This window comes from Vigna umbellata, chromosome 1 (genome assembly GCF_029865625.1).
Source record: "Vigna umbellata cultivar VRB3 chromosome 1, Vumbellata_1.0, whole genome shotgun sequence".
NCBI classification, from domain to species: Eukaryota; Viridiplantae; Streptophyta; class Magnoliopsida; order Fabales; family Fabaceae; genus Vigna; species Vigna umbellata.
In genome coordinates, this window is record NC_142165.1 from 7,698,940 (window position 1) to 7,958,226 (window position 259,287).

Here is a 259,287-nt window from a genome sequence, read left to right on the forward strand (position 1 = left end):
TTATTGGTGCATTGAAAACATGAATTCAAGACTCACATGTAAATGATTAATGATTCAAAGTTGTATTGTCACCTCTAAAATTAGAAATCTCTCACGTATACTTCAAGTTTGTCTCTGCTACATGAGAAAAATAACATTGCATGTCAAAAATAGTTGTATGTGAAAAGAAAGCAAACAAACTTAAATCTCTTCTTTGTAACAAGATGTCAAATTCAAGTTAATCTCGCAAATCCTCTCTTTGCATCACTCTCTTATTTCTAGAAAAAAAACACAAAAATCTTTCGGATGATCGTTTTATTCTCGGTCATTCATTAAAAAAACAATGTTAAAAGTTGAAGACAAAATCAATTTAAATAAATTTTTTTCTTTAATCCTTCAAATAGACTTTTGGTTGAAATAATATTAAAATTCTTATAAATATAGGATTTCTAACTTAATGTGAAAATTATGATTGTTGAAACTCTAATTTTAAAGTTTGTCTATGAATGAAAATTTAAATATAAAAACTATATTTATATTTTTTATCAGCCAAATTTTGTAATTGTTATAAATAAAAGAGTGTTTTGATTTGTGTTTTTATTTTATGTTTTGGAGATGTTTTAGGTTAATTCGAAAATCCTAATCCAAAATAAGTATAAAAGGATGTGTAGGTTGTACATGGTTTGACTTTCCTGCCAACATTCCTCACATGTGTGAAGTGCTTAAAAGGACGAAATAGGAGGACTCACGTCACCTACTTCCAATCCAACCACATCTCAGTTAAACCACGTCTGCATCAAAAAATTTAGGATCGCGATATTCCAACAACGCATTTTTAACACTATTTTGACAACGCCACGTGTCGTCACCTGATTGGTTCGTTTAAAAAAAAAAATTTAAAACCTATGACCGTAACCCTTATTTTGAGTGAAAATCCTAAAATACCCCTTTCCCTTTCTCTGTTGCATTGCAAACGAAGGTCCGTTCTCTTGAGAGGTCGAAGGTCGCGTTTCGTGTCGCTTCGTTCCATTTGCATGGTGTTGTCTCCGGCCAGTTTCGTCTCCTGTTATCGTGCGGAATGGCAAGTTCCGGTGACGATTGTCCGCCGACGAAGGTAAGTGGTTTTCCATTCCATGTCGTAGCTTGGTTATTCGGTTTGGGCATCTCGTAGCATGCTTATTTGATTTGGGTTAATGTTTGGGGTTCGTATCGTTGTGTTGTGGTGCTTGGGTTATTGGGTTTCGTTGTTTTGATGATTTGATTTTGGTTTATGCAGTTGAGTGTTCGTCACTCTTTTTCGACAAAGTATATATGTACTTTGAACGAACGCTTGACAGAGGAGCATCGGTCATTGATTGCGATGACTCCATTTGCGTGGTTTTTAGATGTCAATGTCAATGTTAAACTAGGTAGAAATATACTGAGTGAGTTATAGGGTAAGTGGGACGACTGTAGTAGTGGTTTTTTAGTTGGGAATAAAGTTTTGAATATAAATGAAAATGATATTTATTTAGGGTTGGGATTGAGTACAGATGGTGCAAATATTAACTTAAAGGAAGAGCTGGACAATACTGAATGTGTGAAATACATAGGCAAAGGAACAAAGGAATTGAATTCAATATACAAAATTCTAATGCGAAAACACAAGAAAAAGATCCCTTGTTCTCATTTTTGTAGCCTTTACCTCGTGGTAGGGATAAGTGAGATTTTATTTCCAAAACGTAGCGGGAAAGTGTTTCCCGTAATGTTTAATCTTGTTGACAACTTAAGTGCTTTGGGTAGTTATTGTTGGGGTAGTGTAGTTTATCGTTTTCTGTTACATAGTTTGTGCAAAGCTTCAGAAGGCTTGAAGAAAGGCAAAGGTATTTCAAACGTTTACGTCGATGGTTGTGTGTACATGCTGCAGGTAATTAATAGTATTTGATGTAATTACTTAAATTGTTTTTTGAATTAAGTTTCTTGCAAGTTAAGATGATTTATTTGTCTTAGGTATGGTTTTTTGAGCTCTTTGTTCCACCAAAAGGTCCTATTGATAAATTTCCACGAATATTGCATTGGATGAATATAAGTGTTGGAGACAAGTTCGTTAAACGGTGTATGGAGACAGGTTTGGTAAGTTGTTTGTTATCGAAAGTTTTGTTATGTTTTCATATATTGACAAAAGTTGTGTAATCTGTAATGTGTTGTTAAATTTCAGGTTGTTGACGATGTTTATGGTGGTCCTTCAACGAAGGATAAGGAGGAATACAGACCAACACCTAAAAGAAAGGATGCTAAACCAAGAGGAAAGAAGAAACAAAAAAGAATTCGCAGAGAAACTTTTATGCGTGCCTTAGAGGAACAAGAATTTCTAATTGAAGAACTTAAAAGGAGAGTTGCAACTTTGGAGGCACAATTGGCTGAAGAGAAGGCAAGAAGGCAAAATAAAGATGACGTTGGACAAAGTGTGCCTCGTACAGAACCATCTGTGAACATTGGTTTTGTATCCCCTACTGACATTGACGGAAATGAACAACCTTTGAAGACTCTGACTAATTGTGGGTGGTAATGTCTTCTTAAACACACAAATTCAGTCAGCCCAGCTTCGTGTAATATGTCATAGAATTGAAAATTTTTTCCTTGAAAGTATTCGTCCTCTAGATACTTACTCTCCAAAATTTCCCGATTTACGAAATGTTGGGCATATTTCTCCTGTTGCTCATCCGACGAGAAGAGATCATTGGTAGGCGTTGGAGGGGATGACGATGGTGATGGGGTTGGACTCCGCCGACGGCGACGTCCACCAACGGAAGAAGATGCCTTTTGTTTCTTCGTTCCACGATCAGCCATTGTATTTCGTTTAGGGTTTTGCACTGAGAGAAGAGAGGTTTTCGAAACGAATTTGAGGAAGGATGTGTTTTGGGCGGTTATGAACACGATTGCAAGTTATACCCGTTATGCAGTGGTATAATTTGGTTTAATTAACTGAGCACAGTAATCGATTACCAGAGCCTCGTAATCGATTACAATAGCCTCGTAATCGATTACAATAACAAATACTGGTGTGGTCATATGCATTAGATACATTCATTAAAGGAATTTCATGTATGACCATTTTAACTGACAAAAACAGAAAAAAGTAACAAAATAAGCACCAAACAAGTTGTATATATCAGTTGATGTTGTTATCGAAATTGTTATGTACAGCTGACAACAACGACATAAATCCAAAATGACCCATTTCGGTATCTTGTGATAGTTGGATAGTGTCCGCTTCAAATTGTTCACGGTCATCACATTCAACAACATTACTTGGTCTTTCGCCCTGAAACAACACAACTACTAAGTTAAACATAATTGATAGACTAAAAAGTATTTAATAAATATTTTGACCGTAAATAATGACTCACGCATTGTTCGGTGGGTGGTGTTGAAGTGTTTGTGAATGAAGTTGACTTTCTTCTTTTGGTTTTTTTTTCAACAGTGGACTTCAACCTATTTGTGCGTGGTCGTCCTTTTCGCTTAACAGTTGCAGGACGGTGTACAAGGACATCAGATGTTCCAACTGGAGTAAGTGGTATTGACGTGCATGCACCAGTATCGTATCTTAGTTGGCCTGCATCACTGATGATGTTATTTGTCATGGAAGAACTGAACCCAAATTTTGTACCCAAACAATTAAGTTCTTTTTCCAATTCAGTACTAGCTTCCTCAGACTCACATGCAACTTTAGCAATTTCATAAAAACGTTTGCACAACAGTTTGTATCTTTGCATCCGTGGTTCATTTGTCGAATTACTATACGATGCTGTTATTAGTGTGTGTCTTCTTCGAATGTTTTTGCTCCAGCGCCTCAAAATGTATTGTGAGGGAACACTGTAAACATCTTCTTGGCCAAATACCAACAGGGAATGGCGACATATAATTCCTCTAAACTCAAAGAGGTGGCAAGAGCAAGTGGTTGTCTGTGTGATGGGATCAAATTGAACTTTGTAAAATTTATCCGGTACACGATTACCCTCCCACATTCGTTCCTCTTTTACAGTGTAAGTGTTCCACAAGTCCTCCTTTAAGGTGTGTTTGATGAAACAATTCATCCTTGAACGGAATTCAGTTTGGACCTCCTCAAACTTTGCATGTGTGTATTCCATTTGAAATTGTCTCTCAATTGGTGACTGAGAACCACATGCAATAGTGGTGTTCATGGAGGAGAAGTCGGCTTCTATTTCCTTCTGCGCCTTTACCCTAAGTGCATTGTCGTATTGGACCACAAATTGTTGAAGTGTTGTTGTACAATTGATAAATCCATCAAAAAAGGCATTCATTCCCTCACTTCTCTGAGTCGTAGACATGCCTGCCCAAAAATCTTTTTTCAAGTAACACGTGACCCATTTATGTCTCTCTTCGTACAAATTACATAGCCATTCATTTTCCTCCAATCCATGTTTGGTAAGTAGTTCCTTCCAACCATTTTCAAATTCTGTTGGACAAACACAATCATATATAAGTGCATGTAGCTCGGTTTTGATAACGGGATTATTTCTATACCCGTGCAATTTTTCAGGCAACTTCTTAAGGATGTGCCATAAACACCACCTGTGCCTCGTATGAGGAAACACTTGCTCAATAGCGTTGGCCATTGCTCTGCATTGGTCAGTAATAATACCTTGAGGAGTCTTATTACGCATGCATCTTAGCCAACATTGGAACAACCAGACAAATGAGACAGTGTCTTCCGAAGACAACAATCCACAACCAAGTAAAATCGAGTGTCCATGATGGTTAACTCCAACAAAAGGCGCAAATGGCATGTCGTACTTATTTGTTAAGTAAGTGGTGTCAAAGGAAACAACATCACCGAATTCTTCACATGCAGCACGACTTCTTGCATCAACCCAAAACACACTACAGATTTTATTCCCTTCATCCAGAGCAATGTCATAGAAGAACTCGTTATTTCTATCTTTCATTGACGAAAAGTGTCGTAGGAGTGCCTGACCATCACCATCCTTACATAAAGATCTTCTGTGTTGGCCAATGTAGTTTCGAGTGTCCCGCTCCACAAAGTCCATGTTTTCATATCCCCCGCATCGTTCACAATGCTAAGGAAACTCTTATTTAACCTAACTCCAGCATCGTGGTTGACCTGCAACGTGTGTTTTGCATGCATGCTTAACTTTCTATTGCCTACAAATAGTTTGGAGTTATTTGGACAAAGATCATGGTTGTGGTCTAGAACAACGGTCCTTATAAACCACTTGTCCTCCTTCTTTGCAATGGTTATCCCAGCAGGACATTGGTTAATTTGACTTGGAAGTGTTTTTACCACTGGTTTGACCGAAGACACATATTTTCCCTCCCTTGAACAAACTATTCTGAGGTAGTACACGTTGTTGTCTTTATCTTTTTTAGAAGTTCTAGTCCGCACGGCAAACCCACGTCTAATGGCGTAGTTTGTGTAAAAAGTTTTTGCTTCAACCATTGAGTCAAAACACATATGCACTGTTGGGTCAATCTCCATTAAACTTTCATTGGGCTCATCAACATTGTCATTATAGTCATTCCCTTGATCCCCATCCATTGTGTGCGTTGACATTAAACCCACCTTTAGAGATAAAGCAAATTATATTCACTCATCACACTTACCACTATGACCATTGGCAACTACAAAAATAATGAAAATAAAATCTTTTCGAAGAACTTATTAAAACGTACCCTGGTGAAAAATCTTGTGCCCTTTAATGAAGGTCAGTGGTCCTAACCAACCTCATCTTCTACATTTAAGTCCACCATAAATGATCCTTATGTGCTTCTCACCAAACCTCCGAACTTCGTTGTGGCACTTCTCTTTAATGAACACCCGGGTAAGTTGTCTGCAAGTGCTTGGTCAATGGAAATAAGTGTGAACGTCGGATTCTAACGTTGGTTGTTGACGCAACTGTGTATTCCCGCCAAAGGTCATATTTTTGCCTTGTCAAACACGTATTTGCTTATCCTGTGAAAGCATGCATTGATGGTTGTCAGCATAAAGTTTCTCTCTCCTAACCCCCAATCAATGCTTTTCACTTTTAAAGGCTACCCATCAAATCAGACTATCTCCTCACAATTAATGTAACTTGATTTTAATAAGTTAAGTTAATGGAAATAGATATAATATTAATATTTTTTTGGTTACATTGATTTCATATAATTTCATCGTTCACGTACTTGTATTTCAATTTCGGGGAGAAACCAATTGTGTAGGCTTCAATCAGGTGACAATATCTATAACCCGTTTACCATTGTTTAGTTGTGAGTGACTTCTTTAATGATCCTACTGATGTATCGTCCTTAACCTACAATATCTATGTGGACAGGAAATTTCTGCATAATCATGGATGCATGGGAAGACCTTGTTTATGATGATGATGTCCTTGAATCGTTTTTGAAAAAATGCGATGCTTCCGCAACGCTTATTCCTGGTCCTGCAGGTAACATCCAAGCAGCTTTCATGAATAGAACCGGAACAGAACAACCGAAATCGACACAAGAATTTGCTCGTGATGTTGCTGACGCAACCTATGAACGAGATTTCAACTCCAATGCTTGGAAATGGGCACAGATGTTTATTGAACACCACGGTACACTGAATCTCATACACGCTTCCAAGAAAATTATTACCTTTACTACTTGTAATTTGTTTTCATATTTTTTTATCATAGGTCTCGTAAAGGATGGAAAATTCGAGAACGTTAACTCCCTCCAAGAGGCAAAATCAGCTGAGGTCCTTCCATTGGTGGTTTGCATATTGAAAGAGTGCAAGCCCAATGGGTTGGGAGATATGCAGTTGACTCTTAAGGACCCAACTGCCACGATGAAGGTTTCCTTGCACAAGAAAGCTCTTGAAGATCCTGAAATTGCAGAAAATATCGCAGTTGGTTCCGTTATCATACTCAATCTTGTAAGCCATCAAATTTGTACTTAAATACCATAATTATTTTATTGGTATTTAAGTGTTCTTCTTCTTACAAATTCCGTTTGTACATTTAGGTCCACCCCTTCACTGCATTTAGGCAAAACCACTACCTCAATATTACGCATCGCTCTATAGTGAAGGTATTTCCAGCTGAAGTTTCTCCTCCTACAATTGACCTTGTTAAGGCGACACCAAAACCTGTCATTCGACTTCCTATGTGGGCAGAGAAGGAACTCAATGTGGATGACATCCTCCGCAAATTTGTCCGTCCATCTGACCAACCATCAACGTCCAATCAAGCAGACAACCAATAGTGGGTTTAGGATAACTGTAATTTTATATGAACACCATTATAAGTATTTCATGGATAACTGTAATATTTGAAACGTACAATGTATCATTTTGTTGTGTATGTTGTGTACCTGAATCTCTATTAATGGTGTGTTATAATGAATTTATTTATGTCATACAAAATGGTGCCTAAAAGTCACCTTTTTTTCCAATGGTGACCCATGTTCACCTGACTGAGTACCTGTGTTGGACTTTCTGTACAAATTGCCATTTTCTCTCGGGTAATCGTTTACCTGGATGTTGTAAACGATTACCAGACCCTTTTTTGAACACTCTTAGTCATTCCTTGCACAGGTTGGTCCTCCAACTCATGAGGGGTCTCCCCACCCTCCTTGGACTCACATCACATCACCAGCCACCCTCTCCCACCACTAGAACACCTGCACCAGCCTCAGACAGGTGCAGAAGTGCCTAAAAGTCACTTTTTTTTCCAATGGTGACCCCTGTTCACCTGACTGAGTACCTGTGTTGGACTTTCTGTACAAATTGGCATTTTCTCTCGGGTAATCGTTTACAGGGGTTCTGTAAACGATTACCAGACCCTTTTTTCAGCACTCTGAGTCATTCCTTGCACAGCTTGCTCCTCCAACTCATGAGGGGTCTCCCCACCCTCCTTGGACTCACATCACATCACCAGCCACCCTCTCCCACCACTGGAACACCTGCACCAGCCTCAGACAGGTGCAGAAGTGCCTAAAAGTCACTTTTTTTTCCAATGGTGAACCCTGTTCACCTGACTGAGTACCTGTGTTGGACTTTCTGTACAAATTGGTATTTTCTCTCGGGTAATCGTTTACAGGGGTTCTGTAAACGATTACCAGACCCTTTTTTCAGCACTCTGAGTCATTCCTTGCACAGCTTGCTCCTCCAACTCATGAGGGGTCTCCCCACCCTCCTTGGACTCACATCACATCACCAGCCACCCTCTCCCACCACTAGAACACCTGCACCAGCCTCAGACAGGTGCAGAAGTGCCTAAAAGTCACTTTTTTTTCCAATGGTGACCCCTGTTCACCTGACTGAGTACCTGTGTTGGACTTTCTGTACAAATTGGCATTTTCTCTCGGGTAATCGTTTACAGGGGTTCTGTAAACGATTACCAGACCCTTTTTTCAGCACTCTGAGTCATTCCTTGCACAGCTTGCTCCTCCAACTCATGAGGGGTCTCCCCACCCTCCTTGGACTCACATCACATCACCAGCCACCCTCTCCCACCACTGGAACACCTGCACCAGCCTCAGACAGGTGCAGAAGTGCCTAAAAGTCACTTTTTTTTCCAATGGTGACCCCTGTTCACCTGACTGAGTACCTGTGTTGGACTTTCTGTACAAATTGGCATTTTCTCTCGGGTAGTCGTTTACAGGGGTTCTGTAAACGATTACCAGACCCTTTTTTCAGCACTCTGAGTCATTCCCTTGCACTACTTCGTCCCCCTACTCATCACGGGTAACTCCACACTTCTTGCGTTGACATCAATCACCAACACCCATCTCCCCACTCAGAACTTGATCAAATCCTTCCCATTAATTACCATTAATTTTAGTGAAAATGGTCTCGTACTTTTCAAATTTTTATTATAATGCTGCGTTCATTTTTCAATCACTAATTTTGTCATTATAACAAACACAAACACAAAGTAAAAACAATTCATTTCGAAATCCAACCACTAATCTTATTACAAACACATACTGTACATTGTCAAATAACATTAGTACATATTTGAACATCTTATACATGTCAAAATTGTCAAATAACATTAGGTACATATTTGAACATCTTATACATGTCAAAATTTGATAATTTCTTAGCAATCCTAGACAATGTCGTATAGCTGTAGGGCTTCCATTCGTCTAATGTTGTCGTTGTCCAGGATCCAGTCACACACATATTTCTTTCTAATCCCAAGCAGCTCCTCCTGAAACCAACATTTTCCACATTAGAAACCAGGACATACAAGAATATTTTCAAACACACAGTTCCAACTTACATTTGTATATTCAGGCATGCTTTTCCCGTTGTATTTTTCATCTCCATCCCAGATTTCCATTGCTTTCAACATTATTACTCCACAATCATGTCTGAAATAATATACCCACAACATCATATTACTTTTGCCCATATACATCACAATATAATCCGGCAGTACAGTTGAAGAAACTTACAAGTTTGGTTGGGATGGGATATTTGCTTGTTTAATTGTCAAAGGACCAATACTACCTTCCGGTGTATTCATCAGGATGCAAAAAAATCGTGCCATATTTTCAGCCTACCAGTTAACAAATACAATAAATACTTAAACAATACAGGGTTATGTCATAATCACACGGTAATCAACAATGAAAGATGTCGAATCTTACAACGGCTGTGTCTATCCTTTTGCGGTCTCTAATCCCCTTCCCCAATGAATCAATCACAAAAATCTCCATTGACCTCAATTTCACTGAATAACACCACCAATGATCATCGTGGACAAATGGCAGAAACAACTACAAAAAATATAAACAATTTCAGTAACACATTTACAACCAAAAGTCGACAAAATTTGCAAATTCAAGGTTACTCACAAAGTCCGCTGTGGCTAATTCTTCAAGTCCAAAATGATCGGAACGCAAATAACTGTTATAGTTATGAAGCGTGAATACATGGCGATTCTGTGGACGTTTCCTATAATCTGTAAGAATATGGTGCTGTGGACAATTTCAAAATCATCAATAAAAAATCGATCAAAAATACTTTCTTCAATCATAAATATGATACAATATCAAATTTTATTTACCGAGTATAACGGACTAAAATGAATCCTCTTAACAACACCGCACAACCTTTTCTCAAAGTACATAAAGATCGTAGAAGCAAATAACACCACCTACACAATAAAAAAATTTCACATTACTAACATAAACTAAAACATGAAACACAACCAAATGTGACAATACTAACCATGTTATCAACGTATTTCATTGGGGCCAAAGTGTAAATTGAAGTCGTGGTCAAGCTTTGGCCAATTATTTCGCTTACAACCCTAAACATACAAATATTAGTCAATCACAAACAATACATATTCCTCAACCACAACTACAATTCATACCATATACTTGTGTACGTAAATCTCTCTGATGCTGACTGCTGTATACAATTGGTTTACATCAACACTAGTGCTTGGATCACCAACAAAACTCCGCAATGGGGGTATAGCCAATGGCACGACCTCCCGTTCTTCTTCATCAGCATCATCATCTATTTCAATAAAATTAATGTTACCAACAGTTTTATCATCCCCTCTTACTTCAGTATGTGCACCTAGGGGGTCATCAACTTCATTTCCATCACCTTCTTCTTCTCCCCCAACTTCAGCATTCTCCTCACCTCCAACTCCATGTCCTTCATCAACTCCACCCCCAACCTCTTCATCAGTGCCACATGCATCTGCTTCATGAAAGATTGGAGTTTGATAAATTTCAAATAACTCCCTAGTCAGAACTCCAATCTTGGCATTCAATGCTCTGATATCTTCGTTGTTTTTCCTCAATCTCTCCTCCGCACCTGCTTCCCATGCCCCGTCATCAAAGCTTTCGTCATCATCATCATCTTTGTCAACCTTGGATCCTTCACCCAAGGATCCTTCACTCATTCCTCTGTCATCCATGTTGAAAGCTGCACGGATTTTCGGCCTTTGACGATCTTCATTTCGTACATACCACTCCATATTTAACTGCACCAATAGCACACAACAAATTCAGACAAAATAGACAATCCATTTTAACATACAAAATAACGAAAAACAAAACACTTACATCTCCGGTCATAAAAATATGTTCAATTTTTTCGGTCCTTGATTTAAACGGGAACCACCTCATTATGCGCGGGAAAAACCGGTGCGAAGGATGACCATGCAAAGAAAGTCTCTCAACAGCCCAAGCCTAAAATATCATAAAATTATTTCATCAAACATAATTCACAATGTTCTGCACTACATCAAAATAGTGAACTACATATCATATTACCTGCAACACTGCCACATTGCCACTGAGAGTGACTGACTGGGGGATACCTGCTCCCATAATTTTCTTCTTACATTTATTTAAATTCTCTACAATATGTTTATGCACACCGGTGCACCAATCATATAGACACAAACGGTCTAAGTCATCTAACACTCCAAAAGGCATGTTACAAACATGCCTTGATTTCCTAGGGAAATAGAAAACAACCAAACAAACTAATATATATAACCTACACACTACATCAACATCAATGTTTTTATCATCAACAATGACATTAAACATGTCTGTCGAGTCCTTCAAACTGATGGTTTTTGATTTGAACATTTCACCAACCAATCCACCAACTACTTCATCAAAGGGAATCTCTAAACCACCTATTTCTAAACCTAAGCTCATCAACACATCAACAACTCTAAAGGGCACCAACTTTTGACTAACTCTAAAACTGTTATCATTTCCAACCCACCTGCAAACCATAACCTTCAATAATTTTAAATTCACCTCCACAGGCCTTTGAATATTCAAACACCACATAAATGGTGTCATCCTAATCCGATCCACATGACACTGTCGGAGTAAACGATTCATTTCAATAATGATCGATGAATCCATCGAGATAAGAAGTCGCCACTACAAAAAAAATCATAAAAATTTATTACTAACTACAATCCGTAAGATAATTAAATAATATATAAACACAAAATTTAATTTTTTTTCTTACACTTGCTTTTTTCCCTTCCATTGCAACGGCCCTAACAAGATAACATTCCACACTCAGTTATATCATTCAACTTAATGAAAACCAAAAACACAGTGTAAAACACAATGTCAGGGTCGCCCATTTTTACTTACACCAATAAAAACGGATACCACTGCTCGACGACCTCCTCCACCAGACGCGAAATGCACAACAAAACAACCACACCCGCTTTCCGAATGCCAAAATGTAAGGGTTTCTCTGTGGACGACAGACCCACACAAAGGATGGAAGGGTTGAACGCTGTGGGTAGGGTAAAGATGGAACACACAGCCACAGAGATCCTCCAAGGTTTCAACGCACGTTTTCAAGAAGGAGGAGAGAACGAAACCGAGGATGGAAGCTTCGAAGACGGAAAGAGAAGGAAGGCTTGAACGAACGAGAAGACGGACGAGGACACAGCGAGAGAGAAGACGGACGACACTGAAGAAGGAAGGCTTGAACGAACGTCTTTCGCACCCTAAACCGCCAAACCCAAATCTTAAAATTTTAATCTGGAAATCCCAAAATACCCCTCGCCCCGTAACCCTTTCTCTGGTTTATTTTCAAATTAGTGAGCCAATGCACAGCTGCCACGTGCCGTTGTCAAAACTGTGTCAAACTTTTGTTGTCCAAATAACATTTTCCAAAAATTTACTAACTTTCACACCAAACTACTTTTCTATGTAGTTATCCTATTTTATGCCATTTGAAACACCCTACACAAACACCAAGACCGTTTGAGAAAATGTGTCTACAAATGTCAAATTTTGGATTCAGCACATAACACATAACCAATATGTTCTTTCATTTATTATTTTTTTGATAAACTCATAAGATATAAGCCAAACACAATATTCTTTTCTTTTCAAAATTATTAAAATAAGTCAGATTTTAAAAAGAAAATTACAAAAATAATAAGTCGTATATGATTTTACTATAAAAGAAATATCGCTAGGATAGGCTTTGACCATGGCTTTGATACCATATTAGGAAGAAGATTTAAGCCTAACTCAATCCCACAAACCCGGTTTGCATAGTGAGATTTGCAACTCACTTGTATATTATAATTTTACCTTATCTCTAGTCGATGTGGAACATTCAACACACAACTTACATGTTTTTGCAATTATTATTAAATTTGTCCATTTTGATAATTGTAAAGAAAATGACACCACTTTTAATACTTTTACTGAAATATCACAAGATAATGTCTATGGTTATAATAAATTTTGTCCCGTATAAATTTGAAGGTTATTAGTTAAGTTAATTATTGAGAATTTACGGTAATTTGTATGAAATAATAATGAGTTTTGATTCCATGATTGAGTTTGGTTGTAGGTTGCAGAAACATTCAGAATGGCAAATGGTTGATGTTTGAAGGATTTATGGTTGTTGTGGACAGAGATTTTAGTGCCATAATTGAGGAAATGGTGGTTGGAAGGGATATAGAACTTGTTTCTACTTTATACAATACAATGTAAAAACGTGAAGAAACGATAGTGTTACAAGATCACGATAGTAATAAAGAAAATTACTATAAATATTCAAACAAACTTAAGACTAGTACTTTTCACTTTTCCGAAATCGAATTTTCGGCTAAGAACACTCTCATTGTGCAAACAATGGGTATGTCCAAAAATTCAAGGTTTATCATTGATCTTTTTTATATTTTCCTTCTTTATTATATACCATGTAACAATTCTGTAAATTGTTTTTTACATCCCAATTTAAGTTTATTTCTTACAAAAGCATTGTTTCTTACTTTTATAATGAAATAATTATCTTGGTGTGACTCCTTGCAAATTAAAGTTTTATTAAATTAAGTTTCAAATCCATAATTAATTTAAATATTTTCATTTTATTTTTTATTAAAAAAATTATATATTAATTACCTAAATATTTACATTTTTCAATTAAATTTAATTTTCTTATTAAGTGATATGATTGTTTCTATTATTATCAAAAGAATAATCATAAAAGCCACTGGTGAGTTTTATATTCATCACAGTATCATTTATTTTATATTAGCCAATATATAATTATCACGGTAAAAAGAGAGAAGTAAACAAGATGAGAAAATATAAAAATTAAATAATAAAAATTTAATTAAAAAATATAAAAATCTTGAGTATTCAGTAAAGTAAAAAATAATAAAAATTTAATTAAAAACAGTCAAATTTATCACTTCAAATATAAAGTAGTAATATTTGCCGGCCCAAAACGCAATAAAAAGAGAGATTTGGATTTTTATACACGTAATCCAATTTATCTCTTACATTATGAACGTCATATTTTTTTTCAGAAGCAGATGTTCTATTGTTTATTGTTTTAATCGCTTTAGCCATTTGGTTCATAGTTAAGCACATGCGAATTCTATGTTATAGTGACAAGTTTTATAAATAAAGATACGAGTCTTGAATTTATGGATGTTGAATAAAGATCATGCCTATTAATGTAAGTGTCACAAAAAAAATACACAATTATATTCAAACAAACACATCTACACATGTACAAAAATATATTTTAGATCAGATCAAACATTAAGTAAGCTCGAATCGAAAATGAATAAGAGGATCGCATAAAGAAACACGCCAACAATTTTAGATTACCAGTATTATAGAGGAACAGAGAAGATTTTATAACTACGATGCAAAATGTGACAGACACAATAGTTAGACAAAGATAAAGAACTAAACTTAGAGAAATCAAAACACAAAGAATAGAAACAAAAGATTGGTGATAATGAGCAAGAAGAAATGATGCAAAACTAATCTTTAAGCACTAACTCAACAATTCAATAATAGTTAATATATAACATTATGCATCAAAGTGTGCAAACAAGTATCCGTTAATCTTATACTGGAGCGGCATAGTAATATCCACAGTAAACTTCTAGTAAAATAATGAGAAAATTCGACAAAATGTTTCAACAAATTTATAACGGAAAACAGTCTACTACAAACATAAGAAATAAATACTCCATTCCTATCCAATTCAACAATTTAATAGAACCTAAAATTTTAGGCCACTTCTGATGAGGAAGGATCAAAAATCTGTCATGATAATATTCTCAGAAAACTTAACACTGTGAATGCAAATATATAACATTAGATACTGAACAAAAAAAAAGTTTTCCCAGAATCCTTCATGGAGCTTAGATGGATTTAATGATCCTAAAGACCCCTCACCCACCCAAAATATGATCCTCAGACAACCAGAGGACTGTCAAAAATTACCATTTTAGTGCAATTCAAAAACAGATATCCATACTTTTGCCATCACAAACACATTCATCAGCTGAAACAGTTAAGTAAATCATTGAAATTTAAAACGATTACTTTTCTATTCAAATTACATGTAGTAAAGATTTACTCTTCACATCTTCTTTGCAAGCAAAAGATCCAATCCAACAGTGTTCTTAAATCTTAGAAAGAAGCACGTCAAACATGATCAATTGGTTCCCCTACTTAATATGATACAATTGTAAAGGACATGTAATGTAATTGAATTGCTTTCAATTATATAAATTTAAAAAATGGCATGAACTATATAAATTCAGAAGGCGAATTGGCATCAGGTTTTACATTACCTAATCCAGCTCCATGATGCAAAACCTGAGGAGGTAATGCCCCTAATCCATTACTCAATCCATCAGTTCCAGACCCAAAAAACTGGCAAAGGAGCCTTGCCATGATACCAAGAACCTGCATTTGATTCTGGCACGCCTCAACATGCATCTGCATCATCTGCTTCTCATGCTCAACCTGCATTGCCACCATCCTCTGCCTCCACTCCATCTCCTCCTCCTCCATCTTCTCCTCCACGCGCTTCCGCCACCGCCGCTCCGCATCCAGCTCCCGCTCCAACCTCATCCTCTTCTCCAGCTCCCTCCTCGCCCACCTCAACTGCCGCTCCTCCAACTCCATCTCCCGTTCCTCCAAACACTCCCGCCGCCGCTCCCGCCGAAATTCCACCTCGCGCCGCTTCCTCTCCCGTTCCGCTTCCACCTTCTCCCGCCGGAACTCCCGCTCCCGCCGCCTCTCCTCGCGCTTCACCACCGCCTCCCTCAGTTCCACAACGGAACCCAACTTTCTCACCTTCAACATATCCTCGTCTTCATCACCACAGTCCTCCTCCTCCTCTTCGTCCTCCTCATCATCGGAATCAACCTCAAACCCTAATTTACCGGTGGTGAGGGGTTTAGGCGATTCCAACAACTGCACGTCGCCGAAGACTTCTTTATACTTGAGAAAATTCTCCCAGTGATTGTTCCCGTCCTTCCAATTGAAGTGGTGAGGCGCGAGGCGGATCTTCTGCTTGACGCCGAGATACTGGTGGCGCATGTTCTGAACCTTGATGGAGACGTCGCGCCAGGACCACTTGAAGGGGAAGGAGGAGGGGTCGCGGTGGTGGTGGACGGCGTTGACGTGCTCCGCCACGGGCTTGAACTTCTTCTCGCGCGTTTTGAGCTTGGCGAGGGTCCCCGAACGGAGGAGGTCTGAGTATTTGGACAGTAGGGTTTGCTCCTCCACTTCCGACCACTTCTTGCGCTTCATTGACGGTGGATTCCACTCAGATTGCGTGATCGATTGATTGCTCGATGCAGAATGAGTTTCGTTTGAAATCAACGCTGAAGCGACCGTGCTTTCCTTCGACCCTCTTCACACTCTTTTCTTTACCACAAATTACAGACAATCAGAGTGAAGTGAGTGGGTCAACCAACCAAACCAATGCCTTTTCCTTTTCCCTTTTATACTTTACTTCTTCTAATTACCATTAAATGGATAATCTATAAATTTTCCAAATTCTCTTTTACTTTTTCCAAACTCATTCAAATTTTTAAAGTTAATTTTTTTTATCATGTTGAACTTTAGTTTGGCGAATTTAAATGTATAAAAAGAAAAGGCTAATTTTATGGGTTTAAATGAAAATGATAGGATCACTTGAATAATGGTCTCGTTAGGTCAAGTTTACAAACACTTAAAGATTCCCTATAGCTTTAATGTCAATATGTTGCTAACCAAATGTTCACGTCATTTTCAGCACCACACACAGAAGACTAAACTTTTAATGCCACTCAACCTTTTCATATGGCTACATCTTGCTTGTCTCAAATATTGAAAGGCGTGTTCATGAGTTAGAGCACTTGCATTGAAATTTTTGTAGGAAAACTGTTCACATTTTTTGTTCTATACTTCTGTGGTTTTGATTAATCCAAGAATTCAAATAATCATTGGCTCTTTAGTATGTGTTTAATTTCACGATAGAGTTTAATTATATTCGCATCAGACGATATTTTCGTAAATACGATTGTCAGATGAATTGGGTTTTGCTACCAAAACGTCTATTTGACTAAAAGTAATAAGAAAAAAATAACGTTCGAATTTGGATGAAAACATGTTTTTGTATGTATGTTAAACCTAAACATCATGTCTAAAGTGGTAAAAGATGCAAAAACTACAAACACGAATTAAATTTAACGTAATAAATTCCAAACTCTAAAAAAATCATTTTTATAAAATTAATTTCATTCAAAATAATTTTTTTGAAAGGGACACCGAAACTCTCATTTGATGGTCGGTTAGCTGGTCATTGTTAATTTGTTTCGCCTGTGTGTGTGTCTAACATGTAAGTATTGCGTATTTGCTTTGTCAGCTCACTGCCAAAATCCACAAGAAACTGCATCCTCGAGAATTGCCTTAAACCTTAAATCAACAACTTCCGTAGTGACGGTTGATGTCTATACTTAAATACCAAATTCACTTCAAACAACAACGGAGATGAAATGCATAATATGCAAAACCTATTATGAAGCCTTTTTATTTCATTATGTTTTTACAATTATTGGACAGTTGACGAAAGGGTATTTCTTCTGACATCTCCTAATTTGTTGGCTAATTTGCTATTCATTTTGGAAGGAACTTTTTGGAATCTAAAATTACATTCAGAAAAGCCTACTTAGAAAATCAATGAGGTGATGAAATTTAAAGCCTTCAAGAAGACCAGCCTTGTAGGATAACTGACAAACAATTAAGGAAATTTATATATCTATCAAATATTAATAATAATCAAAGGTAATATAGGTAACCACAGCTAGGACGAAAATAATACATTATAAATCTTGGGCTCAATACGTGCTTCGACCACAACTCAATCATCTCAATTGTCGCGCACTGTATTTACAGAAGAAAATGATAGGCAAACCAGGAAACCAATAAGTCCTCTAACTGAATTTGATGCGCGTGTCATGAAACAAGACCTTCCCGAGCGATGCTGGTCACACGAAGTACAGCTTGCGCACTTAGAGGAGAAAGTTTTGATTGACAGAAGCTTTCCCAAGAACTCATCTCTGGATGCTCATTCACAGTATGATCATTGGCAGTGTGCTCATTGACAGTGTCATCATTGATAGTGTGTTCATCGATAGTGTGCTCGTTGACAGTGTGCTCATTGACAGTGTGCTCGTTGACAGTGTGCTCGACGACAGCAGATGCCATGAGATCATGAAATTTCTCATACACGTTTTGAAGCTCAAGAAGTAGAGCTCGAGCTGCTTCCCTGGACTCAGGTAGCTGGTCACTCAACTGAGATGCGGCTACTTGGATCAATTTGTCAATCCCATATGTCTTTATGCCTTCTGCGCCCTTTTTAAATAGAAGTTCAAGGATACAAAACTGAAACTGTTAATTAATGCTCCGCATCCAAATTGCAAAAATAGGCTGGCCATATTCATTATCCTTTCTAGTTCAACAAAATCCTTCCAAATTCCAATTAGATAATGCAGGGTAATATACTTAAATATGTAAAAGAAACATTTTATAGAAAAACCCCTCCACCCTTTGCCAAGGTATCTATTGATGACGTAAACTCTAAAAAAATAGCAATAAAATAGAACTGATCTCTTTACATATATAACTACCTAAGCAAAGAGCCTGAAAATAATTTTGAAAAGAACAATACAAAGAAAGAGAAATAGATGAATGAACATATATTTTCTTTACAAACAGTTTCAGAGCATTGCACGATAGACTTAAAATAGAGACGAAGCCATTGTTACTGGCAGGTCAGACAGATTAGAACCAAGCAAGAAACAGTATATTTACTTAATAATCAAAGAAAAACTTTATATATGACGTACAATATCAATCAAGACAAGTGCTCCTCATCGGCTAAAGAAACATCCTACTATTTGGTGAGGCCATGTTTCGTCATGTATAATAAAAAAATATTATATATTGGCAAGTTCATGACAAACCATTCTAAAATCATAAAGGAAGGTTTGTTGGATAAATTTTGGACAAGCTGATCAAGTTTAAAATTCTACAAATATATCCATAATCAAGGCAGACATTTTTGGACATCAAAGTCATCCGTTAGGACAGTTCATTTCCTGCATCATTAATATGCTACTTAACGTTTTAATTTTCCTTTCTTTTCATTTTTTTGAAGATAAAATCACTTTGTGACAAAAAGTAATCTATAAGAGCATGTCTTAAATATCACCAATATGGGCAAAAATCATAAATGTTTCTCATACCAGTCGTGGAACACTTCGAGAAAAGCACATAGATGCCTTTGCGCGAATACGAGGATTCTTGTTCTTAAGATATGGTTGCAATTTTGGTAATAGAGAAATGGGGGAAATCCATGTAGTCATTGATATCAAGGCTTTCTCAGCTGCCTCACATACAAAGCGTTTGTCCTGTGAAGCCTTGAGAAGAAGTTGTACTAGCTGCATTCACCATATATGTTTCAATAGAACATGTTAATTTGCAAATAACACTATTGTATATAGAAATTCCATTTTGCTTAAATGAGGAAGTTTATTAGGCCACATAACGATAGTTGACTTACCAGAGGATCTAGTGAATCTATTATAAGATCATTATATGTGCTGAAAATGTCAGCAGATGTCATAATCGCAGTTTTACAAACAGCGCTTCTAGGACTTTTCAGGGACTTTGCAATAGATGTGATCACATCTCCCCTGTTTACCAGATAGAATATGAATAATTAAACAAAACCAATTAAAAGGAAAACAACATTATTCAGATATTTTAATTTAAAAAACATATTCTAATCTAAAGAAAAAAAAGTGTTTGTTACTTACAGCATATCAAGCATTGCTTCCTTATGAAATATAGATAACCGCCGTACGTTATTTAGTGTATCACAAACCAGGACCCAGTCCTTTGAGTCAAGTCCAGCTAAGAGGGTCTGTAACAAAACCAAATAACTACTTTCACATAATACAAGTGTTGCATTTCACACATAAGTCTAATAACCAGAGGTAAATTGCTAAAGAAAAAAATGAAACATCCTCATTATGTAAGCATTTGAGCAAGGCCAGTTTCAATGGTTATCAATATTAAAAAACATGCCAGTTCCTTGACTCAATAAGTGGATAAAAAATACCTTGAGACAAGTATCAATATCTTCTAGATCATTCAAGTTCTCAGATTCAATGTATTCTACTTCTGCATTCACAACCTCCGCACCAGAATTAACAGTAACAGTCAGATTTCCATTAACAGCAGGAGAAACCAAGGAGGAAGAAGTCTTTTTCTTTTGCCGTTCTTCAATATTTTCATCAGCATTGTCTACAGAAGGCTTGGTTAAGCATGCCTTACTGGAGTCCTCATTCTTCCTTTCAGTTCCAAGAATTGTATTGAGATCTCTAAGAGCTTTCTCTGACATCCCTGACAGCTTCAGTCTAGATCAAAAGAAAGAAATCAAATCAAACTCAATAATAAGTGGTACACAAAAACACCATTCATTTTCTGAAAACCAAATCAATGTAAAGAATGAATTTAACAACTAAAACCAAACACTCAAGTCAAGATCTGAACTTAACGATAAAGGCACAGTCATGAAAATATGATGCACTTCCATAACGCTCCCTCCCCCGACCCAAAAAGAAAATACTAACTCTACAAGTCCATTGAATTTAAATGACTCTTTCTCATTCTCGATTTCTGATTCACGCCTAGTTTTCCATCCTCCCCAAACTTTGGTATTTCAACACTGTTTCTCTTCCTGTTCTCAATCTCATCTATCCGATAAAAACACAAATAATCGAATTTCCAAAGAAAGTCAATCAATCAAAAAGCCAATTCCAATTTTAGAATTGAACTTCACTTCAAGGACAACAGACAGATACAAAGCAAATCACCACACGCAACACTCTCAACACACACACACACAAAAAAAAAAAGCACAATTCGAAGTACTGAATGTGATTCACGAGTGTCAAGACAGATAAACACTACATAAACGCAGATCAAAACATTACCAAAATCAGAATACAACGCAGATAAAAGCCATAAACCAACAGATTCAATGCAAAATTGACGGCGCGCAGCCAAATCCGCCAAAAATCTCCAAGAGAAAAAGAAAATACAAAACAAAACAGCAAGATCTCGGTACGTTCCACACTACACTGCCCGAATCTCCAATCACAAACACTCGCATTTCAATCCTAAACCCTAACACCACAGCATTCAATTCGAATACAGAGAAACAAACGAAACAGTAATCGCAATTGCGCGCAGGGATCACTTCAATTTCAGTGAACAGTAGAGAGAGAGAGAGAGAGAGAGAGAGAGAGATTACAAATAAAGATATGAGGAAAGAGAAAGTGATCGGAGCAAAAATGCAAAGAATGCGATGAGTAGCTGAGAGAGTAGTGAGCGAGTTACGAAGACTCAGTCAACTCAGTGTGAAGAAGACGGAGAGAGAGAATTAGTGTTTTTAGTAACCGACGAAGGAAGAGTGATGACAGTAGTCGCACACCCAAAACGACGGCGTATAAGGTACCGGGGCCGGCAAAATAGCGGGGCCAATAATAAATATAAATTGCATTTGCATTTGCATGTGAATGTGAATGTGATGGGAAGCAGAATCAGGTGAACCAAATTAATTCCACCTTTTTTTTCTTTTTTTTTTTAGATTTCTTTTTCATATTTAATTATTTACCTCAATCGTTTTATTCGAATCACCAATCAACCCTTTGGTTATTATTTTTTAATAATTTCGAATTTTGATTTTGATTGCAGTAATTAAAACGATGGTTGTTTCGAATTTTGGTATATTATCGTTGTTTCTAACGTTAGGTGGCATGTTTCTCCAGCAATCAATGACGCTCCAACACGATAAAGGTGTAAGTTTTGCGTTTTGAAATGATGCTTTATCATTTTGGACAAGGATTAAATATTTAATTAATTAATTCTGTTAAATAAGAGTGGAATAGGAAAAAATAAAACAATTATGGAGAGAAGGTTAAGTTGACAAATGTCAACTTAAGGTATTTTTCAAGAGTCACTAAATTACTCTTTGACCAATTAAAGGCTGCTTCTTTTAAAAGAAATATTTTATACATGTAGATTTGAGAATCAAATACTTAATTATTTTCTTATAACATATAATTATCTACCTATTATTACAATAAAGGTTATAGATTAGTACTTGACTGAGATCCTTAAATCTTAATATTTTAAAATTAAAAGTAGATAATTTATTAGGTTTATTTAATAAAATGCCAAGTATACTAAAAGCATTTTTTAAAAGATTAAGTACAGCATTTCAATAAAACACCGTTTTTTTAGTTTTCATTGAACATGGCGACGAAAAGATATTTTTTCATTCAAATAATATATTTAGTTTTAAAATTTATTTCTGACTGAATTATATAAGTATTATGTGTATTGTAGATTGGATAGTAAGACGTTAGAAGAAACCATCATCAAAATTAAATTGAACTAATCGATTAACTATCAAGACAATTAATTACAATATTAAACAAATAAAATGTGTTTACTAACAAATAGTTAGTAATCAAAAAATTTTCAAAATTTTAAAAACTTATTTCAAAATCTTTATAAATATAAATATAAATATAAATATGAGATAAAAAGGTAGATAATTATAAAGTAGATAATTATATTTATTACATCATTAATATTTAAACCGTTAAATTTTAAGCGGATTTTAATGTCAGAATACTTAGAAAGAATATGTTGATTTCGATCATACCCTCCAAAACAATATGATTTTTTATTTGAGTTTTAAAGAGTTAAATTTTGAATTGAATTTTCAAATTTATTTTCTTTCTCCTTTAAAAGAAAAGGAAAAAATATTTAAAAACACAATAAAAATTGTCTAATTAATTTGTAAATCTATTATTTTGTGAAAAATATATAAAGAGACTTTTATTTATGTTTTTTCATTTTTTTCAATTTATTTTTCAGTTACAATATTTTCACATTGTTTTTTTTTCAAATATTTATATAAACACTACCCAAGACGACTGAAAAATAGGACACTGAAAAAAATGAAGATGATGATGGTAGTGAGACTAAAACCAGACAACAGAAAGAGGGAACAAAGACAGTGCTTCTCATTTTAGCTCTAGAGGAAAAAGTATAAAGCAGTGGTCACCATTTAACCAAATTGTAAGGTATCCATTCAAAAGGTAACAATCATAGGTACTTCTGGCAACTAAAAAATATATATTAGCATTTTTTTTATTTAAAATTTAGTCTCTTGTTAAGGATACTGAGATATAGTAAGTCTTATTAAAATTTAATTTCAATATAATATTAAATTTATGTTAACCTTTCAACTTTAAACATATCATTTCAAATAATGAGATATAAAAACCGTCATTATACATATAATGCATTGCTTGATTAGGTTGTATTTATAGTTTTGGATTATAGTATTAATTGTAATTGCATAAAGTTAAACCAAAGGTTCCTTGATTATTGGAGAAAACACCTTGAGTTGAGAGCTTGCAATATAAAAAGGTTGCAGGTGATTTTTTTGCATTGATGCAATAACGTGTGCTGTCAATCTTGTCCTTTTTCTCGGCCATCTCACTGTTGGAAGTGTTCATTAAGATAAGGGAACATCTTCCATTCATTCTTAAATCTAAACCTTTTTTTTTAACATTCTTTTAAAGAATCAACCCATGTTCCCAATAATAATGCAAATAACAATATGTTCACACATTTAATTAGTGAAATACAGCACAATTAATCACTATAGATATATATAATAGGGTTAAATATGTTTTTAGTCCTTAAACTATTTGCTGTTTCTGGTTTTTGTCCCTCTTTCAAAATAAGGTACAATTTGGTCCTCATTCTTTTCAAAATTTTGGTTTTATTCTTCGAAAACTAACACCGTTAAAAATGTGGTAGTTTTCGAGGTTATTTTTCGAGGACTAAAATCAAAATTTCGAGAACTAAAACTAGAGTTTTGAAAAGAATAAGGACCAAATTATATCTTATTTTGAAAGAGTGACGAAAACTAAAAACGGTTTTAGGGATTAAAAACATATTTAACCCTAGATAATATACAGATTATTAATTTAAAATAATTATTTAGTAGTTTGGTATGTTCTATCGAAATAAGTTTGTGATATGATTTTAAAGTGAACTATTATTGGGTGTAGCAAATGATGAGTTGGTGTCGGCGAGTTATTGTTGATAAAATATAGAAAATGGAGTTATGTTATGATGTTGAAATATAGTTCTTATTGAAAGATAACTTTTTATCACCATTGAAGTGTTCCGCCAGAAATTGAGTGAATCATTTTATGTTTGATTTTCGTTTATCATGTTACAAAGTTTTTTTCCAGTTTAATGCAACATATATAAATGTTCGTAATGTCTTGTGACTGGAAACATTTTAAGTGAATTTTTTTGCTGGGACTACGAAAATATTGAAAGAAAAAAAAAGGTATTTTAATTATTTTTTACATTGATTCGTATTAGACTATTCAATGTACAGGAATAACATTTTATTTGTTTTTTATTTTTCAAGTTGAAGGCTAAAAGAATGAATAAAAGAGATAAATACTTTTTTTTATTAAGTTTAAGGCCAAAACAATGACAGTTCTTCTTTCCAATCTTCTTTTTATTCCAACAATGGATTCATTGTTTCAACTTTGAAATCACATCTTAAAGTTAATTTCTATGATATTATCCGTTTTAAAATCTGAAATTCTTATTAAAAATTTATGCTTAAAAGGTACCTCAAAATATTGAGGGAAGAATATATAAAATGAGATACCAAATCGAAATTCACCGAATCTCACTAAATTAAAATATTTATCTGGTTCTTGTATTTATTAAAAATTAGGTTATTATTAGTCTTAAAGATTTTTATAAAGATCTTTATTTTTAAGATGGGTAAAAATTAGGTCTTTTTTATTAGTATTGTATTTATAATATTATATTAAATATGTGTCAGATGTTAGTTTTATTTTATTTTATTTTACCTTTTAAAAAAGTTAAGTTTTTTTTATTAATTTATTTTAATTAAAAATATATATAATTTTCTACATATTAAGTAAATATCAGGTCAAGTGTTAAGTCTGAATCTCAATTTGATTTTTATATTTATTATTTTGATTTAATTTTGTTTTAAATTTTTTAAATTAAAAAATTTTGTTTATTTTTAAATTGAGATTAAATTTAACTTTTATATAAATTTTATAAAAATATTTTTATTAAAATTAGTATTTTAATTAAATATATTTAACAAAATTAATTTTATTTAAATTTATATTTATATTAAAATTTATTTATATATTGTTTTAAAACTTTAAATGTATTTCTGTAGATATTATATTACATCAAACATTAAATACATTTTTATTTGAATTTATATTTCAAATAATTAAATATAATTTATAAAAATATAAGTTTATATTTCAAATACTTGTATAATATTATATATTAATACTTTATATACAAATGTTAAAGTTGGTTTAAAAACAATAATTTTATAAATTCAAAGATAAATTTTATTTTAAAATTTATATAAAAATTTTAAATTTAAATAAATTTAATATTGTTAAAAATATTTCTCTCTTTTTAATAAACTCACACCCACCCATCAGAAGCCTTTCGCTCAACGAGTCGCCCTAGCGAGGTGCTCTCTGTCAGGGCATTCGCATAGCAACTCGATGCGCGATGGGAATTATAACAGAGAGTTGCTCTTTGTTTGGTGAGTTGCGTAGCGAATGAAGTCGCTTTGCGACTGTTGCTAGCTTGGGAAATTAGCCAAATAAATAGAATAGCGAAGAATGGCGCATAGCGAGAATTTTAGGGGGTTGGTCTCTGTCTAGGCTCTCGCATAGCGACCTGCGCTATGCGAGAGGTTGAAAGTCTGATGCGTGTTGTGTGTTAATTCGCATGGCGAATTAGGGGGGGTCCGCTGTGCGAGACCATCCTGTCTCGCCTTGCAAATAGGGTGCGCTATGCGAACCCTTTGGGTTCAGTTTTCTCTTTTGCTCTTGTTTCAGATGAATTAAGCGTGTGGAATGATTGAGATGCATAGTATGATGGTAGTAATGTTATTGAACTGATAGTATGTGATGGTATGACACATGTTTGGTGGTGGAGTGTAACAAGTATGGTTGATGGACGTAATTCCATGATCTTCAAGGAGAAGATCCATGGTGATGTCCTTAGTTGTTTAGAATGAAAGTAGGAGCTCAGTCTTGGGGGTCATCCTGAAACTTCAATGGTCTTTCTTCTCACGTAGAGAGGATTGAACCATGTGGTGAGGAGTAGCAGGAGGTCCTAGTCTTGGGTGCTTCCAATATGGTCCAAGGTGAGTGATAATAGACTAACCTCGTGAGTGTGGTAGGATGGGGAAACCCAAGTTTCATAAGCCACTACGAGTGCAAGACTTGCCATAGCTCGACTATCATTCTAAAGTCTGGACGAGTCAAGTCTAGTATTCAACATGTTAGGATGCATGTTTACCTTGCCTGATTGAAGTTAAATCTTGCCTGCATATTGTCATATTGTATGCTTTTATATAATTAGCTTACCCTTGCTTGTTTGTGTTGTTTGTGTATGATTCCTTTTGCGATGATCATCCACTTGGATGAGAGCAGATGGTGAGGAGGTTTCTTTGCAGACGACTTTAGAAAAAGACGACGATGCTGCAGTTTAGGCTTCCTAGGGGTTTCTTAGTTATTTGATGATAATTTGAAATACTTTATCTCTTTAAGTTTACAATTTAGACCTCCTTTATTAAATTTGAAATTCTAAAATTATTTTAAGGATGACTGTAATCCTAATTACTCTTTATTGCTTTCCTATATTATGCATAATGACGTATTTATTATATATGTTTTTCTATATAATTGGGATGTCACAAAGTCAACATTATTTCAAGACAAAAATAAAATATGAAAAAAATAGTTATAAAAAGGAAAATTTAAATTTAAATTGTTAATTTTTTTATATGATATCCAAAATTATTTAAAAATTTCCAATTTTTTTAAATATCCAAAGCAAATAACATGTTTTATTATAAAATATTTCAACTTTTCTATAGACTAAATTATTCTTTACAACATTCTCATGCAAATAACATGTTTTATTATAGATTGTTCGCTTGAGAGGAATTATCTGTTCAGATAGATCAGTGCAAATGAAAAAGAAGCGCATATGAAAAAGAAAGATTATTTGTGTTCGCTTACAAGGATCGGAAAGAAAGGAAAAAGAGAGAAATTAGGGGTTGTTTTTAAGAACCAATTTTCATATATTTGTCTTGTATTTTATATTTTTTTCCTCTTATAATAATAATAATAATTAATAATAATAATTATTATTATTATTTCAATTTATTAAATTACTATTTTTATATTTTAATAATTAATTTAATTTTTTTATCTTTATAAACATTTTTATAATTAAACATATCATTTTATATTATTTTTATAATTAAAGACATTTAGACCAAATTAAACAATTTTTTTATACGTGACATTCCTTAAATTTTATTCTAATTTTTATAAATTTTAATTCAAATGAATTCTAACTCATTTCCAAATTCACTCAACTAAATAAAAATAATAATTTACCTTTCAAATCCTTTCTCTTTTCCTCTTCCTGGAATCATCTCTTCATAAATAAACACCTCCTGAGAGATATTGTTATAAGTTGCTTTGAAGGTTGTTGGATAAAGGATGTAATTATAACATGCGAAGAATTAAATCCAATCAAATTTATTATAAAGGTAATTTAACTTATTTTATATTTTAATTTTGTATCAATTGGCTCTAGAACATTGTTCTCATTTCTCGATAATCCCAGTAGCACAGCAACATTCTCAGATTCTACTGCCACTACAACAGAACCCCAACATCTCCAAATTGATAGTGTATCTTGTTCATTTCCTCTAATCTATGGATTCTGAAAAAGCATTAGAGCTTGTCAAGCACGGTGTCACTCTTCTCTTCCTCGATGTTCCTCAGTACACCATGGTCGCCATCGATACTCAGGTACTTCATTCTTCTATTATTTTCTGATTGCCAAGTGATTGTCTTTTTATTTTCTTTTTTATTTCAATGCTGTCATCATGGTATCTGAAAATAAAATTTGAAATTCGTGGGGGTGGAAAGCTAAATAAAAATCCAACCTTGATTTCAGCCTTTTTTCACACTGGCAATCTGACATTGTTTTTCTTCTGTTCTTCGTAGATGTTCTATGTGGGGCCTGCTTTTAAGGGTATTAAGATGATTCCTCCTGGCACTCATTTTGTGTACTATAGTTCATCAAGCAGGTTTGATCATCTTGCCCAATTATCCAGACCTATTTTTTAACTCGCATTAGTCTCTCTTTTGTTTAGTTCTTTTTATTCCTGCAAACTCATGTTTCCCTTGTGGATATATTGGGGAGCCTATTAGTAGATTAAAGGCAATGATAAGAGAGTGGTGGGTGTTCTTGTGTGTGATAAGACATTGCTTTTCCTATACTATTGTCTTTTCTGCGAGTATTAGTGTCCTTTCAATTTTGTGTGCTATGGCAAAGTGTATTTTTTGGGAAATAACCTTGGATCATAGTATTTGAAATGATTTATCTCTTTCACATGGTCTCTCTGTTATCATGTTTGCTGACCATATAGTGTTAAGCATAAGACGCCACTGGTTCTGTCGGTTGCTAGAATTAAATTTCATGATTTTTCAAATTATTTCGTGCATTGAATCTTCTGTTATTCTTTTGGGGGATTCATGCAGAGATGGGAAAGAGTTCTCACCAATTGTTGGATTCTTCATTAATGCTGGCACTTCAGAGGTATAAAAATTAAAATTTCAGTGTCTATAATAGTTCAATGAAATTTACATTAATTTTGGTTTGACAGAGCTTTAACAGAATATGTTCTATAGTTTAGAAATTACTATTGTTACCGTATCTTGGTGTTGTAATTGCTGTTCTTATTATTTGTCAATGCAATCACAGTTCAGATGAGTTGTAATCTATATGCTTAGTTTTTGAATGATTTTGTTACTATTTTGATGAAATGGATTTTTGCTATGGTTTTTTGATAGATTCTCAGGAGTTCATTGTCTTTTTACTGGCCTATTGGAAAATGTCCATGTTACGTCAAAGCTTAAAAATTTGAGAAATGAATTAGTTTTGAGTAACACTAGTACTAATTTTATGTAGATGTTAACTCATAAGAGGGTAAAGTGACTGTTAATTGTGCTAGAATCTTACCTGTGACTCTATTTCCTTGCGGAATGATGGTGAAGTTAAATTTATTACATTTAGTCATATCCTTCTTCATGTGCAATTTTTTTCTTACCTGTACATAATCATGTCTTTCAATAATTTGTGTAAGTGCACTTTAACCATATTCATTATAAGTAAAAAGATATCTAAATATGAAGACAATGTTATAAATGTGGGAGGTAGGAGTTATCTAAAAAAATCAAGACCATGAAGAAAGGTGAATAAAAATGTTAAGAACAAGAAACATCCAACACAACTTGCTAATTTCTCTGTAAATCTAACAAAGACACTCCTTTAAAAAAGCCACCAGCATAGTGTCACCGATAATCAAGGGGAAATACTTAATCTATTAATCAATGCTCATATGTTTTGACCCTGTTTGTGGTTAATTTGTATTTCCAAAAATGTATTACAAAATTGTGACTGATTATCTGGTTTTTGGTCTCATGACCATGCAGGTAATTGTTCGTAAATGGGACCAACAAGAAGAAAGGTTAGTTAAAGTTTCTGAGGAAGAGGTATGTGTTCGTTTAAAATTTTAACATAGATATTATTAACGTAACATGTCTGTAATGCAGCCAAATGTCATGATTGATATAGTTTACGTCCTGTTAGTCAAATTAGGTTATAGTGAGAACACTATTTGGGAAACTATAATTTTAGTGAATTTCCTTCACATAGCTTGAGCATTTTTGTAGAAAATGTGGGGTATTCCCTAAAATTCCATCCAATCAGTGCTAATCTGTGTCTGCGTTTATATATTAGCCACAACTTACAAAGGAAATAATTTTTATGCTTTCATTTCTTTTTATTCCATGCTCTTCAATTTATGACATATATTTATTCTGTTTTGTTTGTCTGTCCTTTAGGAAGAAAGATACAGTCAAGCTGTTAATAATTTGGAATTTGACAGACAACTTGGGCCTTACAATCTTAGCCATTATGAAGATTGGAAACGGTTATCTAATTTTATCACAAAGAATGTCATTGAACGGCTTGGTATGCCATTTACTTGACTGAGGTTTCTGTGTATTAAATACTTCATTGATAAATTAGTATTGTATTATATTGTTAATGTTAACTCATGAACAGAGCCAATTGGAGGTGAAATCACTGTTGAATGTGAAAATGAGATTGTTAGAAACTCTACTAAAATCCCAATGGAAGAAGCACCAGAGAAGCAGTTGAAGGTTGGCAATTCTGCATCATCTGTTGGCAAGTCTCAGAGGAAAGGATGTTATTATACTTCAATTCCACGTGTTGTTAAATGCAAGGGTATTAGTGGGCAGGAACTTACTTCTTTAAATCTTGACAAGGTTGGTATACACACATTGCTGAATGTTTGGTCCCTTAAAAGTAATTGTGATAAAAAGCTTACTATAATCAATTCTCTTACCCTGAAATTTTACATATTATTGGTTGCTGATTTGTACACTTTTTTTTTTTTTTTTTGTGTTCCTTCTCAGACACAATTGTTAGAAACTTTACTGGCAAAAGATTATGGCGGTTCTGAAGACATGCTTCTTGGAGAACTGCAGTTTACATTTGTTGTCTTTTTGGTACTGTGGACAAACATATTTTCTTTATATATTTTGTTGAATTCAATGTGACATTTTGCAATGGTGCAGATGGGTCAATCGCTAGAAGCATTTCTCCAATGGAAGTCATTAGTTAGCCTTTTGTTTGGCTGCACTGAAGCAGTAAGCATTACTTTTTAACCAGATTGGATAATGCATACATAGACTCTGTGCCTAGACTTTAGACTTGCTGGTTTATCTCATATACTTGTGTGTGTGGATTACTCATAAACCAACTATCTCAAAACTTCAAGCAGTTAGGTGAAGCCATGCAAGTTGTTTTATATTGCATCTCTAACATGCACCCGTACGCAAGAACCCTTTGGGCTTGAAGGGTGGATAACATCCCTACCCATTGAGCTCAATGTTAGAAGAATCAGGGTGGCAAATATTGAGCTTAAGACCATCTGATCATAGGGACTTTGATACCATGTTGTGAACCATCCCAAAATGTTTTGGCTGTTGGGTGAAGGCAGGGGAATGTTGTGAACAAATGTTGAGCTCAATATTAGAAGAGTCAGGGTGAAAAATATTGAGCTGAAGACCATCTGATCTTAGAGACTTTGATACCATGTTGTGAACCATCCTAAAATGTTTTAGCTATTGGGTGGGCAGGGGAATGGTTTCATATTACATCTGTAACAATCTGCTTTTCTTCCACCTCAAACAATAAATATATTGAATTGATGATGTTGAATATATTAAAGCTGTTTATCAAACTTTCCAAGCTATATGAGATGTCTATATTTAATTACTCATAATAATTGAGTTATTAACCATTATGATTTTCGTTAATCTGTTGTTCATTACAAGCAATATATGTGCGTGTGTGAACAACTAACATTCATCCTTTGAATTTATAAACTCGTTATTGTTCTTGATTATTTTATTAACAGCTTGAGCTTTAATTGAATTGGCTCCATGACATCTGCTTAATGTCTGTTGTTGCTCTATACTCAATGAGTACTTCTGTTTTCTTGGATGCTTATTTGGTCTTTCAACTTGGTGGGTCAGTTTTTTAAGTTCTTTATTCTAACTTGGATTCTGTGGGCTTTACCATTTTTACTTTGCATCATTTGCCAGAGGGTTCCTCATCGTTTGAGATTTGTGCTTCTAGCCAGAAAGTAGATATAAGCATAATAAGAGACATCATTGTCTATTCTCTTTTATGGAGATTTCTGTAATATTTTTTCCCATGAACACAGATTGCTTCTTTCTTAGGACATTTTATGGTGGTAGAACCTCAGTTTTTTGTTAGTAGTCCCATGTTAAATAGGATAAATTAATTGGATATAGATACAAGACCCTTGTTAATTTTGGTAAGATATCTATTGTGGGCTGTGTGGGTGCAAATCAATTTGAATTTGTATGATTTCATAAGTATATGTTTTGTGATTATGTTTGCATGACTTTGTATGTTCTTTTGCAGCCTTTCCGCACACGAACTCAACTATTTACAAAGGTGAACTTTTAATATAATTTTCTTATCTTTGTTACCTTTAAGTACAAAACAGTGGCATTAATCCTTGGAATGGTGTTAAATTCATCCCTGGACTTCTGAATGTAGTCTTGGAACTCCAAGCTACTGATTATTCATTAAAAGAAGAGTCATGATCTTGAATCTTGTGTTATTTGTCAAACTCATTTCAATTTTGGAAAATCAGAATTTTCACCTTCACACCTTTTGTGGTTTGGGATGTGAAAGACGGGGAAAATAAAATAAGTTCCATTTAGATGACTATATGCAGTCCTAGAATTAAGGGAGAAGAAGTGTTTGGCAGACCATTCTAGTCTTGATATTTTAATGTGTGGACAGTATTTATCAGAACAAAAAGATCTGCAGAATAATTCAAGAGAGGCAGCAAATAATATGAATTATAATATTGTTCATAAGTTTAATGTGCTAGTTATTTGGGATAATTTATATTTTCTAATTTTTCTTCTTTGACTATTTGTAATATGTAACTTTTTATTAAGATCCTGTCTGGATCATTATGTACGTCAATTTGATTGGATTTGTTTTTTATCAGAACCTGTCGCTTTTTAAATTTCATGGTATATTTGAGATGTTTTCGTTAATACTTTAAAGTTAGTCTAAAATTCTAGTACCTTACCTGCTCTCTCGTTTGCTGATCTTACCTTGCCAAACTCATTTCTAATGCATTACGGATTCTTGCAGTTCATCAAAGTCATCCATAATCAACTAAAATACGGACTACTGAAAGATCACATGGGTGAAACAGGATCAGCAGTGTTGGATGATTCTTTGATTTCCGCTGATAGCTTTTTGCACCATGTTTGCAAGGTATTTTCACTGATGATAACTGAATAGTCACATGCAGATTTAACTCTCTGACTTACCTTTATTAATTATAAGTAGCTGGATGGGCACCTGTTCTGGTCAGTTATGGATTTTGAGATCCTGAAATTCTAGAACTCGTCATTTTATCATAAAAAACATAGTCAGTCTCCAACATGGAGGTTAGCAGTTCATATATATGTGGCCGGTCTTCTTGATTTATCATGGTTAACATCTTAGATTGTGTATTGTTTTTCCTCGAGTTGATATTGCCTCCACTTTCTGATCATCCTTATCTTTGTAGTAGTTAGTGCCCATATGCCCAAAACTGTTAAAATGAGCAACTCATTCCAAGGTGAAAATAAAAAAAAAAGTTCATAATTTTCATAAGAATAATGTAGGTTTTTCAGAATGCACTTCCTTTCCTTAATGAAAATCAATTTCCCAGATTTTAAGCATACCCATCCTTCCTACTGGAATCAGCATCCCTATTCCAGAGTAACAAAATTAATGTGTGCTTATAACAAACAGACGTGGATGTAAGAATGATAGAATATAAAGATGATTTTGTAAGAACTAACTTCTACAAACTTTTCAAGGAAGCCTTGGTCAGGGTAAATGAGGCTAGAGGAAATTTCCCCATTCTTGTTCTATGATTCAGTTATCCTCCTTACTAGGCAGGTTTTATTTTGGGGAGGCATTTGATTCTTGTGGACCAGTTGCCCAAAAGTATTGTTTGTTTCTTCCTGTTAAATATATTGCGTTTTGTGTTAACCAGGGAACGTAGACTTTTGTTATTGTTTGATATTGGTAGATGTTGTTGAGATTGTTTTTTTTAACAATATATTCTATTTACCATATTTATGTTTGGTTGCAATATACACTTGTATCATTCTTCATTATAAATATATTACCCTATGTGTGTTTTAGACACAAGGGAAATTAATTCTATACCTAGTTTTACTATATTTAACACTTCTAATACTAATTGATTATTACTTTACTGTCACATAAATTTGATTTTATATGCTTTTCTGAGCTAAACTGCAACTTATTCCTTTTGATTGTTTTGGAATTGCAGGACTTCTTTTCATCATTGCTAGATGGGTCGGTTGTTGATGGAGATCTTTTAAAATGGGTATGAGCATGTAACTCATGTTTTCATATAATGTGATATTTATTATTGATATTGTACCCTCCCCAACTGCCATATAATAAAGCATTGATGTTTTTAAAAAAAGAAAAAAGAAAGTGAAGAGTAAAAAAAGTATTAGAATAAAGGGACTTCAAGATGCGCTTCATGTGCTTGAAATGCATTATGCAGGAATATAATATTTGATGGATAGATTTTTAAATTTTTCATAGAAATTTTTTTCTTTTTCAGGATATGTTGGTTATCCACGTTATTTATATGAATTTTTAGGCTGAAAACACGTTGATATGGTATATACAATTGCCTCTATGAACAATCTCTGTCATTATTTAAGGAGTAGCAATTCTAGCACCTTAAACACATGCATGCACTAATTTGAGATTATTATGTGATAGGGTTTAAACTATGAAGTACAAATGCCAAGTCTATAGTGACTATCTATGCTTTTGCTTTATTTTGCCTGCTATAAAATTGGTTGCAGACTTGCAGCATTTGCTGCTTGCTAGGTACAATGTACATGTATTTGATTATTTATGAAGTGGAAATTGTAATCTCCCTGTTCTTGCAGACAAGGAAATTTAAGGAGCTGTTGGAGAGCAGTCTAGGGTGGGAGTTTCAGCTTGGCAGTGCTGTTGATGGGATATATTTTGAGGAAAATGATGAGGTCAGTATATGAATCTATCTCAGTTGCTTTGCTTTGTGTATGTTACTTTTTGCTCTGTGTAATGTTTGTTTGTTCATGGGCCTTACTGGTTGACTTTGCAGTATGCTCCTGTAGTTGAGATGCTGGATGATGAAGCTCTAGTAAGTTAAAAATGTTGATAATGTCTTCACTTGGCTATAACAGATACTAAATCATGAATGTCATGCCACTTTGCGTTGCCCTTTGGCCTACTCACTCTCACAGCCATACCCTTCTCATAGATTGTACAGTAGGGCATACCAAAGCTCCACCATTGCAAACTAACTATAAGATCATGTTACTGTATTTCAAATTTCAATTGAGTTAAAAGTCATGTTGGATCTGAAGTAGAAATTCAGTAACTTTTCTTTTTGGTGTGATAGACTTTCAGTAACTTTGATGGAGGTTGATGTTCATTTTTCAGAGCTGCTCATACTTGGTATTTTTCTAGCTTTCATAGATTAGGGCATACATAGGAAACTTGTGGATTTATTTTGTCTTGTTTGAGGAGTTGCTGAGTGGAGTATTGGCCTTTGAAATTGAGACAATGAGATAATCAGAAGCAGATAAATTGTTCTCCATATATGACTTGAAAATAAGAAAGAACCACTATTTTATGATGAATTCTTTGTTTTTTTTTTTTCTATTTTTTCTTCTATGGCTCTTCTCTCTTGTTCATACACTCCAAACATTTGGTATATTTTTATTTCATTATTTTGCTGAACTGTATTAAAAGGTTGTATAGTGGACATTGGCATCACTTATATATGTTTGACATCATGCAAACTTTAAATTATTAAAAATTAACTTGATGACAAAATTGCTCTTAGGTGAATAAAAAAGGGCTTTTTGTTCTCATTTTTAACATTTACATGACAACTAAGGCTGCCAACTTGTTAGGTTTTAATGTTTTTAATTATATAAAGTAGAAAGTTATTATTTTTACATGTCAAATTACTCAATTCCAATTGACCATTGAAACTTAGTTAGAATATTTTATCATATTAGTGTTTTGTTTGATTGTTTTAGAACGTGAGCTTAATTTTGACGTTGAAATATAATGTTAAATTTCCTTGCACCATTGTTTATTCCTGTGTTCACACTTCATTCAATAAATTTAGTCATATTAATGATCAATGAAGTTAATGTCAGGTTATTAAATACAAAGAAAGGGAAATATATTATTTAATGCATGTCGGTTTTCTTACGCTTACAAGTTATTTAAATAAAATTCATAAAATGTCTCATTTTCTTATAAAAGTTGGTAAGACATGATAAATCTTTGCAATATAATGATAAAACATGCACGAGGAAAACTCACTGATAAAATGCGTCCAAAAAATTGAATGATTAAGTATGTGAAAATTACAAATTGATGAAATAAGAAAATAAAACATGTGAAACTATTGTGGTGTAATTAAATTATTTTTTTTTATTAAAATTAATAATAAAACTATGACTTAAATATGCTTTCCATCTTCAAATAATTATAAAAAATTATGTCTTGTTCCTAAACTAAATCATATAGAACACTTTCTCAATAAACAACATGTTCATATCACAAATTTGGCTATAGTTTAGTTTAATAATGAAACAATTTTTTATAATAATTTGAAGCAAAAAATATATTTAATCCTTAAAAGATTCTTTCATAACTTCCAATATGATATATTACATAAATTTTAGATTTTTCTTAATTTCTTAAAGACTTTGATTTGTTCCTCTTTATAACAAAAAAAAAATAAACTTTAGGTAACAAGTCCTTACACAAAAATGAATTAAAGAATGAGTCTTTTATAGATTTAGGTCTTAAATAATGAATTGGGTTGATTCAGAGTAGATTGATGCCAAAGTCAATGGTATAGTGTGGCATTGAAGTATGGGCAGTGATCTGAATCACTTTGTGCCTATTGCCACTTGGTACTACAATGGTAAACTAGGGTTTGTCATGCATGACCACATTAATTGAAAAACCCAGGTTTTGGTCCTCTCTCCTTACTGTCCAAAGCAAGTGGAAAATATAGTAAGAATTTTCCCACTTTTTAATGCCATGGCCATTGCCAAATATGGTTTCTTAATAATTCATGCTCAATGTCAACCCTAAATCCTCTACACCAACATCTGTCAATATGATAATACTAAACTAGCTGCATTCATTTCCCTCTCCACCCCCAACTCTTTCACTTGTTTGGTCAAAATAAGAGAGAAAATTCATACCATACATATTAATGGCTTCTTGTTGATTGATAAGAAGAAAAAGTTTCAATATTTAAAAAATTCAGAAAAGACAAACTCTATGGGAAGTTTGCAATAATTTCAGTCAACAAAAGCTTTTTTTTTTCCTCTGTCCAAACCGAACATAGATCTAACTCTAACCTTTTCGCCTGAAAAGTTGCTTTTTTTAAGCCTCCATTTGGAATAAAAAATTATGATGCACTTGAACCATATCCTTCAATTGTTTCCAACTTATTTTTCAGTGATACTAGTCAACAATAGCACCCAACCAGGCATTGAATTGTCTTTTGGGTTAAAAAAGCTTTGAACTTTCACAACCATTTCTTTTTCTCTCTCTCTCTCTCTCTCTCTCCCTCTAAGGTAATAAACTTGCGGTTTAGACCGTGCGAAGTTGTTGTCCAAGAAAGACAGCGAGCAAGGCAACAACGAGGAAAAAAGATAAGGTTGGAGCTATGGATCCCACCAAGGCTAAAAATAAAAATTCAAAGCATGGAATCGATAAATTCATGTATGACAAGGGACAACCACAACGGCACACCCTTTATCACTTTTGAACATGTTTGTTATCAATTAAAAATTTACTAAAAGTACACAATTTATTAAGTAAGAAATATGATTTATAAAAATGATACTGATATGATGTTCAAGGTTCAATTAACTGATACAAGCTTCTCTGACGATCTTGAATTCTGTAACGGATGGTCATGACTTTTGTGATTTAGTATTATGGTTTGCTTTTTATCTGATCTGAGTTATCTCTTATTTAAAGAAAAAACATGTATTGATAATATTTGTGACAATATCATGTTCCACCTGTATAATCCAATTAATGTAAGGAAACTGCGGCATGAGGTCAACCCAGTTGTGGTTTTTGTTTTGTCCCTCTGATTGGTCAAAAGTCAAAAGCATGAAATTTCCAAGTTCATCACTCCTGAGGCATTCACATTCACACACCCACAATAGGCACTGGAAGCCATTGCATTGAATAGGGCGGTTAAATCCGCGGTTGACAGCTAACCTTCATGCGGAAATAGCGTTCCTTTCACACTTGCATTCTTGTTTTTCTCCTTTTCACGGGCTCTCTCATCTTTTCCTTTTGCTTCACCATCATCATCTTTCATCTGCCCCACTTTCCACAACTTCAACTTGTTTCTTATTTACTAACCCCCCTCTCTCTCTCTCTAGCTTCTGTGTTCTTCAGTTCTCTCTTCATGGGGTGCTGCTTCAGTGCCCAGATCAAAGCTGAGAGCCCTCCACGCAACGGTAATAAACATTCTTGCATGTGTTGTTTTCACTCTTCTCTGCCCCCTTTTGCTTTAACTTTTTAGATTGATCAGCTTGTTTTAATTCCTAGAGTTTGAATGACTTAACTAACTGCTGCGTTTGTGTTTTTGCTGTTCTTTCTGATAAAATACGGTTTCTGGGTACTTGAAACATGGATGTTATGTTAGTTTTGGCAGATTCATGCGTGGAAGCGGAAAGCTATTTTTGGACTTTTTTGTGCTTTCGAAGTATGATTCACTGATCGCAACACGAGGGTGACTTGCTTTAATTGGTTTTTTGTGCTTGCTTGGTAGTTTTTTGCTGTCGTGTAGGATTTGGTGAAGGTGCAAGAGTTTATGATGAAGATAAATAATAAGTGGAACCCTATTGTTGGCTTCTTGCAAAAGATTTTGGAAACAGTAAAAAATTGAATTTTTGATTTATTTAGTTTGGAACATTGAATGAGTCAATCCTCGTGTCAGGATTTTCCCACTGTCTTCGATTTAACTTGCCTTTTTCAGTTGTTAAGACGAAACCCAGGGCGAGAATTAGAATTGAAAATCTTCAACCCTTGGCGTGCTTTGTGAAATAAGTTCATGTAATTTTTGAAGTGTTGGATGTTTTAATGCTCTAACCAAACATTGCAATGTATAATTGGTAGGAAAGTTGTTGTCTTCTCTATGTAACCCTGATCGTGATCTTTCTATTCAAGCCTAAGCTTGATTTGTTACTATAGTTTAAAATGCTTATTTTATGGTCTGAAAAGTGAACTTTGTTTTTCTTTTGAAATGGGCAGGTTTGAGCTCAAAGGATGGTAACACAGAAGAGGATGGCTTAAGCGGCAAGATCTCCACTCCCTCCGTGCCTCCAACACCAAGGACAGAGGGTGAGATCTTGAAGTCCTCAAATATGAAAAGCTTCACCTTTGTTCAGCTAAAAACTGCTACAAGGAACTTTCGTCCAGATAGTGTGGTGGGTGAAGGTGGGTTTGGTCGTGTTTTTAAGGGGTGGATTGATGAGCAATCACTTGCACCAGTTAGACCAGGGACTGGATTGGTCATTGCTGTGAAGATGCTTAACCAAGAAGGTCTGCAGGGACACAGTGAATGGTTGGTGAGTGTCACTTAGTAGGGCTTGTTTACAATTTGAAACTTTGCTTGAAGCCTCAGAATTTAAGATGCAGTTTTAATGCTCTGGGAAATGCCAAAATTAGTTTCGATGGGTTTTTCTTTTTCTTTGAGGAATTCCTTTATTGGATACATGTAGCAAACATTAGTATTTTGGATGATTTTCTTTGTTTGTAATTAATTAGCCTTGTGCTATAGACAGAAATCAACTACCTGGGGCAGCTGCATCATCCTAATCTTGTGAAACTGATTGGTTACTGCTTAGAGGATCACCAAAGGCTTTTGGTGTATGAGTTTTTGACAAAGGGAAGTTTGGATAATCATTTATTTAGGAGTAAGTTATCCATTGTTTATCCACTGTGTGACATTGTTTATTTCCTTAAACATCTCAGTCTCTCAATAATGTGCTCTTTTTGGAACAGGAGGTTCTTACTTTCAACCACTTTCTTGGAACATCCGAATGAAGGTTGCTCTTGATGCTGCTAAGGGTCTTGCATATCTTCATAGCGATGAAGCAAAAGTGATATATCGAGACTTCAAAGCTTCTAATATCTTACTTGATTCGGTAAGCCAATCTCATTGAACTTATATTTTACTAATCATAACACACTCTTTTCTAACATTCCTTTTTGTTGATGACAGAATTACAATGCAAAACTTTCTGATTTTGGCTTGGCAAAGGATGGACCAGCAGGTGATGAAAGCCATGTCTCTACAAGAGTAATGGGCACTTATGGCTATGCTGCTCCTGAATATATTGCCACAGGTACCTCATTTGTTGAGTACTCAGTTTATGAGCACTTTAATTGGTCATACAAACTTCTTTAGATATAATATAATCATGTCTTCTAAATTATTCTGCACCAATCATGTAATAATTACCAGAAAGAAGAAACCCCCTTATTTGTTCTGTTTCAAACTATGGTGGAGCTTTTAAGCTTCTTTTTCACCCTTCATTAGTAAGCAACAATCTCACACAGCAGCACATTTCATTTCCCAATCACATCTTTCATTTTACTACTGAATTAGAATTTGGGCCTAGAGGTTCTATGCTTCAAGGCTCTTAGAATTTTTGGTAACATTTGTCATCAGTTGACTCGTTAGAAAATGATATACCATCAAAAGTTTAGTGCAAGTCATGTCCTAAAAGCAGTTAACTTGTTTACAAACATAGCAGGGTGAAATTGACTAGGGCATTTTGCTATGCTAACTGAAATTCAGACATCTCCCAAAGATACACTGTACAATCCATTCACTTTCACAAACACAAAGACTTCCGTGACTAAAAGGCATGAATAAGGTATAGCTCATGGTTATGTGGATATGATGTGATATGGCCACATAGCAAATTTTAAAAGCATAGTACACAATGCGACCAGTATGCAATACTAATAGTATTAATTGATAAAGCTCAAATCTTAAATGATAGAACTGATTTAAAGATGAGTATGTGTCATTCTAAGCTCAGTAGAATTGCATAATACATCTACAGATAATCTCATCTGTGTTACTATAGAAGTTTAAAACAAGTGAATAAAATTATACAATGCAGTCAAAATGTCCATAAATTCTCACAAACAACTATGACATTAACATGATTATTATTTTGAAGTATTCAAAGTTCTTTTAAGGATTAGTGTTGACTCCAGTTCTTGTCATTTTGAAGTATTCAAACTGCAGGTAGAAGTTTTCTGACTTCTAAGTGTCCATAAATTGTCTGACGAATACCATCTCACATAAGTATGCCAGGAACTCAATTATTATTTCAAAGTATTCAAAGTGTTTTGAAGTATCAAAGTTGAATCCTGTTACTATTATTATTTTGAGGTCTCAATGCTATGTCTGGAGTTCAAGTGTAAGTTTGAGTTTTTACATCGAGCATAAATGAGAGAGATACATAACATATAAATAAAAAGATCCAGAAACCTATTGTTGTAAGGTTTTGGATCGGAGGTAGTGTCATAATTACACTATAACGTCATGCATGATGAAACACTACATTTGAAGTCTCTTGAAGTGTTTAAATAGAATCAAAGTTGAGACCTTGCTCTTGTGTTTTTGTGAAGGTCACTTGACAAAGAAGAGTGATGTCTACAGTTTTGGGGTTGTTCTGCTTGAAATCATGTCTGGCAAACGTGCCCTTGACAGCAACAGGCCAAGTGGGGAGCACAATTTAATTGAATGGGCCAAACCATACCTCAGCAACAAACGCAGGATCTTCCAAGTCATGGATGCTCGCATCGAAGGCCAATACTCGACGCGCGAAGCCATGAAAGTAGCCAACCTTGCCATTCAATGCCTCTCTGTGGAGCCAAGATTTAGACCAAAAATGGATGAAGTGGTGAGAGCATTGGAGGAACTTCAGGATTCTGGTGAAAAAACTGTTGCAGGGGTGGGAAGCCATCGTCACCATCAAACTGGGAGGAGTGATCATAGCTCAAGAAGCAGTGGCTACAGACAACATAGAGGTAAACAACATGAAACAACAAAGTGAAAGTGCATGTTGGTTTCAAGTTATCTGATTTTGCTGGAGTTCGTAATTGTACGTGTATGTATATCATGATGAACTTCCACTTAAACTTGTCTTAAGATTTCTGATTGTTGTACAGTTGTTGATTCAGTAATAATATTCAAATTTTCATATTAGCGTTTTTTAAGCATGGTATTGATAAGAAATGATATTTTGACACATTAAAAGTACAAAAATTTACTTTTTATGACCATTTTACTCTTATAATATGTGTCAAATAAATATAAATGTGTATTATTTTACTATTTTATGACCATTAGTATTGGAATAATGGTAGGGTAACATATATTTATATTCATTTGATACAAATTATAAACCTAAAACGGTTATAAAAGAATAAAAGAGTAAAATTTTGTATTTTTAGTAAAGAAAAAAATGTAAAAAGTAAAAAAGGATAATATTAAATAAATGTAAAATTTTTGTGTCTAAGTATCATTTCTCTTGCTACTTATATGAATTATTCATTGCTTCAAAGAGGATATGAACGACACAGTATCTCATCTAAAAATGGTTTATTAAACATGTATTATAAAATTATGATATTATAACATTAAAATATGCATTATTCTTTATTTGTTATTATTATTATTCAATCAAAATTAATTCGTTAAAATATCGGTCTCTCATAGAGATGTTGAACATAAATCTTATAAGGAAACATGGGATAAACTTACCTTTCAAAATGACAGTTTAATACCTAACTGTAACATGCACAGATAATAAATTTAGAAATTACTTGGAGAAGCAGAAGATATTTGATCTATTCTATTTTCAGTTTTTATGGTTTCAGTGGTGGAAGAGAGAAATTATTCTTATTCTACTGTGTTTTTTCTTTTTACTGCATAATTTCAATTGTGTGATTATTATATTAATGTTTATTGAGATTAAATTATTAGTATACAACACTATTAATAATATTTTGATGTGATGAATAGAGAACAGAAACAAATTGTATTCCATATTTAACCTTATTTGACTGTGTAATCTCAATTGGAGCAAGCGTTGTAGCATGTATGTTCAACCATTTATTAAGAACAAAATTAAATAATTCAATTATTGTGAAACTAGAAGTAAAACAGTATAAATATCACCATTTTTGTAAATATAGTGACTTTAACTTAGAATTTACTGTAACAAAGTAAAATGGTTATTCTGTTTCAGAAATTATGAAATATGGTCAATATTATTGAACACTTTGATTTTCTAAAAGTTATTTATAGAATGAGTAAATTCTTTTTAAATTAGGCTTTAAAGTTAATTTGAATTGGAAAAAAAAATAGCAAACAGTTTTTTTTTTTAATTTGTTGCAACAACTTATAATGGAAGGGAGAAAGGGAAATAATTCAAACATGAAAATATAATCAATGTATAATTTTTTATTTGTTGAATAAATGTTCTACGATAAGGTACAGAAGAAACAGTGTTAATGACATTCACGTTTGACAGTAATAATAATAATAACTTTCTTGTTTTTTTCTAAAAAAAATTTAAATTACTATAAATAATAAGACTAAAACGAAAAGTAATTGCCTTGGCCAATTTTAATACTTGTGTCCAATATATCCATTATCACTGTTTTGTTAAAAAAAAATTTAAATGCTTACTTCAGATTCGATTTTAAAATTGAATCTATTAAGTCTTAAAGTTTTAAAAATTGTATAAATAAAGTCTCTTTCGTTAAATTAACCTAAATGAAGTTACGTCTATACTAACCTGAGTACACTTATTTATCTTTTCTTTGTTGTTATTGTCATCTTTTTCTCTCTCTTTTTTTCTCTTCCAATCAAGGTTTTTTTTATCCTCCTTCATATATTTATCACCCAAAGACCCTTCTTGAAACATTAAACTCCAAGGTTTTTTTATCTTCCTTCGTATATTTATCACCCAAAGAGCCTTCCTGAAAAATTCAACTCCAGTCATTAATTCAACCAATTCATCACAATTTTTCAATTCCAACACCCATGCCCATATTGCAATCCCTGCTAAATGAAAATTTCAGACCCTCCATAAACTACACATTACTTTGGACTCAACCACTTCCATCATCAGCACCCAAAGTCCCTCAATCCCTGGATCAAAGTTAAAAGAAAGAAAGGGTTTCACCTAGGCTGTCATGAGGGCGTGACTTGCTTGCCCTGCTGTGGAGATGATGATTCGCGTTTTTGATGGTTGTGTGATTTTGGATCTGGATTGTTTGGTTTCTCTTCTTGCAGGTGCGAGGCGCGTGACTTTGATGGTGCATTTGATTCGCGCAGAAGATTGGGGATGGTGCGTGCTAACTTGACTGCACTTTTTTCTCTTTCCTTTGTTGTTATTGTCATCTTTTTCTTTGTCTCTTTTTCTCTCCCCAATCAAGGTCTTTTTTATTCTCCTTCATATATTTATCACCCAAAGAGCCTTCCTGAAACATTCAACCCCAAGGTTTTTTTGATCCTCCTTCGTATATTAATCACCCAAAGAGCCTTCCTGAAAAATTCAACCCCAGCCACTAATTCAACCAATTCGTCACAATTTTTCAATTCCAATACCCATGCCCATATTGCAATCCCTACTAAATCAAAATTCCAGACTCTCCATAAACTACACATTACTTTTGACTCAACCACTTCCATCATCAGCACCCAAAGTCCCTCAATCCCTGGATCAAAGTTAAAAGAAAGAAAGGGTTTCACCTAGGCTGTCATGAGGGCGTGACTTGCTTGCCCTGTTGTGGAGATGATGATTCGCGTTTTTGATGGTTGTGTGATTTTGGATCTGGATTGTTTGGTTTCTCTTCTTGCAGGTGCGAGGCGCGTGACTTTGATGGTGCATTTGATTCGCGCAGAAGATTGGGGATGGTGCGTGCTAACTTGACTGCATTTTTTTCTCTTTCCTTTGTTGTTATTGTCATCGTTTTCTCTCCCGAATCAAGGTTTTTTTGATTCTCCTTCATATATTTATCATCCGAAGAGCCTTCTTGAAACATTCAACCCCAAGGTTCTTTTGATCCTCCTTTGTATATTAATCACCCAAAGAGCCTTCCTGAAAAATTCAACCCCAGCCATTAATTCAACCAATTCGTCACAATTTTTCAATTCCAATACCCATGGCCATATTGCAATCCCTACTAAATCAAAATTCTAGACTTTCCATAAACTACACATTACTTTTGACTCAACCACTTCCATCATCAGCACCCAAAGTCCCTCAATCCCTGGATCAAAGTTAAAAGAAAGAAAGGGTTTCACCTAGGCTGTCATGAGGGCGTGACTTGCTTGCCCTGTTGTGGAGATGATGATTCGCGTTTTTGATGGTTGTGTGATTTTGGATCTGGATTGTTTGGTTTCTCTTCTTGCAGGTGCGAGGCGCGTGACTTTGATGGTGCATTTGATTCGCGCAGAAGATTGGGGATGGTGCGTGCTAACTTGACTGCATTTTTTTCTCTTTCCTTTGTTGTTATTGTCATCGTTTTCTCTCCCGAATCAAGGTTTTTTTGATTCTCCTTCATATATTTATCATCCGAAGAGCCTTCTTGAAACATTCAACCCCAAGGTTCTTTTGATCCTCCTTTGTATATTAATCACCCAAAGAGCCTTCCTGAAAAATTCAACCCCAGCCATTAATTCAACCAATTCGTCACAATTTTTCAATTCCAATACCCATGGCCATATTGCAATCCCTACTAAATCAAAATTCTAGACTTTCCATAAACTACACATTACTTTTGACTCAACCACTTCCATCATCAGCACCCAAAGTCCCTCAATCCCTGGATCAAAGTTAAAAGAAAGAAAGGGTTTCACCTAGGCTGTCATGAGGGCGCAACTTGCTTGCCCTATTGTGGAGATGATGATTCGGGTTTTTGATGGTTTTGTGATTTTGGATCTGGATTGTTTGGTTTCTCTTCTTGCAAGTGCGAGGCGCGTGACTTTGATGGTGCATCTGGTTCGCACAGAAGATTGGGGATGGTGCGTGCTAATCTGATTGCATTTTTTTCTCTTTCCTTTGTTGTTATTGTCATCTTTTTCTCTCCCCAATCAAGGTTTTTTTTATTCTCCTTCGTATATTTATCACCCAAAGAGCCTTCCTTAAACATTCAACCCCAAGGTTCTTTTGATCCTCCTTCGTATATTAATCACCCAAAGAGCCTTCCTGAAAAATTCAACCCCAACCATTAATTCAACCAATTCATCACAATTTTTCAATTCCAATACCCAATGCCCATATTGCAATCCCTACTAAATCAAAATTCCAGACCCTCCATAAACTACACATTACTTTTGACTCAACCACTTCCATCATCAGCACCCAAAGTCCCTCAATCCCTGGATCAAAGTTAAAAGAAAGAAAGGGTTTCTCCTAGGCTGTCATGAGGGCGTGACTTGCTTGTCCGTGCTGTGGAGATGATGATTCACGTTTTTTATGGTTGTGTGATTTTGGATCTGGATTGTTTGGTTTCTCTTCTTGCAGGTGCGAGGTGCGTGTCTTTGATGGTGCATCTGGTTCGCACAGAAGATTGAGGGTGGTGTGTCTGCCTTGAAAAGCGACACGATTTAGGTTGGTGAAGGTTTCACAATGGAGGTTGTTGCGCGAGAATGATAGAGAAAGGGGTGGGTCGGTGGTGTCCTGGTTACACGAAGCTATGGGGGTTTTTGGTGAAGAAGATGAGTGTGGCGGCTTCGCGATTGAGGTTTTTCTGATTGCAGGTCTGTGTTGATGGTGGTAAGGCGAAATAGGGTTTGATGGCGGTAAGATGATCAGTGGTGGTGCTAGGTTGCGATGGTGGCTTGTGGTGGTCCACTTTCCACAACACACCTCTCTCCATTCCTATCCTCTCCCTGTTCCTCCTCCTCCACTTCTACATCCCCATCACCACTGCTCAAGACCAGTTCTCCCTCATCACCACCAAATTGCAAAAAGAGAAAAAGAAAAAAAAGTGTCCGTTTATGAAAATTATGAAAATCATTAATATAAAATATAAAAATGTTAAACATTGCAGAAAAAACATATGAGAGAAAAGAAAATAAGTCAGATTTTATAACACAGACTTAACTTCGTTTATGCTAATTTAATGGAAGGAACTTTATTTATACAATTTTTACAACTTTGAGACTCAATAGATTTAATTTTAAAAAGGGATACTAAACAGAAATTCACCTTCTTAATATGAAGACGAAGTAAGTATTTAAGTCTTAAAAAAATAAGCTAAAAATATTAAATTAATTTATCATGCATTTAATATCATTATTTTCCTTTTTATATAAAACTCACTCTAAACAAAAGACAATTTATAATTCATTACATATATATATATATATATATATATATATATATATATTGTAAAAATAATTCCTTTTACCTTTTTATTTAACCAAATATATTTATTCTATTAAATTTCTCACATGTTTTTGCCTTTTTTTCTTTACTTACCTCACTCTCTTTTTTTACTCCCATACCAAACAAAGCCTTAAAATTTTAACAAAATTCAAATTTTTATTCTTCTTATTCTCACACATTACCCTATTGCAATTTCAATAAATATTATATATCAATCAATCACATAAATCGAACTAAAATTAAAAAAAATTATATATAACTCCAAAATTCAAAGTAACTCTACAAGATCTCTTTTTTGAAGAATTTTTTTTTTCCAAGCAACCAAAGACTGAAAAAATAAGCATTCCGAAAAAATACTCCAAAAGAATGGTTGGAAAAGGTTTTTGTTTTGTGTTTGATTTATCGTTGTAATTTTAATTATTATTTTTAAAAAAAGTACAAAGTAAGGATTTAAGGTTTAAGGATTTAAGCAGCAGTTTTTTTCTTCTTCATTTTGTGAGTTTTCATTATCTTCTTGTCATCTCATGCCAAAAAGAGTGAAGAGGCAAAGGTAAGATTGAACTACCCTCCAATCCAATGCTGGCGCTGATTCAGAACTGCTCCATGCCACTCGCACGTACGGTGCGACCTCCGTCTCGCACGCAGGTGCAACCTTATTTCTCGTCCGCTGTGCGTGCATCCATGTCCCCACGTGTCAAATCCCCCTCTCAGGTTCTCCTTGGTTTGTCAGAGAAGGAGCTGGAACAGCTTGCCCTTAACTGCGGTCAGGTAAATTTATCATCTTTTTCCAATTTAATTGGAGCAAAACATAAATGAAAAAAAAAATTAATTTCTCGTTTTTTGGCTCGATTTTTTCAGGAAACCTACAGGGGCAAGCAACTTTATCATTTCTTATACCAGAGGAAGTTTAGAGAAATTAAGGATTTCTATCAGTGTGGGTTTATTATTATTTTTCTACTCTTTTTTATTCATTCCCTTTTGTCTGTTTTTATGTTTTATTTAATTATGGTTGTGTTATGGTTTTCTTACATAGCAGTGCCTCAGGGTTTTAGGAATAATCTTGAAGAAGCTGGATGGAAGGTGGGGCGGTCTCCTATTTTCGAAACTGTAACTGCAGCTGATGGAACTGTTAAGGTGAGGAGTGAAATCATAATTCAACACAAAGTTTTAAATTGCGGTTGTGGTTTCGTTTTTATATATTTTGATGGTTTCTTGTTTAATTGGCCGTTTTATGTTTCAAGATGTTCTATTGATGATGCAATGTTGATTTTTTGTGGACGAGTTCTGAATTATTTTGGCAATGATTTTTTTTTTTCTTTTGATGATATACTTGGTACTTGCAAAAAGTAGGATGTTGACTTGCTCTTTGAGGAATTTGATTTTGGGGGTATCCTTGGCTTCTTACACTTTTAGGGTTGGCTTGGCATTTGATTTTGCAGTTGTTGTTAAAGTTGGAGGACAATAGATTGATTGAAACTGTTGGCATTCCAGTTACGGATGATATAGGTTTGAGTCGCCTCACGGCATGTGTCTCATCACAGGTGCTTCACTGGTTTCTAAATATTTAAATAACTAGCTGATGTTTTACCTCTTTCCTGGAGTATTTGATCTGGAAACTAATTTTTATTCATGTGATAATTAAGTGCTGATGTTTCCATTTTGTTGTTAATGCCATCTGTTGTTTGGATATTAGGTTGGTTGCCCTTTACGCTGCTCCTTTTGTGCCACTGGAAAAGGGGGGTTTTCAAGGAATCTTCAGAGACATGAAATCGTTGAACAGGTTTGTGTCATATCCATCCATGTTTGTCCATCAAAGCAGTTTGATGTTAGTTTATAGCAGGGTTGATGAGATAGTGCCTCTGTGATTAATTTAAAGAAATTATAAAAGAGAAAGTAAAAAGAATGTATAAAGTAAAGATAAGAGGCTTTGATTTAGGATTGTTAATGTTCTGAAACAAGCTTGACCTGGTTTTCTGCAAGACAGGGATAAAATTCATCTTATGTGAACAGGTCTTGGCCATTGAGGAGGTCTTCAAGCATAGGGTGTCAAATGTAGTGTTTATGGGAATGGGTGAACCAATGTTAAATCTGACGGCAGTACTTGAAGCACACCGTTGCTTGAATAAGGTGAATAAATATGTGACATTATTTCCTTCTGAAGGCTTACTTGAAATTTGAAGTTGTAAAAATCGTCTATGAGATTGAGAGATCAACCTTTCATGTATTTGTATAATATATTTTTTATGAAGACTTTCCAGACTTACTTTATGCCACATGTGAATGCATATGTAATTCATCTTCAATACAAGTGCAAAGTTATATGCATACATTTCTCTCTCCTTCAAAACTTCAAGTAATCACATTGTCTGCATAAAATTTGTCCTTTGTTTCTGTTTCTATTTTTCATTGTATTGTGATAAATTATTATAGTAAGTTTTTATTGTATATATGTTTTACTGTGTTTCTTTTAGGATGTGAAAATTGGGCAAAGAATGATAACCATCTCCACTGTGGGCGTTCCAAATACAATAAAGAAACTTGCTTCTCACAAACTTCAATCTACCTTAGCTGTGAGGTAATTACCTTTGATATGAATACAATTTTGACTTGCCATTAATTTTACCTTCATGCTAAGCTAGACGTCAGGTAGCAAACTGACATTTGTACCTGTATTCGGACCTTTAGGTTGCCAGCCCTGTATCTTGAATTTTCATATTATTAGTTTTTAGTCAATGCAACTTCGTAATATTTCCAAATTTGGGGATAAAATTTGAACTTTCATGAGTCTATCTATCTTTCATTTTATTATTTCGTAATTTTCTCCAAAACCTAAATTTTGGCGGCTGCTCAACCACAGGCATTATTAGAATGTTGCAAGTGCACTTTCTATTTAGTTGAAGATATAAACTTTAAAATGACATTTCTCTTCTATCACTTTCTTTTTTGTAGAATGCTGTGAATTGCTAAACTGATCTCTTCCCCGCCTGCTTTAAAATCATAAAATAAAAAGAAAAATAATTCGTTGTCAACTATTTTGGATTTGTGGCCAGAGTATAGCATTATTCTGAGCTTGTGTATAATTTCAGATAGCTTTTTAATGGATTCTTTTTTATCCATATATATATATATATATATATATATATATATATATATGTATATTTCTATTATGTGAATTTTCTTTTGTGTTTTGTATCAGCCTGCATGCTCCTAATCAGAAACTTAGGGAGACAATTGTTCCAAGTGCGAAATCCTACCCTCTGGATGCACTTATGTCAGACTGCAGTGATTACTTTCGGCAAACCAACAGGCGGGTTTCCTTTGAATATGCACTTTTAGGTATTGAAAGTTCTAATACATACTATTTACTTCTCTTACTAAAAGGTTGTGTAATCCTTATAATTCTAATTGCACATTCATGGCACAATGTTTTGAGTAGCTGGAGTCAATGACTCGGTAGACCATGCAGCAGAACTTGCTGAGTTACTCCATGGAGCGGGCAGTGGATATCATGTCAACTTGATACCTTTCAATCCAATAGAGGACTCTGAGTATAAGCGTCCTTCCAAGAGAGCAGTATGATAATTTTCTTGTCATTTTTAACACACAATTTAGTTCGTGCCTTGAGTCATCTTTGTAAATTTGGTTGTTTAATCTAAAAATTCTAATTGGCTAGGTGCTAGCATTTTCTGGCGCTTTGGAGTCTGCTAAAATAACTGTCAGTGTTCGTCATACAAGAGGGTTGGATGCAAATGCAGCTTGTGGCCAGCTACGGAACAAGTTCCAGAAAACTCCTCTGGTCACCGACCCTATTGGTCTTGGAGTAAGCTGTTGATTGCACAATGTCTCTTTCTTGGCTGTTGATTTTACCTACATGCCTGTATGTCATACATACAGTAACAAGTTTGCAGTAAGCAGTTGGTGAGAGGCTTGATGAGCCAAAAGATGAGCATAATATCTACTATTGTTATGTATGATGAAGGTGTTTACTGTTGCTGCATCAGTTGGCAATTTTGCTGGATCATATAGGGCTTCGAAATTTTTGCTGGATCATGATGGCTACACTGAGAGCAACACGTTATGAAACAGCAGAGTTAGACCTAAAAGGCAAAGAGGGAGAGATTTTCCTATGTGTCTGACCTCTTGTTGCTGTAAAAACATGCTTATTTTTCTTGTTGTAAGATGCACACTTTCCCAGTAGAAAATAACAGAGTAACAATTTAAAAGTACTATCTTGTTTTGAGATGTACCAAAATATATTTGTTAATGAGGTTGTTTAAATGAAGCAAATTAGCTATTGTTTAATATTCATTTTGAGAATTTTTGTCGTTCATATACTTATTCGATTTGAACATGGAAAAGGGGAGCAACAAATTGTAAAAGGATATCTTTGGTTTGGGAACATCAATCCTTGGAAATCAATGAAATAAATAATTTGTAATAACGTAATAAAAGAAAACTATTAAAAATTTAAAGTTCTAATATTTTATCAAATAGAAACATTTAAAACAAAGGTGAACCTCTTGTTGAACCAAAATAAATACATCTATAAATAGTTTTTGGAAGTAAATAAAATATTTTAAAAGTAATAGCACACTTTCAATTAAATTATTTATCTTTTTTTACTATTTTTTGTATAAAACTTTGATTTGCATGTACCTGGGCTAAAACTAGTTATAAATTCTCCTTAAGTACCAGAAAAAATACGTTATATACCACAGCAAATAATTGTTTCCAGCTTATTAAATATTTTCTCAGGTTTTAAAAATTAAAGTAAATCTAACTATTTGTCATCCCTTCAAAAAAGAGACCAGTTTTAACTTTACTTCCATTTACTACAATCTGAAACTAACCATTGATTTTTTCTTTAAATCTAACAATTTGTTAACTAAATATAATTTTTTTTATATCAATTGTTAATTAAAAGTACCATTTTTAGTTTAAAAATGCTACTAATTTGTTATTTAAAACTACTAATGTTAAAATTTAAAAAATATGCCGATTTTTAATGAAGTTTCCAAGGATTTATTACTATCCTTTTGTTTTAAACCTTTTGCGTACAACGTGATGTTTGTAATATTGGTTCCTACTTTTATGGGTTTGGTTCAAAGTAATTCTATCTTTTAAAAAAGTTTAGTAAGATCTTATAATTCGTTATAAAATGTTCAATCCGGTCATTTTCGCTCACGCCGTTAAAAACATAACGGTGCAAATGTCATCGTGGCCAAACGTGAGTGAGTTGTGCAGTTTGATGAATACGTGACACTTTTGAAGAGGTTGCATTGTGTAAATATTTTAAAAGAATTAAAATGATGTAAGTTAGCTGCAAATCCCAACAGCCACCACTGTCGGATCGACACCGGTAGGGAACCGCACCGACGTATCCCGGTGGGTGCTGGAGGGAATCCGGCGAGACTCGAGGGCACGGGGAGCCACTAGCTGGATATCCTCAACGACGGCAGCAGCGAGGAGGGAAGAACGTGTGGCCTCCGACGGCTTGTGTGCGAAATAAGAAGCAACCCTAAGCTACATTCCAGAACAATTTGAGAGAGTGCGCAAGAGAGAAACAACCACTTTTTGTCCTCCACCATGAGTGTAGTGAGTAATAGAGAGAAGACGTTGAGTACCAAGGAGTTGTGTAGGGGCCCTTGTTGTGGTCACGGGATTTTCTAGGAACCAAGGGGCCTTTAAAGAATTCACTGGAAAACCCAGATAAGGGGAGTTAACTTTTTGATGTATTGATTGAGCATGATGTGTTTCCTTTGAAACTTGTTAATCTTGAGAAACAATATGGATAGATAGTATACCAAATTGGAAGGTTGTGGGTTGCTAAGGAAAAAAAATGGTATGAGATGTTATTCCGAGAATATGCACAGGTTGAAGGATTATAGTGCATGTGGTTTTGTAGTAAGGGATAAGTGCATATCGTGAATCTTTGGAGGGTAGCCGTGGGTTGGCTAGGTTAAGAATGTAAATAAGAGTAAGAAGTGTTAACGTGTTGTATGAGTGAAATATGACAATAGAGTGCATTGGTGATGAGTTGTGTTCTCAATAGAGATACCAACATGGGTTTATGGGTATAATAAATTATTATTTTGTAATTGCATGAAATGTTTGATGGGTATTAAATGCATGGAAGTGATATAAATGTGGAGTATTGTAATGTCATCACATAACGGTATGAGTGCATGTTTTTTTTTTTGCAAGTGAAGAGTTTCAATGCATGTGGGGGCCAAGGTAAGATGAAGAGAAATATTATATTTTCTTCTTGTATAGTGTAGACGTTGGAATCCAAAGAGTTAGAAGGGGTTCTTGATATTGACATTTAATGGTTTTCGTGGTACCTACCTTGAGAGGGAAATCATAATATGGTTAATACCAAGTGCATGAAATTGTTGTTGTGCATGTGCTGCTATGTCCCTTGTTAGATAGGTAAAATATGCAAATGATATTCGGGGGTTGCATGAGTGGATTATAAGAATGGTGAAAGGTTACAGGCTAAGGTTTTCGTTGTACAAATTTTAAATTTTGGGTCTATAAATGGGTCTAAGGAAGCTAAAAGAGTTTTCTTTGAAGATATAAAGATTGATGTGAGAGGTGCAGAGGTTATCTAATGACGGTTTTATTGTTAATAAGCAATGATTTTTTGTTTTAGTTATATTGATGTCGTCCTAGTGAAATATCTAGTGTTATGAGTTTTGAAAATTATATAATTATTGAGTTATTATTGAGTAAAATCTGGATGTGAGTGTATAAAATTGGTGCATTGTTGGGTAGCATCCAGAGAAATATTTTCTCTCTAATCAATACATCAATATCTCTCTCTTTAATAATTTACATTTCTCTCACTGCATTTAATTCTTCAAACAGTTATTTTCGTTTCTCTCTTTACATTTAATTCTTTGAGCTACATATTCATCAAACTACACAACTCACTCTCAAGTTTAACTAATGTGACATTTATACCGTTATATTTTTAACCCCTGAACATTTTAACGAAATACGAGTTTTATTAAACTTTTTTAAAAGATATAATCCCTTTTAACCAAACTCCTAGGAACCAAACTCCCTGGAACCAAACGATGTTAAACCTAATATTTATTATTTCACGCTCTGCCGTGTGACTTGCACAAACCCCATCAACCACCGGGTGAGACCGGCCATAGCACAAATCCCTCCGATTCCGGTGACAGATCTGCACGCTGCAGTAACTTAGTGCTATTCTGCAGCAACTCAGCCGCGACTGTGCACGTCTTCGCGGCCGTTCTGCCGCAACTTCGTCGCTGATCTGGTGCAACTCTGCGACGACTCTACCGCTGTCTTCTGTAACTGCGCAGTGAGTCCGCGGATGATTCTCCACTGATATGCTGAGTTGTAAGTGACACTATTTCTCTCCCTTCCTTCCTATTGGCCGTGCATTTTGTGTGTCTCTATTGTTGAGATTAATCTGAATATTATAACTGTAATAACTGTCTATTGACAGTTAAGTCTTCTTTACTGTGTTTTGTTTAAATACTGTTGTTTTGTATTCATTTGTTAATGAGAAAAGCTCTCACTTTCTCTAGCTCTCTTTTCCCTCTGTATTCTTTCATTATCTGCATATTTCCCACTTCTGCATAATTGTTCTCAGGTCATAACAGTGGTATCCAGAGCTTCAGGTTGCTGAACCTGGTGGAGTGGCTTACAAACAAAAGAATCGTTTAAGTGAAGAAGGCTTCACGTTGAAAGGTGATGGCAGGAATGATTCAGAGTAATTTGCCGGTGTTCGACGGAAAAAATTATGATGACTGGTGCGTGAAAATGAATGCTATCTTAGGCTTTCAAGAAGTTGATGAAATTGTCAAGAAAGGGTTTAAAGAACCTGCGAAGGGAGACACAGAAGAAATAAAGAAGGTTTACAAAGAGAACAAGAAGCTGGACTGCAAAGCACGTATGCTACTGCACCAGTGTATCTCTGCAACGATATTTCAGAAGGTGTCTAAGGCAGAAACAGCCAAAGAAGCCTGGGACATATTACAAGACGGATATGGAAACTCAGGGAGAATAAAGAAGGTAAAACTTCAATCACTACAGAGACAATATGAACTCTTGAGCATGGGAAAGCAAGAAACAATTGAAGATTACATCGGCAGAATTCAGGTGGTTATCAATGCAATGCGAGCATGTGATAAAGTAGTCAAAGATAAGAAGATAGTTGAAAAGATCTTGAGAACATTAACGCCTCATTATGATCATATTGTGGTGGCCATTGAAGAAAGTAAAGATCTGGAGAAAATGAAGGTAGAAGAATTGCAAAACTCTCTCGAAGCCCATGAGCAAAGGTTAATAGAAAGAAGGAACTTAGAACAAAATGAGGCACAAGGAACGAACCAGGCGCTGCAAGCAAGAAGCAATCAAAGCTTCAAGAATCGTGGGAGAGGAAGAGGAAGATCACGCGGAGGACGCAGTGGTGGCAGAAATTCGAAATTTTCAGATCAAAACAGTGATAGCAATGGCGGTGAGCAGAAGAATGGAAGTTGGCGAGGGGGCAGACATTCCAGTGGTAGAGGCCGAAAAGGGTATGATAAAAGAAACATCCAATGTTTCACATGCAGCAAATACGACCATTATTCCTCGGAGTGTTGGCATAATGAAGATACGAAGAAAACCAAGAATGGAGAGTCAGCCAATCTTGCGCAAGAAACTGAAGAATCGGAGTCTGACCACGTTGTGTTGATGAGCACAGTGGAACGATTCGGAAAAAGACAATGTGAGAAATTGACGTTGAACAGGTGTAAGCAAGAAATGGTTTCGGTGGACAGGTGCAATGAAGCACATGTGTCAATCATAGAAGAAGGTGGAAAACAGGTGTCGTCTTCAGACGAAACGAGACATGCAGACAATGAAGCACCTGCACATGCGTTGCTCTCCAACGATGTAAACCAAGCGGCGAATGATGATTCATGCAGCTGGTACTTGGACACGGGTTGTTCGAATCACATGACAGGTAAACGAGAATGGCTGGTGAATCTTGATTCAAGTATAAAGAGCTGTGTGAGGTTCGCAGATAACAGCACTATTAGGGCGGAAGGAATTGGCAGAGTCTTGATCAGCTGTAAGGATGGCAAGATTGCGTATATGGATGATGTGTTATACGTTCCGACAATGAAGAGCAACCTAATGAGTTTGGGGCAACTCCTGGAGAAAGGGTATACTATGTCTATGCATCAGAAACACATAGAAGTGTTTGACAGCAAACAACGTCCTGTGATTAAAGCACCACTTGCTCGAAACAGAACTTTCAAAGTGAATTTGAATGCTACAGCAATACAATGCTTATCCTCCTTAAACCACGAAGAAGAGAGATGGTTATGGCATTTCAGATACGGGCACTTGAACTTCAAAAGTTTGAGCCAACTAAAAGGAAAAGAATTAGTGAAAGGTGTGCCTCTCATAATTGTTCCAGATAGAATCTGTGAAAGTTGTGTCGTTGGAAAACAACCTAGAAGAAAATTTAAAAAAATCGCACCCAGGAGATCGAAGCAGTCTCTGGACGTTATTCATTCAGATGTTTGCGGCCCCTTTGACGTTTTTTCAATTGGAGGTAACAAATATTTTTTAATATTTGTAGATGAATGGACTAGGAAAATGTGGATATATTTGTTGAAAGAGAAAAAAGAGGTGTACTCACACTTTGTGAAATTCTGTTCTTTGGTTGAGAGACAATCTGGTTCACAAATCAGAGTATTTCGAACTGATGGAGGGGGAGAGTTTAACTCTGTCGAGATGGACAAGTTCTGTACTGATAAAGGCATTGTGCACGAGGTCACGGCTCCATATATCCCCCAGCATAATGGCTTAGCCGAAAGAAGGAATAGGATGATACTTGACATGACGAGGTGTATGCTCAAAGCTAAGAAACTGCCGCATTGTTTGTGGGGAGAGGTTGTGTCTACTGCGGTCTACTTGCTAAATAGAAGTCCAACAAAGGCCCTGTCAGAGTGTACTCCTGAAGAGGCTTGGTCTGGAATTAAACCGACTGTCTACCACTTGAGAATTTTCGGATCTGTGTGCTACAAACATGTCCCAGATGAAAGAAGAAGAAAACTGGACGATAAGAGTGAGACTCTCATTCTTGTTGGCTACCATCCAACAGGTGCCTACAGGTTATACAATCCAGAAAAGAAGCAGATTGTCATTAGCCGTGATGTGATAGTAGATGAGGCTGCAATGTTTGATTGGGAGAAGGCCGAAGCAAAGTCTGAAGTAGGCTATGTTCCAAGTTGGCTTGAAGATAAGAGTTCATCCAATGCTGAGCAGACAGCTGCAAACCGTGAAGTCAACAATAGAAGACCACAAAGGACAAGGTTTCCATCCACCAGACTTGCAGATCATGAAGTCTTTCTAGATAGTAACGTTACCAGCTCAGGTGATCTTGTGCATTTTGCGTTTTTGGCCGACACAGAAGCACTGACCTGGGAGCAAGCTATCGACGTAAAGGAGTGGAGAGAAGCCATGTTGGAGGAACTAAAGGCCATAGAGAAAAACAGAACTTGGGATATGGTGGAGTTACCTCAGCATAAACATCCCATTGACGTTAAATGGGTGTTTAAGATCAAACACAAACCAGACGGTGAAGTAGCAAAGTTCAAAGCCAGACTGGTTGCGAGAGGCTTCTTGCAAGAGCCTGGAGTTGATTTTACAGATGTTTTTGCTCCTGTGGCAAGGCTGGAAACCGTGAGGTTAGTAATTGCTGTGGCCAACTTTAAAAACTGGAAAGTATGTCAAATGGATGTTAAATCCGCATTCTTGAATGGGCCATTAGAAGAAGAGGTCTATGTAAGACAACCTCCAGGTTTTGAAAAAGAAGGAGAAGAGCAGAAAGTGTATAGATTAAATAAAGCCTTATATGGTCTTAGGCAGGCACCTCGAGCCTGGAACAACCATATCAACGCCTTGCTCATCAAACTTGAGTTTCAAAAATGTACTGTGGAATCTGGTATCTACGTGAAGACTAGTAAAAGGCAAGGTATGTTGCTGATTTGCTTGTATGTAGATGATTTGCTTATAACAGGAGATTCAGTGGATGAAATTGAAGAGTTTAAGAAGAGAATGAAAGAAGAATTCGAGATGACTGATCTTGGCAGTCTAAGCTACTTTTGGGACTAGAATGCATACAGACAGATGATGGAGTGTTTCTTAATCAGAGGAGGTATATAAGTGAAGTGTTGAGAAGATTTAATATGGAAAATTGCAATAGTGCTTCAGTACCAATCATGGCAAATCTGAAACTGACTGATAAACTAGACGAGAAGAGAGTGGATGCCACACTGTATAAGCAAATTGTGGGGTCTTTGCGATATATTTGTAACTCCAGACCTGATATTAGTTTTGGAGTTGGGCTGGTGAGCAGATTTATGAATGATCCTAGGCAATCTCATCTTGCTACTGCCAAACATATATTGCGTTACTTAAAGGGAACAACAGACTTTGGTCTATTCTACCCCAAGAATCTTGACAATACGAGAGGGGCATTGGAGGCTTGGTGTGATGCTGATTGGTGTGGTGACAAAGTTGACAGGAAAAGCACGTTTGGGTATCTGTTTAAATATATGGGAGCTACAATTTCATGGTGCTCCAAGAAACAGAATGTGGTTGCTCTATCATCCTGTGAGGCAGAGTACATCGCAGCTGCTGAAACTGCTTGTCAATGTGTGTGGCTGGAAACAATGTTTGATGAGCTGAAAATTGAATATAAAAAACCGGTACAGCTTCTAGTTGATAATAAATCAGCTATAAGTCTATCTAAAAACCCAGTATTTCATGGTAGAAGTAAACACATTGAAACCAAGTTTCATTTTTTGAGAGATCAAGTTAATAAAGGTAGATTGGAATTGGTCCATTGCGGCACTGAAGATCAAACTGCAGATGTTTTCACTAAAGCCTTGAAGCAGATCAGATTTGAGAAACTTAGAGATTTGCTTGGTGTTAAATTGATGTGAATTCAGATTAAGGAGGGTGTGTTGAGATTAATCTGAATATTATAACTGTAATAACTGTCTATTGACAGTTAAGTCTTTTTTACTGTGTTTTGTTTAAATACTGTTGTTTTGTATTCATTTGTTAATGAGAAAAGCTCTCACTTTCTCTAGCTCTCTCTTCCCTCTGTATTCTTTCATTATCTGCATATTTCTCACTTCTGCATAATTGTTCTCAGGTCATAACATCTATCTCTTACTTTATAGTGTGGTTGAGGACTGTGACTACTCTGTAAATTTTGCACTGTATGAATTAATCTAAATTGGCTAGGCTATTTCTGAACATTTCCTTCTCTGTTTATGAATTTATGAGTGTTGTATTCTTGAATTTTAAAGTAAAATGTGGATTTGTATTATTATATTTTGAAATATGTATTTCTCTAGTCATCTCAGGTGAAACTGCATGAAACTGTTTGTATGATGGATGATGAAATGAATACTAATAAGCTCCATAAACATCGACTTCAGCCAACAAATTAAAAAACGGAGTGGCTAATATTGATATATATTCAGTGTCAAATTAGGCAATTTTTTTTTTATATTAAAAAGAAGTTGATAAATATTGGAGTGAGATAATTAGACAAATAATTTTATATATATTTTCATTATCCAGAAACAAAACATTGGTGCATAAAATACCCAAGAGTAAATATTGGATATTTTCGGAGAAAATTGGGGGTGGAAGAACCATCACCCCCTCTTCACACCTGTTGATATTATTCTTTTATTAAAGTTTCCTAAGATTTTTTCAATTGACATTAACAAGTTTTTCTTCATTGATGTTGGTCGAGGTTGTGTTCACTTGATATCAACCGCAATTATTTAGACCGACATTGTCAAAGTTATTTTTATGATATTTTTGGTTGAGATTTTTACCATGATGACTTTTGGATGGATGTTGACTCAAAATTCCTCACTGATGGCATTGTGTCGTTGATGAAAAAAAATATATATCACTGCAGACACTAACAAAAAAGAAATAACCACGACAGTCATTAATTTAAACATTTAATTCTTCCGTCAAAAAATAGTCTCCTCAACACTGGAAGAGACAACCCTAAGTAACATCAATAATAAAATAGCTTTGGCAATGTTAGATAAAAAAAATATACGATCGACTGACTTTAGTATGAAAGAAATAGTTGTAGACATTTATAAAAGAAATGTTGAGGTCTTGACATGCAAGTCTCGACCAAACCACCAATTCTTAATCTTATTGAAAAAAAAGTAATTAATCAAAAAGGGCTACATTTAGTAGAAAAAAGGTGCAAATAAAGGTTGAGCCCAATCAAACATAAAATTAGTTTATGGGAGACCCATTATCACAAACTCACAGAGCCCAAACAAGGTCACTGGAGTAAGTATTGTGATCTCTCATCACAACGCTATCTTGTGTTATTTTGTCAGAAAGATCATCTGATTCAACAATCCATTCAATTTTGTGCTTTCACACCGCAAGACTGCAAAAGTTGATCACTCAGTAATACCATTCGTCTTTCTCATTTAATTTATTTTCTATGGAGCTCAGTAGATTATATTATTTTGCAAAGTGTTAAGATTTAGGGTTATTGTTGGAATTGAAAGCTCCCTCTGGTATTTTGCAAGCTCAAATTCTATCTTTTTATACTCTGCCTTTTTCTTGGAACCTTCCATATACGTGGCTCGCTTCTAACAACTAAACGCATCAGACTAGTCCCCTGTCTTAAGTTAAATGGATATAACTATGAAAGCAAAACAAGAGCATCTAATTTATGTATGCACAAAAACTCCTTTCCTTGCATTTTACTGTTTTTAAGAAATTAGTGATTTAACTGAGATGTAGAGTTGGTAATTGATACACTCATACACAATTATGCATATAAGTTTTAAACGCTGGAAAATCTGTTCTAGCCTCATTGAGTTCACCCCAAAACACAATACAGTGCTAGTAATCCACTACACTGCATAATTCACGCCTTGACCCAGTTGAATACTAAGTTGAGTTTTATGACATTGGGGATATCCGGTTCTTCTTATCTAAATTTCCCTATAAATGAAATTTTCTTTACTGATGTTCTCCTCACTTTTATACTTTTAATGGTGACACTAGAAGGTAGAAACCAGCATACATGTTCACCAATGACCGGAGGCAACAAGAACGGACAGGGAGATATGGAACTTCCAGAGTGGAATTCCTTCAGGTTTTTCTTCCTCCTCTCATTTTCAACTATAAACACTTAACTTGCAATCAATAATAATGTACCAATAAATTGTATGTCTTGTGATGTTTTTTTTGGTCCTAGATGGATATAATGTTTGTTTCAGGAATTGGTGACTCAGTTTCAGAACACATCTGCAGATGAACCAAGAGAGAAGATTTTGGCAAATTTGGCCAACTTTGCCTATGATCCTTACAACTACAACTTCTTGCGTCAGGTAGGACCTATCAGTTTACTTTCCAGAAAAAACTGTACAACGTTAACTAAATGCACTTGCATAACATTGCAGCTTAACGTTTTGGAACTATTCATTGACTGCTTAACGGAACCGAATGAAAAGCTTGTAGAATTTGGTATAGGAGGGATCTGTAATTCGTGTGTTGGTAATTCTAGTGACTATATCTTTAGTGATATCGTTATTTCTGCTTGTCTAATTGTTTATCTTATTGACAAAAATTACAATTTTTGTGTAGATCCTGCCAATTCCGCAATTGTTACTGAGTTTGGTGGGATACCCCCAATAATTCAATGTTTATCAAGCCCAGTTAGGAACACTGTAAGAATAAGTGCTTGCTTTTTTGGCTCCTAAGATGCAGACCAATGTAGCTTGTAGGTCAAGGGATCTGCTAAAACATTAACATCCAGATTTTAAATATTTCTGTTAGCATTTCCTCCCATAAGTTCAAGTTTACAGGCATGATTTTGTTTTTTAGTCCATCACTAAATATATTTTTTACGTGTGAAAAAAATTGTGATTTATCATATGAAATTTAATTATTTGAGACCTGCACTTTTTCACTTATCAGAGCAATATGTTCTAGTAGGTACTCTTTTAATTACCCAACTCACAATACTAACAACTCATTATGATTTTTTTTTTTTTGCATTTGCAGAGCAATGTTCCTTACATTTGCCTCTACATTCTAAAGTTATTTTTCTTTCATAAAAGAATCAATTACAATTTGGTACATTAACAGGGCATCTATCTGTTGTTTTAGGTAAATTATGCACTTGGGGCACTTTATTATATCTGTAACGATTTTAACAAGGAGGAGATTTTAAAGCCCGAAGTTATTGACATCATTAAAAGGTATGCAGCCGCCGAAGATGTTAGTGTGAGTTTCAGTAATCTGGCTAAAGCTTTTCTGAATAAACATCTATCAGGGAACGACTGAGAGACAGAATTTAAACTTTTTTGCTCACAATTTACACTACCTTCTACAATTAAATATGTACTGTTATTCAAACTGTGAGTCTTGTCTTACACAGATGAAAACAATTGCTTTTAGGGCGTCCTCCGAGTATGTGTGCAAACAAACACATTTATTCCCGTGGTCTGGGTTGAATTTGAGTATTGGTATCATTGTATATTCGAATGGTGGTGTAGAATTTAAGAGATGGACATGATTTCAGAATAGGAATTTTTTCTGAAAACCCTATAGACACAATTATTCCCTTGGTCTGGGTTGATTTTGAGTACTAAAATGACTGCATGTTCTGATGATGTTAAAAATCGTGCTACACAAATCATGATGAACACACAAATCATGATTTTGTCTAACCTAATTCTATCAAAATAAACCTACTTTACTTTCAACAATTCACTTCTGTTAGTCTTGTGTTTTTTCATGTAATAAAACAATTTTCAAACTACAATGCATTTGTATTATATATGTCTTACATGCTCAAAAGTATAATTAATTTAATTATTTGTTTGTGTAAAATTAATTATTCTAAGTTTTGGAATGGATAATTGAATTAAAATAAGATGTTCAGAATGAACATATTCAAAACTTTCCCTCCACAACAATATTGAAAACGAAGATCAGACCGATTATATAATACTATACCTGAAAAAAAAAAGTTAAAGTTAAATTTGCAAAAAATGTCGTGATATGTAAGAACTGTGTTATGAAGTATTTTCAAATTTATACCATAAAAAAAATTACATAAAATTTTAATCATTTTTTGGATAAATTTTGTTTTTTACTCCTATAAACTATTCTTAGTTCCATCATCATTATTAACTAAAAGAAACAATTGAAATTTTATTTATAAAAGCAATTTCTGTATAATAAAAACTTCTTTCCAAATAAAATTTATCAACTTTTATATTCTTTGAAATTTGACCTATTTCATTGATTTCAAAATAAATTGCAGAGATTTACTAAAGTAAATATAACTATCCAACATAACTAGTCAATCACATTTTTAGTAGTTAAAAAAATATAGTTTGAGTTTAAAATAGACTATTAACATAATATTCTTGGAAAAAGAAAAGTACAAAATTATTGAAAATGGTTTTTTGGATGATGAAGAATAGTAATAGTATAATTGGAAATGACTTTCTCAATTCTCCAATCAAGAATGAGTATATTATATATTTCTTTTTGAATTCTTTATGTAAGATGGAGATTAAACAAATCATCTCATAGAATTTTAGTAAGATCAATCCATTTCACATTAAACCTTATGATACTATAAAGATTAGTCATAAGGCTTTTAGTTATATAAGCAAAATATTTATAATTAGATTCACAAGATATATAAATATCAAATATTAAATTGTCTTAACTATTTGTATCACTTCACCCAATATCACAGATGATATAAAGAGATGTACCAAGTTCTAATATAAGAACTAACCTTCTCTTTAAAAGGATATTTTTATCATAAAAATCATATGTTAAAATTAAATTTATTATCTTGTTTTAAAAGATATTCCATACACCTCTTAAATATCTTTAACACTTTAACTCTTAGTATGTTAGTATAGGTTTCATTATTTTTTTTCTTCTCAATTTTTTTAGATTTGTTTCCATCATACTTAATAGTTCCAAATATTAGGAATTGAAATTAAGTGCAATTTAATTTTTTTAAATATTTTAAAAAAATAAAACTATGACGAAATTATTTAAAACAAATAATACATTTATTTATATGATGATTAATCTTAAGAATAAAATGATCTATAATTACTAAAAATGATAAATGATATATTGTGTGTAGAGTTGATATCATTTCAAGTTCACTGTATTATTATTTATTTCTATCACCATTATGTTAATTTTTATTTTTTTTAAATCGTCAACTCTAAAAGAAACTTAAATATCACAACCCAAATAATGAATTGTAAATTTAAAATGCAGTTAATACACATTTAAGTAAAATACATATATTTATCATAAAATCTAATGACGTAAAATACACATTTAGGTTCAAGCTTACACTTTCTTAAGGTTTTTTTTTCAGGGGGTTTTTGCCCTTTTCTTTGAAAAGAGACCCAACAGTTTTGGGCGCGACGTGGTTCACTTGCTTTCTCTCCCTCTCACTCATCTCCTAAGAAGAATGCGACGCGCTTCCCAACGGAAGAGGCAAACCTCAACTTCAGGTATTCAACAATCTTCCTTTCTCTTATATCAAATTCTTCTACTTTTTTCATTCCAACTTGTAATCGGCGTATCAATTGGAAGGTTTGTTTGCTTTGTTTCGTTTTTTAGTTTTTCACTTTTATTTATTTTATTTTTTTTTTGTAATTTTTCTTGGTTTTCCCCTAATTTTTCAAGTTTAGAGTTACATGGTTTGTGGTTAACGGAAAGTTTTAAACCTCCATTTTAGTACCTGAAAGTGTATAACTTTGTCACACTAGTCCTCCAAACTGAGTAAGTTTCAAATAAGTTTCTGAAAAGGCAATCTGTCAATCACATACATTGGTCCAAAATTTAAAAAAAGAAAAATCTGTGACTTGGTGATAATACTAATACATGTTTAAGGATCAAAATGATACTAAGGATTTAAAAGTTTAGATGAAACAACTAGAAATTTAAGGAACTTGTTTGGATTTTTCATAGTTTCTAGGACTGATGTAACAACGCATTACACTTTTCGGGGCTGATGTGATAGAGTGTCACACTTTCATATGCTTGAGTCGAGCTCTAGACTCATTTTCTTAGGGGAATTGAAACAACAAATTAATAGGAGAGGCATAGTTTTCTTAGCTTTCTCCTAATCATGAAAATCAATGCTCTACTCTTAATGTGCTCTCATTTTAGTTTTACACCATTTGATGGTAACATGAATATATTTTTGAGTATTTCCCGTCAATTTTGCAGAAGATCAAACTGGAGCCCGACAAAACTCAGAAGATGGAAACAAATTTCAATCACCTAGTGACAATGGTTTGATAAAATTATGTCCAACAGCTATTACTGAGTAAAATTATTTTACTCACGAGTGCTCAACGTTTATACTAAATTTCAGGAGCACTGACCGAAATATCTCGAGAGGCTGTTGGAAAGCTTCTACGCCGTGCTAATAAAGTTGGCACTTCCCGGAAAAAAAAGACAGTTGGTCCCTCTAATTTGTTATTTTTACTTACCGTAATTTGTGCTGTGCAATGCTTTTAGTGATTTAATTTTGTGATTTGACTTTATTCTTAGGCGTTTTTACGTTTAAATCATATTATGAGTGTCTAAATTCTTAAAGCAGCATGTTATTCTTCTGATATTCTTATAGGCTGAGTTTGAGCCTGAACAAAATGGAACCCAAGTCTTGGATCCAGTGCTTCAACCAAAAACTTCAGAGGTTGGACATTGTAGTAGAAATCCCTTGGGAAATGCTTCTGCTGGAGAGAAATGTAGTAGTTCAGGTCAGGACCACTTGGATAACAAGGAAGAGCTGGATGACTCCGATTGGGAAGATGGTGTAATTGCCAGTGATGATCATCCTGTAACAATTGAATTGAATATGACCCCACATTCAACTGTACAGAAACAAGTCCGACGAGCTTCTGCCGAGGATAAGGTCAATTGCTATAACACTGAACTTGGCTTGGCTTTAATATGAAAATAACATTTAGCTATTTGGTAAAAGTAATATGTAAAATTCTTCAGGAGTTGGCTGAACTTGTACACAAGGTTCATTTGCTTTGTTTACTCGCACGAGGAAGATTAATAGACAATGCTTGTGATGATCCTCTTATTCAGGTTGACCATTGTTAATTTTTAATATTTTGAATGGATAAAAACTTTATATTACCATTTCCTTTATATGCTACATCTGTGTTATCAAGCTTTTGCCTCCTTAGCACCACTTGTTTGTGGTAATCCATAACTCAACTACTGTATCAGATATTACTCTTTTTGTTATATTTTTTAAAACAGTTGTTAATATAGGATTTCGTTACAACGTGTTCATTATATGTATATGTTAAGCCACTTCGTCAATTTTGATTGAGTTTACTTGTTCCTAATTCTATTTTATAATGTTTGATGGATATTTAGTTTGGAGAACATTTTTCTAAGCTGTCATCTGAAGCTGCAAAAGAAATATGATGCTTGGCTGGCCACAATAAGGGCTAATCTAAAAGTGAAACAATTTAAAACTTGTTCTCTCTCCAAAATTGCTTGTCAAGTTGTGCATTTCTTGATAATGGCAGGCTTCTCTGCTTTCTCTACTTCCAGCACACTTGCTCCAGCTATCAAATGTTGAAAAACTCACTTCAAAAGCTCTATATCCTTTAATATCATGGGTATGGTTTAATTTAATTAGGATATATACTATTTGGTTACATTTAATGTGCTGTTTTATGTAAATCCATGCTATATCACTTGTTATATCTTGTTTGATTCCTTGTGTGAAACACATGCAGTTCCACAATAATTTCCATGTTAAAAACTGTACGAGTCGAGAAACTTCACCATGCTTTGGTTTGGCATCAGCTTTAGAATTACATGAGGGCAGTCCTGAAGAGGTACATCTATTTTTATTATGGCCTGTTTTAAGATGTCTCACACTGCATAGGAATATGGCTAGATACTGCTTATAGGACTTGTGCAGTCCTGCTCTCCCAATGTAGTATTTTGGGAGCGAGTTATGCTTAGTTGTGTTGTTCTCTAATATGGTATGTAAGCCTCTTTGATATCAATGTTGGGCTATCTGTAGATGTTCAGCTCCGCAAAATTTAGGCTCTAGATGTCCAATCTTGAGGGGTTGTGTGCTTAAGATAACCCATATTGATTACGAATATGGTCTATACATTTTATAAGGCTTCGATAATGCTTGTTCCTTGAGCCGGCTTTTGGATGCAAGTTTGGCCCGGTTCATTTTTAATAGCATTTTTGTTAATATGCTTCACTAGATGTTGAGTTTGTCTTTTAATAAAGCTTCCATTCTCTGTCGTATGATTACCCAGGCATATAACGAATGCTCTAGTTCTAAGGTCGGAACTTGAAAGTGCAGGATATGTTACTACTAATTCTTTCATTACTTGAAAAAAGATCTGATGATGGTCTTCATCTGATTATTATTCACTAACCTAAATCAGTAGTAAAATAAAGTTTCTTGAGAGTGACTGGGTTGATTCTGTTATCTTGTATACTTTATATAATTGCTTAGTGCCTTGCAGAACATTTACAAGGGCAAGTATTTTTTTTTTTAAATTGCAGATTGCAGCATTATCAGTGGCTCTATTAAGAGCTTTAAATCTTACAGCCAGGTATTAAAGCACATAACAGAATATCTTTCTATCTTTCCTGAATTACTTTTTATATTCCTGATTGGAAAATTGTGTACATTAAATACTTTAAGTGCAACTTTAAGCTAGTATTTTCTATTTGATAGAGAAACACCCTGATATTACATATTTATATTCTTGGTTTCCAACTGCTGAAGCATTCCCTAATTTATGAATCATCCACTCCAAAATGCTTTCATATCTTTAACCACTTGCAGGATCGTACTTTCTATTATTTGAGCTGGGAATGGTAATATACAAACAGTGACAGTGCATGTAATGAATCTAGAAAAGGAATGATAACAATGATAACGTAGCAATTACTCTATTTTGACCTTCATGGTATAGAATGAAGTTCTGATTCCAGATGTCATGGCAAGTCAGAAGTGTGACTTTAAATAATTGGTAATAAAATATGTAAAACAAAAGATGTTAGTGGATCAATACTATTGCCATGAACAAGTTTCAGTAACGAAATTTATTCAATTTTTGTGATTCATGGACTTCTGAGGATATCTGCTGTTAAATTTATGAAATGCATATTTCAGGTTTGTGTCCATTTTGGATGTTTCTCCTCTTAAACCGTTTCAAGTTGCAAGTGGATCTAGTTGTGGGATATTTAAAACTTCTACACCAATGATATCTAAGCGAAAATTGGATTTTAAATCACCTCAAGAATCATTATCTTGTCGTGAGGGAGAGAATGTCTGTGAAAGTTCTCTTGCCCCTTCGCAGAAAAGTAAGAAATGTCGTGTGACAAAGCACATGGATCAGTCTAGAGATCTTCCTATTCTTGAAGTAAGAAATGATAGTGTTGCAAACTTGAAAGCTTCTGAGACACAAGATAGTAACCTGGAATCGTGTCTCACTGACAAATCTCGTGAATCAAAGAGGAAAGGAGATCTTGAATTTGATATGCAGTTGGAAATGGCTCTTTCTGCTACAGCCGTTGAATCTAAGGAGAGTAAAAACAAGTCAGCTGCAAATCCTGAGTCTTTGTGTTTTTCTTGTCCATCCAAAAGAGTGAAAAGGGTTACCGGTGAAGAATCTTCAACCTCCTCTCAAGTAATTTCTACAGCAATTGGATCAATGAAAGTAGGATCTCCTCTGTATTGGGCAGAAGTATATTGCAGTGAAGAAAATTTGACAGGAAAGTGGGTGCATGTTGATGCTGTGAATTTGATTATTGATGGAGAGGACAAGGTTGAAGCCATGGTGGCTGCATGCAAAACATCTTTGAGATATGTTGTTGCCTTTGCTGGGCAAGGGGCCAAAGATGTGACCCGCAGGTTTGATATTTTCTCTATATGTGTTAAGTATGATAAAGTGAAGTTTTTTTAACTTTTATATTATTGCCTAACTTGCTTTATTATTTGTTTTTGGGAATTTCAAATATTCTTAGAAATTAAGAATGAATTATTTGTGTTTCTTGGAGATCAAACAGAAATTCTCTCTCAATACTTCTTGGAAACTAACTGAAGGACAATAGATGACAAGTTTTGCAGTGAATAAGCACTGTAGGATCAGTTATAGTAACTTAGATTGTAATATACTATATTTTTTATTAACTCTCACTCAAGTGAGAGGAATACATGGGGAAATCCTGTTCACTAAAATATCCATGTTCTCACTGAATACTTCTTGGATACTAACAGAAGGACAATAGATGACAAGTTTTGCAGGAATAAGCACCGTAGGATCAGTTATAGTAACTGAGATTATAACACACTATAATTTTTTTAACTTTCATTCAAGTGAGAGGAATACGTGGGAAATCCTGTTCACTAAAATATCCATGTTTACTTTGGTCACATACACAATGATATACGAAAAAACAAAATACTTCCTTAGACATTGGAGGGATTAGTTTAAGGCTAATAACTTGAGCTGCTGAATGGGTTTCTAAATTAGGAAAGGAAACATGGTGTGAAGACACAAGTGAATGCCTTTTTATAATTTTACCTTGTTAGAGTAAAAATTTTGAGGGAACAGGTGGGAAATCTGGGGGCCAAAATCCCACCTTTCCCATTTTCAACCCAACCCTTCCCCCCCTCCTCCATCCCGCCCTTCTCCAATATTAGGACCAGTTTGGGGAAGAAAAGTGTTTTATAATTTCTGAATTGTGCTGATTAAATTGTCTTTAGATATTTTTCCCTATAATATTTAAGGTTGTAATAGTACATAAATTTTTCCCTCCCCTCCACCCTCTTCTTTGAACATGTTCATGATTACTTTTTAGTAGCTTTTCTTAAGGCTTGAGACACCTCTATATAAAGTTACATCTCATGGTGGCCTGAAAATGCTACCACATGTTGACATGTCAGGTATTGTATGAAGTGGTACAAGATAGCATCACATCGAGTCAATTCAACATGGTGGGATCCGGTGTTGGCACCATTGAGAGACTTGGAGTCGGGAGCAACTGGAGGTGTGAATGATTTAAGAAACAGCCAAATCATTTCTAAGCAATCCAAAGTGAGGGATTCATTTTTCCCTACTAGGAGCTCTATTGAGGATATTGAGTTGGAAACTAGAGCATTAACTGAACCTCTTCCTACCAATCAGCAGGTTGGTCAAAAGTAATAGGAAACATGATGCTTAATACTCTACATGGTGATATATATCTTGACTTTTTATGCCTTTGCAGGCCTACAAAAGTCACCCACTTTATGCCATAGAAAAATGGCTGACAAAGTATCAAGTACTTCATCCAAAGGGTCCAATACTGGGCTTTTGTTCAGGTCACCCAGTTTATCCTAGGACTTGTGTGCAAACAGTTAAGACAAAAGATAGGTGGCTGCGAGAAGGACTTCAAGTTAAACCCAATGAATATCCTGTGAAGGTATCAATTGGCTGACTATGTTAGCGTTGCTTTCCTGATTCTGTTGTTTTCTTTCACTTTAATTAATGTAATTTATTATTTACCAATAAAATCCATCAGGAACTTCAACGTTCCATAAAGCCTCAAAAAGTAGAAGATTCTGAAGCTGATGACTATGGCTGCAATGATTCTATGGACAAAATCAAACTTTATGGGAAGTGGCAACTGGAACCGTTAAATTTGCCTCATGCAGTGAATGGGATAGTTCCCAAGGTAATGTCCCTTACTTTCTGGGTGTTGTTTAAATATTGGAAATAGCATGGATATGTATGGTAATGGGTGTATGAAAAATTCTATGCAAAGTATTCAACTATTTACCACATGACTTGCACACCGGATCATTGCAAAACAATTGTTGGTTTGACATTTTAAGATCATGTCAAGTAGATTTGTGACCCCAACTGTACACTCCTAGTGGTCTAGTGTATGGGTGTTCTAATGAAGTATTTCTGTTCTTAGTTACCGCATTATCTAGACTAGAGTATGAGATGACAATGTAAAAACCTCAATCATATTATAATCACCACACGTTCTGGGACCGGGAGGCGCCTTTCAAATAGTCATTTTATTGTACTTTAAATGTACGGAAGCAGTAGGGAGAAAGAACTTTTATGTTGTGTTTGGATGAGGTAATTTAGAAGGATAATTAATTTATTTCAAGAATTTAAAATTCTTTAAACTAAAATGACTTGTTTGGAGAAAGTCAACTCGGGTTAAAGGTTGGGCCTAATCAGTCCAAGTCGAATCTATTGGAGTTGACTCAGGAGAGTTACTCCCTCCACCACACACTGCTCCATACACCTCCCCAATCTTTTTTAATTCCAAAAATACCAGTTTTACTTTTCCCCTTTATCTTTTTTAACTTTTTCTTAAAACCCTAATTTTTTTTACTCTCTTATTCACTCAGCCACACAGTCCACTCCCACCCCCACATCCTTTACCTTTTTTAACTTTTTCTTAAAACTCTAATTTTTTACTCTCTTATTTACTGAGCCACACACCACACCCCCACTCCCACACCCTTTACCTTTTTTAACTTCTTAAAACCCTAATTTTTTATACTCTTATTCACTCAGCCACACACCACACTCCCAACCCCCCCCCCCCCCCCCCCACCCTTTATCTTTTTTAACTTTTTCTTAAAATCCTAATTTTTACTCAGTCACACAATCCAAATAAGAAAATTGAAATCTATGATATTTCAATTACTCCATCCAAACAAACTATTTAAGAAATGAAGATAATTCAATTGTAAGTAATTCAAATACTATACATTTTAATTTCTTTGAATTGTTGAAATCCCTTATCCAAACGCAAGGTTAGGTTTAAATTGAAGAGAATGAAACTAATGGAGCTTGAATACAATTACATGCTTTAGTAGCTGCACCGTGTTAATAGACATTCACATGAACTAAATGGAAAGCTAGTGTACATTTGCTTGTTTTTGTGGAGATTATAGATGTTTTCGTATTAATGACTGTTATATTTCTTATTTTACATCCAGAACGAACGAGGTCGAGTAGATGTTTGGTCTGAAAAATGTCTTCCACCAGGGACTGTACACTTAAGGTTTCCAAAGGCCTTTTCTGTTGCCAAGAGACTTGAAATTGATTATGCGCCTGCTATGATTGGTTTTGAATTTAAAAATGGTCGTTCATATCCTGTCTTTGATGGTATTGTGGTGTGTTCCGAGTTCAAGGATGTACTGCTGGAGGTATTTTTATCTTTCTTGCTGAATAAATATTGTTGCAAATAAATTGAACTTTGACTTATGAAGCTAGTATATCATCTACTTTATTGCTCTCAATATAACTGTTGAATTTAATTTGATAAACTTTGCTTTGCCACGTATGATAGCTTTGGTAGGGTAAGTTTGATGTGGCTAGCAGTTTATTTTTAAGGATATTCTTGATTCTAGAAGTTGTTTAGCCTCTTTTTATTTAAGTTTATTTCTAAGAAACACTGAACTTGCTTCTTTTTCGCTTATGTAAATTTTGGTGAATTTTTGCAGCCTTTTCATAACGTTTATGATTTATGTTATTAATTTTATTTTACTCCTTTCCCTAGGCTTATGCAGAGGAAGAAGAAAGGCGACAAGCTGAAGAAAAGAAAAGGGATGAAACACAGGCTCTTAGTCGGTGGTACCAACTTCTTTCTTCTATTGTAACTCGTCAAAGGTTAAATAATCGTTATATTAGTAACAGTTTGCCTTCAGAGATGCCAACTGGTGGCCAGTGTATAAATAATGAGTCAAGTGTCACAGTTAGTGAGAATTATGACAAGAATCATAACGTAAGACACCAACAACAGGTGGACCAATGTGATACTACTAGTCTTGATGCATCATTAAGCCCTCCAGTAAAAGATCACGAACATGTGTTTTTAAAAGAGTTGGAGAGCTTTGACAGGGAAACCTCTTTATTGACAAAGCGATGTCAGTGTGGATTTTCAGTACAAGTTGAAGAATTGTAGTATTCGTTAGAAGATAATTTCATGTTTAGATATTAATTCTCTGTCCATGGTGCTACAATCAACGCAAGACATTTTTTCCCCTTCAGTTTTGTAGTTTTTGGAGCTCAAGTTGTTGTTAATTAGTGACTTGGTAGTGAATAGCTCTGATTAAACAACTTGGCTGTAAGATATAGACTTAACTAATTCCTAAAAAAATCATGATTATAGTATAAAATGCGCCATTTTTTTTTGGTTAGCAAAATCCTCAAACCATGTTTATCAAATGATCTCTGGTTAGTTTTTCATTATGAGAATTTATTTTTTTATTTAGGCTCTTTAAATATCATGGGTTTCTTAAGTAGTGTTTGGAAAGGGGAGTGGATGTGAGAGAGAGAGTGAGTGGATGAATTGAGAGGAGATTGTGGTGTTGTTTGAATTAAGAGATTTGAAAGGATGAATCATAAAGGGATTAAGGAAAAGTTTGTGAAAGTTTATGGATGATTTAATGGGTGTAATGGATTTAAAAAAATATTTTAATTGATAAAAATAGATAATTACCTAAATTATAATTAATATCTATTCTTAAATTTAAACGAAATTAAATAAAATTCTATCAATATCTATCAAAAACCATATTAAAACTCCATAATAAAATACATATATCACCTTACATAATAAAAATATTAAAACTCACCACAATAAAATATATATACATGACTTTTATTTCTATCTATCACATTTTTGTCCTAAATATTTCCAAAAATTAAAGTAAAAATAATAATCAAATAAACAAGTTCTTAAGATACCAACTAAACAATATATTAACCTACCAAATTAGTTTTCTAAAATTTGTATAATTACACTCCATACATGCAATTTCCATTAAAATGATCTAAATTAACTAACCTTTTTAAAATATAGACCACATAAACTCAACAATAAGCAAATAACCTCTTCCTTTTCTTGAAGAAGAACCACAAATGCAAACATTTTCCTTCCCGAGAAAAACTCATGAACAAGATCACCTCTAGCTAACCCAAGAACCACCACCGTAGATGTGGGCTTGTTGTAAATGAGAAGCACCAACCACTCACTAACACTAATCACGTCTAAGAATCAGGACACCAAAGCAACACAAAAAACATACATAAAAACACCACAAAACAAATAAATCACACATTAAAAACATCGTCCAAACATTCTTATGAACCCTTGAAGGAAATAACCAATTTGAGGATACATTCCATTATCAACAAATATGAAGAGAATCGATTGTATCCTTTTGCCATCACAAAAATGATATAATTACAATTAAAGTTGCACCAAATCAATGAGGCCCTTAATTGATTCTAACACCAATGGAATTTATTCCACAAGTCTTATAATCAATTCCAACACTAATGGAATCGATTCCACCATTCTCATAATAAATTTTAACAAATACTTCCGTTTAACCGCGTGACACATGAAAACAAAGTTGCCTCTAAATATTATAAAATACTTTTTTTTTCTCATGTTGAGCTCTTCAAATTTTCATAGATTCTACCAGAATTTTACTGTTTATGATTTACATGTCGCAAAATACTTCGCCAACATGAAAACTTTGAGATGAGTTGTACAATCTCAAACCTAAATCGAGGTATCTAGTATCTAACTGACACTAGTCCCATTGAATTTATCTGTCGAATCCAAGTGCCATTCTTAGTCATTGCATACTCCTTAACTTGGAACCTTAATACCAAGCAATCCAACTTAGATGGAGCCTGTGGTATGATGAAATTGAGAATTTCTTATCATTATTATATATGGTATCAATTTCTATCTTGTAACAAGTTTTGATTCTGGGCCTCTTCATCTGACCCCAACTTATAATTTAGTTACCATCACTTCAAGTACCCAACTCACCCCTAATTTCTCATAATAAATTTGATTTTCCTTTTCAAATCTAGGGCATATATACTCATCAAACTATCACCTGGATAATCATTATTACTTTTGAATATAAAATAAACTATATTGAGAAGGGAGTAATAGGACTATTGTGTTAGTTTTCGGTTTAGATGATGAATAATCCTTATCATAGGTATTAAATAAATAAAACTATGCCACAATCATAGTAAGAGGATTCTAAGACGTGATCAATTCTTTCCTACATCATTTTCCTATTACTTTTACCACCAACTCATTCTTTTATACCTAATATTTGTGTGTGTTTAGATAAAGCTAAAAGAGTTTAAAGGAATACTTTTAAATAATAATTTTTTATATATGTATTAAAAATCATTGCTATTAAATTTCATTAAAAAAAGTACATTTCAAATTTTGAACCCAACATAATCTAAAATCTAGAATCTATAACAGTTTATTACAAGGTACTTTATTTGGTATACACAAACACCTAAAATTGTTTGTGTGCAGTAAAAACAAAACCTTTCACTTTTATACTTAAAACAAAATAAAAGTATCTACACAAATACTCACAATGAAGGATTATGGTAATTCCAAACACAAAAAGAAAAAGATGATATTGAACAAAGTAACATTAAAATAGTGAACGAAAAGAGAACTATCACATTTACTATAAAGTATTGTAACTGTATAGTTTACCTTATTTATCTTCAACTTAAGAATAATTCTCTCTAAACCCTTTTCACTGTAATAATAAACATACCCTCTCAATTCACGTATATCTAATTTCACACAAGTTACATTGAATATTTATATTTTTAATAAACTGCCACAAAAAATTATTTTGAAATCAATAAAATAGGTAAAATTTTGAAGAACATAAAAATGGATAAATTGTATTTGAAAAGATAGTCGTTTTTGTAAATACAATTTCAATTTTTTTATTTTAAAATTAACATTGATGATGAAACTACGAATAATTTATAGAGCCAACCATAAAAATAAAATTTATCCGATAAATATGTATTAAAAATTTTATGAAAATCTCTTATGGTGTAAATTTTAGAATTTTTTATGAAAATCCTTCATGGTGTAAATTTTAGAATATTCCAGAACCCGGATCTTATATATAACGAAACTTATTTATAGTTAAATATATACTTTTTTTTCATTGTGTATACACAATCAGAATTTCCTTTTCATTACGTGGAATATTTTACATGACTTTCATAAAATACAAAAATTAGATACTTTATAATTTAATTTACAAATAATGAAACACAATTAAAAAAAAATTGAGAATGAAAATATATTTAACTCTTTCATTTTAAAAAAGACTGTTTTGCTATTAAAAAAAATGTTATAATTTTCAACAGAGTAGATAAGAATGTAATAACTTCCAAAATTAGTTTTTAGAAGACCTTGATAATCAAGACGGACTTATACAGTAAAAATGTAGAATTTTATAATACAGATCTAAATTGATTGGCTAGATTGTAGATCGAAGAAGTCCAACTTATATACTTCATTTACATTCCTAATTCTATCACATCTGGATATTAGAGTTCGAGATTTTATTTCAAGCACGAACTTTCTACTCCTCGTAGCAATGTTCAAGAAGTACAATTTTTATCCTTCTAATAATACCAATGTTAAGAGTTATTTTTTAATTAAATTATTTTTTTAACACCGGCAGAGTATGCAGTCATCTAATAACTGCGTCTATAGGGTTTTCGGCGAAGAATCCTATTTTGATATCATGTTCACATCTATTTTCTTTTTTGTCTCCAAGACATATGCTTTTTTAGATACTCCATTTGTCATCTCATATGTATTTACAATATATTTTTTTTATTGCAAGCGTAACTTAGATTATAATATTTTATTAGTATCTAATCAACATAATTAATAAAAATATAATACTGTATTTCACTAAGAAAATAATACAATCACCGTTTATATTATAAGTCTAAATTAGATAACATATAAGTTGTTTCAAATTTCAATGTTTATGTAAATTAAAGTCGATCTAAAGAATTTTGTATTATCTCAAATCTTGATATTAATATAGGAAGACTTTTATTGATAATGAGAACTTTTATCAACATCTTTTATTTGCCATTCATCCACTAAGGAACTCAAAACATAACTTTGATATACATACATTATATTCAAATAACTTGAAATAAGAGTTGTATACCTTAGATTTTTAGATTTATTGTAAAAATGTTGTATGTATTTCATTTTAAGTTTCGAAGATTTTTTATATATAATATTTTTAGTTATTGTATTAACATTTTCATCTTTGTTTAGAATTAAAATTTTCAATTTTTTCTTTGTTTTTATTTTAGAAAAACAATATGTATTTTATTCAAGCTTCTCTGTTTATTTATAAATCTTTTATATAAAATAAATTTAAATCTATTATATTTGATAAAAAAATAATATAATAACTAATTAATAGAATAGCTATTTCTCATTAGTGAGTGTCTTATCATCCAGAACAGTAATTTATGGAATTTTTAATATATAGATTATTGGCGGAGTCATTTTAATCTTTGTCATTTTCCTTTTTCATATAAAGAATTCAAATAACATAAAAATATATAAACCTATATGTATGTGTGATTTTATTTACAAGATAATAATTAATAATATATTCTTTCTTGTAAATAATTATGATAATGGGTGAGGGAGGAAATTAAGGTAATAGATAGTATCAATTTTTTTTAGAGTTGACCTGAGAAAAGCAATCGACCTTATGTTTCTGGTCACCGTACACAAACGCAGAACTTATTTATCAATTTTTAATAGTTGTAATTTAATTTAATATTTAAAGAAAATGTTCTAGTGTTTTTTTTTTCAAATTTTTTAAATTGAAAAAGTTAAACCAAATTTTCTTTAATTATTTTATTTTATTTTCTCATCTTTAACCGGAGAGTGTCCTTAGAAACTAAACTGTAAAGGAAGAAATTTATTAAAAATAAAGGAAAATACTTTAGAGTAAAGTCAACGGGTGGCTTGGTGGCTAAGGATGATAACTAGTCAAAGTTACATTACTATATTTCCCATAATCAATCTTTCAGAGAAGCATCTTGTGAAGGAAAGGCCATCATCATTAGTTCAAGGTAAAGGCTCTGAATCAACAACACCTTCGTATATCTTTCTTCTGTATAAAGTACATGTTCTGTAAATTGTTAGATGAGATACACTTGTGACAGGATACTTGGTCATTTACTCTGTCGATTATTATGTTTAATGTTTGGTTTATTAAGGCCAAAAAGCGTTCTTCCTTTATGTCACGTTACTTTCTCGCGTTGACTTCACTTGTTTTGACTTTGAACACATTTTAGTATCACTTTGAAAGAAAATGGCAAAACCAAATAAGGAATGGGTTGTGGGAATCGACCTTGGCACAACATATTCATGTGTTGCTGTGTGGCTTGAAGAACACTCTCGAGTGGAGATAATCCACAATGACCAAGGCAATAGAATTACGCCTTCTTGTGTGGCTTTCACTGAGAATCAAAGATTGATTGGTGATGCTGCTAAGAATCAGGCTGCCATAAACCCAACCAACACTCTCTTTGGTAACAAATTGTTTTTTTTATTGCGTGTGAATTCGTTTAAATGTTTACGCTAGCTGTTTGGGTTGGTTTTTATGTGCGCAAACGATAGCTTAACATTCATCATTTACTTATACTTTTCTAATTTGTTCTATAACTTTCAATTAGTAAGTATCATTCCACAAGCCTACTTTGACTAACATTATTTTGGAATAGCCTTAAATTCTTGCTCTATTAGGAACAAGCTTTAAGAAATGCATAAAATGTCTAATTTTGCAGATGTGAAAAGGTTAATCGGGAGAAGATATAGTGATCCCATTATTCAGGACGATCTAGAGTTGTGGCCATTTAAGGTCACTGCGGATTCTGATGACAAACCCATGATGGTTGTTTCATACAAGGGTCGAGAGAAAAAAATTTCAGCTGAAGAAATCTCATCTATGGTCCTTACAAAGATGCGGGAGATTGCAGAAGCGTACTTGGAATCAGAGGTTAAGAATGTTGTGGTTACCGTGCCTGCTTATTTTAATGATTCTCAGCGACAAGCAACAAAAGATGCTGGTACCATTGCTGGCCTCAATGTTATGCGGATAATCAATGAGCCCACAGCTGCTGCTCTGGCATATGGCCTTGACAAGAGAGCTAATTGCGTCGGAGAGCGGAATATTTTAATTTTTGATCTTGGTGGTGGAACATTTGATGTGTCTCTGCTAACAATCAAAGGTGATGTCTTTGAAGTGAAGGCCACTGCTGGTGACACACACCTTGGAGGAGAGGACATAGATAACAGAATGGTGAAGTACTTTGTTGAGGAGTTCAAGAGGAAGCAGAAAGTGGACCTGAGTGGGAACCCGAAAGCCTTGAGGAGGCTGAGAACTGCTTGTGAGAGAGCAAAAAGAACACTCTCGTATGCTGTTGATACCACCATTGAGATAGATGCTTTATCTGGGAGCATTGATTTCTGCTCATCGATCACTCGTGCAAGATTTGAGGAACTTAACTTGGACCTCCTTCAAAGGTGTATGGAGACAGTAGATAGGTGTCTTGTTGATTCTAAGATGGACAAGAGTGATGTATAGACGATGTTGTACTTGTTGGTGGTTCTTCTAGGATTCCCAAAGTACAGCAGCTATTGCAAGACTACTTCAAGGGGAAAGAACTGTGCATGAGCATCAACCCTGACGAGGCTGTTGCCTATGGAGCAGCTCTACAGGCTGCTTTGCTGACTAAAGGAAACATGTTTGTCCCCAACTTAGTGCTGTTAGATGTTACGCCGTTGTCACTTGGTATATCTGCAAACGGAGATCTCATGAATGTCGTGATTCCTAGGAACACCACCATTCCTGTTGTAAAAAAGCAAGGATATAAAAGAGCCGAAGATTTCCCATCTGCTGTGTCTATTCAGGTATACGAGGGTGAAAGGACAAGAGCAAGTGATAACAATTTGCTTGGTTTGTTTAATCTTTATGGCAATTCTTATGCTCGTCGAGGCCATCGTTTAACCGTATGTTTCAGTATAGATGCAGATGGTATCCTAACTGTAATAGCTGAGGAAGAAAGCAGTGGAAGTAAGAATGGGATTACCGTAACCAACGACAAGGGAAAACTATCAACTCAAGAAATTATGAGAATGATTCAAGAAGCCGAGAAGTACAAGGCTGAAGACCAGAAATACGAAAAGAAAGTTATGGCAATTAATGCTTTGGATGACTTTGTTTACAAGATAAGGAATGCTATAGATGATGTAGATAATCCACAGGAGATAACGAAGATCAACATGGCTATTGCAGAGACCGAGAAATTGCTTGATGCTAGGGAGCAGACAGAAACAGAGGTTTTTGTGGATTAGAGGGGCTGAACATGATACAATGAGGACCCTTCAATTAAAAAAGTGAGAAAAAGAAAGTGGAAGTGGTGAATTTATAGTGAAAATGTGCGGTGGATTGGGACGGTGAAGAATATGTGTTGAGTTTTAAGTGTATGATCACGAATTGCCCATTGATAAAATTTCTCAAAGAGTATCACTAGAGCAACATGTTCATTCCTCTACGTTTTACACTAATTCAATCGAAACATGTATTAAGTTATAACCAATCTACTTGCTTACCAAAACTCAAGCCACAAGATAAAAAGATTAAACCAAAATGCAGTTTACGAACCACAATTTTGGGCAAGACTTTTGAAGTCATCACCACCATTGGCGCATTTGTCCACGATCAAATCTATCTGCAATTTCCCGCTCCAGAGCTACAAATACAACAGCATTTTAAAACATTGGCACAGTCCCCGCTAACGCTGAATATTGAGCATGTCCTTGGCCTCGGTCTGCTCCTCCATAAGCCCCTCACTCACATACTTATTCAACAGCTCCATCTTCTTCTTCTCCAGCACCCTCCTCTCAATCTCCTTCTCATCCGGCAGTGGCACGTGCACAATAAACTCCCTCTTCTCCTTCTCCTCCTCTTTCTCTCTTTGCCTCTCCTCCTCCACCACCTCCTCCTCCTCCTCCCTCAGCATCTCCCTAGCCACCGCCGACACCTCTGCCACCTCCCCACTTTTCACCCCCTTCCTCGCCTCCCTCCTCACTTCATCCAACCTCCTCCACTCCTCTGCCGCCTCCCGCCGCATCGCATCCTCCGCCGGGCCCTCCAGCCGCTCCAGCACGCCATCCTCGTCATCACGGTAACCGTAATAACTCGCATCAATCCGCTTATAAATGTCATACCGCGTGCGCCGCTTGCGGAGCTCCGGGGGCTTCTCGAAGAGCTCCTTGACGCCGGGAAGCTTCTTCGCCGCGCCGAAGTATCGGTAACCGGGGCCACGCCCGCCCGGGTTGGGAACGTCGACAATGTTGCCGTCGAGGTCCGTCATTTTGGCCGAGTGCTTGGCGTAATTGGGCCCGCCGAGCTCCACGATTCGTCGCTCCCAATGAGACTTCTCCCGAATGAGCTTGTTGATCTCGTCGTTGAGGTCGCGCAGGCGGTGTTCGCCCAGACCCTCGTTCTGAATCTCCGCCACCTTCCGCCCGATCTCGCGCATGATCTGCTGGCGCCACTTGTCGGCCTCCGACAGGTCGCGGCACTCCGAAGCAAGGAACGGACGGCGTTCCTTCGGCTTCTTCTTCTCCTCCGCCTTCATCGTGATGAAGCGGTTCAGCATCGACTGCGCCTTCTCCTCGTTTCGAGCCATTTCCGATAACGAAAAGAAAAACCCTAATTGAATGTGAATGCAGAATTTCACTGTTCCTTCTCTTCCTAGCGATTTGCGATTTGCGGTTTGCAAGAACGTAACCCTAACCAAAACCCCTGTTTCGCTGTTTATGTTGCTGTAGACAATCTCTACTCTAATAATCTACCAAACCTCTCTCCATCCACCATTAATTTCAACCTTGGATGTATCAAAGGGATCACATTTAAACGCCAATATACTATCCTATTTTTTTAAAAAAATCATTCATCAAGTACTCATAAAAAAATTAAATATGTTGTAAAGCTATTTTTCATTTAAAAATAAAGTAAAAATTTAAATACACAAAAAATATTTATCATAAATATATTTAATAACTTTACATATTTAAATATTTATATTATAAATTTTAGGTTTAAATTCTCGATCCTCGTATTTGTTGTTGATCAATCTTAGATGGATCATATTTGTTTTCGGTCTCAATCATAAATTTCTAAAATTGAATCAATTAAGCTCTTCTTTTGATATTTATATTTATTAACAGTACTTCAGACACAACTGTAAGGTCTATAATGATTAATATATACTTTAAATATGAGATTTTAACTTTTAATCTAATCTGTTAGGTCCAAATTTAGCTTGAGTATACCGTTATAGTGGTAAATTGGTAATTTGATAAACCCTAGTCAATTGGGGATATATATATTAAGATCCAGCCCCTTCTCCCTCATCAGTAGTCATTCTCTCTTTTTTCAGATCTGATAACTTTTCCTAACCCTAGTTATCTCTTCAACGATCTTTCTCTTGAGTAAGCATTTCTTTTTGTGATTGTAACTGCATCTTATACTGTTTTCTATTTGTATTACATTGGAATAGAAGGTACGAAAAGATGCGAAATTGAGCGGTTTCTCAATGGACTGGTTTAATGGATATTATCTATTTCTCGTAGGATTCACAATGTCTAATCTTTTGTATAGTTTGTGCTTTTCCTCTTTCTGGTTCTTTTTTCATTGCTTTAAAATAAAGAAATAATTCTGCTGTAAGCATTTCTTTTTTATGATATCTTTCGTCTGTTAGGATTTTGTTTTTCTATTATTACTCTTTAAATTTAAGGAATTTATGGCGAAATCTGTATCTGTAATTTTTGTTTGATTTTAAATGGAATTGTTACGAGTTATTGATTGGTTCATTGTTGTTTTTTTCCTGTCATTGTATTTATATGCAATTGCTCGATGAAGATTTCTTTGCTTTAACCACACTGAAGAGAGACTGGATGGGTCTTTTAGGGTTCCTTTTCTTTAAGATTTGATGTGATCCTTTTTTGCTTGCTTCAGCCCTGTGACTTTAACTTCTAACTGAAGAGGTATTCAATTGCCTATTCTTTTAGAGATTGGGAGAGGGCTTTCGCAAGCATTTGAGGGAACTCGGCTTAAATTTGAAGGGACTTTTCCCATCTTAAGTTTTCTTATGTGGAAAAAACTGGCCTTTCAACTGAGAGCAGTCCACCTCTTCAACTATTCTTTATCTTGTTTTGATCAATCTCTTAGTTGTTAGTTTTTGTGGATCTTTCAAACAACTGAATTTGGTGGGTCTTTTATAACCTGGATTAGGATCAATGTTATTTTCATTATCATAATCAACCTTCTCTTCCTTCTAGGATTGATTTTTCTTATTTTCGATGTCATCACCATTCTCCCTTACAAATTGTCTGGACTTTATGAATGATTATGGAAAGAGGAAAAAAATTTAGAAGAGAATGGAGATGAAATCGGAATTAGAAAAATTAATTCCAAAAGAAAGACAAGGTTGGAGAAGTGTGAGCCTGATGTTGTTGACAATGAGGAGCAGATTGATCCTAAGCCATGTTGTGATGGCTATGACATTGAATCTGTTGAAGATAATCAGCCGGCAAATGGAAAGGTGGGTCTTTTATAACATGGATTATGATCCATATTCTTTTCATTGTCACTTTAGGCTCATGCATAATCAACCTTCTCTTCCTTTTATGATTGATTTTTCTTATTTTCAGTATCATCGCCATTCTCTCTTCCAAATTGTCTGGATTTTATGAATGATTATGAGAAGAAGGAAAACAATTTAAAAGAGAATGGAGATGAAATTGGAATTAGAAAAATTATTTCCAAAAGAAAGAGAAGGTTGGAGAATGTGTGAGCCTGATGTCCTTAACAATGAGGAGAAGATTGATCCTAAGCCATGTTGTGATGGCTATGATATTGAATCTGAAGAAAATCAGCCGGCAAATGGAAAGATTGAGATCGAATCCGTAGAAAAGAAAGCAGTTGAGGATGAGATGCAAGAGATTGATGATGGCACCAAAAGCAGACAATTCAAACTTCAGAAAATAATACTCCATTATCTATTCTTAGAATTGATTCGATTATATGATTGAATATTATACATGATATAATTTTAAAAATAATAATGGTAATATTGATAAAAATATTAAAAATACAAAATAATATTATTACTCTTAATATAATTATAACATTATTTTTTCAATTAAAATATTTATTTTATTTAAACTAATAATCTATATCCTATTTTAATTTTTAAAATTTGTTATTTTAAATAATAACTTATATTATATTATAAATTAATTTTTATTTTATATTTTCTTGTCTTTCCTAATTCAAATAATTTCATGTTCATATCTTTTTAACGTTAATATATATATCACTAGAAACCAATTAAAGCAAATTAATTTATTTTTCATAAATTTATGAAAGGACCTTTTTGGTATTACTTTTAACACATATATTTGACTGTTATTTCAAATCAATAGAAACCTTACAAAGAAGATTATAAAACAACATTCTCTTGATAAAGCATTATGATTAGTACGAGACTCTATAAATCAATTATTTTGGCTAAAGCATATTTTAACTTTAGGTTAATTACATGATACTTTATAACATGGGAAATAAGAGGTGTGACAATTAATATTAATACAGGGTGGACGCTAGTTGATAACAAGTGACCAAACAATTTTTGGTCAAATAGTTAATTCACTCATAAGTAAATCAAGAGGCTTATTCTTCTTAATTTTATCTTTAAGTTTATTAAAGAACATTGTTGATGTTTTGGAAAATAAATTCTTTTTGCTAAAGTTATTTTTATTTAAATAATATTCTTTTAAAGGATTTTGAAATAGATTATTAAATTTCTCGTCAAGACAAAAATAATAGATTTTTCTTTAATATACAAGCAAATAATCAACAAAATCAAATCATAAAGGAGACACTTTTGATATAACGAAAATTACGAATATGATAACAGATGACATCATTTATTTCAATTTCATATCATAAACAATTTTTTTCCTATTATCAGTATTTTTTTTTCTCAAAAATATATTAAGACTTCTTCCACTAACTCATTGTTTGTTCAGTTGCTTTACATAACTTAACTATATAGTTATAGTATAACAAAAAAAAAATATAGCAAAGGTTATCACACAAAAACTTCAAATAGTTTCATGATATAAAATATATTTTTATAAAATCAATGCTGGAATATTTTCCACATCACTTATCATAATTGAGGAATAACTAATTCTAGTTTTAGTTTTAGACATTACAAAATTAATTAAGTTAGCCGATAAATCATTCTTTATTAATTAGTAATGAAAATGTTTTCACCTGTACAATTTTTCAAAACTTATTTGAAATATATTTAATTATATTCATGACACAATTGTTTATAAAATAAAACACTACATTTGACTTTGATAACGATATTTTCACTCTATGATTGTTACAAAACAAATGTAATTAGAGAAAGCGAAAGTAGCAATGCATAAAATAAAGGAATACTTATAACTACAATAACACATGACTAAACATATTAAAGACCAACAAATTAGAAAACTTTGGGTTGAAATAATTAAAAAATTTATAATCTACAATCCATCTCAATTTTTCTAAAAGTTTTTTCATGTAATTTCACTTAAAATTAAAAGTTCTGTATTCTCATAATTAATAAACCTTTTAAGAATTGAATCAAAATTATTTAAGGATTGTTCACATTTTTTTTTCCTTTCTCATGCAATTCAACTTGGTATTGATTAAATACGTGAATGAATGAATAAAATGTTTATATTGAAACCTCATATAAGATATTTATTAGTAATTATTATTGAGAATTGATTTTAAAGTCTCGTAATATTGAGTATAAATGAGAAAGAAAAATTTTGTCATAATTTTTTATACATAAAAAACAAAACTCACAAACACTAAATAGAAAGACTTTTTCATGATTTTTTAACATCAACTCGTATCAATTTACACTTGTGAAAGAGATTCGTAGGTTGTGTTCATTTGAGAATAATGCACTCTTAAGAAGTATTTGTGCATACGGATTTGTGTTTTAAATTGTGTTTGTTTTGAGGATTTTGAATGTAAGGAGAAATGATGATTTGTGAGATTCGTTGATTTTTCATTCCTTGTTTATGGGCTCAAATTTGAGGGTATGTAAGGGGAAACCCTCTTTTTTTCCTAGAAGAAAGATACTGAATGAAAACCTAAGGTCATTACAATTTTGTAGTGGTTGAGAGAACCTTCTCAAGATTATTTGAGGTGAGATTTGACATTCATGGATGGCATTGTTCATGGTTCACATAGTTGTGATGCAGGTTGCAGCTAGTTGCATCCATGGTCTTCCTAATGGGGAGGAGCCTGAGGTTGAAGACGAACCAGTAACCCATCCAAATAAAGACAACTCAAGGTTGAAGATGAACCAAGAGCCATTCTACACTCTAATCGATTTCATGGTGCAAGTTGAAGGAGTTGAATCGATTTCACGAAGGATTTGAAAGAGGGTCTAAACGATTACGTTACAGAGTGTAACCAATTCCATGACCTTGAGATCAAATAAGTGGTTTCAATATTTCTTTAATGGATTTCATAATCATTTGTGACTAAATTATATTCTATAGAAATATTATTTAAACAAAAAAAAATTCAATTTACTAAATAAATATTGTATTAATTATTTAATTATCTTTTTTATTCTACTATTTAAATTTTTTTTACCAAAAATATATTATTCATAAATTTCATTTTATATTATTATTACTAATAAGAACAATTTGGTAATATTTATTTTTTATCTATTAAAATATTCTTTTAATTTATCACACCAATCAAATCTTACACAAATTTTCAACTTGCAAATTTACTTTCAATCACCTTTAAATCTTTCAAAAAATAAAACACAATTTACTATTAAATCTATCAACTTCCTATCTCGTAAATCCTTTCTTTCAAGTAAACATACTCTTAAAAATTATGGTGTAAATTAAAAGTTCTACATTAAATATCATTGTACTATGTAAATTAAAAGTATGATATTGTACCAATTTCTATTAATTATGTTGGATGATATAAAAAATGTACTTGGAAAAAGATAGAAATTTATAAAAAATGTACATAGTGAAAGATAGAAATTGTAAATATTTTATTTAAAAAATATGGAAATGATGATTCAAGTAGGTGAGGAGATGAAATTGAAAACTTGATATAGTTGAAAAATTTACTAATCTTTTCAAATTTCATTTATATTTAACTATAATTTTATTTTGATATAATCAATAATATCATCTAACTTAAAAATTAAGATTAACACCAATTTAAATATTTTTTTTAACTTTAAGTCCATACTTTAGGTCATGTTTGATCTTCTCTAATTTTATTTATATTTAAATGTAGTTCTTACAAACAATAAATTGATTTTTTTTTTCAATTTTGACCGATGATATTTGCAAGTTTTTTTTTTCTTTAATTTTGATCGATGATATTTAATTACAAAAATAATTTTAAAAACATTTGTATATTATATAGATTATTGTTTAAATAATTACTATAAAACTACATCTAACAATTTTTTTTGCATTGCATATAAGCGAGTTGTTTTTAACAAAATTATTTTTTGGTTTGATACTAAGAACTCATTCCTAAAAATATTAAGATCTATTTAATAAGTTAATATCTCTTTATAAATATTTATCACCTGTATTTAATAAGTTAATATCTCTTTATAAATATTTTTCATACGCATATGTCAGCACTACAAAAGCTAGTTTAATAGCTAGTAATAGAAAAAATTCACAAAACAGATATGTTTTATTTTATTTTATTTTATTTTTGGTTAAAAAAAACTTAAATATTAAAATTTGTAATACGAATCTTACGTTTTTTTATGTGTAATGGTAATATTTTTTTATGTAGTTTTTAGCATATGTTTTTTCATCCATCCGATTTTTAACTGAACAGAATAATTTTTGTTTTCCACAAGGATTTAATTCAACCTTATTTTTTTAATTGGGATTAAAAAGTAAATAAATACTTAAAAATATCCATAAATTTGAATTAATCCGATGAATTTAAAATCTTAATAAAACCAAATGGATTAAATTAAACAAAAAACAAGACATTAAAAGTGGTGTTGGTGCTAGGGTTTAAACATTCGAAGTCGTCGTGGTCTTCATCTTCCTCGTACACACCTGCGAGATTTCTCTGTCCTCACTCAAGGTATCATCAATTTTGGTTTCTCACGCCATCTTCTTCTTACTGTCATGGCTGAAAAAGGAATTAAACACGTTCGAATTTGCCTATGACGTTTTTTAATTGTTGCATTGTTTGTTAGGGTTAGCGATGCGGCGGAACAGTCCTGCATACTACAGTCCTCCGCGGCGAGGATACGGTGGCCGTGGAGGAGGGTCCAATAGAAGGGGATTCGGTGGAGGCAGGCGCAGGGATAACAACAATGGAAGCCTCTTGGTTCGGAACATTCCTCTCGATTGCAGACCTGAGGAGCTTCGTGTTCCTTTCGAGCGATTCGGACCTGTTCGCGATGTTTACATACCCAAGGATTATTACTCTGGGTGAGCAACTTATTTAATTGGTTATTTCAGAACGGTTAGGGTTTACTTTGAGTAAAGAGCCTTTTAGGGCTAGGTTTTGTTTCTGATTCAAATTGAAGGGAGTACATGAGCAGTTAATTGTTTCGGGGTGTCAAAGTGCTACTGGGTGCAGATGTTAACCTGGATTTTGATTTAAGTCGTGTTTGGATAAATTTCTCAACATGCACTTATAGGAGAATGGAATAAGAAGATTAATTGAAATAATTTTTTCATAAATAAAATTAGCTTATGCATGAGAGAAAGTCAACAACATGTAGAGAAGCTAAATGAGAGAGCTTTTCTACCAATTTGCTTATGCATATGTTAGTTTTAATTTGTGAAAGAAGCTTATTTCATTTTACCTTTTATTTTGTTCTTTTATGTGTTTATTGAAAAGTTTATCCAAATAGACGTAAGTGTTATTTTTTTATTTATTGGATTGTTGAATTGATCTTGGACTGGTTTGTCAGGGGGTATGTTGGTTTGAAATTGTTCAAGTTAAAACAAGAACAAGCCCCGAGTTTGAAGAGGAGATCTACTAACTCTTTTAACATATTGGTCCTCAAGTGTGTTAATGTTCATACATCATACCAAGAGAAATTATATAAATACCCATCACAATGAATGCAAGATTGGTTGGTTGGTTCTTGTCCCAATTGAAGGCTTCGTGCAGTTTTTTTTAGTTTGTTGTGGGAGCTTTGAGTTCAAGTGCTTCTTGTAAGTATAATGAGAGTGTTGAAGAATTTTTGAAGTCTCTTCCGTTTACTACTTGAGTGTAAGTAAAGGAAAGGCCCAGTCACAACTAAGCTTTTGGATTTTTAGAAGATTTAGTAAATTCAGCATCCACTGCTGTGTGTAAAGAAAGCTATACTAAGTAATGTGATTTGAGGTGGTTTACTGGGGTATGCAAATTCTGCCTAGTCAGCGTATTCTACAATCTGTCTGCCAATGTTTTTCTAGCAGTGTTAGAATGAAGCTCCACTTTTTTCCCATACAGAGAACCTCGAGGCTTTGCATTTGTGCAGTTTGTGGATCCTTATGACGCCTCAGAGGCACAGTACCATATGAACAGACAGATCTTTGCTGGAAGGGAAATATCTGTGGTTGTTGCTGAAGAGACAAGAAAAAGACCAGAGGAGATGCGACACAGAACCAGAACCAGGTATTTTTTCTTACCTCCTCATCATTGTCTGGATTTTATTTTTCCTTAACTATTTTCCTTTAAATATATTTATATGATTTTTGTATTTTACAGAGGACCGGCAGGCTATGGAGGCCGAAGGTCTTCTCATTATGGTAATAATATCAGTTGTCAAATATATATAACTTGGGCTTTCGTCTGTGTTAGATATGAAATTCTGTTTCACCTGCAACTGTTACGCATTTATTTTTCTTCTTCCATGTTAGGACATTTGTCCTTGTAGGGTGAACATGAGAATGAAATGATATTTTAGATGAATATCTGATTGAATTGATAATTTGATCATCCTTGTTTTGTTGCTTAGAATACCAGTGTTTACTTCTTATCTAAAGATAACTGTTTGTCATGATTGTGACTGCTGCTATAATTAATCTTAAGTCTTAGACTATTGCTTATTTAATCTAAATTAGCATTAGTGGATTCAAGACATTTTTTAATCTAATCTAATGTATAGGAGAATGGTATTATTTTTCTTTCTTATAGTTGTGTTATCAAGACTTTGTTATACCCTTAAGTTCTATTATCATATTGGTTGCTCCAGTTATTAATTGTGAGGACTTCTGAGCCTCTATGGAACCTTCCTGTTTCTCTAAAAGCTAATTTAATTAACATACTAGTTAGCTTACTGAAAACCATTTTAAGGATTTCCTTACTTTGGTGCTGGATTACATCAACCATTATTGTGTTGGGGAACTGAAAGCTGCTAACTTGCTAAGTTCATAATTAATAACTATTTTGTTTCACCGGAGGCATCCATTTTTTTGAAGAATTGCGCAATATTGGAGTCTGTTCTTCTGTTTTCTTGACAAGACCTAGCCTTTTTGTTTATCAGGGCGTTCTCGATCTCGCTCAATCACTAGATCACGCTCACCACCTTATCATTCTGGTTCTAGAAGTCGGTATCGTTCAAGGCAAGTTTGTTCATAGTTTGAAGTGCCTTCATTTATGGCTCACTGAAGCATGTTATCATGGTTTTAATTTTATATTTATCAGGTCTTATTCTCCTGCTCCAAGACGGCAAAGTGATTACTCTGTTTCCCCTAGGAGGCAAGCAGAGCATCGTAGATCACCAAGAGGTCCTCCCAGGGAGCGAGATGGTGAACTAAAGCGTAGATCTTATTCTCCTGCATATGGCAATGGTATTGAACAGAATCAAAGCAATGGATATGCTGAGTGAGTCCATCCATTTTCTGTTTAGCTGCTTTACTTTACCGTGTACCTGTATTTTCCCCTTATTTGTGTTTACTTATGTATTACCATTCTATGAAAAAAGGAAATCTATGTACAAGTCTGAAGCTGATCGAGGCCAGTGGAAGTCATCGAGATCACCCCTTGGGTCTAGATCAAGATCTGCTGACCTGTCACCTAGGCGTGGAAGATGAGGTAAAATTTTAAGAGAGGGATTATTATAATAGGAGATTGGATTTTCCTTGGGTTTGATTTTTGTTTTTATGGTTTTCTTCATGCAGGTTGCAGGTCACTGACAATGTGTTGCTGGGCTTCTGTACATTTCCTGCAATTTATCAAGACATTTGCAAAAACCTTGTATTTGCTTGATGTTTTTACCAATATGATGGATGAATGTATAACAATTGATTTTATGTGCGGGTTTGTTTTCGACCATCTGAACTTAGCCTACAACCTTGAATTATTTATTGAGTTTATGAGCCTAAGATCCTTTAATTAAAGCTGCTGTTTTTTGAGCCTATGATCTTTTAATTCAACTGCTGCTGTTTTTTGTGCCTGTCATCAACTAAAAATTGCGAACTAAGAGCATGTCTAGATAGCCGTTTGGGTTCATACAACAAAATTAGTTGTCATCTTGCTTTTAAACCAAAGAATCCAAACATTAGATTATAGTATAAGCTTTTGATTAAAAATATGTTTACAAATTCTAATGCAAACATGCACTAAATGGTTAACTGGATTCTAAAGTAAAAGCAATAATCATATAGTAAAAGGAGTTTCCGAGCTTAAGCTATGATTTTTATAAGATAAATGGTTTTTTTCTACCAATATTTTGGTGGGACAATTAGGTTAGATTTGACCAATTTAAAATAGTATAATGATTCACTAATTAAATAACCCACATTGCTTAGTTTAGTTCAAACTAATTAATTAAAAAGCTAACAATTTTATCACTAATTATCCATAATAGAAAAGAAGGAGTAATTTGCGTGTGATTTAAATGTTTTAGACTTAATAAATAAGAGGTGAAACTACTAATCAAATTAATATTCTCAATTAAATAATAATTTTTAAGATATTAAATATAAGGACAAAACCTTATTATTTGTTGCGTGGGTAACTTGAGAGATATTATTTTGATTTAGTTGAAAAATAGCTAGCAGTAAAAGTATTTGAGGAATTGTTCGGAAGTTTTTCCGTAGAAAAACTCTGGATATTATTTAATTTTTAATGATTATTCTTCACAAATACTATCTTCATCGTGTTTCATGGTGAACCCAAACGTTAAGCAAAGTACTTTCCAAGTAAGAATTTAACGAGTGGTTTTGTCAGAAATATTTTGATTTTAAAAAAAGTTGACACATTATCCATTCAATAATAAAAAAAATAAGCAATCCTTCCTCCTCCTGTGGCCTCATCTCGCAACCTTAAATTTGGAAACACTACACTTCTTTTTCCTCCCTTCTCTTCTCTTTGCCATATTTCATATCTCACAACCTACATCCCTTTCTTTTTCTCCTCTCTTTATAGTGTTTGTTTTTTTTGCTGTTTTATAATACTATAAAATATTCACCACTTTCCTTTTTATTTTAATAGTGGAATCTAATTTTAGTTTTAATTTCTTTTTATTCAAACTCATTTAGCATTTTCAATTTGTTTTAATTTTAAGAATTCAATTGAGTTACTTACTTGTGCTTTGGACAAAACTTTCAGGAAATGACATATTTTCTAGACGTTACTAATTTCAATTTCTAAATTGTGTTGATTTTTAAGGATTAATATATTCATTCTGTACTTAATAAACTTAAGAAACATGTTTTTATCTCGTTGATGTTTCAAATCCCACGTTTAATCATAAGGTCAAATAATATCCTGTACAAAAAAGTTAAATTATAATATAATACTTAAATAAGTGCAAAATTTATATTATAATTTAATTGTATAAGGTTGAAACTTAAAATGATATTTAATTCTAGTAGGATTATTTTTTCTTAGCCTTATATTATCACACATTTGCTATTAATATATCAATCTCAAGTTCAATACATATTTGTCTCAATGTAAGGACTTGCTACTTAAAAATAAGGACGTGTGTACCCTCACTTACAAATTGAGTTAATATTGAAGTTGACTCAAATACCGTAAAAGAATATTCGTATTACTTGTTAGATCTTTACTTATAAGAGGTCTAACACCATTCCCCCCAAAAGAGTGACCTTGTCCTCAAGGTGAAAAGAAGGAAACTGCTACATTATTGTCTCCACGGATTCAAATTCTGGCAAATCAGTCCATTGAAAGAGCATTTCTACGATCAGCTTTGACCGCAGCTGGTGTCACCTGCAATTCCAAATCGTCAGACAACATAGACGGTAGGGGTTGAGGTTTGGTAGAGGACGACAGAGCCTTCTTCGATAAAGAGACATTGATTCTCTTTCATAAACTGACTTGGATTGAGCCCGTGCTGACAGTGTTTGGCTAAGAAAAGTCACTGGGCATCCTTCCTGCATTAAAAGGTTGGAAGCATTTCTCTCTATAACATTGAAAACTGTCTTTTTTTAACAGTTGGGTTAAAGGCCTGTACTTGTTTAACTGCTCACTTTTTTTCGCCACTGTTTCCCTCATTACGAATAAAACTTCCATGCCTCTTTCCAACGGTTCCACCCGTGCTTTCATACCGCGTGTTTTCACCATGAATGGTCTCCAGGAACGTTGAGCCCTGATACTAGTTGATAGAAATCAATTGGTATAGAATTAAAATATTGAATTCAATTCATTGGAATAGGTATTGAAATACCAGAATTACAGAACCACCACTGAACAACACATACCAAGTTGCTGAGAACTTGGTTCTCTCCTTCATGATTCCTTTCTAATTCCAGATGTCTTTTTCCTCCCCTCTTTCCCTGTTTCTCTCTGCCCCATAACTGTCTAAGAAACAATTATGTTTACACCCTAATCAACGTTAAAACTGTCAATAGTTATTATAGTAACTGTTTTACTGTAAAACATTAAAACTTGTTGTTTCTCCTCTTATAATGCTTACGTATAAGAGGTCAAACACAACATTGCGTACTTTCAAGGTGGACGACTTTTTTCATATTTTCAGTTAAAATAATTTCACTCGTTTTCACTTTGGTGAAGATAGGTTTTACTTTCCCTGTCAATTTCTTAAATTAATTAGAAATAAGTAAACAAATTTTAAAGCTTTAATAGCCTATTTCAAATGAAAATTATTAATGTTGTTAATATATAACCAGGTTATTGTCATGATTTGTGGAATTTTCACTGATATACAGAACGTCTGCGAGTTTTGTTCGTCCTCTGAAAATGCGTCTTGCTGAATTAGGGATGACGTGAAGATTTGTCTTTTTTTGTTGGAGTGTTTTGTAATAGTAAATTTTAAACAGACTTGATAAATATTTTACGTGGGGGTTTGGAATAAATTTATTCAGAGGTTTAGTTCATTGACTATTTAAGGTTTCTTTCTTCATTGTAAACCAGGGAAGGTTCTATTTCATTTCCTTCCACTTGGAGAGAGAGAGAGAGAGAGAGAGAGAGAGAGAGAGAGAGAGAGAGAGAGAGAGAGAGAGAGAGAGAGAGAGAGAGAGAGAGAGAGAGAGAGAGAGAGAGAGAGAGAGAGATGGCATTTGGATTCATGGAGGTGGAGCTGGTGAAAGCAAAGGGTCTTCGTGATACTGATGTCTTCGGTAAACTGAATCTTTAGCTCAGATTCCTTTCTTTTCTCATATTTTTTTCCAATTTATGTTTACACACCATGCCCTTTTGATTAGATTTTCAACCTTTTTCTTATTCTAAAATTGGGATTTTTCTAAGCATTATTAATCTATATTCAATTCCTTGTTCAGCTTATAATCTGGGTATCTGACATCTCAATTCCTCGAGTCCAGTGTAATCTAGATGGATTCAAGGCACTTCCATGATGATTTTAATACATTTCTATAATCTGATTCTAACAAGGTGCCGTGTTCTTTTTGTTAATCTCTTTTCTTTGTTGATAGCTCGTATGGATCCTTATGTCCTATTACAATACAAAGGTCAAGAGCGCAAGAGCAGTGTAATTCATGGTTAGTTAAATGCTTCTTTTCCTAGAAATTTCTATTGCATTAACTATCAAGTCTGGAAATGCTTAGTATTTCAAATTTTTGTGTGGTGTGTACTAAATTGTGAGAAGCTTTTCCAATACTTAACTTCGTGTGAAAGTGCTCAATCATTTCATTCTGCTGGTGAGATTACAAGAGTAGAGAAAAGAAAATATAAATCAAGAATTTCGTTGGGCTAACTCTAGCAGGCATCTAGTTCATCAGCTAGTGGTATGTTTTTTCTGATACAATGTGTGGTTTCTTGCTTTCCTTTTTTATGAAGGAATTAAAGTTTTTGTAATTAGATGCCCATAGCTCAAGAATCTCAAGCTAAAAGGGCACCACAGGAGGGAACAAGAACTAAGAACTGTCAAATATGGAGTTTTATCCCTTCATTTCTCTTCCCACCCTATGTATGTATTTCACTATGACCAAACTTAAATGAAGCTCCACAACAGTTTTTATTGTTGTTGTCCAATTAAAATTGAAGTTTCACTTCAATAATCTATGTTGACCTCTCTAATGGAAACCTTTATTATTATGTGGATTTCTGGTTTGAGCCTCTAACTCTAATTGGAGATTAACACTAAAAGCAACTACAAAATTGTGTCAAGCTTTTGTCCTTTCACTATTTCCTTTGTTGAAGTAGATGGGTAAGCAAAAGAAAAAAGAGTGTGCTTTCTTTTCTTTTTCAACTGCCTAAAAAACTTACACATACGTTGAAACACTAAAATAGACGGTGGATCTTACTAGGCTTAACGTAACATAGATGCTGATAAAGCTGAGATGAATTTTCAGTTTTTTTACCATTAATAAGGCATTTGATTAGACAGATTTTTTATCGATGCAGAGGGAGGCAGAAATCCTGTATGGAATGAGAAATTCGTATTCAGAGTAGAATATCCCGGTTCAGGTGACCAATACAAGCTCAACCTTGTAATCATGGACAAGGATGTATTTTCTGCAGATGACTTTGTTGGCCAGGCTGCGTAAGACTTTACTAGCTTCTTAAATATAGTGAATTTGTCATGATGAGTTGCTCTTATTGACTAAATGAAAATGTTACTACCTTTCTGTCTCAAAATTCTAAAAATATATGTAGTTTAAAGTTTTTTCACACATTAATAATAACAATAAATGTCAACAATTTCTCCAAATTCATTCTCTCAAGAAATACATAACTTCTATCGCCTGGAAATACAGACATTTAGGAAATTCCATTTGCATTCTTTTAATAAGTTAAAATTCCAATCATCTTGATATGAAGGAATTACAGTGTTAGTTTCTAAATTCTCATGTTAACTTTTTGTTAAGGATTCAAATAAGCTTTTTGATTCCTCTATACCCAATGAAGAAGGGTTGCACAAAATGCAATAATGAGAAGGACACCCTTACTTAAACCAGGATCATGAGAAAAAGATCATAAAAGCATATTCTCACTTTTATTTCTTGTTCATAATAAAGGGTCAATTTTCTGTTCCAGAGTTTATGTAAAGGATTTATTGGCAGAAGGAACAGAGAAGGGATCGGCTGAGCTTCGTCCTCACAAGTATAGTGTGGTTCGTGCTGACCAATCTTATTGTGGTGAAATAGAAGTTGGTATAACTTTCACCTTAAAGGTAATATTTTAGTTTGAGAGTGCTCATATTTCTTGTGATGCAAACAACAGAAAAGAATCTAAGTTTGAGTTCATATGAAAAAATTATGCTCGTTAGTTGTTATGCACAATGAAAATTTTGAAATGAAGTTTGTCAACATATGGTATATTATATATCATGTTAGGACTTTAGGAGTTTCTTTAATGTTGTTCTTGGAATTCACAGGAACAGGAATATGCTGATGATGATGATGTTGGAGGATGGAAGGAAAGTTGCTTTTGATTCAGTGGGCTTCAGATTTAGATTTTGGAACGTAACATAACATGATTACATCGAGACTACCTGTTAAGTCTTTTTTGTATGTAGTTTGAATATGCATAGAATTTGAAATCCCTTCTGGTGTCTGTCTGAGATATGACGAAAACAGTTGCCATTGAGATAGTGTTAATGAGTTGTTTAATCGTAAAATTTGTATTTACCATACACTGAGTGAATATACATAATAGCTACATGGAACTTTGGTCTCTGGTTAAAACTCTGGAATATCTTTTGGCCGAAAGAAATGCTCCTTTGAGTGTTCTATATTCATTGGCCATTGTTCATGCTAACTATTTTTTTATAATACTATTAATATTTTTGTATTTCCTAAAATAACATTGTTTCATATCAGGTTTTAGTGAGGCTCACACATTAATCTGTCTTCAACTATAGTTGCTTTTTACGTGAATTTTATTTCTATCAAATTTTATTTCAATATATATATATATATATATATATATATATATATATATATATATATATACACATATATATATATATATATATGTCATATTTAAAATTAAATATTAATGAATAATGAGATAGTTACTAAGAGACTACACAACCTACTAAGAATGATCGCTACTAAGAGACTACACAATCCACTAAGAACGATCGTTATAAATAAAACAAAATACTAGTACAAGAACGATCAGTCATTAACTGAAAAGCTCTACAGAAGTAAAACTCAGTTAAGATCGAACACAAGAAGAAAGTTGAACGGTCAATGAATGACACTCGACGATCTGCATAATTCTACAGAATAGCTCCAGAATTATGATCAACCACTATCTTCACCAATTCCTACCACTTCCCAACTTCTAATCCTCCAAACATGATTCATATATCATTTTAAGCCTATCCAAAGGTACCTAAAATCGTTCTAACATCATCCCAAAGAGTCCCGTACCAGATTTCACTCCCAACCCCAAACTATCATATTCGCATACCCACTTCCTTAAGATTAGAACAGACCGAACACTTATGTAGAGAAACTCCAACTAGTTCAACGGTTCCAACATTCACAGATTCAACACAATTCAATCAAACATTCAAGTTACCCACATGCAACCATCCAAACAGTAATTTCATACACAGAAAATCACAATTAAATTAACTAGCTTCCCTTACCTCTTTGACCGAACATAAAGCTTTTACACCTTCAGGGAATTGTTTGAACTTCAAGAAAATCTAAAAACACCTAAAGATCATCGATTTAAAAAGAAAGGATTAACCAAAAGACCAAGAATATGATCAGAATTGAGAAGAAGAAGTTGATGAATACATGCAACGGAATTTCCCTTGCATGCACCATAAAACCGAAACACTAAGAAGAGAAGGTGAAACTTACTGACTCAAATCATTGAATTAACTGGTTGACAAGAAATCCTTCAGCTCAAGGATCTCTTAAACTCCTCCTGAATGAAGAACAATTGATTAACTTGATGAAGATTTTTAGAGAGAAGGAGGAGAAAAGAGAAGATCATAATTTTGGAGAGAGAGTGTGTATGCAAAGAATGAGACTAAATTTAAAACTTTCATTTATATATTACTCTTAAAATCAGACGGTCCAATCTAATGTATACATCTGTTCCGCTTCAATTTCCTTTAAATCTCTCTCTCACAACTTACAGATAGAAAAATGTCTAACTTAAATATTTTTCAAGTATTTTAATTATAATAAGAATCCAATATAATATACAACCATATATAGTAATATAATGTTGTAAACAATCATAATATTAGTATACTTATAATTAATAACAAATACAGCCACAAGTATCAGAATAATAGGATCAATTTAATATATATACAATATAAACTTTTAAAGATTTATATGATAATTTATATATCCAAACCTCAAAAATAAGTGTCATAATCTTAAATTAGTTTGTTAAAGAGAGAACAAAATTCAAATTCCTTTTGTATCATAATGATTAATTAGATCAAGGTTTAACATTTTTTTAAATGATTTAATATTTTAAGCAAAAATATGAAAACATTTTATAACGTTACCTTAACATGTTATTTTTTTTTAAAAAAAAAGTATCTTTAAAATATATATTTTAACGTATAAAGACTGTAATATATTATTACAAAATTACATATATTAATTTACTTTATGCTATATAACACATTCTAGAAAAAATAATCAAGAAGTTTGAAGTAAAATCCTAGTTGTTTGATCGATGTATTCCAAAATAGACCAGTAGACATTTCATAGTGACTGGTTGAACTGGTCATCAAATCTTATATGACAAAGACAAAGACAAATAACATAATGACACCATACAATATTAAAGCTTTGTCAGCACTCAAGTTCAAACCGATTCTACCCTAAGAAAAAGACTCGTCTTCAAAAGAGTTTGCTACAGCAACGTTTAGTTCTTCAATAAACTTAACATTAATTTTCATCAATACTAGATTAACATATATAGGACATTTTCTAATTCACCCAATTCTAAAATTATAAGTTATTAATTTTTAATTTGTTACGGGAGGTTACTAATGTGAGTTCTTTAAGCATGGAAGCACATGGCAGCCCTTCTAGACCCTCCTCCACCCAATAAAAAGTAGCAGCCATATGATGAGTAATAAAGTAAAAATCTTACTGAGTCATTTAGTTACGCTATTGATTATGAATAGTTTTCATAGAAAATAGCAAATAATACCTAGTTGTCCTTTTCAACAATTTACTAAGGTCAAATGACATTAAATTATTTGCGTAGGTTTTTGGAAATTGGGAGACCAGACCAAGCTTGAGGTGCATGCGCGTACGGTCTTATTCTGTTCATACTTTGATTTTTTGTACAATGCCAAAGTCTTGGTCATCCCATTAAATGCATAGTCACACTTAGAACCCTATATAAGCAAACACAAGGCTACCATTTTTTCCAACTTCAACGCTCATAAACCTAAAACAGATCAAGCACGTCTATTGTAAGAATTTGGTGAATCAGAATCTTCATTCTTCAGGAACACAGACATGGCAATCGGTTTCATCGAGGTGCAACTTGTGAAAGCAAAAGGCCTACGTAACACCGATATCTTTGGTATTATTATTAACTACTGCATTGCCTTTGCCTTGTTTTGTTTTCAGAAACCACAATGTTTTTCTGAATTTTCCTCTTCTCTTGGTTTAAAAACTGAAGTGTGTGCATTTTTCAGTTTTTTAAAGAGTTTTATAAGTAAACGATTATATACATGATAAAGCTGAATGAAAGATGGTATTTGTAATATGCTCAAATGGGTTGTTTATTGTTTTATTTTGCTCATAGGTAAAATGGATCCCTATGCTCTGATACAATACAAAGGCCAAGAGAAAAGAAGTAAAGTCGCTTATGGTACGTTTCTGTACATATTCAATTCTTTATATCTTTTTCTTCCATTTACAAGAAACTTAGATATATATATATATATATATATGAATTTAAGGACGGTTAAGTAATAGATTTAAAGTGTAATTCAATCTCCTAAAATTATTTTTGTAAAGTGAAGTTTACCAAATATATATTTTAAATTAATTTTATTTTTATTTAATGTCAAACTTTAAATACACTCCTTTTACGTATTAGGATAGAGAGTAATTATTGATTCTGATATTATATTAAAAAGTAAACTTTAACATAATTAAACTCCAAAAAACCTATAAGTTGAAATTTGTATATACTTTTATACTTTAAATTAATTTTATCTTTAATCTATACGAGATTTTCAACCATTATAAATAAGTATTTAAACTTCGTTTTCATTTAGACCTTATGTACCCAAATTTATGGATTTTAAGTTTTTGTTGAACATAGTTTTGAATGGTGTTTTATGCAGGGCAGGGAAAGAATCCGGTATGGAATGAACGGTTTATCTTCAAAGTAGAGTATCCTGGATCAAACGATCAACACAAGGTCATCTTCAAAATTATGGACAAAGATTTATTTAAAGACGACTTTGTTGGAGAAGCCATGTAAGACTTCAATGTGACTCTGCATTATAAATTTCATGTTTATAATCTTAACTAAGTGTAACTTTTTGTCTAAGTTACGTTGATGATTTAAAAAGAGAGTTAATTTGATGTTTTGTATATGTAGAATCCATGTGGGGGATTTATTGGCCCAAGGAGTAGAGAATGGAGGAGCTAAGCTACAAACTCTAAAGTATAGAGTGGTTCGTGCAGACAAGTCTTATTGTGGAGAAATTGATGTTGGTGTTACTTTTACTCCCAAGGTATTCTTAATAAATTTCATTATCTACTTAGTTATAAATTATAATCCACCCATTGATTAATTAAATTTATGTTTGGTTCGTGCATTCGTGTAGGTGGAAGACAAATTTGCTGAAGAACAGATAGGAGGATGGAAAGAAAGTGATAACTATTTAGCTTAGCATATATAAATTGGAAGTAATCGTGTATCTAACATTTTCAATTCCATGTTATTTCATTTTTTAATTCTTTCTAGCAAGACGCATTAATTAACAAATAAGTGTATTATCAACTTAATTTAATTCTTATTGTTCCATGTTTATTCTTATCATTGTCATTATCCGAAATTCCAATGCTCAAATCACTCTTTTGTTACAAGATAATTCATCATTTGTTAACCTATTTTATGTAAAGACTATATTATGTTAACAACTTTTTTTAACAATTTTTTGACAATAGATTATGTGTCACTATTTTATTAATTCATATATTTGAAACGAACCAATCATAAACTACCTGCTGTTGTAAAAAAATTATCAAAATTTTTTTTTCCTTTAATGGAGGTACTCTACTTTTTACTACAAGATATAGTTATTAACATCAATATACTACTTATTAAATGTTTTGGTCAAGAGTTTGGAATTCTATACCTAAGAAAAAAAAAATGGGAAAGGATAAAAGTTTGACTCAAAACTAAAAGTGCTTTAAGAAAAAAAAAATCCAATCAAGCCTTGGTTTTGCTTTTTTTATTTATAAGTATTTTCGTTACAAAATCATATATTCTTTAAGATACAGAGATAATAAAATATAAACAAAAGTCATCTTTTACTTAAAAAAATCCCCCTTAAATTATAGTATATATATTAATTAAATCAAAGCATATAATATTTGAATCCTTTTTCGTATTTGGCTAGTCTTGAGACATGTCACTTTTCTTTGCCGTTATTATTCGTTATATTTTCTTCCATGTCCTTGAATACTGAGAATATCAATTAATTTATATTTTAAAAGGATTATAGTTTAAACGGAGTACTTATTTGCCAAAGTAAACCAAGCAGCACGTTTGTTAATAAACTAACTACGATTGTTCATCTAGTTTTAAATATGCATTGTTAGAATAAATTTTGAGGGATACATGATCTAATCAATAATTTTTAAAATGTAATTCAAAAGTGTATGATAGGCTCTGACTCTGATACCATATTAAAAAATAAGTTTTTAAACTTGATTCAACTCAACCTACAAAATCAGCTTGTAATTTAGTTTTATATATTATAATTTAACTTTACAACATTTTAAAGTAATATTAAAATATATTATAAAATACCCATACTAATCGCACATCACATTCAGCGTTTAACATTCAACTCACAACACAATTCAAAATGTAAATTCAAATTATCCTACACATACCTTGGTGATACAACTTTCAAATAACTAATCTTAAGCTGATATAAAATTCTGGATAATCACAATGTGACTTATTATTAAAAAATCTTGAATACACCTAATACACTTTGAATTGGATCGGTTTTAAATATAGAGACAAAAAGTTAATTTATTCCATATTTTTCAATTTTTGATTTCACAACAACCGAAGTTGTTGTATATTAGAGTAAATAAAAATATAACACTAATAATAATGAAAATTTAATAATAATAATAATGATTATTTAGTTTTGGTCTCAAGTTAAGGAGTTTTAAAAATTAGAAGCATATTTTTTGACAACATTTTGTCATGTTCATTATTATCGTGATAATATACTCTAAACTCAATAAAAAAAATAACACACGTATTATATCAAAATTTTGTAAAAAAAAATCTATGCTATTATATCATTGCTCTGACATTGTTTTATTATATCAACTCTGGTGTTGTTCATGTGTGTGTGCTGCATATTACTAGTATTAATAAATTTATTAGCCTGTTTTTCTTTGCTTTAAAGTTAATGAGTGTTACTTGTTGGGTTGTTTTGTGTTTTAGCCCGTTGTTTAGGTGTGTTTAAAGATACCATTTCTGATGCAAATGGTGTAGGGTGTTTTTTTAAAAAGGGTTAAAGCACTATAAATGCTTTTACTAATATTTATTTATTTATTGTCAATAAAAAATTTAAAAAACATTTGTGTGACATTTGAGAGTAATTGAAACCTATTACAAGACCATGAGGTATCTTAGTCAAGTCCACTATTTTCTAAAAACCTATTTGTCTTGAAACCTACTTGTTACACACGTTTCTGTCACCAACAAGAAGCTTCCATAAGACAAAACAAAGACCAACTCTACATTTTTAGTCTTTAATGCCAAGTGACATTAATTATTTACTTAAGTTTTGGAAATATGGGATGACCGCATGTGGTCTTATTCATACTTTGATTTTACCTTTTGGTGAATATTCGTTCTTTGATTTTGTACAATGCCAACTTGTCAAGTCCTGCTCTAATAACTGCTCATGCAGCCATGCTAGGGATAAAAAACCACAAAATGACCAATCTTTCCAACTTTTATATTCATAAACCTAAAACAAATACTTCTGAAATCTTCACTCTCCAAGGATAAAGACAACATGACGACAATTGGTTTGATGGAGGAGAAGCATTTGAAAGCACAAGCTATGAGAGTAACATTGATATCTTTATTATACAGTTGAAAGTTACGTGTCGGCTAGATAAGACCAATTTAGAATATATATTGAAGTTGAGTTAAATGTAAAGTACATTTCTTAACAAGTACATGTTTAATTCAACTTATTTATAAAAAAAACACTTGTCTAATTTTTCGGTGTTCTAAGAAATTTTTTTCAAAAGAAATGTGGTTAAACTTATTATTAGCAATGGGTACTACTAGGAGTTTTTGTGTTCTTCCACCTAAATCTAATGAAAACATGACATATGTAATAATTTCAAATAATGTTAGTTGATAGCCAAATCATATCTAAACAATTATAACTATATAGTGTGGACCCCTATTCGACCTAACATCGATTAGTCAATCTTTATCAGTCAATCTTTATCGGTGGTGGCTTCACTCTCTCACACCTTCATCCACCTCTCCATCTCCATCTCCAATGACCACTAGTCAAACTAGATTGAACTCATGTTCCATTGATGTTATTTTTCTTTGATGAATCCTCCTTAAAAATATTTATCAACTTTCTGTGTCCCTGTAAATTATATAATGAACTAGTAACCCAAAAATAAATAATAACATTTTTTCTTTTTCTATAATCTAAATCTAAAATAAATTAGTAACTCACCTTATCAATATTATTTCATTGTTTAATTCTTTTAGCATGTATACAAGAAAAATAAATGTATTAAAAAGTTACTAACAAATTAGTTTGTATTAGTGTCACTATCTCATATCATAATTCTCAATTTGTAATCGAAACTACAACTTTTATTTATTTTAAACAATTCAAAAATAAGAAAATTATCTAAAATTTTAAATCAAAGTATATATGACTTCCTCATATGGTTTTATTTCAATTAGATTCAAATACATGTAAAAGAAAAATCTTTTTTCCTAAACAAACCTAAAACTTCTCACTTTCGTGCATCCATATCAACATCTATAACAACATCTGCTCCCGTATATATATTGATACATATACGATCATGGCAGGTAAAAATCACATCCACAATATGCAAGACTGAGCTAACAAAAACATATTCACAATTATACTACTTCTTCATAAGATCATAAAATAAATGTCATAACTGGCCATTATATTACACAAAGTATAAACTTAATAACAAATTCAATTAGTTATCTAGAAATTCAGAACATAGTTACATGACTTTCACAATTCATACAATCAAACATTTAAACTTCAAGATTTCTCATAATTTCATTCATATCCTAAATAATTATAGACACAATCTTAGATACAAACTTATTCATATCTCAAATAATCATAGACATAATTGTAAACACAAACTCATTCATATTCCAAATAATTATAGACACAATCATTAACACAAACTCATTCATATCCCAATTAATCATAGACACAATCTTAGATACAAACTCATTCATATATCAAATAATCATAGACACAATCAAAACACAAACTCATTCATATTCCAAATAATCATAGACACAAACTCATTCATATCCCAATTAATCATAGACACAATCTTAGATACAAACTCATTCATATATCAAATAATCATAGACACAAACTCATTCATATCCCAATTAATCATAGACACAATCTTAGATACAAACTCATTCATATATCAAATAATCATAGACACAATCAAAACACAAACTCATTCATATTCCAAATAATCATAGACACAAACTCATTCATATCCCAATTAATCATAGACACAACCATAGGCACAAGCTCATTCATATATCAATTAATCATAGACACAAACTCATTCATATCCCAATTAATCATAGACATAACCTTCAGAAAAATGATGTATAAACTAGTAACAAGAGATCGTTAACCTACCATTTATAAATTTCTTATGAACCTATAATTCATAACCAAAATATATATAGATTGCATCCAATCACAATTACTTCTACACCCAAAAGACATAACCAAAATATATATGGACCGCACCTGATCCACATTGAAATTACTTTTGCACCTAGAAGTTTAACCAAAATATATATGGATCGCACCCGATCCACATTAAATAGTAAGGTGAATTCAAATCCCATTAAGAGTGGTTATTACCAACCCTCTAAACATGAACCTTCCTCGACTCACCAATCAAGATAATCTCAAACACACCTATATTATCATTCATACATCACACTATGATTCTACATACAGTAGTTTTTTCCTTAAGAAAATACAATTTCAAAGTTTAGAGCTACATAAAAAACTTAAGATCATATTTTACACATTCATCAATTCAACAATCGATATAATATACTTGAGCTACATCCAAACTAACCACATATCATTTAATTCAATAGAAACATTTATCATACCTCATTTGTTTTCTATTAATTACATCAAAAAGATAAAAGAATATTTCTTTCACCATAAAACTCCAAAAATTATATTCTTACATTGAAATAAAGATAATTGACTCTAGAATGGAATTCAAAAAGAATCAACTTTATTGTGTTACCATGAAAAATGTTATGTACCAAACAAGCAACAAAGGTCAAAGTTATTAGTAACCTACACCAAGGAATTCTTAGGTGAAAAACTGCTCTCAGTACAAACTTTCAATCAAATATCTAAATGATCAAAATAAAGAATCATGTGTATAAGACCAATTGTCAAAAGTTTTGCTCGATCCGACAGTTAACGAAATGAGAATCCTACTTTTCGTGATATAACTCAGGACTGAAAATAGTGTGAGTGAGAATATTGGTTCTTGGACAAGAATTGTCTTGCTTGAGTGAGAATATTGGTTCTTGGACAATAATTGTCTTGTTTGAGTGAGAATTTACTTGCTTGAGAGAGAATTTGAAAAAATTGGGTTAAGTTGTAGTAGTATTCTTACTTAAGTGAAAATTTGACAGAAATTGAATTAAGTTGCGTGGTATTCTCGTTTAAGCAAAAATTTGCTTGCTTAAACGAGATTGTTAGAAACACACCAAAATTATAATCATATATCAATTTCAACTTAAACTTTTATATATATATATATATATATATATATATATATATATATATATATAAAACTTAACTATAAAATAAAAAAAAATTCCAGATACCAATTTCACAATAGAAGAATATTGAGCTTAAAACAAAAATAATCAATAAAAGAAGAGTTCTGATTTTCCTTATAATTATTACTATCTCAAGTTTATCATCTTCACGATAGAACAAACATACATAGACAAAGATAAAGTAAACCATAAAACATATTATTTTCCTTTTTGAAAACTTGACATAAGATAACAATATAAGAAAAGTGAATGTTGAAAAATAAGAAAAATTTAAGTCATGAAAGTTTAAATTGAAGTTTATGGGTTTTAATATATATAATAAAAAAATATTTAATTGTGGATGAGATGGTCATGGAGCTTACAGAATTCATTTGAAACAATCACTAGCCATCATTACTGTTACAATCTAGTTACCAAAATGAGGTTTTTTAAAATACTTACCGGCATGAAGCTTTTTTTCTTAAAAAAGAATTAAAGAAAAGGACTTGAACATGTTACACCTACAACATTCTTTGAGAAGTGGAATTCATCTGTGTTCATTCTAGAAAAGAACTTGTACATTAAATTGACGTACGTAAAATTTAAACTGGTAAGGTAACACTTACCACATTCTATAAACTCATAGTACTTTTAGTTATATAAGTTACTTCTAGAATCATTGAAGAATGTGACTAAAAGTTTTGGAAATCTACGTTCCACTGTACCTTTTTGTTCAAAACCTCTACAGAGATTGCATTTGCAGACTGAGTTTGAAAAGAAAAAAAAGAGTTGAATTTTCAGACCTTATCGAGCATGATTCCAACCAATAGTTTCCAACACAATTAATTGTTTTCATACTATTTAAGCTCAAAGCAATGTTATGCGTTTTGAAGACAATTCAACCAAACTGAGTCAGAATGGACATTATACATTTGACCGTTGAATAATAAATCCAACAAAAAAGGAACTCATTTTCTTCTACGCAAGAAAATACGTAGCAGCCTTTCCTCTCTCTTAAAAAATTACCACTTCATTTTTTATTGATTTTATTCATGATTTTTTTTATAGTAAAATTTAACTACTTGGTTTCAGTGGGATATTTGTTAAGAAGACGTAGCAGACAATTTGATAAAGTAATGCACACTATCAATTCATTTACAAGATTTTGTTAATAACACATTTAAGCCTAAAATATAGCTAATGATATCATTTCTGGAACACAACCATATCCTTTCAATATTTGGATAAAATCATATCTTCCGAATATTAAGAGAATAATTTTCTTTACAGAGTATTAAAAGATAATAATATTATTATGATATGACACAATTACAAAACTATTTTTGGATAGACGTGTAGACTAGAAGTTCTTCAGCCTCAATTGTCACGGCAGGAAAGACTGAATTTTGTATTATCTAAAGTTGTTTCCACTACATAATTAGTCAATTTTAATAAAATAATATGAGCTAAACTATCATATTCAAAAATACAGTAATATTATTAATATATTATATTTGGTTTTGTGTTTTTGGAATACGAATTTAGATTATTGACTGAGTTGTTTATATTATATATATAGTTAAAACTATACAAATTTTGATATTTAAAAATATATTATAAAATTTTTTACTGAATGCACATAAGGGGTAATATAAAATCTACACTCCAGAAATACACAAAAAATAATTATACCAACAAATCATGAATCAATTTATATGACAGGTTTTTAATATCATCTTCTAACACCAATAAAATCTTAAAATAATAAATTTATAAATATTTATATATTAATTAAATTTTTTATTTCTATTTAAGGTGATATTTTTTTTATAAAAATATTATTATTAGTACTGGTAAAAAAATAAAAAATAAAAAATAAAAAACAAGAAAAGGTTAATATCATGTTAAGTAAAAAGAAATAAACAAATTTAATAGAGTTGCGAAAATTATTAATTAATTTTAAGAAAATGTTAATTAACATTACAGAGACTAAAACAAAAACTAGTAACCATATCTTATTATAACATAATCATATCTAAAAATATCAATAACAAATTTATATCCTTTTAACTATAAGAAGACTAAGTCATGTAAGGAAAAACTAATATCAACGAGGTCTAATTAATTGAAAATGATTTTAAGTTGAATATTGTATGGTATATAGATAGAGCAAACAATTAACATTTGTAACCGTTTATCTATTATTTGGTCAACAATCAAGCAGATTAAATGTTGGATAATTGCTTAAGTTATTAATATTGGATCATAATTGGATCCACGTTCAAGATATTGTTATTGGACCAATGATTTGGACAAATAAACATATTAATAAGTTAATAACAGAATGATTAAAGATATTCATTAAAGATATTCATTAAAGATATTGATAACTGATTGCGGAGATTGTTTATGAGTAACAAATCGAATTTAGATGTAAGTTGTTTTATTGGACCTATACCAATTTAGGATCCAGGAAATAACTTATAAATAGAAGGCTAAGTCGCAAAGGTAAGGGTTGAACTAATTTTGAGTATTCACTTTCTATTGAATATTATCACTATCATCATACAAAGTGGCGTGAGAGCGTCTTTTGCAGGTATCTCGACAGCAAAATAGTGTGTCTCTTGGCCCTACACAGTTATATACGTAAACAAATATCATTCAATTTTTAGCTACTTGTTTATACACTAGTGTTAATTTAACAATTATTTGACTTAGGTTTTAGAAGGGGGAAGACCAAGTTGAGGTGCAGCGTGGTCTTATTCATACGTTGATTTTGTAGAACGTGTAAGTCTTGGTCCTATCAAATGCTCATGCTAAGGACCCAATATAAACATCTACACAGGCTTTCCACTTCTCCCAACTTTAACCCTACTCATAAGCCGAAACAGATACTTCTGATCAAAGCACCTTCCAAAAGTTTGCTGAATTAGAATCAGAATCTTCAGAGACTCAGATAACATGGCAATTGGTTTCATGCAGGTGCATCTTGTCAAAGCAAAGGGTCTGCACAACTCTGATATCATAGGTATCTAACAACTCACTTTGCTTTATATTTTTGTTGTAAAACTCTTTTTCTTTTCTTTAAAACTCAAATGAATGGATAAAAAGTTTGTATTACATGTTTAAATCAGTAGCTTATAAAATAGTTTTAACAAGGTTTTCTGTTGTACTGTTTACTCATTTACTTTTGTTGATAGGTGAAATGGACCCCTATGTTCTGATACAATACAAAGACCAAGAACAAAGGAGCAGTGTTGCCATTGGTATGTTCTGCTGTAACCACGTCAATATTTTTAATCTCCCTTAAGACAATCTACCTTCTTTTTCCCTGCTTTTGTTATATTTTAATACAGATAGATACCTTTCAAACAGTGCATAAGATATTTCTGGTGAAATCATTACTTAAATACAGAGACCTTTCGATTATGAATGATTTAGTTAAATTGTTTTCTTTTGCATAACTAATTCATAATGATAAGAAATGTGATTACAGTTCTGTGAGGCTTATGGTTTTAACCTTTAATGGTGTGTTGTGCATGCAGGTCAGGGCAAAAATCCAGTATGGAATGAGAAATTCATGTTCAAAGTAGAATACCCTTTATCAAATCATCAACACAAGATCATCTTCAAAATTATGGACCAAGACTTATACACAGATGACTTTGTTGGAGAATCCATGTAAGACGTCATTATATATAATTCATTATTTTCTTAATACAAGTTTTTATATATAATTGTAACTTAGGCTCACTTTTAAGACAAATTTGTTTTATCATGTAGAATCCATGTAGGAGATTTATTGGCTCAAGGAGTGGACGATAGAGAAGCTAAACTACAGACTCTCAAATATAGAGTGGTTCGTGCAAACAAATCTTACTGTGGTGAAATTGATGTTGGTGTTACTTTCACCCTACAGGTATTTTTCACATTTTTCTCAAGTGTAAATGTATGTTACCACTGTAACATTTTTACAACTATGTAAACAAAATTTACCTTCATGTTATTCATATACAGTAACATGTTATAATCCACAAATACTTATTTAAATGTTAAGGTGTTTGAGTATAAATAGTTTTCAATTGATCCTTTGTTTCACATTTATTACAAACCAGAAAGTTTAAGACTTTATAAACCTATTTTAAGATTTTAGGTTAAAAGTAGTATTAACTCTATCAAATCTCATCTTTGTTACGTCTAATCTTCTATTCGAAAAACCTATCAAAACTTATGTTTTCTAACTGGTTGGTTTTGATCTTTGTTGAAACTCATGCAGGTGGCAGACCATTATGCAGAACGTGACCACTATCTACCACAGATTACCAAGGATATAGGATGTAAAAAATCTAAGTAGATGTTTTGGATTGTAGTTGCACTGTGTAATAGATTCAATCATTTATTTTCCATTGCACATTATATTTCATTTTTTAATTCTTTTAGCAAGATACATTTAATAAATTGTTGTTCTATCAAATCAGTTTGTACTATTCCTCTAATTTATGTTAATTAAATGGTTTTCATTATTCCAGATCTCAGTATTAGCTAGTTTAAATACAAGTCATATAAATCCTATTTAAATATTTAATTTATCAAATCATTATTAATAACAAGTAGCCGTCTTAGCTCAGTGGTAGAGCGCGTGGCTTTTAACCACGTGGTCGTGGGTTCGATCCCCACAGACGGCGTTTTAAGTTGAAATTTTGATTCTTTTTACCAATTTTTTTGTTGTATTGTAAAAGCTTGTTGTTGATTCGTTTATGTGCTTCACGGTACAACCACTTCATTCATGGACTTCACGTCACCACCACCACCATATTCACACCTTCAGTAATGAAAATTCCAGTTCCAACATTCATGAGATGATCATGAATGTTCCAACATTCAAACCCAAGACACATTCTCCACCGTCCCAATCCACCGCACATTCTCACTATAAATTTACCACTTCCACTTTTGATGTTTGTTTTTCACTCTTTTAATTTAAGGGTCTTCATCATCGTATCATGTTCAACCCCCTCTAATTTTGTAGCTAACTATACTCTTTAATGTCACCCACTAACAACCAGTTTCTGTATTAATAATATACATCACTACCTTTGCTCCCCTTTATATATGAACTTCTTCACTGCTTCCAACTTCCCCACACCAAAAATATATACTTTTTTACCTAAATGTCAAAGAGCTCCTTCGGATTCACATAAAGCTATGAAATTTGAAGACTATCTCATGGAGAAAAGCCAAGAGCCTCACAATAGACATGGCCTTGAGAAAGAGGTGAGTGAGAGTACATAGCTCAGGATATGTTTGAATAATGTTTTCTGAGTATGATTTCCTTTATTTCGTATGTTGTCGTAGGTTGTTCAATTGCAAGCACAGTTGAAGTGTGAAGAGGCACTCAATAGGATCCTACGTTGTGCTCTTCATGGACCTGTTTTTTCTCTTCCACTCATTCCTCCATTGTTTCCACCTCAGGTATAGTAAAAACAAACACATAACATATATAGACAAATAGCATAAGGTATATATTTAATGTTCCTTTTTTTACATGGTATATTACATTGGACTGTTTTGGCTTAAGTGATTGCAGATTCGGGAGCTTCTTCAAGAATTGGCAAGGGTTGAGGAAGAGATCATCATGCTAGAAAGAAAAGTTCAGGAACTGAAACTTAGATTGTTCCAGGACAGGTACCAGAACATAGATTTGGAAATACAGCACAGGAGACAACAGCCTAAATTATATAAACAGTTCCGAGGATCTTCAAGGTATGGTTCAATGATAACCGAGCAGAGGTCAAGTTCTCTCGATTATGAAGTGATAAGTAAAGAAAGAAAGATAAGCAACAGAAGAGCCTCTCTAGGTTCTGCGTTGGATTTTCACAGCTTATTTTCCACACCAAGAAGGTCAACAGGTAAACATATAACACAATAGAAGAGCCTCTCTAAGATGCTTTCATGAGTGACTATAAAAATGCTCTTTGATTCCTATTTTCAGACATCCTTATATTGTATAAGTCTTTTAAACAAACAAGAACGCATTTGGCTGTTTTTTTTTTATTTTTATTTTTCTGTGGGCCAATTTTCACATTGTGGTTTGGATATTTGTCGACAGAATATGAAGTGCCAAGAAGGAGTAGTGGTAAGATAGCAAGAGAGTACCCTATCCTTATAGAAGATGCCATTGAAAAACCAAATGAAATGTCAGAGGAACTGCTCAAGTGTCTCATAGGCATTTTTCTGGAATTAAACAAAGCATCATTGGACAGAGAAGAATCAGAAACTGTCCCTAGACTCACTCTTCCATGCATGAAGCCCACTGGCTTGATAGCAAAGACCTCATCAAACAACAAGGCACCTTCAAATAGCAATGTCTCAAGTCTTGATCCTTATGGCATAACATCAGATTTGGATTGCACAGCAAGAGATGTAGGACCTTACAAAGACTTCATTCAGATCACAAGGAGCTCATTGGACATAGACCGCTTTTCACAATGCCTACCAGCATTCAGGAAATTGAGGTTGATTTTGAAGTGTTTAAACATTGCCCACATGTTATAGTGTTATTCTACCTTCTCTGCCCATTTCTTCTTATCATCTATGTCCTCTTTTGTAGGGTGTTGATGCATAAGCTATGTGATGTGGATTTAAGTTTCTTGACCTACAAGCAGAAGTTGGCCTTCTGGATCAACATCTACAATGCCTGCATAATGAATGTACTGTAAGGCATTTCATTTCAATCAAGTCTTCATTGACATCATCTTATCAAACATCTCTTCGTGGTAAATCTCAGGAACCTTTGTGTTTCGGTCTAATTACAGGCATTTCTAGATCATGGCCTCCCTTCTACTCAGGAGAAACTGTTGTCTCTTATGAATAAGGTATATATGTCAATGTCAGTGAAAAGTCTACATTAACAACTGAACAATGTTTTTGATTTTCTGAGTTATGAAGCATGAACAGATATTTTCTCTTAGCGACTTTGTTAATTTAACTACGCAGCAACGTGTTGACACAGGCTGCAATGAATGTTGGCGGGATTGTACTGAACGCTCTTGCTATCGAACACTTTATTCTTCGGCACCCATCTGAATCAAAACATGTATGGTATATATACAAATACATTTTTTTTTATGCAACAATAACTTCTCAAATGCCTGCACTAGCCTTCTTTTTACTTTATTTTCTTTTCTAAGGCAGAAAGCTACCATGCAAATGCATTGTCTGTGTTTCCCTCTTTGCATGTGGAATCCGATTATTCCAAAACGAACAACTTACTATAGAGAATAAAAAAAGTAATCTGGGTCTCTGATTGGAAACTCAAACATTGATATTTCGTGTACTCATAAAACAGATGATGAACATTTGATTTCTTTTTCATCAATGACAAAGATTACTTATTTTATTCTTACTCCTTTTAGATGAGTAAAATTGTTGCATGTGACGTGTATAGATGTTCTTTAACACCCAACTAACTATATAGTTCACAAAAGGGTGCTGTGGACGAAAAGGAAGTGCTATTACGACATGCTTATGGTCTAGGATATCCAGAACCCAATGTCACCTTTGGTCTTTGTCGAGGCACCTGGTCCTCACCGGCAGTAAGTGTATTTAACAACCTTTGTTGAATCACATTGACAAAGACTTTTGTCTGATAAAGATATGTTACATATGTGGTGTTTGTTGCAGTTAAGGGTGTACACATCAGACGAAGTTGTGAACCAATTGGGGAGGGCTAAAGTGGAATACTTGGAAGCTTCAGTGGGTATCACAAACAAGAGAAAGATAGTTGTGCCAAAGCTTTTGGAGTGGCATATGCATGATTTTGCAGATGAAATGGAATCACTGTTAGAATGGATTTATAGCCAATTGCCACGCTCAGTTTCATTGAAGAGGGCCACCATGGAGAGCCTCATAAGAGAAACAAAACATCCTATGTCTAAGATGGTGGAAATTCAGCCATATGAATCTGAATTCCGCTATCTCCTTCCTATATAAATAAGAAAGTAAAAAGCCACACTTTTACCTTTTGTTTTCTGAAAAATTTTCAGTTAGTAGTGAAGTCTCTGTATGTTTGATTATATAGTTCAATTTACGTTTCGTTAATTAGCTTAAATTTATGAGCATTGCTATAAAGTGAGAAAGTTTTGACAAGAATTTTAACGAATTGAAAATCGATCAACTTAAGGAGAAGAGATCATAAAGGAGGGCAAGGAATGTGTGTGGAGTTGGAAGAAACGGCTAGCACAGAAAGAATTTCATGGTTCTGATTGTATTTGAAAAATAAAATAAATTGAGAGGCATTGTATTTCCGGAAGAATTGAGAAGGGATTAATTCTGTAATCCAACACAGATTACTATCACTACTTTTGGGTAATAAGATTTTTTTTTTTAAATTTTGTCATTGCTGTATTGAAGATTGACTTTGATAGTTAGGAAGTAATGTATCTTGTGGACTATACTCTTTTTGATTTTACCAAAATCTTATTCTGTTATGCAAATGGATGAGAAAAATTTAGATTTGCTCTTTGTTCTGTGCTGCTTAGGAAGGAAGTGAAGGATGTTTCTTTTGTTTTTGTGTTTGTTTTCTTAGTTCAAAGTTGCAACTTACTACTGATGGCGACTCTTTTTCTGGGATATATTTTGCTGCATACGAGGGAATATTTATTGGTTTATACAAAACTTATGATATAATTCATTTATTTAAAATGCTAACAGTAAACGAAGTCGTCTTAGCTCAGAGGTAGAGCATGTGGCTTTTAACCACGTGGTCGTAGGTTCGATCCCCACAGACGACAATAGGTACTTGTGGGTTTTTTATACTATTTTAATAGTTAAATTACTTGAATTATAAGGAAAATAAATAGCAGGCTTAAAACTTTAATTTTAACGGTAAAGGAAAATGAAGTATGTTTTTATAGTTAATGCTTATTAAATAGTGACATAATTCTTTTATTTAATATAATACAGTGTAGAGAACATTTTTTAGGTGACTTAAAGACACAAACTATGTAAACATTTTGGATAAAAACATAACTTGACATATCTTAGATGCATAAAATAAGTGAAATTTTACAGTATAAAATATTCTTATTTTTTTTAATTTCTTTTTGTCAAATGCAGCTTAGATCACAAAACTCAAATGAGACTATTATAAGCTTCCGAAAAAAAAAAAGAAGTCCGTTTATAGTGTTGAGTTTTGCCGATAAAGGATCAGAGGTTTACATGTTGCACTTTGAGGACGATTCCCCTGTACTAAAACTTCACCTACTTATTTGTTTGGATTGAAGACAGTAAAAAAGAAAAAAAAATTAATTAGATTAAAAAATATTGAATAAAAATGAATATATTTATTTATTATTAATATTTTTATTCTAATAATTTATCTTATCATAAGAAATATATATGAATATTAATAAAAAAGTTAATCAATTAGGGTAAATATCTATATTATATTTTTTACATGACCGATATATTAACGACATAATGATTATGTATTTACTTACCATGCAAATCCACTCAAAAGAAAATCTACGAATAAAGTTGAAAACTTCATTTTTCATCCTTGTAGGGTGATGATATTTGGATAAAAAAAAAATACTCACCTAACAACTGAAATCAATAATATTTTAATATATTTAGTTTATATTTTTACTTCTAATTTTAATATATATTATTGTATCATTAAAGAGTGGATTATAAAATATGTGCAGAGAGGTCAAAGTATTATTTTCATTTAAAATTTTGTAACATAGTATATATAGGCTGGACGCAGAATTACTTGTACAAAAATAATAGTTCTTTAATCGAAATGGTAATTTAATATTGCGTGACAGTGAAGTTCCTTTCCACAAAAAAAAAAGGAAACAAGAAAAGTTTAGAATAAACGTATCATTGGATAAATTTATTGAGTTAATTCATTCAATAATAGATAGAAGAGTAGCAAAACATATACTGATAAGAATTTGCTGACAAAAAAACATACGAATAAGAATTAGAAGATATAAAGTCAACGGAAATTAGAAATCAAACATTAAAGAGATTACAATCATTTCAATCCCCACCCTACCCGTTTCTTCTCCTTCCCAACAATATATAAAAAAGAAAAATCTGAAAGAATATTCAAAACAATTACTCGAACAGCATGAAAGTTTTTTAAATATACCGACTTATACCCACAAACCATTAAGTAAATTTCTATCCGAAATCAAATCTTATAAGTGGGTAACAGAAGGCTCAACTAAGAAATTGACAACCCTATTTAAGAAATTTAACCCAAAAACGGTCTCTTCACAGTTAACTTTTATAGAAACAAGCAATGGGTCGCAGCATTTACCTTCAACAGTAACCGTAATTAAGCATGGCATTGAATTGCTCAAGATCTCACAGCTGAAACGCAAACACAAACCAGATGCATCATCCAGGTTGGTACCAACCGGCATATCCACAGACACAAGGGAAAGGTTTGCATTGCTTAGCATCTTCAGTGCTAACGTTTCACATATCACAAGGAATTTGTCCTCTGTCAAAGAGTTGCTTCCCTTGTTCAGCTTGAGAATGTGATCAGTAAAAGTGCAACTGTATGCAAATTATGCAAGAAAGTCAACTTTAGTATGACGACGATCAAACAACACGAAAGAAGTCTGGTCCCAAGAATGAAACAGGAAAAAATATATGGGAGAAAATGTCTGAAGGTGCACGGAACATAAAAGCTCATAAGTAACAGATATAATATAAGTGATGATTAATACACAAAAATAGATTCTGTTTCTTGCGTCATTTAAATTACCAAGGCAAGCCCATCTCTACACAGTTTCTATTCAAATCAAGACGCAGCATTCCTTTACCCAACAAGAATTCCTTGACCACATTTTAGAGATGCTTTCCCAAGAAAGCCCCTAAGGTAAACAGAAATAAAACAAAGAGCTTGAATAAGTAATATCCACACGTTTCAAAATTTAAGCCTCCTTTATGTTTGACATGACGAAAAAGCCAAATTACTGAATAAATGGCCAAAAGACCAAAATAATTTAAATTCACTCATGTCCCCCATTTTAGTTATTAGAAGCTTCGATTTCTTTAGAGTTAAAATTTCCAGTTTTCTCCCTCACTCTCAACTTGCATATGGATGGCATATCACAAGATTTTGACCGATACCTAACCCTTTATCATAGTATTTAAGTTTTCAACATAATTAGTAAAATCCAAGGGCTATCGTCTACGGTAAACGATGAATCATAATTTTTCCTACAACTACAAGGCACATGAACAGATGTATCCAACAAATAACAATTGACAGCCATACCTCCTCACGTATTCAAACATCCCAGGAAGATGAGATTCCTTATCTCTGAAATCTTCAATACTGATGGGAAGTGGTTTTACAAAGTATCCTATGTCAGGCTTTAACTTGACAGGGAATTTCTTGTCATTGCAAAATAAAGCCAGTTTTAGAGGCAAAAGGTGGTGATGGAAACGAACTAGCAGCATCCGGTTTGCTGTCTGACCAGGATCCAGAGAAGGGATCTCCTCCATGGAAACCAATGCAGGTTTATCGACATGAAATTTCAAGGTACTGCAACAGAGACATAAAAGTAGTCTAAGCACTTCTAAGATAGCATGTAAAGACTTCACATGGGTAAACTAGCCTGTTCACATACCAAAGTTTACACAATGTACAGGCAATCTAAATTCAAATTTTCACCCTAAAGTGATAAGTGCTGATTTATGAAAACAAGTTAAAAAAAATAAAAAATAAAAATAAAAATACACGTTCTTAGAACACATTAATAACACAAATAAGTGTATTAAATCTAAATTATAAAAGATGAAAACAGAAGACAACCACCATACAAAATCAGAAAAGATTAAAACTTACTTTTCGGTTGGTGATGATATTTGATCAGTGGAATCAGAGCTTTTGCTATAATCTTCGTCTATCAAGACTATATCAAGCATGGGCTCCAGAGAACAATTTTCAAATAATACTTCCAAACATACAAGGTGAGAGGATATGGTAGAAGTATCGGATGAAAATGAATAATTCACTTTTAACCCATTTCCATTTGCAGGGTCTAAGAGAGTGTGGCATTTGGGTTTAACTCGGCTTCCAATATTTCCAATGGTTATTCGTGCTGAAGATCTACGTACTCGGCTTTGTTCTATATCACTTCCTTTAGATGACCTCGTTGGTTCATCTAACCAAGACTCAAGAGACTTAGTTGACATCAAATCCTGAAAACCTGCTGTGCCAGAGGTAGCCCCACCATTCTGATTTTCGTGGACATTGCCTGTGTCTGAAATCTGAATCAATGGATCAACATTATCTTCAGCTTCATTGCCAGAAACAGATTCATCACTGCCACTAATGTCGCCTGAAGCAGTAATAGACTGTTCAGAACTATAATCTGAAGCACTTTCCTCATCCAAAGGCCCGGATGTGCCAGTATCCTCCTCATCTGAATCACTCTTAGCAGCTCCATCATACTGATCAAGATCAGTGTATGGCAGGCTACAAGGTTTTGGGAGAGGCTCATATCCTGGAGCTGCATGGAATACCAACTGTGAAAGTGAACCAGGGAGATAAAATCGGTAATCAATGGGTTCAGATGGAACTTTCACGGCTTTTGTCTCTCCAAATATGCATTCTGCAGGTATATAGGACTGTTTAGTTTTTTCTGGTTCACTATTTGCTTCTTCCCCATACTCCAAATTACTAGAGAGAATTTTCTTTAAGAAACGTGCACGATCACGAATATCATAATTAAGGTCACACTCAGCCAGTTCAATTACATAAGTCCAAATTTTTCTCACAGTCAAACTATCTTCCCCCCTAATGCACATTAAGACCTGTCACCAAAAGACATTTAAATCATAAACTTGTCACTTTCAATGGAACTTTTTCTCACCTTTTTTTCTTATATAAGAAAGAAAAGCACTAACAGACATGCACATAAAGTTCAGAAAAAAAAAGCAAGGTCCTGAGTTCTAAATCAGTCGTTGTATGGTCCTATAAAATTTAACATTTCTTTCCTCTGTATTATTAGCAGTCTTTAAAAGGCAGTCATTATTAAAAAAGAAGCAATTAGATTTATCATCTTACGTAAGTCGGTCTTAGAGGGGCCTTTGTCAAGGACAAGTTTGCTACACTCTATATATGATAGGCAATATTCATAACTGTGACTAGATCCTACGCTATGGCCCATTACGTTTGTCCAATTAACAAATCAGTCAACTGATTAGCAATATTTAAAATAATAAGTCTGTTCATACACTGGTATAAAAATAAGTTGATGATATACCTTTGCAGTTGTATTAAGAATCTGAAGCTTAGCTTCTAAGACTTCTGAAGTAAAACATTGGGCAAGATAGTTAAGTACTGTACTCAACATCTTGGGAACAACCTCACCCAAAGAGCAGTACTTCCCCAACATCCAAATAATTATTGCACGGGCAGCAGGAACCTTGATTTTATCCAAGCTACGAACTAACTGAATTATAACCTTTTAAAATGAAAAAGTACAGGGTTCAGTTATCAATGAACAAGCAATGTACCAAAAGATTGCAAGTGCTAATCACTCAATTGAAATCCCACACACAAGAGACAATCCATATTGTATCTAGAAGCAAGTTTTAACTCAATATAATAAAAAAAAAAAGAATAACAGTGATGTGGGAGATGACTTTGTACAAAAACAGTACCTTCTCATAACTGGATGGTTCTGATTCTATAATTGATTTGATGGATGTAATTGCCTGAATTAGCACACCCTCTTCTCCATCCAAGGATCTAATTTCACCACAAAAAAATTCTGCAAATATGGATATTAAACTAGAAACATGATATAAATTGATAGTAAATAGACTAAACAACCATATTGCGCACCTTGTCTAACCAGAGTCAACAATCCTTCCAAGCATACAGCTGCGATGTTAGGAAGTCGCTGAGCACATAGACCAATGGCAGCAACTGTGTCAGCAGCAAATCTCCTATCCGGATCTCTGATATAATCCTAGCAACACACTAAGAAGAGTGTCACCAAACAGCATGATTTAAATATCATAGGGAAGAGTTAAAGGAAAAAAAAAACATAAAACATAATGAACCCAATGAGCGGGTGATGTGGATGTCTTCATAACTTATCTTGGCAAAAAATACATATCAATGTGAAATACCTGAAACTCTTTATAAATGAATGAAATGGATGTATCCATAGCAATAGAAGAAAGTATAGCCAGTTTCAGTGTCTTTATCTGATAGGAATCTGAAGAACATATGAAAAAATCTTGATAGTGTGGAGCGAAGAGAGATGGCATAGCTTTAGCAAACACTTGGATATTGCACAATACCTACAGAAGTCAAAGAACAGACAATAATTAATGCTGAAGTTAATTATAAAAGAAATTGAGAAATAATGTTTTCTTGCCTTATCCAATTATGTGTTCTGTGTACCCCATATCTCCTAATAAGCATTTTATATAAAAATAAATAAAACTTTATTATTCAACAAAGTGATACTTCCCAACATTTTAAATTGACAATAGTACGTTAATGGTAAAAGCAGCCAAGTTATCTCCCAAGAACAATCAAACACCAGTACATCTCAAGGATCAGCGTAAAAAACAAAAACCTTGCAAGATTCTAACACCCTGAAGGTACAGAGCTATCTGTCATTACATTATGTAAAGAAATCACTAACTGCGCTGTACTTCGAAAATTTAAATGAACGAATAACCAATCAAACATTACATCCATTCTAGAAACCGAGAATTCTTATTTAGATGTCTGTGAAAATATTTGTTCATTAATAATGCATATCTTGACAACTGTCACCACTCACCACAACTTAAAATTTCCTTGAGTAAAAGTGAAATCAACAATTCCTAAAACATGACAACAATGTCATCCATGTATATAATAATAATTAGATCAAGCATTTAAAGGAAAGGGTATTAACATTGCTAAAATGTAAGGTTCAAGTGCTTATGAAAAGTTCCAACTTCATATGCACACCATCTATGCAGATATTTGGGCGTCACCCAAGCTAGAAGACACTGAGCAAATCATCAAAGTAGAGGAGTGACTCCTGGAGGTGTCATGAAACCATCAAAATGTAATAAACAAAGGATAATAATGAAAATAAGATCATTACTAACTACAACGGGATCCTTAAGGTATATCCCAGACCATACACAAACTGTATTCATTCAACTCGCATTTGGTGCATGGAATAAAAACTCATTTAAAATTTATGCTCATCCTAATTGCAAATCTAGACAGATATACTAAGAAACCTATGACTTGAAAAAGATTAAACTGTTTGGGAAAAGATTTGTATTGAATTGATTCAATGTAACAGAACATAAGCCTTCATATATAGAGAATTCTAACCCTAGAGTAATGATTACAAAGAGACCTCTAGAATCTTCCCATAACACACTTGTAATTATTAGCATATCATATTATAGCTTATCAAAATATTTTTGTCCTGAATCAGCACTCCCCTTCATGTTGGTGAATGGATATCTATCATTCCCAACTTGCATGTGAGATCATGAAATCATTTAGTGGGAAGACCTTCTGCAAACAAATCTGCTAACTAAAGCCTATATGGGACATAAGAAGTGATGGTAAGGCCACTATCTAACTTTTTGGTAATAAAGTGTCGGTCTATCTTTGTGCTTGGTCCTATCATGTTGAACTCAATTGTGAACAATACTAATACCCAAGAGAAAGGAAATAGATTCAAAAGGATTAAGATCATCTACTAGTCAAAAGGGTAATAAGATAGATAGCAGTGAGGATAGTGTCTCTCTCCCATAAGATTTAAGGACAGACATTTGAAAAAGAAGTGTCTGTGTCGCTTCAAATATTTTTTCTTTCAACAATGTCATTTCATTGTGGTGTATCCACACATGAATTCATGAACAATATCATTTTCCAAAAAGAATTTAGACATACCATGATTTACATATTCTCTCCTATTACCAAAAAGCAAGTTTTTAACTGACTTTCAAAATTGTGTATTGGTCATATGGAAGAATTTGACAAATAAAGTAAAAACATCAAATTTTTCTTTCATGAGAAAAATCCATGTGACACAGGTACAATCACCAATAAATGTGACAAACTATTTAGTACCAAATAAACTATAGTTTAATTCAGGTCCTAATATACCAGATGAACCAAATAAAAACAATGAACACTTTCTGTATTACTAAGAAGATAGGTGGCACAATGGTGCTTTTCAAATTGACATACATCACATTTGAATGATGATAGATTTTTTTGAAAATAAAGAAGGGAATTCATAGACTTTATAACATAAAAAGATGAATGTCCTGAACAATGGTGGAGAATCCAAATTTGGGAGGACTTAGAAATAAAGCAAGACTAGAGAAGAGAGGTAGTCGTTTGTGTACTAATACTATCCAAAGTTCCCATGTCTTCAAGGCAATACAACCCATCCTAATCCTTACCCGTTCTAATCATCTTTCCAGTGGAAAAATCCTAAAAAACAAAATGAGAAAAAGGTAACAGAAAAGTTTAGGTCATGAGTAACCTTTTGAACAAAAATAAGGTTATTAGAAAATTTTGAAACACGAAGGACACTTCTAAGGTCGAGGGATGGCAGAAGAAAATATTACTATGTCCAGATATTTAGATACAAATCCCATTGGAAACAGTAATGGGGTTTCCAGGAAGAGAAACATTCGATGTTAATAGAGGTGAATAAGGATCATATGGTTTATCAAACCAAAATTTATAACCCAAGAATCCTTGTGTAAAGTTTTAGAAAGGTTTAATGTCTCAATAGGTCCCTATTTTCACCTAGAATTTCAAATAGGTCCCTTTCTTTTTCGGCATCTCAATTGAGTCCTTATTTTTGTAAAATTGAATCAAATAGGACCTTTCCGTCAAATTGAAATGACGCCGTTAAGAAGAATATGCTTTATTTCTGGGTGAAAATAATGACGGCGTCATTTCAATTTGACGGAAAGGTCTTATTTGATTCAATTTTACAAAAATAAGGACTCAATTGAGATGCCGAAAAAGAAAGGGACCTATTTGAAATTCTGGATGAAAATAGGGACCTATTGAAACATTAAACCTTTTAGAAACATTAAAAGAGTAATTAGAGTCCTTACTAATCATGCTTATAGAGCAAGTACTAGAAGATGGCTTACTGTTAAAATCCACTAGAGATTTAGGCATTCAATTTCAAAACGTAATATAGGCATTTCTTCTTCAATTGAAGAGAATGAAGGAGTCCTATCAGAATTTGAAGTTGCCTGATAAAATTTTCTTGAGGGCTAACCTTTTAATTATGCCAGAAGAAGGAAAACTTTATCCTTTCCATTCAACTTAAAACAAGTCTTCTTGGTGTAACCAAATTTCTTAAAATGAGAGCACCAACCATCCTCCTTGCCTTCTAATAGGATATAAGGTAATAGAATATAATGGGTTTAGGATAGAAGCCGAATGTATAAAGGCAAGGGGGAAGTGAGTTAGAAGCTGAACGGTATAAAGACAGGGGGACATGAGTTAGAAGCGAACGGTATAAAGGCAGGAGGGACGTGAGTTAGAAGCCGAACGGCATAAAGGCAGGGGGTAAGTGAGTTAGAAGCCGAACGGTATAAAGGCAAGGGGGAAGTGAGTTAGAAGTCGAACGGTATTAACAGTTTAGGAATTAATTGTTGTTGGGTAGTTAGAAGTGGGTTGCCTCTACAAGAAGGCAAGGGGGGTCTGGTAGAGAGGACAACTTTAGAGTATTCTTTTGTAAAGTCTGGACTTTGACCAGAAAAGGGGGATTAGACTCCCATTAGTGCTATATGTGTACATTGTTTCAATAGCAATACAGAAACCCATTCTTTTTACAGTTTGAGTTCTTGTTTGTGTGTGTGAGTGCTTGAAGCAAATAGGTTTCATATCTAGAAACCTATAACCTTCTGAATTGAGTTCCATGTTCCCGGGGTTTGACAGCCTTTCCAGGGACGTTGTAACACCTTTAGTGCAATGCTCATTCATCATGACCATTCAACAAGACTCCTCACCCCAGACAATGTATAAAACTATGCAATAGATTATTCTTCTCTAATGGTGGCTATCATATCACTTCAATGGCCCTACACCCAAATTTGCATATCCTTTCTAAAAACTAATTTAAATGATAGCATACATATAGACAGGTTTTTTCTCTTTTCAGAGGCTAATAAGACTAATATGCTTCTCACTAAACTCATTTAAAAGTTTCATGAGCCACAAGGATGATAAGGAATAAAATATAATCAAGGGGGGAGTACAAACATAATCTAGTAAAAAATCAATAATAGAAGTAATAATGTAATGAGTAAAGAATAAAACACAACCTATAATCAAATTGTAGACATTTACACAAGGTTCTCAAAAGAAGGATTCATGTATAATTAATTTATAAAAGTATATCCAATAACAAATAAATGAAAGTAACTGACCATGTAGAAGAACTGAAGCAAGACAAGATAAATAAACTAACAAACGATTCAATGGAATGTTGCATACCACATATCTTGAGGCAGATGATGATCGCAGCACAAACAAGAGTGGTTTAACAATTCTTTTGATGTCCTCCTTAGAAGCCATTATCCAGTGCACACTAGCAGCTGCAAGAACAACTGCACTGTTATTACTCCATAGCAATGGTGATGTACATTGCAGCAGGATCTTCACAACATTATTAGTGCAAGATGTATATTGCGATGCATCTAATTTACGAGCAACAGTATTTGTAGAACTTGAGCGTGATAAGTACTCGCATGGCCCTTCAATGTAACACTGGAAGATCATTTTTGCTAATTCAGATACAGTCTTATCAGTGGCATAACTCGAGTCTTCTTTTGAAGTAATATAGGATTCATCTTCTTCTAAATTGCCAACATCTTCATCAGACAAAGAAATCATGACAGATTCTTTGACAAGCCCATGCTTTGCTATCACATACCGCAGAAGGATCCCAATTAGAATTATTTGACCCCATTCTTCCACATCGGGAAGAATCTCACACAATCGTTTGTAATTTCTTTCGATCAACGAAAAATTGTTAGGACAAACAGAAGTAAATGCAGATGCAGCAGCTCCAACAACTCCCGGGGAATGGTCATTTAAAAGTAGTCCAACAATCTGCAGCATAAGAAGAATTGTAATTTATGTACTGTAAGGCTTTGCAACAATACATTCATCAAATCAATTATCTGGCACAAACCCATCTTTTAATAATGTTTATTTCAAAAGTATGTAGCCCAAGGAAATTGTTAGCTTTGGACCAAAAGAACCTTAGAGACGCGTGCTAGAGCAACAGATTATAACTCAAAATTAGTAAAATTGGATGGAAAATTAATGAGATATGGTTTGAAGCTATTTACAAGTGGGATCCCTGGCAGGGTGGTCGACACAATATCTCTCAACCTTATTGGCAAAATCACCATTTAGTTGACCATGAAGTAAGAAAAGATCCAGCCTTGAGAAAAAATTTAAACAACCTTGAGAAGGACCCTAATTCACATTGATGACCATACTCCAATGACTCATTGAACAGGGGAACTTGTACTACAAGGGAAACTGATGTTGTCAACCTCTTCTTGGATTTCCAAATTATTGGCTGAATTCACACCACTCCCATGGGATAACATGAAGGGATTTAAAGGACCTACAGAAGGTAGGGAATGAAGGAGATGATCACAAATTATGTAGTGGTGCCACACTTGTCAGCACAATGAATATCAAGTGGTATCTCCTGCAACCCTGTTGCAATTGATTCACATTCCCCTTGCGGTTTGCAAAGAAGTTAGTTCTAACTTTATTGTGAAGCAATCATGGTTCAAGGTATATGATGCTATATTAATAGGCTTAGTGAGTATGATCATTTTATTGCATTAAAATAGCCCTACTCAGCAAGAACAGTGGCAGAGATTTTGCTAGAGAAGTGTAGGTTAAATGAAATTCTAATGATTATTTTTAGTGATGACCAAGACCCTACATTCACAAACCCTGGCAGCAGTTATTTTATTTGCAGGGATTCAGGGAACCATTTTAATAATGAGTGCAGTATACTGTATATCACCTGAAGTCCAAAGGACAAACAGAAGTATTAGATCAGAAATTGGAAATACATTTGCCCTGTTTTACTTCAGCACAGTCAAAACTTTGGATTGCCTCCCTTTGTTAGTTAAGAGTATTTGTATAATACTTAGTTACTTGATATCATGGGGCAGTAAGATGTACTCCAATTAAAGGTGGTTTAAGGCAGACCTCCACCTTCCTTTCCTAAATTCATACCAGGGAAAGTTTTGGGAAAGGTGGTCGCAAAAACTTAAACATCTTTTCGCAAGGGAACAATGTCATATGAAGCACTACGCAGCCCAGCTAACATTCAGGAAGGTGATTGGGTATTTATTTAAAAATTAGACCATGGAGTACAGGACCAAGTTTATGGAAGAGCAATGCCTCATCTCAACCTTGAGGATAAAGTTGATCTTCCATGACGAAGAAAATGTTAGCAACAGGAATCGGTCATGTGAGATAACCCTTGAGTTGAAAGGTTTATACAGGAAAAAAGAGGTGACCGAAAGTAGCTCCATGATTAATAGTTAATATAGCTGTGGGTGTTCCAGGAACAACTATTATTTGAGTAATTAGGAAGATTGGTAGAGTTAACTACATTATACTGCACAGAGGCAAGGAAATAAACTTAGGATATAACTACAGATTAGGGTGCACAAAGATAGTGTATGAGGGAACTACAAACAAAGCATTGTAATGTAATAAGGGAGATATCCCTTGAAATGTTACCTTGACTTTATCATTTGAATCAATAACAGTTATCCTTGATTTGTTTCTAATGTTCATCTGGTTGTTGTTACTTATTTTATTAGGTTTGTAACATAAACCCTTACTGAAACATCACATTACTCGCTCCAACATTATTATGTCATGTAGATCAGTTGAATTCATATCTCAATAACTTTAGTAAACAACACAGCATTAACAGACCTCTTCAATTGCAGAAGCATGTTCCTCCATCCGCAAATCATGAAGCTTGGGAAGAGCATTTGCAGCACACTTTCTAACATATACAGAAGGATCTCTAGCGCATTTCTGCACAGCAACAAGAACAAGTGGTGCAATTACATGAAGGCGGATTCCAGCCATGGCCCGAAGTGCCCAAGCCCTCACCAATGGATTTGTGTCCCCAAGGTCCTTCTGAAAATAATTAATCGACAACAACGCCTCATTGGGACGCCTGAATAGAAGGAACAAAATATTAAGTAAACAACATCTCTCATAGTTGACAAAATTTAAGACGAACATGCCACAATTAAAGAAAAATACATCTAATCAACTACCCGCGCTTATTTTTCAAGTCTGCTCTACACAAACCAAAGGAGTTATAAACTTAATCCAGACACTTACTTTTCAGCATAGTGCAGGAGGTACAAGTAAACCAGCTTCTTCACCTCCAAGGACTGAGATGCAACATTTTTAACAACCTGTATTCATAATTGAATCAAACCGAGGATGTGAACATAAATCAATTCGAATTCCAAATCATGTAAACTGAAAAAAAAAACAAACTTTATCGCGCAATCTATCTAAATGCAAAATCCTCTTCCCAGAAAAAGGTGAAACTAACTGAAAGCAAAATCCGCGTTATATAAGGAAGAGGTCAATGAGGTGATGGTTGAGGAGGTGTACGGTACCTGAGGGAAGAAGTTGGAGACGTCGAAGCCCTGAGCGATGAGAGCCAGCAGGCGCTTGAGAGCTTCGCACTTCTCGGAATCGAACTTGCTGTCGAGGAGAGGGCCGATATTGACGTCCTCGGGATCATCGTATAGGTGAGCGTCGGTACCGATCCGGAACACGGCCGTTGATGCCTTGCTCAGAGATTCCGCCGTCGCACCAAATTGCGGAAACATCATTTCTCTCCTTTGTTATCCTTTTCCTAATCTCTGAATGGATTGAATAGTTGTTTCTGATCTGTGACTCTGCACTCCACAAGTGCTAGCTAGAAGAAGCCCCAGGGTGCAGGGAGAGTCCACTGATGACAGTTTGGATGATCCGAAAGCAAACTTCAAATATTAGATGAGGTACTTCTCCAGTGAAATTTCCTTACAGATTTGCCTTCCTTTAAGTTTTTCTCAAGAAGAAAAAAAAAACTGTGATGCTTATTTTTTTAATTATTAATAATTAAAAAACATCATTTTTTTTAATTTTTATTGAGAAAAAATTAGTCATTGTTAAATCAAACTTAGATTATTTTTAGAAGTAGGAGTTGATATTTCATAGAAAAAAAAATCTCAGCTTAAAAGATTTTTTTTTTAAATTACAAATTTTTAAATCATATAAAAAATGCTTACTATTAAAAAGTCTAATGTTGCAATAAAGGAATAGAATACCATGATGTTTTTGTGTTTGAAAGTGCAAATGTAATTTTCAAAATATTACAATAATAATTTAAACATATACATTTTCAAACATGAAAATTACTAAGAAGATGTAATAGTATATGTCATGTTTAAATATATTCTTAATATATTTATTTAAAAATATATATTTATTTTGCCAATAGTTTAATGAATTGATAAATCACATGTCCCTTAAGTCAAATAAGGTATAGATGTTAAGGTCAGACGTCAAATGGTCTACATAAAGGACTGAAAAATCACTATTTTATTCTCTTTAGACGTCGGCTCCTGACATTAGACGTTGGCTTTCCCTCTACAGACGTCAATAATATCCGAAAATATATCATTTTAAGCGTCAATATTATATTTTTTTTACGACTTAGATGTCGGCTCCCTTCCCATAAACGTCAAAAATGTGCAAAATTACCTCGTTTGGGTGTCAATATTAATTTTTTTTCATTTAGACGTCAGGCTCTCTCCCCACAGACTGACGTTAAAAAGGTGCAAAATTACCTCATTTTGAGTGTCAATATTAATTTGTTTACCACTTAGACGTCAGTTGAGAAAGGAGGCTGAAGTCTTAGAGCACTTAGATGTCCGTGGGAAAGAGGGGTCAACGTCAAATACCTTGCATTTTCGCCTACTCCATAATGCGAGCACCAGTTACGCGTTTTCTCTCTCACTGCGTTCAACTTCTTCCTTTGGTTTTTCTCGTTCACCATTAACTTGAAGGTAAGTTTTCTTCCATTTTGCACCTTTTAAAATCACTTTGCACCTTTTAAAATCACTCTGCACCGATGATATTATGTTTGGAACCATTATCTTTCATTTGCATCGATTAAAATTCGTTTTCATTGGCTTTTGATTTAGCTCTTGAGCGCGTTGTAGGAAAATTACGGCAACGATTTTCAAATTGTTATTGTGCGCGTTTTTCTCCTCATCCTCATAGTGGCACCTGTCTACTCTCTCACCTTCACGGTTAGTTTCATTTTTGGTTTTTTATGTATATTAGTTGTTGCATTTTCATTGGTTGTTTCATTTTTCATTGGTTGTTACTACTTCTAAAATTCTGGAAATTTTTGTGGTGTATTCTTGTGTTGTATATTAATTTTTCATGGTTTCAGTGGAAGAAAATATTGACAAAATTTCTTTTTAAAAAAGGCCCATAAATTGACGTTTGTTATTCTTACAACAGACGTCAATCAATTTAACGTCTCCTGCGTCGGACATTTAACAGACGTCAAAAGTCTAAAATAACAAACCTTAAAAGCTATATTTGTGTTAGTGAATCTCCTCAATAACCTTGTATTTAATCTAAGTACTATTATACCATTTTGTAAGAATCTAGAAAATAGAATATTAGAATTTATAGGTGTTTTAAAATAATGAGACCAAGTATTATATTTTAAAATAATTCGATAATATAAATAGATTTTCTTAAACTCGTCTCATTACTTAAAACACTATTTATCTCTATAAAATTCTTCCTCTAATTTTCACTCCATTCTATGTATCTTTTCTTACTCTTGATCTTTTGTTTGACGATTAGGAGGTTCCTAGAGGATCACGGCGAAGTAATCTCCAATTTTATCTATCGATTATTTGTTTAGAGCAAGTAAGTTTTTATCCATTTTTCTCCTTCTATTCTCAGTCTTTGATCATGCATGTAATTCTGTTTTTGCATGTATCAAAAGTGTTTCTCCCTTGATTCTTAGTATATTTGAGGTTCCAAGGTTTGTTTTCAATCATTAATTGATGATGTGTAGACTTTTCTAGAATTCCTTATGGTGGAAGTTAGAGTTGTAGTAGTTTTTCCTAAGATAAGGGACGTCAATATTCCTTATAAGATTTGAAATTTGTAATTTGGCGTGCATGTGAATTTGTGATAGCTTATATGTGCTGAATTGATAAAAATAACAAATTGTGTGTGATTAATGATGTGTTCGTGAGATTTCACTAATATATGAATGTTATACAAGTGTATGTATGCTGAAATAAGAATGGTTTGATTGTAAAATTGTCTTGATGATGTTGTTGGTAAAAATGAGAGGTTGATATATTACTTGGTGGTCTAAATTGAGGGGTATTGGTATACAATTCTTGGAATATTGAGTTTAAGGTGGAACCTACAGTTCGATAAGTGTTTGAGGGGTGGTTTATGATTGGTTTACATCTTTGAATGGTCAAGTTATGGTGTTGAGTTGAGAGAAAGAAATTGGGTTCAATTACTACTTGTTTTTGAGTGAAATTGTGGGGTTTTGATAGGTGAGTTTTTGAGAAAAGGGTTGGTTGTGTAAAACAAAAGTTTGGGGATTGTTTTGAAGTCATTTAGGACTTGTGAGAGTTGTCAAAGTAGTAAAATATGGTGAATAATGCACTAGAGAGTTTATAAGGTCTTGTTGAATGATTTTGGATACAATTAAGGGGGTTTTGAGTGGTAAGTCTCTAAAGAAGTAGGTTTGTGTTAAATTGGATGGTTTAAGGTCTATTGTTGAGTCATTTGAGACTTGTTTAGGCAATTAGTCCAGTCAAATGAGTGTTAGAAAAAAGTAGAATTGAGTTTGGGTGACTTAGAGAGGTAGATTGGGTTTGGAGTGGACAGATTGAGTTAGAGTTGTGTTTTATGAAGTGTCTCAGTGTCTAAAGGGTCCTAGAGATCTTTAGAAGTTAGGGGTAAAGTGTTCAAAGTTTGGTTTTAAGTGGTTTAGCTACTGTCATGGTACTGAGCGCCACTTTTGGACGCTCGGGCGCTAGCTCACTAGTTTGGGGGCGTTGAGCGCCAGTTTAGGGGCCGGTCAGTAGGGTCCCATAAATGTGTTTTAGGTGTTTTGCGTTACTTGAATCGGTTACTTCCAGTTATTTTGTGGATGTTTCATGGTTTCATATGTTTGCATGCAAAGTGTATGATGTTATCAAAGGGTGAATGAAATGGTTTGAAAAGAGTTCTAAGGAGGAATTTTTTATTTGGAGGATCCATGTGTAAGTAGTATAAATGTTAGAAGCTCGATATGGAAGTTATCCTGACACTCTAATGATCATCCATGCTCAATTAAAGAGTGATGAGTCATGTCGTGAGAGGATTAGCCTTGTGTGGCAAAGGGTGCTTAAAGGACTAACATTGTGTGACAACTTTGAAGGAGTGAGTTGTTCCACCACACAAGTGCAGAACCTTTCATGACTCGACATTTATACTATATTGTAAAAGGGTTTGACCAAGCCTGAGTCAGTACTGTGAATGAGAATAATGTTATAGTAATTGTGTGATTGAAATTGTATGTTGAATTTACCTTACCATGTATAATTTTTTTACAATTAGCTTATCTTTCTTGTATGTTTCTTTGTTGTTTAATTTTATGTGTTATCATTTTGGGGCGATAATCATCTAGTGATTATAACTAGAGCATGATGACATGACGGTTGAGTAGGTTCTAGACAGCGAAGGTCCTCGTGTTTAATCGTTATCATATTTCGCTTTCTTTAATTTCTTTTGTGGTTTTTGATAATCTTGTACATAGTTTTTATATTTGTATTTATATGTGGTTTTTGATAATCTTGTACATAGTTTTACATTTGAATTTATATATAAATTTAGTTTTATGATTGCCTTGGATAAGTATAACTTTATATTTTTCTTTCAACTCATTAATTTACCTATCTTTTTAATTGTGTGATAATTCTTATGGTTTTAATATTATATTTTGAAACATTACATATTTCAATCTACAAGTTTTGTAATTTTGTAGTTATATTTCCTCCTCTTCTTATTTATCTGCCACAAAGTTTATTATTGGTGGAGCTAGTGAAATTACTTCATTTAAATGGAATGATTTTTTGGATGACATAATTCTTTAATGAAACGAGTCTTGTAAAACTTTTGTTTAAACACGTCAAAATGATTTCATGATTAGAAAATATTTGTCTCACTAAAGTGTCATACCTTTGCACACATTACTATTTTCATTATCCTTTTATTAAGTTTAATGAAACTTTTTTTTTCTCCAAATTTGTTTTCTTTTATCAAGTCTTATGATAAAATTTGCCTTTTGATTTAAGATCACTAATGTTTTAATGATAAGTCTTTGGAATGTATCTCAAAAATTGATAACAAGATATATCATTTTCGTAAATATTTTTAATGTAAATTTTGAAATTTTGACACTTATCTTTTGACCAATACTTTTAATATAAATCTTTTATATATATATATATATATATATATATATATATATATATATATATTAATAATTATTTAAATTTTAAAAGTGGTAGTTAAAAAGAATAAAATTAGAAATATAAAAAAGACACTGTTTTTTTTAAAAGTAGTAATTATTTTAATTTTTTTTATTGAAATAAAAAATATGAATAATTATTTAAATTTAAAAAAGTGGTTATTAAAATGATAAAATTGTAAAAAAAAAATTATAGTGAGTAATTATAGTTACATTATAATTATATACAGAAGACATTTTATTTAGTAATTATTGATTTACGTACACTTTTGTTTTTTGTTTTTAATCTTATAAACATCAGGAATTGTATTTTGTAACTGCTTTTTTGTATATACACATTCTTTTACCATTACTATTATGCATAATTAATTTTATTAGTGACAGTAATAAAAAAAATATAATATTGCAAAAAATTATGAAACTATTAAAATACATGAAATATTTGTGATTCTGCAATTAATCATTAATGTTTATATAATCCATTTACAAATATAATATAAAATATAATGTATAGTGATATTTCCATGTTTCATCTCATCGAGTTCCCTCCCAGTGACTCTTAGTTACCAGGACAACTGAGGTTTTCTGTCCAGGACTTCAAGGGCAATGACAGTTGTTCATAGCACGCCCTACACACCTCCCAGTGCAAAACCCTAGCTTGTGATTATCACATTTTTTCTCCCTCCCTCCAATATCATCACTTTTCCTCTTGAATTTTGTCCTTGTTGATCTTTATTTGTGTCAATTTGGTGAATGTGAAGAAGAAGAACAATAACAGTCTTATCTGAGCTTCTATTAATTCATCTGGTCTCCAATCAATCGGTATTTATTCAAATCCCGCATTTTTCATTTAGAATTCAGAAATGATCGCATGCGGTTGAAACCTTTCCTTTTTACTTTTATCTTCTTTTGTACCGCATGTCAGCGGGAAGTTCATATCTGTGCAGTAAATTTTTTATCATTTTTATTTTTATGGTGTGATTGCTTCCTTTATGTTGTCTCCTTTGAAAAAATCATTATTTTAATATTTTTTGATAATTTATCTCGAAATTTGTTTTGGCTGTGTTTTGTTGTGTGATCATTTCTCTTTTATTTATTTGCTATCTGAATTGTGGAATGTCCCTTGAAGACCACTTTAAAGTTTAGACAATGAGACATAGTTTCTTGTTGTTTAGGTCATGATACCACTTTAAATGATTAAAAACTTCTCACTAGATATAAAAAAAATGGAAAAGTAAAAGAAAAGAAGAGATTTCCTTCTGCTTCCATATTTGATGGTTGTTGAATTCATAATATGTATGCAGACTGTTAGAATGTTTATGTTATTATGTTTGTCTTTATCTCATTTTGACAGAACTTAGAAGCTGCTTAACTGTGACTTAGTTTCTTAGATGCACTATATTTTTATAAAAAAAATGTATTTTAAGTTCTTGTACTTTCCATCAAACATGGTTATATCCCTATACTTTCTTAGGGTTAAATTTGGTCATCAAACTTTGTGAATTTAGTCTTTCCTTATCATTTTTGTGAACTCTGAGGATCAAAGATCAAAGTTATCAATAAGAAAATATGAAGATTTTGAACATGTTCTACTGAAATTATAATGATTAAAAGCGACATGAAAGTTTCTTTTTCCCTTTTGTAAATAAATTGATTTCATAATTAAAGACAAAATATAATTTGAGTAATCAATTACTTGCTTCAAATGTTTTAAACTACAGCCATTGTTGTGGTTTTGTCATGCCCCTTGATATTACAGACAAATACAGACACATGCAGTCAGTATGGTCATAATTGAGATTTTATCATGGTGTGGTTGCCATCATCTCAAAACCTTGACAATACAGTCAAAATTGCAACAGCTGACAGTTTTGAAAACCTGTGTGCTAGTTCAAAACCACAAAACAACTGATAGCATTAACAATCTAACATAATTTTAATTTTTCAGCTGGCATAGTATTAAGCCTTGGTGAAACCATAATGGTTCAATGCTCTAACAAGGATATTGACACAAGTGCATCTCAACTAAGTTGGTGGTATGTAGATATATCTTATCAAGAACTCAAGAAGGGAACATACAAAGTGAAAAACTCAGATGAAACTTTCATTTGTCCATACTGTCCTGAGAGGAAACAGGATTATAAGTACAGGGAACTCCTTAATCATGCTTCTGGGGTTGGTCGGAGTAGTTCAGAAAAGAGAACAGCAAAAGAGAAGGCAAATCATCTGGCTTTAGTGAAATATTTGGAAAAGGACCTAGCTTATCTGGATGGCACCTCAAAACCTGCAGATAAAGGTCTCCCTGTTAATGAAGTTACTGAATAAAATTTTCATTTTAAATATTTTCCTTGTTATCTAAGCCGAAACTTGCCAATTTACAATAATATTCAATGGCAAAACGAAGATATTGAATAAAATAACATGACAACAGTCAGTACTAACATTATTTTTTTAAACTTTCAGGTGTCAAATTATTCAGCACAGGAGAAACAGTAATGTCTCAGTGCTCTAACAAGGATACTGATACATCTCAAATAAGTTGGTGGTATGTAGATACATCTTACGAAGAACTCAAGAAGGGAAGTTACAATGTAAAAACCTCAGATGTGACTTTCATCTGTCCATACTGCCCTAGGAGAAAACAGGATTATTTGTACAGGGAACTCCTAGAACATGCATATATGGTGGGTCGAAGTAGTTCTGAAAAGAAAAGTGCAAGAGAGAGAGCCAATCATCTTGCGTTAGTGAAATATTTGGAAAATGATCTTATTATTGTGGATTGCTTGTCAGAGCCTGTTGATAAAGGTGAGTCTCCAGTTGATGGAAATGACTGTAACAAATTTTTGGTTCTATACTTTCTTTACTCCAAGTTACGGAATATACAGAAATGTGCCAATTCACAAATATAGTTAATGGAATAATGAAGATATATGTAAAGCAACATGACAGTAGCCAGTACTAACACTGTTTCTTTTGTTTCTCAGGTACCAACTTAGGACAACCTGAAATAGCTCAATGCTCTAACAAGGAGACTGGTGTGAGTGCATCTCCAGCATCTCCTACAATAAACTGGTGGTATGTGGATAAGTTTTACAAAGAACTCAAAAAGGGAAATCATATTGTGCAATCCTCAGATGAGACTTTTTCTTGTCCATACTGCCCTAAAAAGAGAAAACAGGATTATGTGTATAGGGAACTTCTTGACCACGCTTCTGGGGTGGGTCAGAGTACTTCACAAAAGAGAAATGTTCGAGAGAAGGCTACTCATCTGGCCTTGATGAAATATTTGAAAAATGATCTCATGCACATGAGTGATCCATCAAAATCTGCAAATGAAGGTAATCACCCAGTTACTAGAGTGGATCAGAGTAGTTTTCAAGAAAGAAGTGTCAAAGAAGATGCTACTCATATGGCTTTAGCAAAAGACTTGAAAAAGGATGTCATGAATGTGAGTGGTTCATCATCAAAACCTGTAAATGAAGGTGATCCCCCTGTTGTTAATGAAGAGATCATATGGAGATTCTGTTCAAGTTTTTCTAGTTATTGATTATGGATTGACTAATTCAATTCACTATGGTGCATAATGGAAGTAGCATGTGAAGTGATAATTTTTATAAAAATTAAAAATCAATGTAGTAACTCGAGGAAGCCAGTACTAATACTGTTTTTTATCTTTCAGGAACCATAATAATAAGTCCAGGAGAAGCTCCAATTGGTTGCTGCTCTGACAAAGATAGCAATATGAGTTCATCTCAGATTGGGCGGTATGTAGATAAATTTTATGAAGAACTCAAAATGGGAAGACACTGTGTGAAAACCTCGGATGAGACTTTCACATGCCCATACTGCCCTAATAAAAAGATAAACCGGGATTATGTGTACAGGGAAATCCTTGAACATGCTTCTGGGGTGGGTCAGAGTAGATCACAAAAAAGAAGTTTCATTGAAAGGGCCAATCATCTGGCTTTAGAAAAATATTTGAAAAAGGATGTTATGAATGTGGGTGCTTCATTTCCATCAAAACCTATGGATCAAGGTGATCCCCTGTTAATGAAACAATTGTAACAATATTTATGTTTCTTCTCTGTTACTGATTATGTCATATTGGTAAATTCACAATACTCAGTTGAACTAATCTGTAAAGCAACATGACACGTTTGTTAGTTACGCTACTTTTTGTCTTTCAGGCACAGTAACAGCAACCCCAGGAGAAACCATGATGGGTGACTACTCTCATAAAGATAATAATATAAGGGCAACTCAAATAAGTGGGTGGTATGTGCATAAATCCTATGAAGCACTCAAAAAGGGAAGTCACATTGTGAAAACCTCTGAAATGACTTTCTCATGTCCATACTGCCCTAATAAAAAGAGAAAGCGGGATTATGTGTATAGGGAAATCTTTGAACATGCTTCTGGGGTGGGTCAGAGTAGCTCACAAAAGAGAAGTGCCACTGAAAAGGCTAATCATTTGGCTTTAATGAAATATTTGGAAAAGGATCTTATGAATGTGGATGGTACACCAAAAACTGCAGATGAACGCAATATCCATTTTGAGGAGCAGTTTGTGTGGCCATGGACTGGGATATTGGTTAATATTCCTACTGCACAGACAGAAGATGGACGTTGTGTCGGGGAAACTGGTTCCAAGTTGAGGGATGCTCACCGAATCAGGGGATTTAATCCTTGTAGAGTCCGGACTCTTTCGGATATCCGGGGTCACTCTGGAACTGCAGTTATGGAATTCAATAAAGATTGGACGGGTTTAGCTAATGCTTTGGCATTTGAAAGAGCATATGAATTAGATCATCGAGGGAAAAAGGACTGGTTTGCTAATACTGAGCAAAAGTCTGGTATTTATGCATGGATTGCTCGAGCTGATGACTACGAGATGAACAATATCATTGGGGAACAACTGCAGAAGATGGGGGATATCCAAACAATATCTGAGCTCGTGAAAGAAGAAGCTCGTATACATGATAGACTTGTTTCCTGCTTGAACAATACTCTTCAGGTCAAGAAGAAGCGGTTATTGGAGATGGAAGTAAAATACAATGAGACTTCACGTCGCTTGGAAATTGTAATGGAGGAAATAGATAAGCTCACTCAAGACCACAATCAAGGTATATATTAATCTAAGTTGCTTTTTTCTGTAATTTGGACCATGACTTGTTTGATGTTGTTGTTGTTGTTATTGTTATTATTTTTTGTTTCCAATTTATTTTCAAGTCACAAAGGTCAAATTCTACAATGAAATTACTGATTGTGTACATTGACATAATTGCCGCTGTGTTAGATTATATATCATTGGATTGAATCTGGTTTTAACAATTTTTATTGGTAGAATCAAAGTCCAGACACTGCAAACTTCTGGTTGCATCACCATCGTGGTTACACTGTAGAATTTATTATCTATGTAATAATAATGGTTTCCAAATGTCCTACTGGATCTTCTACAATACACTTCTGACATTTGATTGTTTGTAAAGGATGCTGAACTATTTTAATGACATTTTATTATTATACCATGATTGATTGTATTCAGAGATGAAGAAAATACAATCAAGTGCAACTCAGCATTTCCAGAACATTTTTAGTGGTCATGAAAGGCTTAAGTTGCAGCTGGAATCTCAGAAAAGAGAGCTCGAGTTGCGGAGAATTGAACTGGAAAAACGTGAAGCACATAATGAAAGTGAAAGAACGAAGTTGGAAGAAGAGATTATGGAGGTGTAGTGTTATTATTATTATTATTGTTGCATCTTTTCTATCATGATGAGGTTGAGATTCCTGTTAAATAGAAATTGAAGGAAAAAATCATTGTTTAAGGATACTTAATTAAGATGATCAATATTCATTTGTTTTAGTGATTTTAATGGAAGAGTTGGCAAACAAAGTTAATTACTTTTCCATTTTTACTTATCAAGTTTGATGATCACCTTATGATTTGAATATGTTTCCAGTTGATTTGTGTGAGAACTAGGCCCAAGGATATTGGGAATGTAGTTTAATCGGTTTGTATTATAGTAGTATGCAATTGAAGGCAACACATTTTCTTCTATGAAAATTCTTTTTGTTTTTTTGTTCAGTCAAAAATGGACTACATGAGATTGTTTCTGTCAATGAATATTTAAATTTTTTTTAATGTAATGTATGCTAAAATGGATGTCAATAATAATGATAATAAGATGTACTCCATTTAGTTATTATTTGCTAAGGAGTTTATATGATGAAATTTAGGGAAAGGAGGGTTAAAATAAAAGCTACCTGTTTAGAGTTTTATGTCGAAGAATGTCTCATTGGGAATTTTTCTTCTATTTTTGACATTATTTTGTCCCCCCCGGTAAGAACATTGCTATGGAACCTATAAACAAAAGGTTTGGTATTATGTTTTATTTGTGTTTTTGAAATCCTTTAATAATGACGATGTGGTTAAGAATTTGCTAGAATGTTATGTACAATGCTGATGTCTATTATCTTTTTAGAATGCATTGAAAAATAGCTCTTTGGAAATGGCTGTTCTGGAGCAACAAAAAGCTGGTGAAAATATTTGGAAACTGGCTGCAGATCAAAAGGTTTGTGTATCCTATTTTTGAGCTTTTCTAATAACTGAGTGTCATTGTCCACATCAGAATAGCTGGTTGTTAATGCTACTTGACAATATATTTATCCAGCGGCAAAAAGAACATCTTCGTCATAAAATCGTCAGGCTTGAAAAACAACTGGAAGTGAAACAAAAACTAGAATTGGAGATTCAACAACTGAAAGGAAAATTAAATGTCATGCAATACATTGAGGAAGATGAAGACTCAGAAGTTCTGTATAAGGTGGATGCCTTACACACAGATTTAAGAGAGAAGGAACAATCACTACGAGACCTAGATGCTCTGAACCAGACACTAATTATTAAAGAGCGTCAGAGCAATGATGAGCTACAAGAAGCTCGAAAAGTATTGATTAATGTAAGTGTTTTTTAAAGTCTTCTATTTCCTTAGTTTTTTAATGTGTTTTTTTAATGTAAGTGGAACATCAATGACATTGGAATTCCAACTTACTGGGTTGAGAGTCTGTTGTACAAAAACCACTCTTATCTCCTACACCACCCAAGCTTCCAGACCTGAATTTGCAGGAAGTAGCCAGTTAGTTCCCTTCCTTTGATAAGACAATATTGCAATGCTATCAGGAAGGGTAGATAACACGTTGATGAAGATGAGCCATGGGATCAAGCTTCCACTGTTCCAACTTGAAGGATGTTGGGAATAAAAGAAGTTAGTTGTTAGTAGAGAGAGGGTATAAATAATAACAGAATAGGTGGAGAGAGGATTATCATATATTTTACTTTTGGAATAGACTGGACATTTTCCAGTGGAGGAAGGGAGGCTTCCTTGGGACACTTACTGTAATTTTGTTTTTCCATACTTTACAGAATTAATGAAATACGTATACATTCATCTCTTTTCTACTGTTTGAGTGTTGTGAGAGAGGAGAGTCATCCATTACGGTTCCCTGCATAAAGGAACCTAACAGATTTGGTCCAACCTGCCGGATCAATATCGGGGGGAGAGAAGAGCTAGCGAGGAGAAACGGTAGTGAAGAAGAATGGAGGGAAAATTAAACGCGCTAGTAGGAAGAATGGAGGAAAGAATGGTGGCGATGGAGTCGACAATGGAGGAAGTGACGACAGAGGTGCGAGCGATGACTCGCGAGTTCCAACGAACTTTCGGGCGACGCTCCAGGGAACCAAGATCGAAGCTCCGAAGGAAGATGATATTTTGTCAATGCTGGATGCGAACGACGACTACCGGAAAACTTGGAGGAGGAATCGGAAGGAGATAGAGGAGAAGTTCGACGTTGTTGGAGGAAGCACGTTGATATACCTACATTTGAAGGTGCGGATCCCATGGGCTGGATCGCACAGACAGATAAATTCTTCGACCTCCAAAGCATGACGGAGAAGGAGAAGATGAAGCTTGTCTATAGATGCATGGAGGGAGGTTTAGCGAGCTTTTGGTTCCGCTTCTGGCGAAAGAAAACCACACATCCGACTTGGAAGATGTGCACCAACGCTCTGACGCAAAGGTTTGCCGGACTAAATCAGGGCACCGTTTGTGAGGAGCTGGCAGCGGAGCGACAAGAGGGGAGCATCAACGAGGATATCCAGGAGTTGGAAATTCTGGTGTCGCGAGCATCAGGAAAACCAGATCACTCCTCACTTTCTGTCTCTGTTAATCTTGGAGCTAGCATTATAACTGGCGGTGGAACTGCGGGGAAAGGAAGTATGACATGGGGAAGATGTAACTCAAGCTCAGGGACAGTCGCGAGGACGGAGACATATCGGGGATCATCGGAGGTAACTGTCAGCGCCGACGGAGGGCAGGAAGACCAAGAAGATGAGGTAGAGGAGGGTCCCAAAATCGAACAAAAAACCATGGAGTTATCTGTATTATCTGTAGGTTGTTTAACGCTGTCTAAAACAATGAAACTGCGAGGTTGGGTGCAAGGGAGAAAGGTATTGGTGTTGATTGACATTGGGGCGAGTCATAGCCTTATTTTCACCAGATTGGTGGAGGAATTGGGGCTGAAAAGTGAGGATACGCCCCCTTATAATGTATATTTAGGTGATGGGGCTGCCTTATCTTGTGATGGAAACTGCTGGTTGTTAGGTACATCCCCAACTGAAGCACAGGTAAAAGACATTGCAGAATGGCTACTTAGTACTCATGGGGATTCAACAGGTTTGACAACAGATAGTTTAGCTGATGCTAGTTATCCAGGTGCTGCTTCACTGGGTGATGCGGTTTGTGGCATGGCCATGGCAAGAATCAATTCAAAACATTTCTTGTTCTGGTTCAGGTCTCACACTACTAAGGAAGTCGAATGGGGAGGAGCCAATCACCATCCAGAGGATAGGGATGATGGAGGAAAAATGAACCCAAGATCATCATTCAAAGCATTTCTTGAAGTAGTCAAAAGCAAAAGTTTGCCTTCGGAAGTGTCAGAAATCAATGCTATTCACTCATTACAACTAATGATAAGAGATTCTTTCCAAGACACTGAGATCACCGGTCCAAAGACTTCAAACTATGTGCAGAAAACTAACACTTCAACTGGAGTGATGGATGAACTCAGTTTAGTAGCACTTGAAATGGTGAGATTAATCGAGACTGCAACAGTTCTGATTTTGGGGGTTGATTCAGGTGGGGTAATCAATGGATGGAATTCAAATATTGCTGAACTGATAGGTCTACAAGGCAGTGAAGCTATGGGGAAATCCATGGTAAATGAAATTATACATGCGGACTCATGTGACACTTTTAAAATTACTCTAAGCAGAGCCTTGCAAGGAGAGGAGGGACAAAAGTTTAGAGTTTAAAATAAAGCACTTTGGGCTTCAATAGCAACAGAAAGTTGTATATCTCATGGTCAATACTTGCACTAGTAGGGACTACACAGATTCTGTTGTCGGGGTATGCTTTGTAGGTCAAGACATCACTTATGAGAAAATGGTTCAAGATAAATTCATCAAGTTGGGAGGTGATTACAAAGCAATCGTGCAGAGTCTCAGTCCATTGATTCCACCCATATTTTCTTCTGATGAGAGTGCTTGCTGTTCTGAATGGAATGCAGCCATGGAAAGGCTAACTGGTTGGAAAAAAGATGAAGTCATAGGAAAATTGCTTCTTGGTGAAATATTTGGAAGTTTTTGTCGACTAAAAGGTCAAGATACCCTGACTAATTTTATGATTTTAATATACCGTGGAATAAGTGGCCAAGATTCTGAGAAGTTACCATTTGGATTTTTTGATAGAAATGGAGAATTTGTTGAGAGTTCTATAACAACAAACAAGAGAATTGATGCTGGTGGGAATATACTCGGCTGTTTTTGCTTCTTGCAGGTTGTAACGCCAGATCTGAATCAGTCCTCTGAAGAACACAAGCCAATAGGCAGAGAAAACATTTCTGAATCCAAAGAGTTAGCTTATATACTACAAGAGATTACCATGACTCTGGCTTGGAGCTTGAGCCAAGCGGAATTTGTGGAGGGGGAGACAGAAGAGAGTGACTTAACTCCCAATAAAGAGGGACCTCCAGAGGGGAGAGAGTTGCTGGAAGCATTGAAAGACATCAAAGATCATCTTCTTCGGGCTTATAGTTTTGGAAAAGAGGTGACCAGAATGTGGGAAGTCAATTCCATACTTTACAAAATTAATGAAATACGTATACATTCATCTCTTTTCTACTGTTTGAGTGTTGTGAGAGAGGAGAGTCATATGTTACGGTTCCCTGCATAAAGGAACCTAACAAAGGACAAGGTTGATTTTTGGAGGAGTGTATTGTTAGGACACATGGAAAAGAGAAATTAGTTAAGATAGTTATAGTATTCATGAGTTAGTTACTTGAGGTGTTAGATATAAATAGGAAAGGAGTGGAGAGGAGGAAAAAGGTGAATTTTGTAGATTAAACTTCAGCACTTTGTGAAGAGAAACCTTTGAAGGAGAGAGTGCTCTCCTTTTTTTGTTCTTTTCAGTCTATTCAATAAAAAACCCTTCTTTTCTTTCTCTTTTAAATTCTTGGTTCCTCACACAAACATACTATTTCTTTGGTATTCCATTATTTCTAATATGGGACATAAGGTGTGCAACCATAGGGAGAAGGAACAAGGGAGGTAAAGCGATGGGGTCCTCTTTAGATAGTTCAGAAGTATTACAAACTCAAACAGTATATCAACTGTGTATATGATAGGAAATGGATAGTTTATGGGAATAAAGTGGGGGAGAAGTGTTAGGTAGTTATAACTGTATTAGTATTTGGGCGGGAAATAAAGCTCCTATAAAAGAGCTATTGTATTCTGATATTGGACACTTTTGAATTGTTTACTGCAAAGATAGGATCACGTTTATCCTGTGGAGGAAAGAGTATTTGGCTCTCTTGGAGGTTGTTGAGTGGGTAATTACGATACTGAATACAGAAATATACAATTTATACTTTCTTTTCTGGTTTAGTGTGAGTGAGTGCAAATTAAATAGGTTTCCAATCCAGAAACCTATCAGTATACGTCTCCTCCCGCATACCATTTTTGATGTAGTAACATACCTTGAATCACCTACACTACCATATTGAAGTGTATTGCAAACCAGTTAACAATGTTTAAACTATGACGCTGTTGGGGGTTTCAGTACTCATTTGGTACTTTTGTGTTTTGAATTTTTCCAACTTTTTCTAAACTTTCTTGAAATGTTATATGTTGCAGGGCATTAAAGAGATATCTTGCCGTGCTCGTGTTGGTGTGAAGAGAATGGGGGAACTTGATATTAGACCATTCCTTGAAGCTATGAAGAAAAAATACAACGATGAGGATGCAGAAGAAAGAGCTTCAGAACTGTGTTCATTGTGGGACGAGTATATAAAGGACCCAGGGTGGCATCCATTTAAAATTACCATAATTGAAGGGAAAGATCAGGTGTGCCTTACCTAAGGTTATAGATATATCACTATTTTAGTCTTAATCAAATCTTGCGTTTGCTGTTGTATGCACCTTGAAGTCTACTTAATTAGAAACAATGGATATTTCCAATGTAGCTTTGATACCTAAATACTTGGTTAGGAGCATGTGTTTCTTCGATCTTGTTTTCAAAGGGTTGATTTTACTTGCCTTCTTCCCCATAGATGAACTTTTCATGGTCACAAAATTAGAAGAAAAATAATGCTGGATGACATTGCTATATGAACTATTCTGATTAGTATGTAGGTAGTATAATGATGTCAGATGATTAATTTTAGAACTAACATGGTGCCTATATTTAGGAAAGTCAATCATGATGTTTTTCTAACTTGTCTGGTTTCATGATTTTTTCCATGGCAGGAAATCATAGACAATGAAGATGAAAAGTTGAAAGCACTGAAAAATGAGTTGGGTGAAGGAGTCTACAAAGCTGTGGTGACAGCTTTGACCGAGATCAATACATATAATCCGAGTGGGAGGTATACAACCTCCGAATTATGGAATTACGAAGAGGGAAAGAGAGCTACCTTGCAAGAAGGAGTAAAATTGTTATTGATGCAATATAAACTATCTAAACAGAAAAGAGGGACGGTGTAAAGGCTGGTATGATGTATGTATGTATGTAATTATAAAATAAGACAACTATAATTTTAAATTTTCTTTTGACCTACACATTTAGAAAGAAATTTTTCTTACTGATATGCAATCTGGTTGCGGACAAAGAAGTTAAGACTACCTGCAGACTGCATCTTTTCTTAGAATATTGTTAGATAATTTACTGTGTTCAGAAAATTGATTTTTCGTCCTATCTATTTGATTGCTGTTTCAAAAAAACCATGGAATATAATGCTGAAGAGTATGGATTGGTCACGGGAATATAAGCATGTTGCTTTACAACATTATATCTTAATCTGTTGTGTTCAGAAAATGGTTTTAGATTATACATAGTTTTATGCATATTGGTTAGCCAGACATGTTAGGCCATAGGATGGCCACTTTCTTAAAAAAAAATAAATGAATTATCAACTCTGTTATTCTAAAGGTGTGTTATTATGAGTTTGTTCTAATTATCAAATAATAAATTACTTCACTTATTATGTGGCCCTCAGAATGAAATATTTAACCAGTTATGTATTTACTTAAAAGGAAGAAAGTACATGCCTCCTATGGAGAGAAACCCAATGAAGAAAATGTCAATTAGTGAATCATTGTAACAAAAACTTGCATGCTTTTTGTCTCTGTTCCTTGACCAAACAATTTGAACGTGGAACTGCAATTTGAAAACCTTATTAACTCAAGACAGATGATGAAAAGTGTGCGCGAGCCTCAGGCTTCAAAATCAGCACATACTTCTCATCATTTTCATACTCACTGATTTTAGCCCTCTCTTTACTACATATTTAGGAGTTATTCAAGGATAAAATTTATATTTAACAAATGTTCCTTAGTTCAGTAAATCTTTAAACAGTAAAGAAATAAAATAATAGACTGCACTCAATGTTTTAACTTGTTGTTTATACTTAATATTATACATCTTTAATTTAAAAATAATGTTCATGTTGCTCTGCCTCTTTAAATCATAGTTGTTTCATTGGACGCGTAACAAGTTTCTTAAAAGCCAAACTCTACACTATTCCAACAATCTCTAAAGTCCACTGTTGGTAAAACAGAATAAAATTGCATTCTATAAAGAAAACATATTTTAACATACCGCGGGAACACAGTTTTTTAATCAATGCTACCTTTTTATTTTGGCATCGAAGTTAAGAGAAACAACACGGAAGGTATAGAATCTACTTTGCAAACAGTTTATGAAGAGACAAATACGGTGAATTAGCACTCATTTCCACAATTTTCTTTTTCTCCTTTTGCTTTTCAGCGCAGTTAAGCGTGCTCATCAGCTTTCGAACATCTCATGCATGAATCAAACACTTGTCAAATTTCAGTAAATCATAGTTGGAAAATTAAGGTTCAAGCAGTCATAAAACGCAGCTTAAAAAAGTTAAAAAGAAAGATTATAAAGATAAACACACTTGATCTTTTCATTAATATATATATAAATATGTCTAAGAAATATAGCTGCGGGCTCATACATTTGAAGCCACTTCAGCACCTTACAAGTTTCACATGATGTTTCCCTCCATTTTTTCAAATCCTATAACACTTCAAACCCGTATACCAAGACAACCCTAACTTCTTATCCCTCCACTTTCACGATCAAGACAAAGAAAGAAAAAAAAAAGTCAAAAAGTTCACTGATCACTACCACCACTTACTTTACTTCCCTCCATTTTTTTCACCCTATATCCACATCCCAAGGCAACTTCAAAACTACATAGAGGTAAAGCTTTTTCCTTTTTTTAATAAGAAAATAACCCAGAAAACACGATCAGACCCTGAAATTTTTGCCGGTGAAGGTTTGGCCAAATTGCCAATTGGCGGGTACGATGTTCCAGGAGGTGGAGGTGCGCCGGTCACTGGCTGTGACCCTGAAGGAGAGTGACTGACCGACAAGAACAGCGTTTGATTGCCAATTCTGACCCCAGTTACGGCTCATACTCATCCACCCAGTCTTAGACCCTTTCACGCTCGTCTTCACCACGTCCCCTGCACCCGCCACGTTGGAGATCAAAACCAGGTTGAAGTAACGGAAGCCGTTGATCGTGAACCTCATCCCTCCCTGTTTTCTACAAGGCACCCTGCACATTCACACACCCAATCACAATCGTCAGTGGCATCATTCGTAATAAAATGCATCCACGAGGTCAGACAAATAAAATTACATATTTACAATGAAACCATCTTATTTTTGGTTGGTTTCGAGAATCGCGCAATTACGCGGCAAAAGTGCACGTTTGTCAAAATCCTGAACCGGTTTCAGATAAACGGTTCAAGTTCACTCCAGACAGGGACCCACCAAATAATAATCAACGCTTCTGATCAGTTTTCACTTTTACGAATTACGAATCACCTATTGTCGACTGTCTAGTCCCCTCCACTCAGTACACTCTGTCGGTTTAAACGACGTCGCACTTCTGATTATGCGCTTTGCACCCTCAGAAGGCCAAAAGCCAAACATGCGCGTTCAGTCTGTTTTTCTCTTATTCTCAGTTAATTATAAAATAATAAAACATCAAAACATCCCTTTCTTCATTATAAATTATTAATTTTTAGTTCATAGTGTCTGTACAACTGTCTGAAAAGAAAAACCACACCTTTACCAAATGCGGGAAATTCCGTCATATACTTTTTTTTTTAACTTGTATTTTAAATTACGAATTTAACTGAAATACATAAATACTATAACCGAAATTTGAAAAAGGAAAGTAAAAACAGTAACTTTTATACGAGGGTGTAGGTTAATAGTAAATAACAGAAAACATATTTAAAATAAACGTAAGAGAGAGTGTGTTATGTTATGAACATTTAATAAAAATGTAATGAAAAAGTAAAAAGCGAAAATGGGTGAAGGTAAGGTTACCTGCGGTAAGAGACAGGGACGATGCCGGCGCGGTACTCTGCGATTTTGAGGAACATGGGCATGGCGAGGTCGAAGTGTGGTCTGGGAGGGTTGCACCATCCTCCATTGTCGCTGGGTAGAGCGTAGTTCGGAGGGCAGAAGTTCGTGGCCGTCACCAAGATCGAGGGACTGCCAGCGTGGCACCAGCTCGGGTCGTTGGCGCACTTTATCTCGAAGCACGCTCCGCAGCTCAGCCCGCTGTTGAACAGCGCCGTGCTAAGCGCAGCAGTGTTGACGCCATAGCCCTGGCTGTACAGGTTTCCGTACCCGCACGCGCCGCCCATTGTGCCCGACGCGTCGCTTCCTCCATAGAACGTGGCGTGCGCGCTCTCCCACGCGCCGCCGCCGTAAACGCCCGGGATTCGGGCCTCGGCGGAAGTTAGAAGAACCGTTATGAGGGAAACAATGGCAATGATTCTTTGGAGCGAAGCCATTGCGAGTGGGAAACACTGAGCAGGGTTTAGTTAGGAGTTATGAGAAGAGGAACGGTTTCAGAAACTAACTCTGTGTTGTGTTTGAGTTCTGAGGAGCAAAGTAGAAAGGTTCGTGGGTATTTATGGAGAAAACTGGGCCCCACTGCGATCCCTTTTGGACCGTTGATTTTCACTCTCCGTCACTGTTGCTTATTTTGTTTTCTTCTTTTCTTTTGCCGATTAAAGTGGTACGTTGATCCAATAAGTAAGAAAAGAAAAAATAATGAACAATAAGGTAAAAAATAAATGTTTTTTTTTACTTTTACTTTTTACCATGCATCTATATTTACCAAATAGAAGCTAAACGAGAAAAGTGAGCGGGTTAGTATACCATGGTGGTGATGAGTGTAGGGGACAAAAGAAGTTAGGGACCTTAGGACCTGAAAATTGATATCAAATCACCTTGCTTCATTTGCAAGTTGTGCCATAAAACCAAACCATTTTTTCTATTTTGGAATTTGAGGTTGTTCTTTATGTTACTAACTTACTATGTTTGTGTTCCTTCTTTCCCTCAATGTTTCAACTCGAGTCAAAAAGTCAACAGGAACCAATACTGAAACATTTCACACTACGAATATAGTCCTACGGATGTGATTTTTTTCCATATCAATATATATTGCTCGGGGATAACACTCTTTCATTAGTATTAATATACAATTATTTTCTTCCAAACATTATATGTATACATTTTTAGTGTTGATAAAATGACAATGACATTTAACATACCATATGATTATAATTAATACTGGTTTTAGTTTTTTATCAGAATTAAAAAACATAAAACATGTATTAAAAAAATGATTGTGATGGAATGCTAAAGGATATTTCTTTCAGTGGATATTAGAGTGGTGTTTAAGGAATATCCCGATCAAGTTTATGTTCATGCGATAATCATAATAGTAATAATAATAAAGTTGGTTCTGCATGAGTGCGTGTGATGGTACAAAATCATATTAGTAAACGAAAAAAAGAAGCTAACATGAAAGGTTGTGAGTAAGTTTTTGTGATTTTTAATAAAAATTTGAAGTTACCATAAAAACAATGATAAACGGAAGTCAGAGTGAAGTCACCTTTCACGGCTACTGCGCCCGCCTGCCTGCATATACAGATACTTTCCCTTTTTCTTAATCACTGAGATAAAATGGGAAAAAATGCATTCGTTTTCGTTGATTTTTCAATATTTTCTGGTGCAGAGTCAGAGACGCTGTAGCGAAAACAGCAAAAGTCGGAGAAAAATGATAAAGTAAAACCTAATTTCATATTTTTATCAAAAAGAAGGAGTTGAAATTATGAATCTAAAAAAAAGTAAGTACTTATTTTACATAAAATATTGCTTTAATCATTTTATATTATAGAGTTGCTAAATTTGTTAGTCTTCTTCTTCACATGGCATTCCATGTCGGATTTGTCGAGTTCACACATTAAAGTAGTAACTAACTCGTACATGTTTCCTATTTGACTTTCAAATCTCGTTCATATTAATCCTTTGTAACAACACACTTATTTAACCATTCTTTTTAACAGATTAGAATTGCATTTTAATTAATATAGTTATAATTTTTAATCTAATGAATAACATTCAATCCAATAATTAATATCATAAAAAGAGTTGCATTCTGATTAATATAGTTATAATTTTTAATCTGGTGAATAACATTTGATCCAATAATTATTATCATAACATTGATTTAATAAAACATCGGTTATATTTTTTTTTTAATAAAATGAGGTATTAGGTTTCGAAAATCTGTTTAAAGCAAAATATTAAATTTATAGATTTTTTCCTATGTCTTAAAAATTGACATGAAAATATTTTAAAAATAATTTTAAATTCATTTTTGTCAATTATTTTTTTTGGTTTATTTTATGAATAAAACAAGAAGTACGGGTGTTGTTTTTTTAAGTAACATATGTAAATTATGTATATATGTCTATTTTAAAATTAGAAAACACATGGATGTCATTTAAAAAACCGTAAGAGAAGTGAATAGTTGAATGGTTTAATTTTTAATAAAAAATATTATCTTTTATACATTAAATCTTTTAGGTTTTATTTTCATAATATTTAGTTAAGTTTTAGTCAATTTGATCTTTTGAATTAGATGTGAATGTATATTTTAAAATTATTACGGATAGTGTCATCCAACAAACCTCGCCGGAGTAAATGCAATTTTTTCTTTATTTTTCATACTATGACATTGGGTAAGAATTTTTAGTGTCAACGCTATGATCGGATAATCTTTAGAAGGGTGTTCATTTTTTTTATAGAGAAATTAAAATGATTTTGTAATAATATGTGTTTCTTTTATAGGAAATTTTTTAAAATTATAAGAATCATTTAATTGTTTAAAATTTAAAAAAATTAATTTTTATTTAAAAAAACATAAGAATTTGAAAATACTTATACTTTTTTATCTCTTAAACTTTTACTTCTTATTTTAATTCACTCAACTTTAATCGCAACATTATTAGTCCATGCGATGTCTTTAACAAAAATAAGTATAAAATTAAAGCATTATTAAGATTATACAGTACATTCTACTCATGCAAATGCAATCCATTTCTTAAAAAAAAACAAAACTCAGAACCGATAGCGAATGTGTTAAGTATGATACATGAAATTACGATACATTGTGCTTTTACTTAAGATGGTAATTAATATTTATTTGCAACAAATCAAAACACATAAAGGTGTGCTCAAATTAACCAATGTTTGTAAATATATTTTTCAGTAAATGTGAGTTATTATTATTTTTAATTATTATTTATAATCTGAGGTAATAAAGTTTGTACTTAATATTTTTTTTATATTAACAGTAATAGAAATGCTCTATTACAAAAAATAAAATTTAATAAATTTAAATTATTGCAAAACAAACATTTAAGAATTAAATAATTTAAGAATAAAGAATTTCAAATTCAACTTATCACTAAAAATTATTATATAATAATTATTTTTATAGACAAAAATAATTAGTTACAGTAATAACTAATTTATAAACTAGAAATTATTGATATTCAAAAATTATTATTAATTTATGAATTATATTTTAAATTGGTTTCTAACATTTTTGTTATGAAAGTTTTAGCTATTTTAAAATTAATAAAAACTATGTTAAACCATTATATTTCTTTTTTCGAATTGAATTAAAAAAAGGAATATCTTAAAATAATAAATATTTTGAAATAATAATATATTTGTTATATATAATACTTTCTGATCTCATTAAAAATTAAGTACTTTTATAGTGTCATACTTTATTTATCAATAACTTATCTTTTCACCTTTCATATAATACGAAAGTTGTATATTTAGCTTAATTTATCTTTAATAAATTTCTAAAAGTAAACAAATATAAACATGGTTACTCTTTCCTTTTTATATTTAAAAAGTAGTATTTTTCAATAACTCCATATACTTTTATCTAGTATTTTTATTTAATTATCATTTATTACTTTTTTTTTCTTTCTCTTTATTCTTCAAATTGTTAGGAATGTGAAATTTTGTTATAAATTCTTAAAATTACATTGTATATTTTGTATAATTTTTAGGAGTGTTTCAATCCATTCAATAGTCTCGTATCATTTAAAAATAAAAAATTAATAACACTTTAAATACTTCTATCTTCTTCTATTATTTGATTTTAACAATATCATTCATCCTAATTATGTGGCTCAATAAACTTAGAATTAAAAAAGAAAGTAGAAATCAAATCAATTTTTAATTTAACGGTTCCTTTCTAACTATTAAGTAATTTTTTTTTCCTAAGAAATGAGGGAAAACAATTCATATGTGTGAAATATAAATGTTTTTATGCAAAATAAGAGAAAAATGATTAAATCCTTGTCTTTAAAAAATTGCTAATGTTTTTGGAACACAATAGTATGCATGTTCGTAGGTTGAGTTAAATACCATTATCAAAACATTTAGTGAAAAATACTTAAATAGGGAACTTTGAAGCATTTTTTTTTTCATTGTTGTAATTTTTGTTCTTATGAAAAGTGAAACAAAAGAAGAGTTTGAAAGTTTAGAAATTGGTAAGGTGTGCGAAGAAGGAAGGAGATGCAAAACGAGTGGAAGAAATTCAACGAATATAGATTAAGTATATGGGTCCCACAGCTGCAATCTAAGCGTCCACCGCATTCAACGCTCCACGTATTACGCCGTGCATTTGACCGTACATTTGGGGACGGCGTTGAGTCTTCCCCACATTCTAACGACTAACAACGTCGCACCCACGTACTTCTGAACGCAACGGAACGGATAATCATTCAATTACCAAAAAGTAACCATGTTTAGACTTTAGTTTAGATCCCACCTAATAATATAGTATGATACACATTTTTTATGATTTTCCTTTTAATATAGTAGTGAAATATTTTTATTGAAACAACAGTTGTAATTAAATTTTTATTTTCTTTTATATTTTGATTAAAAAACAAAACCAAATTGATTTTGGTTGAATTGTAAAATAAAGGTTGAATTTTTGTGATGATGGGAATATTGAAATGTGATGAGTCTTGTGACGAGTGAGTGTGGAGTGGTGAGTATGGTTCTTTTGAGAGCTTGAGAGCGTGATTTGGTTAAATTATTGGATGGTATTATCTACCAAATCAATGAGATCTGCCACGTAGTGTGCATAATTAAACCTTGTAGTTCAACAACTACGTACCATTTGCCTATGAAAAACGTTATCCAGTGTTATCAGTAATTGACTTCAACATAACAACATCTCAGATTCTAAATCATGTTAATTGGTTCCTTTCTTTCTTTTTCCTACTACTACCTACCAAAGTAACAACAACACATCTCAGTCACATTCGTATTCTTCTCTGCCACGGATGCTAACATTGTGCACCTGTGAAACTCTTTATTATTCCACCTAATATTATTAAAGTTATTTCATACTCAAACATTGTTTCCAATCATAACTCATGCACCACCACAACCTCTGTTACAAGACTGGTCTGAATTTTAATGTAGTATGATAAATGGTTTAGCGGTTCATGTATTGAAAAACATGATGATGCATATTATCTTTCCTTTAGTGAAAAGTCTCAATCATACGATGGTAGGTAATTCAGTTGGCACTGACAATTAACAGATGCCAAAGTAATCAATGATTAAAAGCCGTTCTCTGCTCAATTCAATACAGAGACCAGATCAGTTCCTTGAAAGTTAGATGTTGCCAATTGCATAAATTTTTGTAATTTTATTGGTGTTTGAATTGATTACATGTAATTTCTTGACATTCTGCAATGTGCCAGGTAATAAAGCAATGGATTGAAGTTTGGTTTCTAAGTCACCATGTAATATTTTATGGGCACAACCAAATAAGTTTACTTTGATCTCATCCAACTAAGTCAATTATTAGTGAAATATTTGCTTCCAACTCCTGATAATTAGATATCATTATACCGTGTTGTGAAATGTGCAGTCTCTGCTGTTAAATCAATAGACTAATACCACTTGTGTTTATAATCATATAGAGTAATTATAAATCTGCGTGGAAAGAATGGTTGTAGTTAACTCTTTGAAATAACAACAGAAACAATACGCTCGAGGTAGATTTGAGTATGAACAATTTGTAGAAAACAAGGATATTCTGTAGGATGTGCTAAGAAGTGTTATTTACAAGGAGAAAAATGCTTCACCCATGGAAATTCCTCTATTGTTAAGAGAGTACACACACTGTCATGTACTTGTATAGGAGAGAGAAGTTTTCAAATCTTGTTGGTAAGAAAATGGACTGTTGAAGAAGCAGTCTTACTGTTCCAGAAGTGTGTAATGATTCCACCATAAGCATTTAGTATTACATCATTAATCTAGAAAGGTATCATTGTAAAAACATGATCATGGCCACAGTGGAGAGACACTTGCTGAGGTGAAAATAAAGTAAGGAACTAATTAACAACCTATGACGACAAAAGCAACAATTAGGAGTAAAAAAATTGAATGACTAATAAAAAAAATGTCATGGTAACAACTATTTAGTATGATATAATGCATCCCATTTGCTGATATATGCATGGTGTAATTGAAAACGTGCCCAATCTTTGTGGGACAATGGTGGACCATTAGGCCCATTTGGAATGGCATGTCTGTTCTTTAAGTGAAATCCGTTGCTAAAAATCAGCAGGCTCTATTGAGCTTTACGCAATCCCCATAAAAAAAAACCCTAGTTTCCCCTATAAGCAAGCAAGTAACTGCGAATCATATCTTCAACTTTTGTACTTGTTCTTCTCCCATGCATTCCACTCCCACAGCACAACCACTAACTTTTTCTTTCTCTGTGTTCTTTTTGAACTCAAGCTTCCTTTTAATCATTCATGGGTCCCAACCTAACCCTCCCACACTCACCTAAGTAAGTCACCAAAGCTTGATCAAGACAAACTACCTGTTTAACTACCCATGCAGCACACATAATGGCCCAAGCATTTTTCACAAAATCAACTACCTATTTTTCTTTTCTTGTTTAACATTTTTAAGAACCTTTAGAAGTTGGACCCATAAGATCTTGATTTGATTTGGAGTTGGTGTTCACCAACATATACAAACCCATGCTTAATCTCTAATTTAGTTTTTACTTAAAAATATTACTTTATTATAAATATTTAATTTGTTTCAAAATATAATTTGTTTTCCTTATTTATAGTTACGTATGAACCAATTATGATTAACATTAAGATAGTGTTTGGATTGAGGGATGATTTGAGAGAGAGTCAATTGAAAGGTGATAAGGAATTGTAATATTTTTTGGATTAAAAGATTTGAATGGATGAATGAAGGGATTTTTGAAAGTAAAATTTATAAAACTCGCATATGATGCGATGAATATGATATATTAATTTAAAAAAAATTAAGATTAGATCATTATCATTTTATCCTAAAAGATAAATGTAATATAAAGTTAAATATAAATAGTAAAAATTATATTAAAATAAAATTAACATTTTTATTTAAAATTATAAAAATATTATTCTTATAATTATTATTATGTATAATAAAAAATAAAAAATAATTATATATATATATATATATATATATATATGAAAAAAAAAATTACTTTTATTATTATTAGTAATATTTTATTATTGTTATTATTATTATATTAATAATATTATTATTATTACAATAATTTTAATAATGTGATTATGAAGAAAAGAAGAATCGATTATTCTTCCCCGCATATATATACAACCAGTTAAATAGAATCGATTCTACAATCGATATAATCAATTTCAGACCATTATAAACACATACATAATCAATTTCAGACCATTATAAACACATACATAATCAATTCCAGTACTATCATAATCGATTCTATTACCTAAAAAACATCTAGAATTGATTTTATTGCCTAAAAGACACATTCAAGAATCAATTCCAATTTCTTTTATTTGCACAAAATTGATTTTAGAGACACATAATTGATTTCAGTTTTTGAATATACATTCAAAACCGATTCTAATCTTTTTTAATTATTTAGAATCGATTATCCTCACCTCCAAAATTGGTTTTCTTCTCTTTCTCTCTTCTTTTTCAATAGCCATTTTTGTCTTTTTTCCTTTAATCAATAGTATATCCTTTCGTATATAAACACTCATGCGCGAATGATATTTACCTTCCTCCAACAAATTTGTTCCTTCAAATCAGGGAAACCAAATGTTCAACATACTCATTTATCTTGTTAGCTGTTAGCACTGCTAGATATTTGTGAGAAAGCAGCAGTGATAAGAGAGTGTAGTAGAGAATGTAATACAGAAAGAGAGAAAAACGAGTGTTATTCTCATTAAACAAAAGTAAGGTATATATGTATACCATATACAAGAATGACTGACTGTCATTTAACAGTTAAAGTCGTTAGACGGTTTAGTTTTTACATTTAACACTCAAGGATTTAACTCCAAGAGAATCCCTCAGCTTCTCAAACCTGTTTTGTCTTAAACCCTTGGTGAAGATGTCCGCAGTCTGTTCTTCTGTGGTACAGTACACCAATTCCAACTTTCCTTTACTAACTTGATCTCTTAGATAGTGAAATTTGATCTCTATATGCTTGCTTCTGCCATGAGAGACTGGGTTTCTGGATAAACTGATAGCTGATCTGTTATCCACCATTAATCGTATTGGCTTACTGTGTTCAATCTTCAACTCCCGTAAAATAGTTTCTAGCCATGCGCATTGGTAAGCAGTCTCTGCAGAGGATATGTACTCCGCTTCACAGGAAGAAAGTGCAACAACATTTTGCTTCTTTGAGCACCAAGAGATTGAAGCTCCCACACACTTAAATAAGTACCCATAGGTGCTCTTCCTATTCATCTGATCACCACTCCAATCTGAGTCACACCATGCCTCCAAAACTCCACTCGTACTGCCAAGCTTCTTGGGAAAAAGAAGATCGTAATCTGTTGTTCCCTTCAAGTAGCGTAGGATGTGCTTGGCTGCAGCGAGATGAGAGTGTCTTGGATCATGCATGAATCTGCAGACTAACCCAACTCCAAAACTGATGTCAAGTCTGCTATTACACATATATCTAAGAGATCCTACTATTTGCTTGAACAAGGTTGCATCCACCTTGCTCTCTTTCTCCTGACTTGAAAGTTTCAAGTTCGCCATGATTGGAACTGACGTGCAATTGTAGTCTTTCATATTAAATCTCTTTAGAATCTCGTTGACATACTTTCTTTGATGAAGGAAAACTCCATCTACTGTCTGCACAAACTCCAGCCCAAGAAAGTAGCTCAAGCTCCCGAGATCTGTCATTTCAAATTCGTTTTTCATTTTCAACTTAAATCCTTCAATTTTGTCTGCAAAGTTCCCAATAACAAGCAAATCATCAATGTACAAGCACATAAGTAAAATACCCTGTTGCTCAGCAAATTTCATATAGACTCCAAATTCAACAGTGCATTTTTGAAAGCCAAGTCTAATGAGCAGCACGTCAATGTGTTTATTCCAGGCTCGAGGTGCCTAACGTAGGCCATATAAAGCCTTGTTCAATTTGTACACCTTCAGCTCTTGACCTTACTTTACAAATCTAAGTGGCTGTCTAACGAAAACTTCTTCTTCAAGAGGGCCATTCAGAAACGCAAATTTGACATCCATCTGGAAAATGTTCCAACTATTGAAATTCGCCATAGCAACAACAAGTCTTACCGTTTCAAGTCTTGCAACAGGTGCAAAAACATCGATGAAGTCTATTCTAGGTTTCTACAAAAAGCCTTTTGCTACCAGCCTAGCCTTCAATTTTGCAATGCTTCCATCTGGTTTATACTTTGTTTTGAACACTCATTTAACCCCAATAGCTTGTTTATGCTAAGGAAGCTCTACCATCTCCCACGTTCTATTCTTCTCAATTGCTTTCAGCTCCTCCAACATAGCCTCCTTTCATTCTTTAATATCAACAACTTGTTTTCATGAAAGTGTTTCAGCATCGACAAGAAAAGCATAATGAACAATGTCACCTGAATCTGCAATTTCATTGTTTGTGAACACCTCATGACCTGCAAGCCTTGTTAAGGGGAACCGAGCTCTTTGTGATTTTCTATTGTTAACTTCTTCATTAGCAACTATCTGTTCAGCCTCTTCAGGCCTTTTCTCATCCAACCAGCTAGATACGATAGTAGATGGATTTAAATCACCTTTTGCTTCCAGCCAATTGAATGTAGCAGACTCGTCTATCAGTACATCTCTACTAATCAACCATGATGAAAACCTCACTCTTATCTCCTAACTTTTTCCTCCTCTCATCTGGAATGTGTTTGTAACACACAAATCCAAATATCCTCAGGTGATCTGCTAATGGCTTGATTTCAGACCACGCCTCTTCTGGATTGTAGTTTGCCAATGCTTTTGTTGGACTTCTGTTCAACAAATAGGCTGTTGTTGAGACAACCTCCCCCATAAGCTGTGTGGCAGATTCTTCCCTTTAATCAAGCATCTGGTCATTTTAAGTAGCGTTCTATTGCTCCTCTCGGCCAAGCCATTGTTCTGAGGTGTGTATGGAGCAACAACCTTGTGTACAATTCCCTTCTCATCACAGAATTTGCTCATCTCCCCATAATTAAACTCTCCACCTCCATTGGTTATGAAAATCTTCATTTGTAGGGCTGATTGCCTTTCCACCATGTCACAAAATTTAACAAACCATGAGAAAACTTCTTTCTTTTCTTTCAACAGAAAAACCCATATCTTCCTACTCCATTCATCTACAAAAATTAGAAAATATCTATTACCTCCAAGTGTTGGTACTTCGAAGGGGCCCACACATCTGAATGGACTACACCGAGTGACTATTTAGCTCTTTTAGGCGCAAACTTCTTGAGTTTTCTTCTGGCTTGTTTTCCCATAGCACAACCTTCACAAATCTTCTTTAGAGTGTTTATCAAAGGCACACCTTTTATCAACTCTTTGCTGTTTAGCAAACTCAGGCTTTTGAAATTCAAGTGCCCGAATCTATAATGCCATACCCAACTTTCCTCTTCAACATTCAACGAGGATAGATACTGTATTGCTGCTGCGTTCAGATTTACCTTGAATGTCCTGTTCTTGGCTAGTGGAGCTTTGATCACAAGACGTTGTCTTTTGTCAAACACTTCGATGAGGTTTTGATGCATTGACATGGTATAGCCTTTCTCCAGGAGCTGTCCAAGGCTTAACAAGTTGATTTTCATTGTTGGGACGTACAACACGTCGTCCATATATGCAACTCCAACATTCTTGCATGCGATCAGAACTCTACCAACTCCTTCCGCTGTCACCGTGCTATCATCAGCGAACCTCACATTGCTTTTTATTCTTGAATCAAGATTTACTAACCGCTCTCTTCTTCCTGTCATGTGGTTAGAACATCCAGTATCTAAGTACCAGCATGAATCGTCTTCAGGACGATCGTGTTCGCTCGACAGCAACACACTTTTAATTTCTTTAACATTCGCTGCATGACTCACCTCCTCCAAGCGCGACACGTGGTCAGTGTTAGTGTAACAACGACACGCACCCGCATCATGACGTGTTGTTTTCGACTGCAACACGTTCTCTCCCACATAGTCACACCTGTCCCGCAATATTTCTTTGCACTGCTCCTCTTCTACTCGTTCTAGAGTGGTCATAAGAACAACACGATTAGACTCTGAATCACAATCATCCTGAGCAAGATTTGCTGCTTCATCATTCTTGGACTTCTTCACGGCTTCATTGTGCCAGCACTCTACAGAGTAGTGCCCGAATTTGTTACAGGTGTAGCATTGAACACTTCTTTTGTCATACCCTTTTCTTCCTCTGCCTCTAAATTGTTTGCCTCCTCTATTGTTTCTCTCCTTCTACTCACCTCCATTGTCTTCACTGATTTGATAAGAGAGTTTCGTGCTTCTACCGCCATTGCGTCCACCACGCGATCTCTCTTTGCCTCTCCCACGACCTTTGAAACTTTGATTATTCCTAGCCTGCAAGCTTGATTTGTGCCCTGCGTAACACCCTTTTCTACATTCTTTCTCTCAGTCAACCTCTGTTCATGCGCTTCAAGGGAATTCTGCAGCTTTTCAACCTTCATCGTCTCAAGATCCTTGCATTCCTCTATGGCAACCACGATGTGATCGTACTATGGTGTTAAGGTTCAAAGTATTTTCTCGACAATCTTCTTGTCCTTCACAACCTTATCGCATGCTCTCATAGCGTTCACCACGACTAGAACAAATATGTATCTAACCATTTATTTAAACCTCACAAAAAAAATATAATCATATAGCTTTTATGAATACATCAATTTAATTATTATCATAAATTTTAGTATGCACAAGTTTATTTATAATTAAATTTTTTAATATATGTTACAATAGAATTGATTGATTATTTTTTTATATTATAAAAATTTTATTTGAATATTATATTTATAACTATATAAAATTATAATATTTAAACATAATTTTATAAATAAATTATTTCTTTAAATATAATAATAATTTTATTAATTTTTAATACAAGTTTTTTTTAAATAACCACAACCTTTGCGTACGCATGGGTCTCAAAATAGTATACATTATATAAAATTTAACATAATTTATGGGTATAATTACTCTACACAATTTCATAATGAAAAAAATTTAACTCCAAGCAATACCTTTAACAACACATGTCAACAAACTAAATAGATTTAAAATAGACTAATAATGAAATCAGATGTATCTTTATACAAAGTAATACGTCGAAAATTATTTTAAAAATTGTAATACCAAAATTTATGCAACTTTAATATACTCTTTAGTGTTTGGATAAATATAATTTTACATCATATTCATATCGTACAAATAGTCAAGATGGGCAATTTCCTAATCATAATCCCATACATCCATTGTGATCTTCGTCTCCTAAAACCTAAGTTAAATAATATTGAATTGATATATCTTTAGAAGCATTTGTACTTAATTCATAAGCTTAAATTTGTTTGATAGAAAACCTGTAACTAAAAGAAATTAAAGCATAGTACTTGATTTCTATAATTATTTCTTAAAAAAAACACGTTTGTTTGTAACTATCCATATTTCTCCTTTACTATCATCCAAACAAAGATAGAGCTTAATGATGTAGAAAATTGCTAAATAACCTATAAACCATTTTGCTAATTGGTAATTCATCAGTTTATTTGGCTATCGAAAATCTAATTCTATTTTTCATTCTAACTTTCCACGCGACATTAGTTTCAAATCAATTATTTTGATCACTTGATAACATTAGTATCAAAATAATTTGAGTTTGTTTTGGTTATATCACATTAGGGAGATATGTCATAATGAGATTTAAATCACTTAATATTTTTCTCTTCTTATATAAAAAATTTACATATGGTTTTATATATAAAAAAAAACATCTTTCAAATTGTAATATCTCTTAGGAATTAGTTGTAAGTTGGCCTTATTTCTAGTGGACGTGGGATCTCTAACAAACCTTCTCACTATAAGAAATATACATTTTGAATATAAGACTAAATATTAACGAGTGATCTAATAGATGGTTACATAATAGGCCAACAAATAACAAATGTTATTAAGATAAGTTTTAGATGACTTTGATATCATCTTAAGAAGTGAATTTTATGTCTAACTCAATAGTACAAAATCAGTTTGTAAGATGATGTTTACACCAACTTATATATTATAAATTCATCTTATCTCTAGTTCATGTGATATTTCCAACACATTCATGCTGAAATATATACATCTAGAGTGAAACTAAACGTTACTAAATGATCTGATAGTCGTCTAATAATGGATGGTATAATAGGTCTATGAAACAACAAATCTCACTAGAATATGCTTCATATATAGCTATGATATCATCCATCTCTATTTATAACACTCAATTACTTAATTTATAAAAATTAAAACAATGATCAATTTTGCTTATAATAAAAAATTTATTTATAAGATTTATTTCTTTAAAATTACTTATTTCTCTTGTAACTAATTTCATTACAACACCTTATTTTTAATCATTCTAGTCTAAATTGTAATTTGAGTCTTATAAAAAAAAATTCTAAGTAATAAATTTGTAAAATACTAACCTCATATTTTAGTAGAATGGTTATAGAGTGTTCTAGATAATGATTTTTATCATTAACCGTGATACAAGTGGTTTCTTAGGTTGAGTTGGGAAGTCATTCCTTGAATTGAAAATGATCTTCAAGAGTTGAATAAATTCAATTAGTAAAAGTTTAAAATGAAAACAATATGAACCTTGGTTTGCAATTCTTACTCTCTCAAGAAAGAGTAATTTGATATTTACATGCATGAGTAAAGGGAAGTAAAATTTCTAAAATAAAGACATGTTTGGGTAAGTAGTCTCACATGTGTATAGGTTTTTCAATATATAAATGAAAACTTAAAAGCTTTCATAAAATTGTGATTATTGAATAAGATAAACGGTTAAAATATGTCTAAATGCTTCTATTAGTGAGATATTATTTTATTATATTTTCCAGATAAGGAGATTTATAGATTGAAACATGATTTAATACTTATTTTGTGTTACACTAGTCATGATAAGGTGATTTACTTGTAGTTAAACAAATAATAGAAAGATAGCTTATAAAATTTATATTTAATTAATAATTTGCTTTTTATATTTTACTTTTCATATTTATTTTTAATTTAACTGAGTTTTTATTTTTCTAAAAAGATTTAATACAGTACTTTATGGTAAATTGACGTTAATATTAATTAAAAGTTATTTATTATGTATCAAAATTTAAGTTTTTCATATGTTTAAAAATGAATTAATTTTTACCTTAATATTCTTTAAAATTGATGTGATTCTTTCAAAGAGAACGTGACTTAGAATTTAACATATGATAAAATCATATTTTAATATGTAATATTTTTAAATAATATTAACATTAATTTAATTTAAAATGTCACATATTTTATTTTACAAAAAACTCAATTAAATCAATTTTAAAAAAATAAAAATTAAATTAACTAAAAAAATATAAAAATTAAAGCCGTCGAAAAGTAAAAATATAGAAATCAAATTATTAATTAAACATAAAATTTATGTTTTATACCAAAGTATTTTGAAGAGTATATTATTACCATTTTTCTGATTAATGTCTCTACACATAAGTTAATTATTCAAAAAGTAATTTAATTGAGAAAATTATGTGAATTAAACTTTAAAGAGTTAATTGAATAATTTAGAAGCATTGGGGAGATGGGTGTGGGTGGAACTGCGGATTTTTTCTACAAGGAGGCTCAACGGCTAGGCTACGTGGCTCGCTCCGCCTTCAAACTTCTTCAGATTCAGAAGCAACACAACATAATCAACCGTGGCGCCACCGTTCTCGACCTCGGTTGCGCTCCCGGAGGGTGGCTCCAGGTGGCTTGTCAGAGCTTGGGACCCTTCCACGGCGGAGGCTCCGTCCTCGGCGTCGACACCAAAAAAGTCAAGGTTCCCCCTCTTCACTGCGATTCTAGGGTTCAGACCATCTCTGCTGACGTCACCACCCTCTCTCACCACCGGCTCAGAGCCCTTTCTCCCAAGGATAAAGGGTTTTCGGTGGTACTCTCCGATATGTGTCCCTTAATCTCCGGAATCACTACCAAAGACGCGGCCTTGTCGTTTGAGCTTGGGATGCGTGCCTTGGATTTGGCTCTCGGCAACAAAATTCACCTGGAGCCAATTGACGATGACCCTTCTTGTTCAGACGACGGTAAAGGAGTGTTGAAGATTGGTGGGCATCTTGTTATCAAGCTTCTCGAGAGTGAAGATGCCAAAGGTCCTTCCTTGCTTACTTCTCTGAATAATGTCATTGATATGTGCCCTACAATTTGGTCTGTTCAGTTTAAAAAGTTCGACATTTCAGTTTAATCCCTCAAAGTTTAATTGATAGACTTAATTGGTGACTGTATTAATCGATCACACTAATTTCTTCAACTTATTTGTATCAAAAACTGAGAAAGATGAATTTGGTTTATTCGAAAGCGAAACTTTTCAAATCTAAGGGATAGGACTGAAACTTAAAATGTAGATAACTCGAAACTCTGTTGTAGTGTAGTGTTCGATTCGATTGCTTTGATTGTATTTCTTATGTGTTGTTGATTTCTTTGAATGGTTTATTCGCTGCAGAAATTAGCCAGCTTTCTAAACCGTTCTTTAAGAAGACATCATGGCTGAGACCTAAAGCTACAAGGCCTTCGTCAAGAGAGATTTATTTGATATGTCAGGGTTTAAAGCCAGATGCTAAGATATAGATTAGATTAGATTAGATGTTAAGTATGTCAAGAGAGTTTTGCTTCCGTTTGATGAGGACAACTGGTGTGTTTGTGAAATTCATTATTTTGCTGGCTGGCTTTTGATGGTCATTATTAGTATCTGAATATTGATTCCTGATATGTAAGGAAGGTGGTGAATTCAACGAGGGATGATCACTCATTTTCTAAGGCATAATACTGACCTTATTTCACTTCATCCTGACAATTCAAGCTGTCTTTGTAGACCTCTTATTCTGGCTTCTACTAGGAACTTTTTCTTCAAATGGAATATGGCTTTGTTAAACTGTAACGAAGCGCACTTAGCTGCTACAAGCTTATAAATAAAGCTAATACGACCTATTGTTTTAGTAACTACATTGCTATAATGGGAATGTGAAACCCAGGCAACTACGGAATTCAAAGGACCTCAAAAAGCTGTGTTCTTCAACATATGAAAAGGATGCACCACTGAACAGAACGTCATTAGGCCTTTATGTGAGACCTTGATTCAGCAATAGTACTTCTACCAACTTTACAAGGTTTCAAAACTTTGTTTAGCCACCAGTAATCCTGTGCGCACCTCCATTTAACGATTCATTAGTAATTGCACGAATGTTCGAAGGAGCGACTGCAAATCTGTAATCAATAAGGATGGCAACGGGATGAATTTTATTATTCTATATTAATTCTCAAACAAAATATTTATTCTATCTCTATATTCATATTTAATAGACATAAAAAAATTTGTTTCATTTCTATCTCTATCAAATAATTATACTTCTATTTATGTCCAAATGTTTTTACTGTTTTAATATTAATTGAGTAATTTTTATAAAAAAAACTAAAAAATCGTATTAAAAGAAACATAATATTATTGAATATTTAATATTAAAACGAAATATTCTCAATTCTTTAATATTAAATATATAGAAAGAAATTATAATTATACATATTTTAAATTAGACAACTTAATTTATGACAATCAAAATATTTATTAATTTTACAATAAAAACTGTAAGAGTCGATGGGTTTAAATAAATTTTGACTTTAGAGCAGACAGGTGTAGGCAAAGGATGAGATCGAACAATTTATATTAAAATAAAAGTGATATATAAATTAAAGTTTCAAAAGTTTCGTCCCATTTTTCTAAATACAATTTTCTCTCTCCAAAAACTTCTATTATCTTCTTTTCTCCTCCTTTTCTCTAGATTTCCTCAATCTCACTTCATCTGGTTAACAATCAGACCGTGCCTAAGCAATTCTGGTGTCAAGAGCTTTCCATTCCACTGATCGATTTAGTGTTTAGAGTTGGTAAGTTTCGTTGCTTTAATTCTTGTGCATTTCTGGAATTTCTGGCACAAGCAAGTAAGCCTTGCTGTTTTCATGTGTTCATCAGCCTTCTCTTCCCCTTTCTAACTTCATTTTTGGTACTTTGGTTGGTCTCTTCTCACAAATCGGTGTAGGTGTTCAGGATTTTATGGAGGTGTGAGCAAATTTCTGGAAGGGTAGAAGCTGTCGGTTCGGTTAAGAGGTAAGGGAAACTAGTTAATTTAATTGATGAGTCTATGGTGTGTGTGAATGTTGTTTGATGGTTTTGCATGTGTATGAAATTGAATTTTTGTGTGATCAGTATTGTCTATATGAACTGTCAAAATTCTGTGATCATGTTGATTTCACTGCAAAGTTCTTTGTTACTGTGTCGAGTGAATTGTGAGGAAGTAGAGTAATGAAATGGAAATTTGGGATCAAACATTAAATTGGTCGATTGGGAGAGCTTAGAGGAGTTATTTAGGATCTGTTAGAGTCCCCAAGTCATTCAAAATGTGCTAAAACCAGTAGAATCGAATTTGAGTTATTGTTTATGCAGAAAGTTGGACACGCGTTGTTGACCGCTTGATCATATTCAAGTGCTCGGTCATTAACTGAGTTTGGTCTCTTTATAGTCTTCCCAGTTCATGACCGTTCGGTCTTAGTAGTGCTCGGTTTTGTCCTAGCATTCGATCTTAGTAGTGTTCGGTTTTGTACTAGCGTTCGGTCTTAGTAGTGCTCGGTTTTGTAATAGCGTTCGGTCTTAGTAGAGCTCAGTTTTGTACTAGCGTTCAGTCTTAGTAGTGTTACGTCTTGTACTAGTATTCGATTTAATATAACGTTCGGTCTAGTTATAACTTTCGGTCTTGACCTAACATTCGGTCTAGATAAAGTATCCGGTATAGTCTAGGTTCTCAGTCTTACACTAGTACTTCGTTTGTATTGGTGTTCGGTCTTAACTACGTTCGGTTTCTTATGGGTCTTACCTGTTAATGACCGTTCAGTCATGCTTTAGTGATCAGTTCTACTTGAGCATTCGGTCTAAGTCATAAGTGTTCCATCTAAGTTATTAGTTTTTGGTCTAAGTTAAGAGTATTTTGTTTACTATAGTATTCGGTCAGGCTAGTGTTCAACCTCATACTGTATTCGGCTCACGTTTGAGTCTTGCTCTTTATATGACCGTTCGGTCATGTTTACATGTTATGAGTGTTTTTTCGTTCAGTCATGTTCAGGGGTGGTGGTGGTTTTTATCGTTTGGTTTGATTTTACTATGAAGCATTCGGTTTTCAAAGGGTTGTGGTTATGTTGTACTCTGAGTGTATACTTCAGTTGTTTAAACATATTATGTATGAGAAATAATGTTGATATTAAAGTATGATATTAGATTTGTACTGCAGATATGAAAGAGAATTCCAAGGAGGAATATCTCAGTGGTTAATTATCAAAGTGGTAAAGTATGAATTTGGACAGCGAAATCCACGACATTCATCCTGAGATTCTAATGATTACCAATTCTCAAGTAAAGATGGGTAAGTCATGTCGTGAGAATAGAAGGAGGTCCTAGCCTAAAGATATTTAGGTGAGTTATAACGGATTAACCCCAAGCGGCAGCTGAGGGTGTTCCAGTTACTACACCCCCGTACGCATGAACGGTCTCAAGCTACATATTCATACTAGTCCGGACGGTCAAGTTGAAGCGATCGGTCAATATGTGTTTATATGTTTTGTACATGTGTATGAGTATCTTATCTGTTTGTTTGAATTGTATGCTCACATGACTATTAAATTCCACTAGCTTACCCTTCTTTTCTGTATTGTCATGTTTATCCGCTCGATTTATCCTTTGCAATAATCATCCGATGGGTGTGAGCAAAGGGAGAAGATGTCTCTCTAGAGCAAGCACTGGAAGGAGATGATCCCCTCTTTAGTATAAGACCAATCGATCTTATATATAGTTTTGCATCAATTTAGGCCTTTGTGTAAAGTTTTTAATTTTATGGTTATTTTTGGATAACTGTAGTGTTAACACTTTATTACATAGTAGATGAATGTTCTATTTTATCATCTTATGTGATGACTCTGCTATATAGTTTATACTATATTTTGGGATGTTACAAAAACAAATTTATAAAATAAAAATATATATATTTTGAAAAACTTATAAAAAAATATTAACGTTTACAAGTATTTTAAATATATTTTTACTTCTTTTCTTTAAAATTTTAATGAAATATTTTATTTTTAAATTGATAAAAATTATAATACACCGCTTAAATTTGTTACCCAAAAATAAAAATTAAACTAATAATAATTAAAATTTAGCATAAATTTTCAACTTATCCGATAATAAATAAGATTCATCACAATTATATTAAATTATTATATTACAATAAATTAAAATTTTTCATATAATTACAATAACAAACTTACATATGATAATGAGTTAAAAAAATAAAAATAATTATATAAAAGTAATAAAAAATCATATTCGTACATATAAAAATAAACAAAAAAGAATATTAAAAGAAAGTAAAAATGGTTAATTATGTGTCTTAAAACAATTTGATACATTATCTAATAAGAGAAAAAAGAAAATAAATTTTTAAATTGCTTAATGAAAAAATTTATGCGATTAAATATTTAAAATTAAGAATCAAACATTCTTATGACAAAAATAAACAATAAACAAAAATATTAGAAAAATAAAAATATTTAAATTTCAATGTAATTAATAATATATATATATATATATATATATATTGCTGATCGAAGTTTAATTCTAATTCCGTATGAAAAAAGCCTTTTTAAAAATAGTAGTTAATTTAATGAGTTCCAATCTTTAAATGAATTGATCTCCAAGGGCCATTAGGAAAATATCATTGGTACAAAATAGCAAAAACTGCGTATATGTTTGTAAAATAATTGAGAAGGTTACTTCTGCAACTTCCATCGGTGGTAGTGAAAGAAAAAATTACTTATCATTTCCAGAAGTTGAGTATTTAATTGAAGATTAAAAAGTTAAGTCGATCTGTCTTCTTCAATATTAACATCTTTCTTAAACAAGAAATAAAAAGGTGATGGCTATGCGGAGATTTGAGTTATATGAAGCATATTCCAACGTAAAAGAGCAAACAGCAATGAATATGCTATTCACTGGATTAAAAATATTAGCTATTGCTGTGTAACACTGTGCTTTTGTTGATGTTCTGATTCAACAAGAAGCAAGACAACATATCATACTACATGAGAATACTTTCTAAACAATGGTCGAAAATTGTACACAATGTACAGTCCTATAATGTGACCAATTACAATGTATACCGCAGTTGATACCTGCGAAGCCAATCTTCACCCTTTTCATAATAATCCTGTCTATTGAAAGTTTGCATATGGAACTGTGAGTCTGAGGCGAAGGTAGCAGCCCCACGCCATGCATCCATGACTGGATCCAATGCTCTTACTATTTTTATAGGTGAGCCACATGGTCTAATCATCCGAATTCCAGCTTCCAGACGTTCAACTATACCAGGGAAAAGAGAACTTCCACCAGTAACAAGTATGGAACTAGTCAGCCTCTGTTCCAAGGTTTCATCCTTGTATGGTAACCTCCTTATTGAGACCCCAGCCATCTCGTCTAATCCTACCTGATCAACCCCAATCCAGTTTGGATTAAATAGTATTTCAGGACATCTAAATCTTTCGACCCCAAGAACAATTTGGAAATCTTCTTTGGTCAGAGGACGCATACGTGGCACCTCAGCAGGTTGACTGGTACCGGCTTCTAACTTGGGTATAAATGTTGGATCCAGGTCCTATCAAATTAACAGTGTAGAAACTTTAGTGAATTGTAAATCGAGACCCATATAAACAAGTGAACTTGTACAATCATAAACTAATTTTATGGGATTTTATCCTACAAGGTGATCTAACCTGTAGCCTAGAAGAGATGCGGGCCAGCTCTGTTTCATCTTCATCAGGTTCTTCATCATCATCGTTACCATAATCTTTGCTCATCAATTTGTAAAGCTGCCAATCTTCATCTCTAGCACCAAATGTATCTTCACCCTTACCACGGTCAAAAGCTGCAGTTGTCAGGAGACGCATTCTTTCCCTCTGAGCAGCATTCAGTCTTTCACCACGGCCAATACCACCGGACAGATTATTTGCGTTTGAATGGCCTCCGTTTGTCTTAAGTCGTTTTTGTTGGTCAACTCTTTCTGAAAGGTCTTTGTATTTAGCATGCAATTGCTCCAAATATAGGTCCGGGTTCTCTCTACATTAAGCAGACAAAAAAAGTTTATATTAATCATTTAAAAGCCTAGTCAAGATTACAATCATGCCATGGACAAAAGTTGTATCCTGGGCTTAAGTAAATGCGGATAGTAAACTCCACTTATCTCTCCTGTTATCACTGTCCTTCAAAATCTGTATCAGATTCAAGTTAGTGACCTAAATTTAGATTAAATACTCGTTCTTTTCTATCACCTGTTTTCTCCCATTTTACTTAGTTAAATATGAGGGGAAAATCTTACATAATCAAGCCACAGAGTATATTTTTAAACTTCATAAAGAAACTAAACCATCAAACGTACAGGCGTTTCTCCTCCTCCAGCTGTTGTTTTCTCTCTCGTTCCAATTCCTCTTCATAGCGCTTCTGTTTTAATCGCTGCCTCCCATCAGCCATAGATTTGAGTGACAACTGTTTCTTCTTTTCATTGAGCTGTCAAATATCAATATCGAAAATGCAATTAATATTTGTTAAACTCAGCACAAAGAACATCACGCAAAGATGATATTTGAAAAATATAATCATATTAAGATTGTAAGAAAATGTGGCTCGGAAAAAATATGTAAGCACACGTTTGGGAAACCTTATTTCCCTAAATTAAAAAAAAAAAAATCTCCGAATAAAACAAAAGAAAAAAAAACGCTTCTTTCTCCAAAATAAGCAGAAAATGAGAATACACCATTCAGCTTATTTATAATTTAAGTGATCAGCAGTCTAATGCAAAAAGAGACCTGTTCTTCAGTCAACATGTCATCAGGAATATTTATAAGAGAATACTTCTCGCTAGTGCCAAGATCGTCCTTTTCAGCTTCAGCTTGTTCATTCTTTGGTTCACCTTTAGCTTTCCGTAATGATTGCATAACTTTATTTCGTGCAGACTCTATCTCCTGCCTATTGACATAGCCAGTTTCTGACAGGAATGATAGAACCTCACTCTCATCCACTTGTTCAAGCTGATGCAAAAGAAACTCTAAACCATGCAATTCATTTTCCAGTTCATTAATTTTAGAAGACCTCTTCGCCTCAGCCATTTCTCGAAGCCTTTGACCTTGTTTCTCTTTAATTGCTGCCTTTCTTGCGATTTCTTCCTCAGAAGGAGGCTCATCAGTAGGCGGTGGAACCCAAGGAAGTTGCCAACATCTGTTTTTTGCTTCGGCTTGCTCAGGTTCTTTCTATTAGTAAGATCATTCAAGGTGTTTTAGAAGCAATAAAGGAACTTAGTCGAACAGGAAAAAAAATCCATACATATACCTGAAACAACCTAGCTTCCGAGGCATAATTTGATGCAATGTAACAATGTTCCATCTTCAGGTCTTCAACCTTTTCCCATGTAAATCTAGTCCTGCATAGATCATTCAATAAATTCTAAAACATTGTCCAAATTTAACATTCATTTAGATAGTAGCAGAACCCGAATGATTTGATACGCACAAATGATATGGATATTTAAGTGAAAGGAGTTGCTTCAAATGATTAGTCACATGGAATCCACCAACATTGGTACGACAGCATCCTTCATACACAGGCTCCCCGTCTACAAACTGAAATATGCAAAACAAATAATATCAACAATAGGCAGAATCTTTCAATCACATGCCCAGTGGATTTCTTATTTATTACAATATTTGAAAGAAATTAAATTTGAGAATATATTTTTATGCTATTTATAAATTTTAATAATTTTTTTTCTTCTCCCTACAAGGGCAAATTGATGAGTGCACTAATCAGGAAGAAGAAAAGGAGCGAGAAAGTTCTAAAAGAATTACACAAAGCATGACCAAGAACCTTTGTTCTCATAGAAATGTCTTTATTCATGGATTCCAAAAGCTTAGGACCTGTTGTTTTACTTTGATTATAATTGTATAATAGGATTTTTAATTGTGTTGTACGTTGAATATATAGATAATTTGTTGGACCTTAATCTACCAATATCAATTGAAGGCATAATTTGTAGGACCTTAATCTACCAATATCAATTGAAGGCTCTATCCAAGGACACATAGCAAACGCAAGGAATAAATGCTAAAGAAACTCTTGGAACTCTAGGTTTGGAGTGTGCCACAAAGGAGCATGGCATGGAAAGCATGCTCCAAGGAGTGAAGATAAGTGCGTCAAGGAGAGCACTGAAAGCACCAAGTCAAGGAGGATCTAGAACTTATCCAAACGCATAACAAAGCAAGGAAAACAAGATCCAAGATGTGAAGCTAAGTGCACCAGTTAAGAGAATATTTTAGGACTTTTAGGCATCAAGGTAGCACATGAGAAGAGTAGGAATATTCTAGATCTTGTAATAGGCAAGTGCGATGCCTATCCAATCCAAGGCACCTGTTTGTCATTGATTACAACTTAGAATGAATCGAAACTTCTTTGAGAAATTGAGACTTGTGTTGTGAGTCTTCTTGAGGGTCTGAGTTCTCCCTTCTGAAGTCCTATCTTCAATTTCTAGGAATTAAGTGGTGATTCACTTCACTTATCTTCAATCTACTCAAGTGGCAGGATTCTTCACTTAACTTATCTTGAGTCTACTAAAATGGCATGATTCTTCATCCCTTCCTTACTCCATCTTACTTTTAAAGCACCTTTCATTTGTTGAGTTCTTTGAATCTGAGTCAGGCTTGAATGAAAATGGTTTCATACCCATTCTTGAACCATGCTCATGAACACCAAGCTAAGAGGAGATTCATATTCCATGGTGATGTTCTTACAATGATTTGATTCCTTTAATTCATAAATATAATTACTTTGGATTTAATTGATTACAAGGGAAGTGCTACTTAGTGGGAGATCCCTCTTCCATTCCCATATTTGAGGTTCCATCCCATATCCTCTATAAAACTGGTTTTCAATGTTACAATATTCTGCAACAGAAATGACAAACTCATTTCATTGACATATAAGATCCTTTAATTCGGTAAATAAGATAAAAACAATACCGGAATCACATGGGTTGTGTTGAATCCAGGACACAAAGCAAGACCGTCTTTAGCACAAACTCCTTGTTGTTGATTGTATTTGTAGCTGAATGCGACGTCAACACCAAAAGCTGCCAGAACACAGAAACCCAACTAACTTTTGGAAGCAAATTACACACAACATGTAGCAAAAAATTCCAGACATACATCCCTAATGAGAAAAACCAGTAACAATCATGTGAAAAAAACAGGGTACTTCAGAATTTTGTATCGAATCAGTTTTCTACTGAAAATCGCTACTTAAATATGAAGTTTTTCTTTTGTCTGCAGGTTGCTAAGTATCAGTACCAATTGATGGAACTCCGTAAGTCTCAAAAAGAAGTTCTGCCATTTTACTACGAGATTGAACTGGGTTGCATACACATTCGGTGATCAGGACAGGATGATCAATCTGCTCCAGAGATAGACATTAATTAGAAAGATTAAGTTAAATTAACCAAATGCAGGAAAAAGAAGAACGTATACTTATTAAACCAAAGAGCTACTATGTACCAACTCATTATGTTCAGTAACTAGCACACTGGATTTAGTAGTATCAACAACACTAAATACACCAAGGAACAAAAGACAAAACTAACAGCTTGAAGGAACATAAAAAAAATGAAACACTACTTCACCTATTTCCATACCTCAGTAGTTGCACCCATCCGATCAAATCCAAAATCAAGAATCTATGTGTGAAAAAAAATGTCAGTATGCTATCTCAACAGGTTTTTCTAAAATAATGAAGCGCACAAGTTAAACATGAGACAAGAGGAAATTTACGTATTCCATCGTTTCAAACTGGTACACAACATTATTGTCAAATGCAGAACGTGGCCCAGAGCGAGTGCAGTCAAAGTATTTCAGTAAGGCAGGATCATGGTCACCCACAATGGTGACTGTCTCCCCTGTGTGAAATAACAAGTATTCACCACACCAAATAATAGTAGGCAAGCAAAAAGAACCAATGTTGGGACAGACCTTGTTAGATATAATATAGATAATAATGCAGAAAAAAAAAAAACACATATGGGACCTAATTTTTTTGACAAATTAAAGATTATCCAAGCAAACAATGCACAATACAAAAGCAAAAAATTACATAAATAAATATTAAAGCCAAAACGCTAGTCCAATGCCCTATGAAAACAAAAACATGAAAAAAAAAAAAAACTCTTTATTGTATTGAAAGCAAAATTGATCTAGGAAAACGTTAATATCAAAATTAATTCTAAGCCGCTAAATAAAAAGTTATTTTTAGAAACCACAGATATCCTCCACGGAAAAACAGCTATGTCTGAACCAGCTAAAACCGCTCAAAGGGCGAAATCTCCCGCTGAGCATTTAAAGCAAGAACTCAAGTCATCTTATGCAAGAACGAAAAAGGTGATAAAGCAGTACCGGTTACTTTATGGCGTGGCCTTTGCACAATGTTGCGAAAAATAACACGAGGTTCAGGCTCTCCGGCCCAACTGAAAATTCACGAAAAAAAGAACGAGTCTTAGCTAGTTAGATGAATTCGATTGGGAAATTAAACCAGAGAAACAGAAAGTTAGGGTTATAATACCCTATGCGGAAATAAGAGGCGCCATTGTCTATGACAATGGGAGTGTTGGAATCGAAGAGGTTGAAATCGGTTTGACGCTGAATGCTGGAAATAAAAGGCATGATGCACTCGTTTCTCGAGCTGGATTTCGGTTCTTGTGTGCGCGCGCAACTAGTGAAGAGCACCGAACCGGTTGGTTAAACCGAACCGGTTTGGTTCGATGGACGGAGAAGCGAATCGGCGTGGAGGAAGAGCAGCAGTGGATGAACACTATCACACCATTGTATTGACTGTTTTGCTTCAGCGTCTTCGGAGGTTAGAAAGGGGAAGAATTCAGGAAAAGCTGAAATTATGAAAAATGCACATTTAAGTGTTCTCTTATCAAAACTCTAAAAGAATCTATTCAAAAAATATTTAAAGAAAGTTATTAGTTCTCTTATTTTATATAATAAATGTATGTATAAAGTAAGAGAATAATTTCATGTCTATTAAAACGACATTTATATATTGTAATAATAAATACAAAACAAAAAGCCATAAGCAATGACGACAACTAAATTATTTTTTTTAAAGTACACAATGTTATAATAAAATTGTAATATAATATAACTAAAATTTTCAATACTTACAATCACGTATTATCTATCATTAATAATTTTGAGTTGTAGCTGAGGTTTAGATCATGATGATATATTTACTAGTATTGAAATTAATATAACTTAACTTAGGTATAATATATGCACTTTATTTCACTGTGCTATCCTCCACCTTTTATCCAACATTCTGGCCAAATTTGAAAAGATTCTCTTATAAAAGCAACTATCAAATGTTTAGAAGAAAAAAAAGTTCAAGATCTGCTTAGTATACGATGAATTAGATATTGTGAGATAAAGTTGTACTTGCATGATTAGTTTAACATGAATAATTATTGATAATTCTAAATTAAAAAAAGTTTAAGATTAAATTTATATTTTCTAATATTAATGTATACTTTTATACAATTTTTATTTTCTTCTTTTTCAATGGTACTTAAAACTTTACCTATATATACAGTGTGTTCTAATTTATACTATATTGTAATATATTTTTAATTTATACTTATAATAATTAAATTGAAAATTTTGTTACAATTATAAAATTTTAATCAAGTAAAAATGTGAAGGTTAAAATGCGAGTAATTTTCCGTTTTTTTATGTCAAGTTTATTATGTTTTAAAGTATGTTTTCAAAAAAGTTTTTAAAAACTTTAATTCGAAAGTGATTATTTTTAGTCGATATTTTTTTTATTCTTTGAGTATTAGAAGAAGATATTGTCGGTGTTTACACTTTTATAAGATCATATTTTTCATAAAAATAATCATTATATTAATAAATTAATTAATTTAGCTTTAATTAATAAAAAACCATATAAATACTTTAGTCTTGATATTTATTTACATTTTTTACTAAAATTCTTTTGATCTTTTAATGTTTATAAAAAAAATTAACTAGATCTTTAATTTTTATTTAATTCAATTTACTTCTTTAATTTTAAAAAATATTGAATTAGTTAATTTTTAGTATATTAACCTTAACTTTTTGTTGCTAATTATACATCAAATAATTAATAATTAGGCTTTTACATCCTTTAAAAATGGTGTAGTAGCATTAGGCTTTTACATCCTTTACCCCACAATGTTTTTAGTAGATTTTCAAATAATCAATTTTCTCTTTAATAATGATTTTCGGATTACATGTTGTGAAAATTTTCTATAATAAATTTTTCAAAATTTTTATGTTAGAGGTAGACTTTTTAAGTCTAATTCAACTCCACAAAACTAATTTGTAGGTGAGGTTTGCACCCACTTATAAACTATGAATTTTTTTTATCTCTAATCGATGTGGAACTTCGAACACAGAACACATTAAATGTATTTTAAAACAAGTTTCTTGAACAGAGTTTTCAAAACAAACTTTTTGAAATAAGATTCATGAATCAGACTTTCCCAAACACATAATACTTTTTGAAATAAGTTTTGAGTTATTCTTGTATGAAATGTGCACTAAAAAAAACTTTTCAAAACATAAAATAAACTCCAAATATAATTTTTCTAAAATAAATTCTTTCTGTATTTTTTTCTTTTCTTTTTCTTCAGCAGTCATTCACAGTCTCTTCTTCTTACTTTACGGCAAATGGCGATGGAACAGCACCAGTTGCGAAAGGTGTTATGGCCTCTTTCTATTATTGTAAAAGTGCAGTTAGAAATTGTAAAAGCACAAGAAACAATAGCCTAGCGTTAGCGAGTTACTCTCTCCACCACCACACACTGCTCCCTGCACCTCCTAATTCCACTTTTGCCCTTCAGTGTAATATTTAAACGTATATAAATATAAGTTGAATTGTTAAACGATTGAAATTAAATATTTGTTGAAGGAAAAGCGTTGTCCACATCCGTTTCATTGTAAAATGAAACTAAAACCTATCTCTCTCTGCCCAACAACTATTAAGGCCCCACCTTTCTCCCTCTTACTTTTCATGCAAAAACTTCTCCTTGCAACTCATCGACCAATCAAACTCCTACATACATTCTCATGATATAACACACCAACACTCTTGAAACCTCATTTGTGCAATTACTTCATGGTTTAAATTCTCCATCTCCCTCTATATTTCTTCTCTTCTTCCATTGAAACCTCTCCTTCCATTGAAACCTCTCCTTCCAATGCAATTCTTTCTTTCTTTCTCACGTACCCCTCTCTCTTTCTATTACTTATTCTTCATATAAATGCTAAACCTCAAACTCGTTTTATCTTCAAATGTTCACATATCTTCCAATTAAATACTCAATTTCTCACTTTCCATTATAAAGAACCTACCTTCATGCAAAGACCTATTACTCACTGTTTCTCCCTCTCTCATAAGATCCTCCACATACACATATATACTATTTCACAAACTCTCACTCTCGTCAATCTCACGCTTAACCCACACTAAACTTCCCATTTCTTCTCTATAACCAAACAAACCCACCCACGTGTTATTCCAACTTAAAACAAATACTTTATCTTTGGAAATCCTTGACGTGAGACCCACACCCTCCCTTCCATTCCAAAATAACGATGTCACGTTTCTCCCTCTTGGCTCTCTCGAGGTGAAATCATTTTCCATGCAACATCTCTACATAATACTCTCTCTGCCTTTCTTCACTTTCTCTACCTTCATACACATACCCATCCCTATACCCGTAACTCCACCCAAAACTACACATGGCTACCTCTACCTCTTCCTCTTTTCCTTCGGATCCAACTACATTCTAAGGCTAGGAAATATCTCTTCCTCTACTCTTATTCCTTTCTCTCTCCTTCCAACCACCTACAAAACTCTTCCAAGCTTTATCTCGTCTTCTTTTTACTCAGCCCAAAACTCCCACTCACTCCTTATGTTCTATCCAATAAAAACCTCCACCCATAATATCTTCCAAACACTACAACCCAAGCAACCAAACCTTCCTCTCACTCATCTTTAACTCACCATCTGCAAAACCCACAACCCCTAGTTCTCTTTCTTCTATCACACCATGCATATATAAAACGATCCACCCTCACTAACTTTCTAACATTCTGTAACACCATCATACCTTCATTCACACTCCATATCTCTTCTACTTCTTCAACTCCTCTTTCTTTGATTCCAATATTTTAACCAAACTCTAACCAAGTAAACTCTCCCACATACCCATTCACTCAACAACATAGAAAGCCCATGCAGAAAACTCCGCCAAGAGAAACAACCCAAAGGCAACCTCTCTCTTCTTACCCTTTACATAAATCCTCTCCCTTATTTTACTCATATCTTTCCACTTAAGACATCCTCATTTTAAATTAATCATAGAATATTTAACTCCCATGCAAAGTTACTCTTCCACTTTAACATCCCGAAAGGATCTTCTAACTCTCCTTTCTCACTATCTTAACTCCACCACACCAACCCGAGGCATTTCTTCACACGTAACCTACCAAGCTTTCCTACCACTTTCCAGAGCCTACCTTCTTATCTTTCTCCTCACAACACACTCACGGCTTTCCCAAACCTATCACTATTATCAATTCTTTTCCAGTCAGAACTGAGAGCACAATATACTCTCCTAACCACTCTAAACTGTGACCACACTCGTTCCTCTCTTCACAAACTCACGCGAAAAGCTTTCTTCCACTCTACCAGACAAAACTAAAACACATACACCTACTCCGTCGTGACCCTTCTCTTTTCCTTTCCTCACATATACTACTCACTACCCGCATGCAAACAAAATCACCATGGTTCTCATGATTTGCAAGAGTTTTGTTTTTCTCTTTCCTTAAACGGATTTCGAAATCCGTTTATGCAAAATTTCTTAACGGATTTTGACATCCGTTCCGTTGAAGGATTTTTAAAATCTTCATCGAATTTCGACATCCGTTGAAGGCTTAAAAAATCCTTGTCAAAATTCGTCTAAAAATTTTTCTTCAATGAATGTCAACATTCGTTGAAGAAAAGAAGTGGGGGTGTAGGATTTTTTAAAACATAAAGGATAATTTTAAAATTTTTAAAAATGTGGTGGTGCAAGTAGCAATGTGAGTTGGTGTAGGGAGTAACTCTCCTAGCATTATTAACAAATCCATCGTGGCCCACATTACAGGCCTACTGAACATATGGCCCATTAAGGATGTCCAGAAATACTTCTCCCGCGCCGACAATTCCAAGCTACTTTCAAATTTTTAACAATAAAAAATCATTAATATTTTTTTAATATTAATTGCATTAGTTACTTTATTTAAACGAAAATAATTAAATTGAAATGGGTTGTAAACTAGATGTCGCACTGTTATTGGTACAGAAATTCTGCACATAGACCATAAGTTACTTTTTTTTTTTCCTGAGTGGAGTCGTGAGCGTTATCCCAACATTAAATAACACACAGTTGAAACAAACAAAAGGCATAGCCACGTAACGATTTCAAAAGGACGTTTAACTTAACGGAGGAACGCCAACATTGACGGTTTAGGTTAGCTTGGCGGTGGCATTCATCAGAAAACGTTACGAAGGTCATTGCGCACGCGCACATTAACTACGTGGCCCATTAACCACCGACCCAAATTTTCCCGCCAAAACAGAACCCGTGGACTTAATTCAAAGGCCCAAAACGTATTGGAACCAGAATCCTATGCCCCTCATCGAGGGCCCCATGTGCCAGAAACCCGCCCTTTTTGCCACGTGGACTCCCTCAAGATTCCACCACACGCTTGCGCGACCCAAAGCCCGTAACCTACTCTGTCTCCTTGCGGAGCAAGTAACTTGAGTCACCCCAACCCACTTGTTCCTCGGTGTACCTATAAATAACAACGTTCGCGCGCTCCCAAACACAAACATTCTCAAAAGTTGAAAAACATGGTCAAGAACGTTGACGAAGGTTGCCGCACGCCCAAACGCACCCCTCGTCGGATACCGGCGGCGATGGTGTGTCCGCCTGCTCCCAAAAAGAAGTCACCGCCTCACACGGCGCGGCAGAGGCTGCCACCGAAGAACGGCTACTTTGTGCCACCGGACCTTGAGCTCATTTTCAGAGTTTCCTCCAGCAGCGAAGCTTTTGCTTAGTTCACCCAATTCTTCTACATAATTTCATAGATTTAACATCTTAACGTGGGTAGCTTAATTTGATTTCTCTCAAGTACAAGTAGAACAAGTTCAAGTACGCGTTAACTTCTTTGGATTTTTTTTTCCTTTTCTTTTTGTATTAACAGGAGAAAAAATGTGGTACATATTCTGATGGTGGAATTTTTGTTGTATACTTGGGTATTCCTTTTAGTGGATGAGTTATCTTTGAGATTTCATCATAAATCTGAATTTTCTTATAATTTTTTCTGCCAGTTTTTGTGTTTGTTTGCTTGAACGGTGGTTCTTAATGGCGTATCAATGCGATGCAACAAAAATAGGAAAGACGAGTAGTTTATCAATTTTTGGTTACGCGATGTTCGAAGAATTCAACTCTGAAAACGAGTGTTTTGAAAATGTACGTACTTGACGCGTTTTCGTTAAGTAAAAAGATAAATAGGAATAAAATAAATTAAAAATTATAATTTTATTGGGTGTTATGACATGAATAAAATATGAAGTTGTCCCATGCTCTTGAGTTTTGACTTCAAAACCAAAGCGTGGGACATAATTTGGTTAATTCGATTTTACGGTCAACTCTTCTGCTTTTGTGATTCGATTGTTGTCGGTTGAAAGTAGTTTGCCCGACCTTGCATAATAATGAGCTCAGTGTGACAAATGAGGGATGGATTTTTTAACTGGAATTCAAATTAAAAAATTGAAGGATAAATTAAAATTTGAATCTAAACTCACTTAGTGAGCACATTATTATCATATTTATGAGTGTACTTTCTAACTCACATTTCCTAATACTTAAAAATAGTATAAGTAAATAAATATATTTTTTACATTTAAGAAATAAGAGAATTAATAAAGAATACGATATAATGATTTAATTGATATAAATTTATGAGCCCTATCTATGGAGCCGACACAAAATTGATGATTCTGAGTTTTGATGAAAAATAAAATAAAGTGTGTGAGAAGGTAGAAAGGATGAAGGTGGGTAAGGTGGTGGAAGATGGTACTACCATGTATTGATGAAATTGGGCCAACACGAGCCGGGCCATGCCCTCCCATCATAGCATAGGCCCACACTATACTGTTTGCTTCATTTATTTACATCACTGTTCATATGGTTGCTTAAAACACTGTCCCGCTATTAGTAATTAATTAAAAATATTTCTATCACATCTAATAATTCCATATTATACATTTTCTAAGATACTTTTTAAGATAAAATTATAATAAATTTCATATTTTAAAGTAGATAATTATCTGAAATATATAATAATAAATTCTAATAATGTCATTCTTAACAATATATCTCCAAATACTCCTTCCTTTCACAATACCACTCCTTCCTCTCAATATTTCAAACAACTTAGAATCGAAACAAAAGGTTTTAAAACATGCATAGTGGTCCCTAATATGTTATGAATAAAGTTATTATGAAGCACGTTAATGGATAACTAAAATAAGAGAATATTCTTACACTGCAGAAGTCTCATCATATGGAAAGACCCCTGTCTAAATCTCACCAATAATAGTACGATGCTCTATAAATTTGTTCATCCATTATTATAGCAGTGTTACTTACATATTATGTTAAGTTTGATGTTCCCAATATCCCCACTAATTATGCAGATAATTAAAATTCTACACATGGTTTGAATCTCAAACAACACTTCATACATGCAGATCAGTAGTTTGCTGTCTATATATGCACTCATATATAACTATGAACACACTTTTTCCCCCATAAATATAGTAATATTAAAATGCACCATTCTGTGAACTTTTAAAGATTGGGAAATTTTTTAAAGTGATTGCATGCAACTACATTGAAAATTTACTTCTTTTTTTTGGTTGTTGTAAAAAATAATCTTCTATAGATAGATAGATATGAGAGAATATTTTTATTTCAGAAACCTTGTATCTTAAATTAAAAGTTCACACACATCTAAATAAACATAGGATAAAACAAAGTGTCTAGGCGGGACAATAAACATCAATTAATGTCTTAACTGTGTGTAAAGTTTGATTTTTTCCTTTTAAAATTTACCTATTAAATAACTAATTATGCATCGATTTTTAATTGTGTTGAATAAGTGAACAACTAGAGATGGATTAATCTCTTTGTGTTGAATATACACATAGGATCTTCTATTTATACAAATAAGAAATAATAACAAACTATTTAAAGATAAAAGATAAATATAAAATAAAGATAATATATCTAACACTCCTCCTCAAACTACTACATACATATGTATCAAGCTTGTTAATAATAGAATTCATAGTCTTAGTGAAAATATCTGCTTCTGCACTCGAGTGACATCAAATTGCGAATGATTTGCAAGACGATATAAAAAATGAAATACCAACCCAAAAGACTCTTCCTGAGCAACAAATCTGAGAGATTGCTCAATGTAAATCTCTTCTTGCAAATGGTCATTGAGGAATGTCACCAGTGGATAAAGAGATAATTGTTGGAGAGCCACCACGAATAACAAAAACCATCTTTTCCATGAGAAAAAAACATATATGGATGGGTCAAATGCAATGGTGACGTCAGAAGAGACAGCAGCGGAAGAAGCTATGGATGAATAGGAGAGAGAAATCTTAAATTTTCAAGATTCTAAAATCAAGGCACCTGAAAAAGGAAAAAGAGCACCATCAATACTTTGAATAGTTGTCTGAAGGAGATGAGACGTGTGAGAACATATGATGAACCTAAAAGAGGAAAAAAAGTGACATTGACGCTCTAAATAGTTGGGAGACGTCCCACCATGCATGACAGAAAAATGAGAAGCGGTAAATGGCGTTGCTGCCGACAGGTGTAATGGCAGAGACAATAATAATTTTTTTTGACTCAAAAAAACTTGGCTCTAGATACCATGTTGAATAAGTGAACAACTATATATGAAATTAATCCCTTGTGTTGAATATACATATAAGATCCTCTATCTATAATAGAAGAAATATGGGATAAACCCAAAATACAAATAAAAATAATAAAAAACTAACTAAAAATAAAAAATAAATATAAAATAAAGATAATATATCTAACCTTAACCTGAGATTATTTGTCCTTTGCCAACAAATGTTAAAACATTGAATATACCTGAAATAGTTGGTTAAGTTAACAAATTTTCAGCTTTTAATATTAACGCACGAGTCCCGTATTTTCCTAGAATTATTTTATTAAGTTTCTTCAGCAAAACTTATCCAAATAAGACTTTCGAACTAATTTTTTCCAGTTAAGTTTATTATATAATTTCTCATATAATGACAGATTATTGAAAAAAAAAATAGTTTTAACACTTTCTACTCTTTACAATATAATATTCAAAGATTTGCTAGGTCGTACACAAACTCCAATTTTAAGAAAACCATAATTGGAGACTTTGGTATGGAAGGAGAGTGGATGGGAGTGAGATGTATGGATGAGACATATGTTTGAATGAGAACTAAACTTAGACGAGACATACTAAAGAAAAAGAAATTCACACTGCAATCTAAAATAATAATACTTTAGTTATATTTATTTTAATTTTTAACTTAAATTATAATATATGTCATTATATTTAAAGGAAGTTAAAGTAGATGTATTTTTTAAAAGTTGTCAAAATATTGTTTTTCTTAAGGTTGATAACAAGTTTGATGCATGAGGTAGAACAAATTACACTGAGCAAAGATAATTGGTAATGAGATCACGAAGATGAGAGTTGTGCATGATAAGTATGTGTAACACCCAAAAATAAAATCTCACACACTAATCATTTCATAAATAATATAAATATAGTACAATATTACAATAATCTATTTAAGAGTAAAAAAGTCCATACTTTCAAACATCATGAAAAACACTTATAACTTTTTTTTCTTTCTCTTCTCAAACTATTTTTCATTTCTCTATCTCCTACTTCACTTGTATTGGTTCAGATGTCGTTCCCTCATCTGCTCCTGTATAACATAAACGTTGTACAATCATCGCAAAAATAAGAGTTTTTGGCACAAACAAACAAGTAAGGGTGAGCTACCATGCAAATTCTAAAAGAGGCATAACACTATTATTATATGTAATACATTCACCATAAAATCTTGTAAGATGCAATTATTATACTAGGCTCTATTTTCTGGATATAATGTTAATGGAAGTCTCGGGTGGTCATGCACTTGTGGTGACCTCTACTCCTCTCACAACAAAATCTTGGCCAAATACAATCTATCATATCACTCACAAGGTTAATCCGTTAACATCTATGACCATAAATGAACATAGACTAGGACCTCCTACCACTCTCACCACATAACACATCCTTCCTTTTGATACTGGATAATTATTAGAGTATTAGGACAACCACCAACAACAGGACCCTCAACATCAACATATACACTAATATCATGTCATTATAGAGTCTCTCCCCAAGACTCATACGAGACTCATACTGTATTCAAATGCAAAATTTCATATCCAACATCATAAAATACATTCATCACAAAAATCATACAAAATGATTATTTCACAAAATAAATTAACAATAATACAATATCACATTATAAACGTTATAGAGAACTAAGAAATTGAATTTAGCATAGCCAATTAGACATCTTCTTATCCTTTTAGAAAGATGCAATAGAAACAAATAAAAACAATAAAAGTTATGGGGCAACAAGAAGTTGAATCTGGCATAGCTAGTTAGACAACTTCTCATCCTTCCAGAAATATGTAAAAGAAACAAATAAACGTTCTAGGGAAACAAGAAATTGAATCTGCCAAAACCGGTTAGACAACTTCTTATCCTTCTAGAAAATTGCAATATAAATAGATAAAAACAATAAAATTTCTAGGGAAACAAGAAGTTGAATCTGGCAAAGCCAGTTAGACAACTTCTCATCCTTCCAAAAAAATGCAATATAAATAGATAAAAAAAACAATAAAAGTTCTGGGAAAATAAGAAGTTGAATCTGACAAAGCCGGTTAGACAACTTCTCGTTCTTCCAGAAAATGCAATATAAATAGATAAAAAAACAATAAAAGTTCTCGGAAAATAAGAAGTTGAATTTGGCAAAGTCGGTTAGACAATTTCTCATCCTTTCAGAAAATGCAATATAAATAGATAAAAACAATAAAAGTTCTGAGGAAATAAGAAATTGAATCTGGCAAAGCCGATTAGACAACTTCTCATCCTTCTAGAAAGATGTAAAAGAAAAAACTAAATGTTCTGAGAAACAATAACGTAAACACAGCAGGACAAAATCAAAATCACGTTTTACAATCATCAATAGACTTGGATCACATCACATAAGCATGTTCATATTCAAAATTCAAGATCATACAAAAACAAAAGACTCCATATTCAAGATTTAAGATCAGACAAAAGCAAAAGATTGCATATTCAAGGTTCAAGATCATAGAAAACAAAAGGACTCCATATTCAAGATTTAAGATGAGACAAAAAGTAAAAGATTGCATATTCAAGATTCAAGATAATACAAAAACAAAAGACTCAAGATTAGCTCCCCTTATCTCTATTCCAAACTTAATCTCCTCCTTAGAAATTGTTCCCCGAAAACTTCTAAAATTTCCCTTTTGCAACTAGAATTTCCTCCAACTCTCTCTTCTCTCAAAATTTCTCAATTTTTGGTGCAATTTCAGTCTTCCCCTTACTTACTATTTATAGGCTAAAATTTGACACTATTTGTTTTTTTTTAATATTTTATTATAAATAATATTTAAATCTCATTACAGAAAGTCGTTCTCCTTAACTTCACTTCAGAAAGTAGTTTTGTCTTTTTGCACTAATTTTATTTTACAAAATTTTCTAAAAATAAATTCTCAAAATTTCGAATTCCATCTTCTGACCCTTTATCTTAAATTTTTAATTTTTCTTATCATAATTTTCTTATTAATTATATTTTCTACCTTTAAAATTATTATTACTAACAAAGAAAAATTAATACTATTTATTAAAATAAATAAATTTTTCATGGACTTTACCGTCTGCATATGAAAACCTACAACACTACAGGAAAGGAAAGACGTACACTTGATTTCTTTGAAGAATTTTAGAGAACAAAGCATTAGCATCTATCCAACACTTTGTATGGAAGGTTTTTCTAAATAAAGTGGCTACTATGGAGAATCTAAGAAAAAGGGGATTAAGTAGTTCTCTATGTTATGCAACATCAAAATCGGCAAATGTAACATTTCGAACAATTATCCATCTATCATATTTTAGGTGTAAGGGAAATGAGAAATGGATATATATAATGTTATTGTTTGATCAAACACTTATTACTAACTAAAAAATTATAATTAATACTTAATGTACAACTCTTTTTACTTAAAAATGTATAAAGTTTCAAAGACTCGATTGTAACTTGATCCATTCATACCATAAGAGACATGAAAGGAACTAAGATAACAAACATATCCCATATATATATATATATATATATATATACTCAAGCATATAGAGTATCTAGTTGGGTGAGAAACAAAATTAAGAACATATTTTATATGGTTCGGGAGAAATTCAACATTATACATTTTTTGTGTAAAAAATGGGTAGTTGGAATAGGATGTGGGAATGTTTAATATGGAGGAGGAAATTGTTTGAGTGGAAATTACATCAGGTTAGAGGATTCATGCAATATACTTCACGAATCAAGCGCAAAACGTATGGGATTGATTGGAGATGATACAAATTATCGTGAAATCAACTTATAAAAATATACAAAATCATTGCTACGAGGAACAAAAGGACTACTAAAAAATAATTTGGGATTTAAAAGCAATCTCTAGTGAAGTGTACTTTGTATGGTGTGTGGAATTGAATTGTGTACTCACAAAAGATAATTTAAGGAAGAGAGGAATATAATTATCTTATAATTTATGCAGCATGTGTGTTTCACTGAATAATCAATCCAACATCTATTTTTTGAGTGTAAGATTTCTAACCTAGCATGGAATCTTTGTTTTAAATGGTGTGGAGGTGTTACAATACAACATAATCAAAATCTACTTTGATAAATTATACATGCCTAGGGAATAAGATTTAGAAGTTTGTTTGGTTGGCTATGATGAGAGGTTGGACCATAGAAAATAGGATTTTGTTTTTAAGAATGAATAACAGCAATAATGGGAATTTTTTTGGAACGAAACAATTGAATGCTTGAATATGAATTAAAAATAAAATATCAGAGACAAATTTCACAAATTAGATAAGTGCTTATCTCAAAAAATTTGTATTCAATCGATCTCCAAATAATCCAAAGATATTAAACAACATGGATAAACAAGCAATTGTGTGCCTATTTATGACACAACACAATTGTTTTAGGTGTTTATGCTTTCATATTTATTCTATCTTGCTTGTGTTAACCCTTGCTGCCCGCAAATGTGATAAGTTATCTAGGTTTTTGCAAATTAAAGTGACTTCTGTTTTAGAACATTGAAAAGGAAACAACATCCTATTTGCATCTTTTGGGTGTGCTATATTCTGAACAAAAAGTTAAATACTGTACAAAACTATCTTGAGATTTTCTGAAAAGTGGTGAAAGGCAGTTTGTTGACCAATGATCTTTGAGTGACAAATCCACTACAACATGTTATAAAATAACTTAATATAAACTCCATGGGGAATAATGTATATTTTGGGTAGTGTTTTGCATTGTTTTGGATTTGAAGAGACCCTAAATTGCATCACAATATAAGGTTTGTTCTGTAAAGATGATCTTGTTTTTGTAAGATTGTTTTTTGGATTTGGGAATCTAGGCTCTAATGCTTATATATTTACATCTCCTTTGTGTTTTATCTTATGCATATGGATTGGAGCACCCTAATGCTTTATTCTTTTATTTAATTTTTTGTTATTCCTGGTAAAAAAACATATTTTGTTTAATGATTATATAATATTTCTTTATTGATTAAAAAATTAAAATTATCTAATTATGAGATGGTTACACAATGGAGAGCAGCATCTTTCTCTTTTAATAAGGTTACAACGTGTTAGTGTCCTTCTTTCTATGATCTCACAATATGGTACATAAAATTAGAAAAATAATTAATATTTATTTTTATATCAATATTATTTGTAGTATATCTCAACTACTATTTTCTCATTTATGATAAGTGAGTAAAACATTTTAAAACTATCTAGAAATAAAGATATAATTAGACTGTGTCAGAAATGGCACCCAGTTTTGAACGAGTATATATGTTTTACAATTTGTACACAGTAAGAGGTGCCATGCATGCAATTCGAAACAAGAAGTAAATGAATATTCATAATTGATTTACAATAATAGTCCAAATTAAACATTAAAGAGTATTATAATTAAATGCTTATTATTTAGCAACCCTCACATCTATGAAATATGTACTAGTCTTGGAAGGCAGAGTTTTGCGTGAAAAGTTTTCAACTTTTGAATTGTTAGGAACACAATCATATTTACATGGAAGGTGACTTCTGTGTTCTCTTTTCTGTAAGAAAATCGTACTAAGCTCAGGAACATGAGTGTTTTCACAGACACCATAGAAGGTTAAACAGTGCTTATGAACAATTTTCCATATCATGTGCATTTCAATTCTGGATCTAATTGATAAATTTGCATCCTAGATCCAAAATAAATAAAAATTGGCGATACCATTTTGGAAAGAAGATCAGTGATCCGAAAATGGTGATATTCATATTTGCAGTAACAAAAAGAAAGATATACTGTGAACAATTTCATTGAATGAAACTCGCACGTATACATTAATGGAGTATAGCTGAAATTTCTTTCATGAGTCTGAGTAATTTTTTGTTTCAACTCATTTAGAATTTCAAAACATGGTCACAATTTTGTAACATGTTAATGAATTGTTGCTTTCGAAGAAATTCCGGGACAATCTCTCCTCGTAAACCAAAATTCTTGAATAGTGCTCCTAGAAAATACGACATGCATGTGGATAAATCATATAGATAATTCTACTTTTAATATCAAGTTTTCGACATAATTTAAGTGTCATGATGACTTCGAAATGTATAATCAAAAGTTTACTGCACATATTTGGAATTATTGAAAAGAATATTCTCATGTCATCATTCATATTAATGAAAAACATTTGGATGATAAGAATGTTAATGAAAAACTTCATTCAACTTTTTATCTTAAATATGATGTTAAGTTTGCTCCTCACAATGTGTTAGAATTGATTGAAAGACTTTTGAATGAAATAATAACTATCTTACTCATAGTTCCAAAGACGAAAGTAGAACACTTTTCCATCTATATCCACTGTTTTTACTTTCAATTTGAAAGATATGAATACAAAATAACTAATTATCTTCTATTTTTCTTATTATTTTATTACATTCGTCCACACAATGAAAGGAAATTTTACTTCATTTCTGTTATGAAATATTTACTTAATTATATATTCAATCTTATAGCTCATATTCTTTCATTTTACCCATTATTACTTTCCAAATCACCTAAGTGTTTACTTACAATCATCTTTGACATATTTATATATGAAAATGGTAATATAAATATAGTAAATCTAATATAATCAATTGAACCTGAACTACTAATCTTCCTCTTAAAAGATCTCACTGGAATTCTAGTTTTGCATTATAATAAAATGGTTTTTGCTTCCAATTCTCAGGTTCCCGTTTCAACTCATCTCCAAAATAGCGTAAAAATCAAATTAAAATACGAAAAAAAAAATGAAGATAGGTATAAACTAGAGGACGTTTAAAACAGTTTTTACATGATTTATATTAATGGATATTACTTACTACTTTTATTATTATTATTATTACAATTGTTTGAATAAGTTTTATCATCATTTATAACCTTGCATTTAATTAAGTGTTTAATATACTTAAATGTAAGTTTTAACCAAAAGAATAGTGGTAGTTGTTAAACCTTACAACAATAATTTCCACAAGTCAAGCCAATGCTTTAATTCCCTGGAACACAAATGTGTGAAGTTCTTATAGAAGAAAAACGAAATCAAGGACGTTTGGTTTCGAGAAAATAAATACAAAAATGTGTAAATAAGTTGACAAAAATAAATAAATAAATAAATAAATAAATAAAAATGAAAATATGATTATTTAGTAAAATAAAAGTATTTGAAAAGTAGAGAAAAAATATTTTAAAAGATATGTAATTTAATTGATTAGATAAAACCTAAAGAAAAAAAGGTAAAAGGAATAGTATAATGGATTTCATTTTCTTTTTCCAAACTAATTACGATTCTCTTCTTCATAAACCAAATTAATTTTCCTCTTCTCCCCTCTTGTCATCGAAACAAACCCTAAAGCATTTCCCCTTCATGAAAAAAAAGGACCAAATGGAAAGTATGAACTGGAACTGAAGTACATACTATTTATAGATAGGAAAGTAGCACATGTGCCATATATCTAGTTAAGCAAACAATTTCATGTATTCTGAGGTACAACTAATCTAGATTTTCCAGCACACAAGGATCAAAATCACTGACAATGCAACACAAACATAAATACATCACACAAAAAGTTAAAAACTAATCATGCCCCTTCTGATATGATGGCCATTAGCCAATCTGATATGATAGCCATTAGCCATTAGCCATTAGCCATTAGCCATTAACCACTAGCCAGAAAGAGATTTTCTTCACTCAAGAAAAAATTGAAGATTGAAATATAGATAACAAGGGAACAGGAAAGGAGGAGAGGGAAATAATGTTACCCCAAATATCCATGAAGTAAAAGCATTCAATGATTCGTGATAGTACACAGAGTTCCATCATGGTACAGACATACCTGCTTAGCTTTACAGGAAGTTGTTTTGCAGTACACATGCCAGAAGGGTAGTGAAAGGACCCCAACTTCATCATTACTGTAAATTAAACCTCAAAATGGCTCAAGATCAGGGATTATAGTACATTACCACTTACCAGATGGGACACGGGCCATTGGCTTTATTATCTTCATCATTATTATATCTCAAAAAATGGTTCTGCTGCAATATTTAACTTATTTTACAATTTCATGTTCAAGTTAATTGAGCATCTGTAACCCAATTAAAATAGAGAATGGAAGCAATTTGAAAGGGATTTCATTAGATAGTCATCATTCATTGATAATCCAATTTACTGTATAACTAGTGAAACAGCTGTTGGCTTCACCTCTTTATATCTGAGCTGGTATAGTATCAATGTGAGTGAATGAAAAATCCTTCAGAATAACCTGGTAGTTTTAGTCGTTTATGGCTGCTGCAGCATCATCAAGATTCCCATATCAAAGGGTAAGTTTATTTGGGAGCAATCAGGGACCACCCCAAACAAAACCCCTTGAAGCTTGTGAATCTTGATGATGCTCCATCAGCAATCAGCGACTGTTTTCTTCAACTTTGTGATTACCATCATTAGTGTAGTAGTTAGTAGCACCCATGCAAAACAGAAGGAAAAGGAAGAAACAAAAGCAAAAGGTAGAAGCAGCCCTAACCCTAGTCCTACACATCTAAATCCAATCCAACGAAACCACAGAGAAATGAAAAAGAAAAATAAAAGGAAAATAGGCTCAACCCCGTCCTTCTCTATACCTAGAACATCAAATAAAAAAGACCAATCACTTGGCAGTGATTCAGCACTAAGAAGTCCCTATGTATCAGCAAAGTACTATGTATTTATGGACAGCAAAGACATATGGTGAAAGGGAAAGAAAAAAAAGAAGAAAAAAAAGAAAAAGGAAGAAGGTGAGAGTAAATGAGAAGAAGGAGGGAAGAGGGTATGGGCGATGGTTAAGGGAAAGAAGAGAGATAGATTGTGAGAGGGAAGAGGGTTGAAGGTATATATATATAGATAGAGTGGAAGAAGCAGCACAAGGGAATTAAGGTAGTTTGTGTTGTGGGGGCGCTTATAAGTAATAAATGAGGGAAGAGATTGGTTGGTGTTTAAGATCTGTCAGTGAGAGAGAAAGAGAGAGAAAGAACAGTTATCCATCATAATCCTAGGTACCAAATGAACCGAAAACTTAAAACCTCTCTGACCGGGTCCTCCTTCCATAGAAGGAAACAGAATAATAGCTGAGATTTGGAAAACGAAACATACCCTTTTAGAGGATTGGTGTGGCGTTTAGGATTGGAGCATGTATATATCTATGTGCTGCGTTTGCGTCCTCATTAAGCCTTTTGGAGTTGGGGCCGGAATTGACAGCTTCTGCCTGAACTCGTCATCACTCACCTTTACCCTTATTATTATTATCTCAACACTCAAAGAAAGGGGTGTTAGGGTTTCGATTTCTAACTTCATTGCTTTGCTTGATTTGATTCATTTCATGTACACCCCCACTTACCGTCTTCACTCCTTCCAACTTGTTCTCTCCTTCATCATCTCATCACAACCTTGGGCTCACCCTTCAACGATGTTGTCCACTTTAGATTCTCCTTTTGTCGAATAGTATATTCAATTGGGTTACCCTATCTATGTGCCAGCTCCTTAATCACCATCCCTGTCCATACTTTGGTGCGTCTTTAATTATATTAAACGGATTAATGGGGTCTATTTCTTTTCTTCTTTTCTATTTGCAATGTAATTATCTCTATGGGCCGAGTGATCACTCCAAAACCTGCTTCAACATCTCACCTTTAGCAGAATGCACCATCTGCATTAATTAGATCTGCTGTTTTTTTTGCTAGAGTTTCTCACAGGCTATACCAGAATAAACAACAGGAGAACATCACGCAGTGGAAAATATATACCCTCTTTTATTTTGCTTTCTTTTTTAGTAAATTAAGCACCTTTATTTATCTATAGTGTTCCATAGAAGAGTGAAATATTCATTCTATATTGGAAAAAGAAGTTCATATATATACATTGATATGAGAAAAATGACAGAAAGTGTTGGCACGGATCAACTGTTTCACATTGTGTCTTATCAATAAAATAAATTTTGAATGTAAATTATAAAATATGTAATTTTATTTTATTGATGATCATTTCAGGAAAAGTTTTTTTTTATTAAAATAGGTTGACTGAGTAATGGTTAATAGGGTAAAAAAAATGGAATAAGAGAATAAATGAATAATTTTTTAATATTGATAACGACTTGGAACAAACATTCGTGTGGAAATAAAAAGTTATGTTGCGACTCAATTATTTTTATTATATATTTATTAGGATAAACGCATGTGAAGAAGCACGTGTTCGGTGTTTTTATAAACATAATATAATTTTGAAAAATATTAAATATATATAATTTTTTTAATTCAGAATCATGCCATAGTTTGATAGAAATTACAGAGTTATGTCTTTAATTGCATGATAAAATTATCTTAATTTTAGAAAATATTGTCAATAACACTAGCAACAATTAAATAATATTATATTTCTGTTATCCCGTCAATTACGTACGTCTTTTTCTTTCAATATTAATACAATGGAGCACTCTTGCCAGCTAAATTAAATAAATTTCGAATGTTAAGAAATGAGGGGTCCAAATACACGACTTTTGAAATAATTAATTATGCATTTAGTGTTGTTATATTTTCTTTCTCTATTTTTGTAATTTGTTCTCTTTGTCTTTAATTTTTAAGTTGGTTAGCATCCTTGCTTGTGTTTTATTCCCTTTTTAGTACATTACATTTTATGATTTATTTATTTTGATGTTTTATTTGATTTTATATTTTATTTTTCTTATCATGAAAAGATTTGTTATTAATTTTTTAATTGCTTTTTTATTAATTAACTTAGAGTCTTGGATTTGTCATTGACGTGTTAGCGTTCTCGGTAGCGCGATTTTATACGTTGATTAGTGTTTGTTATTTTTTAAAAACTATCTTAGTTAACAATGATTTAAAGAGGAAAATATTAAACTTGTAGACATAAATAAGAAAAAACGGATACCTTACTTTTTAATTATGTTAAGCCTTTTTCTTGGTGTTTAAAAGTATGATTATAATTATTATCAAATATTGTCCATTAATGTTTATAGTGTTTTTGAGATGGACTAATATATATATATATATATATATATATATATATATATATATATATATATATATATATATATATTAAAGAAACCTCAGGCTATAAAAAGTAAAAATAATATTTTAAACAAAAAATTACTTTTTCATCTAGTCTAACAAAAAGTTATTTTCAGCAAATCACCAATAATAAAATAAACAAATAAGAAAGCAATTCGGATTAGTGTTGAATTATAAAAATATATACTTCAATTCAAACAACTAATATTTCTTTAAAATTAAGCAAAAACAAATCTAGAAGTGAGACTTCACGATAAATAATTATTTTATTTTATACTTTTTTCTTTCATATCCTAGCCAACAACATTATCCAAAGGTTTCCTTCTTCAAGGCCTTTCCATGCTGAGAATACCTTACAACCACTTCTACTTTACTATTTAAAATGATGTTTTATTCTATTTAGTTAGCTTGTTTACTTTTTTAAACAACCATGATATTTTGACACTCCTGTAAAATTATAAAATCACTTAACTTTTACTATTTTATCTTTATATTTTCTTTTTGTGATTGAAAAGTTGATTTGTTCTAGTAATTATATTGCTCTCAAAAGCGTGTTTTCGAATTATTATTCAGATACGAAAAGATCATTTTCCTTTTCTTTTTGGGGGAGAACCCTCTGGATTGAGCTAGTAACTAGGTCGTGAAATCAGAATACTTTTGGATTTATATAAAAAAAGTATTCGATAAAAAAAACATCCACTGTCAAAGTCAGTCACCATCAAACGTGTCTCCACAAGAACTAGCCGTTACTATCACTCATTTATCATCTTAGTTATCAATTAAAAATCTTCAATATAAACTTAATGTTTTTATTAAGGGTATAAATCGTGATCAAAATAATTTAATTTAAGACTTTTTCTGTAAAACTTAAGTTCATAAAATGTTAGGCTATGAATCATAGCTAAAGATCAAATTTGTGTTGTAATAATGTTAGATTATTGCAAAAGAAAACGTTAGATTGCAACCGTCAAAATTTTAATTGTCAATAACGTTTAAATTCATTTTATTAAGTGTTCCAACGGTAAAATATTTAATGACTTTTATTATCTTTTATTGATTTTATTCTTTCCTACCTCTATAAATACAGAGTTTTTCCCTCATTCCAAATATATCCTAAGTCAATCCTTTCTCCTTTTCTTTTATTCTTTTCCTCTTCTAAAATTATTCTGGGTTTATTCTTATACTCTGTTTAGGGTTCCTTGCTAGTTCTGAGATCCTCAGAAATTCTGAGAAGTTCCGGTTGTATCTTGGGAACTTGCGCAATACACCGCGGATAAGTCCTTAACGATAGTGACTCTACACGCCTCAGGAAATTTTGTTCGTGATTATGTCAGCATTTTTTACAACAATCTTAAGGACTTATGGCTGACATCAACAACTCAATCCCAGAGGATCAAAACTCTGTTTTCAGAACTCAGACGGTATTTGGGAAACCCATAACTTCGAGAGGCTGCCAAGGTGCTTGCAACAACGATGGCTTTTGATCGAATTTGTAAGGACTGCGGATGAGGACGAAGAAGATGAGGTACTTGAGTAAATTTTCATATATTTTACCTACAAAGAGAAAAACACAACCAGGTATTTTCTCGTTTATCAATCTTAAATATTTTAAAATTATGGGGGTGTAGGTAATTTTACTTAATTACTCGAAAAAAATAAATTTTGACTTTTCACTTAGTATTCTAAATTTGAAAATGGTAATTGTGTCATTGTTTGTATGTGGATGACGTGCTAAATTTTGGTACACGTAATGAGATTGTTGCTAGAACTAAATTGTTTCTAGGATCAAACTTTGACATGAAAGACATAAGTGAAGCCAATGTGATTTTAGGTATTAGAATAATAAGGATGAGAGATAGTATATTACTATCACAAGAACAACATGTTGAGAAACTTCTTAAGAAGTTTAGGTTTTATGACCTCACCAGTGAGTACCCCTTATGATGCTAATTCTAAATTAATGAAAAATAGAGGAGAATTATTATCTCAGCCTCAGTATGCCCAAATAATTGGGAGCTTACTACACTTGATGAGCTTTTCTAGACCTGATATTGCTTATGCAGTAGGTAGACTAAGTAGGTACACTCAATGTCCAAATCAGGAACATTGGGATGCACTTGCTAGGCTTATGAGATACTTAAGAGGTTCAATGGATTGTGCCATTGAATATAGTGGATTTCCCGCTATACTAGAAGGGTACAGTGATGCTAACTGGATCTCTGATTCAGATGAGACAAAATCCACTAGTGGTTATGTATTCACACTTGGAGGTGGTACGATTACATGGAGATCAGCCAGACAAACAATTATTACAAGATCAACAATGGAATCTGAGTTTGTCACTCTTGAGATGGCTGATAGTGAGGCTGAGTGGTTGAAAAACTTCTTAGCAAACATTCCACTAGGAATGAAAACAACTCCATCTGTGTCAATACATTGTGATTGCCAATCGGCAATAGATATAGCTAAAAACAAAAATTACAATGGAAATAATAAACATATTCAATTGAGACACAATTTGGTGAAGCAGCTGCTAAAGAGTGGAACTATTTCCATTGACTATGTGAAGTCAGAACGGAATCTAACAGATCCTCTGACAAAACCCCTAGAAAGACAAATGATATTAGAAACATCGAGGGGAATGAGACTTAAGCCATTTGCAAACAAACAAGTGATGATAACCCAACTTTGTGATTGGAGATCCCATGAATAAGGTTCATATGGGTAAAAACAAGTCACTTGTTAGTTCTGATAGCACTAAATTGATTTTAATCAATTATGTCCCTTCCTATGGTGTGTATGTGAAAGTGCTAGAGACTGCATTATGAGAGGTTAAACTTTGTCGTTAAAATTCTATGTGGTGAAAGAATTTTAGCTTAAACAAAGTTTTTCATGATTTTCATATCCTTATGGGTGGTGTATGATTTGCAGCATACACTTGATGAAATCACCTATATGAGTGTCGAGTGGGGCCGCTTGCATGAGATCTTGGCATGATCTCTAGAGCACTCATGAATACCGGGCACGCGCATGGCCTAGTTAGCGCAACACAGCGATAACAACAAGGATTGTGGGGGTGTATTGTGATTGATAAACCTCTAACACACGTCAAGTGTCTTTGGTTCATATAGCTTGCTATACCAACTACACTGTGTGTTAAGTATTTCAATCTAAGACTGGTTCATATAGCTTGCTATACCAGGTCTGATGCATTACATACTATGAGACCCAGAATAAAAGTTTCTTATCTTTTTTCTTTTGCAATAAGTGGGGGATTGTTGTAATAATGTTAGATTATTGCAAAAGAAAACGTTGGATTGCAACGGTCAAAACTTTAATTGCCAATAACGTTTAAATTCATTTTATTAAGTGCCCCAACGGTAAAATATTTAATGGCTTTTATTATCTTTTATTGATTTTATTCTTTCCTACCTCTATAAATAGAGAGTTTTTCCCCTCATTCCAAATATATCCCAAGTCAGTCCTTTCTCCTTTTCTTTTATTCTTTTCCTCTTCTAAAATTATTCTGGGTTTATTCTTATACTCTGTTTAGAGTTCCTTGTTAGTTCTGAGATCCTCAGAAATTCTGAGAAGTTCCTGTTGTATCCTAGGGGAGTTGCGCAATACACCGCGGATAAGTCCTTAACGAAAGTGACTCTACACGCCTCAGAAAATTTTGTTCGTGATTATGTCAGCATTTTTTACAACAATTTGTCATAAGATTCTATGTTACAAATTCTTTAGTTTTCAAAAAAAAACAAATAAATTATATAGAGTTTTGGAAAGAAATTTATGAAAGAAATACAATACTAATGCGTAAATATAATTTATAAAGTAATTGATATTATTTTAAACATAAAATGTTAAGATAATAAATTTATGAATGTTATCTTTTATATTATTTAATTTTTTATTTTTATTTAATATAAAATTCAAACTCGCTTAAACTTGTATTAACGTTTATCTTTATAGAATACCATTGTCTAAATCTTTAAGAGAATTTCTATTAATGTTATCCTCCTGTGACGGTTACCAAAAATGAATAATCAATTTTATTATAATTGATAAATGTTTTATAAATTAAGTCAATGAGAAGAGTCATGAATAAATAAAACATAAATGTAAATGAAAGTAAAAATATTTTGATAGAAAAAATTTCAACCAATTTTTTTTTTTTAATTATAAACACAAGTTATGTGTTCCTAAATCCCCTTGGAAGAAGGTGTTCGAAAATAATCAAATCGTAGAAGAAGAAAAAAAAACTTGAGACAGAAATAAGAAAATCCCTTGTGGGAACCTTGTCCTGTTTGAATTTCGATGAAGAAAATGAAGAACTGCACAACCCTGCTGATAAATGGAGGTTTGAATACTTTATAAATTAATTGGGAGAAATTTCCATAATTAATGAAGATCACATGTAAAAGTAAAAATGGTATGGATGAAATAACTGTAGTAAATAATATACTAAAATAAATGAAAGAGTAAATAAAAAGTTGCCTTAAAAAGATGTAAACTAATAGATACTCTAAAACCCCATAAGAGACCTCAGATGAGTCCAAAGTAAAATACACCAATCAATCTTTCCATCTCAAACCTTTCTCGCTTTCTCTTGTTTTATCTTTTAAATTGTTATTTGTTTTTTAGTACCATAAACTTTTCCCTTAAAGATTCTTTCTTGTAAATTCTATTCTTTCTTTTATTATTTTTTAATTATTATTATGTTTTTAAATCATCTTCATATTGTAATTTAATGTTTTCCGCAATATAAGTAATTTTCTTTCATTAGAGGAAGCCGTCGTTTCTTGTACTAAAACTTTTATAGTATCATTTCGGAACATTTAAAATGTATTTTGAACTAATAAGTTAATCAAATCAAACCATCAAACTTGATTAAGTTCAAAATCAATCATAATAACTTATTTTTTACACTAAAACTTTTACAACAACTATTTCAAGATATTTGAAGTGATTCCAACCAATAAATTTAAAAAACCATGACTTATAATAAATATGGACACACATATAAAGACAGATATATATTATTATAGATTCACTAATTTTACATTTATTTATTTTATAGCAAATTAAATGTTAAATATATATTAGTAAAATATAACTATAGCTTATTTATGATTTTTTTTTTTAAAAAGTACATATGTGTCAACAGACTTGATAAACAAACAACTGTATTGGCAAACTACCGCTCAAGTCTATCATAAAAGAAATTTATAATTATAACTGATTTATTTTTAAGAAAATAAACAAGTGTAAGTTAACAACAAGTGTAAAATAAAATTAAAAAATATTCCTTAAAAACATTTAAATGTGGGTTCGGTTTTGAATTCATTTTCATTATATTAGAATTTGAATTATATTAGAAGTTTCTTTCCTTTATTTAAATTTCCGTACGTGGTGAATTTTTGTCGTAAATTTGAGAAAACACAGTTTACAAGTAGATAAATCCAAACTTCTGAACAACATTGCCATTAGGTGGTTGTTACGTAAAATAATTTTTCTAAGAAATAATTATTATATTTTTAAACAATCAATTTTATGAATTATTGAACCGTTGAACCTCTACTATTTTGAAATAATAAAGACAGACAGAAATTTTACAACAACGCTTGAAATAAAAACGAGGTTGTTTACGTGTAAAAGCAGTAGAAATTGTTGTGAAAGTCACTGTTTAAAAGGTAGTTACGATCCTAAACATGGATTAATGGAAGATTAGATGGCGTGTAATTATTCTCAGTGGTTTAAGAGTCAAATCCAACGGAATGCTTAGTGGAATGTAACAGGATTTGAATTGACGTAACGGGGAGACCTTATCCTTTGTGGATTTGGTATCTAATCCTATGGAATGCATTGTATAGTTCAATGTACGAAGGGTTGATTTGATGTAAGTGTTATTTCCTTGTTGATTTTAATAATTCTTCATTGAAGTAACTGTGTTTAAGGATGGGAAATAGTTAAAGAGAAAGGAAAGAAATAAAAACGAAGAGAGTGAAAGAAAAAGTCATATAAAAATAAGTAATGTGATATATATGTCTATAGAAAAATAGATAAGAGCGAATGGTTTTGAAAACTTATATTCGAATATTTTATTATTAAAAGGTTAAGTTATGAATGGAATTTTATTAAGAAGAGTTTTACATATAAAAACATTTTTTTAAAAATATTATTTTTAGATTTTTTTTTGTCTTTAAGAATTTGATCTCATTTTTCATCTCTTTCAATATCCAAGTCCACTTTAATATTTATATTGTAGAAGGAAAGTGAACTAGTGAATTTTTGTGAAATTTTAAAATTTAGTATGTTGAACTGAAATGGTAATTTGTTTTATTAGATGTTGAACTAGTTGGTAAGATATGTTTGAGTTGGATATGTGATATTGGTATAGTTATAACAATATTATATGATTTGTTTTATCTAAGGCCTAGTTTGAATTATACCATGATATTTTGAGTTAAAGAAAAGATGAAATAATCTAGATAGGCATATTGGATAACCTAATATAGAAAAATCAAGAATATGCATTCTGGTATAACGATTTTACAAAATTATTTGGTGTCATTTTACGACTAAAAGTCAGTGAGCTCAATTGATGGTAGCATCGAGCTCCACCCAAAGTCATTGGGCGCTCATTTGAAAATGAGTTTCAGTGGTACAAGGCACTTACTTCACAATGAGCTTAAAAAGATCTGACATTAGGCACTAGCTAGGATTTAAACTCCAAGGATTCCAAGGGCTTAGGGTTTTGGGCGCTAAGGGATGTCTATTGGGCGTTATCTTATTTGATAGACGAAACTTCATATTATAGTTTTATGTGTGATAATAAATTAATAATGTATGATTTATATGTGAAAAAAAGAGAATGCATGTATTTTGCGAAAGTTATATCTACTTGAACTTTTAGTGTCATTTGATACGAATGATGTGATATGATAGGGTAATGATGCCTAGTTTGAGGATACTACTATGTATGATGAGTTGAATGTATTGAATAGAAGAGCAAAAATAAAACTATCTTGACTCTACTAATATTAACTCAAATATAGAAATATAGTTAATTATGAGAGTTGAAGGAGGTTCTTATACGTAGATTTTGTAACAGAATTAGATGTTATATATATGAGATTTACTCTCTCATACTCCTTGATAGAGGACATGCGCTTATCATCATAGAACTATAAGCCTTGAAAAATAGTGATGAATATGATAAATGCACATTCTCATAATCTACTCAATATAATAGTCACTCATGTTATGTATGTTAGTGTAGTAAAGGGTTATGGTCTAAGGGTCATGATCCATTGCTTTTGTGATGCTCTTTAGACTTTAGATTATTGAATGTGTTGTGAATGTAAGATTTATTTTAAAATTTAATAATTAAAATTAATAGCATGATTTTAAATTACTCTATTTTATCCACTTGTTATGATTTTACTTTTCTACTAGATCATAGGATAATGCATAGATGGGAGAGGACAAGACATGTTTAGTTGTTATATAATATAAATAGGATTAAAGTGTTATGTACTAATTTATCACTTCTTTTAACGTACTGTTCAGCAATGTTTTCATATTAAAAAGTATACATTATATAATTAATTATCTATCTACACCTATGTGGTTGATTTAATTACTTAATAACCTTTTTACAGTGATTATATGTTATAATTAGATTGTTACATCGTGCACAAATATATAAAATTGTAATTTATTGTAATAGTAACTAAAATATTTTATTGCACCCGTCACCTACTGCTATTTTAACTGGCAAAATCATAATTCTTTCTCTATGCCTAGACAATCATAATTGATATAATTTCGTTAAAAATATTAATGTAAAAAAATATTAAAATGACAAATAAGCTTTTTATATTTTAAAAAGTAAAGCTATAATAATTTTTATTAATTTAATATTTTACTTCAAAATATTGATAATAATATATTGTAGGTAGATTTAGGAGCTTTGTGTCCTTAGACAACTTTTTCAATCATTACATAAATACATGGAATTATCGACGGAGTTTCATCGACGTTTTCGTTAGTAAATGATGCATTACCGACGAATTTTATTGATGGATGTAAAAAATATAATTATCAATGGATATTTATTTTTTGGTAATTATCGACGGACAAAATTCGTCGGTAAAATCTTTGGTAATTACTGACGCACAAGTTATCCGTCGGTAAAAAGAGCGGCAAAACTCCCGACCATTTTTTCTCTCTCTGCGCGAAGAAGACTACTTTTCTATCTCACAAAACACTTTCGTCATTTTTTCTTTCCTCTCATCTCAAGACCATTTCTCACCTTCTCTACAACAATTTTTCTCTCTCGTGCAACCATCTTCCCACACTACCACCATTGTCGTTGGAGAGTGCCACCGTTGCTGTTGGAGAGAGCCACCGCTGTTATGGGAGAACGCCACCGCTACCGTGGGAGAACCACGCGAAGTGCCATCGCTGCCGTTGGAGACTGCCACCGCTGTCGTTGGAGAGCGACACCGCTGCCGTTGGAGAGCGCCACTGCTATCGTTGGGGAGCGCCACCGTTGCCATGGGAGAACGCCACCACTGTCATCGGAGAACCATGCAGAGTAGTGCTGCCGTCGGGATGCTAAAAAACTAATTGGGGATTTTTCCCAATTTTAGAGTTTCTAAAACAATTGAAGAACCTAAGTAGAGCCTTTGATTTTGGTTTTGGAATGAATTGGATTGTTATTTTGATTTAGGAATGAAGAAAGTTTGATAAAAGAAAAAATTAAAATCTGAGAAAACCGAAGAAGGGGAAAGAGGAAGAAGATGAACCAGATCGAGATATTTACCGACGAAATTACCGACGACCATAATAATCCGTCGATAAAAATTACCGACAACGTTATTATCGACGGACCAAACTCCGTCGGTAAACCGTCGGAAAAATGACATTACTAACGAATTTTTGATGTTTTCGACGGATTTTGGTCGTCGAAAATAATTATTTTTTTGTAGTGAATATTTGTAGTAATTTTTTTCACAATCATTTTTTAATAAATTTTCCACACTTATTCTATCAGTAAATTTATACCAACTTATTCCTAACTATTTTTAGCAAAACTACATTAAATTGCGTACAATAATTTAACAACATTCTCCCTAATATGAAATGTTGCGTACAGTAATTTAATAACATACATAATCATTTTGTCTTGGATTTTATTCTTAACTAAATGTATGCAATAATAACTTTTACTTGAGTAATTTGGAAAAGTACTGTGTTAAATTGGTAGTAGATTGCTTTTGATTAAATTGAATGCAGTGGAATGATATATCAAGTTATTTGAACTTTGAAATTTGAAATAATCACTTTTTATTATGATTTCTTTCTTAATTAAATGTCTATTTATATAAGGTGTTTTATTTAAAAGTTGTTAAATCACTAGTACAAAAATAACGTCACGCGTTCAACCTCTAACCACTGAATAACCAAGGTTAAAAATGATTGGTGACATTTTTGTAAATAAATGCAATTATTAAACGTCGTTTAAAGTTGTAATTCAACTTAAAATGATATAAAATGTCGAACGTCTCAGCGTTAGAAGTCAAAAGGTTAGTGAATTCAATAAAAATTTGAGCGGGAGATTGAAAATTCGTTCACTTTATCTTAGCGCGCGAGACTCTTTTCTCTTCTCAAACGAAGTTTGACAACCATCAGATCTAATCTTTCTTTCATTTGATACAAATGCATGTTAATTAATTACTTTATGTATGATTTTCGTTCGTGTTCTTGTCCTTTATAGGTGCATTCTGTTTTCTCAGTCATTGTGACAATACTTTATTCTGACGAACGTACCTTTTGAAAGTTAGAAAAAAAAGAAAATGAGCCCAACAATAAAAAAAACCTAGTAGCATATAAAATTTATTAACCGAATACCGACTACTCCATTTTTAATATTAGATGACAAATATTTGTGGCGGAATATTGAATACTATATTTCTTAAATAAAAAGTTAAATTTATTTTTTTCATAAACACGCTAACATGGTATTGTTTATCAGTACATATTATCAAAGACATTTTTACATTAAATAACTTAGTTAATAATGATTACAATTCACCACAATTAAGGTAATTATTGGACCTATAGTCCAATAAACCTATAACATAGACTACTTGTCCATGTTTAATGAAACATTCTTATAAATATTATTTCAATTATATTGTAACTTTACCTTTTACATTAATCCAAATTTTACTGAAATTTTTTATCATAATGATAACTTAAATGTATGAGAATCTTTTATAAACACTCCACTATGTGCTAAAAACAAAGATGTTTGAAAGACGAAAACTAGGAATTCATGGAATAAAAAAGACTTTATATTGGAAACCATGTTCAAATTGATAATTTTTTTTTCTGAAATATTTCATCTAATTATTACTCAACGAATATTTGGTATGTTTATTCTCCTAAACTAATATATAGGCCATCTGATTATGGCTTTTGGAGTCCCTTTCAGCTTTTCTTTCAGACTTAGGAAATTTTAATTCACTTAATACTCATTTTGGTTGCCTGTGTGGAAAAGAAAGAATCAAACTGGGAATTGTTGATTATTATATAATGCACTCATATATGTAACATGTTCTTTAAATATTTAAGAATATCCATGCATGCTGTGTTGTGTGGTTACATAAAGATTGCATTGCCCAGCAAATAATCATGCACTTTTTAGATTACTACATACAATTTAACTCTTCTATACATCTATTATTTCGCACTGGACCCACTCATTACTTCCACAGCACCTCTCAATCATATTAAAAGAAAGTCCTTTATTATAATAAATCTTTAATTTATTGATAAAATTTTATCAATAAAAATCAAATTGATGATAAACAAAATTTATTGATAGATTTTATTCATATAAATAATTTAATAAGTAAAATTTATTTTTAGATTAAAATTTATATTATTGATAAAAATATTTATCAATAAATTTTGTAAGTAAAATTTATATATAATTTAAAATTATTATTATCGACAAATGTTTTAATCAATAAAATTTGTTTACAAATATGTTATCATAGATTTTTTTATTTGTTAATAATTTTAATTTATAATATCAATTTTTCTTATAATATTATGCTTTCATATTTTTATTCTAACCTTCACCCAATTTATATATAGGGGTTTGCTAACGCGCGTACGCCTGTTTTTCAGTTGGTACATTTTAGCAATGTGTACCGGGTTTTAGTAGACAAAAATATCCTTATATATCATGGATTCTAAGTTTTAAGGTTAAGGGTATTTTAATAATTTTCATTCTCAAAACTAAAAAAAAAAAAGAAACCCCCCAAACCCTTACTCACCTCTGTCATTCCTCTCAACACTTTCTCTTTCCTCTTTCTCACTCCAATCTTTTCTCTGTCATCCCTACTCCCAAACCCTTACTCACCTCAACCCTTTCTCTTTCCTCTTTCTCACTCCAATCTTTTCTCTATCATCCCTACTGTAGCCCCAATTGAAAAAATTAGAAACACTTTTTGTTAAACAATCTTACAAAAAAAATGATTTTATAATGAGTTTTCATCTTATAATTTTTGTCTTATCTAATTTTATCCAATTTTCACAACCATAAAGGAATTGGAAAAAATCAGAAATACTCGCTGTTAAACAATTTCTTACAAAAAATGATTTTATAATGAGTTTTTATTTTATAATTTTTGTCTTATCTAATCTTCACAAGTATAATGACATCAAAGGAATTAGTAATTGGCCTGGAAAAAAAATCAGAAACACTCAGTTGTTAAACAATTTCTTAAAAAAAATGACTTTATAATGAGTTTTCATTTTATAATTTTTGTCGTATATAATTTTATCTAATTTTCACAAGCATAATGACATCCGAAAGAATTGGTAATTGGCCTGGAGGGTTTTTTTTAGAGATGATGATTCAACAAATACAGATGATGAAATTAGAGAGGTTAGTGAAAATGATGAAATTGAAGAGATCTTGAATGAATGAAGGTGAATATGTCAATGACTCAACTCTTTACAAAGAAAATATTTTAAAGGCATGTGTTTCTGATTTTTTTCAATTGGGGCTACAGTAGGGATGACAGAGAAAAGGTTGGAGTGAGAGAGATGAAAGAGAAAGGATTGAGAGGAATGAGAGAGGTGAGTAAGGGTTTGGGGGTTTCTTTTTTTTTTTTTAAGTTTTGAGAATGAAAATTATTAAAATACCCTTAACCTTAAAACTTGGAATCCATAATATATAAGGATATTTTTGTCTACTAAAATCCGGTACACATTGCTAAAATGTACCAACTAAAAAACAGGCGTACGCGCGTTAGCAAACCCCTTATATATATATATATATATATATATATATATATATATATATATATATATATATATATATATATATATATATATATATATATAATATCTCATGTATATACCTCTCATAGTCTTATTTACTTATTTAATTATAGGGTTAAATATGTTTTTCATCCCTTAAGTATCACTGATTTTTGGTTTTAGTCCCTACTCCAAACTTTGATGGCTTTTAGTCCTCATAGTATTGAAACATGTAATATTAATTCTTAAAAATGGACGGCGTCAACTTTTTATTTATCTGGCAAATGGCGAGGCCACGTCTTCTTCTTAAGTATCTGCCACGTTGCTTCTTCATCATCTCAGTTAGGGCAAAGCTGGGTTCTTCTTCTGGCTAGCAGGGTGCAACATTGTAGGCCCTATTCCTCCTTCTCTAGGAAACTTGACGAAGCTCACAAAACTCGACTTGTCCATGAACGAACCTCGACATTACTTTGCTTGATGAGTCTCCGACATTGTCTGCGGAGTTTCTCATACTGCTTTCTGTGTATAAAGATATGGAATAAAATTAAAATGATGTTAACACCCCTCCAGGAAGGAAAAAATACATTTTAAGTCTAACAATACATGATGGATTGAACACAAGCAATAAAATGAATCAAACATTTGGAGATAAAACTTGCATTCCCACCTATTTTGAGTTCTTATAACATCTCTTTCACCCTTGGTGCTGCCTAAGTCATACCTGCATGTTTAAAGTATAATTAGTAGTTGTATAAATTTTATTTGAATAAATTTCAAATATATACATGATGAAAAAGTATGATAAAGGGACTTATTTCCACCATCACAGAATTTACCATCTTCTGTAAACAAGGATTTCCATTGATGAGATGACAGAGTGTGTTTTCTTCTCCTTTGTGACCATGGTGATTTAAGCCGGCCCCTAAAACACGGGATAATTAATTACTACTTGCAGGTTAGAGAATAAAGGATAAGGAGCCAATTAATCATGAAAGTAACGAAAATTGCAGAAAAATGCACATACAACTATATCCCAAAAAAATAAAAAGCACAGAGAGACATTCTTCCACAAGTAAACAAGAGTACACTAGCATGAAAGACAACTTCTACAAGTAGTTGTGTCGGTGCAGGGGAGCTTGCGAGATGAAGGCGCGGCGGAGAGGCTTAGGCGATTTAGGGTTCGTCGCAGCACTCGCGATTTGGGATTTCGCTTGGTTGTGGTTCTCGATTGGTCAGAGCGAACTCAGTGTTCCGGCACGGTGCGATTTGGGATTGGGTTTGCTCGCGTTTTCTAGATTTGTCTGAGTTTCAGGTGATTCTGGGAATGCCATGGATGACTCGCGAGGAAGAAAAATGGGCTCGGTTGTTTGATTCTTTGCAGGTGAAGAATGGAGATGCTTGCTTGATCTGCGGCTTGGGCTGTTGCGCGATTGGGGTGATGGTGCACGATAAGCGAAACAGTGATTGCTCTGCCGGAGAAGATGAACGAAGTTCAAGCACAAGCAACGTGGCAGAGAGTGAAGAGACAAGTTGGTAGAGAGTGAAGAGACAAGTTGGTAGAGAGTGAAGAGACAAACTGCATAAGACGTGGCCTTGCCGTTTGCCAAATCAATAAAAGTTGACGTTACTATTTTTAAGGACTAATATTACATGTTTCAATACTATGAAGACTAAAAGCCATCAAAGTTTTGAGTAGAAACTAAAACCAAAAATCTGTGATACTTAAGGACGAAAAACATATTTAACACTTAATTATATTTTAAAATCGTAACATTTTGATCATATAACTATTCTAATTAAGTACGCAACACAAAAGTAACTGTAGATATAAATTGTTTATCTAACATTATTTTTATTCAAATTATGAATTACATAAATTGAATATAAAAGAAGTATCGAAATAAATTTATTAAACTTTTAAGTAAATATAGATATTAAATTTAACTGATTAAAATAATATCCTTTCATAAATGAAAGGTTTTTCCACTTTGAATTTATAATTTAATTCAAACTGTTCTCACCTATATTGACTAGTCTTTCTGAGTTCTTCATATGTATGTGGTTCTTGGTGGTGAGATAGAGAACTGTCAACTTACATCTCAATCTATTCTCATGCAGATATGTTGATTATATTGAAGTCAAGGATGCATAATTAGTCAGTATTTTATGTATTTTTAGAAAAAAGATATGTTTAGGAGATAAAGAGGATGAAAAAGAAAGGAAAAAGAAAGGAAAAAGAAATAGTATAATAATCTTAGGAAACATTGAGATGAAGTATTGAGCTAAAAAGGCAGTTTGAAGCAGAGTGATAGGGCCTTAAAGAGTGAGTTGTCGAACGTTGAAGAAGCAGTGAAACATTGATTTAAAGAAAATAGGTTGGAAGATAATTGAAAAATGAGCATTGACACCAAAATTGAGGGCATGTTATTGCAACCAACTGACAGAATGATAGCCCCATAACTGGTGATAAAGGGAACCCGTGATATTTTCTTCTGTTGACAGCATTATCAGAGACCATATGAGCCACAATTCCTATGTAAGGACATTCATTGCAAACAGCTTATGTTGTATCCACTGTAATGTATCTGTCCCGAACACATCCACCACAACAACACCTTCAAACCTCATCATTATTAACTCTGCAAACAAAATATAAGATATCCAAACTTCTATATAATTAAATATAAATATTATATTTTAAGTCAGTTTTATAAAATTGATTTAATTCATTACTTCTTAAGAAATAAAATCTTTATCTTAAGTATATATAACTATAACCCTAGATGTATGTGAACGAAATAAAATCTTTATAATAAATATATAATCCTAGATGTATGAACGAAGGATCTAAAAATTATTTTCCATATGAATGAATATAGATATACAAACTGCATTATTGAATCGTCACTTTTCATCGTATAGTATATAAGTATTTCAACAAAATTTATTAAAGAGATAAACATTAAAGAAATTTGAGTCAAACTTACAATTAATGTAGTGTTTCACATTATTAATCCTCACAAAAAATATTTCTAAACAGAAATACATTCTCACAAACAATCGTTAATTATACAATATAAAACTTTATCAAAAAAAGCTTAAATTTCTATTGATAATATTCATCATATATTTTAATTCACCAACGAGCGACAACGTTTTAACCCGCATAACATATTAGAAAACTTGTCACCTTGTCTTTCACCATATTCAAGACCACTCTGTCATGATGTGAATGCTTTTAGTTGTATGTTAAAAGAAAACATAAATTACTTTAGTTTTCAAAAACCGCTTTTTAGTAAAAGGTGTTTTTTTAGTATCAATTATTTTAGTTTGTAAATTCAAAATAAATTAGGTTTTTATCCTTTACTTTAAAAAGCATATTTGTACGATGATAAACAATACCAAATGCCAGCCTCATATTAATAATGACCATTAAAATAATTACCAAGTCTATTCAACTAAAAATATATTTTCTATTAAATTTTCTTAGTTTAAAACAACCATGAAAATGTTTCAAAATTGAATATATTTTTTTCATCAAATGTCGTATGTTTTAAATTTTCGAAAACCAACAACTAACCACACGAAAACATATTAATTTCATTATTGTTGATTCTATTTTTGAAAGAGACTTTCCTATTGAAGTTCGATTACGAGGAGAGCATGGAATTGCTTGTCTCTTATCTTCTAATTAAAACAACTCAATATATTTCTCATTCAGTGTTCTTTTCTTTTTTGTGCTATTACAGTGATTTGATTGTTGCTTTAAATAGATGTTGTCATATGGGTTGTCGTTTTTCTATTATTTTCGAACAACCCAAATTCATAATGCTGTTGCACATACTAAAGTTAAATAATAGGAATACTACTTTTCAGAAATTATAGGCTTTATTTTATAGAATCAACAATGTAAGTGTAAGTGTAGTCATTAATTAAAACGCAGATATTTTGTTTTCTTTTTAACATTAAGTATATATATACTTTTACATAACATGAACTTTTGCTTTTTTTTAATAAATAATTATTATTTTATGAATTTTATCTTAAAATATATTGACTGTCTAATCAATACTAGATCAGAGAGTCTAGACAGTTAGACATATCACAAAATAAATACAATATTAGATCGAGAGTCCGAATGATTATGACTTACTGACTGAACAATCACTATTGAGAACAATTACATCTAATACTAAATAATTTATGATAAAATATAATTATTATCAATTAAGTTATAGTTAAGTTATCATTGATCCAAAACCATTCTAAGATTTATATAAATATATGTTTGAAATAAAGAGATACGTTATAACATTTAATATATTAAATAACTAAATTTTTACATATTGAAATACGTTTTGTAAGTACCTTTTAATTTGATTAAGGGACACCCAAAATAAACTGTAAAATAAAAACAAACATTTAATCTTCAAAATATTCACACTATAATTACACGCTGATTACGATTCTATAACCGGAAAACACTTCATTTTAACAAAAAAAAACATATTAATAAGTTCTGACAAATTATTTCCAACCTATATTTTCCTTAATTTGGAATAAAGAAAATAAAAACACACGCTGTATAGAAACGCCAATATATAAAAAGTTAAGGGAATAGGATTCATTGCCATGTGCTTATTTTCACACATTCTTCAACTTGTGCATTGAATCATTGAGGTAAATTTATCACTAATTCTAATTTTTGTCTTACTCTTTAGTTTTTTTATGACTGGATTTTAATGACGCCTGTAAATAAAAACAAAATACATCAAATCTTAAAAGGGTGACTAAGAAAACTGATTAGACTCTATTATTATTATTATAAAAAACTATAAATTAATCATCGTAAAATCACTTCATATATATCCAACATATTTAAAATACTTTTTTTTAAGATAATACACTTTTAATGAGCATGTATTATGAACATTTTTGACAGAAAATTTTGAAAATGATAGATTGTGGAATATCTATTACAGTTTATAGTTACTATCCCAATTATAAAACGTGATCACACAAGAGATTAATGTTTTGTTTATTTGAGAATGAATGACTGTTCACACAGATTGAGAAAAGCGATAAATCAAAGGTAATTAAGTGTTTACTTGCACCGATTTGCTTAGATGGATTACAGCTGATTTGCGGGATTGCCACCATTTTAATCACCCGCTGAGGAGATGAGATTTGGAGGGATCGAAATAGAAAAGTCTCATATGCCCTTCGACAAATATATATTTACATTGCATTGTTTGTAGCTTAATATATTCGATTCTATTACAAATAGTAATCGATTCTAAGCATTTTAAAAACAGGAAACGCAGTGTGCACTCACGCGAGGGTGGAAGAGAACATTGAAGAGTGGGAAAGTGAATGTTCCACAACAAAGATTCCTGAGGCCTATGATGAGTTACTTCACACACAAGTTGCACAACAAAGATTCCCATTACTCATAGTACACACACAGTGACATTTTGAATCACTTTTGACCAGCGAAGAAGCATTAATATGAGGTTGGTTTGTTGTTGTTGGTGTGTTAAATGAGGCAGAAGTTTGAGTTGATCGTTGTGTTGTGGAAGTGAAGGAAGCTGCTGTGTCTGCAAGTGTGAACGAAGATGCGTTCAATGGGGAGGAAGAGAGAAAGCAAAGGTATGATTGTAGGTGTTTTGGAAAAGGCTTTGTTATTTTTTAGGTTGTAGGTTCGTGGTAGATGAAGAAGATGACATTGAAGGGCAGCGGATGATGAAGAACGAAGTTTTTCATGAAGAACATGAGCTGCAAAGGTGGAAAAGATGCTGGAGAAGACGGTGGAGAAGACGAAGAACTGAAACTGTATTCGGTTCCAACACGCCTTATTCGATTACTCGTGTCTGAAGAAGAAAACGGGAAAGCGTATTCAAATAATTTGTTGTGTATTCGGTTACACCATTGCGTGTATTCCATTCCCAGCTATGTATTCGGTTACGAAGGTTCATGTGGCAGCTTGTATTTGGTTCTATTTGGTTCCCATTCTCATTTTTGGTTCGTGCTTGGTGGCTTGGTGGTTATGGCGAGTTGATGTTTGAGGAAGGTGGAGGTTGCAACGATGGTGGTGTAGGCGCCGTGATCCGTCATGTTAGAGGAAGCAGCGCGCATGCAATGGTGATTGAATCACTGGACGAAGTTGTCGGTGATGATGGAGGATGAAGCGACCATTTGATGCTCGTTGAAGCAGCGATGAAGGTGTCCGTCATTGTGGAGGATGGCAGCACGATGCGATGGCCAGTGAACCACTGCACGAAGGCCATTGAAGAACTGAACGAAGGTGGAGGATGCCCAAATAACAAGATCCAGAGAAGACAACATGTGGAGATGGTGGTTGAAATATGAGCACCCCTAACCGTTTGTTTGTGATGCAAGTTTTGAGTGGAGCTGTTGGACGTGCATTGTGAAGCTGGTGAACATCAACCCATGAAGGTGGGAAAGTGGTGCGTGGTAGAAGCCGAAGGTGGTGCGTGGTGGAAGTTCATGCACTTTGATTTGAGTTGGTACTTTTCGCTGGATTTGAAGTTTTCTTTCTTTATAGGGAAAGGATTTTATGATATTATGATATTTGTTTGTAGGTATTGTGAAGGTGGTGGAATTGTGTTAAGTAGGAGCTTTGTTTACTTGGCTAAACAAACTTTTGGTACATTTTTTTTGGACAGCAAACATGATGCAGTTTTTTGCTTGAAGATTGAAGAGTTTTTGTTCTTTCTGTGCATTTGGATGTTTAGTTATCTCTAATTTTTTTGAAGGTAGATTATAATTTAACAAAGTTATTATGAAATCATTGTTTGAAACATGATCTAATATTATCATATTCACAGGTTTGGTTTAGGTTCACTTTATTATTTGAAAAACATTTCAAATTAGCATCTATCTAATTGGAGAATGTAACATGGTTCAATACCTTCATAGTTGTGGTTATATTAATGTTAGTAAAAGTAATGTAAAAAATCGTCAAAAGGTGTTGAAAGGCAGATGGCATGAGGTTCATGACCTCTTTGGTGGATTGAGTGGATTTACCTGGAACGACGTAACTATGAGATTTGAAGCTAAGAACGAAGTGTGGGCTGAGCTCATTCAGGTATTTGTTAAATATTCAAATTTGGTGGATTCTTAATATACATAACTTCAACCACTATCTGTTTCATGTATCTTGTTTCAGTCGAGGCCAAGTGCAACAAATTGGAGAATTATCAGTATTAGACACTACGATTTAATGGTGGAGTTATGGGCGGCGGATCAAGCAACTGGGAGTGGTGTTCGGACCGCTCGTCAAGCGCGTCGACAGCGGGTTGGGACTCATGTAAAGGTTGATTTGAATCAGAATATGGAGTACATTCCTGAAGAGCCTATCTATCAGGAGTATAGAGACCTAACTCCACCATCACCTCCTCCATCTATGGATGAGTATAGTCCAGGGCAAACTCAATCTGTTCCATCCGGAGGAACTTCATCCTCACGAGGTTCCAAAAGGAAGGCACTTATGGTCGATGTGATAGATGCTCAATTTGATAAGTTGACGACCAGCCTGGATGGTTTCACAAATGCCCTTGGCTCTACAAATGTTCATATTGGTGTAATTTCTTATGCAGTCGTGCGTCAAGTCTCATCAATGGAAGATAGAAATCAAATACTACGTTCCCAAACCGAGATCCTTCATTGCACCCTAACTTACACATATATAGAGGCAGACATTTATGAAATGTTGAGTGCTATGAACATTGCTGATAAAAACTTACTCCAGCAATGTTATGATTTCTTATGTGAAAACCCCACATGTAAAAAGAGGTTAATGGGACTTCCACCACACAAGAGGTGGAATAAATTATGTAAAATGATCTCGGGTGGTGACTGTTAGAATGTATTCAATGATTAATTGTATTACAATTATACTATTATATGTACCTGTATTGTAATTGTGACTTCTTGGGCTTCATCCATGTTCAAAATTTCAGTAACGGTTATGGTTATGATGTAATGGTTTGTCTTTAATTATTGTTATTATTAATATTCTTTAAATTGTTATGACTTAACTTGTTATTGTTTTTATCTATGATTTTGTTGAGAAATTGTTAAATGACCTCATCATCAACCAAAAGGCCTAGAAAAAGTTGTAAGAGAAAAGAGACTGTAACTGAGATAGAAGTTGCAACCTATGTCAGACCATCTGTTGAAGAACAATTAGATGAACGCCGTTTCTTCAGTCACGGCCATCAGATGGAAAACTATGCAGCTGATTTCTACACAAGAAATATTGTTGTCCCAAAAATAATGAATTTCGAATAATTTGCCGATTCAACCTTATATTTTCAACATCATCTTCTATTTCAAGGAGTGGTTGAATTTCTGACATTGCAGGCGCCCTTCTATCCGTATTTGATAAAAGTTTTTTATTCAAATCTGAAGATTTCTGGAAATGGATATTTGCTCAGTGAGGTTAACAAGACAAAAATTAGATTGAAACCTGCTGATTGGTTGAATGTTGCTAATATGAAGTATGATGGTAAAAAATTGTGTTATTCAGATATCCCATATGACTTTTCATATGATCGGGATATGACATTAGCTACTATGGTTGGACCAAAAATGCAGGGTCAACGACTTAAAACAGTTGGTTGTTTGAATATTAATGATAGACTTCTGCATTATGTTGTTGTGCACATGTTGACTCCACGACTTGGAAATTTTGCAAGGTTATTCAAGGAGGATATCTTCATGTTATGGGTGCTTAAAAATAATATAGCTATCAATTGGCCTCATCACATCATGCAGCATATGCTTAAATGCAACGTCGGTGACACACCTATACCATACGGTGTCCTTATCACCCAAATCATGCAATATTGTGGAATACATGTTGATGGCGATGCCAACACTCTCCTTGGGACCAGACATCATTTTTCAAGTAATTCATTGAAGAAGTTGAATATTGTTAATGTAAACGGTATTTGGTAACACGATGTCGGTGATGATGAAGAAGAAGACCAACCACACCATCATGAGAACCATGTGCACATCAATCAAATCCTAATATGATGACTCAAATGTGGGAGGGAGTTCAAGACTTGCAACACATAATGTAGGGTATGGAACAAATGTAGGTGCAGGTTCAGTGTATTGAAGATAACTTGACAAACCTATCCATCGACATGAACTAACAATTTGCTCACCTTAATCAGAATGTTAACTTAATTCTTCACCATTTAGATGATTAAGTTGCTTACTTGTCCCTGAATGTATTAGATGACTATTTTGCTTATATTCACGTATGTTCGCACTTTTTATTTTATGTCATGTAATATTATAACTTCGTTTAATTATCGGCCGTATTCAAAATTAATAAATCTCACTTCCATAACAAATAAATTCATATTTATTGGAACTAAATTATATTACAAACAAATACTACATTTAAAAATAAATTCATTTTAATACTTTTTAAAAATTAATTTTCTTAACTTTATTTTTAATTTTTTACTCTTTATAAACATTTTTACAATTAAATATAACATAAACAATTATCATTTTATATCACTTTAATACCTAGGGCTATTTTGGTAATTTTTAATTTTTACCAATTAAACAATTTTTTTTAAACTGTCACATCAATCAAGTCCTACAGTAATTCTAACAAACTTTACCTCTAAATTTATTCTCAATTACCTTCAAATCTACTCAAGTAAACACAAATAAATTTACCTCAAATATCCTTAAATTTATTTAATCACTCTCTTCCAAATCATCTTCTCCCATCGTCCAAGTGAACACACCCCTAGCTATAGTAAGATTCTTTGGAGTGTGAATTGAATCAATCATGTCAAATTTGTTTTCAAGTGTGTCTCTCTTTTTCCAAGTACTTAATTAATTGTGTCCAAGGGACATGCATTCAACTGTACCTTGATAAGAATCACTCTTTTTTTTTTCTAATTAGACGTGAGAAATGACACGATTATTCAACTACTACCTTTATCTTTTTTTTTTTTTTACTTTTTCAATTGCTTCCATCTAATATTATTTAGTATTGTTTTTGGTAAAACAATTGATTGAAACTTAAATCCACATTGAAATGCAACATTTCTCCATTGCCAGAGACGAATAAGAATCTTTCAACTGATAAAATTGTTGCATCTGTACAAAGTCAGAACAATTGAGAAGAAAGACTATATATAGTTGTATCTATCATTCTTCCCTCTAAATTTAATAATAACCTTAAATAGATTTACACTCATATGGTTAAAATATAAACAAAAGTTTCATATAAAATAAATTAGATATATTATAAAATATTTTTTTTAATAAAGTGCATTTTAAAATGACATAAAAAAACAAATACGTGAGAAAAAATGAACAATAATATATCTATATGTATTGTTACTCCCTTAACATGAATTTTTAATATATAATTTTTTTTCTCGCATATGAATAAAAGGCATTAGTTTTTCTTATCTTTTAAGAAATGTTAACCTGAAAATGTATGGAGATGCATTAATGGAAGTGCAACGAAATACTTTGATGGTGTAAAATATGCAATAAGTGTGTCTGCCATGAATTCTGGAAGTTAATCGTACACGTATGCATGTTGTGATTTTTCTTTTTTCTCTTATTTTTTTATGGTGTAGAAGATTATTAGTAATTCACTGGGCCTGTGTAGTGTCTTGTCAAGCTTCATTTTTTCCTTTTCAAAAAAAATGAAAATGATTGCCATAGGAAAAAGAAAAAAAAGGTTGGGATATTGGATTATCCTATCACACAAGCAAGCCACACACCCTAAGCAGAAAGCCTCTCTCCCAAAATAAATATCCAAGAGCTCCAAATCCAACCCACTAGGCCATAACAAATCCCACTTGATTTGATAATTAATTCCTTATATATATATATATATATATATATATATATATATATATATATATATATATATATATATATATATATATTTTACGTTAATTATATAAGTCAAATGTTGAATGAATAAAGTTAAATACTTTAAATAACTGAATTCAAATTGGTCATATATATATTCATTGTAAAATATTCTTTTGAGAGACTAATTTTCACTTAAGTGAAAGTCATAAAAAGAAGATTATTTCATTATATACTCTCTCTCAATCTCATTTTCATTTGAAAAAAAAATAGCATATACATAAATTATAGAAAATCCAAAATAGACAGCAGAATTCAATCAAACTAATTAGCTCTGAATGAAATATATATTTGCAGGAGTTGGGCTTTGATTTTTTAAATAAGTGATATTCACGTCATCCATTTACGAAAATGGTGATTCTTAATTCTAAAGCCTGCATTGGGAAAAACGTTCCATTTATATGTCCTTCACACTTTCCTCTGCAACTCTTGTGTTGTACGAAACTACTCTGTTGGTGGATATTAGATAAAGCAACTATGGTGGTTCATATTCATTCAAAGTAGGTAAAGTTTCAGATTTTGAGTTATACAATGAAAATGTTTCATGAAATGTTTACCAAAAATAAAACATTACTACACCAAACTTTCAATCACAACCATATTAAAAGTTGATATAGTAAATTATCTCAGTTATATGATCATAGAAATGTATATTTTTATATATACATTATTAGTGTTTATATTTATTTTATGGTAATTACATTGCAACAATACAAAGGATAACTTATTATATTAATTGTTTTAATCAACTCAGAAATCAAACTTCTCATATTATTTATATCTATATCGGTCTTTTAACTAACATAAAATAAAAGAAGACAACATAAAAAAATCTTATAGGAGAATGTAATAGAAAATTATTAAAAGTTTGTTAAATTTAGAGGTTAAAACTCAGGTTCGATACAGTAATATTTGGGCCAAATACAATAAGTATATAAAATAAGTATATTAACTCGATTTTAAAGTGTATATTATATTAGTTTTATAATCAACCTAATATATTTAATATAATATATCGAAGACATATTAGTTGATTGTATAATCAATTTAATATATTTATATTAGATCGATTATGAATAAATTAATCTACTTTTAATTAAAAAAATATAATTTTTGAAAGTGATCATATGAAGGTATAAATAAGCGAACGATGAACCACCATGGACCAGCATCAATGAACCATCACTAACCAGTACAATAATAAAAAAAGACACCGGTTAGTTTTCCTTATAGGCATCGGTTGTAGAACCGATGCATACATGGAAGAAGTAAAAAGGACACGTTTTATGCCTCGGTCAGATGTCGAGATAAAACAGTACAGAATTATGTCTCGGTTATCTAAGAACCGAGGCAGTATATTTTTTTTTCTCAGATTTTAGTACACAATGGAACCGTGCTCTTCAGATCCAAAAATCAATTTTCATGTGACAGAGAATTCCCATTGCCGTTGATTGATCATGTGTAAACCTTCAACCAGAGAAGTGGCTCTAACGGCTGAGTGGTGCAAGTGAAATTGTTTTTCAGCAACAAGAAAATCCCAAAACCAGAAAATCCAAAACCAGAAAATCCAAAACCAGAAAATCCCAAAACTGAAAATCCAAAACCAGATATGAAGAAGAAGCAGAAGAACAAGAGTAGATTTGACGACAAGCAGAAGAACCAAGAAGCTCCCTTAGGGTTTCCAATCACTCGCGGAGGGGAAGAATGGCTGAGGCATCAGCGGCAGCGGCAGCGACGACGGAGGACTCGTTGATCTGGAGCGGCTTGGCGATCTGGAGCGGTGGATCCGAAGCAGTGGATCTAGAGCGGCGGATCTGCAGCGACGGTCGTCTGGAGGCAGCGTCGTCTGGAGGCAACGGCGGTCGTCTGGACTGTGCACGACAATGGGAAGAATGGGAGAGCACAGAGGGGAAGGGAGAGCACCGAGAAAGAAGAAGTTGTTCGAGTGTGAAAATGAAAAGGTTCAGAGTATAGGTAGTAAGTGTATAGGCAGCGGTCGTCTGGGTAACCCGAGGCAATAGCGCTTTTTCAAAAAAGTTGTATCCTCGGGACAGATGTATAGGTCTCGGGTCTGCTTCTAACCGAGACAATATTACCATTCGACCTCAGGTCAAGCTGTAACCGAAGCGTATATGACGCGTTAGTTTCCCGTTTTTTTACTAGTGACTAGTAAACCACCAAGAGAACGCCGCACTCTAACCACAAAGTACCATGGACAATATACTTAGTTGACTAGGATACTTTGTGAACCCTAATCCACAAAATGTTTCGGCAGGATTTAGAACCCTAATCCAAAACATTCAAAGTTGTCTGCTCCGATGTCCAGGGGTGCTGTCTTCTCTCTTCTCCTTGTCCATGCAGCGGGGTAGGGTGCCTGCAAAAGACACTCCGACGCTCAAGTCAGTGACTTTGCGTAATAGTCTTGTAATCAAGATTTAGTTATCCGAGCTCTAAGTTTCAGTTCAAGTTACCTGTATCCTTTGCAGAAATATATTTATAAATTATAATGAACTTACGGTTAGGTCTGTCTCATTAACCACCAATGAATGATAATATTAATTGTCAATAAATGACAATTATTTTCATTAACTCCACGACAGTTATTACTATTGATTACCTTAACGGCTCTTTTTACCGATCGGTTTATTGACCTGAGAGGTATCATCGGTCTGCCGACTCTTCTGCCCCTTTATCGTTCGGTTGGTTGCGATCCCATTTTACCGAGCGGTTAACTGTTTGTCCGCTCAGTTCATTTGCCTAGGAGGTACCATCGGTCGGCCATAAGCTCAAAATAACTTAGAGGCTCTCTTGCACCTTTACCGTTTGGTCGGCTATAAGCCCATAGTAACCGATACAATTGGGGCTAAAGCTAGTAGTACTTATTTATAGGCATTGTCATTCCATAAACGAAGATAAGATGAAGAGTTCTTTTTGTCTTTTAAAATTAGGTAACTTAGTAAGTATAATAAATTTGCGATTTAAGGATAAATTAGTGTACAAATTAAAATTATGCTTAATATGTCAACTTTCATAATATCGTAATTTCCCTTTGAATATCAGTTATTGGAGAATAAATCTCATTACAACTTCATTATAGGGAAAAATTTGTGGGACAACATTCCACTAGCAAACAAATATCATTTTAAATCAAATAATGCTATTTTTTTTTTTATAATGTGTGGAGGTGGTAATAAACTCTCTCTTGGAGGTAAATGAATTTTTTTGAAAGGTTTTTATCCGATTTCATAAAAGTCCGTGAATAAACTGATTAACCTTCGGGGCCCAATAATAACATGCAAATTAGTTTGTTAAAATGAAGTCTTACAAAGTATAAGGAAAAATGTTTTTTAATAATTTTTAGAGGAGACCTAGGGTTTACAAGGAAGAGAAAAAGGGGAGGAATAAAAAAAATTAAGATTTATTAAAATTAATGTTTTTTAATTTTTTGTTTATAAAAAAAATCTAGAAGTTACTATTATTTACTGGAATTTAAAATAAACTTAGAGTATTTTTGTGAGGTTATGAAATGAAATAATCCATTGGGACTTAATTTAAAATGACTCTATTAATGAAATTCATTGTTGAGATTATATTATGTGATAAATAACTTCAATTCTTTTAGTGAGTATTTGTGTCAATAACCATTAAATCTCGACTATTATCTGTGATGGCAAGTTAAGTAGAATTTTGTTATAAAATTATTTGTATAAACGAAGTACATGTACTCTATCTGAAGCTAGTTATGTGTAGGTGTAATATTAACTTCAGCTTTTAGAAGAATCGGTGAACGAACACCCGATTGGTGTTGTTGTTGGTACATCTAAACTCAATGCATTCCAATGTCAGATCCTATAAGCTGCAATGCATTTCTATCTTACTACAACTGGAAAACATCATTGTCCTGCTCATGCTGCATCATGGACTTCGACTGCATAAATTCATGTTAAGAGAATATAAATGGGAACACAAAAGTAATTAAGATAATATATATCTTTATTCTAAAAGTATACTGTCAGAAGGTGGTAGCAATCACCTGCATTTCTCTTTTACTTTCTGCATTGACATTCTATGCCAAAACCTGCACACTACATTTCAAGTTTTCAACATATATCATACTATTATATGTTTATGCAGAAGGATATATGTGTATATAATGTATTTTAAGCTTTGGCTTAACTAAATAAGTTTGTAAATGATACGAGGCAGGGATTTAGATTAAACCACTCCACCCAGAATCTAAAGACAATAAATTTATAGGTTTCTATCTAATGATGTTTTGACTTTCTCATTTTAGTCTATGTTAAACTTATAGTGACGTTTGGGTTCAGTTTGTATTAGCCTGAACTCAGAAGTTTGTAAAAGAAAAAGCAATAACCAGTTATGTATATGGTGTATATATATAGATCATGGTTTGAAGTTAATTAACCGAGTATGTTGTTGGGAGTTGTGATTGGTGAGGGAGATGAAAAGTGGAGTCGAAGGTAAGAAACTGCAGGTAACTAGTGTGAATTATATGATGAAGAATTTTTAGGTAATCGTGTTGATGGCAGAAGACATCACATCGACCCCATTTGTGGCTGTTAAGTACTTGTGGGGAATACAAGTGGCAATGAGATGTACTGCAATCTGAGTTTGACAGATGACATTATCGTACCTCCACGGTACATGTGTGGGCCTCTTGTTCTTGGGGTAAAAGAACCTTCCTCCATAGCCTTTCCTCTTTAGAACATTTTCCTCTCTTTTTTTCTGTCTGCATAAACACTAACTCACTCAACAAACTCTTTCTTTCTCTTCATTCAACTTTGAAATTTTAGTGTCATGCAGCTAATAATGTGACCCAGGAACAAATGCTTCATGCATGTTCACTTAATCATGCGACCATTCCATGCAAATATCATCAAAAACAAAATCCTATGTTTGATTGCGTTGTGTTGTTCATGTTAGTTTATGTAATCCTCACAACAGTATTCATTATCAGAAGGTTTTTTCACCCATGAGTTTAAATTTGACAGAGAAAATTAGATATCTGAAACACGGTAGAGGAGGTTCTTGTGAGATATTTGTCTACATTCATAATTGAGTTCTGACTACTCGTTGAGTCAGATGTGTGATCGAAATTGACACGACCAGCTCCAAGTGTCAGTAAATTGTACTGAGAGTTGGATCATGATTCAGGAAAGTGTCTTATTAGTTTGTATTTCAGCTCCAGTTTGTGAGATCTCTCACCATGAATCATGGAACAGAAATCACAAGGGTGACCCAAAGTTCATAAGCGAACAATCAACGTAGTAAGTAAGTAACATGTGCCAGAAAGTGAATTGACCTAAAAACCAATACATATTCCCCATCTTTCGCGGCCATTTTGCAGCCTAAACACTGGAATAACTGCACTTCTTCATGAACTAGTCAAAAATACAAGACATGTTTCAACACGAGGAATCATTTTATACTTTAAAACAACCACCACCACATAGTTTTGATTATATTTTATAAAACCCCACAAATATCTCTCAAAGGAGTCACTTCTGGTATAGGTTAAATAAAATTAAATAATTACATTATCAAACTTTTTTTCTTCTGAGTTATTATCTTAGATTTGTTTGTTAACTAAGAAAAACTAAGTTGTTGTTTCTTGTGTGTAAAGATAGAAAAATGATATTTTGGCACATATAATTTTTTTACGTTCATTTTAAATTACTTGTCCTTACTTTTTATTTTCTTTTTGTTTTTTGAAAAACTATAAAAGTTCACTTTTTTTAAAGACTATTTTACCCTTATTAGATGTGTCAAATGAATGTCAATGTATATCATGCTACTCTTATTCAAATAAAAAAAATGCTCCTTTTTTATTTTTCTTACTTTTTTCCCATAGTTTTATTATTTATTATATAAATATTTTGAAACCAAATTAAAGAAAAAAATAAAATCATACTTGCAATTGTTTATAAGAATAATAAGTTCTCAAACTAGAATTTGCATTAAGGGACAGTAGTTTATTGATCGAGGTTGTAAATATATTGTTTACTCTCAGATGAAAATAATGCAATTATTTTTTGTTATAAATAAATTGACATGGGCGTTTAGTAAATTTTAAAACATCTGTTAGAAAGTGAATACATCTGTAACCAATTTTTCTAATAATATTTAGAAAAATTATGATCTTTCTAGTTAAAGAAAAATGGTAATTTTCCCTCTTCTTTTTAGTTAAATTATAATTTGTTAGAAATTCAAATATAAGTTTAATGTATAAATGAAAAAATTGAGTAGAATATAAGAAAAAAAGTCATAAAATTATTTTTTTCAAGATTTTTAGTTCAAAATGGTGACAATTATCTGCAAAAAAAAAAATCATAAAATTATTCCTTATAAGTTGGATTGAGTCCACAATTATCTGAAAAAAAAAGTAATAATTTTTGTCACATCCTTGATTTTGCATGGCATTCTTTTAGTCCAACTAAACCCTAAATTTAATATATTCATCTTAAGTTACCATAAAAAATATTTAATTAAAATATAAAAATAAATTTATGCAAAATTATGCATTGAATCAGAACTATAGATTTTCTTAAAAGAATTTAGAGATTAAACTGTGAATAAAAATCAAAATTAATTAAGAATGATAGTAAAAGGGATTAGAATTGTAATGAGAATGCAGTCCGTTTACCCTTGCTAGCAGCTAGCATTAATACAAGAATCTTTTCTTTGTCAAATTTACTGTAGTACAAACAACGAAATAGGCCCAACTATTTTGGGCTTTCTAAAGAGCTTTGGACTTTATCAATGCGAGAACCCATATGAGAATCCAAATAAAGTGAGGTTGAAAGAAATATTAAAAGTTAAGTCCAAATCTCTTATATCTTGCATGAATAGCAGCATATATATATATATATTGGTGATTATTTAGCTTTGAAAAATTTTATTAACTGATTTATGTCATAACTGAGAAATTTAGAGAAAGTGGGAAGACAGGTGTATGCATTTGAGTGGACGATCGGTTTTTGACGGTAGTATAGTGAAAGTTTCAAAATTTTGCTCCATTATGTGCATGCACTCTCTCTCTCTCCCCAAAGTTCTGATATCTTCTTTTCTCCTCCTTCTCTCTAAAAAAATCTCTCATCTTACTTCATCTACTTTCTAATCAGACCAAGCTTAAGTCATCTTGGAGTCCAAAACAACTTTTTCCACCGATCAAAGTCCTGTTTAGAGCTAGTAAATTTCTATTTCTTGAGTTCTTGTGAAATTCCAAAACTTTTGACACATGCAAGTCAATTTTCTAGTTTCATGTGTTCATCCACTTCCTCTTCCCATTTCTGATTATAAATCTGATCTTTTGGTGGGTTTATTCTTATGAATCGGTAAATTGTAGGTTCTTAGGAATTCTGGTGGTGATTGAGTTCTACTGTCATTTAGAGTTTGGTTCGGTAAAAAAGATAAGGGAAACTAGTTAATTTAATTGCTTAGTTTATGATGTATGAAAGTGTTGTGTCTTGGAGATGCATGTGTGTGAAACTGAATGATTGTGTGCTTGATATGGTTATTGAAGAATGTTATATGTTGTATTCATGTTGATTGTGGTTCTGCATAGTGCTGGTTCACTGACCGGGTGGTATTGGAAGGAATTGTGGTAGTAAAAGTGGAGAGTTTGGGTTTGGTGTGAGTTGATCTGTATGAGGAATGTTTAGATGTTCTTTAGAAATATATAGGTTTGTATAATATAAATTGGGAGGATTAGAAGTTGAGAAGAATGAAAGAAATTGGTAAAGATTTGGTGTTGATCATAATTCTGTAGTTATTCTGCAGAATTATGTAGTTTGCTGAGGGTCTATCGTTGACCGTTCGACCTTCTCCTTGTGTTTGGTCTTAACTAAGTTCTGCTTATGTGGAACTTCAGTTAATGACCGATCGGTCTTGTACTGGTAGTTGATTTTAAAATAGTATTTGGTCTAGTGTCAATATGGGTATTTGGTCTTAACTATGTTCGGTCTCTTATGGGCTTTACCAGTTAATGACCGTTCGGTTTGAGTTGGTGTTCGTCTTATTATATCGTTCGGTCATACTGTTGTACCGTTTGGTTCTACACTAGAGTTCGGTTCCTTAGTGTAGCTCGGCTTCCTTTTAGAATTCGGTCTACATTAGTACTCGGTTTTCGTTGTGGTGTTTTGGTTTAATAGTATTTATTTTGGCCCTGTTGTAGAATCGAAAATAGTATAGTATTAGATCTCACTTCTAGTAGCCGGTCAGTAAGCATGTTCGACCACTTCTTCAACATTATCTAGAAAGACCGTTTGGTCTTACACTAAGTGTTTGTTTTTTTTTAGTGATAAGCATTCGGTCTAAACTCTAAGTGTTCGATTGATCTAGTGTTTGCATCTCAAACAATATTTGGCTCAGGTTTGAGCCTTATTCTTCCAATTGACCGTTCGGTCATATTCATGGGTGGTAGTAGTCATTGTTCGGTTCGATATTAATAATAAGTTTTCGGTCTATAAAGGATTATGGTTATATTGTATTGTGAGTGTTTATTTCAGTGTTTAAATGTGTTATGCATGAGAAATAATGTTGATATTGTAATCTGGCATGAGATTTATAAAGGTAGATATGAAAGAGAATTCCAAGGATGAATGTCTCGGTGGTCAGTTTTCAAGGTAATAGTATGGTATGAATATAGATAGTGGAATCCATGGCGTTCATCCTGACATTCTAATGGTTACCAAATCTCAAGTAGAGATGGGTAATTCATGTCGTGAGAATAACAGGACGTCCTAGTCTAAGGAAGAAGACCTTAGGTGAGGTATAACGGGCTAACCTCGTGTGATAGCTGATGGGTTTCCAGTTATTACACCCACGAGTGCACGAACGACCATAGCTACATATTCATACCAATCCGGACAGTCAAAGTAGAGCGGTCGGTCAATATGTCTGTATGTGTTTTATGCATATGTATGAGTGTTTGATTTGTTTATTGAATTGTATGTTAACCTGATTGTTAAATTACACTAGCTTATCCTACTTTTCTGTTTTTTCCATGGTTACCGTTCGGTTTATCCTTTGCAATGATCATCCGATGGATGTGGACAGAAGTAGAAGAGGTTTCGGTGGAGCAAATTCTAGAAGGAGAAGATCAAATAGTTTAGTACAGACCGTTCGGTCTTATACATAGTTTTGAGTAGAATAGGTCTCTGATTCAAAGTTTTAAATTTTATAAATATTTTAGAATAACTGTATTAGTAACTCTTTATTACTAAGTGGATAACTTGTCTAACCTATCAATTTATGTAAATATTTTATTATGTAATATCAATTTATGTAAATATTTTATTACGTAGTTTATACTATATTTTGAAATGTTATTTGTTGTCCAAATATAAGATATATGCGTAGATAATAAGAATAAATCAAACTTTTAATCTGTAATTATTGTATGTGAAAAGTATATTAATATTTTTCACTTTTTGCAATGTGTGTATTTTGGAAGGAAAGTTTCGTGTGAAATTTTCTATAGTTTTAAAGTATTTTTGTGTAATTAGACCAAAGAGAGTAAGATAAAGTGTAAATATTATTAATTATTTACACATGATTGCATGTGAACAAGTTGCCTTTCTTGTCCAACCCATTATGACTTCTTCTGGAAGAAAAATATAAATAATATTTTCCTCACATAATAAAATAAGTTTGTTATTTTTATTAGAGTTTGCATTTGTCTGACGTTGAAATTTGGTCGTTTAAACCAAAAATCCTGAGTATTTCCTTTCATTTTATTTTTAGCAAAAACAATTCTTATAATTTCAAGAGGATGAGTGTACATGCTCTTTTACTGATTACTTTTGGATCCATTATTTTCATTGATCATCATTGTCTATCATTCTTTATTAATTGAAAATTATTCTTGATTGATCATCCCTTGATTAAAATGTTGTGATATTTATTCATGTGAACTAGAATATCTTGATAACTACGACGTATTACTACATTATTTGTCTAATATTAAAAATCATATATACATAATTTTTGTTAAATTTATTTATCTATACATTTAATTCAATTTCTCTTTTTCACAAATAATATTTCGTTAAAATTTAGCAATTTTAACAAACAAATAAAAGTCAAATAATTAACAAAAAAAAGTTAGCACTGAATAGTTAACAAAAACACAAATTTATAATCATTTTAATGTTATTCAATAAAGATAAGACAAATTTATCATAAACAAGTAAGTGCAATTTTGATTTTATAGATCAATTTTAAAGTTTATTTTATTCTAGAAAAATATATTACTTATTGAATCTACATTAAGATCTATTATTGGATGAGTGTTGAATCACTCATTAATATTAAATCACTCCTTAAATATTATTAGAAATTTCATATCAACTAGAGATAAAACAAAGTTATAACATCAAAAAAGAAACCTCTCTAAACAAACTAGTTTTATAGGATTGAGTTAAAACTAAAAATCACTTTTAGAATTAAACTTTATTAGATCACTTTTAGAATTGATATAAGAGGTTAAATCTATTATAAGAATATCTGACTGTTATCGGCATTGTGCTAGAGAGTCACATTCGGCTTTACGAGTGCAAATTTCCATGTTTACACGTTTCCTATAGCTTGAAACTGCACGTGATGTGTTTTATGGGGACCTCAACTGGGTAAATTGGTTAAAAAAAGTCACAATTTTTAAGTAAATTAACCCCTAAGTTTCTCGACATTGTTGCACAGTCACATAATTCATCACCAATTTGAAGATAATAATGTCTCTATACACTGTCAGAAAATGGGTACTACCGTACTAAAAAAAATGGCTTGTCTCTTGTCTCAACCCTGGAGTTTTATCCTTCTTGGTTTTCTTTGGTCCCCAAACTTATCAGTCTAAATCCATTGTATATATGTACAACCTTATTAATGTAAATGGGGAACTCAAACATGTTCCTGTCAACCAGGATTTTCTTGAATGTAAAGTTTGTAAGCAACATGAATGTTGCCAAAACAAGGTAGCATTAGTGACAATTGATGTTTCCTAAGCCATTGCAATTAATGTTGTAACATGAGGTTGTTCTACTTTTGCTCTTCTTCAGCCTTCATGATTTTGCATGATTAAGCAAAGGGATTTGTGGATTGATCAAATCCACATCCTTATAAAGAATCAATCAATAACACACATATTCTTCTATTTTCATATCAATCATTATATCATAGCTTTAGATTATAATCATAGATCACTTCGGAACTAGATGCATGATATAAGTGGTTTCCATAATCAATTCCTGAAAATAATATTCTCGCTGCCATTGATTTTATGTTTGTCAATATGACCAAAACAAAGAGCATCAACCGAACAAAAGATCATATGAACATGGTATGCAGTTTTAACTACCATTTGTCCTTGCTGTATCAGTATTTTTTTTTTCTTTGTACTATATAATAGGACGAATTGAAATGTATTCAAAAATAACAGAATATACGTTAGGCCCCAAGTCTAGCCTCAACCGAAGACAGAGTATGATTTGGCTGACAGTTTTTCATGTGTATACATAGACTAGTGCCAAACATTTTGTTACATTCATTATATTAGTTTGAATGGTTAGATCAGTCAGTACTTTAACATCAAGTTTTCAGAATTCAATGTAAAAGTTATTGTTCTCCATTTGAAAAGCAGAAAATTTCAGCAAAGTTGAAAGATAGAGAGTGAGAAGTTTAGGAGAATACATGAAGCAAATATGAAAAATGACAATCAAGCACCAATCATTCTATACTGATACAAGTTGTCTTATTCAGATATAACAACACAAACCATTACTTCATTAGGAAATTTATGTACAAAGTTAAAGGTTAGTGATGAATAAATAAGTTTAACAGAAATGATATATGGCCAAAGTCAACAATTCAGCAGCTTTCATAATAAGTTTTTAGAGCTCCAACACAACAAAAGCATATGGCATGCTTCTAATGTGCTGCTTGTTTGTTAAGGTTGTTTTTCACTACTCAACATAACATACCATGTGAAGCCATTTATAAATGCACCATGATGTAAACCTGATTCTGATAATTAATGCTTCATTGCAGAAAAAGAGGTTAACAGATCCTTGTCCATTTTCCGTTTTGTGGTTCAGGGTAGGTAGACTGAACTTGTAGTGAACAATCATTTGTAAGGGAGACATGTTTTCTCATACTCACTACTGGTGTTTGTATAGGTTAACATGAGAGTGGAATATGCAGCTTGCCACATAATCTTGGAATTATAAGCTAAAAATTACAGTACAATTGAGTGGATATAAAGTAACTAAGAGGACACTAATTTAGAAGAAAGAGAACTTTATAGTTTCTTCAGTGTTGAGGTTAAGTAAGGTTATCCATTTAACAAGAAATTGGCCTACGGTCTTAGAGAATTGTGAACCGTGGCCATTATTTGCTCAACTTTATCTATCATATCGATGTAATGACTTACAAGAACATTGAGAACTAGAATGATTATTTCATGCACATAATTTCTGATTTATATATGAGCTTCAGGGTCTGTCACAAACTTTGAAACACACAAAACCAAAAGGTTCTTTTGCTTGTTAACAATTCATGCACTGGACAATGACACCAATTTGGCCTGATGCCTCCAAGTTCATTATTGTAATACTGCAGAGGCCAACAAATTTCCCTTTCTTGGAAAAGTGCTGCACAGTTTTCAATTGGCAGGCTTATGGAATCCTGCGCCGTTCAGAAGTTTAACATTGTTCAAGTATTCATTATCCTTTCGACAGTTGAATTAAGCAACTTCATGATACGAAGGCGTTTTTTTAAGAATTTTCAATTGAAATTTCCCTTTGGTCCAATCATTCAACATGATGTAGCAGTCCTAGGAACATGCACAACATAAGAAATTTTTTGTTTATCTTTCGTATGCATTGTGTTTGGTGGCGTGTATTTTATTCATAAATCAATGATAATGTCATTAACTTCAATGCTTTGGCGAGAAAAATAAAGACAAATAATTCCAAGTTTCAACGTTGTATTTGGAAGATGATATTGGAAACACAATTTGCCCGTAATCAAAGCAGACAGAATGTGTGAATAAACCAGTGTAATTCAACATAGCTCTCTGAAAACAAGCTTAAGTTATATGGCACGTTAAATTTACCTCTTAAGTATGTCAGCCAAAACAAAATATTGTGAGTAAAATACAAGCTTGTTGAATCGAATTTGTAAACTGAACATGCCTGCATTAACTACTTGGTGATATATAACTTAATATAATCTCTGCACTTTAAGAATCTCATTCTATGGTAAATGCTGTGCAATTTAGAGAGATAATTTCACATATAAAGAGGAACAAGAAGCCTGTGAGAAGGAGAGTAATTTTAAGCAATCAAATTCATTCAATCTGCTGAGTAGAAGAGGAGTTGTTAGACTAATGTTCAAAAGATATGATCGTGATTCGGGGGATTTTGTTTTGGTTGCTGCAGACAAAATAAGGCAATTAAAAATATAACCATTTTGTGACATTATTTGTTCTGAATCCAATTAACTTGACCAGTGACATAGCAAAGAGATCAATTAGATTAGATCAAAGTATCTTCAGGGTGGTGAAACATTTTTTGTCGAATGACAAAGTAACATGTGTAGTGTAGGCATGGTCCAAGAGTTTAGGAAACTTATAGACTTTAAGTTGAAGTAGTATTTGTCTTGTATACTTTTTTTTATTTGTTTCTATCCCGATAATATGGGAGTTCTTCTGTTCAATGAATTTGACAGTGCTTAATAGTCAAGGAGGATCTGAAATATCTTCTATGGTAGATTTTGCTTTCTTCCCTTAAAAAGTTGATTTTCACTGGGATGGTCAAATGTCACAAACTTCCAAATATCCTTTATAGTAGATATTAGCTTCTTCCCCTGAAAACTGAAAAGCTTATTTACACTTGGCTAAGGTGAAAAGTCATTTTCTTCAAATATTTATGTACAAGGAAGCAAGGAACCATGGAATTGGGTGACAATCATTACTTTGTTCTTTTGAGATCAAATGAAAGTGTCAGATGAAAACAAAAATTGTCGGTCACCCTTTTAGTACAATTGTCGCTTCAGCCAATTCACGAGGTTTCTACCTAACCACAGTCTAAAATGTTGCATATTCCTTGTAATTCTCAAGAAATACTTCAAACCAGGAAATAACTCCAAAAAAACTACCACCATTACTTTCGAATCCTACATAAAACGTGAATCTTTTTGTCTTTCATAATTGATCAACCCCATTAATGAAGCCTATAGGATATCATGCTTTTACATAGCCTGTCACTGTTTTCTGCTTCTGTTTTACAGATATTTTGTCCAAAGGATGAGACATATGCATCATAAACTGACAAAGAATACGAAAACTGTATAACCCAAGTGGTTCATTTTAGGAAGGGTAGGACTTAAATATCAATTACGTGAGAATATATGTTTTCATTACTTGTAACCTTTGGCCTTTGTGTAATCCAGTGAGTAGAATTTGAATCAAGCAAAACAGCAAAATCTTATGGTGAGATTGCAAGAAAATACCAATTTGAGTGGCAAGAAGTAAGAGGAAATATCATTATTTTTTGTTAGAATTTTTTTTTTCAGTGTTGAATAACAGAGATTATCAATTTCTAGATTTTTTCTGCATTTTTGTGGGGATGATGAACCAGAGGGTCTTCTCCATGGCTATTAGCCGAACATCATTTATTGAATGTAGGATAAGACTGAGTAACAAAATACCAACTAGGCATGAACACATTAATTGTTAGAATTTTAGAAAAGTCTACCAGAAACTACAAAAATGTGTTAAAATTGTTGTTTATTTATCAGCCAAGATTTCAATTCGGTTAGTTTGGATGGTTATATAACCATAAACAGAAATCAATATTGAGATTTCAATGTTGTTGTACAATTCCAACAAAGAGACACAAAATCTATTCTAATAGTAATTATAACCAATCATTAAACGATGGAATCTGACAAAAACCAGAAACTCTTCCCATAGATATGTTCAGATCCCTGTAAACTATTGTTAATGAGATACATTAATTAAGAATTTCTCTGTTAATTACATAAGAAAATATTTTGGCAACCATGATTCTCACTCAATAGTTGAGGACTTGGCTTTAGATAACACTGAAAGATTAGAAGTTTCAACTTTAAATAAACAAAGCACTTTAAATTGATTTGGAGATTTATATATTAATCCTCACATGTCTGACAATATCAAATCACCTGATTTAAGAAAAAAAAACTACTTGGCTTACAGAATTAGACATCCTAAGATCAACACTACAACAACTTTATTTTCCATGGTATGATGTCTAAACTTATGTAATTAATTATTTGGAGAGAATAATGTTGTTACACTAAAATACAAAGTTGAATAATGCAATCTAAAAAATAGGCCTAATATTTTGAATATGGGTAGTGGAGAGTGAATCATGTGGCAGATGAGCTTAATATGAAACGTTTTACATATTGCAGATGCATGTGTTATAACTTTGACCTAGTCAGCACAGCTGAAAAGTAAAAGTGGAAATCTAAGAAAAGATCATCATAAAAGAGAGTTTGAGAAAATATCTGTAAGGAGTATGTGTTCCCCTTTTCATAAACAAGTTGACAGTGCTTGATGGTAACTTCATTTCAGTGGTTGTGTTCCACATCTGCTGGAAAAAAGAAAAGAAAAAGTGAAAAAAACTTCATGCTGAATAGCTGCAAACAAGAACCGGTGTATAAAGAAAAAGAGTGATTTAACTATCACCTTCCATTAGAAGGTTCTCTTTTCAAACAATTTCTGAAAACAACAGCTTTAAACAATTGAAGGTAATTAATTATTTAAATATATCTCCAACAATCATTCTAGATGAGTCATGCTTGACCACGTTGTTTTCCAATGAGATGATGACCAAAACAAAGAAAAAAAAGAGTAGTGGACTTTTCTTACAAAATAGCAAAGATGAAATCAAACTTTTCCGGCTACAATTCTAAGAAGTTCAAATTTTAATGAGTTTACCCTTATTTTATTTTAAAAACAATTTTAATTTAATTTAAAAGTGAATATATATATTGTAAACAACACATCTGACAAACTAATACTTCGTACCAATTACATGTTTTGCATTCATAAAACTCAAATCCAAACATTTTTTTAATAAAATAATTGGATGACTCAGATAAATTCTAAAAAGCTTTGGATCAGATAAGTCGTAGGGGTTTTTGTGTCTCTGAAGCACCTTGTTTGTAGGGTAGTTTTGGTGCTTGGTAGGTACAGATATATCTCTCTTTTTATGAGCGACACGTTTGTAATTAGTATGAGACAAATTACACAGTAAACTATCCGAGGACGAGGCCCACTAGGTGTACGTTCCATGTGCTGCCATCCACTGCAAAGTTTATAACTTGGATTCTAGTTCGGATTGGCTCATCGCCCAAAGGAAAGGAGAAAAATATTTTGTTTTTATAGTTTTACCAGACAATAAAAGAAAAAGAATTTCAAAATTGCCTCTTCATTCATAGTTTGTCGTTTACCCTTTAAAAGAAAGTGAAAAATATAGACATCAGAACAACTCTTGTCTCCATTGTTTCTAGAAATTTAGGGTTTAGGTTATATCAGTTCAAATTTAATCCTTCTTATTATTTTTTTATTATGTTTGAATAAAATTAATTTTTTTATTGTGTTTGAATAAAAAATAATGCCACAGCATATTAATAAGAGTCATTCTTCTAGGTGGTAAAAATTCTCATACTATTGTAGGAATTAAAAACCATTTTACACATGATTTTGAAGTAGTATAAAAAACTTAACAGTTTTCTCATGTATAATGATTTATAAAAAATAATAGAATGAATTTTTACTGTTCATACCTTTTAATTAAATTATTACTGTCAAGATATCAATAAAGATCTCCTTTTATATGTATAAACTGAGTTTTCAAGTTTTCTTTGAACATACTTGTATAAATTTTTGTATAAAAATAATACAAAATATATAGATTTATTCATAGATTAAAACAATTTATGTATGAATAATTTGTAAACCTTCTCCATGAAGTACTTTCTTCAATTTTTATTTTTAAATTATGCATAAATTAAGTTTAATCTATAAAGATATCCATTTCATTTTTTTAATTAAACTTTACTTTGTACAAATATATATTTTACTCATTACCTATCCAAATCACAGGAATAACTAGAGCAGAATTCTTCCAAAATTAAAGTTTTCTCTTTTTTATCTTTATTCCATGCACAGTAAGAATATCTCATAAATTGGCTATACTTAACCAGAGAAAATTGATCTTCCTGACAAAAACCCATGATCGAAAGAGTAAAGCTGCTAAAAATCCTTCAAAAATTCATGAAGCATCTTCTTTAACATGGTATGTTGAAGGTAAATCCATAGGAAAATTTTGTAAGAAAAAAATGTGTTCTTATAAATGCAGGCAAATAAAGCTATTGTTAAATTCATTGTATTTACTGATATATAAGTCACATAAGTAAAATTTGATGAAGTTAGGATGAAGAATTATCCTAAAAATATGAACTAGTCTGAACAAGAGCCATGCATATTAGATAGGGTGGGGTCATTGGCCAGCTTGCAAACAATATGCTTGTTGTTTAGTCTCTAAAGCATCCTTTAGAACAGCCCATATGAAAGTTTTGACCCTAAGTTTAAAAAGTTACTTCCTTTGCACAAAGTCATCTATTTAGAGTTAGTGAAGATATTTTTGGAGGAATGTTATCTTTTTGGGAGAAACATGTTATAGGTTTTGGTTATTGTATATATCTTTATATAAATGCTTTACACCTATGCTCACATATTTGTTTATGTGATATAATCAATTTAATATTGTTAGTATATTTGTCACCATAAAAGAAAGAAAAATTTTAAATTTGAACAATCTAACACATGTTATGTTTAAGTGCACTAAACTATCTTTTACTATAATGTTTTAATAATTTCTAAATATTTTAATTAATAACTATTTCACTTAAAAGTATTTTAAAATGCATTTTGTTTAGGAGAGTTACACTTATACACATAAAATCCTTTTAAAAGCTCTTTTTTTTAATGTTAGGTTATCAAATACTGTGTTAAATTAATTAATAATTAACTTAAGAATAATCAAAGTAATAAAGGTTTATGTTGTATATATATTTAAAATTAACATATGATTTATAAGAGTTTATGTACTCAACTTAAATCTTAAATAGAGTAACACAATCTTACTAGTAATGAAACAAAAAGATTTTGACAATGTGAAATTAAATGTAATCCAATCTTATTATTTATTTATCTAATTTGAGAATAAAAGAAGATAATACAGCCTTTTATATTTGAACTCACTTCAACAAGCATAAAATATTAAAGATATTTTTATGCAAAATTTCTTTAAACATATTATCAAAAACATGAATACACAACAACCATAATCTTTTCTGAAAGCCTACATAGGAACAAAGATGCTAAGATATAGTATATGAAAATATAATGTGCCTTATTGAGATATATTTTCTAATTTGTGAGAGTGCCCATATTATGAAGAACCATATTCATAAACTTGTTATAACTTTTTTATTTAGGGTAATTACAGTTAAGAATCATAACAGCATTTTCAATAATAAAAAGAAATATTAAGAAGGGATAACCAAATATGTTAGTGTACTCACTTATAATTTAAGTTTTAATTAGTGAAACTTCGTAAATACAGTTTATATAAAAACTATATATAAGCCAAGTATTTTAGATAAACTAATATAAATCATCGTGTATCCTTAAAAAATCTATCTATGGTCTGATCATTAAGAAATTTTTTTATACAATTTTCTTAAATAACATTATATAACAATCATAAAAAAAACATGGTGTGAATGTAGTGCAAAAACATTTCTTCTTACACATGAATTAGTAACATTTTCTTGTCATCAATTTTATTTAAGATTGTGATATATATTTTTTGTCCTTAATCAATAATAATAGTTCAAAGTTTGATATTGAATAGTATTTAACATGTTATATAATTCATTTCTCTCATACCAATCCCTAGACTAAATCTAAAAACAAATTTACCCATATCCATGTAACTCGTATAGTATTAATAAAACTATATAAACTATGTGAATGAAAAAAATAATAATATGACCAATTAATTATAAAAGTAATGTTATTTTGATTTTTAAAATAATTATTATGGAAGTCAATGAGCTTTTTTTTATACATATATACTGTATATATTATTTTTAATGTATATTCTAAAATTTGCCAATTAAATTCAATATTAACCCTTAAATTTGGTTAAAATTTTAACTTCGGTAAAAAAAATGTCATTTTACTACAGGGATACGTTTCTAAAGATCTGCCTTAAATCCCTTAAAATTTTACTTATAAACATTGCTAAGTATTATTAGCAGAATCGTAAAAGGATGTGATTAAGTCAAAGACAAAAACAGTCTCTTTCTCATCATGAAAGAGAACTAGTCTATTATATGGTACTACTATAGCGTGAATAAAAGATAAACCATATATACCAAAAATTTTAATAAATGATATATATGAATTTGCACATGGATATGTCTATACACATAATTTTGAGATAATTAACATTGTCTAAAATGTAATCTCAATGCAATTCACGTGGCATATTTAATTATTAAAATAATTCTCATGCATGGTGTGTTAAGAATTCAAACACAACTAAATAACCATTTTTAATACCATTTTTTAAAACCCGCAAATATAACCTAAACTTAAGCTACACACTTAGAGAATCAACCTTAAACAACATTATTATGACAACGAACTTAAAATAACTCCACAAAATTTAGAATACTAACATATGAAAACACAATATTGTTATCCAAGTAAACTGAACAACATGACGAGAGACAATGAAAGCACAATATTGTTACTCAGTGAAATTAAAAACAGTATAATTTTGAATTAGACTTAAACTGTGAAAAGACAAAAACCACAACGATTGGATTAAATAATCCCACCACACCCTACCTTGATCCATCCATTAGTGTAGTCAAGGGAAACGATAGCGATTATTTTTTGTCCATAGACAGCGGTTCCGCAACCGAGGTATATACTACCAAGGTACAACGTATATCCCTTTTTGTCTCGGTTCTGAACCGAGTTAAAAAGGTGTATGCTTTTGCCTCAGTTGAAATACAATCGAGGTAGTAGAGGGTTCTATGCCTCAGTTTTAGTTGAACCGAGGTAGTAGAAGATTTTATTTTATTTTCTCAACCTTTCTACAATAGAGGCGACAAAAGAGGGGGTTTAAGTATTTTTTCCTCAATCAGCAATCATTTGGGCAAAGCTCCAAAGCATTGAAACCAAAAATTGTAAACAAGAGATGATGAGCTACTTTTGAAGTATACCAATTTCATTCACAAAATATACAAGTGTGAAATCATCAAACAAAATGATGAGGCTGAGAGCACAACAACTACATCCTCAATTCTACCAGCACAACAACTACACCATCAATTCTACCAGCACAACAACTACACCATCAATTCTACCAGCACAACAACTACACCAGCCTTAACAACACTAACTTTGTAACACATAATCAAAGTACCTTCTTAGTTTGGTGTCACAAGTAGCTTCAGGCTTCCAATTAGAAGGAATAGGGATGTTTGGTGTAATCCAATTAACGCCAACTTGAAACCTCGGCAGGATTGAACCTCTCGGTGGATTGGCAAAGCAAACACTACCCCATACACTCCTTCCCTTCATGAGCATTTCATCGAACAGGTTATGTGCGGGGGTGCCTATCCCGCTAGGGGAGATCAGGATGAGGAGAAAGGGCAGTAGCGGGCGGTAGAGGAGGTTGTCGCGAAAGTGGGTGGCGTCGTTGGTGCCATTGAGGGCCTTGACGCAGACGTCCCAAAAGATCTTGTGATCGAAGACGACCTGGAGGAAAAGAGAGGGGCAGCCTAGCGACAGCGGTAGGGGTTGAGGTTAGGGTTGCTGTTGGGGTTGGAGCGGAGGTTGACGAGGGTGGTGTCGATGGCGCCGCATATGTTGGGGAGGGATGTGAGTTCCTCAAAGGCCTGGGTGGTCTCGAGGAGGCGGTGGTGACCAACGAGTAACAGATCGAGGGAGTAGCGAGGAGGCAGGTGACCATGTTGGTGATTTTGGAGACGAGGTACGGATCGAGGGAGTAGCGGGTAGTGAGGGTTTTGGCGAAGAGGTCGTGGGCAAGGTAGGAAAGGACCATGGCAGTGGCGCAGTCAGAGGATAGGTAGAGATTGGAGAGGGTGATGTGTGGCTTGAGCTTGTCGACGACGTTTTTGAAGACGAGGTAGAAGAGGTCGTAGAGGGAGCACCATTGGGCATTGCCTGGTGGTGTTGGGGTTGTTGGTGGTGGTGGCGATGTTGGGGTTGGGAAGGGAAGAGGAGGAGTAGAGGAGGGACGAGGGGTTGGCAGTGGTTGATGAGAGTGAGTCAGAGAGGAGGGAGGTGGTTGGGTCGAGAGAAAATGTGGAGGTGAAAATCTAATATCAGATTTACCCTCTCTCACCTCCTCTACTGCCTCGATTGGTCAGATAACCGAGGTAGAACCTTTATATCAGAAAAGTTGTCAAGTGAAAGGTCCTTTTTACAAGTGGAATCAGAGTTTTTTGACTCGGTTGTTTTCAGAACCGAGACAGTATCCCCCTTTAGGCATCGGTTCTCGGACAACCGAAGCATATACTTTCGTTAAAACTACGATAATGCCAGCGCGCTTTTATACGCTTTGGTTTCAGTAAAACCGAGACGTATATAGCGCGTTAAAAAATCTTTTTTTACTAGAGATCCGTATTAGCAATTCGAGTAATAATAGAATGAGTAATCAAAACTCACTTTCAAAAAATTGTAAATAATTTCTTATAGAATAATATACTTTAAACAGATTACGTTCATAGAATAACATATGATAGGACTCAAATAGTAGGAAAGTATATTTGTAAAGGAAGAAAAACAGAGTGTAAGACAAATTTACATTTTAAAGTATCATATATTATTAATAAAATAAATAAGAAATGTTAAGAGGAGATTAGAAGTAATTGTAAAGTATTTGCAGATAAGTAAAATAGAATTTAACAGGCATATATGGAGTGGGAATAGAATCAAAAGATAAGAATGCCGACAAGGAATAAATAACCACCAAACCATTATTTTTACCGAAAGTTCATTAGTGCTCTCGAGGTGTAGGACAGTGGGAAGTGCATTTAATAGTGTACATACTAAATCTGTAAAACAAGATCGGAATAGTCCAGAAAAGTCAGAGTTACACTCGTGCAAATTTCCTATAGACGATTAATAGAGATCGTTCTTTGAATGCACAGCCCTTTTATTTCCATACATAATTGACCAAAGTTTTAAAAGAAAGGGGTCCATGATTGCTACCACATACAATGACCTGAAAGCAAAGACTCCAACTATGGGAAAAAAGAAGTTTGGAGACATTATTTGCGGTTTGAATTATCAAAAGACAGTCACAATAATTGAAACTCAACCCCGTGACGTTGGACGATAGTTTGATATTGGTGGGGAGTGAGTTCGAAAAGGAATTGTCCATTTTCAGGGAGAGATTCATTTGTTTGGACATTGAAATGTAAACCAAAGAGTTGATGAGAAGTTACAGAGAGGAGCAGTGATATTTCCCATCACGGCCTTTGCCATTGCGATGCCTATATATTATGATGATGATGATGATGATGATGAAATTAAAGTAAAAGAAAAATTTGATACGTCGCAACTTGTTTGTTGCACATGCAGACGAGCACCTCATAGGGTAGCTAATTAAAGGCAACAATGGTGCTATGTTGGATCAGGGTTCGTACAATAAACACGGCTTCTGATATGTCACTGTGGGTCACACACACTCTTCCCTTGCTGATATAAGAGAGCTTCACCAATAGGGCACAAGTAGAATGGACCCCGACTCTCCCACGTACGGTCACATCCACAATACGTATCATGCACCTTTCGTTTTGGGTTTTTTTTTTTTTATCTTTTACCCTAACGCAAAAGCAAGAAGCAACACAGCGATGGAAAATACAAACATTCACAGAATCAGAAGTTTCTTATAGGGTGTGGTGGTGGTGGGTGGCTCGTCACTGGTGCACCCATTGCAGAGAATGCTTGAGAGGCAAGAGATGACATAAGCAGGAAAATGAAGAAGGCTTTGTAGGCCTCTGTACCCTTCAAGAGTAGGTAAAAGGGAGAGTGACTTTGGTATTGGTCACTTCGTCATACACGTACCTTTTGCATTCAAAATTCATACCTATCAACTTGGTGGTGGTTATGTTTTATCAACCCAACTAACTCCTTTTTCTATTTCTTTTGTCGTAATATAATATAATACGTTAATGTTCTATTATTATTTTTTTTTTTTTATTATTCATTTTATTCAATTGATCATGTGTAATGGCACTGCTTTAGGTATATGCATGTCCATTTTGAGTTATTGGATTCTAAAAGTTTGTGTTAAGTAGCATATAAGTGAAAGATTTTTCAACATATGGTTCAGGACACTTTTCTTTTCTCTTTTGTCTGTTATTAATTATCGGACAACGATTGAAATTTGATCTTACATGTTTGTCAACATTTTCATTCACTGTTTATGGTAAATGAGTAAGCAAAATGATTAGATTTTGTTTTTATAGAAAAATATGGAAATATTATACACAAAAGCATTGGCTGTTAGTTCTCAATAATGTCTTTCTTATAGTCGTATATAATAATACAAAAACTTCTCTCACTAATTTAACAGTATCAATAATTATTGTCTATTTGTACTTTAAGAAAGTATTATCTATGGTGTGAAAATGATATATTGTTTATTGAAATATGTGAATAATGTGATACCTTCGTTTTAACAAACTATTATTTATTTGGTAAGTTTTCACATACGTGATCTCAGTATCTTTTTATTTGATAGATCTCGTGAATTCTACCTAATAATTAAAGGAGACGATGATTTAAATGATTTTTGTATAATAAGAGATCATATTCTTTGAAATATTTATATTTAATAAAAATATTTAATAATAATGTCTTGTTGGTATTCACAAATTTACTAAAACAATTTAAATATAAAAAAAATTAAACAATAAGAGAAAATCAGCATTTAACGTGGGTAAAAAGTATTTAGTAATAAGAAAAAGTAAATTTTAACGTCGATGTACATAAAATGGTCAAGCATCAGTTCTTAAGGTCGACCATAACTAGTGTTGTAAAAAAAAATTAAATTAAATTTTTAATTAAAACAATTTAGCGTCGATTTGACCGATATTAGGGGTGTGTTTGGTTTATTGTGCGGAAGGAGTTGGAGGTGTCAAAAGTGTTATCTTTCAGGGATTTTTGAGATAACCTCCTCATCTCATGTCGCCAAAGAGGGAAGATTTGTGGGGATAATTGGTTTTTTACCAAATTATGTCATTGGTGCAGGTGGTGGAACTATTTCGATATGGTGTGGCTGATTAATGATGGAGCTAGTTTAAGGAAAAGCCGATTCTGTAATCGACTCCATATAATTCATTTAATCGATTATTTTTAAAATTCATTTATTAGATAAAAACATAAATATTTTTATTATTTTTAATATTAATATAATTTGCGAAGACTTGGGCGATGTTAATGATAATAATTAAAAAAAATTACAACATCTCCAAGTTGAAATAATATAAATAAAAAATAAATATTTAAGTATAATGGACTTAGAAGTAAGTATAAATGAAAAAGATGAATATTGAAAAATAGATGAGTATGAATAAGAAAGATAAGAAAACAAATGTATATGAAAAAGATGAAATAAAAATGTAGATGAATGAGATATGAATGTTAATGAATGTGGGAGATGGACAAAAGTGTGTGAAGGAGATTAGTGTGGATGAAATTATAAGGATGAAGAGATTTATGAATGTAAATGAAAAAGATAAATATAATGATATTTATATAAAAAATGAAAAATATAAAATTATAAGTGAAAAGATTTATTGTCTTTAAATCTTGTTCTTTAAACTAAAATAATTTACGTCTATATTCAACCTGAGAAACACAAATATCCATAATAATCTATGTTAATTATAGTAAAATATTAAACCTAATAAGGTTAGTGTATGTGTTGTAACTAACTTTATTTATTTTTAATATTTATTTTAAGTATTTTGTAGGTTGAATCAATGATAATTTAAATAAATATAAATATTTAAAATAAATAAAATTAATGTTAATTTTTTTTTAATTTTTATATTTGTTTAATTTATTGTCGTTTTAATACATTTATTTAATAAAAAAATAAAAATAATTTTGCAATTTTTAAACTTCTTTTTTTCTAAAAAATTAGCTTAATGTAAGATACATTAATGCTAGTGTAACATAAATATTTATTTAATAAAAAAATTTAAAATAATTTTATTTTTTAATTTTAGAAAAATTGTTCATATCGTATTAGAGTCCATTAAACTTACATTAATAATGCCAACATTAATATTTTAAAAATATTATTTTTTATAATAGGAATAGATAACTTTTGTGAAAAATATTTTTTATTTACTATGGAAAGGATTAACTTTTCTAAAAGTAAATATACTGGATAATATATTTTCCAAAACCTCTTAACAAATGTAAAATTATCATTCTCATTTTTATAAAAAATGTATATTGTTTGAAGTTTTACATCAACTAGAGATAAACTAAATTAGAATATACAAGCTGAGTGTAAATTTTATCTTACAAGTAAGTTTTGTAAAGTTAGATTAAGCTTAAAGTCCACTTCTTCACATGGTATCAAAGATATGCTTCAGTGTAAGAAATGTGTTAAAAATCTCACATCGACGAAAGATAAAACCAAAACCAAATTAAAATATATAAATAAGTATCAAATAATATTATCTATTAAAATTTTTTTTAATATAATTAATAAAAGCTTTACTTTTTAAGAATTTGTTAACTCATTGAGACAACTTCAAGTATAACCTAAATTTGTCATATAAAATACATTATGTCTACTTTTAAAACTAATTCATCTCATAAAATGCACTAAATGCATTTTTTTTATAAGTCAAACGCGATCGAATCAATCTCAATACAACCATATTGGTAATTATTCTCTTAATAAAAATGTCTATCATACCAAAATCATTACCTACTTTATGTTTTAAGAATTGTTTCGGTTGTAGGGGGACTGAGTCGTCTAATACCTCCACGTCTCTCTCTTTCAGTCTCTCTGTCGTCCGGTCCCGCTCCCTACTCTTCCTTTCCCTCCTCTGCGTGCGGGTGGAGGAGACCTGCAAAAGATTCTCCGATGCCAAAGTCTTGAGAGCAATGACGTTTTCAATATAACAGTAATAAATGTCCAGTAAATGTCCTCTCCTACCACTCACCTTTGACCTGTATTTATAGTTTTTGTTATGGACTTGGGATTAATGAAAGGTTAATCATGGCCCAACTTCGGCCCAATAGCTTTTAGCAACTACTTACCTTAATCTTAATCTTAATCTGGTCAACTGACAGTAGGGTCGGCCGGCCTCCTGATATCTGGTCTTATAGCCGGCCGGCTCATATGAGTTGCTGTTCATCCAGGTTACGAGCGACAAAGTCGCGTAACTGGGTAATTACTGGTCCTACGAACGTCCGGTCTATACGCTGTCGGTCCCTACTGGTACATAATACGGACGCCCGATCTATACGTTGTCGATCCCTATTGGTACACAATACGAACGCCCCGTCTATACGCTACCCGGTCCCTACTGGTACACAATACGAACGCCCGGTCTATACGTTGCTCCGTCTCTACTATACAAGAATAATTATTTGACCATTTATAACATAACTATCAACAATTATAAAGACCTCTATTTACTTTGTCTTTGAAACAATTTTACAACCATTGACAATAAAAATAACTACATTATGAAAATGATTGGCTTTTTATAACGTTTGACAAGAAAAAAAAAACGTTTAAAAAAAATATAGAGCGGTAAATTCAATAATATGACAACGAAAAATAAAATACCGATTTATAAAAATGTGAGTAGAAATTTCATTTGGCTGCGATCAATTAATATGCAAATAGATAAGAAATGCTCGCGACGGTGTTGATTTGGGGCAAAGACTGCGCATATTATGGAGAACATTGATTTTAAATGGATGAGATTAACTTTAAAAGTGAGATGATTTATATTGAAATGTTTTTATTCTAAAGTGAATTTATTAAAAAAAAAAGTGTTAGTTTTTTGAGCCTAACCCAAAGGTTGCTTAATTAAAATTTAACTAAAGATTTATATTCGTACTATGATGAAGTTTGAGAGAAGATAATTATTGGGACAGTGAGTTTTATTGGAACGTGAAAAACTACTACAATAAGCGTGTTCAAACACGGTATTAAAACGAATTACGATACCTTTTATTCCCATAAAACGAAAAAGAGAGTGAGATTTGAGGCATTTGTTGTAAGTAAAAATTGAGATGCTTTAATTACGAAGGAAACAAAAAGGGATAGAGATAGTTTTATTAATAAGGTTATAGGAGTTAGGGGAAAATAAGTGTAAAGAAAAAAACTAAAGCATGACACGATTTTCAACTAGAATCTGTTGTCACCTCAGCACTAATATGATGTGCATTTGGTTTTGTAAAAGAGCCAAATGACACAAAGGAGCATAAATAAGCTGTTGTCCTAAAAAAGAGATATGAGGCAAGATTCCTAAATTCCACTGAGAAAATGACAATCCCTTTTGAAGAAAAAAACATAGGCTTTGTAACAGACAAGAGAGCTTTATCCATCCACAGTAGAAGTAAAAGTGGGTTCCAGATCACATAGGTAAAATTAGTGAACAGCAACATAAACAAACACTCTTGGTCCCCCACCTCTTAGAATCTCTTCTGCATTCGCCCACTTCTAGCCTACAAAGGAAAATCAAATAATGCTCTTTTTCACCACCAAGGTTTCCCAATCACTCAACTTTTTCACTCCCAAATTCATCCTCTGACCATCTTTCCTCTCAGTTTCAGACTCACCACATTCACACACAATTTTACAGTTACCTACTTACCTTACCTCACTCCTTTTTTCTCTATTTTTCTTTCTCTTTCCCTACCAAAATGAACAAAGTATCAGTCTAAGATTTCCTGCATTCAATTTCCGCTCTCCCTTTCACCACTGACGTCGGCATTGGGAACCCACCTCACTATAATAATACTTTTCATAACCAACCTTTATTATATTATTATTATTATTCATATTATATCATTATGCAATAAATAAATAAATAAAAAGTCATTTCATTTACCAGTATTTACCATTAAAAAAACCTAAGGGTGGGGCTCTCAAGGCAAAGGAAGAACCAGGTGACACACACTGCCACACACATGAGACCCCCCCTCATCAGCTACCCCTTTTTCCAATCTAACCCCTTATAAATACTCACCCTACCCTTCATCCCTTCCTCAGTGATTCAGTCTCTCAGTAAATTAATTCACTTCCCACACCCCACAGCCCAAAGTTTCTCCTTTTCCCTCTCCCTCTCATCCCTTTGATTTCATCTCCATGGCTTCTTCTGTATCCACCACACCCACTCTGTACTTCGATGAGAAGTGGAAGCTCTCCAAGAAAGAAGGATCCACCAGAAGCAGGTCCTCCACTACCCCATTCATCAAGAATTCCTCCCAGAGAAGGTGTGCCTTTGCCAGCAAGTGTGCCAGGCTCGTGAAGGAGCAAAGGGCGCGCTTCTACATCATGAGGCGGTGTGTCACAATGCTCATATGCTGGCGTGACTACAGCGATTCGTGAAGAGAAGAAAAGGGTTTGTGAGGGAGACACGATGGGTTGTTGAGAGTGCATAAAGCTCTCTCTTTTTGAGTCCCCTCAGTCTTTTTCTTTCGCTTTAGATCAGATCCCTTTTCGGTGTTATGGAGGCCGCTTGAGATATACCTGTACATAAAAAAATTGTTTCTCTTGGCTAGAAATTTTCAATTTTGTTTGCTTTTTTCTTTTTTTTAAGGTTGTTCTGGGAACCCCCGTCAATGGAGGGTAGTCATGTTTGGTGTTACCTTTGATAATTTTCTTGGCTGTCTGAGAACTGATAGAGGAGACATGTTTAGAATGGAGAGATTAATTGAAATATATGATATAGCTTAGAGAGATAAAAATTCTGCCGGTTGCCTCTGCTTTTATATTTTCTTTTCCTTTTTTGTTTTTTTTTTTTCATGCTCCTCTTAAATACAACTTCTCATCTTTTTAGGCTTTCGATTCAGTTTCCGTTTGTGGGAGTTGTTTCTCTTTGGGATTGAGGAAGAAGTGATGGGTGCGTGTTTGATTGAGATCTTAAAAATCTCTGAGATTCCCTTGAAGCCATTGCAGCCGAGATGAGGTAAGCTATAGGGTCTGCACTGTGTAGATCTAAACGTGGTTAGGCTGACGCAACATCGGGCTTTGTTTAATCTTTTTCCGCAATTAATTTTATGACAAGGAAAGCATGGAAGTTAAGAACTGTTATTACTCGTAATCACAATCATAAACGGACATCATTAAACTTGTACAGTGGTGAGGGAAAACCAACCGTGGTTGGTATCGTTGATTTAAGCAATAAGCGCGTAGGTGAGAAGTGGTCGAGATGAGAAAACATTGGAAGTGAAAAAAATGAAGGTTATTCTAGAAGGTGATAAGGTTGTTTTGGCAGGATTCTTAATGGAAAATAGTTTATTTGTGAGATGTGAATGACGAAAGTGTCCTGAATGTGCTAGGTGGAGTTGAGTTGTTTGACCAGTGGATGGACCACTTTGACCCTATAATGTTGCTCAGGAGGTATTTTTGGTGTGTTATTCTTTTTCCTCGTCCTGATCCTTGGCACAACGTGCGTTGCTTTATTATTTAGAGGGTACATTGGACCAAGAATTTATTGAGGGTGAGGTGAATTTGAATTGCTTGGCCTTGGGAATGAACCATTGCTTCATTAGCTAATTTGGGTCATTTCTTTGATCTAAATAACGCTCTTTTCTTTGGCGTCTAACTGCAGAAAAACATCCACATGCGGTGAAGCTTTGTGCAGTAAAAAGTTATACAGTTTGTTTGTCTTAGTAAAAGTGTAAAACTATTTTTATTTTATTTTATTTTTTATTTTATTTTTATTTTATGTTATTTTATTATTTTCCTTCATCATGGCTTTGGGAATGGCAGGCTGGCAGGAAGTCGCATGGATGATGAGTTGTTGACAATTGCAACACAAAGACACCCAAACATGAACTCTCACGCAAACACCTTATTCTATCACACACGCATAAATTATTATATTAATACCCACTCTCGCAGTTTTTTTTTTATTAAAAAATAAAATAATATATTATTACGTTAATAGCATTAGTTTCCCTAAACTTATACTAAAAAATAATGTCATTTTATATTTAAATAGTGTCAATTATTATTGCTATATGCCATAATTTTTCGTTACGTAATAATGTAAAATTATTTTACATAGTATGTTCTGTTCTTCTCTTTACATTAACTACTTTGAAAGTCATATACATTTAAATTTGTCATCTGACTTCGTCCTGTTCTACCCAACTGCTTATTAACGAGAACCATCATTTTTCTATTCCGTGTTCGGTACTAAGATGACGTAACCTCATATTATGTTATGTGTGAAAATGAATGAAATGAAATAATGTGAACTATTGTCAAATAAGATGAGACAGGAGCATTTAGTTAATATAACGTATATTTATAAAATAAACTTTGAATACAAAATAAAATATTCATTATGTTCTTATCCAAATTTGTCAATTGATAGAATAAATCATTGTATATTTATGATTTTATTTTTAAAAAACGTTTTAAAGAATAGATTGAAGAAAAATTATTCAAACGATCTTTTACTTCAATTTAAACGCGATAGAAACATATAATTATATATTTTTTCATTTAAGATTATCCAAAAGTTTTTTTTTATTTAGTTAGAATCTGCTTTAGAATTGACTTTTTTTTTAATTTAAAAACTTTTCACTTAGAAAAATGATTAATTATTTGTTTATGGATTTGACTTGGTTTTAATTTTAATTTATTTTTCGGAGATTTTAAATTTGTGATAAATAAAATAAAAGTGTTAGAAACAAACGACATGCCACGAGCCTTGAGAAGGGTATATTGTAGATACAGAGACAATGAACCGAACACTGTTTTGTTTATTTGGTTATTTAAAGCTAAACAAATTTAGATGAACATTCCACAAGCAGGGTCGTGTTTCACATTTTACAGTTTCCATTACTGCAAAATATAAATGCACATAGAACCAACAAAATTTCACCCCAACCATTTCTATTTTACAACCAATAAGTTAAATAAGCCATTTATCAATAGAAACGAGTTTTTAATTTAAAATGATGCAAACTTAATCCGAGTACAGTTGAATAGAATGAAAGAAAAAAAAAAATAGAGGATTCGTTTGTTGCATAATTAAATAAAAAAGTATAGGAAGCAAGTTGTATATATTTATGTGTGTACATATAAACTTTGTAACAACTATTTTAAGAGTGATGAATACAAATTAAGTAATCTAAATTATTTAAAAGGGTATCGAAAAAGTTTTATCGTTTTAACATGCTTCATATTTATATTTCTCTAATTGGTACTGTGAAAGCATTTATTAATGGCCATATAGTCTAGTAGGTTATTGTTTTTTCTGGTCAAAAGGAAGATTTTGCTTTCCCTTCAAAACCTTCTTTTGGTGCACTTTGTTTGTATGTAATCAAAGAAGAATCATTCTCAAAATTTAAGATAAGTTGAGATGTTAATGATTGAAGTTTGTTTGCACTTGCCGAAAGGACATCTATTCAATCAATTTTAAAAAAGAAAAGTCCATTTAAACAATTTTTCGGTAAATTTAATAAGAAAAAAGGTTCTAGACATATATATTTTTTCACTTACATAAGTTTTTGTGTTGATAACACAAGCCTTAAATATAAATTAGAACAAATCTTTAAAAAGTGAAAACATAATCATCTCACATCAAAACCCACTTATAGTTTAACGATCTATGAAATCTTCACCGATATTTGAATTTGATTAAAGCATATTAAATATGATTTGACTGGTTTGTGTTGGTATTAATAAGTATTAGTGAATAGTGAGTGTGAGTTGGAAAGAACTGAGAGAGTCAGCGTGGTATCTTTTATTGATTTACCCCTTCCCCACATTTTTTGACTATGCATTCACGAAACAATGATTTCTTGTACAGAAGTGAAGAGAGGAATAGAAAAGTGAAAAAGTAAGACACAGATGATTGGATAAATAAGGAAAAGATATTAAGATTATTGTAAAAGTAATTATAGGGTTTGAATGAACGTGATAGGGAACAGAGATATGGTGCATGATCTTAAGATGATAGATAAATTTGATGAGTTATTTATGTTAATTATGGTCAAAAAGTAATCGAAATTCATTGATTAACCATTGTCCCCACTTTGATCCATCTTTGTCTAGTTTGTTGAAAGATCTCCAACAGTGTGCGCATCTGAATTATTATGAAACTACATCACTCCTAATTATTAGTTGATAGCTCCTATAGTCCTATTCCATAATTATTGCAAGCCCTACTTTTTCTTCCATCTTTTGGACCCTTCTCCTAACGTCTATTTCCATCAAAATTTATGCACTTCCTTCATCGTGTCAAAATGCACTATATTCTATACTTTTTTTTCTCTCAATTTATATTAAGTTTATCATAAAAAAAAAACATTTATAACTTAAAGATGTATCAACCTTTAAAGCTTTTCCTTTTATGGCATACACTAACTTCATGCACTCTCTTCAAAAGCTCGATCCTTTTTGGTCTTACTTATTAGTCAAAACTCCTCATTTGTTGATGCGTTTTGTTTTTTATATTGAAAATGTAAGTAATAATTACACATGACCCATCAAATCTTTTATTTGTATACTAACTGATAAATAGTTGAGTTGAGTGATACTGATATTGACTCTTACCAACATTTCTATTAATAACCCAATTGTTCAATTAATATTGAAAATTGGATAAGATCGAGTTCGTAACATAAGTTATAAAAAGAATGTACTTATGTATTTATGTCTTCACCAGCATTTTAGATATACATAAAAGATTGTATTATCACTATATTATTATTATAATATTAGTTATAAAATAAAATCGGTGCAAGTACAACCCCACACAGAAAGTTAAGATAGCTACATACCCTATATAGAAAATAGACCATGAGATGGGGAATTACTTTATCCCTTTAGAGTATTAGACTACTAGGCCCATTTTTCATCTGATTTTTCAATAAAACCCACCATGAATAGAAGTTACATCTTTTGATGAAATATTTAGAAATTATATATAATACAAGTTTTGATACCAAAAAATCATAACTGAGCATAGTCTTTAACTTTCGTATGAGGGTGTTATAAGATTATTGAGACTTTAATATCACTTTCAGATCTATAAAAGAAAATTTTAATATCAAGAAAAATTTTATATGAAAAATTATAACACGACTTCTAGTTTAAAATTTTAAAATTTAAGGATAATAAATTTATAAATTTTATTATTATAAATGGATCCCATTTTAGTTTTATATAAAATTAAAATTGTTAGTAGGTGAGTAAAATTTTATTAGGTAACAGAAAAAGCCCGTGGGTTAAGAGTAGGGGCCTAATAAAAGACAAAAAGTAAATAGGGTTAGAAGATGTTATGTTGGGCTTGACCTAACTCCTAAGGCACATAGGTCCACGTATGGTCAAACGTCACATCACCGCACGCATGCCTTAAAATCACAACGTATCATTTTCATGTAAATGCATGCATTAATAGTAATTCGTTTTATAAAAAAATAAATAAAACTATTCGAATAAGTGATCTTTTAAAATAATATGAATTAAAATACAATACCCTTAAATGAAATTATTTACCGTTTTGGTTTACGGGCATACTTTTCGATTTAATAATGTTTAGGAAATGGAGTTATATTTTTAATCTTAATCATTAGTACTTTGTTTCATTTAATACTACGGGATTATTTGTTTAACTAAAAAAGTTGTCAGAGTCAAAGTCGACTCAGAGACACGCATGCACTAGCTGGCAATAGAGAAATTTTCTGAAGAAGGAAAAATGGAGGAGGGTGTGTTTGTCCATAAATAGCTTTGTGACTTTTTTTCCTTTTCTTTTATTTTCTTAAAGTATTAGAAGACAAAGTTAATATTATCCACAACCAAAGGCCTAATTATAAATCATAAACTTGTAAGCATTAAATTAATTAATGTAATTAGTTCGTTGGGTGTCTCTACGTGAATGTATCATTTCGTAATTCTAAGATAACGACTTCGAATTAAAATAAAAAATTTCAAATAATTAGCCATGCATAACGAATTATTCCTTCAGTTTTTGTGTTGGAGCAATGTCACGTCACGTCACTTTGAATTTATGGCCTCGAAAACTGATCCCATGCTTGTTCATATTTTTAGTTCCCATTCTTAATGCGAAATTTTTGCTTCTAAAAAGAGTTTATTACGTGCCATTTAGGAATCTAAGATGTAAAATTTTTTGTTATTCATAATATTCATGCCATTTTGTTTAATTTTACGACAAAAAAAAATAGGTGGGCCTTGGACGGAAGATGCTATTGGACTAAAAAATAAGTCCAAATAATGATTTTGATTTGTGCTTTGTTGTGTTGGTGATTAAACGTGATAAACGCGTTTGAATTCTGGAATAGTTGTATAAACGTACTTATTGAGACATGCTACTATTGTTACTTGTAATTTTGTAGCTGAGTATGGTGAAAAGTCCTTTTGATAATTAATGTTCTATAATATATTTGTCTCTTTTTTTTGCATGTTGTTAACAGTGTAAACTACAGGGATGCAGTTTATTAACTAAGGACGAGGACTCAATACCAAAAAGATTTTTACATTTGCAGTTTGATTAAATTGTTCGAAGTTTCACTTTAATTAAAAATATTGCTATCAGATCACTAATTAATGTATAGTTTCACACATAAAATGTCTATATTTCAGTGTTGATATTAAACGGAATTTATTTTTTCAATTTACAGGGATTTTTTAACCCTCCGTAGTTAGAGTCACAATATCTACAGATGTTTAATGTGAGAATTACTATCGAATTTATATTGTAGAGGTTTTTGTGGAGAGAGTTTTTACTTCTTCTATTATTACTGACTATTATTTTGTAGGGGTTTAAAACCTCCTTTATTCATAATTATTCGCCTATATTTATAAACTTTTAATTTAATTAAATCTCTTTTTAATAAAAATAAATAAAATATATAGAATTTTAAAGTACACAAAAAATAATGAAAATTAATTTTATTGATGATTTAAGATAAAATATAATCATTTACAATTACAATGTAAATATAAAAAAATACATAATTTAAAGACCTAGAAAATGGTACTTTAGACGTGGCTATAGTTAAAAAATATTCACACTTGATGAAAACGTTTTAATATAAATGGATTTCTTATAAATGAGTTCAATATTTTAAAACATATATCTCTAAAACCACTTTTCTAGAGTCTTATGCCTTCTCTCTAAGGGTTCTTGTACCTTGTTCATCTGTTTGAAGATCGAACACCGCCCGTGTGATCCTCGCGGTGAGATCTTTAAGTTTACCCGATCAATTTCTTAAAAAGAGTAAGTTAATTTCTTGCTCTTTTATCTGCTTTCATGTTTTCCAATGCATGTGATGTTTGACTTTGTCGTATGTATGATTTGAGTATTCTTTTAGGTTTTTTACTGATCAGTAGTAATAACGGCGTACCTTGATCATGATTTTGTTGTTGTCTGTAGGAGCATATAGAGCTCTTTGAGTTGTGAAAGTGGTATAAGGGAAGCTAGTGTTGGCTATAACTTAATGTACAAGTTTGACTAGTGATTGATATGACTTATGTTAATTTAATTGTAAATAAGATGATTGTGTTAGTGTTATTGATGTTTTTATAATTGTACTGAATTATTGGATGTATGATGATATGGATGAATTTGATGTGTACTTGTTTAATCTTGTGAGTGTTCTATTTTGAAGGGTAAGGTTATAAAATTAGTGTTGTAGTGAGAAGTAAAAAGTAGGTGGAATTAATAGGTAGTTTTGGACCTTAATAAGAGGTGTTGATAGCCGAGTTTTTGAAGTAAAGGTCGAATGAGAGGAACTAAGTTTTGTAGGTATGTTCTAAGGTCATTTAAAACTTGTTTGAGCTTTGAGATAGTAGAAATATGGTGTAGATTTATTTGGTAGTTAATAGGTTTGTGAGTGATGAGCTTATTTAAAATCGTAATGATGTCGTTATCTGAGAATGAGTTGAAAGTGTCTGGTGATCTTCAAAAGTCAGAAGTAAGATTATGTATGGAGGAAAAAGGTAGGAGATACAGAAGACAAAGTGAGCCTACGGTTTCAAGCTGTAGTGTCAACCATAAAATGAGAAAGTATTAATGGAAGTTGAACAGAGAAAATGGGTCAGTGGACGAAGGAGGTGAACTGAACTATGATTTCAAGTTGTAGTGTCAATCTTGAGGTAAGGAAGTATTAACAAATGGTTAGAACAAAGAGGAGACTCAAGTTGTTGATTTGATAAGGATATTGTGAGAGTTAGTTGAAAAGTATGAAGACCGGTTGTCTGAAACGAAGTTGTAAGGAGATTTCAATAGTATAGTTGAAATACTAGTGGATTTCTCAAAATGGTTAAGAAAGGGAAGGTTGGACAATCCTAGTTTAAGATGTATCATAAGTTGACTAGGTATTCATCAAGCTAGTGATTTTAAGTCAAGAAGATGCAGATCTGAGCATGATTAGAGGCTAGTGGGTTAAGAAATGCATATGGTTTAGGTCGGTGAGTTAAAGAAGTGAAGGAGTGCTCAAATTGGTTTTGTCACTGCATCGGAGGAGAGTTATAATTTGACAATGGGATAACATAGGTGGAAACTATGTTACTCAAGGGTGGAGATCAGTAAAGAAATGTGAAGTCATCAAAATGGTTGTTTTTAAAGGTGATCAAGAGTGTTAACAGTTGGTAATAGGTCAGAAGTCGTGCGTGATCAAGTCTTTTGTATGGTATTTCAAAGAGGAAGCAAGAGATTATGAAGTGATATCAATTAAGTTTTGATATAAAGTCAAGGCTAGCTAAGTTTTAAAAAGAGTTTACAAGAGATAATTGAAGACAGATGGAGGTGAATTCAGTTTGGCAAATACATATTGGTTTGTCATGTGAAAGAAGAATCTATGAAGGAAAGGTTTAGAGGTTGAGAAATTGTTTTAAGAGTAATGACTAGACTAATCTAAACTATTGAGCATTAGCATTTTAGCACATAGACAAGGTTTTCATGTCAATAATTTTGTTGGGGAGAACTATCTCAGTTAAGTTAAGTGGTTGTAATAGAGAAAGTGAGGAGAGCAAGTTTTTCTTTCTACCTAATGAATGAATTTTCTGGGACGAAAATTTTTTCTTGTTGGAGGAGAATTTAAAGACCTAGAAAATGGTATTTTAAATGTGATAGTAGTTTAAAAATATATAAATTTGATTATTTTAATATTAAAAGGTTTTAATATAGGATAATGTTACTTTGACAACATTTTTTTGACAACATTTTAACACTATCTACGTGTCATTCTGTAATTGGTCCATGTTGGTGTTTATGATTATTATTATTGATTGTGGAGTAATTTTGGACCAATCAGAGAATGATACGTAGATGATGTTAAAATGTTGTCAAAAAAATGTTGTCAAAGTATCATTATCCTTTAATATAAATTCTTGGGGTTCTAGTACCTTGTTCACCTGTTTGAAGATCAGAGATTACCTATGTGATCCTCGTAGTGATGATATTTTTATTTTGTCAAAATACTCTTTTCTAACTAGTATATTCTAGAAAAAAAAAATTTACAATGTAACCTACTCTAATTAGCCACCGGTGAACTTTTTAGTCATTCGTTATTTGTAATACTATTAAATTTTGTCAAACAAATCAAGGAGAGAGCAAGCCCTTTTGTAATTATCCTCACAAACTTTTCTTAAAAGAGAGTAGACAAACTTTTCTTAAAACATAAATCATAATTTATAAATTGACCATTCTATAAGGTGATTTTCAAATTATTTGTTATGCGAATTTTTTGAAATATAATATTCAAAATTTCTAAAGGGAAAGGGGTGCAGGAAGAAAAAACCATAATCTTCCAAAATCCATTCATAGAAAACCCAATAACTTGAACCCAACTCATGTGTAATATGTAAGAGTCTTTCTTTCTGCACCTATCGTTTTTCTTCTGCCCATCCAAATTCCATGGTGATGCCCATTATAACATTATAAATTATATATATTATATATTTTTTACGGATTTCAAAATATGATTTCGAAAATTATCCAATTTTGAAATTTGATTATGAGTTTTCTTATATTTTAAAATCCAGTAATGAATTTTATCAGATTTTAAAATTATGTTTTGGATTTTCAGAAATCATTTTGAAAACTCTGAATTTTCCAAATTTCAAAATCTAATATTAGATTTTTCTGAATTTCCAAATTTGATTCTAGATTTTTTGAAACTATATTTCAAAATAAAATTTTGAATTTTTTCGAATTTCAAAATCTAGTTTTAGATTTTAAAATTTATTTTTGGATTTTATTTTCTAATTTCAAAATTTGGTTCTGAAAATTCAAAGCTGGATTTCAAAATCTAGTTATGAAATTTTCTGAATTTTGAAATCTAAGTCTCATATTTAGAAATTTGATTATTTTTTAATTTTAAAATTTGATTATGAATTTTTGAAAATTTGATTTTGAATTCTTTTCTTTACAAAATTTCAAAATTTGATCAAGTGTGAATTTTTTTATTTATCAAATTTTAAAATCTGGTTATATGTTAAGTTTTTTTGTTTATCAAATTTTAAAATCCAAATTTTAAAAGTGCAAATGAGAAGAAAGAGGTGTAGGTGAAGGATGAGACGCAAATGAGAGGTTGTTATGGGTTGAAGGGTTTTAAATAGGGTCCATTGTCGCCGTGGTGTGAAGGAGCGTCGCCGCCGTGGTGTGGAGGAACATCGAGGAGCGTTTAGAGCATCAACCAGCGTGAGGAAGTATACATCAACGGAGGTGACATCCTTCAACGGATGTCCCCTAATAAAACAAACTCTAAAATAAAAAATGTAACCTTTAAACGGAGGTGACATCTTCAACGGATGTTGACATCCGTTGAAGGATGTCACTTCCGTTTACATTTTTTATTTTAGGGTTTTATTTTAAGGTTTATTCGAATACGAGGAAGCACGACATTGCACCACTCCACGCACTGCACCACGAGAGGGAGACTGCTTGATAATTCTTTCCACCACCACCAACCTTTGCAACTTGTAGTATCTCACAACGACGAAAGAAAGAGAGGAAGAAATATAATGTTAAAATGAAAGAAAAGTATTTTACTCATGTACGAGACTAGAATAGGTTATTAGGGAAATAGGTTGTGAATAAAATGATAACCCTAAAAATAAATTTAACCCCTAGTCAAAGTCAAAACATAAAAACTATTAAGAGTAGGTTAGAGATATGGGAAAATTTGGGGGTGCAGAAAGGAATTTCAAAAGTGTTGGAAGAAGCCCCCAAAATATATAAACCGATATAAAAAAGTTAAAGGAAAAAAATGACACAATGATTTCTTATTAGACTTTTCCTTCTTGAACCTTCCTCTTTCCTTTCCGCACCCCATAAAATTTGTAATACCCAACACTTCTGGTAAAAATTATAATAAAAAAAAAAATTGACCGTTTCACCTCTTAATTTTTAAGCTTTGTTTATTAGTATTTACAGATTAGAAAATGTTTTCAGAAAAATTTAATCTAGAAGTAGCTTAATTCTGCCATCATCAACACGTATCTCCTCTTTCCCCAATATTTTTCCTTCACCATCTCTCTTTTTATAGGTTCCAAATCTTCACTCTCTTTATCTTTCCACATTTCTCAAAGAAAAAAAGGGAGCTGTAACGGTTTTTCATGGAGAGGAAGTAGCTTGAAGAGAGAATGAGAGATGGAGGGTTTTTCATTTTAGGATGTTTTAGTATAAAGGTAAAAACCATAGAATGTTCTAACCAAACCAAAATAGTCTTTATAGTGAAATGTGAAATAAACACATATATAACGAGAAAACAAAAAAGATAAGTAAAATCAGTTCGAACGCTTATTCTGACCATGTTGACAAAATTTAGTGTTGATATAACTTGGAAGGCAAACAATATTAAATGTTCGCAGAACTTATGTATCCTACATTAATATGATGTTTTATTTTCCTCTAATCTCATGCCATCACTTTATCATAACATTTCCACAAAGAAAATACGACAATTGATTTCAATGAATGCTGCTGTCTTCCTTTCTGTTCATTGACACGGCTCCATAGGATAGCTTTGAATATGGTTAAATCCTTTTTTTTTTTTATTTCTTTATTTTTTTTTATTTAAACTTTTAGTTGGTTGTGATAATTTTGAAGTGCATTAAAATCAATAATTTAGTGAGTTCAATTTTTTTCATTTTTTTTAAATAATACTTAATGGTTGTACCAAGTTGCATTGGTATACAGCTATGTTTACCTGAAACCTATCTCTATAACCGCAGACACACAACAGATTAATGCCCCCACCTAATCAAATTAATCTCCAAATTTTGGTGGACCACGGGATTGAAAAATGGAAAAAACAAAAAGAAATACTATTTCTAATATATTAGACAGGGTCAAGTAAATTGTCTAAATGGGTGTTTTGGATCCTAGTAAAT

The 259,287-nt window shown here is 32.7% G+C and overlaps 22 protein-coding genes, 2 non-coding genes and 4 pseudogenes across 32 annotated transcripts; 20 read left to right on the plus strand and 8 right to left on the minus strand.

The window, feature by feature from the left end:
• Positions 1-3,130: 3,130 nt before the first annotated feature.
• Positions 3,131-4,055, minus strand: LOC148204515 (protein FAR1-RELATED SEQUENCE 1-like). The gene is made up of 2 exons (XM_088093727.1): positions 3,369-4,055; positions 3,131-3,283 (listed from the first exon to the last, which is right to left on the minus strand). Exons 1-2 carry the CDS (start codon positions 4,053-4,055, stop codon positions 3,131-3,133), a joined length of 840 nt encoding a protein of 279 aa, XP_087949853.1.
• Positions 4,056-6,331: 2,276 nt separating this feature from the next.
• On the plus strand, positions 6,332-7,227 carry LOC148204516 (uncharacterized). The gene is made up of 3 exons (XM_088111320.1): positions 6,332-6,578; positions 6,660-6,898; positions 6,988-7,227. Exons 1-3 carry the CDS (start codon positions 6,332-6,334, stop codon positions 7,225-7,227), a joined length of 726 nt encoding a protein of 241 aa, XP_087967446.1.
• Positions 7,228-9,077: 1,850 nt separating this feature from the next.
• LOC148204517 (uncharacterized) lies at positions 9,078-11,880 on the minus strand. The gene is made up of 10 exons (XM_088110221.1): positions 11,269-11,880; positions 11,059-11,184; positions 10,360-10,976; positions 10,205-10,286; positions 10,041-10,130; positions 9,829-9,951; positions 9,622-9,750; positions 9,427-9,530; positions 9,252-9,342; positions 9,078-9,179 (listed from the first exon to the last, which is right to left on the minus strand). Exons 1-10 carry the CDS (start codon positions 11,878-11,880, stop codon positions 9,078-9,080), a joined length of 2,076 nt encoding a protein of 691 aa, XP_087966347.1.
• Positions 11,881-18,027: 6,147 nt separating this feature from the next.
• On the minus strand, positions 18,028-21,868 carry LOC124844677 (uncharacterized). Of its 2 annotated transcripts, none has more exons than XM_047321656.2 (6): positions 21,620-21,868; positions 20,423-20,720; positions 20,118-20,224; positions 19,862-19,994; positions 19,545-19,739; positions 18,028-18,651 (listed from the first exon to the last, which is right to left on the minus strand). In XM_047321656.2, exons 2-6 carry the CDS (start codon positions 20,702-20,704, stop codon positions 18,253-18,255), a joined length of 1,116 nt encoding a protein of 371 aa, XP_047177612.2. In that variant the 5' UTR covers positions 20,705-20,720; positions 21,620-21,868; the 3' UTR covers positions 18,028-18,252. The 2 variants fall into 2 exon arrangements, with proteins under 2 accessions (XP_047177612.2, XP_047177613.2); XM_047321657.2 differs by lacking the exon at positions 21,620-21,868 and adding an exon at positions 21,300-21,590.
• A 6,062-nt stretch (positions 21,869-27,930) lies between these two features.
• Positions 27,931-35,879, plus strand: LOC124844676 (AAR2 protein family). Its single transcript, XM_047321654.2, has 14 exons — positions 27,931-28,048; positions 28,126-28,313; positions 28,512-28,594; positions 29,049-29,106; positions 30,003-30,062; positions 30,414-30,543; positions 30,637-30,860; positions 31,011-31,103; positions 31,173-31,244; positions 32,551-32,583; positions 33,301-33,426; positions 34,502-34,558; positions 35,142-35,237; positions 35,339-35,879. Exons 2-14 carry the CDS (start codon positions 28,218-28,220, stop codon positions 35,384-35,386), a joined length of 1,176 nt encoding a protein of 391 aa, XP_047177610.1. The 5' UTR covers positions 27,931-28,048; positions 28,126-28,217; the 3' UTR covers positions 35,387-35,879.
• A 2,305-nt stretch (positions 35,880-38,184) lies between these two features.
• LOC124844675 (receptor-like cytoplasmic kinase 176) lies at positions 38,185-42,526 on the plus strand. 2 transcript variants are annotated; one of them, XM_088093037.1, is made up of 7 exons: positions 38,185-38,753; positions 38,942-39,001; positions 39,550-39,866; positions 40,079-40,214; positions 40,303-40,445; positions 40,523-40,646; positions 41,947-42,526. In XM_088093037.1, exons 1-7 carry the CDS (start codon positions 38,702-38,704, stop codon positions 42,372-42,374), a joined length of 1,260 nt encoding a protein of 419 aa, XP_087949163.1. In that variant the 5' UTR covers positions 38,185-38,701; the 3' UTR covers positions 42,375-42,526. The 2 variants fall into 2 exon arrangements, with proteins under 2 accessions (XP_087949163.1, XP_047177609.1); XM_047321653.2 differs by lacking the exon at positions 38,942-39,001 and having other exon boundaries at positions 38,195-38,753.
• Positions 42,527-48,207: 5,681 nt separating this feature from the next.
• Positions 48,208-52,034, plus strand: LOC124844681 (Radical SAM superfamily protein). The gene is made up of 10 exons (XM_047321663.2): positions 48,208-48,494; positions 48,585-48,660; positions 48,763-48,860; positions 49,166-49,267; positions 49,420-49,506; positions 49,737-49,853; positions 50,198-50,301; positions 50,923-51,062; positions 51,163-51,299; positions 51,400-52,034. The coding sequence occupies exons 1-10, from the start codon at positions 48,303-48,305 to the stop codon at positions 51,556-51,558; spliced, it is 1,212 nt and encodes a 403-aa protein (XP_047177619.1). The 5' UTR covers positions 48,208-48,302; the 3' UTR covers positions 51,559-52,034.
• Positions 52,035-58,945: 6,911 nt separating this feature from the next.
• Positions 58,946-59,704, plus strand: LOC148204518 (secreted RxLR effector protein 161 pseudogene; annotated as a pseudogene).
• A 1,366-nt stretch (positions 59,705-61,070) lies between these two features.
• On the plus strand, positions 61,071-63,406 carry LOC148204519 (uncharacterized). 2 transcript variants are annotated; one of them, XM_088093061.1, is made up of 7 exons: positions 61,071-61,220; positions 61,830-61,920; positions 62,045-62,155; positions 62,228-62,321; positions 62,412-62,494; positions 62,937-63,028; positions 63,208-63,406. In XM_088093061.1, the coding sequence occupies exons 2-7, from the start codon at positions 61,849-61,851 to the stop codon at positions 63,209-63,211; spliced, it is 456 nt and encodes a 151-aa protein (XP_087949187.1). In that variant the 5' UTR covers positions 61,071-61,220; positions 61,830-61,848; the 3' UTR covers positions 63,212-63,406. The 2 variants fall into 2 exon arrangements, with proteins under 2 accessions (XP_087949187.1, XP_087949183.1); XM_088093057.1 differs by having other exon boundaries at positions 62,937-63,406.
• Positions 63,407-65,190: 1,784 nt separating this feature from the next.
• On the plus strand, positions 65,191-74,046 carry LOC148204520 (DNA repair protein RAD4-like). 2 transcript variants are annotated; one of them, XM_088093064.1, is made up of 14 exons: positions 65,191-65,329; positions 66,051-66,116; positions 66,199-66,284; positions 66,454-66,741; positions 66,831-66,923; positions 67,376-67,468; positions 67,589-67,690; positions 68,385-68,434; positions 69,001-69,741; positions 70,777-71,020; positions 71,100-71,294; positions 71,394-71,546; positions 72,838-73,047; positions 73,401-74,046. In XM_088093064.1, the coding sequence occupies exons 1-14, from the start codon at positions 65,287-65,289 to the stop codon at positions 73,803-73,805; spliced, it is 2,769 nt and encodes a 922-aa protein (XP_087949190.1). In that variant the 5' UTR covers positions 65,191-65,286; the 3' UTR covers positions 73,806-74,046. The 2 variants fall into 2 exon arrangements, with proteins under 2 accessions (XP_087949190.1, XP_087949194.1); XM_088093068.1 differs by lacking the exon at positions 66,831-66,923.
• Positions 74,047-79,393: 5,347 nt separating this feature from the next.
• On the plus strand, positions 79,394-81,109 carry LOC148204521 (heat shock cognate 70 kDa protein-like; annotated as a pseudogene).
• Positions 81,110-81,223: 114 nt separating this feature from the next.
• On the minus strand, positions 81,224-82,649 carry LOC148204522 (uncharacterized). Its single transcript, XM_088093077.1, has one exon. It carries the CDS (start codon positions 82,445-82,447, stop codon positions 81,548-81,550), a length of 900 nt encoding a protein of 299 aa, XP_087949203.1. The 5' UTR covers positions 82,448-82,649; the 3' UTR covers positions 81,224-81,547.
• Positions 82,650-88,874: 6,225 nt separating this feature from the next.
• SCL30 (SC35-like splicing factor 30) lies at positions 88,875-92,270 on the plus strand. The gene is made up of 8 exons (XM_047303024.2): positions 88,875-88,992; positions 89,108-89,345; positions 90,361-90,525; positions 90,619-90,659; positions 91,397-91,475; positions 91,558-91,737; positions 91,838-91,947; positions 92,034-92,270. Exons 2-7 carry the CDS (start codon positions 89,116-89,118, stop codon positions 91,944-91,946), a joined length of 804 nt encoding a protein of 267 aa, XP_047158980.1. The 5' UTR covers positions 88,875-88,992; positions 89,108-89,115; the 3' UTR covers position 91,947; positions 92,034-92,270.
• A 1,680-nt stretch (positions 92,271-93,950) lies between these two features.
• LOC124829497 (Calcium-dependent lipid-binding (CaLB domain) family protein) lies at positions 93,951-97,966 on the plus strand. Of its 4 annotated transcripts, none has more exons than XM_088093090.1 (6): positions 93,952-94,265; positions 95,010-95,459; positions 95,772-95,837; positions 96,703-96,841; positions 97,336-97,471; positions 97,676-97,966. In XM_088093090.1, the coding sequence occupies exons 2-6, from the start codon at positions 95,393-95,395 to the stop codon at positions 97,730-97,732; spliced, it is 465 nt and encodes a 154-aa protein (XP_087949216.1). In that variant the 5' UTR covers positions 93,952-94,265; positions 95,010-95,392; the 3' UTR covers positions 97,733-97,966. The 4 variants fall into 4 exon arrangements, with proteins under 4 accessions (XP_087949220.1, XP_087949216.1, XP_087949214.1 ...); XM_088093088.1 differs by having other exon boundaries at positions 95,049-95,459; XM_047303022.2 differs by having other exon boundaries at positions 95,254-95,459.
• A 2,715-nt stretch (positions 97,967-100,681) lies between these two features.
• LOC124829502 (16 kDa phloem protein 1-like) lies at positions 100,682-102,274 on the plus strand. The gene is made up of 5 exons (XM_047303027.2): positions 100,682-100,821; positions 101,047-101,112; positions 101,594-101,729; positions 101,854-101,989; positions 102,083-102,274. Exons 1-5 carry the CDS (start codon positions 100,755-100,757, stop codon positions 102,146-102,148), a joined length of 471 nt encoding a protein of 156 aa, XP_047158983.1. The 5' UTR covers positions 100,682-100,754; the 3' UTR covers positions 102,149-102,274.
• Positions 102,275-110,399: 8,125 nt separating this feature from the next.
• LOC124829486 (16 kDa phloem protein 1-like) lies at positions 110,400-112,023 on the plus strand. The gene is made up of 5 exons (XM_047303008.2): positions 110,400-110,620; positions 110,793-110,858; positions 111,138-111,273; positions 111,376-111,511; positions 111,869-112,023. Exons 1-5 carry the CDS (start codon positions 110,554-110,556, stop codon positions 111,944-111,946), a joined length of 483 nt encoding a protein of 160 aa, XP_047158964.2. The 5' UTR covers positions 110,400-110,553; the 3' UTR covers positions 111,947-112,023.
• Positions 112,024-112,205: 182 nt separating this feature from the next.
• TRNAK-UUU (transfer RNA lysine (anticodon UUU)) lies at positions 112,206-112,277 on the plus strand. Its single transcript has one exon. It is a non-coding gene; the product is annotated as a tRNA-Lys (tRNA).
• A 254-nt stretch (positions 112,278-112,531) lies between these two features.
• LOC124829496 (ternary complex factor MIP1 leucine-zipper protein (Protein of unknown function, DUF547)) lies at positions 112,532-116,035 on the plus strand. 2 transcript variants are annotated; one of them, XM_088093107.1, is made up of 9 exons: positions 112,532-112,866; positions 112,948-113,064; positions 113,180-113,501; positions 113,702-114,107; positions 114,203-114,302; positions 114,408-114,467; positions 114,605-114,688; positions 115,070-115,187; positions 115,276-115,468. In XM_088093107.1, exons 1-9 carry the CDS (start codon positions 112,705-112,707, stop codon positions 115,323-115,325), a joined length of 1,419 nt encoding a protein of 472 aa, XP_087949233.1. In that variant the 5' UTR covers positions 112,532-112,704; the 3' UTR covers positions 115,326-115,468. The 2 variants fall into 2 exon arrangements, with proteins under 2 accessions (XP_087949233.1, XP_047158977.2); XM_047303021.2 differs by having other exon boundaries at positions 112,535-112,866; positions 115,080-115,187; positions 115,276-116,035.
• A 277-nt stretch (positions 116,036-116,312) lies between these two features.
• On the plus strand, positions 116,313-116,384 carry TRNAK-UUU (transfer RNA lysine (anticodon UUU)). Its single transcript has one exon. It is a non-coding gene; the product is annotated as a tRNA-Lys (tRNA).
• Positions 116,385-117,590: 1,206 nt separating this feature from the next.
• PAT2 (protein affected trafficking 2) lies at positions 117,591-129,727 on the minus strand. Its single transcript, XM_047303015.2, has 11 exons — positions 129,322-129,727; positions 129,035-129,111; positions 128,615-128,864; positions 126,128-126,745; positions 121,762-121,935; positions 121,472-121,598; positions 121,288-121,397; positions 120,888-121,088; positions 119,465-120,435; positions 118,892-119,161; positions 117,591-118,164 (listed from the first exon to the last, which is right to left on the minus strand). Exons 1-11 carry the CDS (start codon positions 129,538-129,540, stop codon positions 117,801-117,803), a joined length of 3,381 nt encoding a protein of 1,126 aa, XP_047158971.2. The 5' UTR covers positions 129,541-129,727; the 3' UTR covers positions 117,591-117,800.
• Positions 129,728-134,798: 5,071 nt separating this feature from the next.
• Positions 134,799-146,654, plus strand: LOC124829489 (protein INVOLVED IN DE NOVO 2-like). The gene is made up of 11 exons (XM_047303013.2): positions 134,799-135,077; positions 136,204-136,551; positions 136,719-137,060; positions 137,240-137,737; positions 137,935-138,291; positions 138,443-139,378; positions 139,801-139,982; positions 140,738-140,827; positions 140,927-141,214; positions 145,504-145,713; positions 146,116-146,654. The coding sequence occupies exons 2-11, from the start codon at positions 136,236-136,238 to the stop codon at positions 146,350-146,352; spliced, it is 3,456 nt and encodes a 1,151-aa protein (XP_047158969.2). The 5' UTR covers positions 134,799-135,077; positions 136,204-136,235; the 3' UTR covers positions 146,353-146,654.
• On the plus strand, positions 141,222-144,544 carry LOC148204523 (phytochrome E pseudogene; annotated as a pseudogene).
• A 1,116-nt stretch (positions 146,655-147,770) lies between the features above and the next one.
• LOC124829490 (expansin-A4) lies at positions 147,771-149,793 on the minus strand. Its single transcript, XM_047303014.2, has 2 exons — positions 149,237-149,793; positions 147,771-148,454 (listed from the first exon to the last, which is right to left on the minus strand). Exons 1-2 carry the CDS (start codon positions 149,707-149,709, stop codon positions 148,145-148,147), a joined length of 783 nt encoding a protein of 260 aa, XP_047158970.1. The 5' UTR covers positions 149,710-149,793; the 3' UTR covers positions 147,771-148,144.
• Positions 149,794-164,441: 14,648 nt separating this feature from the next.
• Positions 164,442-165,721, plus strand: LOC124829500 (FtsJ-like methyltransferase family protein). The gene is made up of 2 exons (XM_047303026.2): positions 164,442-165,020; positions 165,371-165,721. The coding sequence occupies exons 1-2, from the start codon at positions 164,456-164,458 to the stop codon at positions 165,493-165,495; spliced, it is 690 nt and encodes a 229-aa protein (XP_047158982.1). The 5' UTR covers positions 164,442-164,455; the 3' UTR covers positions 165,496-165,721.
• A 4,202-nt stretch (positions 165,722-169,923) lies between these two features.
• Positions 169,924-175,946, minus strand: LOC124829487 (actin-related protein 5-like). Its single transcript, XM_047303009.2, has 12 exons — positions 175,613-175,946; positions 175,447-175,517; positions 174,829-174,953; positions 174,693-174,734; positions 174,352-174,454; positions 174,025-174,134; positions 172,523-172,632; positions 172,343-172,433; positions 171,823-172,263; positions 171,396-171,523; positions 170,734-171,076; positions 169,924-170,615 (listed from the first exon to the last, which is right to left on the minus strand). Exons 1-12 carry the CDS (start codon positions 175,711-175,713, stop codon positions 170,112-170,114), a joined length of 2,169 nt encoding a protein of 722 aa, XP_047158965.1. The 5' UTR covers positions 175,714-175,946; the 3' UTR covers positions 169,924-170,111.
• A 5,007-nt stretch (positions 175,947-180,953) lies between these two features.
• LOC124829499 (cyclin-dependent protein kinase inhibitor SMR4-like) lies at positions 180,954-181,447 on the plus strand. The gene has a single exon (XM_047303025.2). The coding sequence runs from the start codon at positions 180,998-181,000 to the stop codon at positions 181,202-181,204; it is 207 nt and encodes a 68-aa protein (XP_047158981.1). The 5' UTR covers positions 180,954-180,997; the 3' UTR covers positions 181,205-181,447.
• Positions 181,448-239,066: 57,619 nt separating this feature from the next.
• LOC148204524 (uncharacterized) lies at positions 239,067-245,086 on the minus strand (annotated as a pseudogene).
• Positions 245,087-246,869: 1,783 nt separating this feature from the next.
• Positions 246,870-247,658, plus strand: LOC124836793 (small polypeptide DEVIL 11-like). The gene has a single exon (XM_047311996.2). It carries the CDS (start codon positions 247,054-247,056, stop codon positions 247,294-247,296), a length of 243 nt encoding a protein of 80 aa, XP_047167952.2. The 5' UTR covers positions 246,870-247,053; the 3' UTR covers positions 247,297-247,658.
• The last annotated feature ends 11,629 nt before the right edge of the window (positions 247,659-259,287 follow it).

What these genes read in the sequence shown, in the direction of transcription:
- LOC124844675 (XM_088093037.1), top strand. Translation starts at nt 38,702, where the DNA reads ATGGGGTGCTGCTTCAGTGCCCAGATCAAAGCTGAGAGCCCTCCACGC. An exon ending in TGAGAGCCCTCCACGCAACG is followed by an intron (nt 38,754 to 38,941) that starts GTAATAAACATT and finishes ATGTTATGTTAG; the next exon opens with TTTTGGCAGATTCATGCGTG. An exon ending in GGATAATCATTTATTTAGGA is followed by an intron (nt 40,215 to 40,302) that starts GTAAGTTATCCA and finishes TTTTTGGAACAG; the next exon opens with GAGGTTCTTACTTTCAACCA.
- LOC124836793 (XM_047311996.2), top strand. Translation starts at nt 247,054, where the DNA reads ATGGCTTCTTCTGTATCCACCACACCCACTCTGTACTTCGATGAGAAG.
- LOC148204515 (XM_088093727.1), bottom strand. Translation starts at nt 4,055, where the DNA reads ATGAATTGTTTCATCAAACACACCTTAAAGGAGGACTTGTGGAACACT. An exon ending in CACCACCCACCGAACAATGC is followed by an intron (nt 3,284 to 3,368) that starts GTGAGTCATTAT and finishes GTGTTGTTTCAG; the next exon opens with GGCGAAAGACCAAGTAATGT.
- LOC124844681 (XM_047321663.2), top strand. Translation starts at nt 48,303, where the DNA reads ATGCTGGCGCTGATTCAGAACTGCTCCATGCCACTCGCACGTACGGTG. An exon ending in AATTAAGGATTTCTATCAGT is followed by an intron (nt 48,661 to 48,762) that starts GTGGGTTTATTA and finishes CTTACATAGCAG; the next exon opens with TGCCTCAGGGTTTTAGGAAT. An exon ending in CGGCATGTGTCTCATCACAG is followed by an intron (nt 49,268 to 49,419) that starts GTGCTTCACTGG and finishes TTTGGATATTAG; the next exon opens with GTTGGTTGCCCTTTACGCTG.
- SCL30 (XM_047303024.2), top strand. Translation starts at nt 89,116, where the DNA reads ATGCGGCGGAACAGTCCTGCATACTACAGTCCTCCGCGGCGAGGATAC. An exon ending in CCGAAGGTCTTCTCATTATG is followed by an intron (nt 90,660 to 91,396) that starts GTAATAATATCA and finishes TTTGTTTATCAG; the next exon opens with GGCGTTCTCGATCTCGCTCA. An exon ending in CAAAGCAATGGATATGCTGA is followed by an intron (nt 91,738 to 91,837) that starts GTGAGTCCATCC and finishes CTATGAAAAAAG; the next exon opens with GAAATCTATGTACAAGTCTG.
- LOC148204517 (XM_088110221.1), bottom strand. Translation starts at nt 11,880, where the DNA reads ATGGATTCATCGATCATTATTGAAATGAATCGTTTACTCCGACAGTGT. An exon ending in AATTAGCCACAGCGGACTTT is followed by an intron (nt 9,751 to 9,828) that starts GTGAGTAACCTT and finishes TATTTTTTGTAG; the next exon opens with TTGTTTCTGCCATTTGTCCA. An exon ending in AAAGGATAGACACAGCCGTT is followed by an intron (nt 9,531 to 9,621) that starts GTAAGATTCGAC and finishes GTTAACTGGTAG; the next exon opens with GCTGAAAATATGGCACGATT.
- LOC124829490 (XM_047303014.2), bottom strand. Translation starts at nt 149,709, where the DNA reads ATGGCTTCGCTCCAAAGAATCATTGCCATTGTTTCCCTCATAACGGTT. An exon ending in GTCCCTGTCTCTTACCGCAG is followed by an intron (nt 148,455 to 149,236) that starts GTAACCTTACCT and finishes GTGAATGTGCAG; the next exon opens with GGTGCCTTGTAGAAAACAGG.
- LOC148204516 (XM_088111320.1), top strand. Translation starts at nt 6,332, where the DNA reads ATGGATGCATGGGAAGACCTTGTTTATGATGATGATGTCCTTGAATCG. An exon ending in GATGTTTATTGAACACCACG is followed by an intron (nt 6,579 to 6,659) that starts GTACACTGAATC and finishes TTTTTATCATAG; the next exon opens with GTCTCGTAAAGGATGGAAAA. An exon ending in CCGTTATCATACTCAATCTT is followed by an intron (nt 6,899 to 6,987) that starts GTAAGCCATCAA and finishes TTGTACATTTAG; the next exon opens with GTCCACCCCTTCACTGCATT.
- LOC148204522 (XM_088093077.1), bottom strand. Translation starts at nt 82,447, where the DNA reads ATGGCTCGAAACGAGGAGAAGGCGCAGTCGATGCTGAACCGCTTCATC.
- LOC124829487 (XM_047303009.2), bottom strand. Translation starts at nt 175,713, where the DNA reads ATGCCTTTTATTTCCAGCATTCAGCGTCAAACCGATTTCAACCTCTTC. An exon ending in GCCTCTTATTTCCGCATAGG is followed by an intron (nt 175,518 to 175,612) that starts GTATTATAACCC and finishes GTGAATTTTCAG; the next exon opens with TTGGGCCGGAGAGCCTGAAC. An exon ending in AGTTTGAAACGATGGAATAC is followed by an intron (nt 174,735 to 174,828) that starts GTAAATTTCCTC and finishes TTTCACACATAG; the next exon opens with ATTCTTGATTTTGGATTTGA.
- LOC124829497 (XM_088093090.1), top strand. Translation starts at nt 95,393, where the DNA reads ATGGCATTTGGATTCATGGAGGTGGAGCTGGTGAAAGCAAAGGGTCTT. An exon ending in CAAGAGCAGTGTAATTCATG is followed by an intron (nt 95,838 to 96,702) that starts GTTAGTTAAATG and finishes TTATCGATGCAG; the next exon opens with AGGGAGGCAGAAATCCTGTA. An exon ending in GACTTTGTTGGCCAGGCTGC is followed by an intron (nt 96,842 to 97,335) that starts GTAAGACTTTAC and finishes TTTCTGTTCCAG; the next exon opens with AGTTTATGTAAAGGATTTAT.
- LOC148204520 (XM_088093064.1), top strand. Translation starts at nt 65,287, where the DNA reads ATGCGACGCGCTTCCCAACGGAAGAGGCAAACCTCAACTTCAG. An exon ending in GTGATGATCCTCTTATTCAG is followed by an intron (nt 66,924 to 67,375) that starts GTTGACCATTGT and finishes TGATAATGGCAG; the next exon opens with GCTTCTCTGCTTTCTCTACT. An exon ending in TGAATGGGATAGTTCCCAAG is followed by an intron (nt 71,547 to 72,837) that starts GTAATGTCCCTT and finishes TTTTACATCCAG; the next exon opens with AACGAACGAGGTCGAGTAGA.
- PAT2 (XM_047303015.2), bottom strand. Translation starts at nt 129,540, where the DNA reads ATGATGTTTCCGCAATTTGGTGCGACGGCGGAATCTCTGAGCAAGGCA. An exon ending in CTCCTGCACTATGCTGAAAA is followed by an intron (nt 128,865 to 129,034) that starts GTAAGTGTCTGG and finishes CCTTCTATTCAG; the next exon opens with GCGTCCCAATGAGGCGTTGT. An exon ending in GTTGACTCTGGTTAGACAAG is followed by an intron (nt 121,398 to 121,471) that starts GTGCGCAATATG and finishes CCATATTTGCAG; the next exon opens with AATTTTTTTGTGGTGAAATT.
- LOC124829500 (XM_047303026.2), top strand. Translation starts at nt 164,456, where the DNA reads ATGGGTGTGGGTGGAACTGCGGATTTTTTCTACAAGGAGGCTCAACGG. An exon ending in CGAGAGTGAAGATGCCAAAG is followed by an intron (nt 165,021 to 165,370) that starts GTCCTTCCTTGC and finishes TATTCGCTGCAG; the next exon opens with AAATTAGCCAGCTTTCTAAA.
- LOC124829499 (XM_047303025.2), top strand. Translation starts at nt 180,998, where the DNA reads ATGGTCAAGAACGTTGACGAAGGTTGCCGCACGCCCAAACGCACCCCT.
- LOC124844677 (XM_047321656.2), bottom strand. Translation starts at nt 20,704, where the DNA reads ATGTCAGAGAAAGCTCTTAGAGATCTCAATACAATTCTTGGAACTGAA. An exon ending in GAAGCAATGCTTGATATGCT is followed by an intron (nt 19,995 to 20,117) that starts GTAAGTAACAAA and finishes TCTGGTAAACAG; the next exon opens with GGGAGATGTGATCACATCTA. An exon ending in CTCGAAGTGTTCCACGACTG is followed by an intron (nt 18,652 to 19,544) that starts GTATGAGAAACA and finishes CTATTTAAAAAG; the next exon opens with GGCGCAGAAGGCATAAAGAC.
- LOC124829502 (XM_047303027.2), top strand. Translation starts at nt 100,755, where the DNA reads ATGGCAATCGGTTTCATCGAGGTGCAACTTGTGAAAGCAAAAGGCCTA. An exon ending in ACGTAACACCGATATCTTTG is followed by an intron (nt 100,822 to 101,046) that starts GTATTATTATTA and finishes TTTTGCTCATAG; the next exon opens with GTAAAATGGATCCCTATGCT. An exon ending in AAGAAGTAAAGTCGCTTATG is followed by an intron (nt 101,113 to 101,593) that starts GTACGTTTCTGT and finishes TGTTTTATGCAG; the next exon opens with GGCAGGGAAAGAATCCGGTA.
- LOC124829496 (XM_047303021.2), top strand. Translation starts at nt 112,705, where the DNA reads ATGAACTTCTTCACTGCTTCCAACTTCCCCACACCAAAAATATATACT. An exon ending in ACAATGCCTGCATAATGAAT is followed by an intron (nt 114,303 to 114,407) that starts GTACTGTAAGGC and finishes GTCTAATTACAG; the next exon opens with GCATTTCTAGATCATGGCCT. An exon ending in ACCCATCTGAATCAAAACAT is followed by an intron (nt 114,689 to 115,079) that starts GTATGGTATATA and finishes AGTTCACAAAAG; the next exon opens with GGTGCTGTGGACGAAAAGGA.
- LOC124829486 (XM_047303008.2), top strand. Translation starts at nt 110,554, where the DNA reads ATGGCAATTGGTTTCATGCAGGTGCATCTTGTCAAAGCAAAGGGTCTG. An exon ending in GCACAACTCTGATATCATAG is followed by an intron (nt 110,621 to 110,792) that starts GTATCTAACAAC and finishes TTTTGTTGATAG; the next exon opens with GTGAAATGGACCCCTATGTT. An exon ending in AAGGAGCAGTGTTGCCATTG is followed by an intron (nt 110,859 to 111,137) that starts GTATGTTCTGCT and finishes TTGTGCATGCAG; the next exon opens with GTCAGGGCAAAAATCCAGTA.
- LOC148204519 (XM_088093057.1), top strand. Translation starts at nt 61,849, where the DNA reads ATGTTCACCAATGACCGGAGGCAACAAGAACGGACAGGGAGATATGGA. An exon ending in GATCTGTAATTCGTGTGTTG is followed by an intron (nt 62,322 to 62,411) that starts GTAATTCTAGTG and finishes ATTTTTGTGTAG; the next exon opens with ATCCTGCCAATTCCGCAATT. An exon ending in CAAGCCCAGTTAGGAACACT is followed by an intron (nt 62,495 to 62,936) that starts GTAAGAATAAGT and finishes CTGTTGTTTTAG; the next exon opens with GTAAATTATGCACTTGGGGC.
- LOC124829489 (XM_047303013.2), top strand. Translation starts at nt 136,236, where the DNA reads ATGGTTCAATGCTCTAACAAGGATATTGACACAAGTGCATCTCAACTA. An exon ending in CTCAAAACCTGCAGATAAAG is followed by an intron (nt 136,552 to 136,718) that starts GTCTCCCTGTTA and finishes TTAAACTTTCAG; the next exon opens with GTGTCAAATTATTCAGCACA. An exon ending in TAATTGAAGGGAAAGATCAG is followed by an intron (nt 145,714 to 146,115) that starts GTGTGCCTTACC and finishes TTTCCATGGCAG; the next exon opens with GAAATCATAGACAATGAAGA.
- LOC124844676 (XM_047321654.2), top strand. Translation starts at nt 28,218, where the DNA reads ATGGATTCTGAAAAAGCATTAGAGCTTGTCAAGCACGGTGTCACTCTT. An exon ending in TTAATGCTGGCACTTCAGAG is followed by an intron (nt 29,107 to 30,002) that starts GTATAAAAATTA and finishes ATGACCATGCAG; the next exon opens with GTAATTGTTCGTAAATGGGA. An exon ending in GAACTCAACTATTTACAAAG is followed by an intron (nt 32,584 to 33,300) that starts GTGAACTTTTAA and finishes GGATTCTTGCAG; the next exon opens with TTCATCAAAGTCATCCATAA.